This window comes from Pleurodeles waltl, chromosome 7 (assembly GCF_031143425.1).
Source record: "Pleurodeles waltl isolate 20211129_DDA chromosome 7, aPleWal1.hap1.20221129, whole genome shotgun sequence".
Classification (NCBI taxonomy): domain Eukaryota; kingdom Metazoa; phylum Chordata; class Amphibia; order Caudata; family Salamandridae; genus Pleurodeles; species Pleurodeles waltl.
In genome coordinates this window covers 236,552,417-236,840,774 of record NC_090446.1, presented here as the reverse complement: position 1 = coordinate 236,840,774, position 288,358 = coordinate 236,552,417, and positions in this window count along the sequence as shown.

Below are 288,358 nucleotides of genomic sequence, written 5' to 3'. Positions count from 1 at the left end.
ATGGATATGTCTGCCAATTCTGTCATCGATCTAACATCTGACAATGTGGCCTCTTTCCTGAATGCCTTTCCTTCTGAAGGCTTTGAAGAAATTCTTCAAGATCATGACTACTGTTGAATGAATTTGACCATTTGCCTATTCTAATTTTTCACAGTTTGTCAAACATTGCCTTTAACTTTGGCCTGCTGTGCTTCTCATGGTCGAACTTTTGTCTCTTTGTATGTTTTAACTATTTTTAACAAGTTTTAATTTGATTTTGGTTATATTTTAATATGATTTTAGCTTGTTTAAGTCCAGAGCATTTTAGCTTGGGTTAATTGACTTTTCTCTGGCATCATCATTATGTCCTCATATTCGTTCTTGCAAGTGGGGAGGGTGTAGTGGATTCTATTTAGTTTTAATAGAAATCAGGAGTTTAGCTTAGCCTTCTGGTTTACAGACCTGTGCCCCTGTCAACTAGTGACTTTTAAGCTACTTAGCTTGCTTTGTTTTAGTACATTTATTTAATTATTTATTCTAAGATGGCTGCCATGTTTATAGTTAGGAAGATGTTTTAGTTTCATGCTATTAGTGCCACTCTGTAAAGGTGTCAATATCAGTGTCAAAGATAAATGAGGTATTTACATCATGTACTTTCCCACTTTCATGTGACAGTAACATAATGTACCTTTTCAGGGAATTGTTTATGTAATTGCCGCCCCAAGCATGCTTTCTTATCTATTGTCTGGAAACATACCTGCATCAGGGGTCCTACAAGAACTGTATAAATACTTCTGACACAGACATGATTACCAGAGGGTTTCCTACCAGAAGCCATCAACGCTATCTATGTTACGCGTCGCCTTGATGCAGACAAAGCGTTCGTGTCCCCACGGAGTCTGATCTAGAGACCTAATTCCAAGGTAACACGGGTTGGGTGCTCTTCTCACGGACATGGTACTGGCAGATTGGGTTTAACACACCTAGCTCTCTTTAGGTTAGAGAATATGTTCATCCTGCTAGGGTATTAGGGTTCACACCTGCTTTATTGTTATTGCAAAATGGTGGGGGTCTTTTCATTCATGACTCTCATTTTTACCATTCTGTTTCTTGCATTCTTCATTATCGTAATCATTGCAGCCCATGCAATTTACAGTAAGGCCAGGAGGACAAGGATTATCTTACCTAGGAAGACAAGGGCTAAGAGGGCAAGGCCTAAGAGGGAGCAGGAGGACCCGGGACAAGAGTATCATGACATGTTAGAGGAGGGCCTGGATAACTAGTCAGGTCAGGAGCAGGTGGACAAGGGCATTTAAGACCTGGGAACAGATGGGGAAGGATTAGGTGGAATTTAAGAATCAGAATATGTAGGACATAAAGACCAGAACCAAGGGGACCAGGACCTGAAGTTCCAAGTGGAACAAGAAGACTGAGAACTGAGGTATCACGACCAGGCTGCTGAGGATCAAGGGAACCAGGATAACCAGAGACTTGAAGACCAGTAGGACCAGACCAAGACAATAATTACTACCCCAAGCCCAAAAGAACATTAAAAGGAAGACAAGGTCCAGTCAGTGCAGTACCAGGTGGACCACAAGGATGGGAGCAAGCAGACTTAGGAGTGCTAGTCCTAGGAGAAGCAGGACAAGAGGAAAAGGAAAAGGACACATAGGACCTGAGGCATCAGGTAAGGATCAGTAGTACCAGGATCAGGAGGCCTCGGAAGGGCTAATACAAGATAAGCCAAGAGCAATGCCAGGATGTCCAGGGTCAGGAAGGAGTTCAACCAGGAAACCAGTACCAGGGTGACCAGGACTAGTTAGACTAGGGTCAGGGTGAGGATTAGCCCAGAAAAGGAAGACTTGGATCGGTACTATAAGGAGGACAAACACTGTAAGCACAGAAGGACCTGGAAGAGAAGGAAGAAGACGGGCAGGTCTAGGCCACATGTATTAGGATATCTCGCTTGTAAACAGCTCTATCTCATTCTACATATGCTATCAAACAGTAGACATTCCCACCTCTTCAGCCCATAGATAGAACTGCTAGGTTTGTGCTAAGGAATCAGAGCATGTAAAGTGAATAAAAAGCCAGGACTGTTACACTCTGGCCTCTAAGTGATAGGAGATGGTGCCTGATGCTGCCATAGTAGTATACGGGTATAACTGAGGGCATAGGTACCAGAACATATCTGAAAAGTTTAAAGATGAATGAGTAAAAATTAGTGGGGTCTGTGAAGAATGGCAGAAAGGGTTTGAGAAACTCAGATGGCTGAAATCAGGAAAAGGCTAATGGCTAACAAAGGGCTCAACAGGATACATCAAGCAGCAAAGGAGAGCTCTGGATCATAAGAAGACTTAGGTGAACAGAAGAGGGGGTGATGGAGGCTACAGATAGATCACCTCAGATGACCCAAGGAGAAATTGTATGTGCCCACCAAACTTTGCATTTATATTCCATGTGTGTGTATGTCTGTGCAGTGGGTATATAGCATGTGTTTAGTAGTAAGACTCCATGTGTAATGACAATCTAAATGCATAGACCACTGAAGTGCATGTTGCATGACATGCTGAAGAGTAGATACAGTTTCCCTATACAGCTAGTGTTTCTTCACTGCATCCATGTTGATGGAAGGAGGAGACCCAAAACTGAAGTGACAGAGAATGGGGAAAAGGCTACGAAAGAAACTTTGTGAGGTCCTTTTTAGCAGGGAAAACTGATTAGCTCTTCCTGAGTGACACCATAAGGTAAATGGTATGCTTATGGAGCAGGTCATATGTTTCTCTTGTCAAAGGTGTCAAAGTCTTTAAGGGAGAGTTTGACCTTATGCCTGTGCCCAATGGCTTCTCAGAAAGGCTGATCACAGCCAGGTGCTAAGATCTCACACTTCACTGAGTTCTTGTTTTGGATACTTCTGCTTGGAGCCATCTCTATTGCTAGTGCTGTGAGAGTCATCACCAAACACAAAAACTATGTCTGAGCTACAGCAAGAAAATAATTATTGGAAGAAAATCACCCCAAATCAGTTCAAAACCTGAGTTTTGGGTCCACATCAACTCTCTGGAAAATTAATGTTAAAGTGGAACTGTGACATGATCAATCAATAGCTCACAAGAATAGATGTAACAAAATGTCTCAGATTATTCAATGCCTTATTTCGTACGATATTTGTAATCAAGTCACTTTATTTATAATAACGTTTATGAGTTTCTTTTCTTCTGTGCCTCTGATGACTCTGGCCCTCATTACAACCCTGGCGGTAATTTGGGGAAAGGTACTGCCAACAGGCTGGCGGTACCTTTTCCCAAATTATGATATTGGTGGTTTGGCTCAAACCAAACCGCCAATGTATAACTCCATACGCCAGGTTGGTAACAGCCGCTGGGCTGGAGACTTCGGTCTCCAGGCAGGCGGCCGTCACAATCCCACCCTCGGGATTATGACCCTGCCTACCGCCATGGTTTTCGTGGCAATTGTACCACCACAAAAACCATGGCGGTAGGCACTATCAGTGCCAGATAATTCCTTCCCTGACACTGATAGGGGTCTCCCTGTTCCCCTCCCCAGAGTCCTCCCCCAATCCCCTCCCTCTCCCGCACATTTACACACCCACACACGCACACATACACACTAATACACACACGCATACCCACATCTACCCACACATGCACACATACACACCCACACACTGCAACACACATTAACATACATTGTCGCACACATGCATTCACAACATACACGTACACTAACATTCAGTCATTCATGCACGCATTCCACGCGATTCACACCCGCATGCACACATACAAACACAGGCACACAACCCCCACACACAACACCCCGACACACGCACACCTCACCCCTGCCCCCCCTCTCCTGTCAGAGAACCCAACTTACCTGCTTGCAGGGGGCCCTCTGGCAGGAGACGGGACGTGCAGCTGCTGCCAGCAGCAGCGACCACCAGCAAAACACCGCCAGGCCGTATCATGGAACATGATATGGTAGGTGGTGTTTTGCTGGCGCACCTTACCGCCGTACGCCATGACCGTCAACGGAATTACGCCAGCCTTCTGGCGGAATTCCATCTACGGTCATAATGCGGGTGGGTGGCTGGTAGCCACGGCGACGGTATGTTGGTAGCCGTAGCAATGGCAGTAGGCAGCATTTACTGCCAATGTCATAATGAGGGCTTGTATGTCTTTCTGTGATTTATTGGAGAAATATTTTCATATTGCAATGGCATTCATTTCAGTTAATTACAGTCGTGTTCTTTTGCTTGTGGCTTCTCAACAGAATCCTTCCTCTGATGGCTCGACAGAGTAGCAGCTATCCAAGGAAGCCCTTTATACCATCAATCCTGTTTAGAGGAAAACCTGGCTGGGAAGATTGGGACAAAAATAATGATCTTCTCACCCTGGGAGAGAACGCCCAGCATATAGACCATTAGTTTTTTTGTTAAAAAACAAACCTTCTTTGAAAGTTTGTCTTTGAAAAACAAAGAATTTTAAAAATGTTGGCTTTCTGGCAATCATATCTAATGGTACTGTCCTTCACACGTTTTGTGCATAGAGAGAGACCATCATCACACCTGTTTCTATGTAGAGAGGTACACACAGGGCCAGAGGACAGCTCTTAATTTGGCAGATGGAAGTCTCTCAGGATGGTGGAGGTGTTCTCTTCTCCCATCCTGACAGTTAACTTCATCCTCAGAACTCTAAATTTGGCCCATAGGTTTTTTTCCTTCTATAATTTGATTGGAATGAAATTTCTCAATTATACTACATAAGGGGCCTATGCAATTGTTTCTATTTTTTTTTTAAAACACCATGGGGCATATTTATACTCTGTTTGCGCCGATTGTGCGTCAAAAATTTGGCCGCACAATCGGCGCAATCCCTGCCCCATATTTATACTTTGACGTCCGACCCCGCGGGTGTCAAAATTCCACCATGTGCATCATTTTTTGGAAGGGGGAACCAGCCTTGCGTTAATTATATGCAAGGTAGGCGTTCCCTTCCAAAAAATGACTTTAAGGCCTGTGCCCCATATTTATACTCTGACGTCATTTTGACGCACAGGAGAGGGTGGGTCTCAAAAGACGACGCACAGCCTGATGGGCACCGTTTTTTAACGCCTGGGTCAGGGCAGGCGTTAAGGGACCTGTGGGCTCGGAAGGAGCCCAGAGGTGCCCTCCCCTGCCACCCTTGCCCACCCCAGGAGGACACCCAAGGATGGAGGGACCCATCCCAGGGAATTGAAGGTAAGTTCGGGTAAGTATTTTTTTCCGATTTTTTTTGTGGCATGGGGGGCCTGATTTGGGCCCCCCTACATGCCACTATGCCCAATGACCATGCCCAGGGGACGTAAGTCCCCTGGGCATGGCCATTGGGCAAGGGGGCATGACTCCTGTCTTTGCTAAGACAGGAGTCATGTCAATGGAAGTTGGGCGTCAAACAAAATGGCTTTCCTTCTTCTTTCTTCTCATGCAGACTGAAGATTTGCCACCCGCAGAGTATGCACAGCTGGGGAAATATTGCAGAAGCTGGAAGGAGCCGTGGAAAGAATGTTGCAAGCAGGGTCTTCATCGTGGATGCAGATTGTCGGTTCCTGGAGGGTCCAGTGGCAGTTCCAGTGGCCAGAATTCAAAGTAGAGGTTGCAGAGGAAGGAGTCTTGCTGGAATCTTGCAAGCCAAATCTGAGGACTCACCCAAGAGGGAAATCCTAAATAGCCCTGAAAGTGGGATTGGTCACCTAGCCAGGTGACCACCTATCGGGAGGGGGCTCTGACATCACCTGCCTGACCTGGCCACTCAGATGCTCCCAAAGGCCCCTGCCCATCTTGGATTCAAGATGGCAGAACCCAGGGACCCTCTGGAGGAGCTGTGGGCACCAGCCCTGGGGTGGGGATGGACAGGGGAGTGATCACTCCCCTTTTCACTGCCCAGTTTCACGCCAGATCAGGGACTGGGGGTCTCTGAACTAGTGTAGACTGGTTTATGCACGGAGGGCATCAAATATGACCTTCAAAGCATACCAGTGGCTTGGGGAGACTAACCCTACCAAGCCATGTACTACCTATTTCCAAAGGGAGAGGGTGTTACTACTCCTCCCCCCAAGGAAATCCTTTGTTCTGCCTTCCTGGGCTTGAGCTGTTCAAGCAGCAGGAGGGCAGAATCAGAATCCTGTCTGAGGGGTGGCAGCAGCTTAGGCTGTCTGGAAAACCCAAGAAGGCTGTTAAGAGCAATACTGGGGTCCTCTAAGGAGCCCCCAGAGTGCATGGAATCCTACTTCCAATACTAGGAACAGTATTGGGGTATGATTCCACAATGTTTGATACCAAACATGCCCAGGTTCAGAATTATCATTATGTAGCTGGACATAGGTATTGACCTATGTCTAGTACAGGCATAAAATGGCATCCCCACACTCACAAAGTCAGGAAAATTGAACTGGAGTTTGTGGGGTCACCTCTGCTAGTGCAGGAGTGTCTTCACTTACAGGTGCTTGCAGCCTGCCCTCTGGGCTAGGAGGCCTACCATAGGGGTGACTTACAGTGACCTGGTGCAGTGACGGGCAGTGAAAAGGTGCATGCATCTTTTCATGCAGGCTGCTGTGGCAGGCCTGCCATTACATTGTACATAGGCTCCTCATGGGTGGCATAATACATGATGCAGCCTATGGGGATCCCCTGGTACCCCAATGCCCTGGGTACCACATACTAGGAACTTACATGGGGGTACCAGTATGCCAAACGTGGGTATATGTGGTTCAAGTAACCAGGTTTAAAGGGAGAGAGCATAATCACTGGGTTCCTGGTTAGCAGGATCGCAGACAACACAGTCAAACACAATGACAACAGACAGAAAATGGGGGTAACCATGCCAAGAAGGAGGGTACTTTCCTACAACCAGCAATCATGGGGGATCCCAAACTGACACCGGTCTAATGAAGATTAATTATAGCAGGTCGCCCTGCAATGCAGTATTTTGCGAACTGACGGAACAGTACAAATGTCGATTTGCAAATACTATTCCATTCACAAATATTATGTGCAGAATTTTATCCTACGTTTTGTAAATAAAATAGCAATACATCAGGACTCAAGGAACCATAATGAGATGGATGGTAAGTGTTCACTTGTTTTAAGTACCTATTTAAACAAAACATGCAGAAGTTATATTAATGGAAAATGTAGGCTGTTTAGACAGTAGCTCAGTAAATAATAGGCAAACAGTGAGTTCCCTCTGCTATTTGAATGGTTACTGGCAAAGCTGTGCACACTGTCCACTATTTAGCCAGTCATCAAGTGAATAATGACATTTGCTTTCAAATTATTTTCAAGGCCACCAGCAATATAATTCTTCATTTCTGCTATTTATCCATTTGACTCGAAAATTTTGAAATGTTTTTGCTACTCTCATTGCTACTTGTCAGATAATATATATTGCCTCCTCTTTAACCAGTAGACACATAAATAATTAAGCGTATTTGCTGTTTGCATTGTTGTTGGCCATAATTGTACATCTGCTGTTGTGCCAGCAGCTAGGTAATGAGTGTAAAGTTTATGTTTGCTTGACTACTGGCCAAATAGTATAAAACCTCTGCAATTTAGCCAGTGGCCAGGTAAATAATGATAATTACCTTTTATTTGCACAGCTGTCAGCAAGACAGTGCAGAACCTCTATTATTTAGCAAGTGGCTGGGTTAGTGGTGATGTTTTTCTGCTATATGCATGCTGCCAGCCAAAAAGTGCACAATCTCTACTATGTAGCCAGCGGCCAGTTAATAGTCTTAGTTTTTCTCCTATTTGCATGGCTGCGAGCTGAGCAGTGTAGAATCTTTACCATTTAGCCAGCAGCAAGGTAAATAATTACATTTTTTCTGCTGCTCGCACAGCTGCCAGTTGAACATTATACAATCTGTACTATTTAGCCAGTGGCTGGGTTAAAAAGTGATGTTTTCTTCTATGTGCATGGCCACTGGCAGAACAATACAGACCTGTACAATTTAGCCAACATCCAGGTAAATAGTGATATTTTTCTGCTATTTGCAAAGCAGCTGGTCAAAAAATCCCAAACTGACACCGGTCTAATGAAGATTAATTATAGCAGGTCGCCCTGCAATGCAGTATTTTGCGAACTGACGGAACAGTACAAATGTCGATTTGCAAATACTATTCCATTCACAAATATTATGTGCAGAATTTTATCCTACGTTTTGTAAATAAAATAGCAATACATCAGGACTCAAGGAACCATAATGAGATGGATGGTAAGTGTTCACTTGTTTTAAGTACCTATTTAAACAAAACATGCAGAAGTTATATTAATGGAAAATGTAGGCTGTTTAGACAGTAGCTCAGTAAATAATAGGCAAACAGTGAGTTCCCTCTGCTATTTGAATGGTTACTGGCAAAGCTGTGCACACTGTCCACTATTTAGCCAGTCATCAAGTGAATAATGACATTTGCTTTCAAATTATTTTCAAGGCCACCAGCAATATAATACTTCATTTCTGCTATTTATCCATTTGACTCGAAAATTTTGAAATGTTTTTGCTACTCTCATTGCTACTTGTCAGATAATATATATTGCCTCCTCTTTAACCAGTAGACACATAAGTAATTAAGCGTATTTGCTGTTTGCATTGTTGTTGGCCATAATTGTACATCTGATGTTGTGCCAGCAGCTAGGTAATGAGTGTAAAGTTTATGTTTGCTTGACTACTGGCCAAATAGTATAAAACCTCTGCAATTTAGCCAGTGGCCAGGTAAATAATGATAATTACCTTTTATTTGCACAGCTGTCAGCAAGACAGTGCAGAACCTCTATTATTTAGCAAGTGGCTGGGTTAGTGGTGATGTTTTTCTGCTATATGCATGCTGCCAGCCAAAAAGTGCACAATCTCTACTATGTAGCCAGCGGCCAGTTAATAGTCTTAGTTTTTCTCCAATTTGCATGGCTGCGAGCTGAGCAGTGTAGAATCTTTACCATTTAGCCAGCAGCAAGGTAAATAATTACATTTTTTCTGCTGCTCGCACAGCTGCCAGTTGAACAATATACAATCTGTACTATTTAGCCAGTGGCTGGGTTAAAAAGTGATGTTTTCTTCTATGTGCATGGCCACTGGCAGAACAATACAGACCTGTACAATTTAGCCAACATCCAGGTAAATAGTGATATTTTTCTGCTATTTGCAAAGCAGCTGGTCAAAAAATGCAGAATCTTAACTTTTTAACCAGCAACCAGGTAAACAGTAAAGTTTTTCCACCAGTTGCACGCTGCTATCCAAACAGTGCAGAATCTATACGGTTTAGCTGGAGGACAAGTAATAGTGAAGTTTTTCTGCTATTAGCATGGCTGCCAGCCGAGCAGTGCAGAATCTGTACTGTTTAGCCAGCGGCCAGGTAGATTGTGATTTTTTTCTGCTATTTGTGGCCACTGGCTCAACATTGCAGACTCTCTCTACTATTTAGCCAGTATCCAAATAAACAGTGAGGTTTTTCTGCTATTTGCACAGCTGCTGTCAAAACAAAGCAAAATCTCTACTATTTAGTCAGTGGCCAGGTAAATAGCAAACTTTTTCTTCTATTGACACGGCTGCCAGCCAAACAGTGCATAATGTCTATTAGTTGGCCAACAACTAGGTAAATAGTGAAGTTTCTTTGCTACTTACAAGGGCACCTAAACAATAGTAAAATCATTTCTTCTATTTAGCCAGCAGCAAGTAAATAGCAGAGAAACTCCACTGTTTGCCCAGTAGCCTGGTAAATAGCATCTACATGTATTTAATTAGTCAAGGTATAGTGCAGACACTGTGGTAGTTAGGCTGAAAGACTGAAGAGGCATATTTAATTTAGGAACAAAATAACATTTGAAGAAAAAAATTGTTTTCCAGGAGCATCGGATATGGACTGTTAGTCTAATTCTTTCATTGTCTTTTAGATTGGAGATGTTAATGAGTTTATTCAGATATGAGAATCAAGATATATATCCTCTAAATTGTAAAGTCGCAAATTAGGATACTGCCATAACTAAATATGCTGCTGGCAAAAGCTGGCTGAGCCGACTCAATGTTTTTATGTATCCTTCCTAGGAAAGAGATTGAAACTAGGACTAAACTATTTATATAAGAAAATGTATTGATATTTGCTTTGAACCACCATACACTAAACCACTTCAGACTGTGATCGGTAGGAAATGGTGAATTGCCAGTGAAGCTTAGGCAAGGCACTTGTAAGGCTTGCAAAGTTCAGAAAAACTAGGATGTGATTGGAAAGGAGCCCACTGCTTTACTGCACCACCTGACACCCACATTAAAAGACAGTGTAAAACAAGATAATGGATGTGCGGTATGGATGATGAGAGAGGATGGTATTTGTATGATTCAGGTTGTAGAAATTGTTAAGCTTGAAGATAGAGAAGTATTTTTACAATAGAATAATTTTATTAGGATTAATTCTCATCAAACCATTTTTTGATATAGTACAGCGAATAGCATAGTCAGAAGCCGTGCCACATGAAGTGGTGTTCTACAGGAAATTCTACTTTTACTGAGACTACCCTGCGTGAGACTTGCTGTCCGAAGAAAAATATTTAGAGAAAGGTATTTAAGTGCTTTGATACTGTTTTCTGTTTTTTTATATTATATATATAATATATATATATATATATATATATATATACGAACTGGTGACATTGTCGACTATATTTGTACAGAGCCATTGACACTTGGACAACAGTAAATCTCAAAACTGTGGATGCAATTGAAGACACAAGAAACTTAGTGAATGTACAGTTTGTTTTGTCATTAATGATGACAAATTGAATGATCATTAGCACAGAGTGAAGTTTTTTCCCGAACGGGCGACATATTAATTGGTTCCCGCATTCGGCTTGACATGTTTGACGGAGCCGGTGGCGGGATTTCAGGAGGAACTGGTCTATTGACGAGGTGTGGCGGGGAGGGTAGGAGGGAGGTTAGGTTCGTAGGGTGGCGAGGGAATTGGAGAGAATAGCGAGATGATTATGGAACATAACAGAGCGCAACTATTTTATGGAGTGAATAATAATTTGTAATTGACATAGAGTACAATCCCCAATAGAACGTGGGGAGAGAAGCTGGGATGGAAATCTAAGATTCGCAAATTATGTGTCTCAGGACCTCATTATGACACTTCGTTATATTTGAAACGTAGGGGTTTCTCTTATGAAAATATGCTTTTACTTCATGTTACTTAGTGTGTGGCTACAGGGTGGTGCTCCCACTTGGCTCCGTGTTTAAGGATGACTTAATGAGAACTTGGTGAGTGTAAGATGAATTTACTACCAAAATGATTATTTGACTGTGTAAGGGTGAATTTAACCTGGGTGACGGTTTGAATCATAAGGCATATTGTTAGTGGATAAGACATTATTTTTTCAAAAAATGGGGGAGCTAGAGCATGCAATTGCTCCAATATATATAGTTATTGGGATAGGGAAACAATGGATTGAGTGAATTTGGAATCGCCAAAATGGACTTGTGTATGTGATTCTTCTTTTTCTATCCTTTATGTCATAGATATCCAGACTGTGTATACGAACAGGGGGCATATGTACCCAGATACACAGAATAATAGAAGCCCTGACCTATGACAGGTAGGGGACATAAACAAATGGGATCCAGATGGTCCTGATGAAGGTCGAGTGACCCCGAGGGGCAGTTAAAGCAGCCGAAACATGTTGACTGATGAACAGGTAATGGGGCAAACAGGTAATGGTGTCCTGTATATCACCACCAAGAGTTTAGTCTTAATCCTGTCCAGGGGGTCCCTGAATAAAATTGATGAGTGGACACCCATGAGATAGTTTTATATATTGTTGTTTGTTCAGATCCCCGTCTCTGTTTTATATTTGTTGTGTAGATTTTTATGTTCCCCGTCCCTACTGCTCCATTCTGAATGTAGGTTTGCATAGGAATATGTTAGCAGAAGCCCAGTGATGAAGCATGCCACGATTATTGGGTAAGGGCAGTTTTTTCTGAAAAGTCAGTCGCCCACCCATGGGGAGGGGTGACTGACTACTTTTTCTTGTCCCTGTTTGTAACAGTGTTTCAATGGACATGGGTTGCCAGTCATTGTAGAATACAAAAAAATACACATATATTCATTAATCAAGGGGACAAAACACAATCAGCAGAAAGAATCTATAAAAGAGACACTTCCTTTTATTTCAATAAAAGCACTTTGATACATCAGTTTGACCATAATATACACCCAAGATGGGTCACATTAACCCCAGCAAATATTCTGTCTGAAAAACAAACACAGTACGCATGACATAATTTCTTAAAACAGAACACCCAAGTAAAGGATAGCTCGAAGGCCAGAGGAATGAAAACAGCAGGAAAAACACACTGATTGTGTTTAAATGTAGCAAGTTTATCTACTTTTTTATGGTATGTGTAGATGACCTGCAGGGTTGCCATTTGTCAAGCTTTCGGTACCACTCCTATCATTTCAAGGTCCTATCACCAGGACCAGGTGAAGGTTATTTATAGACATTTATAAGGGTACTGTAAAAGGCATAATGAAACATTCAATTATTCTCCCATCTGATATTAAACATCTATTCTATATTACCCCCTTGATAACATCATATCATATTTATGTCTATTGGTGCATTTTGTTGTATACATTGCTATAGGTGTCTATGGATGTGTTCCTGGTACAGGATATTGAAGATGCTTAAAGATGCTGTGGATGTAATATGGTTGATGGTCACCTTCCTGCGCATACTCCCTGGACCATGCGCTAGGTGAAGTGGCCCTGGTCACAGGTTTCTATGTCCCTCAAAGACCTCTTGGTCCTGGCAGAAGTCCAGTTGCCCCTGAACTAACAGTCAACTGGTATTGCAGTTACGTCAGAATCCTTCCTTGGACGATACCTTGACTTCTGTTTATCAAGCTGCACTCTGGCAATTCTCCCAGGTCCAGCAGACTTGGTACATTTTTACATGTACTAATAGAAAAATACTGCCAAATTCAGTTTTCACTGCTGCATGGCCTATCTCTCTCATAGGTTAACACGGGGACTGCCTTTAAATATCTTTTAAGTATAGTGTCCCTTTGGGAGCAGATAGAGATGAGGAGTTTGGGGTCTATGAACTCACAATTTAAAAATACACATTTTGGTAAAGTTGGCTTTTAGATTGCCATTTTGAAAATGCCACTTTTAGAAATTGGGCAATTTCTTGCTTAAACCATTATGTGACTCTGCCTGCTTGGGTATTCCCTGTGTGGGTCAGCCTGACAATTGGGCTGTTTGTGAATCTCCACTAGACAGTGACACAAAGGGAGCTGGGGTGTAGCCTGCATGTCCTGATGGGCCATCTGTGCTACAGTGGAAGGAGGAGTCGTCACTTACACCACAAAGGGCTGTGCCTGCCCTCACATAATGCAGTCTCCAACCCCCTGATGTGTGACTGGGGCCAGGCCTGGGCAAGGCAGGATCTTGTGAACAACAGAGACTTCCCTTTGAAATTTGGCAAATTCAAAGGCAGTAAGGGAAATAAGTAGTGGGCCCAATGCCCCAGATCATCTGATTACTGCTAGGGTTCAAGAGGAACCTCTGCCAGGAGAAGGGCTGAAGAACTGAGGAGAAGTGCTGCCCCTGCCTGTGCTTTTTTGGGCTTTCCTGCAGTTGCTGCTTCTACCTGTCAAAAGGGACAATGATTGGACTTTGTGTTGCATTACTGCTTGAGCAGTATCTCCAAAGGCTTCGACTGAGCTTGCCTCCTGCTTTTGAAGCCTCACGGACAGCAAAGGTTTCACCAACCAGTCTCTGAGTCTGCATGCTGTGGACTCTAGCCTGTCAGAGGGTGCCATTTCAGTTCCTGGGCCCCTGAAAGTGAATTTCTGGTAAAGCCCTGTGACACAATGCCGAACGAGTCCCTGCGACTGCGCTAAGGATGCTGTTGCACAAAGCCTTCGACACCGCCTACACCTGGAACTGTGAAGCTCACTAAGGCACGAGGACCCCAACACCAACGTAGGCTCGATGTCACTGCAGCCACTGACATCCACACGGACTCGTGAGTTTGAGTGTTGTACACTCGACGATCGTGACACCCGACTCTGTTGCAGGGCCTGTGACTTTGTAACATGACTGTGACCCAGTGAGGTCACCCTGCAGCATCGTGATTTCGCCGGTCTTCGACTTTTCTGGAGGTGCCCCTGGACCGAGTCCTCACCACCAGTGCTGCCTCACCTCCCCTGCTCCGCAACAAGGACCCAACGCCTCTTTGTGATGCCTCCGCTCTTTCTCATCGCAGCACTGGAACCGATGCTGCATCAGATACAGCAACGCCTTGCTCACTGACTGTGCACTGGCCTGTTTTCCTTATGTTTTGCTATGGTACTGTAGCTGGTGTTCCGTGTGACTCCATAAAAGGTGCCAGTAGCATTGCACTGTGGGAAAAAACTCCATCATGACATCACTTTAACATCAGATTGCAGACATATTAACTGTGTATGGTGGATGTTTTATCATTTTTGGTCTTGTTTTAATTAGATTAATATTTACTATTTTTCTAAACCTGTCAAGTGTCCATTTTGTAGTATTTCACTATATTACTGTGTGTGTTGGTACAAATACTTTACATATTGTCTCTGGGTTACACCTTTATGCTTGTGCCAAGCTACCAAGGGGATGAGCGAGGGCTGACCAGGTGTGTTTCTTGTTTTCCCTAACCAAAGTGAAGGTCTTTCTTGGATAGAGGGCAACCAGACTGCCAACCAAAGACCCCATTCCTAACAATCTCCATAGGCTATTCTGGGATCGTAATAAGGAGGACGGGATAACTGTCACGTTTATTACAGAGTAACCCCCTCCGACAAACTCTAAATTAGTCCCTTAGTCTTTGTTTGGTGGAACTCATTGAGTCTATTGGAAATTACTGTATCGGAAAAATGGTAATGATTATGCTACACTGCTCTTCCTGATGATGAATAAATCACTTCACACGTGTTGAAGATGCACTGAGATATTTATAAAGTTAGCTCACAACTTAGTTTAGGACTAAGACATCTACCATATTTGAGCAAAAATATTTTTGTATTAAGACAATATAAACTTATAAAATTAATAAAATCAGTTACATATATTTGGACTTTTCCTATAATGTCTTACTTAGTGCATTTTTAAGATTTACCTGAGTTCTTTATACATGTTACCAGGTTTACCGATATTTTGCACTGGGCTTGCATCACTAAAGTGCAAAATATTTATTTGGATTTAGTTTCCAGTAGTGCGCTATAACGCCATTGCACTATTTTGCAACTTTGATTGCTGCGCTGTATTGCGTGACATTTTTGTAAATCATACCCATGGCATCCTACCCATGTAATACATTCTCTGTATTCATTTTTTTCTGCATTTGATGTTTAGTATTGACTGTTGTAGTTTAGGCATTCATCAATAGTATTACAAAGTTGAAACATGTTATTTTAATTAAAATGGGATGTGTATTGTATTTGGAGTAGAGTCACAAAATATTAGTGGAAACCTTACTAACCTGCATCAGCAAACAAACACTACAATGTTTGTTCAATTACCTTTATTCATTGAGCTACAGGTGTCACACTCTTGAATAAATATTTGTGCTACTGTGTGCTTATGGGACACAGTTAGGGCTGTTGTCATGTACTAACAGGTGACACTAATCCTTAGATTATGATTCTGAGTGTTTTCATTTCAAGGGTTTAGACACTTTAGGCTTCTGAAAAATTGGACGTGACTGTGTGGAGTTGCTCAGGGTATGGTCGTTCACTGATTGTGAAATAGCACATTTTTATATGGAAAAAGAATATCACACTGATGTGAACCAATTACAAATATGTCTATTAAGCTCAAGCAAGCCTTCTAAATAAATGTAGTGGCTGAAATATCTTTTAGAAAAATATTGCTATATTGAGTGTATATTTTCAATTACTAACTCCAGTGAGGAAGCATATTTATAAATATTATTTACAACAAGGTAGTATTGGCAAATTAAATTGGGGCCATGAATAACATTCTAGTATCGTACATTCAGAGCCCAGTGCAACCTGCCCATCTCATTCCCTCAATGGACCTAATGTGGTCCTTGCCCCTCAAAACAAGCATTCCTGTGTTAGCGCGCAGACCGTATGAAGTAAACTTACAAGGGAAACGGAAATAGGCTGATGGACCTTTGGACTGTGCTTCGAGTTATTCCTACCATAAAACCCCATACGAATAACAATCAATTACATCAATAATCAATAGGAGTCAGTAATTTGCCCACACCATGACCTTGCAGTCATGAATAACCACACCTTTTTTATAAAGGCTAGAATGTATATTTCCCTATATTAACAATGCAAATGTCACTTAACTTAATCTCAAAACCAAATGATAAACATATATTAACAAAAATGGCTGACCAAAGCGGCGAAATAATTGCAATCTAATCAAAGCTTGAGCTACTACACATTCTAAGGTTACAGTACAAATTAATAGCAAGAATAACTGAGCAAAAGATATTACATACATTTAGATTCAGCAAAGAAAAGACATCAACTGTTATTATGTGTAGCAAACTTAATCGGTAAGAACCCGAACTAACACCAGGTTAGAATAGCATGTTGGGCTTCATGCAAAACATTTTGTCAACACACATTTTGAAAAACATCTAACTATGGCTCTATCAAAATAGCGGTTAGTAACTAGAGAAAAAAGCAAATAGGCATAGCAATCAGTAACATGGTCAGTATACCTGTCCTCAATTGATTCAGCAAGCTGTGACAGTCAATAGGACATCAGTTCGGTCAGCAAGACATTAGGATTCAGCATCAAAGTTGGTAAAAAGCAAAGTCTCTTTAAGCAGTAAAGTTAAGCATGCCTCTCCTCCGGACGGTCAAGAAAATATAGCTGAATGGCAAAACTGAAAAGTGATCTAAACTGTCAAGAATGGGGAGAATGGCCTCCCTCCTCCCAGTGCAGTCTGGCTAAGTTAGATTTCCTAAAACTACATCCCACACCCTCATTGGTCAGAGAATCTCATGTTCACAAAAATGAAAACCTCAAATCTACTAATTCTATAACTACATGGTTCACATGTAGATGATTGTCCCTTCTTCTCCAAATCCCATCGTTTGGCTTGACAGGTATCAATATTGTTGCAACTTATAGTCCAGTTAGTACATCCATTGTCTTCTCCTGGGAAGGTCAGTATTACACATATTACATTAAACATTGTTTCACTAGCAAGTACAGCATCTCCTAGCAAGCAATTTCTCATGAGAAAGAATTTCAGCTACAAACACTTGATCAGCACAGTGGAAAATCACAATTTAATTCTCTAAGGTTCCATTTTATGAAAAACACCTAAGAAATGCAGCTTGACATGACACCTTGTAACTAGGCCAAGACCTCACTAAGTTAAGGCCTACAATTAATAAAGCTCCTACATAATGCATAACCCTTTATGTGACATATTACTAGAACAATCAAACATAAGCTCAACATTTCATATTAATTAGCCATTAATAAGTTCACTTCGTGAACATTGTCAGCCACTCGGGTGGGCACATCATCAAATCCGTGCATTATGTTTTCTCTAAACTACATGAATGTTTATTAATGAACTCATTAATAAACTCAGCGTTAACAATCCCTCCTCTGACGACTAAATGTGTCATCACCATAAACCTTCCCACACAAACTTTTGGTTCTGTCATTTCAATCCCCTCAAATCTTCGTTCCCTTTTTGAATTTCCCCTGAATAATTTTTCTCTTTTAATTTCTTCACTTCTCTGGTCGTTTTTCATTTTCTTCAATTTTATCATTCTACACAATTCACATATTCCCCAGGCTCCAACTTTGCAAATCACAATAATCATTATCCCCTGCATTATTTTCAATATTATCCCTTTCCCAATGTTGCTGAGCCAATTTCCCACTGAAGCAAATCCTTTGCCAACTTTCTCCCAAACACCTGGTTCTTTTCATACTTTCAGATCAGCACTTACATTAGTCAGATTAGTAAGTAAGCTTCTAATGTCTTTACTATTATCAGGAATACATGTACAGCAATATTTCAAATTAGGCATTTTGCAAACTCCCTCATCCTTTGCTAAAAGAATGTTCAATGCAAGGCGGTTCTGAAGAGTCATAGATCTTACCGCAGACACTTCTGTATCCATTCTGATCATGGCTCCTGAAAAAATTGTCAGCATATAATCACAATAGTAGACAACTTTTGAATCTTTATAGAATTCGGAACAACTCCTACTGAAGGAATCATTGATCCAAATATATCTCCCACTGTAGCAGAAGGAGACTCTCTCTTTTCTCTACTGTGAAGTAATTGTGTCAATTTCTACAATCTTTTCAAGTCGTCAAGTGGGAAAATGTTTGGGAAAACTATCCCCAAATAACATGTGCCATACCATCCTCTTGGAAGACAGTAATATGCATTTGGTCAACAAATATAATACATGCCAGGAATCGCTGGATCCTGTCTATTCAACATAAATGTTCATTTACTCTGAAACAAAAGCACATGTCTACATTCACTCATTCCTACAAACAAAGTGTCAGTACTAGAGTTAGGCCTATATACACAAAGCTTCCCTGTGTGTTGCACATCTAAAGCTAATTTCCCTTGTGTTTTTATTGCACTAAAAGCATAATCATTCTTATAAGTCCTTTTTTCCAAGCCCTTTTCCAATTTCTCCTTCAATGCCTTTCTCCTGCCATCTGTGTGATATAAGAAGCTCTTTTCTAAAGGTGTGAGCAAGCATGTCAGGTTATTTTTGTGCGCATATGCGGTCCCAAAACTTAATGTAGGCTCAAAGAAACCCCTTACTAGTATTGTGTCATTACCCTTAGCTACTCTACTCAAGTAACTAATTATGGGACAAACAAAAACACAACGTCATGGTTGGAAAATAAATACTGAATGTACTCCGGGTTATAGAATCTTGTTAGTAACAGACTACAATTTATCCCATAAGTAAGAGGCAAACTATGATAGGTAATTCCTTCTTCAACTGATGAAGGAATCTGCATACACACAAAACAATTCCTCACATCCTTCTTCTCAACATACTCAATAAGCAAGAGAAGACATTAGGAGAAAATTCCCATTGAGCATTGTCTATGTGCAGATACTTCTTGCCTAATCTAAACGTCTCTATTGCTGTTAATACAGTAGTTGTCTCTAAAGCTGAAGTATGGTTGGCTTTACTCTTGTCAAGAACAGTCATACCTGCAATCAATATCACACACAATATCATACACAATTGCCAAACCAATAATCATGTATTTACAGCATCTATCCTACCTACCCTGCTGGCTAATGTTACTCATGATTTGTGAAAATCAGAAAGTAGAAGAGAAATTTTGAAATTATGCAACAAAATCAAAAATTTAAATCTTTTTCAGCAGTTCTTTACAGCTTCAGTCTCACTTCCAGGATCCTTTTCTCCAAAATAGGTACGTTTGTCATAAATCGGTTTAGAAGCATGTTAAAATCATGTTTTTCAAAAGTCAAATGAAGTTATCAAAGTGTCTTCTTGTTACTGACAACAGTCTCTTTTCTCTATTACTTTCTCAATTTTGTCTCAACAGTTCAGTTCAGTGATTTCCTTCAAGTGCCAAAATATTGACCTGGAATGTCTCGTTCAAAACAAAAAGACAAAAATTATTTCTACCATTCACTTGTCGTTGCACACGCCCATTCAGGACCTGCGTACCTTCGACTTGCTATTCTCTTTCTTTTCATCTTTCGATCTCCCTGCAACTCTCCTTCACTCAGGTCTTCTTTCCTTGTTGTATCTACTTCTTCCTCAATTGCTGTCACGACAACTGCTTCCTTTCCCTTCGCTTGTGACTCCGGCCACCTATATCCTTTTACTGGACCCTTTGTCAATGCTCGTTTCAGTGTTGAACTTGAAATGTCTTCTTGGTCTGCAGGATTTTCTCTTGATGGACCTGCATCTGGTTCAGGAGGAGTCAGATCACACTGGCTTTGATCCGCATCAACACCTTCCCCCTCAGGGTCTGGCACTTGCTCCGTTTGTCTATCAATTTCGTCTTCTTCTGGGAGAGACCCCCTCTGACTAGACTCTCCCGCTGCCCGAATCGAGATTGGTTTACTGTCACCTTCCTGGAGGTCTTCTCCTTTGTCTCTCACAAGAGTGACTGATCCGTCCTCTACGTGCTCAGTTCTGGTCTCAGCTCCTCTTTCTTCTGTTCACTGCTCTGAGGCTTGTCTTGTTGTTGGTACTCTCAACAACTCATCTTCATAGTCCAGAGGACATATCACTGTTCAAGTGTGACTGGCGTGGACCCAGTTCAGGACTCCAGCATACTTCACAGCTGTGGTATTAATCAAAACTACCTGGAATAGGCCTTTCCACCGAGATTCCAAACCTTTTTCCTTAAATGTTTCCAGACCACAACACAGTCACTGGCTCTCAGGTTGTGCCCTGGGTCATGGATCGGTGGCAGTCTGGTGGCTTCCACCTGATGAGAGAAAGAGCGAACCACATCAGCCAGACCTTTGCAGTAGTCCAACACCATATCATCTGAAATGTTCACAAGAGCATTTGCGGGAACCTCTGGCAACCTCATTGCTCTGCCCATGAGGATTTTGTGCGGTGACAATCCTGTCTTCCTGTTGGGTGTGTTGCCCATTGTCATCAGAAGTAACAGCAGTGCGTCAGGCCATTTCAGATTCGTGGACGCTCACATTTTCGCCATTCTTGATTTCAAGATACTATTCATCTGTTCCACTAGTCCTGCTGCTTCAGGGCAGTAAGTACAATGCAACATTTGCTTAATGTTTAAGGCTGCACATAGCAATTTCACTACTTCATTGTTGAAGTGACTTCCCCTATCTGATTCTAAAGAGATCGGAAACCCAAAACGTGGTATCAGTTGCCTAAGCAGTAATTGTGCTACTGTGAGGCTGTCATTTCTTCTTATAGGGTACGCTTCAATCCAATGACTAAAGATGCAAACAATCAGCAATGCATATCACAAACTTACACACACAGGCAGCTAAAAAAAATCCAATTGCATTCTGCCGAATGGACCTCCTGCTCTTCCAACATGGCTCAAATTGACCACTGTCCGTTTTCCCGCGTTCATTTGTTGACAAATGACGCAACGATGGCAAACTGCTTCAGCAACTTGTATAAACCTTGGATTAAACCAATTATGGTTGAACAGGCAAATCATGGCATCCCTCCCAACATATGCTTGACCATGGTAAAACCTAGCCATTTGAGTCAACAAACTATTTGGCAAATCCAATTGACCCTCTTCTGAAACCCACAACTCATCCTGCCGCTGTACGCATTTCATTTTGCTCCATGCTAGTTTTTCCTCCCTATCAACATTATTCTGCAATGTTCTCAGTTCTTGCAATGTATCTATTACATGCAATGCAAAACTTGGACATGTTTCATCTTCTTCTGGTAACAATTCCCACTTATCCTTGAATGACATACAGTTCAATGCGCACAACCTTGCGACTTGATCCACATATCCCTTTCGCATTGGCACAAAATCTTGTGATTTCAGATGTGCACTACATTTTACCACAGCAATCTTTTCAGGCATTTGAATAGCTTACAATAGCTCTTGAATTCTCTCATCATTCCTCACTGGCGAGCCAGAAGTGGTCATGAAACCTTTCTGTGACCAAAAATGGCTAAAATCATGGACTATTCCAAATCCATACTGCCTATCCGTATAGATGGTAACTTTTAGCTGAGCAGAAACATGGCATGCTCTAGTAAGGGCTACAAGTTCTGCTACTTGTGCAGAATATACTCCTCAAAGCCCAGATGCTTCCAGTATGCCACTAATTGTACACACAGCATATCCTGCTCTCATTACTCCTGTATTGTCTTTTAGACAAGAACCATCAACAAAGTTAATTTGGTCATTTTCTTCCAATCAGTTATCTCTAAAATCAGGTCTCGGTTTTGTTCAACATTTTTATTTGGAAGCAAGGTTGCCGGGTTCAGCACTGTACATCTTTTCAATGACACATTTGGTGACCCCATAATACTAGTCTCATATCGGATCAATCTGGCACCTGTCAGGTATTGGGTCTTGGTGTGGGTAAGTAAAACTTCAACTGAGTGAGGGGCCATTATTATTAGGGGATGTCCCATCACAATGCCTTCACTCTGTGTGAGGCTCTGTCCAACCTCCACGCAAACAGCCTGCTAAAGCTGCTGAAACTGGGTCCAAAGTAGCTGAAAAATATGCTACTGGGTAGTTTACACCTTCATGGACCTACATCAAGACAGAAAAAGAACATGCATCACGCTCATGACAAAACAATGTGAAGGACTTATTGTAGTCAGGCATACCCAAAGCTGGAGCTTTGCACAGACTCTCTCTCAAATCAGCAAAGGGTTTCATGCAAGCATGGTCTAACACTAAGGGATCGGTGACTTCTTTATGAGTCAACTTCTGCAGTGGCTTGGAAATGACTGAAACATTGGGAATCCATTGGTGACAATATCCTACCATCCCCAGAAACATTCTCACATCTCTCTGTGTGGTCGGGGGACTCATCTGCAGCATGGCTGTGACCCTTTCTCTGGATTTTCCTTATTCCTTTCTCAATCTGGTGTCCCAAGTATTTCACTTCTTTCTGACAGTATTGTAATTTAAATGGAGACACTTTATGACCATTCTTTCCCAAATGGTTCAGTAAGGCAATCGTGCCATACTTCAATCAACAGATCATCAATGTACTGAACTAAGGTCAATTGAAAAGGCAATTTCAACGACTCCAAACTATTTTTCAAGATCTGATTGAATATGGAAAATGACTCTGAAAACCCTTGAGGAATTATACACCAACAATAAACTAAATCTAAAAATTTGAAACAAAAGAGAAAGTGTCTGTCCTCATGAAGAGGCACAGAAAGGAAAGCTTGTGACAAGTCTATAACGGTGAACCATTCGGCATCACATGGCATGTGAAACAGAATCACGGCTGGATTTGGCACCAAGGGTCAACATTTGATCACAATGTTATTTATTTTTGTCAAATCCTGGACAATTCGCACCTTCAACAGGGCTTTTTCAATCCCATTATCGGTAAGTTACATGGACTGCTAAATACCTCTTTCAAGACCACTTGTTTTACAAATCCTGCGATTATGTGAGCGGCCTTCATAAGAATATCCTGTGGCATGTGATACTGGGGAATCTGAGGAAAAATTGCATTCGGCTTTAGAGGAAATTTAACTGGCTCAACTCCCTTTAGCAGATCTATCTCTTTCCCTGTCAGAGCCCACGCTTTCTTTTTAACTGTTCCCTCTAAATCGTGAGGAAGCTCCTTCACTGTGAACACTGGAAAGAAATTAATCACGGGGTACTCCCCATTTATTGTCTCACACTCTGTCTCTGGAGCAAGGTCATCCTCATCATCACTTTTTGTCTGTATGTCAATTCCATCATTTGAACAAGTAATCGAGGACCTGGTTTTACACAGCAAGTCTCTTCCCAAAGGGGATACCGAACTTGAATTACAGACTACGAATTTGTGCAATCCTTTAAGTTGACAATCCTAACCTGAACTGGTTCTGTAATTGGGTTGGTCAAGTACTGATTTGCTAATCCTACAATATGGACTGTCTTTCCTGAACGGGGGAAGTTTGGAACTTCTGCAGTTCTCACTGTAGAACGTGTAGCTCCTGTGTCAACCAAGAATGAAACCTTGTGACCCATTATCTTTACCTTCAAATATGGGCCTTTCTGATCTACTTCTAAAGAGGCTGCAAGCACACATTCCTCCTCATCTGAACTCTAGCTCACCCAATCATTGTTTATTCCATTCTCACTGTGTAACGGGAATTGGTGTACTGTGTTATTCCTCTGGTTAGACCTATTGTCCTGTGACCTGTTGAGGAAGCATCACCTGCTGCTGTTCAATTGGGGCATGAGGTATTTGAATTTGCTGTCTAGGCACCATTTGAACTTGCTGATGCATCGGCTGCAACTGTGTCATTTGTACACATGTCATTTGCACCTGCTGCATGGGTTGAAAATTATGCATTTGATTCACATTATTATGAAAATTCGGATTGCGACCTCTCATTCTCGGTCCTCTCATGTTTTGGAATGAATTGATGTCACTTGTTTGCTGAGCGACACCTTCCTGCACCACCATCATCAGACACTCCTGATTCCAATGTATGACCGCTCTGCAAGCGTGACAAGGTAACACTCTCTTCATTCCTTGCACATCATTCTGGACCACTACAGTATTCAAATCAGGGCTACGGTTTCCATTACCAATTCTTGCACAACCTCTACCTCTCGTCTGGTTTTGAAACACCACATTTCCCTGATATTGCTGCTACTGCTCAGGAAAATTCCCCTGCATCCCTGTTTGTGCTGCTTTAATCTGCATCACCATCGCCTTTTCTTTCAACTTTCTCTGCTTCAACTCAATCTCATCACTACAGTACTTTGCATACTGCAACACCTCATCAATCGGCTTTGCTTGCCAGGAAATCAAATGACTCTTAATCATCTGGCTGATGTCAGGTCTCAATCCTTCCACAAACCTGAATACAAAATGAATCATGCCTTTCGGCTCAATTGTCTCTGTACCACTCTAATGCTTAAACGCCTGCAACAATCTCTCATAATAAGCATGTACTGACTCCTTTGCTTTCTGGGCTGTCCTGTCTATTCTCTGCCAGTCAATATTTTTGGCCGAAATTCTCAATCACCTTATAGTAATATTTAATTACTTCAGGAGACAGGGCACCCGTACTCGGATCTCTCCCTGGTTCTTTTGTTGGCCAATCTATACTCCTCTTCCACTCCATCTACAAATCAGCTGGAACTACTATCTCTAATCGAGTATTCAAGTCTTCCCACAGGCACTTTGCAAGTTTCACAAACGTGTCTGCTGGTATTATTCTGCTGGCTTCTCCCTCAACCTGGGATAGTCATTTGTAAAGGAGAGAATGTCACTCCTGCTCCAGGGGACATGAACAAAATTCCTTCCTGGAATCTCTCTCATTTGTAACATTTTCACTGGATCCTTGCCTTGCTGCACATTTTCAGTCAGCTTTGCAGAATCCCTTTTCCTTTTCTTTGCCCATCTGCCTTCCCATTTGACTACGGCTCCCCATGTTTGGACACTTCGGATTAACACCCTAAGGTGTGCCTTTATCCCTGCAGATCTTATGTGTTCCTAGTCTTTTTTGTCAAAATATAACCTGTAAAATCCTTTTCAAATGCTTTGTTTTCACTATTTCTATGCTGTATGTCTCTGCCAGGTCTGCTAACCTTTGATGCACATTGCTCACTTCCCTCATAATATTCCTCTCCCCTAGGAGCACTCTGCAGGGGTATTCAGCTCAGCAAACCATTCAGTCAATTGCTGGGCTGTCAAACCTTGCAGCGAAATATTGTTGGCCTGGGCATGTGGCACCTGTTGTACCACTGTATTTGGGGATTGCGGTGTCAGTAATTTGAGGCTCTGACTAACCTTCGACCCTATAACAGTACCTGGAGGAACTCTGAATGGACTAAGGTCTAGGAATGATCTTGATCCATCAAAGGTCTGTCCCATAGGAGAGACTACTCGGATATTCTCATTAAGTCCTCCTCTCATTGAATTCTGGTTCAAGACTCCCTGTCCATTTGTGCAGTTTTTCTCTTGTGCAAACAAAGTTACAACTGGACCAATGATAACAGGTATGAATACAGAATTTGGCCTTAGTCTAACACTCAAATCCCGTTGTTGCGCAGTTCCCATATTTTGGCTCATTAGTCCAGACATATCTGTCTGGGTCCCTGTCATCAGAGTGTATTTTGGCATTGGTTGTGACTGCACTTGAGAAAATTGGAGTTGGCTCTGTCTGAACCAACATTGGCGTTGGGAAAACCTGTCCTGTAGGCACTAATAGGTTTGTGACAGTTTCCATTACAGGTACATCAGGGTAAATTCTCTGGACATTTGACTGTGTCACTTTATTCGGTGCTACCGGAGTAATAGGTGCATTAAGACTGCTCTGCATTGGGCTCTGTGTCTTGGACGGATTAACCTGCACTGGACTCCTTGTTGTGTTAACCTAAGTAGAAGCTGAAGTATTTACACTAGCCCTCGGACCACTTTCTTGTGCTGCATGTGGTGGGGGACAATTCCTCAATAACTGTAAGATAAACTCATCATCAACTGACTCTTCCTCAAATTTCAATGATCCTCTAGACTCCTTTGGTCTCCACTCCCTACTCTCAGAAGGGCTCCTGTCTGTTTTTTCTGGTAGCTTTCCTACCTTCTCCCTCGCTGTCTTGTGTAATAGGGGGAAACATTTTAATCCCCTGGAAAGTCTCGGATCTCCACAATTTCTGAGTGTGGTCCCATTTAGCCTCCAATAGTGTCTTTTCTGCCTCTTTCATCCTCCTCTCAAATTTCTGTTGCTGTCTGGCTACTAATTCCCTGATTGTCAATGCCTCGAACTGTGCTGGTCTCGGAGGGGGTTTCAGGTCATTCTACACCCTCCTCAGATGCTCTAAGCTCCTCAAACTAAATGTTCCATGTACAGGAAATGCTAAACTACCATCTTTCTCTTTTACTTTGCATCCTTGCTTCAACCAAAGACATGGCACAACATCCTGCTCTTTGATTACAATGTAAGCTGCTGTACCTTCTGGCAGTGCAATACACCCTATACTCATTATATTGTATGTATCTCACCTTAAAGCACATTTTACAGCTTTGAAGAGTTTCATTTTTGCGACCTTTGTTTTTGAAAATCAAATCAAGAAGTGACTTTTAATCTCAGAAATCTCTTCACCCACCTTTTCAACCAATTGCACTTCACGGACTGCTACCAATCCATGTGTGACTCTTCTCACTAACAAACCTATCCCAGTGCAGCTCCGATGACATCACACTCATACATAATGTGGCTGACAAAGTCTTGCGGCTTGTCCTCCCAAACTCAGATTCACATGAAACTAATGCAAATTACTGCGAGCGCTAAAGAAAATCAAAACCCAATTTGTCCGTTTACTACAGGTAAGGTAACACAATCGCTTCAGAAACTTTACAGATTTTTCACCAATGGTTCTCTCTCTAGCAGCTACTCCTTCTTTCTCAGTTTCCTTGATTCCCAAGCAAAATTTGACCCACAAATTTCACTCTCAACTGATCAGCAGGTCTGTCATGGTGCAAAAAGGACTCACCAGATCTCAGTCGAAAAATTGTTTCACTCACTTTGACTCACACTCTGACTTGTCGACCACGCCCGATCGACCTGTTAAACCAGACAAATTAGAAACAAAAACTAAGTGTCTCTTACACTTTTCAATATACTCCGGAGTCTTAGACCACACAGGGCCTGTATATCAACAACCACATGGACAATTTGTGAGCACAAAGCACCACACACATGTGAAGTTTGACGACTTCCCTTCTCTCACACTTCGAAGTACGCACACTCCTTCTACAACTTAATTTGCAGTACACAAACTCCCTAAACCCTCACAAATATCACAGTTCACCTGCAGTTTTCATAAGCTGTGCAAGCGCAAAACCTACTACATTCACACCGTCACTAGAATGCTAAGAACATCCTCAAACACTCATTGGCAAGCTCCAAGATTCTGGGAAAGTCATTTTAGGTACTTAGGGGCACATGTTCTTTCCACTTTGTATCATTGAATTTAGAAAACCCAAGATTTCACCGATTTTCATCCAATCTGTGAATTATTTTGCTCTCTGTGGGGTGTTAGCCCTTACCCTACCACCATCTCTAGGGACACCTGTTACTTCTTGCATACAGTCTCTGGAACCAAACACTGTATTACCTATATCTGGGCCACTATGATGGGATCTTCAGAAGACTAACCATCAATCTCTGCTACCATCTCTGGTAGCGCGTCAGACCTTATTCAGTAAACATAGAAGGGAGACGCGAATAGGCCCGATGGACCTTTTGACTGGGCTTTGAGTTGTTCCTACCATAAAGCCCATACCAATACAAATCAACAGCGAATAACAAACAATGACATCAATAATCAATATGCTGTGCCGCGGGCCGCTGCAGCGCTTCCCAGCCGAACCGCAGGGGAAGCCGCAGCGTCTCCCGGCCGGGCCGCGGGGGAAGAGCCAGCCCATGTCAAAGGTCGCGGCACCCGCGGCGGCGAGGCCGGAGGTCCAGAATTGGGTCACGGTTCTCGCCGCGCACAGTGCGCGATGCGGACATGGTTGTGGGGTGTCTGGGCCCTCCCCCCTAGCATTACCTACCTGCCACACGCCTTCAGGGCCTTCCTCTTCCTCATGCATGACTTTGAAGCATGCCTTCTCCTTCCCAGCATGCCGTGCACTTCCCTTCTTCCCTGCATGCATCTGTTCCTTTTGTACAAGAGTATATTTTCTATCTCTAGCTATAGCTCCTTCCCAAGCCAAGATGGTTGTGTTACTTCTTTCTGTTTATCACTTCCTGTCTAGGGGTATATAAGGGGAATCATTTCTTCTTCTCATTGCGTTGCAACACTTCAGCGGTGGTGGTCATGCTCCGGCTGGTCTTCGTTTGGGACGCCAATCGTTCTTGTTCTGTCTTCAGTCTTCCAGATTTCCAGGATCCTGAGTTCTAATCCTTGTGTCCTCCTTCTGTTTCAGGGAGTTCCTGTTGGAGGTTTTTTTCCCCCTTGGGGTTTTTCCTCTGGGACTCCTTCTGGAGGGCACGGACTGTGGTGGCTTACTATTGTCAACAGTACCGTGGCTACCGGAAGGGGTCACCCCTACCTCGGTCAGAGCAGGACTTGCAGGAACCAGGGCCGCTCACCATCCCTCTCCAGTACCGACGGTAAGCCCAGGTTGAATCGTGACACAATAGGAGTCAATAATTTGCCCACACCATGACCTTGCAGTCATGAATAACCATATCTTTATGTAAATATTTATTTCCCTACATTAACAATGGTAATGCCACGTAACTTAATCTCAAAATCAAATGATAAACAAACAGAAACAACACTGGCTGACCAAAGCGGCGAAAGAATCGCAATCTAATCAAAGCTTGAGCTACTACACATTCTAAGGTTACAGTACAATTTAATAGCAAGAATAACTGTGCAAACAATATTACATGCATTTAGATTCAGCAAAGAAAAGACATCATCTCTTATTATATGTAGCAAACTTCATCAGAAAGAACCCTGACTAACACTAGATTAGAATAGCATGTTAGGCTTCATGGAAAAAAATTTGGTCAGCACAAATTTGAAAAAATACCTAACTATGGCTCTATCAAATAGCGACTGGTACCTAGAGACAAAAGCAAATAGACAGAGCAATCAGTAACATGGTCAGTTTACCTGTGCTCAATTGGTTCAGCAAGCTGTGACAGTCTTCGTCAATAGGACATCAGTTCAGTCAGCAAGACATCAGGATTCGGCATCAAAGTTGGTAAAAAGCAAAGTCTCTTTAAGCAGTAAAGTTAAGCATGTCTCTTCTTGGGACGGTCAAGAAAATAATAGCTGAATGGCAAAACTGAAAAATGGTCTAAACTGTCAAGAACAGGGAGAATGGCCTCCCTCCTCTTGGTGCAGTCTGGCTAAGTTAGATTTCCTAAAACTACTTCCCACACCGTCATTGGTCAGAGAATCGCATGTTCACACTTAGTCCAATGAAACTAAAACCACAAATCTACTAATTGTCGATGATTGGCTCCTCTTCTCCCGTTCCCATCGTTTGGCTTGTCAGGTATCAATGTTGTTGCAATTTATACCCCAGTCAGTACATCCAGTACATCCAGTGTCTTCTCCTGGGAAGGTCAGTCTTACACACATTACATTAAACATTGTTTCAATAGCAAGTACAGCATCTCCTAGCAAGCAGTTTCTCATGATCACTTGGTCAGCACAGTGGAAAATCCCAATTTAAATCTCTAAGCATCCATTTTATAAAACGCCTAAGAAATGCAGCTCGACCTGAGGCTGTGTAACTAGGCCAAGACCTCGCAAAATTAAGGCCTACAATTAATAAAGCTACTACATAATGCATAGCCCTTAATATGACATGTTACTACATTAATCATAATCTCAACATTTCATATTAATAAGCCATTAATAAGTACACTTTGTGAACATTGATGGCCACTCTGGTGGGCCCTTCATCAAATGCGTGCATTCATTTTCTCTAAGTTAATACATTTTGGACGCAAATCCAAGACTCAAAATACAGGAATATTAATTAACAAACTCATTAATAAAGTCAGCATTAACACCTGTCTTTGGACCTTGTAAGCAAGTTGTATGTGCATGCATATCCTGCATATGCTTCTTTTCCTCAACTTTTCTGAAACTGCCTTGCAGTGTTACCTCACGAGCTTTTTGTGCCTGCCTTGGTTTTAGCACGATTTAAAACAAGGTACATTCACTTACAAAAGGAGCTGCACAAGTTCATTCATCTGCAGTTAGTTCGAAGGCTTCGGAGTCCTGCGTTAACGTGCTACCATTACAACATTCACATCTATGCATGTGGGGAACTTGGAATCAGTCCCAAGATCAAGGTTGTATAATTCCAGGTAAAATAACAATCCACCACATGTGCAAGCACATTGCAAAAAATACAAAACAGACTTTATTGGTTCACAAAATACGAACCAGCAGGTCCTTGTTACGTATTGATTCCAACACGTTTGATTTTCGGTATTTACAAATTCAAACTTTGATACAAATCAGGCGCACAGGGTTTGGCAAACTTCGGAACTTGACGTTCCTAAACGCATTGTAATGAGATTTTTTATTTTGTGGAACAGAAATACATTGATCAAGGTGAGAATACTATTCGAGCTGCTGCAGGATGGCACTGTCCATCTGCTCCAGGCATGTGGTTAGCCGAGGAGAACTTGCGACATGAGATTAAAGAGCCGAGACATATTCACCTGGAGGTTCGAAAATTAATTTATCGGGGAGTATGTTTCTTTGTGCGGTGCTGGCACACATGTTTAATGATTCACATTAAAAGTTAGTTCCACCGTGTTTGATAAATTGAAATCCATGTCAAGCAGGGCCTGTTCCTATGCCAACTGCACTGATGTGAATTCCCAGGAAATGGAAGTGCGTGCTATACATACACCGAAAAACAATGCAATGGAACGTGAAATACCTTTATCAGATCGAACTTGCTACAGAAAAGCTACTTCTTTAAACCTTTACACAAGACTCACTCAAATAAAAAAAGAGTTTATATTAATTCCACCGCACAAATCTTCACAGAAGTGCCAAGCAAATGATTCTCTTCTCAGTTCTGGGAATATGACATCTTTGGTGGGCTTCTTTTCCCCGTGCGGTAATGCACAAAGCACAGATTTAAGCTCAGAGGGCATTAAGGGGCATATTTATACTCCGTTTGCGCCGAATTTGCGTCGTTTTTTTCGACGCAAATTCGACGCAAAACTAACTCCATATTTATACTTTGGCGTTAGACGCGTCTAGCGCCAAAGTTCATGGAGTTAGCGTCATTTTTTGGCGTGAACACCTTCCTTGCGTTAATGAGATGCAAGGTAGGCGTTCCCGTCTTAAAAAACGAGTCCCAGGCATGTCCGTGGTATTTATACTCCCGGGCAAAAATCACGCCCGGGAGTGGGCGGGGCAAAAAACCCCGCATTTGCGCCTCTTTTTAACGCCTGGGTCAGGGCAGGCGTTAAGGGACCTGTGGGCTCAGAATGAGTCCAGAGGTGCCCTCCCCTGCCCCCAGGGACACCCCCTGCCACCCTTGCCCACCCCAGGAGGACACCCAAGGATGGAGGGACCCATCCCAGGGAAGAAAAGGTAAGTTGTGGTAAGTATTGTTTTAATTTTTTGTTTGTGGCATAGGGGGGCCTGATTTGTGCCCCCCTACATGCCACTATGCCCAATGACCATACCCAGGGGACATAAGTCACCTGGGCATGGCCATTGGGCAAGGGGGCATGACTCCTGTCTTTACTAAGACAGGAGTCATGTTAATGGTGTCTGGGCGCCCCAAAAAAATGGCGCAAATCGGGTTAAGCCGATTTTTTTGCCTCAGCCTGACTTGCCCCATTTTGGGACGCCCAAACGCCATTTTTCCCTACGCTGGCGCTGCCTGGTGTACGTCGTTTTTTTTCACGCACACCTGGCAGCGCCGGTCGGCTAACGCCATTCAATAAATACGGCGCCCGCATGGCGCTTCAGAATGGCATTAGCCGGCGCTAATTCTTTTGGCGCAAAACTGCGTTAGCGCAGTTTTGCGTCAAAAAGTATAAATATGGCCCCTAGTTTACTGTGGAAACGCCACTTTTTGAAATTTTTCTGTGTGCTGTAGCCCAGTTTTGGGTTTATTCTGTGTTGCCACTTGAAGGCACCTAGTAGCATTTTCTGCAATGTGACACAGTCCTGAAGAACAATAGTCTATATTATGTACACTTTTATTACTCATTTTCTTCACCAGACCTTAATGCGCAATGCAGAGCATGACATGTTTAATTTTTTGGAAAGAAGGAAACAATAGACAAAAACCATAGTAAGTGTATCAGGTAATTCTTCGAAAAAGCGATAATAATATACTAGAAAAAATAATCTTTCAACTAAAACATTCTCCTGGATCATCACAGCATATCAGATGGGGTACAATCTTAACAAGACTACTTGTGAACCAAATCCAAAGAATTTGAGAAGTATGTCTCCGATCCTTATGGAGAGCAAATATAGGCCTTTCAAATCTGCAGTAGTCCTTAAAGTGTTTCCAAAAGTGGTGGATGTTGACCGCATCTTAATCAAATCTTTGGTGACAAAAAAATCGAGCCATTAATTACAGGAAGGAAAAACAAGACCTTCATGGTTTTGTGCTACTAAGGTGAATGTCCCAGAACATCAGCTTAGGGAACAGTTCCAATCAAGCCCATAAAATTACATCATGTTAGGAATTCCTGTTCTTTTTGTATTGCACAAATGGGTGGATTGCTTCAGCATCAGTTTCCTCATAGCAGTTAGAATCTAATTGAAAACCCTATTGATGACACTTCCTTTTATGTCTTGCATGGTATTGAAGTTTTGGATCTTAAAGTTTAATCAATTCTTCATACTACGGCCAGATGTAACATTATCTATTTATTCTTCAACTGTGATGCTTCCCCATGTTTCTCTAATCACCTATCAGCCAGGTTCAATTGGTTATCTTCGTGTCTAATCAGAGACTCAAGTTAAATTCTTTTTTGTGGTACCCCATCAATAACTCAGTACGAGGTGTAAAATTTAAAGTAATAGTGACTGACATCAAATACCTTAAATAATCCAGAATAATGTTTTGATCTTGGAATCCCTCAAAGGAATAAATCACTTAATAAATATATAACCAGGTGCTGCTCTTGAGATGTAAAATGGGAGTGGCGTAACTACAAAAAAAGAATAAAAAAAAAAAATCAATCTTACCTTAACTCTCTGCTGCAACAGGTCCATCCGCTCTGCTCCATCACTGCAGGCCTGCACAGCCTCCCAAAAGACCGTTGCTGTGGCTACCAGCCGCCCGCCATATTATGACCACAGCGGGATTTCTGTCACAAGAAGGGCAGAAATCCGACTGTGGCCATACTGGCGGATGGTGGCACTGTTACCACAAGCAGCGCCATGCCAGTAGACCGCCGCTGGCGGTATCTGCGCCCCGTCCCGCCCCCTGCCGGAAGACCCACTGGATACAGGTTAGTTGGGTTTCCGACAGGGGAGGGGGTTGAGGGGTGTTGTGTGTGTGTGTGGGTGTGTGCATGTATGTGTGAGTGTGTGCATGAATGTGGGTGTGTGTTTAGTGTTGATTGCAAGCGCAACTGTTTTGAAGTGTGAGTGCGTGACTGTATTGAATCTGGAATGCGTGTCTGGATGTATATATTGAAGTGTGTGTGAATGGATGAATGCATGCGTGTATGTTTGTGTGAATGAGTGTGTGTGTGTGTGTGTGAAGGTGGGGGGCATGGATGTAGGAGGTTTGGGGGGTGTTTGGAGAGGTAGGCAGGGTGGGGGACACCTACCAGTAACAGGGAAGAAATTCCCTGTAACTCATAGGGCCTACTGCCATAGTTTTCGTAGTGTTAAGAAGATCACGAAAGCCATGGCGGTAGGTGGGGTCATAATCTCACAGGCGGCACAATGATAGCCGCCGGGCTGGAGATGGATATCTCCAGCCCGGCGGCTCCTACCAACATGGTGGTCGGAGTGGTACATTGCCGGGTTGGCTGAACCCAAACCGCCAATGTCATAATGTGACAGTAAGTACCGCCACATTAACGCTGACCGCCTGGGTCATAATGACCCCCTATATCTGTTGATATGAGGGATCTTCCACTGTCTGGACTAAAAGTTACAGTCATACGTAACAGCCTAAAGTTTGTTTTAAAACTGTTATTTTAAATAGGGTGATTTGTACATCTATGTTTCAGGGGTGCTCTCACCGTACGATTCTTGCAGCTGCTAGGCCTTCTGACGTTAATCCTTTACCTGAGTGACTAAACTGCCAAATTAAGCCCAAAGTAATATTTCAAATTGAGCAGAACTCTTATGCTATGATGGTAAGAAGCTGTGAAAATCGAAGTGCTATGCACTTTTTATATTTCCAGATAATGCTCCAAGCAGCCTCTACCTTCAGATGCCTTCCAGCAGAGATTAATTATTGGATAGACCTAAACTGCTATCAAATATTTAGAAGAAGCACCATCTTATGATATTGCACTATTCTTTAAGAACTATTGACAGCATATTTTACTTTTCCCTGGGCTTGAGCAAGTCCCACAAAAGGTAATTGTAGTTAAGATGGACCATACATCAAATTGAGCAAAATGTTGACCCCCCCATCACAGATAGTTACCAGCATCAATTTACTTTGAAACCTGAACTCGGATAGTTTATGTATCAATATCTGAGTTTTTTCTTGATTAAAAAAATAACTCAAGACCTGACCAACCTGAGGAGCTGTTTAGGTCAAGCACACAAGTGCTTTGACCTGCAGTGAGTATTGTGGGCTTTTAACCATGGCCACCCCATGCCCATCACTTTCACTCATTCATGGGCTTGCCCTTCTTTATCATCATTGGTAAATGCTTTGCATTTGTCCACCATTGTGGCGGTTTTGTTACCGCCTTGCAGACTGCCCCGTTACATGGATAATTGCACGATTGCCCAAACGTTTGACTGCGAGCAAACTTCTTTTTCTTTTTGCTTCTTTCCTTCGCGATCATGCTCATGGAGGCCATGGCACTTTCAATCAGGTCGCTTATGTCAACTGTTTTATCTTTCATTTATGTGGCATGAAAATTCCAGTTAGGAATTTTAAACCCTCATAGCTCTAACTTGAGCAAAAGTGAGACCAATTGCACTGTAAATGCTTGTTTTCTATAATGGAGCCTCCTTTAATTCTGATGTAAACACAGTAAGGCATCCTCATTGGCAGCAATTTTCTGCTTGATGCCATCATGTATATCTGACAATATATATTTCACCCTCTATGAATGGAATAAAAACAACTCAACATGTATGGCAAATAATAAGGGGGGAACAGATCATGTCTGTCTAGTGCTATGAGAAATAAAAAATTGCTCAGAGGCCCTACCCATGCCGATGAACCTTGCTAACAAATCCTCATACAAGATTGTGTATACTCATAAGACCAAACTATATTTACTTTACAGTTGACCTGAAAAAGAGCCATAAAAGATTTTGAATGATTTCTCATCATCCAAGGGGATCATCCCAGTGCTCAATCCAAGAAATTTAACAGCATCAAAGAAAGCAGTTGCTGGTTTAATATGTGCACTAGCGGCTCTGGAAGGATTGCATTTTTTTTGTATAGTATCAATCAAACACTTCATTTTATTAGTTATTTGAGTAGCCATAGAGTTATAAAATATTGTATCAATTGTGTTGATGAGAAAGATTGGACGGTAGGAACCATGAAGTTTTGCATTTGCAAAAAAGACAATAATTTCCGCATGAGTAAATCTATATGTGTGAATTTACTCTCATACTTTGTAGTAAATGTACTACTTTTTAAATACTTTTACATATTTAATTCAAAATTAAGTAAATAGTATAAAGTAACTGCTAATACATTTTCACAGGAAGGCAAAGTTCTCTACTACTACAAGGGTGAAGATTTCCTTATGGTAAAGTAGGTTGAAAATCTAAAAGTTCAAATTTAAAACAATAGGAAAAATATAATATGGTAACTATTAATTTAAATTATTTTTATATACATTTCATTTATTATTGATATGGACCAACATACACGAATTCTACAGTAGTTGTATTTAAATTTTAAATTTAATGTTCAATAATTTAATTATATATTAAATGGTGCAATGATTCCTGCTTTGCCGCTTGGCAGCCGATTGAGCCTGTCATGCAGTGAAGTGCAGCAAGGGCACTTGCTGAATTGCACTGTGTGACTTGGCCATACATATGGTCTTACTTTTTAGTTATGCTATCAATATTGTTCAAGCTTCTCATATATCACCTTTTAACAAAACCTCCAGTGGTTCTCTTGATCTTTCGTATACCTAGACAAGGGTTAACATGTCCCCCATGGAACTTATTTACACCAAGTCTAACACTTCTTTATTAAAATTCTTATGTCATTAACATTCTTCTTCTAATTGTAGTGACCTTCTTACAACCACTTTGTAGCTACTTGAAAGTGTTTGTTTCTAGAGGGGTATGTAAGTTAGTATAGAATAAAACAGTCAACGGGTAACAAATAAACTGGTTGCAGATTACTGATAAATCTGGTGTATTTTCAAGTCCACCAATTTCTGAGAAAAAACAAATTCTTGAATAAGAACATTTTCCAACTTTTTCTGCATTATAGGAATAATGGTTAAAGTCTGAGTTAGAAAAGGGAAAGCGTTTCTGAGAGTAGAGTCTTGACAAATGAGAGATCTCCCACTGAATTGCTACTTTTAATTGGCAGTTTAGAAGGTGGGATTCTGAACTAAAGAGTCTTGTTGGCTCATACTTTCAAAAATCTTGGTAGTTCTAGGATCTTGGTTAGTTTGGCGTGCTTTGCAATTTGCTTGGCAAATTAAACTACAAGGTGTTATAGTACTCTGTCTCGGAAGTGCCAGGAAGGGGCAAAGTAATGCAATGAGAAAAAGTGATCAGAGTAGAATTCCCCTGAAGGCATGTTTAGTTGCATCTAAGATGACCTCGAAGTTTCACATATTATCAGATAAATGTGTTTGGGACTCGGGTAATTTGGGCTACAGAGTTAAATATTTCATTTTAAAGCATAGAGATTGGAAAAGTTTTTATACCTATAGGCCCAGAGTTTTGCTAAAGTGGCGCAGCGAGGTGCTGCCCCAAAAATAGCAGCGCGTGCTGTACCATTTTTGAAAAGCATCTGTGCGACGTATTTAGAGGAATATGGCGTACCCCTGCATTTCCCCCTGCACATAATTTAAAACAGAAAATAAATTGAAGTGTGACAGAAGAATAAGCTCTATTGTTAAATTGACTCCATAGGAGTGCATGGCATTATGCATATCAATCAATTACATTACACCTCCATAACTACGTGAAAAGTTAATGAGTTCATCAGGAAACAAGGCAGTATTTGTGGGTATAACACACATGAAAATCATCGTATTGTTCCTCTCCTGTCTTTACAGCTGACCAAGAATATAGGCTGCAGCAATGGGTCATGACCCCTCATGCACATCCTCAGATGGAGGCACAGCACAGCTTCAACAATGCCTTCAGCAGGACTCGGTCCATTGTTGAGAGGACATTTGGAATTCTGAAATCTTTGTGCCAGTGCCTCGATTTGTCTGGAGGAAGATTCCTCTACTCTTCCAAGATAGTCTGTAAAATCATTGTGGTCTGCAGCATTCTGTACATCTATGTGTGGACCAGTGTTCCATTGGATTATGCAAATGTGGAGCAGGAAGACTCAGGTGATGAGAAGGGGAAGAAGAGGGCTAACAGTCAAATTTGGCCTCAAGTGCTGGTTCACACCAAAGAGAGAAGATTGCAAATAATTTCCTCACAGAGGTCTGAGAAAAATCTAACCACAAATAAAACTAATGTGGGCCACAGTGCAGTTAAAACAATGTTTTTTTTAAACAATTTGTAATGTGCAAGCATTCTTAATACAAAGGTACTGTAAAGCACAAAAACTGCAAATCATACTCATTGGCACACAACAAAGGTATGTAGCAATGTGTAACAAACAGGGCTTGATTACATCACATAATTAAAAAATAGAGAGCTGTGGCTAATTAAGCTCTGTTGAGAATACAGAACACTAAAAAGTTCTTGTAATGTGATAAAGTCAGGACTGCTCTTCATGATGTGTCATGTAGCATTGCAAATAATGTCAGACAACACAACTTTATAAAAAAGTGGCATGGTAATTATTCTCATAATACTAAGTGTATGTTAGTAAAGATAGTAGCATGAGTTCATAATCTGATCGATGTCATTTAAGGCACTTCAGGAATCATTTAGTAGCAAATGGCACAGCTCAGTGCCGCAAGTAACATTGCTGCTCCAAGCTGCACCTTTTCCAAAATGCAGTAATGTGCCGAATTTCCAAGAATATGGTGCATCCCTTTGCTTTCCCTTGCGCCAGTACGAAATCAGCTGCCTAGCACCAAAGCAGCCACGCTTACGCCACGGCACAAGGATGCCTGCATTGTGAGGATGAAAGTTTATGTGCAGGAAGGGGCTCCTTCCTGCACATAAACAATCATTAATGGCAATTTGCTACTTCTATGTGTGCTGCAGAATGCACCACACATAGAAAGAGCAAACATAAGGAGAAACAAAAGTATTTCTCCATGTTTCGCTACTCTAAAGTCTCTCCTAGGGTGGTGTTAGTTTTTGAAATTCCCTCAGACTTACGATTTCTTGTAAATCTGGGTCAGCGTTAAAAAGCAATAGGTGTTGTGTGGGTACGCCCACAGCAACACACATTACACACCCCTTTGCCGCAGATAACTGCATCAGGCAGCCCATATTACAGAGCTTAACACCACTTTATAGATATATGGAGCAGGGCATAGTGCCATTGGAGCATCACTAAAAGTGATGCTCGTGGTGCAAGGGCCTCGTAAATGAGGCCCTTAGGGCCATATTAACAAACTCCCCAATCCTTCTATCTACAAGAAACAGTACATTCTTGTCCTTGTCACCTGTGCTCGTGCACAATGGGCTGCAGTGCACCAATCCAGGAACACTTACACCCAGTTGCAAGGGTGCATGTGTCGCAGGGATGATTGTTTTTGTGAAGGATGGGACACCTTTCTGACAAAAACAATCACAAGGGGTATATTTATCTTTCTACGTGTGTCGCAGAATGCAGCACACATTGTAAAATGAGTAAACATGGGAAAATAAAGGTATTTCTCCTAGTTGCACCTGCCTAACACCTCACCAGGGGAGGCAGAAAGCTTTAAACATGTTTTTATGTGTGGCAAAACCCTAGAAATTGGGGAATGTGTCAAATGCCATGGATGTCCCGTGGAAACACCCACCATAACACCCATTAAAAAAGCCTCCCTGTTGCAGTATGAGCCCATGCAAACACTTATGCTGCAGTGACCTAGTCAATATCTACAAGGCCATGAAAAGCCACGCAGAGGGGCTTCACATGGCCTTGTAAGTATGGGCCAACAGTGCAGTGTGTGCCACCAAACTGTCACTGGAAGTGACATTCCTCATTCACAAAGGTCCTTACAAACATGGCCATTAGAACATGCATTGTAACAGTCCAAGCCATACAGTCGACATATGCTTCAACAATGTGCCTATGTAAATATGAAATACATTCTGACATTTCACAACACACAGATCACCTGTAAACCGAAATACACTGCAGTACAAGATCAGCTATCTACTGCCAATGCTGCCACATCAGCCCCGCTATGCTAAATGGACCAAGAATGGATATCACATACCATGTTTCTGTGTTTCACACAAATAAAATCAATTGGTCAGCTCCTCTGACAACATGTCATGTGTGATAATCAAAACACAAAACAGAATCTGATCATGTACCCCTTACACAGAATAAAGAACGCAAAGCAAGTGAATACTACTCATGGAATCATGGACTGATGCCTTCTAGGCCAAAGTGACAGAATGTGACAGTAAATGTACTGCTTAATAACTATTATCACTATATGCCCACATCCAAAGGACAGAATACTTCTCAATATTTACTTCATTTGAAAAAATCTGACTCCTTTATTGCTACCAAGCTGGCCTTGTCCACACAAAACTGATGCTAAAGATATGTAAATAAAAATATTGAATAGTGGCTGTTAGAAATGGGTCTTCTGGTTGGCTAGGGTATGCACCTAAGGCAGACCCCTTGGTAGTTTGGCACAAGCAGTCAGGCTTATCCCAGAGGCAATGTGTAAAGCAATTGCACAACAAAAACAACATATGTGACGCACTATCCGCCACCACAAAGGAAGTACAACACCAAGTTATATAAAAATAAACTGTATTGTACACAACATCATCAGGCCAAACATAACATGTCAGTAATACCCTGTTACATTACACAGTTACTAGTACTCTGCAAAAGCCAGCAGAAGTCACATAAAGCGCATAGGTTACTGGTTATTCTGCAATGTAAGCAGTAGTCAGGAAAACATTATTATCATCATAGTAAACCATACATCCTAGATGCCCAGACATCTTTAGGAATACACATATCATGAGAAACATTTCTCAAGTGGCAAGTCATTAGTAGAACCCATTAAGATGTATATAGCCTGCAAATCTTCCTAATAGATACATATCATAGTACTGCGACTATATCACCAGGGATGCCAAGACCTTGTCATGAATGCACTTCATCAATGCACCTAGCATGTGGCACAAGTAACTGAAACATACTCATGGCAAATTGATGCTTGTGATTAAATAAAATAAGGAGTTAACCACCCCATGGTTCCTCAGGTCCAGCCAATACTGTGCCACCATACTATTGAGTTGGGACACCCTCGGCTCCCTTGGGAGCTACCCCCTGCTCTGGCTACCCGAAGAGGGAAAAATAAATAAAGGGGGGTTGCAGGTGGCTGGACTGGCATGGGATCTCCAGCGAGTTTCCTCTCCTGATCCGACCAGCCGTCTTACCCTGTGTCGAACAACCCCTACCTTGGGGGCGGTTTTTCTCCCCCACGCAATTTACGACCTGTGCAATGAGTGTGATGAAGGGAGAGAGAGGCAGCTCCAACTGTAGTTGGAGACCGCACGTCTCAGCTCACACATGCCAGATGGGGTGAGCATCCTGGCTTGGGACCCCACCCAGCCCAGAATCAGGGGCATTGGGTCCCTTTACAGACAGAGGGGCTCCGGCAGAAGAATCTTCTCTCTTCAGCCTGGCCGTGTCCTTCCTCTTCTGCCACCAGGCCCCGGTGGTGAAGTCACTTAAACAGGTGCCTCCCTGTGCCCCAGGGGTACTTTACTCTCTGGTCCTCTTCCTGGGGGACCAAACAGAGCGCAATTGATCCTCCCTTCTTTTGCCCGTGCCACAAAGTGATTTGGACGCGCTAGCTCCTCGCAGCACTGGTTGTGGCAGTGATTACTCCCTCAGGGAGTTGTAGGAAAGTGCTCTAAATTATTTTTAAAAAATCAAGAAAGTGTACCTCACATGCAACGCTGCAACACTGAAGCTCCACTAAAAGTGTAGTGCTCAGGGCATGCTTCTGCTCCACAGAAAAAGAGCTCTTTCTGCACCACTTCAGTGCAGGGAAAAAAGTGCAGGGGAACAGGGGCACTCAGCCCCTGAAGACAATCAGAGGGAGCACAGGGCAGTAGGGCCCAACAAACAGGCCAGAGCAAGGGTTTTCAGTGACTGGCATTTCCTCCTAGTGACCCAGCAGGTCACAGGTCAGCACAACAGCAGCAATCCAAGGCGGTTCTTGGTAAGTACCTCCAGAAGCATGCTGTGTCCAGTCCAGTTGTTTAAAAATGTCTCTCCAAACATGGGAAAAATCCTCTATTCTAGTACTCAGTTTTGCACAACATTTACAAAAGAGGGGGAGAAGAGGTTCTAACCAGTTCCAACTGGTTCTAGGAGTGCGCCCTCTCTCCTCCAGCACAGGCCCCAGACTTCAGTTGGGGGTAAACAAGCCCTTTGATGGAGGCTAGGGCACAGCCTTTACAAATGCAGGTGTGCCCCGCCTCTCCTTCTCTCAGCCCAGGAAGGCCATTAAAAATGCAGATGCCCCTCTGTGACACCTCCACCCTCTCTGTATACAGGCTGTCTGAAATGTGTGCACAACGCCCAGCTGTCACTCTGCCCCAAACGTGGATTGGTGTCAAGCTGCAAAAACTCCTGAGTCATAAGCATAGAGAAATGCTTACTTTCTAGACATGGCATTTCTATAAGGGCAATAAAAAAAGCCACCTACATCAGTAAGCAGTATTTCTTACTACCAATACAACCATACAAAGCATGTTTACACTACCACACTACCCCTCATAGATCAGACAATAAACCCTAGACAGAAGGCAGGGCATTTCCAATGCAATCCTATGAGCATCGCAGCACTCACAGCAGCGAGAAAGCAAATAGGCTGTTTGTCACTACCAGAACAGGCCACAAAAGCAGGGAAATGTCCTGCTTCTTACATACAATGCACCCTGCCCATAGGGCTAGCTAGGGCCTACCTTAAGGGTGGCGTACATGTAGTAAAAAGGGAGTACCAGGCCTGGCAAGTAAATTTAGATGCCAGGTCCCTGTCACAGTAAACTCTACATGCAGGTCCTGTGCTAGCAGGCCTGAGACAGGTTTGAGAGGCTATTTGTGTGGGTGGCGCAAGCAGTGCTGCAGGCTCACTAGAAGCATTTGATTTACAGGCCCTGGGTATAGAGATACCACTCTGCAATGAACTTACAGGTGAATTAAATGTGCCAATTAGGTGTCAGCCAATCATACCAAATTTAGAAGGAAGAGCACCTGCACTTTAGCACTGATCAGCTGTGATAAAATGCTCGGAGTCATAGAGCCATCAACAAGAGGTTAGTAAAAATAGGAGGAGGAAGACAAAACGTTTGGGAACGACCCTGCAAAAAGAGCCAGGTCCAACAATGGTACTGTGCACATGAAAGACATATCCATCCAGAGTCAGGTTCATACTGCAGATGTGTGTGAACCATGACATGATATGGTGGTTGATTAACATGACACTATGGAACTAGTTGTCATTCACATATCAACATGGACCCTAGGTGGCACAAGTATCTGACAAACATGTCCAAGAGCACATGTCAAATCATCGTGTGTGGTTCTTCCTGGGCATAGAACTATCATGTACGTCAAGGCACATCAATAGGTTGACTTGATTAAATCTGTATCATGTGTGTGAACATGTGTTTGCATGATGTTTTAACAGCCAAGACACAGTGACATACAGGTTGACTGTAAAACTGAACTAGGAAAACATGGAGTAGAAGAATAGACGTATTCCTTGATCCAGTGTGATGCAAACTTCCATAAAAGTCACATAGGCACATTCATCCTGTTTTCCTGGCATGTACCATGTGTGATGCATGTTGTCATGCACATGTAAATATGTAAGACAAACATGTTTCCTTAAGATTCACCTTGTTACACCTATGTTTGGGATGTGTAAAGAATAGTGTTGTAAAGTGCCCTTTTTTGGATGGTCAGTCCCCACTTTTTGCTGCTGGATGGTGTTGTTTTAGATCTTAAACCCAATTGGGAAGGATGTTAATACCCATGAGGTCCCCTAGCAGATGGGTAAAGGAGTAACCAGGTCTGCAGCACTGATTGTGCCACCATGCCTGGCTCGATTAAAAGCAACCCTGCAGAGATGCCATATCAGTCTGCACAAACAGCTTTCCTCTCAAGTTTGACTCTGCCCACAACAGGTGCAGGCAGAGTCCCCTCACTGCCTATAGCACAGGTTAGTCACCCCTTAAAAAGGCCTCCTCAATCCCAGGCAGCAGGGTGCATTGTGTTATGAGTGTGGACATAGATGTACAAACATATATGACCATGTATCAGCATTTAAACATAATGCTACAGTAAGTATATGCTGGTTCATTGGATAACACAGGCTGGCACCCAGGCAGACTCCAGATGTCCAGCTCCATGATGTGGCAAACAAATTCACCTGAATTTCGGATGAAACACTGTGTTATTCGATCCCTGAGCACAATTATCATGGCAAGGTTTACCTAGCATTTACCCAGATGGCATCCTCAGAGTTACCAGCTTTCTCCTGACTTGGTGGGCTTCCCCAAGTGTTTCCCACTAAGACAGAGCTCTGACCCCATGCTAGGGAGTGTGTGCCTCTCCAAGAGGTATGAACTAAGTCCTGTGTAGGAAGGACGCTGCACCTCCTCCCTGCCAAGATGGCTAGTGATGAGACCCATCATGCCACTGAGCTATAAAGGCTGCACTGCCACTGCTGAACAAAGGAATTTGTCCAACACTTGAGGACAAAGCTACCACCTACACCAGGCACCTTCTGAAGTAGGCAGGTGAGAAAGTTAGCTAATCTGGATGTGACCACTCCTCTAAGGCTGATCACACCTCTAGGAAAGACCAGCTGGAGTGGACCATGACAGATAGCCTGTTTAAGAACAGTGGGTCCTGGGTAGTTCAGGGATGCACTCCCACCGGATGTGATCATCTCAGCGGCATGTTAGCCATAGGACTAGATGCTGATTGGCCACTGATCCTCATTCCCCTTAAAGCCCCTAAATGTAAGAATCAGTGGTCACCGCTGACACCAGAGCCTGATATCTGCTGTGAAACAAGAAGAGATTCAACTCCAACACAAGGCAGGACTCCACAAAGAAGAGGCACAGTACCTTCACCTGTAGTAGCCACTCTGTACACTGTTGGACTTTGACTCTCACCGGATTAGAAACTGGTTCCAAAAGTAATGGTGAACCCCCTTCAACCAGACCCTTTCACTTGGACTCTCTAAGACTCACAGAACTATTCCCCTGACAAAGGCAGGAGCAGGCTGCTTTTTCCACGACCACTGAAGAACCGCCCACTGGGCCCCAAAGCGTGCCGCCCAAACGTAACTGGTCAGGAACCTTCAGAAAACTGCAGGTCAGACCTTTTTGCATCCCTCACCTGGTCCGCTGGAAGAAGATGTCTCAAACCACTGTGAAGCATGCAGAACACAATGAAAAAGTTAAAAACAAGTAGAAAACATGAAGAATTAAGGTATTTCTTCTCACTGCACCTCCGTCAGACTTACCCTGGGGAGGCATAGGCTTTTGACACATTCCCATGTGTATAAAACCTTGTAAATGTGTGACTGCCTCAAAATACATGGGTGTTGCTTGGGAACACTCACCACAACACCCATGGAACACCTCTTTGACAAAAGTGAGGCAACACAGTAAATTCCACTGCTTTGCCTTACTCCATGTCTACTAGGACATGAAAAACAACACACAGTGGCTTTGCATGGCCTTGTAGATATGGGCCTGCAGTTTGTGCTGTTGGTGCATCAAAAAGTGGTGCAAACAATTTTAATTATGGTCCTAAGTGTCAAACATATGTTTATGCACAAATGATTTATGCCCCCACTCAAAAATAGGACACATATCCCATTTCATTGTAAAAAGGCCACACAGCATAAAATCTTGCGGTGCTGCCCTGTGACAAAATAAATGTATCACATTTGAGGCATTCCTGACCTTTTCTCTTGCACTGGTGCACAGTGGGTTGACATGTGTAAACCCAATTATCCTTGTACCACGGTGCACTTTTGTCAGCATTGTTGAGAAGAATGGCAAGACATTCAAAGGAGTTGTTTGACTTTTGCAATATGTGCATTTTAATTCAACACACATACAGTACTGAAAAAACTGAAGATAAATGTTCTTTCTCCTCCCCAATATGCCTCCCCTGGGTACAGCACTCAGTAATAAGACATTACATGCTCCACATTATTAGTGAATACTGGGAAGCTCTAGAAAAATATATCTGTTATGTGGGTCAGCAATTACAATGTTAAAGGTATGACTCCTTGATGTAATGGGATGAATGACTTAACAGTAAGGGCAGGAATTATATGGCCTATCTTCAGCAAACATGGAAAGGCAGGGTGGCTTAATGTGCTATTAAAAATGGCACTGCTATATGTTTCACAGGCCTGTCACTAAAAGTTAGGTCCTGGCATGACAGAGGGACTTTACAATAAACCTCTGAGTGTATCAAACACAGGTGCCACCAATCCACATATGGTAAGGCATTTAAAGGCCCACCCTCATATTGTGCAATTTAGCATACCCTTTGGTGGGCATAAAGAACATACTTTTGGCCTGGCTTCTTATCTTAATGCCAAGGTGAATCTGATCAGAGGCCTGTCTGCACAGCATTGTAATCTAACATACCATTGTCCAATGAAAATTCAGAAAGTATTGCACATAATACTCTTCATTATTTCTATCAATCAGGATCACACTTTGGAGAGCAAACAGGTAATCTCCGAATACCTGGGCAGATGAGATGTAGAGCTTGCATGCACACATCCATCATGTGGATGTGCTGAGTGCTGATATGCAGCAAGATAAAGTTTATATCTGACATGAAGGTACAGACACTAGACTGTGTAGTGGGACACATGCAGTTACATTGGCTGCATGTTATGAGCAGTGACATACAACACCATGGGATTTAATGACTTAATATATGGTATGTATCTGACCTGTCTGTGTGATGTGAGGTTTCTATCCACTCTCCTTTCTGTGATATCATACCTGGCTCATGTGAATTCTATGTAGCAATGTGCCTAGACATGTGTTGTTGTAATTTCAGGTACCCAATGTTGTCACACAATATATGTACTATGCAGACACTGCTAATCTTACTTTGGATGATGCTAATGCAATCCATGCCATTGCAGGATGCAGAAGGGACACTAATGATCAGTAAATAGGACATGTGTACAATGCCATGGTTACACAACAGCATTTTTCCAAAGCCTTCTCTGTACTCATGACATCATACCTAGATGTAGTAGGATGATACAATTACATTCAACAAAGTTTTGTTTGGCAGTGTACTTTGACCTAATGACATTTTTCGATGGAAAATATTATGCGGACATATGCTCGCCATCACCTTTGCGTTAGTTTTTATGAATAGGAAATTCAAAATGTGATGTTTGAAATAGAAATGTAATTTAATGCTGATCTATCTGGGTCCTGGTGACCCTTGGACTGACAGTATTTAATTTGCCTTCCACAGACAACATGACCCCCGAGTAGAAAAGGCAACAGTACATTTACGCGGACCACTTCAGCCACATCTGGCTTGTTGGAAAAGTAATTAAGGATATGAAGAGGAGACATGCGGATGAGGTTGTCTCTGGAAAATAGAGCATCACCACTGAAGCACCCACCAAAAAAGGTTAACACTAAAAAATCAAGGGATGACAGTGAAGACCAGGGTGGGCAGTGGAACTTATTGCAGTACCTCCCAAAGCCATCAACGGGAGACTCATTGTCACCAGCTACATGCACAGGACAGATGAACTCATTTTAACAAATGATTTTGAAAGATGTGTCAGCCTTGAAGTACAGGTTAGCAGGACTTGAATATAAAATGGACTCGGTGATCCTGCTGTTGCAGGAAATAAAGCAGGCTGGAAAAAAACCTTCTCCACCATAATGAGCCACACAAAAGAATTGTGCCCTTCCTCATGTAGCTAGTTTTTTTAGTTAATAATGTTTGCATAGCTTAGTATACGGTTAATGTAGATGTAGCGTAAGTCTAGTATTTCTTAGTTTATTGGTTGGGTTGATACAATGTTAGCAGGTAAGGGTGTGGTGTGATTTAGGATGGGGATTGATGTGTTCTATATGTGTTTATAAAATAAAAAATACAAATCTAGAGAAAATACCAAAAAATAAATCTTTGTTTAGGTTTCTATGTGTTGGTAGTGTTTGTATAGGTGTAATGTATTTTATTTCTGTATGTAGATGTGTTGTAAGATGGGTGTGGGGTTGATGTTTAGCCTGCATGTTTAAAGTAAGCTAAGTTAAGCTCTTTTCAGATGTTTTAGGATAAGTTAGTGTAGCAAAGATAGCTTAGTTTAGAATAGGTATAGTGCAATTTCAGTAGGTTAAGATATTGTGGTGGGCTTTTTTATATAAGACCTGTTCAAATGTACACAAATCAAAATAAGAGTCGAGAGAGGACAATATGGTGGCCACTTGAGATGCCTGAGCAGTGCTCTCCAGTCCCGCTCTGCTTCTGCCCCCTACATGTATATGGAAAGGCTGCTTTAGGTCGTATGGCTTTGGCTCACTGCTATTGCTAGAGTTTGGAAACTTAAACTAAAGATTACTATTTGCTATGCAGGGATCTGCCTAAAGTCTGGTCCTCGTTGCTCTTTCTCTGCCATGGTTTACTCGACAAAGTGGATTCCTGCTGGGCTTTGTGAGACGCTGTGGCTGGAAAATGCCAGAAAAATCTGCTTGAGGGTGAAAGCCCACCTGACTAGAGGATCTGTAGTGGGGCGAGCAGAACCTGGACCCCATCATCCGGGCAGTTACGGAGGGCAAAAAGAAGATTTGTGCTGGAGAAAGAGAAGGGGGTAGTTCAAAGGAAACTGAGACAGCTAGCTGAGCGTGCTCAACTAAGTAAAAGAAAGCTACAGCAGCCAACATGCTGAATAATCTTCAGAACCCTGCTAATCCCCCAACATTGACACTTTAAAAAACAAATCGTAATTTTGAAAGGGTCAGAAGGGCAGGTGACAGGGGGTAATAAAGGGGATATGGTTAATTGCATTGAAGCATCTGCAATGGACTCATATCACAGGATAGAAGTGACCCTTCTAAGCCTCTCAGTGGCAGTTTGTAAACTGATGAACAGAGGCCTGGGGGATAGATTTTTTTATTCTCTGACCAGTCGAGTGGACCAGCAGGCAGGACTTTGATGACTCTGAGGAAGGGGGGAGCCGGGCAGAGAGGAGCTTGCGGGCAGCGGTGGCCAGCAGCATAAGTGCCTCAGAAGAGAGTGAGGCCTCAGGGCTTGGGGAAGCTGATGCGGAAGCCGTAATATCTGCCACTGTCAAGGGGGACAAAAAGAAAGGTCCGCACCCATGCCTAGATCCTTTCAAGCAAGCACTGGACATCTCAATGGACCCACAGTGGGACTACTCCCCCACCCATAGCCATGGAGATATATTTGTAGGTGGCCTCAAGTCGGTGGAATATGCTTACAATATGCCAGAGACTGTGGCATTAGAAACTATATACCAGAGTATCATGGAGCATCAGAATGAAACAAGGGCTGATAGCCGATGGACTCAATAAGCTTCTAGTAAAATTCAGAGTGCCATCTGCAGAGTAATTAAGACATGTTCTGATTTTGATGAGAGGATGGGGAAGCAGAAAACAGGATTTCTAAGCTAGAGGATGATCAGGCAGCAAAGGAAACAAATTTGGAAGACAGACTTAGGTGCAATAACCTGAGCGTACTAGGTTTTCCAGAGGGGGTAGAAGGTGGCGATGCCCACAGATATATCATGGATCTCTTTATGGAAGCTTTCTTGGACCTTGCCTGGTGGAATTGGGAAATGGAAGTCCACAAAGCTCATAGATTCCCTTTCAGAATGAAAAGTGGGGCCGGGCATTCATGGGTGAAACCTAGGGCTGTTCTGATCTGCCTGAGCAACTTCTTGTTGAGGCAGGCTCTCTATGATCTTGCTCGCTCGATCGGCACCAATCTACTAAGAGCTATGAATTCTTTGTATTACCTGATTGTTGCCCTGCCACTGTGAAGAAACAATGGCAACTTCGACAGCTATTGTGACTGCTTCAGAGCAAGGAGGCTCAGGCTTTCTTACTGAGCCCTGCAAAGCTGAAAGTGTTTGTTAAGGACAAGACTTATTATTTTACTTCATTAATTCAAACTAACAAGTTTTTGGACTTATTGTGATCTCCCTGTAGGGCTGGCGTCCTGATCAATGGCATTATGGGGGGAGCCCTCCTGCCTTTCGCTGGGGTAATAAAGCTTGCCACTTATGTTTGATTTAATGACTAGATACGGGGAGGCGGGATTAGGGTTAGGGCACATTGATCCATAGTGAAATGGACCAGAAGCATTCTGTGACCTCCTAGGTTTGGAGGGAGGTGTTGGGTGAGAGTGAAATGACAGGAGGAGTAGGTGGGGAAGGGGGCAGGGGTGGGCGTTTTGATGGGAGTTGGCAGGGGTGGGTGTTTTGATGGGAGTTTGGGGTGGAGGGCCAGGATGACTGGGATACAGCAGCAGCACAAATGTGGCCATAGCAGGTATTGACAAAACAACATTAACCTATTTTTTTTTCTTTTTTTGAGTTGCTAATTTCAGCACAGTCAGAAGATTAAACTAGAGAGCAACTGGAAGTTCAGGTCTTTAGCAAAGTTTGTAAAAGTACCTTATTTAGTTGTGATAAAACTGAAGAGTCTGGGATCTGGTACAGAAAGACTGATGGGACATGAGGTGCGAATATGCTCTATTAATATATGTGGCTTATATTATAAGTGTAAAAGAAGAAAAGCTGCACTAGGTCTTAGAACTATGCAAGTTGACATTGTATGAATCCAGGAGACCCACATTCTGTGAGGGAAACAACACTGCTTTATTAGCATGGGTTGACGCGCTTAGAATGTACCCAGCAGGGTCCCTCGACTTGTGTTGTGGCAGTTTCGACCAGGAACATAGGCAGTTCGGTTGGCAGGCTTTGGGGGATAAAGCTGGCTATTTGATCATACAAGAGTGTACTATAAATCTTGCAAGATTTACTTTCTGCACTGTCTATGGGTAAAACATGGATGAGGCAGAGGCATTCAATACAATAAATGCAGAGTTGTCCTTGTGGTCCCTCCCTTTAGTACATTCTGGAGATTTTAACATTCATCTCAAAGATGATAAAAGCCTGACCGGCCCTGGTAAATACCAAGGCATCAAGCCCAAGGTATCCAGGGAATTAAGAAGGCTAGTAATAGATCACAGCCTTATTGATATCTGGGAAAAGTTGAAGGCCCCAGACCCAGGATGCATGTATTACGCATCCCCCATAACAAGTTGGTTCGCTTGGACTATTTCTTTGTCTCTGCAGTGCTATCAGCGGAAGCTGAAATCGAGCTCTCTCACAGAATATTATCCCATCATAATCTCTTCCTTTTAGAAATCCCAGTGGTTCGCTTTCTCAGGTTCCGCAGTCTCTGGTCATTTGCTACAAAATGTGTTAATAGTGTTGTTTAGCTATTTTAGCCATATTTTCTACACTTTGTTTTCCCTATTTAGGCCTGGAGCTGTGCACTTTCACCTAGATACGTTTTCTTCAGCATGGTTTTATGTTTCTATCAAGAGCCACTTTTGCGGTGCTGTTTTATTATTTCTATTGCATTGTCTTTTTGCCTAGGACAACATTACATTCTTAGCAGAGACTCTGTACTCTTTCCTGGTGGTGGAAGAGACTGTCTATTTAGGGGTCCAAGTCACAACGTAAGTGGATCACTTAGTGGCACTGAACTTGCACCACTGCTGGGCAAAGTTAAAACTGATTTGGGCAGGATACATCATTTAAATCTTTCGCTCTTGGGCCACTGTAATGTTATGAAAATGAATATTCTCCCCAAGGTACTGTAATTGTCCGGGCTATTTCATTTGTGATTAGCAGGGTCTGGCAAGCTAAGTTGGAGACTATAGCCAGCAATTTATTTATCTGAATATTCTAGACCCAGAAGGGCCATGAGCTATATGACACCTCCACAGTCGCCAGGCCGGTGGTCAGATCCCAACCTTTTTTGTATTATGTGGCAAGCACTTTAGAGCATATGGGTATTTTGATCACCGGAGGGGCGGGGCTTGGGTCCCCCGAATCCCCCACAATTTTTTTAATGGCTCTGGGTTTGGCTGCAAAAGGTTGTCTTGTCAAAATATTGGAGCCCAACTGTTATAAGAAAATGAGGTTCAAAGTCGTAAAAGCAGAATACAAGATATGGGGACAGGTCAGGTACTGGCTACATCTCGCGAGGATTGTTTTTTATACTTCTACATCTGCCTCTCTGCTTTTGTCTTCTGCATTTCTGGGTGCTGAGGCAGAAAGGCATAACCATGCTGGGGAGCCTGTGTGAGCAATTCCAGCTCAGCTCATTCTCGAATTTGCAGGCACAATATGATCTTCATAGGCAAGATTTTTTTAAGTATTGACAGCTACATGACTTCCTTTATCGAAGAAAGAATGTATTTTATCTTCCTGAAAAACTTCCTTTAATAGAGGCTTTTAGATGTAGGCCTAGAATAGGTGCATTATATGAACAATTGACTGACATTCAGAAAGACGATCTTGTGCTCCAAAATGAGAAATGGGACTCTCTTTTAAGTAGAGAGGCTTTCTGGCTGGAAGACTCATTGGAGATTGCTGACATGGTCCTCCTGATGACTAGTTTGAAGTGTCAGCACTTTAATACAGTTTTTAATTTATATTATACACCAGCTAAAGTCTTTAAATGGATAGGCTCAGATGGTAAATGAACCAATGTGGGGCTGACTTGGCTGAGGTTATCCATATGTGCTTTACTTCTTGCAAGCTGGCATCCTTTTTCTTATGTATAGAGCAGTTTCTCACTAATATCATTGCAGGCCATATCCACCTCAGGTCCTCCTTGGTGTTACTAGGGATACCAGAGGATGGAGTTGGAAACAAAGCTATAAAGAGAGAGGAATGCCTTATATTTGCAGCAATGGCTGTGGCTCGATTATGTATAGCTTCAGATTGGATGAAACCAGACCCACCTTAATGAGATCCGGAGGGCAAGGTTTTTGGAGATTTATGGTATGGAGATTAGCCTCTATAGACTCAAGCAGCATAAGAAACGACAAAAGGGAGAGAGAATTTGATCTGCAGTGTCTAAATGGGTTAACAAGCAATGAGCATGAATAAGTATACGACAACACTTTGTCTATCTGCATTTTACGATGGCACCTTAGGGTAAATATGGGCAAGTAGCCCAATTGATATCAGTCCTTGGGAGTAATAAGTTGTCTGTTTAAACCCTGCACTGTCACTTTATGGAGATTTATGCATTAGGATCCAATACTCATTTTTCGCTTCTCTGTGACAGCATTTATGATGCAATGTTTTCAGTTTTTTTTTTTTCTTCTTTCTTTCTGCAATTATGATTAATGTTGTTTTGCCTTGCGCACTGCAAAATAATTTTAAAAAAATCAACATAAGAGTGTAGCTCATGTTTTCAGTGTACATATTAGTATATCTGCATACGTAATGGTAACTACATGCCTTTGGATTTGTTTGCATTTTTTTTTTTAGACATGTTTGACTTGCGAAAATGCATACAGAGAAGAATCTTTCAGGTTCAGCATGGAATATTCTTATGTTTGTGGAAATATGTTAATGTGAAAAGGGAGACAGGCCAAACCATGTTTTGTTACTTCATTTCTGTGAGTGTGTCTCATGCTACATGTATTGTGGGTTACTTTAATTGTGAACCATTGTCAACTATCTGGGCACTCCATGGTCACACACTGTTTGATAGGCCATAACTCACTGATGCTTATATCATTTGCTTGTCACAGCAGTGTAGTTTGTAGCCTTGGGTCCATGGATAGGGTTCCCACCAGGACTACGGCTTATTTCGCCCTCCACATTGACAACATATGACAGATTTCTGCAAACTATTCTACAAACACACGGAGTTAACATGACCAATTTCCCTAAGGTGGTGGCGCTTTGTCCACAGCACCATTACACATGTGTCCCTTTGGATAGTTAGTTTAATTTTTGACTCATACAACGCCACAGGTTCTATGTTCTACATACTCCTGCAAACATACAACACAAAGATTTGAAACTGTACATTTATTTACTTGTGCAACATTGTTTCAGTCACAGGCATGGTTGTTGCAGCAACTCCCTCAAACATTTTGTTTTGCCATTGAATGTCCAGAGTCCATGGGTGAACCCCTGCATGTGTCATGGGAAGTGAAGGAGTGTCTCAGTGATGAGGAGATTTAACAAATTGCCATTAATGAAGACCAAATTGACAGTACAGAAATGGTTGAGGTCAACAGATGGGGCAACAAATGGGGATAGTCACCAGTTGTGAAGTTTACTGGCATAGTTTTAAGTACTGGGCACAGGAGAAAGTGGCATCTTGGCATAGAAAACTGCTATCAGGAACTTTTACATTGGAAACAGGTGAAGCACATATCTTCATCTTCCGAATTTTGTGTTGCTTCCTGTGAGCATGGTGTTGTAGGTTCTGGAGGTGATGGCAAGAGAGGCACACAAACATCAGGGGCAGAAGATGTGACTCCACAGTCCACAGCAGCATTTCTCTCTGCCAAGCAGTGAGGCAGCAATGCACTGAGAATATTCTGCTGGTTTCTTAACAGAGTTCCAAGGTCATGGTAGTAAGCACCCATAGTGGTGATGTATGTGTCCAGCTTCCACCTCATGGACACTAGGATCCTACCTATAGCCCCCAGCTGTGTGGCAACCTTGCTGGTGCCACTATGTCAGGGCAGTTGTTCATGCCTCTGCCTCATGACACCAGCGCTATCAGCCAGGGACTATTGTAGTCCACAGAGCTGAGGGTAGGTGCCTCGTATAGCAGGTAATGTGTCTTTATTTGGACTGAGGCACCTATGGACTACCTCTAGGGTACCCACAATGATCTCAATCCTCACCCTCACCACATCTAGCTTCTCCTGCTGGACTCCTACCACCCAAAGTTGAAAAACTATGTGGGGGTCCTCAGAGTCCAGTGCTGGGGCTTGTGTAACAGGTTGAGCTATTATGGGCTGGGTGGATCCTCTGGAGACCAAGTAACACTGTTGCCCCTTTCCACAACTAGAGAAGGTGGGTGAAGTGAGCCCAGTAATTTTGTGTTGCTTCCTGTGAGCATGGTGTTGTAGGTGCTGGAGGTGATGGCAAGGGAGGCACACAAACACCAGGGGCAGAAGATGTGACTCCACAGTCCACAGCAGCATTTCTCTCTGCCAAGCAGTGAGGCAGCAATGCACTGAGAATATTCTGCTGGTTTCTTAACAGAGTTCCAAGGTCATGGTAGTAAGCACCCATAGTGGTGATGTATGTGTCCAGCTTCCACCCCATGGACACTAGGATCCTACCTATAGCCCCCAGCTGTGTGGCAACCTTGCTGGTGCCACTTTGTCAGGGCAGTTGTTCATGCCTCTGCCTCATGACACCAGCGATATCAGCCAGGGACTATTGTAGTCCACAGAGCTAAGGGTAGGTGCCTCGTATAGCGGGTAATGTGTCTTTATTTGGACTGAGGCACCTATGGACTACCTCTAGGGTACCCACAATGATCTCCATCCTCACCCTCACCACATCCAGCTTCTCCTGCTGGACTCCTACCACCCAAAGTTGAAAAACTATGTGGGGGTCCTCAGAGTCCAGTGCTGGGGCTTGTGTAAAAGGTTGAGCTATTATGGGCTGGGTGGATCCTCTGGAGACCAAGTAACACTGTTGCCCCTTTCCACAACTATAGAAGGTGGGTGAAGTGAGCCCAGTATTTTCCGGAGGGTGCCTTGATCAAGGGTGGGCAGGCTGTCATCCTCAGCCAGGTCATCATCCCAGACAGGCAGCTACTCAGGAGTTGTATGTAAATCCTTTGCAATGGGAGAGAGTTTAAGGGTGTCCTTTGTGAGGTACTGACGTGGCTAAAGAGTTTGATAATCTGACTTGGTGTTGTTTGACTCTATAAACGACATTTGTGTGTAGGATGTATATTTCTCAGATCCTTGGAGTAAATGCTGCACTGTAAATAGCTTTCAATTGACAGTATGTCTGCATTATCACTACAACCACTGTGTGACTAGACAGACTTTTATGCTCATGTAACACACTACAACATTGTTACACAGGCCACTGGGCCTGCCATTCCTGGACATATGTAAAGACATCTTGCCTACATCTGTCAAGTTGATTTGCATTGGTTGACAGGATGCCTACATTGATTGTGTTCAGACATGTTGAGCCCACTGCTGTACTGATCACATCTATTCCCCAGGTTGGCTGCATTCCCAGTGGCAATATTCATCTCACTGCTTCTGTGCATGTGATGTGGCTCTGCTCTTGATCTTGGTATGATCCAGAAATCTAGGTGTCATCCTGTACACTATGAGATCCTGCCTTGTTGTGCTGGCTACCATGCCCATCATGTATCAATCAGGTATTAATGTGTTCATGGGTTACATTTGTTACACTAATCCTTCACAACCCTATACACATTAGAAAAGTGTTAGAATGCAGAAATGTGTGTGGCCATGTACTTCCCATGTAGTACCTATTTCTATTGCCATATTTATAGGACTTGCCAAAACCTTTGGGCCCATCATTGTTGACAGTGGGTACAATGTGCAAATTCTTATGTGCCTGTACTGAATGTCACAGTAGGGCCCATATTTGCAAGCAGCCTGCTCTGCCAATGCGACACTTTTTGTGACATCCCCGTGGAGAAGGCCACACACCCATATCTACACAGCCACGCAAAGCCACTTTCTGTGGGTTTACATGGCCTTGTAAATGTTGAGTAAGGCAACGCAGTGCAAGTCGCTGCTTTGCCTTACTGTGCGTCAGGGAGGCCTTTCCATGGATGTTGCATGGGTGTTCTCACACAACACCTATGGATTTTCAACACCTTTCCAGATTTACTAGGTTTTGTAAACCTGGGAACGCATCAAAAGCCTACATCTCCTCAGGAATGGCATAAAAGTGGCACTGCAGCAAGATTGTTTTTGTACAGGAAGGTGGCCCTTCCTGCACACAAACAATCATCTTCAAAACGCAGGCACCCTTGCACCATGGTGCAAGGGTGCCTGCATTGGTGCATGGCAGCCATTTGTGTGCCAGCACAAGGGAAGAGGACAGAAATGTGCTGTATCTTGTAGATAAAGCACATTACTGCCCTTTTCCGGGGGTGCTGGTAGAACAGTAAGGCACAGAAACAATCATCCCTTCAAAGCAGGAACCCTTGAACCATGGTGCAAGGGTGCCAGCATTGGGGAATGTAGCCCATTGTGCACCAGCACAGGGTAAGTGACAGGAATGTGCATTATCTTCTACATACAGTGCATTGCTGTCCTTTTGTTTGTTGAAGGCAGCACAGCAAGAATGTTTGCAGTGCTTTCCTGTGTCAGAAGTTTGTAAAGCTGACCCTTATTTTGCGCATTGCATTACATGTCCCACAATGCACAGGTTAGGATGGCCTATTGGTGCACATTCAAACTGATATGAGTACATGTGAAAAAGCCTGTTTGAGCTGTACATCATATTTCTGGACAGTGACCTTTCAGTGGCATTTGACTGGCCATAATCCAGATTACTTCCCTATGTTTTGCAAACAGCACAGTGGATTCTTGGAGTATAGCTACTGGAAGTGCCTACCTTGCATTTGTGGCACCCATTGCCCCCTTTTGTTACATACTCTGTACTGGTGCTAGTTTGTCATGTACTGCAACATTTCCTATTACACCACCAAGCAACTAATCTGGGATGACAGCTGCCACACACTACGTCATGTCATCTAGCTCCTCTGGGGGTGCAGGATTCCCTCCTCCGGTGTATATTGCTGCCTTTGAGTTATTTGCACGTTGACCCTGTGTCCTGTGCTTATAATAACTTCTTGCAATCAGTAACAGTCCTTCTCACTTGTCCTATACTATTGACTTTCTCCCCAGTGGACTGCCAAATGGCCTCTTTCCTCCCTAATGGCAATTTAGAGGTGACAAATAGCTGGTGTTCGTGCTGTGTCACCGCCATAATCAAGATGTCATTCTCCTCATCACTGAAGTTACACTTCTTCTTCCCCCGAGAGCCTGTCTGGTCATCCTGGCTTATACTAGGGTGGTTGTCTTTGCTGCCTGTCCTACTGCTGCCTTCTGTGGTGTTTTCCATTTTTTTTTTCTAAATGCGTCTTTTTAAAAAACATTTTGGTGCATCCCTCACTCAAAAGTGACGTAGGGTCGATTTGCATCACTTCCCGTGTGCAAGTCGACCCTGTGCCACTTTTGTAGCAGAAGCGTCAGAATTCTTTGTGACCTAGAACACAGGAATGCATCATTTGTTTTGGCGCAGGACAGATCCTTATGCCATGGTAATTGGTATTGTAAATATGACACATCCATTCCAGAGGATGCTGTTGTATGGGAGAGCAAGTATTTTTGATGCATCACTGAAACACCACAATGTGATGCATTATTTCTTGTAAATATGACCCTAAGACTAACTCTGTACATGCTGGAGGTAACATCTTAAACTTCTAAGTCATTTTAGTACTTAGCATTTACTATTGATCCAATAATGTTAGAAGCTCAGCATCTCTGCTTGGGTGGAGAAGTCTGGGGTTATGTATTCAGATTGAGAATAAATGTATGAGATGTTGGCTGTGTTTACCTCAGTCGGCTCATTCATTTTCTATACATGAGACGTTGGATACAAATAATTTTAAGGATCATATCAAATTAGCACTGTTGCTTCTTCGGATATGTAGCTGGAGCAACGCTGCTGCTATTTTTTTTCTGATTCGGGTAGTTGTAATTGACTGTCTGCCTTTGGAAGGTTGGTATAGGATCCCTTGGTTCGGATAATATAAGGGATCTCTGGAAGTACATGAAACTGATAATTTAGAAACCCCTACATACCTACCAGAAAGTAGAAAGGCTCTCAGATGCTTTCCTTAAAAGACGACTCATGTAGAGATAACATTGAACGGCAAGAGGTCACTTCCTTTTGAAAGCTGTGAGGGGAATGTGGCTATCTGTCCTGGTCTGGTTGTAGTTATGAAAGAGCACTGCTGTCCAAATTTAGGTTTTGCTTTATTGTTTATTTTCTTTCCCTCTTTAGAACACATCCTACCTTCATGGATTATAAAGTCTAGCACCAATATTTCAATTCATCCATTCCAGCTTTGAGCACTTTCTTTCCCACACATTTTATGTAGAAATTCGTAAGAGGTACATAGTCCCTATCCTAAAAGCAGAGTAAATTTAGGTCCACATTAATCTCCCAGGCAGTGTGACATTTCTTCATGGTGTCAGTAAAGATAAGGAAAGGGTTAGCTAATGAGGTCAAAAGTTATATGTCAGTAAGACGATCATTGACTACAGCCAAGCTCACTTATTCCAATGAGAGTTTGTTTATGTTTTTTGTTGTTGGTGTTGTGTGTCCTTGACTATTGCTGCATTGTATGATACAAATCAATTGTATAAATGCAAGCTTCTGATTTTTAAGTTATTTTTTATTGTTATTTTCTCTGTTAGAGTTGAAAGGGTATATTTACAAAGGTGGGCACCAAAATTAGTAGTTCAGCCCTGCGTCACTTCAGAAATGCAGGGTTTGCTCCGTATTTACAAAGATACGGCACACCTCTGTGTTTCCCCTAGCTGCCTAGCACAAATGCAGACACCCTCGCTCCATAGTGTAAGGGTGCCTGCATTGCAGGGAATTATTATAGGCAGGAAGGTGTCCTTTCAGAATGCAGCACACATAGAAGAAGCACATTGTCATTATTTAATACCTGTTTATGTGCAGTAAGGAACATCTTCTTGCACATAAACAATCATTCATGGTGTTATGCTCTTTCTATATGTGCTGCAGAATGCAGCACTCTTAGAAAAAGAGCAAAAATGAGGAGCAATAAAAGTATTTTATCTCGTTGTGCAACTCTAAAGCCACCCTTGAGGTGGCGTTAGTTTTTGGCGCTGCCTCAGATTTACATTTCCTTGTAAATCTGTGGCACTGTCAAAAAGCAATGGGTGTTGCATGGGTACACCAACAGCAACACCCATTGCACGCCCTTTTGTCACAGAAATCTGGGTCAGAGGGCCATATCTACAAGGCGGCGTTAAGCCACACAACGTAGCTTAACTCCGCCTTGTAAATATGGGCATTGCGCCACTGGAGTGCTGCAAAAAATGACACTCCGGTGGCGCACTGGGTTTGAAAATATGTCCCAAAGTACTCCTAATGTGTGATGATGGTAATGTGTGGAAAGCTGAAGTGGCCACTTCAAAAGGTCCTGGGGAAGAGTAATAGCCACCAGTTCACTATTTCAGTCACCTTGTCATGAATAGTATTACACAAGATCTTATGAATAAACAACATATTGGACTCATACAGCAGGCAACAGACAGTTATGATATCACCTACGCTCATTGTTACGGTTATGTAATTCCCAAGAAAAAAATAGGCACAAAAGGAAAACTGTAAATGAAGGGAAATGCCTGTTTAATAGACTTGTTTGATTGGTTTGGATTTGCTTTTAGCCTGACAGATACACTGCTCCCAGACACAAAACGCTCACCTTCCCAGAAAGACAAGTCCCTTGAGGCAAATATGGCAGAAACTATAAGTTTTTACCATCCTGGTGATTAAGCTATTCCTCATGCTTGACAACACATATTTTGGCTTTTGGCAAAATTCTGTTATAAAATAATGTAAAACTTACTTTTAAAATAAACTGTGTTAAATACAAAATGTATAGTAGGCAACCATACTTAACCATTTTAGGTTTATAATGAAAATAATTTTTTTTACCTTAGCCTAAATAACCCTGTCATGTTAAACAATAAAATGTGAATATTTGAAAGGTCCGTAACATAGAAATAAATGATGTTTTAAAATTGACATGACTGACTATGTATCATTGAATAGAAATAGGTTTGTTTTTACATTGAATACATTGAATGTTTCTCTTTTTGCTGCATGTGTTTCTGTTTCCAGAAACTACTGTTTAATTCGTTAGTGGGCGGATCTCACCAGGAAAGATGGAAAGAAAACCATGAAAAACAGGAATGATGTACCACAACTTCCAAGGACACATATTTGAAAGTCAATTGTACTGTGGTGTGAAGATGGGAAGTACACCTGTTTCCAAGACTGTTTTGAAATCCTATTTGTCAACATAAAGAAAAAAGAAGATTAATGTTCAAACCTCCCGGTCAGCGTCCACTACCCCCCCCCCCCAGCTCCTCTGGCTGATGCTTCTGCCTTTTGCTGGGACGAACTGAGGCCCATATTCATACTTTTTTAGCACTGCATTTATGCTGCTTTTTGATGAAAAAACAGCGCAAACGTACAAAATACAACTGTATTTTGTACGTTTGCGCCGCTTTTGTGTCAAAAGATGATGCAAATGCGGTGCTAAAAAAGTATAAATATGGGCCTGAGAGTCTCCTGACTCTCAGATCGAGGCCCTCCTCCACCCACAGGCTTGTCCCTGCACTTCATCCCTGGTGGTCTAGTGGCCATCACAAGTAAGTATTTCTCTCAGTTGTTCTTTCACTCTTGCTTTTTCTGCCTTTTTTTCACTTGTTTTTCCTCTTCTTTTTCACTCATTTTTCCTTTTTCTTTTCCTTTCTCCACTCCTTTCCTCTGTCCCCCTCACCCACGAAGCTGCTTTTCCCGCCCTCCGGCCTCCCAGCCCACTGCTCTCCTTGCCCTCCCTCCCCTTCTTATTGGTGACCGCGGCATTGTGAGATGGCAACTGCACTAACCTCTTGGTCATAGTCTCCTACCCTCCGCAGCTCCTCTGGCTGCTGCTGCATCTGCCTTTTGCTGGGAGGAACTGATAGTTTCACGACTCTCAGTTGGAGGCCCTCCTCCACCCACAGGCTCATACCTGCGCCTCATCCCTGGTGGTCTAGTGGCCATCACAAGTAAGTTTCTTTTTCTTTCTCTCTGTTGCTCTTTTGATTTTTTGGCCTTTTTCTCTATCATCCCTCATTTTTCCTCTATCCCTTTTTCCATAGTTTGGACTCTTGCTCGGGGCAAGACTGCTGGTCTAAGGATGACAGTACTTTTGTTCGTAGACGACTATGCCTATCCTACAACAAGTGGCAACTGTTATCCCAACGTTACCAGCTCACTAGCAGCACCTCAACAGAAAGACAATAGTAAAAGGTGATTTGTGGCAGCCTTTACGCTTGGACTCGAGAATAAGACATTTCCGAGAGTGTCGTGGTTAAACGGAGGCTACCCCTTTCTCACAGGTATATCATGTCTCATACAAGCATAGGCAATGACAAAGATGCAGTAAAGTTTCAATAGTTTTCATTTAACACAACTACAATTTGCGATATGTTGCATGGGCTGCAATGATTAGGATAATTAATAGTGCAAGAAACTGAATTGTGAAGACAAGAGTCATTATTACAAAGACCCCCACCATCTTGCAATGCATATAAAAGACATAAGAGATGTAATATGCCCTAATACCCTAATATGATAGGCCTAACCTCCTGCCTAAAGGAGAGCTGGGTTTGTTAAACCTAATCTGCCAATGCCATGTCCATAAAAGGAGCCCCCAACCCTCGTTACCTTGGAATGAGGTCTCTATATCAGACTCCACAGGGACACAAAGACTGGGTCAGTGTCAAGACGACGTGCAGCATCGGTATATGCGATGGTGGCGATGCACTCTGGTCCGAATCCCTCTCATTATCTCTCTAAAGTGCGATAAATTTATACAGATCTACCAGGACCCCTGACGTAGGTGTGTTCCCAAACAGTAGATAACAGACATGCTTGGGACGGCAATTATTATAAACAAATCCCTCAAAAGTATAGAGAGGGAAAATCCCTAAGTGTGAACACCTACTGTTTGTTTGTCTTTGTCGCTTGATCCTGATGCCTTAGCGCGGTGGCACTGATAATGCAAAGCATAACAAGTGGCCTAACTATAAACAAGGCAGCCATCTTAGATGAAATAAATAAATAAATGGGCTAAGACAGAGCAAGCTAAGTAGGTTAAAAGTCACTAGGTGATGGGGCACAAGTTTGCAAGCCAAAGGCTAAGCTAACTCCTGTAATCCCATTAAAACAAACTGGGATTCTCTACAATACTTTCCAGCTTCATGCTTAAGCTTTATTTTCTGCCATCAGAAATTTGTATGGGTCACTGAGCTGACAACTTTTATTTCTTCTCGCACATAATCTTTATTTAGAATAGGGAGTTTATTTATGGAACATGCTTGTTGCACTAATATTGTACTGATTGCTTTTATGACGTGCCTTATTATTGAAAAATCGATTTAATGATTATATTGGCAAATAACAATACATCAGAACTATCCTCTTTATTCACTAAGCAAAAGAGATGATATGTGATTGCATTGTTTAATGGTTTCAGCATCCTACTTCTCTGTCGACATCAAAGATTAATCGACCTGTACGTAGGTTTTAATTGAGAGACATAAGTAAAGAGTGCCCTGTGCTCCAGCATGCCTTCTCAGCACTTATGGTGGTCTCCATGTTGAAACAGATGTCTGACTTTCTCAATGGTTATCTTAACCACAGCCAGTTACCCAAAATGTAGCAGTTCGCAGTCATCCTCCACAGTCAGGTGAACCTGAAGACGGCTTGTTCCCAGACTTTTTCCATCTGGTAACACTGAGATCTCACCATATTACCTCCATTCCATCCGACTACACACTGACAATATCTTTAGTGCACTGGACGAGCTAGTCTCGCCCTTGGCCATGGTCATGTGTGCTGAGGACGAGCACAGGGAGGACAAGACCAGCTCGTCCTACACCTGGCTCATGGGGGGGAGTGTGAAGCGATCAGGCTGTAGAAATGCTCAGTAGGCACCAAGGAATTTGTTTTTATGTTTGTTTGTGTTGTGTTTACACATTAGATGTGGGGAGCGACCCCTTAGGCAAGGGCCGCTCCCCTGCGGGCAAATTGTATTTAGGCCATTTCTCTCCCCTTGGGGGCAGATCGGCCTATTTTTCTCAGGCCAAACTGCCTCCAAGGGGGGCAGAAACCACTAGTCACCAGGGATTTCTTATTTTGACATCAATTTCATGCAAGGGGAGTGACCCCTTCGGCAAAGGTCACTCCCCTGGGGGGCTAATTTATTTTAGGCCATTTCTGCCCCAGTAAAGAAATGGCACCAGATATTCTTTTTTCCATTTATTTTAGGTAATTTCAGCTCCTCTTGTGGGCAGATCAGCCTATTTCTATTAGGCTGATCTGCCCCCATGCAGTGTTGTATGGGGGGGCAGCACCTTAGGCATGAGTCACTTTCCATGGGGGCACATTACTGGTGGCAATTTCTGCCCTCCTTAGGGGCAGATCAACCTATTTTTGGAAGGCGCATCTGCCCCCAAGGGGAGCAGAAAGCCCAGCAGAGACCAAGGAAAATTTGTTTTAAAAAAAGAGATTAAAATAAAGGGGGACAAAGTTGTTCTCCTCACCAGTGGGCAGATGGGGCAATTACCCTGATTCACTCCTGGGGAGGAGGCAGAAAACCTACTAGATGCCAAGGAATTAAAAGGAAAAAAATAGTGGGGTGGTGGCTACCAACCAGTATGGGCATGGTTATGCCCCCATCCCAACTTAAGGGGGTAACAGTCTTTCAGTTATTCCCCAGCACGCTAAACTGTATTATCCCTTGGCAAGCAGGAGGACATTTTATTTTTTTGGGTTTTAGTTTTACATTTGGGCCATGAGAGTTTGTCTAACTCTCAAAATCATCCCACTTGGAATGGTGAGGGCTGGACTTTTTGGACTTTGGGACACTGCCACTTAGAAAACTCTATGAGACCTAGACACATATGAAAACTTAACATCTAGGTGAGTCCAGGGTGGTGTGCTTTACATGCACCCCACACGATTTTCTTAACCACAATGCCATGCAAACCTCCAAACTTTGCTGGAAATCACATATTTTTCCCACATTTTTGTGATGGAACCTTCCGGAATCTGCGGTAATACAGAAAATTCCTACCACCCAATAGATGGGGAAAATACCCTGATTCACTACCGGGGGGTGCTGAAAACCTACTTTATGCCAGGGAATTAAAACAAACAAAAAATAGTGGGTGGTGGCTACCAACCAGTATGGGCATGGTTATGCCCCTGCCCCAACTGAATGGGGTAACAGTCTTTCAGCTCTTCCCCAGCACACTAAACTATCTTATGCAAATCTCCAACTTTGCTGGAAATCACACATTTTTCCCACATTTTTGTGATGGAACCTTCCGGAATCTGCAGGAATACAGAAAATTCCTACCACCCAGCATTGTTGCATCTATACCGATGAAAAATTCTGCCCCACTTGTCAGACAAATAATGTTTTTTTTCAAACTGTGCTTTTGGACCAGCTTTTGTTACCCCCCATTTTTGACAAGTCTTTGGCTCTTCCCTGTCACAGGCACTTGGCCCACCTACACAAGTGAGGTATCATTTTTACCAGGAGACTAAGGGGAATGTTGGGTGAAATTTGCACTGGTTCGGTGATCCCACACCGAAATGTGGGAAAAATGTTATTTTTTAGTTAAAATTGAGGTTTGCTGAGGATTCTGGGTAAGAAAACACAGGGGGATGCACGCAAGTCACACCTCCCTGGTCTCACTCGGGTGTCTAGTTTTCAGAAATGTTTGGGTTTGGTAGGTTTCCCTATATGGCTGCTGAGGCCAGGACCAAAAACAAAGGACATTTCCTTTCGCAGGCACTAGGCCTACCCACACAAGCGAGGTACAATTTTTATCGGGAGACCTGGGGGACCACTGGGTGGCAGGAAATTTGTGGCTCCTCTCAGATTCGAGAACTTTCTGTCACCTAAATGTGAGGAAAAGTATTCTTCTTTTGCTAAAGTTTGAGGTTTGCAAAGGATTCTGGGTAGCAGAACCTGGAGAGAGACCCAAATGTCACCAAACTTTGGATTCCCCTAGGTGTCTAGTTTTAAAAAAATGTACAGATTTGGTAGGTTTTCCTAGGTGCCGGCTGAGCTAGAGGCTAAAATCCACAGCTTGGCACTTTGGAAGGAACAGGTCAGATTTCTTTAGGAAAATGTGATTTGTCCAGGGTGTGTTCTGGGGCATTTCCTCTCGCGGGCACTAGGTCTACCCACACAGGTACCATTTTCATCGGGACACTTGGGGGACTGCTGGGTGGAAGAACTTTCGTGGCTCCTCTCAGATTCCAGAACTTTCCATCACCGAAATATGAGGGAAAAGTGTTTTTTTTTGCCAAATGTTGAGGTTTGCAAAGGATTCTGTATAACAGAGCCTGGTGAGAGCCCCACAAATCACCCAATTCTGAATTCCTCTAGGAGTCTATTTTTTATAAATGTCCAGGTTTGGTAGGTTTTCCTAGGTGCCCGCTTAATTGAGGCCAAAATCGACAGCTAAGCACTTTGCAAAAAACAGGTCTGTTTTCTTTGGGAAAATGTGATGTGTCATGTGGTGTTTTGGGGCATTTCCTTTTGCTGGAACAAGGCCTACCCACACAAGTCAGGTACTATTTTCATTTGGAGACCTGAGGGAACGCTGGGTGGACGGAAATTTGTGGCTCCTCTCAGATTCCAGATGTTTCTGTCACTGAAATGTGAGGAAAAAGTGTTAATGTTTTTGCAAAGTTTTGAGGTTTGCAAAGGATTATGGTAACCAGAACTTGGAAAGAGCCCCACACGTCACCCCATTCTGAATTCCCCTAGGTGCCTAGTTATAAAAAATGCACAGATTTTGCATTTTTCCCTAGGTGACGGCTGAGCTAGAGGCCATAATCCACAGCTACTCACTTTGCAAAAAACAGGTCTGTTTTCTTTGGGAAAATGTGATGTGTCCATGTTGTGTTTTGGGGCATTTTCTTTCACGGGCACTAGGCCTACCCACTCAAGTCAGGTTCCATTTTTATCGGGAGACTTGGGAGAAGGCTGGGTGGAAGGAAATGTGTGCCTCCTCTCAGTCTCCAGAGCTTTCTGTCACCGAAATGTGAGGAAAATGTGTTTTTTCTGCCACATTTGAGGTTTCTAAAGGATTCTGGGTAACAGAACCTGGAGTGAGCCCCACATGTCACCCCATCATGGATTCCCCTAGGTGTTTTGTTTTAAAAAATACATGTTTGGTGGATTTTCCTAGGTGCCGGCTGAGCTACAGGCCAAAATCCACAGCTTGGCACTTTGCAAAAAACAGGTCAGTTTTCTTTAGGGAAAGGTGATGTGTCAACGTTGTGCTCTGAGGCACTTCCTTTCACGGGCACTAGGCCTACCCACAAAAATAAGATACCATTTTTATTGGGAGACTTGTGGAATCACCGGCTGGAAGGAATTTGGTAGCTCCTCTTAGATTCCAGAACTTTCTGTCACCAAAATGTGAGAAAAAAGTGTATTTTTTGCAAGCTTTTTATGTTTGCAAAGGATTCTGGGTAATGGTACCTGGTGAGAGCCCCATAAGTCAACCCATTCTGAATTCCCATGGGTGTCTAGTTTTTAGAAATGTCGAGGTTTGTTAGGCTTTCCTAGGTGCCAGCTGAGCAAGAGCTCAGCACTTTGCAAAAAATAGGTCAGTTTTCTTTGGAAAAATATGATGTGTCTATGTTGTGTTTTGGGGCATTTCCTGTCACGGGTACTGGGCCTACCCACACAAGTCAGGTACCATTTTTATAGGGAGACCTGGGGGAATGCTGGGTGGAAGGACATTTGTGGCTCCTCTCAGATTCCAGAGCTTTCTGTCACTGAAATATGAGGAGAAAGGTTTGTGTTTCCAAATTTTGAGGTTTGCAAAGGATTCAGGGTAACAGAACCTGGAGAGATACCCACATGTCACCCCATCTTGGATTCCACTGGTGTCTAGTTTTCAAAAAATCACAGGTTTGGTAAGTTTTCCTAGGTGATGGCAGAGCTAGTGGCCAAAATCCACAGCTAGGCACTTTGCAAAAAACAGGTAAATTTTCTTTGGGAAAATGTGATGTGTCCTTGTTGTGTTTTGGGGCATTTCCTGTCACGGGGACTAGGCCTACTGTCTCAAGTCAGGTACCATTTTTATTGGGAGACTTGTGGAACCACCGGCTGGAAGGAAATTGGTGGGTCCTCTTATATTCCAGAAGTTTCTGTCATCAAAATGTGAGAAAAAAGTGTTTTTTGCAAGATTTTTAGGATTCTGGGTAATAAAACCTGGTGAGAGCCCCACAAGACACCCAGTTCTGAATTCCCCTAGCTGTCTAGTTTTTAGAAGTGCCCAGGTTTGTTAGGCTTTCCTAGGTGCCAGCTGAGCAAGAGCTCAAAATCCACAATGCACTTACTTTCACGGGCACTAGGCCTACCAACACAGGTCAGGTACCATTTTTATTGGTAGCCTTGGTGGAACTCTGGGTGGAAGGAAATGTGTAGCTCCCCTCAGATTTCAGAACTTTCTGTCACCGAAATGTGAGGGAAAAGTGTTTTTCTTGAAAGTTTTTGAGGTTTGCAAAGGATTCTGGCAAACAGAACCTGGAGGGAGCCCCACATGTCACCCCATCTTAGATTGCCCTAGGTGTCTAGTTTTCAAACATTCACAGATTTAGTAGGTTTTCCTTTGTGCCGGTTGAGCTAGAGGCAAAAATCCACAGCTAGGCACTTTGCAAAAAACAGGTCAACGTTCATTAGGAAAATGTGATGTGTCCACGTTCTGTTTTAGGGCATTTCCTTTGTCAGGCACTAGGCCTACACACACAAGTAAGGTACCTTTTTTATTTTTACCACATTTTGAGGTTTGCAAAGGATTCTGGGTAACTGAGTCCGGAGCGATCCCCACATGTCAACCCATCATGGATTCCCCTAGCTGTCTAGTTTTTAGAAATGCCCAGGTTTGTTAGGCTTTCCTAGGTGCCAGCTGAGCAAGAGTTCAAAATCCACAGCTAAGCACTTTGCAAAAAACAGGTCTGTTTTCTTTGGGAAATTGGATGTGCATGTTGTATTTTGGGGCATTTCCTTTTGCTGGCACTAGGCCTGCCCACACAAGTCAGGTGCTATTTGTATCTGGAGACTTGGGGGAACGTTGGGTGGAAGGAAATTTGTAGCTCCTCTCAGATTCCAGAACTTTCTGTAACCAAAATGTGTGAAAAAAGTGTTTTTTTTAAAAAAAATTGAGGTTTGCAAAGGGTTCTGGGTAACAGAACTTGGAGAGAGCCCCACATGTCACCACACCTTGGCTTCCTATAGGTGTCTAGTCTTAAAAAATGCACAGATTTGGTAGGTTTTCCTAGGTCCTGGATGATCTACAGGCAAAAATCCACAGCTTGGCACGTTGCAAAAAACAGGTCAGTTTTCTTTAGGAAAATGTGATGTGTCCAAATTGTGTTTGGGGGCATTTCCTTTTGCGGGCACTATGCCTATCCACACAAGTGAGGTACCATTTTTATTGGGAGACGAGGGGGACCGCTAGGTGGTTGGAAATTGGTGGTTCGTCTTAGATTCCAGAACTTTCTATCACTGAATTATGAGGAAAAAGTGATTTTTTTTGCCAAATTTTGAGGTTTGCATAGGATTCTGGATAACCGAACCAGGTGAGAGCCCCACACATCACCCCATTCTGAATCTAGTTTTTAGAAATGTCCAGGTTTGGTAGGTTTTTCCTGTATACCGGCTGAATTGAGGCAAAAAAATCCACACCTAAGCACTTTGCAAAAAACAGGTCTGTTTTCTTTGGGAAAATGGGATGTGCATGTTGAATTTTGGGGCATTTCCTTTTGCTGGCACTAGGCCTGCCCATACAAGTCAGGTGCTATTTGTATCTGGAGACTTGGGGAAACGCTGGGTGGAAGGAAATTTGTAGCTCCTCTCAGATTCCAGAACTTTCTGTAACCAAAATGTGTGAAAAAAGTGTTTAAAAAAAAGAAGTTTTGAGGTTTGCAAAGGCTTCTGGGTAACAGAACTTGGAGAGAGCCCCGCATGTCACCCCATCTTGGCTTCCCATAGGTGTCTAGTCTTAAAAAATGCACAGATTTGGTAGGTTTTCCTAGGTCCTGGATGATCTACAGGCAAAAATCCACAGCTTGGCACTTTGCAAAACACAGGTCACTTTTCTTTAGGAAAATGTGATGTGTCCAAATTGTGTTTTGGGGCATTTCCTTTTGCGGGCACTATGCCTATCCACACAAGGGAGGTACCATTTTTATTGTGAGACGAGGGGGACTGCTGGGTGGGTGGAAATTGGTGGTTCCTCTTAGATTCCAGAACTTTCTATCACTGAAATATGAGGAAAAAGTGTTTTTTTTGTGCCAAATTTTGAGGTTTGCAGAGGATTCTGGATAACCAAACATGGTGAGAGCCCCACAGGTCACCCCATTGTGAATTCCCCTATGTATCTAGTTTTTAAAAATGTCCAGGTTTGGTAGGTTGTTCTAGTTACTGGCTGAATTGAGGGGAACAATCCACAGCTAAGCAGTTTGTGAAAAACAGGTCTGCTTTCTTTGGGATAATTTGATGTGTCATGTTGCATCTTGGGGCATTTCCTTTTGCAGGCAAAAGGCCTACCCACAGAAGTCAGGTACTTTATTTATCTGGAGATTTGGGGGAACGCTGGGTGGAAGGAAATTTGTAGCTCCTCTCAGATTCCAGAAGTTTCTGTCACCGAAATGTTAGGAAAAAGTTTTGTTTTTTTGAAAAAGTTTGAGGTTTGCCAAGGATTATGTGCAACAGAACCTAAAAAGAGCCCCTCAAGTCACTCCATTCTGAATTCCCCCAGGTGTATAGTTTTTAGAAATTTCCAGATTTGGTAGGTGTTCCTGTAAGCCGGATGAATTGAGGCCAAAATCCACAGCTAAGCACTTTGCCAAAAACAGGTCTGTTTTCTTTGGGAAAATGTAATGTGTCATGTTGTGTTTTGGGGCATTTCCTTTTATGGGCACTAGGCCTACCCACACAACTGAGGTACCATTTTTGTCAGAACACTTGGGGAACTGCTGGGTGGAAGGAAATGTGTGGCTCCTCTCAGATTCCAGAACTTTCTATTACCGAAGTATGAGGAAAACGTTTATTTTGTGTCAAATGTTGAGGTTTGCAAAGGATTCTGGATAACAGAACCTGGTGAGAGCACAACAGGTCACCCCATTCTGAATTCCCATAGGTGTCTAGTTTTTAGAAATGTCCAGCTTTGGTGGGTTTTTATAGGTGCTGGCTGAATTGAGGCCAAAACGCACAGCTAAGTACTTTGCAAAAAAACAGCTCTGTTTTCTTTGGAAAAATGTGATGTGTCATGTTGTGTTTTGGGACATTTCCTTTTGCAGGCTCTAGGCCTCCCACACAAGTCAGGTACTGTTTTTATCTGGAGACTTGGGGGAACGTTGGGGGTAGGAAATTTGTGGCTCCTCTCAGATTCCAGCAGTTTCTGTCACCGAAATGTGAGTAAAACTTTTTTGTTTTGAAAATCTTGAAGTTTGCAAAGGACTCTGGGTAACAGAACCTGGAGAGAGCCCATCATGTCACCCCATCTTGGATTCCCCTTGGTGTCTGGTTTTCAAAGGTGCAGAGGTATAGTAGTTTTTCCTGGGTGCAGGCTGAGCTAGAGGCCAAAATCCACAGCTAGGCACTTTGCAAAAAACACGTCAGTGTTCTTTAGGAAAATGATATGTGCCCATGCTGTGTTTTAGGGCATTTCCTGTCGCGGGCACTAGGCGTACCCTCGCAAGTGAGGTACCATTGTTATCGGGACACTTGGGGGACTGCTGGGTGGAAGGAAATTTGTGGCTCCTCTCAGATTCGAGAACTTTCTATCACCGAAATATGAGGAAAAAGTGTATTATTTGTATTGCCAAATTTTGAGGTTTGCAAAGTATTCTGTATAACAGTACCTGGTGAGAGCCTCACAAGTCACCCCATTCTGAATTATCCTAGGTGTCTAGTTTTTAGAAATGTCCAGGTTTGGTAGGTGTTCCCAGGTGCTGGGTGAATTGAAGCAAAAATCCACAGCTAAGCACTTTCCAAAAAAACATGTTGTCTTTTGGGGCATTTCTTTTTGCGGGCACTAGGCCTACACAAACAAGTCATTTACAAATTTTTATCTGGAGACTTGGGGGGATTCTGGGTGGAAGGAAATTTGTGGCTCGTCTCAAATTCAGGAAGTTTCTGTCACCAAAATGTGAGGAAAAAGTGTTTTTTTTGCAAACTTTTGAGGTTTGCAAAGGATATGGGTAAAATAACCTAGAGAGAGCTCCATGTGTCTCCCCATTCTAAATTCCACTAGGTGTCTAGTGTTAAAAAATGCACAGGTTTTGTAGCTTTTCCTTGTTGGAGGCTGAGCTACAGGCCATAATCCACAGCTAGGCACTTTGCAAAAAAACAGGTCTGTTTTCTTTGGGAAAATGTGATGCGTCCATGTGGTGTTTTGGGGCATTTCCTTTCGCGGGCATTAGGCCTACCAACACAATGCAGGTATCATTTTTATCGGGAGACATGGGGAAACGCTGGGTGGAAGGAAATTTGTGCCTCCTCTCAGAATCCAGAACTGTCTGTTATGGAAATGTGAAGAAACCTTTTTTTTTTAAACATTTTGAGGTTTGCAAAGGGTTCTGGGTAACAGAACCTGGAGAGAGCCCCACAAGTCACCCCATCTTAAATTCCCTTAGGTGACTAGTTTTCAAAACTAAACAGGTTTGGTAGGATTTCCTAAGTGATGGCTGAGCTAGAGGCCAAAATCCACCGCTAGGCACTTTACAATCAACAGGACTGTGTTCTTTAGGGAAATGTGATGTGTCCATATTGTGTTTTGGGTCATTTCCTTTTGCTGGCAGTAGGCCTACCCATACATGTGAGGTACCATTTTTATTGGGAGACTTGGGGGACTGCAGGGTGGAGGAAATTTGTTTGTCCTCTCAGATTCCAGAACTTTCTGTCACCGAAATGTTAGGAAAAAGTTTTTTTTGTGTGTGCATAATTTTGAGGTTTGCAAAGGATTATGTGCAACAGAACCAAAAGAGAGCCCAACATGTCACCCCATCTTTCAGTCCGATGGGTGTCTAGTTTTAAAAAATGTACAGGTTTAGTACGTTTTCCTGGATGCCGGCTGAGATAGAGGCCAAAATCCACAGCTAGGCACTTTGTAAAAAACAGGTCAGTGTTCTTTAGGGAAATGTGTTGTGTCCATGTTGGGTTTGGAGGCATTTCTTTTTGCGAGCACTAGGCCTACCCACACAAGTGAGATACAATTTTTATTAGGAGACTTGCCGGATGGCTCGGTGAAGGAAATCAGTAGCTCCACTTTGATTCCAGAAATTTTCTGTCACCAAAATGTGTGAAAAAGTGTTTTTTTGCAAGAGTTTTAGGTTTGCAAAGGATTCTGGGTAACAGAATCTGGTGAAAGCCGCACAATTCACCCCATTCTGAATTCCTCTAGGTGTGTAGTTTTTAGAAATGTCCAGGTTTGGTAGGTTTAAATAGGTATCGGCTGAATTCATGCCAAAATCCACAATTAAGCACAATGCAAAAAGCGGGTCTGTTTTCTTTGGGAAAATGTGATATGTCCATGTTGTGTTTTGGGGGCATTTCCTTTTACGGGCACTTGGTTTACACACAAAAGACAGGTACCAATTTTATCTGTAGACTTCGGGGTATGATGGGTGGAAGGAAATTTGTGGCTCCTCTCAGATTCCAGCAGTTTCTTTCACCAAAATGTGAGTAAAAAGAATTTGTTTTGAAACTTTTGAGGTTTGCAAAGGATTCTGGGTAACAGAACCTGGAGAGAGCCCCACATGTCACCCCATCTTTTATTCCCCTGGGTGTCTAGTTTTCAAAACTGGACAGGTTTTGAACATTTTCCTGGATGCCGGCTGAGATATAGGCCAAAATCCACAGCTAGGCATTATGCAAAAAACAGGTCAGTGTTCTTTAGGGAAATGTGTTGTGTCCACGTTGGGTTTGGGGGCATTTCTTTTTGCGGGCACTAGGCCTACCCACACAAGTGAGATACAATTTTTATTGGGAGACTTGCCGGACGGCTGGGTGAAAGGAAATCGGTAGCTCCTCTTTGACTCCAGAAACTTTCTGTCACCAAAATGTGTGAAAAAGTGTTTTTTTGGCTAGATTTTTTGGTTTGCAAAGGATTCTGGGTAACAAAACCTGGTGAAAGCCCCACAAGTCACCCCATTCTGAATTCCCCTAGGTGTCTAGTTTTTAGAAATGACCAGGTTTGATAGGTTTAAATAGGTATCAGCTGAATTGAGGCCAAAATCCACAATTAAGCACTTTGCAAAAAACAGGTCTGTTTTCTTTGGAAAAATGTGATGTGTCCATGTTGTGTTTTGGGGCATTTCCTTTCAGGCTCACCAGGTCTACACACACAAGTCAGGTACCAACTTTCTCTGAAGACTTGGGGGAATGTTGGGTGGAAGATAATTTCTGGCTCCTGTCAGATTCCAGAACTTTCTGTCACCGAAATGTGAGTAAAAAGTGTTTGTTTTTGAAATCTTGAGGTTTGCAAAGGATTCTGGTTAACAGAAACTGGAGAGAGCCCCACATGTCACACCATCTTGGATTCCCCTACGTGTCTAATTTTAAAAATTGCACAGGTTTAGTAGGTTTTTCTAGGTGCTGGCGGAGCTAGAGGCCGAAATCCACAGCTAGGTACTTTGTAAAAATCAGGTCAGTGTTCTTTAGCAAAATGTGATGTGTCCTTGCTGTGTTTTGGGGCATTTCCTGTCCCGAGCACTAGGCCTACCCTCACAAGTGAGGTACCATTGTTATCAGGACACTTGGGGGACTGCTGGGTGGAAGGAAATGTGTGTCTCCTCTCAGATTCCAGATCTTTCTATCACCGAAGTATGAGGAAAAAGTGTTTTTTTTGCCAAAATTTTAGGTATGCAAAGGATTCTGAATAACAGAATCTGGTGAGAGCCCCACAGGTCACCCCATTCTGAATTCCCATAGGTGTCTAGTTTATAGATATGTCCAGTTTTGGTAGGTTTTTATAGGTGCAGGCTGAATTGAGGCCAAAACCCACAGCTAAGCACTTTGCAAAAAATCAGGGCGCATATTTATACTTTTTTTAGTGCCGCATTTGCGTCACTTTTTGATGCAGAAGCGGCGCAAACTTACAAAATGCAATTGTATTTTGTAAGTTTGCGTCGCTTTTGCGTCAAAAAGCAGGCAAATGCGGTGCTAAAAAAGAATAAATATGGGCCCAGGTCTGTTTTTTTGGAAAAATATGGTGTGTCATGTTGTGTTTTGGGGCATTTTCTTTTGAAGGCGCTAGGCCTCCCACACAAGTCAGGTACTCTTTTTATCTGGAGACTTGGGGGAACGTTGGGGGTAGGAAATTTGTGGCTCCTCTCAGATTCCAGCAGTTTCTGTCACCGAAATGTGAGTAAAACGTTTTTGTTTTGGAAATATTGAAGTTTGCAAAGGACTCTGGGTAACAGAACCTGGAGAGAGCCCCACATGTCACCCCATCTTGGATTCCCCATGGTGTCTAGTTTTCAAAGGTGCACAGGTATAGTAGTTTTTCCTGGGTGCAGGCTGAGTTAGAGGCCAAAATCCACAGCTAGGCACTTTGCAAAAAATACGTCAGTGTTCTTTAGGAAAATGAAATGTGCCCATGCTGTGTTTGAGGGCATTTCCTGTTGCGGGCACTAGGCCTACCCTCACAAGTGAGGTACCATTGTTATCGGGACACTTGGGGGACTGCTGGGTGGAAGGAAATTTGTGGCTCCTCTCAGATTCGAGAACTTTCTATCACCGAAATATGAGGAAAAAGTGTATTATTTGTATTGCCAAATTTTGAGGTTTGCAAAGTATTCTGTATAACAGTACCTGGTGAGAGCCTCACAAGTCACCCCATTCTGAATTATCCTAGGTGTCTAGTTTTTAGAAATGTCCAGGTTTGGTAGGTGTTCCTAGGTGCTGGGTGAATTGAAGCCAAAATCCACAGCTAAGCACTTTCCAAAAAAACAGGTCTGTTTTCTTTGGGAAAATGTCATGTGTCATGTTGTCTTTTGGGGCATTTATTTTTGCGGGCACTAGGCCTACACAAACAATTCATTTACAAATTTTTATCTGGAGACTTGGGGGAATGCTGGGTGGAAGGAAATTTGTGGCTCGTCTCAAATTCAGGAAGTTTCTGTCACCAAAATGTGAGGAAAAAGTATTTTTTTTTGCAAACTTTTGAGGTTTGCAAAGGATATGGGTAAAATAACCTAGAGAGAGCCCCATGTGTCACCCAAACTAAATTCCACTATGTGTCTAGTGTTAAAAAATGCACAGGTTTTGTAGCTTTTCCTTGTTGACGGCTGAGCTACAGGCCATAATCCACAGCTAGGCACTTTGCAAAAAAACAGGTTTGTTTTCTTTGGGAAAATGTGATGTGTCCATGTGGTGTTTTGAGGCATTTCCTTTCGCGGGCACTAGGCCTACCAACACAATGCAGGTATCATTTTTATCGGGAGACATGGGGAAACGCTGGGTGGAAGGAAATTTGTGCCTCCTCTCAGAATCCAGAACTGTCTGTTACGGAAATGTGAAGAAAACATTTTTTTTTGCCACATTTTGAGGTTTGCAAAGGGTTCTGGGTAACAGAACCTGGAGATAACCCCACATGTCACCCCATCTTGGATTCCCCTAGGTGTTTAGTTTTCAAAACTAAACAGGTTTGGTTGGATTTCCTAAGTGATGGCTGAGCTAGAGGCCAAAATCCACAGCTAGGCACTTTACAATCAACAGGACTGTTTTCTTTAGGAAAATGTGATGTGTCCATATTGTGTTTTGGGTCATTTCCTTTTGCTGGCAGTAGGCCTACCCATACATGTGAGGTACCATTTTTATTGGGAGACTTGTGGGACTGCAGGGTGGAGGAAATTTGTTTGTCCTCTCAGATTCCAGAACTTTCTGTCACCGAAATGTTAGGAAAAAGTTTTTTTTGTGTGTGCATAATTTTGAGGTTTGCAAAGGATTATGTGCAACAGAACCAAAAGAGAGCCCAACATGTCACCCTATCTTTCAGTCCCCTGGGTGTCTAGTTTTAAAAAATTTACAGGTTTAGTACGTTTTCCTGGATGCCGGCTGAGATAGAGGCCAAAATCCACAGTTAGGCACTTTGTAAAAAACAGGTCAGTGTTCTTTAGGGAAATGTGTTGTGTCCACGTTGGGTTTGGAGGCATTTCTTTTTGCGAGCACTAGGCCTACCCACACAAGTGAGATACCATTTTTATTAGGAGACTTGCCGGATGGCTCGGTGAAGGAAATCAGTAGCTCCACTTTGATTCCAGAAATATTCTGTCACCAAAATGTGTGAAAAAGTGTTTTTTTTGCAAGATTTTTAGGTTTGCAAAGGATTCTGGGTAACAGAACCTGGTGAAAGCCTCACAATTCACCCCATTCTGAATTCCTCTAGGTGTGTAGTTTTTAGAAATGTCCAGGTTTGGTAGGTTTAAATAGGTATCAGTTGAATTGAGGCCAAAATCCACAATTAAGCACAATTCAAAAAGCGGGTCTGTTTTCTTTGGGAAAATGTGATATGTCCATGTTGTGTTTTGGGGGCATTTCCTTTTACGGGCACTAGGTTTACACACAAAAGACAGGTACCAATTTTATCTGTAGACTTCGGGGTATGATGGTGGAAGGAAATTTGTGGCTCCTCTCAGATTCCAGCAGTTTCTTTCACCAAAATGTGAGTAAAAAGTGTTTGTTTTGGAACTTTTGAGGTTTGCAAAGGATTCTGGGTAACAGAACCTGGAGAGAGCCCCACATGTCACCCCATCTTTTATTCCCCTGGGTGTCTAGTTTTCAAAACTGGACAGGTTTTGGACGTTTTCCTGGATGCCGGCTGAGATAGAGGCCAAAATCCACAGCTAGGCACTATGCAAAAAGCAGGTCAGTGTTCTTTAGGGAAATGTGTTGTGTCCACGTTGGGTTTGGGGGCATTTCTTTTCGCGGGCACTAGGCCTACCCACACAAGTGAGATACCATTTTTATTGGGAGACTTGCCGGACAGCTGGGTGGAAAGAAATCGGTAGCTCCTCTTTAATTCCAGAAACTTTCTGTCACCAAAATGTGTGAAAAAGTGTTTTTTTTTGTAAGATTTTTAGGTTTGCAAAGGATTCTGGGTAACAAAACCTGGTGAAAGCCCCACAAGTCACCCCATTCTGAATTCACCTAGGTGTCTAGTTTTTAGAAATTACCAGGTTTGGTAGGTTTAAATAGGTATCAGCTGAATTGAGGCCAAAATCCACAATTAAGCACTTTGCAAAAAACAGGTCTGTTTTCTTTGGGAAAATGTGATGTGTCCATGTTGTGTTTTGGGGCATTTCTTTTCAGGCTCACTAGGTCTACACACTCAAGTCAGGTACAAACTTTCTCTGAAGACTTGGGGGAATGTTGGGTGGAAGATAATTTCTGGCTCCTGTCAGATTCCAGAACTTTCTGTCACCAAAATGTGAGTAAAAAGTGTTTGTTTTTGAAATCTTGAGGTTTGCAAAGGATTCTGGTTAACAGAAACTGGAGAGAGCCCCACATGCCACCCCATCTTGGATTCCCCTAGGTGTCTAATTTTTAAAATTGCACAGGTTTAGTAGGTTTTTCTAGGTGCTGGCTGAGCTAGAGGCCGAAATCCACAGCTAGGTACTTTGTAAAAATCAGGTCAGTGTTCTTTAGTGAAATGTGATGTGTCCATGCTGTGTTTTGGGGCATTTCCTGTCCCGGGCACTAGGCCTTCCCACACAAGTGAAGTACAATTTTTGTCTGGACACTTGGGGGACTGCTGGGTGGAAGGAAATGTGTGGCTCCTTTCAGATTCCAGATCTTTCTATCACGGAAGTATGAGGAAAAAGTGTTTTTTTTAAACAAAATTTGTGCTATGCAAAGGATTCTGAATAACAGAACCTGGTGAGAGCCCCACAGGTCACCCCATTCTGAATTCCCGTAGGTGTCTAGTTTATAGATATGTCCAGCTTTGGTAGGTTTTTATAGGTGCAGGCTGAATTGAGGCCAAAACCCACAGCTAAGCGCTTTGCAAAAAATCAGGGCACAGATTTATACTATTTTTAGCGCCGCATTTGTGTCACTTTTTGATGCAACAGCGGCGCAAACTTACAAAATGGAATTGTATTTTGTAAGTTTGCGCCGCTTTTGCATCAAAAAGCAGCGCAAATGTGGAGCTAAAAAAGTATAAATATGGGCCCAGGTCTGTTTTCTTTGGAAAAATATGATGTGTCATGTTGTGTTTTGGGGCATTTCCTTTTGAGGGCGTTAGGCCTCCCAAACAAGTCAGGTACTGTTTTTATCTGGAGACTTGGTGTCTAATTTTTAAAATTGCACAGGTTTAGTAGGTTTTTCTAGGTGCTGGCTGAGCTAGAGGCCGAAATCCACAGCTAGGTACTTTGTAAAAATCAGGTCAGTGTTCTTTATCGAAATGTGATGTGTCCTTGCTGTGTTTTGGGGCATTTCCTGTCCCGAGCACTAGGCCTACCCTCACAAGTGAGGTACCATTGTTATTGGGACACTTGGGGGACTGCTGGGTGGAAGGAAATGTGTGGCTCCTCTCAGATTCCAGATCTTTCTATCACCGAAGTATGAGGAAAAAGTGTTTTTTTTGCCAAAATTTGAGGTATGCAAAGGATTCTGAATAACAGAACCTGGTGAGAGCCCCACAGGTCACTCCATTCTGAATTCCCTTAGGTGTCTAGTTTATAGATATGTCCAGCTTTGGTAGGTTTTTATAGGTGCAGGCTGAATTGAGGCCAAAACCCACAGCTAAGCACTTTGCAAAAGATCGGGGCGGATATTTATACTTTTTTTAGCGCCGCATTTGCGTCACTTTTTGATGCAAAAGCGGCGCAAACGTACAAAATGCAATTGTATTTTGTAAGTTTGAGCCGCTTTTGCGTCAAAAGCAGCGCAAATGCGGTGCTAAAAAAGTATAAATATGGGCCCAGGTCTGTTTTCTATGGAAAAATATGGTGTGTCAAAGTTGTGTTTTGGGGCATTTTCTTTTGAAGGCGCTAGGACTCCCACACAAGTCAGGTACTCTCTTTATCTGGAGACTTGGGGGAACGTTGGGGGTAGGAAATTTGTGGCTCCTCTCAGATTCCAGCAGTTTCTGTCACCGAAATGTGAGTAAAATGTTTTTGTTTTGGAAATTTTGAAGTTTGCAAAGGACTCTGGGTAACAGAACCTGGAGAGAGCCCCACATGTCACCCCATCTTGGACTCCCCTTGGTGTCTAGTTTTCAAAGGTGCACAGGTATAGTAGTTTTTCCTGGGTGCAGGCTGAGCTAGAGGCCAAAATCTTCAGCTGGGCACTTTACAATCAACAGGACTGTTTTCTTTAGACAAATGTCATGTGTCCATATTGTGTTTTGGGTCATTTCCTTTTGCTGGCACTAGGCCTACCCATACAAGTGAGGTACCATTTTTATTGGGAGACTTGGGGGACTGCAGGGTGGAGGAAATGTGTTTGTCCACTCAGATTCCAGAACTTTCTGTCACCGAAATGTTAGGAAAAAGTTTTTTTTTTTTGTGTGCATAATTTTGAGGTTTGCAAAGGATTATGTGCAACAGAACCAAAATAGAGCCCCACAGATCACGGCATTTTTCATTCCCCTGGGTGTCTAGTTTTAAAAAATACACAGGTTTAGTACGTTTTCCTGGATGCCGGCTGAGATAGAGGCCAAAATCCACAGCTAGGCACTTTGTAAAAAACAGGTCACTGTTCTTTAGGGAAATGTGTTGTGTCCACGTTGGGTTTGGGGGCATTTCTTTTTGCGGGCACTAGGTCTACCCACACAAGTGAGATACCATTTTTATTGGGAGACTTGCCGGATGGCTGGGTGAAGGAAATCGGTAGCTCCACTTTGATTCCAGAAATTTTCTGTCACCAAAATGTGTGAAAAAGTTTTTTTTTTGCAAGGTTTTAAGGTTTGCAAAGGATTCTGGGTAACAGAACCTGGTGCAAGCCACACAAGTCACCCCATTCTGAACTCCCCTAGGTGTCTAGTTTTTAGAAATGTCCAGGTTTGGTAGGTTTAAATAGGTATTGGCTGAATTGAGGCCAAAATCCACAATTAAGCACTATGCAAAAAGCGGGTCTGTTTTCTTTGGGAAAATGTGATATGTCCATGTTGTGTTTTGGGGCATTTCCTTTTACGGGCACTAGGTTTACACACAAAAGACAGGTACCAATTTTATCTGTAGACTTGGGGGTATGCTGGGTGGAAGGAAATTTGTGGCTCCTCTCAGATTTCAGCAGTTTCTTTCACCAAAATGTGAGTAAAAAGTGTTTGGTTTGGAACTTTTGAGGTTTGCAAAGGATTCTCGGTAACAGAACCTGGAGAGAGCCCCACATGTCATCCTATCTTGGATTCCTTTAGGTGTCTAGTTTTCAAAATTGCACTGGTGTAGTAGGTGTTCCCAGGTGCAGGCTGAGTTAGAAGCCGAAATCCAAAGCTAGGCACTTTGTAAAAAACAGGTCAGTGTTCTTTAGGAAAATGTTATGTGTCCATGCTGTGTTTTGAGGCATTTCCTGTTGTGGGCACTGGGCCTATCCACACAAGTGAGGTACAATTTTTGTCGGAGAAATGGGGGACTGCTGGGTGGAAGAAATTTGTGGCTCCTCTCAGATTCCAGAACTTTCTATCACCGAAATATGAGGACAAACTGTTTTTTTTGCCAAATTGATTTGCAGAGGATTCTGTATAACCGAACCTGGTGAAAGCACCTCAAGTCACTCCATTCTGAATTCCCCAAGGTGTCTAGTTTTTAGAAATTTCCAGATTTGGTAGATGTTCCTGTATGCCGGATGAACTTAAGCCAAAATCCACAGCTAAGCACTTTGCCAAAAACAGGTCTGTTTTCTTTGGGAAAATGTAATGTGTCATGTTGTGTTTTGGGGCATTTCCTTTTATGGGCACTAGGCCTACCCACACAACTGAGGTACCATTTTTGTCAGAACACTTGGGGAACTGCTGGGTGGAAGGAAATTTGTGGCTCCTCTCAGATTCCAGAACATTCTATTACCGAAGTATGAGGAAAAAGTGTTTTTTGTGCCAAATGTTGAGGTTTGCAAAGGATTCTGGATAACAGAACCTGGTGAGAGCACAACAGGTCACCCCATTTTGAATTTCCATAGGTGTCTAGTTTTTAGAAATGTCCAGCTTTGGTGGGTTTTTATAGGTGCTGGCTGAATTGAGGCCAAAAATCACAGCTAAGTACTTTTAAAAAAAACAGCTCTGTTTTCTTTGGAAAAATGTGATGTGTCATGTTGTGTTTTGGGACATTTCCTTTTGCAGGCTCTAGGCCTCCCACACAAGTCAGGTACTATTTTTATCTGGGAATTTGGGGGAATGCTGGGTGGAGGGAAATTTGTGGCTCCTCTCAGATTCCATAAGTTTCTGTCGCCGAAATATGAGCAAAAGGTTTTTGTTTTGGAAATTTTGAGGTTTGCAAAGGACTCTCGGTAACAGAATCTGGATAGAGCCTCACATGTCACCCCATCTTGGATTCCCCTTGGTGTCTAGTTTTCAAAAGTGCACAGGTGTAGTAGGTTGTCCTGGGTGCCGGCTGAGCTAGAGGCCAAAATCCACAGCTAGGGACTTTGCAAAAAACAGGTAATTTTTCTTTCGGAAAATGTAATGTGTCCATGCTGTGTTTTAGGGCATTTCCTGTCATGGGCACTAGGCCTACCCACACAAATGAGGCACCAATTTTATGGGGACACCTGGGGGACTACTGGCTGGAAGGTAATTTGTGGCTCCTCTCTGATACTAGAACTTTCTATCACCAAAATATGAGGAAAAAGTTATTTTTTCACCACATTTTGAGGTTTGCAAAGGATTCTAGATAACAGAACCTGATGAGAGCCCCACAAGTCACCCCATTCTGAATTCCCCAAGGTGTCCAGTTCTTAGAAATATCCAGGCTTGGTAGGTTTTCCTAGGTGCTGGCTGAATTGATGTCAAAATCCACAGTTAAGCACTTTGTCTGTTTTCTTTGGGAAAAATGTGATGTGTCCATGTTGTGTATTGGAGCATTTCCTTTTATGACAATAGGCTTACCCACACATGTCAGGTACCAGTTTTTATGTGGATACTTGGGGGAACACTGTGTGGAAGGAAATTTGTGACTCCTCTCAGATTCCAGATGTTAGGATTTTTTTTTTTTTTTTGTTTGCAAGATTTTGAGGTTTGCAAAGGATTATGGGCAAAATAACCTAGAGAGAGCCCCACATGTCTCCTCATTCTGAATTCCAGTAGGTGTCTAGTTTTAAAAAATGCACAGGTTTTGTAGGTTTTCCTAGGTGACGGCTGAGCTAGAGGCCATAATCCACAGCTATTGACTTTTAAAAAAACAGGTCTGTTTTCTTTGGGAAAATGTTATGTGTCCATGTTGTGTTTTGGGGCATTTCCTTTCGCGGGCACAAGGCCTACCAACACAATGCATGTATCATTTGTATCGGGAGACAAGGGGGAACGCTGGGTGGAAGGCAATTTGTGCCTCTTCTCAGATTCCAGAATTGCCTGTCACCGAAATGTGAGGAAAAAGTGTTTTTTCTGGCACATTTTGAGATTTGCAAAGGGTTCTGGGTAACGAACCTAGTGACAACCCCACATGTCACCCCATCTTGGATTCCCCAAGGTGTCTAGTTTAAAAAAAAATGCACAGATTTGGTAGGTTTTCCTAGTTGATGGCCATCTAGAGGCCAAAATCCACAGCTAGGCACTTTGCAAACAACAGGTCAGTTTTCTTTAGGAAAATGTGATGTGTCCACATTGGGTTTTGGGGCATTTCCTTTTTCTGGCAGTAGGCCTACCCACACAAGTGAGGTACCATTTGTATTCAGAGAGGTGGGGGACTGTAGGGTTGGGGTAATTTGTTGCTCCTCTCAGATTCCAGAACTTTCTGTCACTGAAATGTGAGAAAAAAAAAAGTTTTTTTTGCCATATTTTGAGGTTTGCAAAGGACTCTGGGTAACATAACCTGGTGAGAGGCCAACAAGTCACCCCATTCTGAAGTCCCCTAGATGTCTAGTTTTTAGAAATGTCCAGGTTTGGTAGGTTTAAATAGGAGGCCAAAATCCTCAGTTAAGCACTGTGCAAAAACGGGTCTGTTTTCTTTGGCAAAATGTGATGTGTCCATGTTGTGTTTTGGGGCATTTCCTTTTACGCTCACTAGGTTTACACACACAAGTGAGGTACCAATTTTATCTGGAGACTTGGGGGAACGCTGGGTGGAAGGAAATTTATGGCTCCTCTCAGATTCCAGAACTTTCTGTCACCGAAATGTGAGTAAAAATTATTTGTTTTTGAAAGTTTGAGGTTTGCAAAGGATTCTGGGTAACAGAACCTGGAGAGAGCCCAACATGTCCCCCCATCTTGGATTGTCCCAGGTGTCTAGTTTTATAAAATGCACAGGTTTGGTAGGTTTTCCTAAGTGCCGGCTGAGCTAGACGCCAAAATCCACAGCTTGGAACTTTGCAAAAAACAGGTCAGTTTTCCTTAGGAGAATGTGATGTATCCACGTTGTGTTTTGGAAACTTCCTTTCGCGGGCACTAGGCCTACCCACACAAGTGAGGTACAATTTTTATTGGGAGTCTAGGGGACTGCTCGGTTGCAGGCAATTTGTGGCTTCTCTCAGATTCCAGAAGTTTCTATCACCATAATATGAGGGAAAAGTCATTTTTTTGCCAAATTTTGAGGTTTGCAAAGGATTCTGGGTAACAGAACCTGGAGCGAGCCCACATGTAACCCCATCTTGGATTCCCCTAGTTGTCCAGTTTTCACAAATGCATAGGTTTGGTAGATTTTCCTAGGTGCCAGCTGAGCTAAGGGCCAAAATCCACACCTAGGCAGTTTGAAAAATACAGGTCAGTTTTCTTTAGGAAAATCTGATATGTCCATGCTGTGTTTTGGGGCATTTCCTTTTGCGGGCACTAGTCCTACCCAAGCAATTGAGGTTCCATTTATATTAGGAGACTTGGGGGACTGCTGGGTGGAGGATATTTGTGGATCCTCTCTGATTCCAGCACTTTCTGTCACCAAAATGTACGAATTGTTTTTTTTTTTGCCACATTTTGAGGTTTTTAAAGGATTCTGAGTAACAGAACCTAGTGAGAGCCCCACAAGTCACCTCATTCTGAATTCCCCTAGGTGTCTAGTGTAGGAAAGTACCATCTTTCTTGGCACGTTACTCCCATTTTTACCTGTATGTCAGTATGTTTTTTCCTGTCTCACTGGGATCCTGCTTGTCAGCACCCCAGTGATCATAGTTTATGGCCTAATGTGTGTGTCTGTATAGTGCTAGTTAGAAATTGGGTCTTTGGTTGACAGTCAGGTTACGCCCTGTTCAAGCAAGGACCCTCACTCTTGTCAGGGTAAAAGAGAATCACCCTCAGCTAACCCCTGCTTACCCCCTTGGTAGCTTGGCAGAGCAGTAGGCTTAACTTCAGAGTGCTAGGTGTAAAGTATTTGTACCAACACACACACACAGTAACTTAATGAAAACACTACAAAATGACACAAAACAGGTTTAGAAAAATAGGAAATATTTACCTAAACAAAACAAGACCAAAACGAAAAAAATCCACAATACACAAGTCAAGTTATCAATAAAAATGCAAAGTCTTTAAGTAGTTTTAAACACACACCATTACTGTTAGCATGAAAAAGTACCTTTGGTGCGTCAAAAATAACCCCGCACGGGTGAGTGTGCATCAAAAAGGGCTTGCAATGCGTTGATTCCACTCACTTGCGGGACCTTGCATCGTTTCTCCTTCTGCCGGGTCGGCGTGTTGTTTCTTCTCTCCGCAGCAGAGCGATGCATTGATCCGGTCAGCAATCTCGGGTCAGGCAGGCCTTCCGTTGTTTTTACACGCCCAGCGGTACTTGATTCTCAGCTGCAGAGCCGGCGGCGCATCGTTTCTTCAGTTGCAGGTCAGAGTTGCGTCGATCTCTTCCCCGCACGGCGCTCTGTTCATGGATTTCCTTGGCTTTAGGTTGCCAGCTTTTCCTTTCAGTGTCCCAGGACTTGATGGGCACCACAGGGCAGATTAGGAGCCTCTCCAGAGACTCCAGGTGTTGGCAGAGAGAAGTCTTTGCTGTCCCTGAAACTTCAAACAACAGGAGGCAAGCTCTAACTCAAGCCCTTGGAGATTTCTTCTCAAGATGGAAGGCACACAATGTCCAGTCTTCGCCCTCTTACTCTGGCAGACGCTGCAACTGCAGGATAGCTCCACAAAGCACAGTCACAGGCAGGGCAGCTCTTCTTCCTCAGCTCTTCAGCTCTTCTCCAGGCAGAGATTCCTCTTGTTTCCAGAAGTGTTTCTAAAGTCTGTGGTTATGGGTACCCTTCTTATACCCAATTTCTCCTTTGAAGTAGGCCTACTTCAAAGTAAAGTCTTTTTTGAATGTGAAAACCTGTCTTGCCCAGGCCAGGCCCCAGACACTCACCTGGGGGTCAGAGACTGCATTGTGTGAGGGCAAGCACAGCCCTTTCAGGTGTGAGGGACCACTCCTCACCTCCCTCCTAGCACAGATGGCTCATCAGGAAATGCAGACTACACCCCAGCTCTCTTTGTGTCACTGTCTAGTGTGAGGTGCAACCAGCCCAACTGACCCAGAGAGAGAATCCACAAACAGGCGGAGTCACAGAAATGGTATTAGCAAGACAATGCTCACTTTCTAAAAGTGGCATTTTCAAACACACAATCTTAAAATCAACTTTCCTAAAAGATACATTTTTAAATTGTGAGCTCAGAGACCCCAAACTCCACATGTCCATCTGCTCCCCAAGGGAAGCTACACTTTAATCAGATTTAGAGGTAGCCCCCATGTTAACCTATGAGAGGGACAGGCCTTGCAATTGTGAAAAACGAATTTACCAATATTTCACTGTCAGGACATATAAAACACATCACTATGGGGGTGATTCTGACCCCGGCGGTCAAGGACCGCCGGGGCCGGGGTCGGCGGTAGCACCGCCAACAGGCTGGCGGTGCTCCGCCGGGCATTCTGACCGCGGCGGTACAGCTGCGGCCAGAAGCGGAAAGCCGGCGGTGTACCGCCGACTTTCCGCTGCCCATGGGAATCCGCCATGGGGATTCTGACACCCCATACCGCCATCCTGTTCCTGGCGGGTCGCCCACCAGGAACAGGATGGCGGTATGGGGTGTTGTGGGGCCCCTGGGGCCAATGGCATGGGCACTGCAGGGGCCCCCGTAAGAGGGCCCCACTTTGTATTTCAGTGTCTGCTTTGCAGACACTGAAATACGCGACGGGTGCCACTGCACCCGTCGCACATCCTCCACTACGCCGGCTCCATTCGGAGCCGGCATCCTCATGGAGGGTTGTTTCCCCCTGGGCTGGCGGGCGGCCTTTTGGCGGTCGCCCGCCAGCCCAGTGGGAAACCCAGAATCACTGCGGCGGTCTCCTGACCGCGGAGCGGTGTTCTGGAGGGGGGAACTCTGGCGGGCGGCCTCCGCCGCCCGCCAGAGTTAGAATGACCCCCTATATGTCCTACTTTAACCATACACTGCACCCTGCCATTGGGGATACCTAGGGCCTACCTTAGGGGTGTCTGACATGTAGGAAAAGGGAAGGTTTAGGCCTGGCAAGTGGGTACACTTGCCAAGTTGAATTTACAGTTAAAACTGCACACACAGACACTGCAGTAGCAGGTCTGAGACATGATTACAGAGCTACTTATGTGGGTGGCATAACTAGTGATGCAAGCCCACTAGTAGCATTTGATTTACAGGCCCAGGCACCTCTAGTGCATTCTACTAGGGACTTACTAGTAAATCAAATATGCCAATCATGGATAAACCAATCAACCATGCACTTTATACAGAGAGCATATGCACTTTGGCACTGGTTAGAAGTGTTAAAAGTGTTCAGAGTTCAAAAGCCAACAGCAACAGGTCAGACAAAATAGGAGACAGGAGGCAAAAGATTGGGGATGACCCTGCATAAGCAAAAAAGTCCAACAATGATTAACTGTGCTGCTGAGGCTCTGCTAATCAGAACCTCAGTGCTTATGCTCTCTCTGTTTTTAAATTTGTCACTATAGGCTAGTGACTTCATTTACCAATTTCAATTGGCACACTGCCCCCCCCCCTTATAAGTCCCTAGTACCTAGGTACTCAGGGCATTTGTGTTCCAGGAGATCCTTATGGGTTGCAACATTTCTTTTGCTACCCATAAGGAGCTCAGACAAACCCTTTCACAGAACTGCCACTGCAGACTGTGTGAAATAGTCCACACACTATTTCACAGCCATTTTCACTGCACTTAAGTAACTGATAAGTCACCTATATGTCTAACCTTCACTTGCTGAAGGTTAGGTGCAAAGCTACTAAGTGTGAGGGCACCCTTGCACTAGCAAAGTTGCCTCCACATAGTTCAGGGCCATTTTCTGGGACTTTGTGAGACCTGGGACATCATTATACAGTACATGTTCACTACATGTAGGTCAATACCTATGTAGCTTCACAATGGTAACTCTAAATATGGCCATGTAAGGTGTCTAAGATCATGGAATTATCCCCCCATTCAAAATCTGGTATTGGGGAGCCAATTCCATGCATCCTGGGGGCTCCACCATGGACCCCCAGTACTGCCAAACCAGCTCGCTGAGGCTTGCAATGGAGCTACAGCTGCTGCCTCCTCACAGACAGGGTTCTGCCCTCCAGGGATCTGAGCAGCTCAGTCTCAGGAAGGCAAAACAAAGTATTTCCTTTGGTAACAGGGTGTTACACCCTCTTCTTTTGGAAATAGGTGTTACAGGCTGGGGAGGGGTAGCCTCCCCCAGCCTCTGGAAATGCTTTGAAGGGCACAGATGGTACCCTTCTTGCAGAAGCCTGTCTACACTGGTTCAGGGACCTCTTGTCCCTTCTCTGGCATGAAACTGGAGAATGGAAAGGGGAGTGACCACTCCCCTTTCCATCACCACCCTAGGGGTGGTGCCCAGAGCACTGACCACACAGATCTCCTCCATTGTGTCCCAGACTTCAGCCATCTTGCTTTGCAAGGTGTAGGGACACTCTGGAGGCCTCTGTGTGGCCAGTGGCAGCAGGTGATGTCAGAGACCCTTCCTGATATGGCATGTACCTTATCAGGTAGCCAATCCCCCTCTCAGGGCTATTTAGGGTCTCTCCTGTGGGTTATCTTCTGATTCTACTTGCAAGTTTTCATCAGGAATCCTATGCAACTGCTACTTCATCCTCTGACCTCAGATCAACCGCAGACTGCTCCAGAAACTGCTGTACCAGAAACAAAGTATCCAGAAGGGCTACTTTTCCTCTGCAACTTCAGGTCCAGCCAGCAACTGCAACAGTTTCCACGGTGTGCATGCTCTGGGGACTCCTTGTCGTCACCCTTCACCAGAAGGACTGAAGATCTCTCCCGTGAAGTGACAGAGTCACTTCCCTGCTCACGTAGGCACCTTCTAAGTCGACGACCAAGTTCTCTTGGACTCTTCTCCTGGCAATGAGCTTGCTCCTTGGAACACAGAGTGTGGACCCCATCGACACAGACTGTCCTGAGGTCCTGCTGACCCAATTTGGAGAAGGTAAGACATTGCCTTACCCGAGAATGACATTACCCCTGTGCACTGTGTCTTCTTCACCTCCTGAAGCCTCTGTGCACTATTTCAAAATTCCTTTATGCACCGCCTGGCCCAGGCCCCCAGCACTCTATACTGTGACACTCAACTCTGTGAGTTGTTCTCCGTGGCTGTGGGACCTTCCTTTGTACTGCTGCACCAACTGCATTTTGCATCTCCTTTGTCCCCATGTCCTGGGACTATCGTGGGTGTTATCTGGTGTCCTGAGGGCTCTCTGAAGTGCTGAGAGCCCTCTCTTCCTCCTCACACAGAGTTGAGACCCCCAGGTTCCTCCTGGGTCCAGATAGCGCCAACTTGACACAAAATGCATCTTTGCTGGAACCAAGGCTTGTTGGAGGAATACAGCGCCAAAACTCACCTGCATCCCACTTCTCTTCATGGGACATTCAGTGCATCATGCAGGAACCTGCTGACATCTTCCTAGGGTGCATCTCTGCAGTCTTCGTCCAACTGGGGACCCTTCTTTTACACCCTCTTCTGGGTAGCCAGAATCATGACTTGTAGTGTGTTCTAAGGAAACTTGCCGTACTTTACTCGTGCTTTTCTGGGCTCTGGGACAGTGTAATTTACTTACCTTTACTATATTCTTACTCTCCCAGGTATTCTGCACACACTACACTTGTCTAGGGGGAATTTGTCATTCGCATTCCACTTTCTTAGTATATAGTTTGTCTTGCCCCTAGCCCTATTTTCTCCCATTGCATTCCATAGCATTTCCTATTGTTTGCACTATCCTATTGCTAATTACTTACCTTATTTTGGTGTCTAGTGTATATATTGTGTATCATACTTACGTCCAGGAGGAGTATTGCTTCTAAGATATTTTTGGTACTGTGTCACCCAAATAAACTGCCTTTATTTTTGGTAACACTGAGTATTGTCTTTACTTGTGTTTAAGTACTGTGTAACTATAAGTGTATTGCAGGAGCTTTGCATGTCTCCTAGTTCAGCCTCGCTGCTCTGCTATAGCTACCTCTATCAGCCTAAGCTGCTTAAACACTACCACATTTCACTAATAAGGGATAACTAGACCTGGTGTAAGGTGTAAGTACCCAAGGTACCCACTACAAACAAGGCCATCCTCCTACATTGGTGGTGCAGCGGTGAGATAAGTACTTGCAATTGCGTTACCACTTTGTTACTGGTGCTTTTCACAAGAAAAGCTTGCTCCAATACTTAGAGCATACATAGTATATACCTAGAAGTAATTTTTCAACTGTCTAAAAAGTTTTTCAAACTTTGAAAAAGTTTTACAAAGTTCTGAAAAGTTTTCTTCTTTTCTCTAAATAGTTAGCTCTGTTAGTCTACTAACTTCTTACTCACTTTTCTAAACTTTTTCTCTTTCAATACGTCTTCTGTAGAAGCTACCCCTAGAGTTGTAAAAACTACCTATGAGAATTTAAACTTTAAAAGTTTGAGGGGTCTCTGTATTGAAAGAAGTTTAGGGATTGAGAAGAACACCAATAATGAGTTCCTCTTAAATCATCTCCTCCAAGATGACCAGGGACTCAGCACTGGTCCAGATCAGACAGAGGGGGTGTAGAGGAAGATTCCAACGAGGCAGGCTCAAAGGAGCAAACTGATAATCCTGGGGAGGGTCCTTCCACTGATCTATCTGTTAACAGACCCCTTAGTACAACTGGGATTGGGAAGGGTTCACACACAACAGTAGGGCTTCCTTCACACCTAGAGGCCAGGCCACTAAGGTGGCTCCAGTTAGGGATAGATCAGCCTCTGCACATTCCCATGTTACTTATATCTAAGAAATATCCCACACTTCTAACCCAGAGGACCACTCCTTACCTAGGGAACTCGGAAAGCTGAGGTTAGAGGAGGCCAGACTGAGGTTACAGCAGCAACAGTTGGCCTTAGACAGGGAATCCCTGGCTGTGGAAATGGAAAGGCCGGGTTTGGGGTGAGTTCCCCATGGTGGCAGCAACAGTTTCAGAAATTCAAATGTTAGGGAACTCTCATTTGACTCTAGGAATCTGCATAAAGTTGTCCCTCCTTACAAGGATGGAGATGACATATATAAGTGGTTTGCTGCACTTGAGAGGGCGGGTAAAGTTCAGATGGTCCTTCATGTACAGTGGGATGCTATCCTGTGGCTTCCTTCTCTGGCAAGGGGAGAGACAGACTCCTTATTGTCAGAGAGCATGATGCAGATAACTACCAAATTCTTAAAAGTGCACTCTTAGATGGTTTGGGCTTATCCACTGAACACTACAGGATAAAGCTCAGAGAGACCAGAAAGGAGCCATTGCAAGATTGGACAGATCGTGTAGACTGTTCAGTGAAGGCCCTAGAAAGTTGGTTAAATGGCAGTAAGGTGACTGACTTTGAAGGCCTATATAACCTAATTCTGAGAGAGCATATATTGAATAATTGTGTGTCTGACTTGTTGCATCAGTATCTTGTGGTCTCAGATCTGACCTCTACCCAAGAACTGGGAAAGAAGGCAGACAAATGGGTCAGAACAAGGGTGAATAGAAATGTTCATACAGGGGGTGACAAGGACAGCAAGAAGAAGGATGGTAAGTCACATGACAAGGGTAGGGACAAAGATAAAAATCATCAATGTCTTCATCAGGCCCACCTAAGTCCTCTGGGGGTGGTGGGTCCAAATCCTCTTCTCACAATCTGAAAAAGCCATGGTGTTATCTCTAGAAAGCCAAAGGTCATTGGGCAAGTGACCCCACTTGTCCAAAAAGAAACACCAAACCTCCCACCACCACAATCCCTACTCCTTCCACTGGTGCCCCTAGTAATAATAGTGGTGGTGGGAAGAGCACTACTAATATCCAGTCAAAGGGTGTAGCTGGGCTCACCATTGGTAATGTAGTAGGGGTTGGTCTAGTTAGGGAGATCACTGAGGCTGTTTCAGTCTCTGATGGTGGCATTGACCTCGCCACTTTAGTTGCTTGTCCCCTTAATATGGATAAGTACAAGCAGCTACCCCTGATTAATAGTGTTCAGGTTGAGGCTTACAGGGACACAGATGCCAGTGTCACAGTGGTGATGGAAAAACTGGTTGCCCCTGAGCAGCACCTACTTGGTCATCAATACCAAGTGACAGACGCCCATAGCAACACTATTACCTACCCCATGGCTGTTGTGAATCTCAACTGGGGGGTGGGTTACTGGTCCAAAGAAAGTTGTGATAGCCACTGATTTACCTCTAGAATGTCTGCTAGGCAATGATTTGGAGACTTCAGATTGGGCTGAAGTGGAGTTGGAGGCCCATGCAGCAATTCTGTGCATTCCTGTCATATCTTTGCTCTTACCAGGGCTCAGGCCAAGAAGCAAAGAGGACAGGAAAACTTGGACCCCGGAATAATAGACGTAGGGCCAGATGTAGCAAGTCAGCAATTTGCAACTTGCAAATTGCGAGTCCCTGCGACTCGCAATTTGCAAGTCGCAAATTGCTATGCAGTACGGTGTCTCAGACACCGACTGCGACTCGCAATGGGGTCGCAATGACCCACCTCATGAATATTCATGAGGTGGGTCGCAAATTGCGGCCCCATTGCGAGTATAGGCACTCGCTAACATGGAGGCCTGCTGTCGTCAGCAGACCTCCATGTTTGCGACCTGCTTTTCAATAAAGCAGTTTTTTTTTTTTTTGAAGTGTAGCCCGTTTTCCTAACAGGAAAACGAGCTGCACTTCAAAAAAAACGAAACCTTTAGTTTCATTTTTTTTTCAGGGCAGGGAGTGGTCCCTTGGACCACTCCCTGCCCTGAAAAAATATTTTGGGGTCCAGTCACAAACTGGAAGGGGTCCCATGGGGACCCCTTCCAATTTGCGATTGGGTTACCATCCACTTGAAGTGGATGGTAACTGCGATGCCATTTGCGAATCCCAATGCGACTCACAAATAGGAAGGGAACACCCCTTCCTATTTGCGAGTCTGAAGTGCAAATGCATTTCTGCATTGGGATACGCGTTTAGCGAGTCGCAAACGGCAAATTTTGCCGTTTGCGACTCGCTAAACGTTTGCTACATCTGGCCCCAAGTGTTCCAAAAAACTAGGGCTAAGAGGGGCAAACCCTTGACCACTATCCCTCCCTCCACAGATAATTCCCTTTTTGAGGAAGAGGAATTCTCTCCCTGTGCAGAACCTACACCAGAGGAGCTGGAAGCTGATACACCTGAGCTTTTGGGTGCAGAGGGGCCTGCCAGGGAAGAGCTGAGTGTGTCACAGCAAACCTGTCCCACACTGGTGGGTCTCAGACAGCAAGCTGTCAAACAGCAGAATGGGGATGTCAATGACAGCCACAGAGTGTACTGGGAGAATAATCTCCTCTATACTGAAGCAAGGGACCCTACATCTGGTGTCACCAGGAGACTGGTCACCCCCCTCCAGTACAGGACATTCCTCCTAACTCTTGCTCATATCATTCCCTTGGCTGGGCATTTAGGCCAGAGTAAAACATGGGAAAGACTTATTCCACATTTTCACTGGCTCCATGTGTCAGAAGACACAATGGAATTTTGTCGCTCCTGTGTCACTTGCCAAGCCAGTGACAAAACTGGTGACACCCCAAAAGCCCCCTTAATCTCACTGCTAGTGGTTGGGGTGCCCTTTGAGAGGGTTGAGGGGCATATAGTTGGCCCCCTTCACCCTCCTACAGCTTCTCGCAATAGATTCATCCTTGTGGGGGTGGACCATGCCACAAGATATCCAGAAGCTATCCACTTAAGGACCACTACAGCACCTGCAGTGGCAAAGGCCTTCCAGGAAATCTTATCCAGGGTGGGCTTCCCTAAGGAAGTTGTATCAGACAGAGGTAATAACTGAATGTCTGCATAACTCAAGGTAATGTGGAAGGAGTGCTTTGTTACCTACGAGTTCACCACCCCTTATCATCCACAAACAAATGGATTGGTTGAGAGGTTTAATAAAACTCTCAAAGGCATGGGACTCTCTGAGAAAACTCAGACGGAGATGGGATGTCCTCTTGCCATGCCTCCTTTTCACCTAAAGGGTGGTGCCCCAAAAAAGAGTGGGCTGCAGCCTCTTTGAACAACTATTTGGTCACCCTCTTAGGGGTTCCCTTGCTCTTGTTAAGGAGGGTTGGGAACAACCTTTAAAACCTCTACAGCAAGACATTGTGGACTATGTACTTGGCCTAAGATCTAGAATGGCTGATAAATGAAAAAGGCCACTTAGAGCTTTCAGGCCAGCTAAGAGCTCCAAAAGCAATGGCATGACCAGAAGGCTGTCCTGACAGAGTACCACCCAGGACAGAAGGTGTGGGTATTGGAACCTGTGGCCCCAAGAGCACTTCAGGACAAATGGAGTGGACCCCATCTCATCGTGGAAAAGAAAGGTGAGTTCACCTATTTGGTGGACATGGGTACTGACAGAATTCCTCTTAGGGTACTTCATGTCAATCGCCTGAAACCTTACTATGACAGGGTTGACTTAACCATGCTCATGGCCATAGATGAGGGGCAGGAGGAAGAGAGTGACCCTCTCCCTGACCTCTTCTCCAACACTGAAGCTGACGGCTTAGTGGAAGGAGTAGTTCTTGTAGACTGCCTTACTGCTGAGCAGAAGGAAGACTGTAAAAATCTCCTAGGACAGTTTTCTGACCTCTTTTCTCTCATACCTGGTACAACTACCTGGTGTAAACATAAAACTGGCACTGGAGACAGTTTACCTGTCAAAAGTAAAATTTACAGGCAGCCTGACCACGTCAGAGATTGCATTAAAACAGAGGTTCATAAAATGTTGGATCTAGAAGTTATTGAGGCTTCTGGCAGCCTGTGGGCCATCCCAGTGGTGCTTTTCCCCAAACCGCATAGCAAAGAAGGAAAGAGAAAAATGTGTTTTTGTGTGGATTGTAGGGGTCTAAATTCTGTAACCAAAACTGATGCTCACCCTACACCCAGGGCAGATGAACTAATAGATACACTGGCATCTGCCAAGTAGCTAAGCACCGTTGATTTGACTGCAGGGTATTGGCAGATCAAATTGTCAGAGGATTCTAAAGCAAAAACAGCATTTTCTACCATAGGAGGGCATTATCAATTCACTGTTATGCCCTTTGGTTTGAAAAATGCACCTGCCACTTTTCAGAGGCTGGTGAATACAGTCCTCCAAGGTTTGGACACTTTCAGTGCAGCATACTTAGATTATGTTGGTGTATTTAGCTTCACCTGGGATGACCACCTGGTCCACATCTGGAAAGTTTTGGAGCCCCTGCAAAAGGCAAGCCTAACTATCAAGGCTTCAAAGTGCCAGATAGGGCAGGGGAAAGCGATTTATCTGGGCCACCTGGTAGGTGGAGAACAGATTGTACCACAATAGCGGAATATTCAGACCATTATGGACTGGGCTACCCCTACAACACAGACCCAGGTAGGAGTCTTCTTAGGTCTCACTGGGTATTACAGGAGGGTCATTAAGAACTATGGCTTCATTTTTGCCCCTCTTAATGACATAACCAGTAAGAAAATGCTTAAAAGGTATTGTGGACAAATAGCTGTCAGAAAGCTTTTGAGGAGCTTAAGCAGGCAATGTGTTCTGCACCTGTTTTGAAGAGTCCAAGCTACTCCCAAAAAAATAATTGTCCAAACAGATGCTTCTGAATTAGGGGTAGGGGCTATAGTATCACAACTTAACTCAGAGGGCCAGGATCGACCTGCTGCTTTTATCAGCAGGAGGTTGACCCCTAGAGAAAGTGTTGGTCTGCCATAGAGAGGGAGGCATTTGCTGTGGTCTGGGCCTTGAAAAAGCTGAGACCCTACTTGTTTGGGACTCACTTCATAGTTCAAACATACCACAAACCTCTATTATGGCTTAAACTAATGAAAGGTGAAAACCCTAAATTGTAGAGGTCGTCCATTTCCCTACAGGGGATGGACTTTACAGTGGAACATAGACCTGGGAGTAGCCAATCCAATGCAGATGGTCTCTCCAGATATTTCCACTTAGGCGATGAAGGCTCATCTGGGCAAGGTTAGCCTTATTGTTCCTCGTTTGGGGGGGTTGTGTAGGAAAGTACCATCTTTCTTGGCATATTACCCCCATGTTTACCTGTATGTCAGTATGTTTTTGTCTGTCTCACTGGGATCCTGCTGGTCAGGACCCCAGAGCTCATAGTTTACGGTCTAATGTGTGTGTCTGTGTAGTGCTTAACTGTGTCACTGAGGCTCTGCTAATCAGAACCTCATTGCTTATGCTCTCTCTGCTTTTAAATTTGTCACTATAGGCTAGTGACTTCATTTACCAATTTCAATTGACACACTGGACCCCCCCTTATAAGTCCCTAGTATATGGTACCTAGGTACCCAGGGCATTGGGGATCCAGGAGATCCTTGTGGGCTTCAACATTTCTTTTGCCACCCATAAGGAGCTCAGACAAACCCTTTCACAGGTCTGCCACTAAAGTGCACACACTATTTCACAGCCATTTTCCCTGCACTTAAGTATCTTATAAGTCACGTATATGTCTAACCTTCACTTGCTGACGGTTAGGTGCACCCTTACACTAGCAAAGGTACCCCCACATAGTTCAGGGCCATTTCCCTGGACTTTGTGAGTGCTAGGACGCCATTACAGGCATGCACCACATGTAGGTCAACATCTATATGTAGCTTCATAATGGTAACTCCGAATAAGGCCATGTAAGGTGTCTAAGATCATGGAATTGTCCCCCCATTCCAAATCTGGTATTGGGGAGCCAATGCCATGCATCCTGGGGGCTCCACCATGGACCCGCAGTACTGCCAAACCAGCTCTCTGAGGCTTGAAATGCAGCTACAGCGGCTGCCACCTCACACACAGGGTTCTGCCCTCAGGGAACTGAGCAGCTCAGTCTCAGGAAGGCAGAACAAAGCATTTCCTTTGGGAACAGGGTGTTACACCCTCTCCCTTTGGAAATAGGTATTACAGGCTGGGGTGGGGTATCCTCCCCCAGACTCTGGAAATGCTCTGGAGGGCACAGATGGTGCCCTCCTTGCATAAGCCAGTCTACACCGGTTCAGGGACCCCTCTGGACCACTGCCCTGTCCATCACCACCCTAGGGGTGGTGCCCAGATCTCCTCCATTGTGTCCCAGACTTCAGCCATCTTGCTTTGCAAGGTGTGGGGACACTCTGAAGGCCCCTATATGGCCAGTGCCAGCAGGTGATGTCAGAGACCCCTCCTGATAGGTCCATACCTGATAAGGTGACTAATCCCCCTCTCAGGGCTACTTAGGGTCTCTCCTGTGGGTATCCTTTAGATTCTACATGCAAGTTTCCAAGTTTCCAGCAGGAATCCTCTGCAACTACTACTTCATTCTCTGACCTCGGATCAACCGCAGACTGCTCAAGGAACCACTGTAACAGCAACGTAGTATCCAGAAGGGCTACTTTTCCTCTGCAACTTCAGCTCCAGCCAGCAACTGCAACAGGTTCCATGGTGTGCACGCTCTGGGGACTCCCTGTCTTCACCTTGCACCAGAAGGACCGAAGAAATCTCCTGTGAAGTGACAGAGTAATTTCTCTGCTCATGCAGGCACCTTATAAGTCGACAACCGGTTCTCTTGGACTCCTCTCCTAGCGACGAGCATGCTCCTTGGAACACATTGTTGTCCCAATTTGGAGGAGGTAAGGCCTTGCCTTTCCTGAGAATGACAGTACCCATGTCCACCATGTCTTCTTCACCTCCTGAGGCCTCTGTGCACTATTTGCAAATTTCCTTCGTGCACCTGGCCCAGGTCCCCAGCACTCTATCCTGCGATGCTTAACTCGCTGAGTTGTTCTCCGACGGCGTGGGACCCTCCTTTGTGGTAATGCATCAACTGCATTTTGCACCTCCTTTGTTCCCATGTCTTGGGACTCCTGTGGGTGCTATCTGGTGTCCTGAGGGCTCTCTAAAGTGCTGATAGCCCCCTCTTCCTCTTCACACAGAGTTGAGGCCCCCAGGACCCTCCTCATTCCAGATAGCACCAACTTGACGCAAAACACAACTTTGCCAGAACCAAGGCTTGTTGGAGGGATCCAGCTCCAAAACTCACCTGTATCCAACTTCTCTTCGTGGGACATTCAGTGCATCATGCAGGAACCTGCTGGCATCTTCCTAGGGTATATTTCTGCAGTCTTCATCCTCCTGGGGACTCTTCTTTTGCACCCTCTTCTGGGTTGTCAAGGGCTCCTGTCCTTCCTGGAACTTCTTTCTACTTCTGGACTTGGTCTCCTTCCTTTGCAGGTCTTCAGGTCCAGGAATCCACCATTTGTTGTTTGCTTGGTTCTTGCAATAACTCTAATCACGACTTGTAGTGTGTTCTAAGGAAACTTGCAGTAATTCATTCCTGCTTTTCTGGTATCTGGGGTGGGGTAATTTACTTACCTTGACTATATTCTTACTCTCCCAGCTACTCTGCACACACTACACTTGTCTGGGGGGAATTTGTGATTCGCATTCCACTTTCTTAGTACATGGTTTGTGTTGCCCCAGACCTATTTTTTCCCATTGCATTCTATAGCATATCCTATTGTATGCACTATCCTATGTCGAATTACTTACCTTATTTTGGTGTCTAGTGTATATATTGTGTATAATACTTACCTCCAGAATGAGAATTGCCTCTGAGATATTTTTGTACTGTGTCGCTCAAATAAACTACCTTTGTATTTGGTAACACTGAGTATTGTCTTTACTTGTGTATGAGTACTGTGTAACTGTAACTGGTATTGCAGGAGCTTTGCATGTCACCTATTTCAGTATAAGCTGCTCAATTATAGCTACCTCTATACGCCTAAGCTGCTAGAACACTGCTACATTTCACTAATACAGCATAACTTGACCTGGTGTAAGGTATAAGTACCCAAGGGTTCCACTACAAACGTTTCCTAGGTGCCGGCTGAATTGAGGCCAAAATCCACAGCTAAGCACTTCGCAGAAACAGGTCTGTTTTCTTTAGGAAAATGTGATGTTTCCACGTTGTGTTTTGGGGCATTTCCTGTTGTGGGCACTAGCCCTATCCACACAGGTCAGGTACCATTTTTATTGGTAGCCTTGGGGGAACGCTGGGTGGAAGGGAATCTGTGGCTCTTCTCAGATTCCAGAACTTTCTTTCATCGAAATGTGTGTAAAAAGTGTTTTTTTTGCCAAATTGTGAGGCTTGTAAAGGATTCTGGGTAACCGAACCTGGTGAGAGCCCCACATGTCACACCATCTTGGATTCCCCTAGGTTTCTAGTTTTCAAAAATGCACACGTTTGGGAGGTTTTCCTAGGTGCCGGCTGAGCTAGAGGCCAAAATCCACAGCTTGGCAATTTGCAAAAAACAGGTCAGTTTTCTTTAGGAAAATGTGATGTGTCCATATTGTGTTTTGGGGCATTTCCTTTCGCAGGCACTAGGCCTACCCACACAAGTGAGGTACCATTTCTATCGGGGGACCAAAGGGACCGCTGGGTGGAAGGAAATTGGTGGCTTCTCTTAGATTCCAGAACTTTCTGTCACCAAAATGTGAGAAAAAAGTCTTTTTTTGCCAAATTGTGAGGCTTGTAAAGGATTCTGGGTAACAGAACCTGGTGAGAGCCCTACATGTCACACCATCTTGGATTCCCCTAGGTGTCTATTTTTAAAAAATGCACAGGTTTGGTAGGTTGTCCTAGGTGCCGGCTCAGCTAGAGGCCAAATCCACAGCGAGGCAATTTGCAAAAAACAGGTCAGTTTTCTTTAGGAAAATGTGATGTGTCCATATTGTGTTTTGGGGCATTTCCTGTTGCAGGCACTAGGCCTACCCACACAAGTGAGGTACCATTTTTATCAGGAGATGTGGCAGAATCCTGGGTAGAAGGAAATTTGTGGCGCCTCTCCGATTCCAAAACTTTCTATCACCGAAATATGAGGAATAAGTGGGTTTTTTGCCAATTTTTGAGGTTTGCAAAGAATTCTGGGTAAAACACCCTGGTGAGAGCCCCAAAAGTCACCCCTTCTTGGATTCCCTTAGGTGTCTAGTTTTAAAAAATGCACACGTTTTGTAAGTTTCCCTAGGTGCTGGCTGAGCTAGAGATCAAAATCCACAGCTAAGCACTTTTAAAAAAACACGTCAGTTTTCAATGTAAAAATGTGATGTGTCCATGTTGCGTTTCCTGTCACGGGCATTAGGCCGACCCACGTGATGGAAATTACCATCTTGCCTGGCATGTTACCCTCATTTTTACGGTATGTATGTTTGTTTTTGCCTATGTGTCACTGGGATCCTGCTAGCCAGGACCCCAGTGCTCATAAAGTATGCCCTGTATGTGTTCCCTGTGTTGTGCCTAACTGTATCACTGCGGCCCTGATAACCAGAACCTCAGTATTTATGCTCTCTCTGCTTTTAAAATTGTCACTGCAGGCTAGTGACTAATTTTACCAATTCTCATTGGCACACTCGAACACCCTTATAATTCTCTTGCATATGGTACCTAGGTACCCAGGGTATTGGGGTTCAAGGCGATCCCTATGGGCTGCAGCATTTCTTTTGCCACCCATAGGGAGCTCAGACAATTCTTACACAGGACTGCCACTGCAGCCTGAGTAAAATAACGTCCACGTTATTTCACAGCCATTTTACACTACACTTAAGTAACTTATAAGTCACCTATATGTCTAACCCTCACTTAGTGAAGGTTAGGCTCAAAGTTACTTAGTGTGTGGGCACCCTGGCACTAGCCGAGGTGCCCCCACATTGTTCAGGGCACATTCCCCGAACTTTGTGAGTGCGGGGACACCATTACATGAGTGCACTACATATAGGTCAATACCTATATGTAGCGTCACCATGGTAACTCCGAACATGGCCATGTAACATGTCTAGGATCATGGAATTGTCACCCCAATACCATTGTGGTATTGGGGGGACAATTCCATGCATGCCCGGGTCTCCAGCACAGAGCCTGGGTACTGCCAAACTAACTTTCCGGGGTCTCCACTGCAGCTACTGCTGCCGCCAACCCCTCAGACAGGTTTCTGCCCTCCTGGGGCCTGGGCTGCCTGGTCCCAGGAAGGCAGAACAAAGTATTTCCTCTGAGAGAGGGTGTTACACCCTCTCCCTTTGGAAATAGGTGAGAAGGGCTGGGGAGGAGTAGCCTTCCCCAGCCTCTGGAAATGCTTTGATGGGCACAGATGGTGCCCTTTCTGCATGAGCCAGTCTACACCGGTTCAGAGATTCCCCAGCCCCACTCTGGCGCGAAACTGGGCAAAGGAAAGGGGAGTGACCACTCCCCTGACCAGCACCTCCCAGAGGAGGTACCCAGAGCTCCTCCAGTTTGTCTCAGACCTCTGTCATCTTTGATGCAGAGGTGTGAGGGCACAATTAACAGCTCTGAGTGGCCAGTGCCAGCAGGTGATGTCAGAGACCCCTCCTGATAGGTGCTTACCTTTCTCAGTAGCCAATCCTCCTCTGTGGGCTATTTAGGGTCTCTCCTGTGGGCTATTCCTCAGATAACAAATGCAAGAGCTCACCAGAGTTCCTCTGCACTTCCCTCTTCGACTTCTGCCAAGGATCGACCGCTGACTGCTCCAGGACGCCAACAGAACCGCAACAAAGTCGCAAGAAGACTACCAGCAACATTGTAGCGCCTCATCCTGCCGGCTTTCTCGACTGTTTCCTGGTGGAGCATGCTCTGAGGGCTGTCTGCCTTCACCCTGCACTGGAAGCCAAGAAGAAATCTACCATGGGTCGACGGAATCTTCCTCCTGCTGACGCAGGCACCAAACGTCTGCATCACCGGTCCTCTGGGTGCCCTCTCATCCTGACGAGCGTGGTCCCTGGAACACAGGAGCTGGGTCCAAGTGTCTTCGACAGTCCAGTGGCCCTTCTGTCCAAATTTGGTGAGGTAAGTCCTTGCCTCCCCACGCCAGACAGTAATCCTCTGTACTGTTTGAACTGCGGCTGCTCGGGCTTCTGTGCACTTTTGCAAGACTTCCTTTATGCACAGCCAAGCCCAGATCCCCAGCACTCCATCCTGCATTGCCCAAGTCGCTGAGTTGGACTCCAACGTCGCGGGATCCTCCTTTGTGACTCTGAGTCGACCACTGTCCTCAGATCTTCTAAGTGCCTGTTCAGGTACTTCTGCGGGTGCTGCCTGCTTCTGCGTGGGCTCTCTGAGTTGTTGAGTGCCCCCTCTGTGTCCTCATCCAAGGGGCGACCTCCTGGTCCTTCCTGGGCCCTGGCAGCACCCAAAATCTTCAACCCCAACTCTTGTAGCTAGCAAGGCTTGTTTGTGGTCTTTCAGTGTGGAAAGAACTCTGCATCCTCCAGCACAACGTGGGACATCTTCTGACCAAAGGAGAAGTTCCTGGCACCTTCCGTTGATGCAGAATCTTTGGCTTCTTCCACCCAGAGGCAGCCTTTTTGCACCTTCTTCGGGGTTTAGTGGGCTCCTGCCCCCCCTGGACACTTGCGTGACTCTTGGACTTGGTCCCCTTCCTTTACAGGTCCTCAGGTCCAGGAATCCATCTTCAGCGCTTTGCAGTCAGTTGTTGTCCTTGCAGAATCCCCTATCTCAACTTTACTGTCTTTCTGGGGTAGTAGGGTAACTTTACTCCTACTTTTCAGGGTCTTGGGTTGGGGTATCTTGGACACCCTTAGTGTTTTCTTACACTCCCAGCGACCCTCTACACACTACACTAGGCCTGGGGTCCATTCGTTCTCTGCATTCCACTTTTGGAGTATATGGTTTGTGTTGCCCCTACGCCTATTTCTCACTATTGCATTCCATTGTGATTCTACATTGTTTGCACTACTTTTCTAACGGTTACTTACCTGATTTTGGATTGTGTGCATATAATTTGTGTATATTACTTACCTCCTAAGGGAGTGCATCCTCTGAGATACATTTGGCATATTGTCACTAAAATAAAGTACCTTTATTTTTGGTAAATCTGAGTATTGTGTTTTCTCGTAATAGATAGTGCTATATGATATAAGTGGTATAGTAGGAGCTTTGCATGTCTCCCAGTTCAGCCTAAGCTGCTCTGCTATAGCTACCTCTATCAGCCTAAGCTGCTAGAACACCTCTATTCTACTAATAAGGGATAACTGGACCGGGAACAAGGTGTAAGTACCACAAGGTACCCACTATAAGCCAGGAAAGTGAGATACCATTTTTATTGGGAGACTTTGGGGAACACAGAATAGCAGAACAAGTTTTATTGCCCCTTGTGTTTGTATACATTTTTTCCTTCTAAATGTAAGACAGTGTGTAAAAAGACATCTGTTGAAATGCTCTGTAATTCACATGCTAGTCTGGGCACCCTGGAATTCGGAGATGTGCAAATAACCACTGCTTCTCAACACCTTATCTTGTGCCCATTTTGGAAATATATAGATTACCTTGATACCTATTTTTCACTCTTTATATTTCACCAAATGAATTGCTGTATATCAGGTATACAATGAAAACCCATTGCAAGGTGAAGCTCCTTTATTGGCTCTGGGTACCTAGAGTTCTTAATGAACCTACAAGCTCAATATATCCCCACAACCAGAACAGTCCAGCAGACTTAACAGTATATTACTTTTGAAAATCTGACATAGCAGGGAAACATTACAGAGTAAAACGTGGAGAAAAATTGCTTTTTTTCACCTCAATTTCAATATTTTTTATTTCAGCTATTATTTTCTGTAAGAAAACCTTGTAGGATCTACATAAATGACCCCTTGGCGAATTCAGAATTTTGTCTACTTTTCAGAAATGTTTAGCTGTCTGGGATCCAACCTTGGTTTCACACCCATTTCTGCCACTAACTGTAAGGAGGCTAAAAGCACAAAAATAGTAAAAATGTGGTTCAAGTCTGGTTGTTCCTGAAAGCTGGGAATATGGTGATTTTAGCATCACAAATGGTTTGTTGGTGCCATTTTCAGCAAAAAAAAAAAAAAAAAAAACACAAGCCTTCTTCTGCAGCCCTTTTTTCCCATTTTGTTGAAATAAACATGACATTTTAGCTGTATTTTGGCTAATTTCTTGGTCTTCTCCAGGGAAACCCACAAGCTCTGGGTACCTCTAGAATTCCTAGGATGTTGGAAAAAAAGGACACAAATCTGGCATGGGTACCTTATGTGGACAAAAGGTTATGGGGAACTAAGATCAAACTGCCCCAAATAACCAAAAAAAGGCCTGGCATCTGAGGGGGAAAAGACCTGGCAGCGAAGGGGTTGATGTAATACTAAATAATTTCTACTTCTGATAGAATTAGCCTTCCCAACAAATAATGAAAATAATAATTGTATATTACGAATTACAAGGAAGGATTAAGTTAATTTAAACACCAGCTAGTAAAGGAAAGATATGATAATAAAATAAGCTTTATCACGATGCGCACCCGTGATATGGAGCAAGATGTCAATTTTAGGAACATTTTCCTTCAACCTCCTAAGGCTTTACTTTAACCCCCAATTCTACTCAGGAAATAAGCCTCTGGTACAACCAGCTATTGATTAATCCCATTATTCAGATAGTTTTGCAGCAACCTTGTTTTTGCTATAATGTGTCTTTTGTCTCCTCAGTGCAGCATCCACAAGCCCTTCAACAAGGCCTGCACTCTATAAATAGTTCAGCAAAATAAAAGTATCTCTTATCAGCAAGAGTTCAAGCACTAAATATAGGATTCATCACTGAGCAAGGATTTTAAATTCAGATAATGTCACCCATTAAACCTAGACCTCTCGGACGTCTGATACTTGACGCTTTCTTCTTCATCAGATGGTCAGCAAGGTTAATGAAGTGCTTTACATGATGTGTTTTATTTTACAAAATAAGACACCTTACATGTTTGGGAAACCCTTTCGAAAATATGGAAAAAAAAGTTTACATAACAGAAGATCTATACTTTGAACAAATAACAGTCTCTGGTGCAATGGACAAAATCCTCTGTAACAGAAAGAGTATAGTTATTTCCACATTAAGTTTTTTTTTTCTAAATCAATACGGATGCATTGCAAATGACTTCTGTGGATATACTGTTAAAACTCCTCCCTTATTTTCCTGCTGGGGCATTACAAAGCACACCTTTCTATAAGTGCTTGATGCATGATAGATTCCTCAGAAGATAACATTATTCCCCTTCACCCAGTGCAGAGCCAGATTGACAGTCAGAAGGTCCATTAATCCAAATATTTGATTGGCTGGCAGCAACTGGACATATTTGTTGTGACATTCATCAAAAGATGCCATGCACCAAAAGTCTGTAACCTGCAAAAAGGGGATGGAGAATATTACGGGGTTTTAGGAATCTACCCTGACCCGAGGGAAGATTTGTGGGGTTCTATTGAGCATATACTACCTGCAACCCCACCGCCAAACACAACAAAAACTTTGGTGAAGATTTAATGGGCACGACTCAAGTTAGCAGACCTGGATATGGGACCACGGATTTTTTTGGTTTGTTTTTAAATTAGATTTTTTCATACGTCCAAAACGTTTAAAATAAAATTCATTGTCTGTATATGTCAGGTCACACACTGTGTGCAGTGAGGTCTATATTCCAATACATGTTCAGCAACAAACAGGAAAATGTGCCAGTTGTGGTGAATCATAGTTTGCCGCCTAATATGCTGTGCATTACCTCAGATAATGTCACAAACATCACACATTAGGAGTGATAAAATCATCATGTATCATTTCAGCATTGGTCATCCTCATAACTTCAATATGTACAATCAGGCCTGATTCACAAAGGTGAATTTACATGTGTAGATTTACACATGCGAACATTTACTCCTTCACCCAGGTGTAAAGCTACACTTTTGGCTATTCAAATTTTGTGATTGTAGATTGTACCTAGGGGAAGGCTTACATGTCTCCACCACCTCAAATCAGGAGGTGAAGCTAACTACAATGGGATTTTCAAGTGTAGAGTTACTCCTAGCAAATTTGAATTCATAGGAGAAGATCTGCACCAAGGAGACTGAGATCTCTCTTTTGTAAAGTACAGAGGTAATTAATGAAGCTCATGGTTCTTATAAACAAAATGTTATTAATTTAAATTAATTTTCAAAATGCATTATTACCATAGAACTGATAAAAATATTATAGCACATTATGAGGGTCATTCTGACCCTGGCGGCCGGTGGCCGCCAGGGCCACCGACCACGGGAGCACCGCCAACAGGCTGGCGGTGCTCCAATGAGCATTCTGACCGCGGCGGTTCAGCCGCGGTCAGAAGCGGAAAGTCAGCGGTCTCCCGCTGACTTTCCGCTGCTCATTGGAATCCTCCATGGCTGCGGAGCGCGCTCCGCAGCCATGAGGATTCTGACCCCCCCTACCGCCATCCAGTTCATGGCGGGAAAGCCGCCATGAACAGGATGGCGGAAGGGGGGGTCGCGGGGCCCCTGGGGGCCCCTGCCGTGCCCATGCCAATGGCATGGGCACGGCAGGGGCCCCCGTAAGAGGGCCCCGAAAAGTATTTCAGTGTCTGCCTTGCAGACACTGAAATACGGGACGGGTGCCACTGCACCCGTCGCACCTTCCCACTCCGCCGGCTCGATTACGAGCCGGCATCCTCGTGGGAAGGTCGTTTTCCCCTGGGCTGGCGGGCGGTTTTACTGGAACCGCCCGCCAGCCCAGGGGAAAACTCGTAATACCCGCCGCGGTCTTTTGACCGCGGCGCGGTAATTTGGAGGGCGGGATCTTGGCGGGCGGCCTCCGCCGCCCGCCAGGGTCATAATGAGGCCCTAACTCTTCCAATAAAATGTGAATTACATAAGTAATTAATTTAAATCTATTAATTTATTTATTGTTTTTTTATACAATCATTTTTTAAGAAATCACTTACATTTCTATTTTTCAAGTCATCTAGTCCTTCCTTTATTCGAATATTAACAATAATCATAAAATAGAATGTACATCAAACATCCAATAAATAGGCAGTAAAATTACAGTTAGCACATCAAAAGTTCACGGAGTTACACCAGCACATTAGATTTTTAAGAAAAGCTCCAACAGAATGACAACCAGTAGCATCCGCTGCCATTCAAGGATAATGAACTGCAGGCCTGCACTGACAAAAACCCAGGGGCATATTTATACTCAGTTTGCGCCGAATGTGCGTCAAAAACTTTGACGCACATTTGGCGCAAAACGTGTACCATATTTATACTATGACGCCCGACCCTGCATACGTCAAAATTCCCCCGTGTACGCCATTTTTTGGATGTGGGAAACTGCCTTGCGTTAATGACATAGGGGGCCTAATTTGGGCTTCCCTACATGCCACTGTGCCCAGTGGCCATGCCCAGGGGACAGAAGTCCCCTAGGCATGGCCAATGGACAAGAGGGCATGACTCTTGTCTTTGCTAAAACAGGAGTCTTTTCAATGGGGGTTGTGCGCCAATAAATGGCGCAAGTCCGGTTTAAGCCATGATTTTTTACTCAAACCTGACTTGCACCATTTTTTGACGCACAACCCCCATTTTCCCCTATGCCGGCGTTGCTTGGTTTGGTTAATTTTTTTTTTACTCTGACCAGCCCACAGCGCCGGCTAACGTCAATCCTTAAATTTGGCACCCTCATGGCGCATAGGAATGGCGTTAGCCGGCGGTAAATGTTTTGACGCAAACCAGCACCAGCTCTGGTTTGCCTCAAAAAGTATAAAAATGGGCCCCAGTGCTTTTAAAATAGGGAATACCATTTTTTGCCTAACAGGTTCATAAAATTTACAAAATAAGGTAAAGTACATCAATGTCTGGAGGAAAATTTCATCACAAAGGAACACAAGTGTACATTTGGAGTCAAACTATCCCAACAGGGAAACAGAGGTTGCACCTGATATAATTCAACCAGAACCTAGTTACCTAGTTAAAAGTGACTGTTCCCATATATTGCTAACCTTTAAAAGTAAATGATAGGGTTCAATACACAGACAGGTCTTATACCAACATAAATCTCACAGATGATTTCTCCAATGCCTTTGACTCCTTAGCAACAGACTCCTCAGCCCATCTGGCACTCCTTCTGTTTAATGTGAGTGAGGATGAAATCCATTCAGGTCTTCTCAAATTGTTGGCAATGTTCCTAATATATTTATCCAGGGCATTTTGGGACCACTATCACAGGCCAAACAGTCTGAGATTATCTCCTTATTAAGTGCAGTGTGCATTTCCCCCCAGATCGCAATGCAGAGAAGTGAACATACAAACTTAACACAGTCACTACATAGTCTAAACCCAGTTCTTCATGCAGAGAGAAATATGGACTCTGGGGCCCAGCACCAAACAAACACAGACAAAAATGGAGCTCTTCCTGTTGTATTCTATAGCAGTTCCGGAACCTTCACATAGAGGACCCAAAGGTTAAGACAGGTAACCACTTTAATGTGTACTCCTCCGATAAAGGCAGAATGAGCTTCTTGCCAATTGTAGATGCAAGCCTGAAAACAGCCTCCATCAAGGTATAAAAGCGAGAACAATGCTTCAAAATACAGGGCAACCAACTATCTCTAGTGTCAAAATTTATTCACAAATATGAAAATTCAACTTTTCATGACCATTGGTCTGGGTTTACTCTGGGGCTTGCCACACACCACATAGGGCCTCATTATGAATTTGGCTGTCTTGTTGGAAGACTGTTGCAGTGGTGGCTGCCAAAAGACTGCCATGTTGGTGCTCATCCAACCACCGTATTAAGAGTCACAAAGTGAAGATTGCCAAAAAACAGCCAAAATGCAAGATGCTGGATACTTGAGGGTGGGAAAGAAGCGGTTCCACCACCAGCACTGCCAGGTTGTTACCAATCCGCCCACCAGATTACAAGCCACAAATCACCACAGCGGTTCTTCCATGGTGGAAAACCGTTGACGGTGTGAACTGATGCAGTCAGAACCCACTACTATCAGCACACAACACAACATTGGACAGTTACATCTGACACACATCCACACATCAGACACACCTACTCACTGCACTATATAACACACCCCGGCATGACCCACAATCCTTTGCAAAAAAATGAAAATTCACATACACCTAGAGCAGGCAACCACAGAAAGAGAGCACACTTACACCATAGGCACACACACACACACCACACCCATCACAAACTACACAACAGCACAACCAACACACAACACACATAACAAGCACACATATATCTTGACAAGCGTCCATTACACACAATGCACCACCCACACCCTTACACACACACACAACACACACCCCTCAACATAACCACAACCATGTCCCCACAAAAGCACCCACGGTTCCCAGACGACAAGTGGAGGGTCATGGTGAATGAAATTGTCATGGTACAGCCACAGCTTTTTGAAGAACAGTCCAACAAACGTTGATTGCCATGAAAATGGAGGTGTGCCAAAGAGTCATCAATAGGATCAACTCAGTAGGCAACCATCCATGCACAAGGGACAATGTCAGGAAGAGGTTGAACGACCTACGGGAAAGGTACATTCCCTGGCATTAGGACACCAAATTGCTGTGCACAAGACTGGCAGTGGGCCCCCACCTCCTCCCCCACAGTTCACATCTTGGGAGGAGAAGGTCTTGGGCATCCTGCATCCCCAGGGCATGACTCGAATACCTGGGGGACTAGACTCTGGTAAGTACCCACAACTTCCATGTCACACAATTGTTGTAACCTGCATGCTTCCTCACCACACAAATACTCACCAATTCACTGTATGTCTCACTACACCTCCCACCTATTCAACTAAATCACTTCTCCTGCATGCCACACCTCCACCCAACCCAGATGCCCACACAGTCCTTGGCAAAGGTACGGATAGCATTGACTAATACTATCATAAGACTCCCACAATGTACTAGCATATCTATTTGAAAACCTGGACTGTGCAAATCACATCACATCTCTTTCATGTATGACTATTGTATGAGCTACACCAACTAGATGGTTCGAATGAGGACCACAACGTGGCAATGACAGCAACGCACTGGCACACCACAATGGCAACCAAGGTTAAACACGGCTACAGCTCTGCGAGAAATCCAAATGGCCACTTATCTAGATCTCCAACCCTGAAATGGACTGAACATGGTATGGAAAGTAACATGGCAGACTCCATGCACATGCACAACATGCAGAGACAGGACATTCACCCTTCCATACTCACATACTGTCCTCCCACTGCTACACTATGGTGTAATATCCTGCTATTTCATGTGACATCTAGCAAACCTGACTATTCACTAGGGAACAGTGCTGAACAGTCATGTGGAATATCAGACAGTACTGGAATCCCGCTGCAGTGCTATCTATACTAAACCTGAATGACAGCACCCAACATGGAGTATATAGCACGTCACAGACCAGTATGTACCAACAAAGTTATGCTGTGCAGCATCTGTCATTGTCACTGCTGGGTATCATGTTAAGACATTGTATGCATCTTACAAAGGGATAACCAAACACAATCTCAATTTTCAACTCAGTGTTTCACTCCCTCCACAGGTACCCCTGCCAGTTCCACCATGGAGAGGATGCAAGAGACTGCCAGCCCTCCTCTGGATGAAGGCCCCAGTGAGGACAAAACACCTGGCTGTCTGGACAGTGACGGCCTACCTGGCCCATCTGGGACACCTGTTCAGTCTATGACTCCCTACCGCACACTACCCACATCAATCCCCCCCTTTTGCTACATCACAGCCAACCCTTTGTCCCCAAGCTTGTGTCCCAAGGACTGTTCAAACTATTGTGTGCCCCACAGTACAGGGACCTGAGTTGATCCATAACACCCCAGACAAAGAAGGTCCAGCTGACACTGGGAGTGGGCACACCATGCGAGGGGGCAAAAGCACCTGAGTGTGGAAGCTGTGGGCCAAAGGAGGAGGCCCCAAAGAGCCTCGACTGACCAGGAAACCATTTCCCAAGTCCTGGGAGCATACTAAAGTTCCCAGGACAGGATGGGCCAGATTATCACCATATTGGAGGAAAACCAAACACTGCAGAGGGAATACCACCAGGAGGTCATGCAGCGGTTGCAGACCCACAATGACACCATGGCCTCCACTGCAAGGGTGATGAGGACATCAACACCACCCTGTGTGGTTCCTCAACCCACCATCAGGCCCCTTCTACTAGCCACCTATCAAACGCCCCATCTATATCAGTGGCAGCTAGTGGGATGAAGGCCCTGCCAGGGGAACCAAAGGCCTCTGATACCCCTCTCTCTGTAGCAGAAGAACCCCCTCAGACATGGACATCCACCCAGACATCCAGCCGGAGCAGATGTCAAGACCAAACCCACTGCCAGGAAGTGAACCTCACCTGATTTTTCTCCCTTGTGTACCTCTAAGACACCCCGTTGACTGTTGAGAGACATGACTCCATTTTCCATGGCACTTGGACACTGGGCCTGTGCAACCAACTGCTGTAGCTGCTACTCTGATTCCATATACCATGACCTCACTCATCACCTTAATGTCAATGTATGCACCTTTATTTTACTTTCAATAAATCACCATTGAACACAGCCATTGTATATGTGTCTTTAATAAAGCATACAAAATGATCATGCTTGCCAACTGTGGTCTTGTGATGGCCCCCTACATCGAACAGACAGTGTAATGAACAGCAGACGAAGGCTTCCTCAGGAGGATACAAAAAAAACAGATATGTCCCAGGACAGATGTCACAGAGGTAGAAATCCAGGCACACGCAAAAGTATAGTCAGTATTCCAACCTGCTAAAAGACCTTAACAAAGAGTACCATCAGGATGAAAGGCATGGTGCCACACAAGGCACATTTGCAGGTCATAGATGTCATGCCCAGTGTAAAATACCTCCTAAGCAGGGGCTCCCAGATATTACCACACATCACCGGTCACAGACTATTCACACAAATCATTTACTTGCCATATGTCAAGTACAACCCTTATGCCTGCAATCATTTAGCAGTGGCTAATGACTATGCATGCCTCAAGCCTTAGGTAGCAGAGACACAGACTTAAAGCCACAGTCAGTGGGTGGAATGACATAAGAGCAGGAGAATACAGCAAACATAGCTCAATACTGGTCTGTCCATTTGAGAAGTGAATGTAGGTAACTGTTATGAACGTACATGTTAGAGCTGAACCACTTTTACAGTGCACCTTACATTCTATCCGTTAGCTTCCACAACTCACAAATAGTGATAAGACCACATTACACCCCCACGGATGAATCACATCAAGAGGACTATTGTCAATAATCCATCTCTGAATGTGCACATTCAAGACTTGAAAAACCCCACTCTACATACTCTACTGGAAATACTGATTGATGAGCTCTGTACTAGAGTCAGCTGTATCTTCTTCCTCAGGCTCCTCAACACTTGCCATTTCAGCATTTCCAGCCACTGGTCCAGCTGCCTCACCCTCATTAGGTAGCGATGGTATCTTACTTGTCAGAGCTAGATTGTGCAGCATGCAGCAAGCAACGATGATTTGGCATACTTTTTGGGGCGAGCAGAGGAGGGCACCTCCATATAGGTCCAGCCACATGAATCTTGCCTTCCGGAGCCTGAAAGTGTGCTTGATTACACCACTTTTTCTCCCATGGGCCTAATTGAAATGGAATTCCCCTATCCGTGGCAGGGTACCTCACTGGTGTCAACCACCAAGCAAGGTTCGGATATCTAGAGTCACCTGTGTGCACAAATGTAGGACTTGTGAAAAAATAGGTACAGCGACTGGCCAGAATGTGATGATAGATGCCATAACAGTGAAATACCTTCAAATGCATACACACCACGGAGCCAGGCCCCCTCTGTGCGCAGTCATGCCATCATGTGTGGGACATTGCGGTTACGCAAAATGTAGGAGTGACTCACAGATCCTGGAAACTTGGCTGTCACTTGTGAAATGTACTGGTCTGCCAGACATACCACCTGAACATTTATGGAGTGGTAGTTCTTCCTGTTCCTGTACACCTGTTCATTGGCACTGGGAGGGACCAGGGCTACATGGGTGCTATCAATGGCCCCCTAGCAAATGAGGAAGGTGTCCCATATAATAAAAGTCTTGCTTCATATGGGCCAGGTCCGCTCTTTCGGGGAACCTCATGTAGCTGTCCAGGTGCTTTACAAAAGCACACAGTACGTCCTTTAAGACAAGACTAAACATGGGCTGAGACAACCCTGCTGCTAAGACCACTGTATTCTGAAAGGAGCCTGTGGCAGGAAGTGTAGCACTGACAAGACATGTACAATTGGAGGGATGCATTAGGGATTGCATATGGCTGGCCAGATATCTGGCTCCAACTGTGTACATAGAACCATGATGGTCTGAAGATTCAGTTAATATGTCTGGATTACATGCCCGTCCTCCATGGATGCAAGGTCAACTAGTGGACGGTACTCTGGTGGTTGTCTCAATCTCCCCAGGGCAGGATATCTATTTTGAGAGAAGAGAATTTTCAGTGAGTAAAGCAGTAGGCACATGTAAGCACCACATGGCATATTAGCTCACACCTAACCCTGTAGGGGATGCTTTGCACTGCAGACATATGTAATAACGACCATGATTATGTACATGTTACACCCTCATTGCTGCGCTTTGGTTTGCATGTAAGTCATATAGTACATATGTCACATGTGCTATTGAACACATGTGGCTGACTGAGCTGTCCTGCACTAATAACACATTTCTTATTGGAATTTACCAGCCCTCGCCTATTTGCCTCCTAGTATCTAAACATAGCTATAGACAATTATACAACCTCAACATGTCATTTTGTCAAGAATGTCACAATTTGAAGTACTAGCATGATGGCACTTCATAGGGTTGCACTGCCATTTTGGCGAGTATGCGTATGACACACTTAATTAGGCTCATCCATCCATTAAATGTGCACAAAATGGCAGCCGCCTGTCCTGGTGTATTGGACAATTGGAAGTGACCTAAATCTGCCAGCTGAAGTCGTCATGGCGGTAGGCAGTCGAAACCGCTGTGCAACTTGTTATTGGTTAACATTGCTGCCTGGAGTGTACTGGGGCCAATGGTGGTGACTGCCGGCAGTGACGGTCTTGTTACCACCATTTTCTGCAGCCATGCTCACTTGACCACTGACACTGTTGCTAGCAAGACTTCTGCAAAGTGAGCTGCTGTGTACTGCCTCTGAGAACCATCATATCACTTCCTGCAGGTAATAGGGCACCTGCATCTTCCTCCAGAAGAAGTGGAGAAGCTGGAGGAGGAGGTTCGACTCCTGTAGACCCTTGACCCTAGGGTAGGTCTCTTCCCCCGCTGCTGCAGCTCCACCTGCCCAGGCTCCTGACACATCCCAGCAAGACCAGCTAAACCGTAAGTACTCCCCCCGCCCAGCCCCTCGCCCAGCCCCGTGCCACTCACCTCTCTTTCCCTGAACTTCTGTCTTCTGCCTTCCGCTCTCTCCTCCAACCTCTCTCCGCACCTCTGCTGTCCATTTCCCTTTGCTTTCTGCGCCTCCTTCCTGCTTCTGGTAGCCATCTTTCTCTGCTCCTCTTCTGCAGCCCACTTGCTGCGTATTCTGCTCTTCCTCTGTGCCCCGCTCCTCTTCCTCACCGCGCTCTCTTCCTGCTTTTCTCTTCCTCTGTGTTTTTCTTTTCTCATCTGCACCCCGTCCTGCGTGTTCTTTTCTTTTTTCTTCATCTGTGTTCTTCTGTGCTCTTCTCCTCCTCTGCACCCCGTCCTGCGTGTTCTTTCTTCATCTGTGTTCTTCTGCGCTCTTCTCCTCCTCTGCACCCCGTCCTGCGTGTTCTTTTCTTCTTTTTCGTCATCTGTGTTCTTCCGTGCTCTTCTCCTCCTCTGCACCCCGTCCTGCATGTTCTTTTCTTCTTTTTCTTCATCTGTGTTCTTCTGTGCTCTTCTCCTCCTCTGCACCCCGTCCTGCGTGTTCTTTCTTCATCTGTGTTCTTCTGTGCTCTTCTCCTGCTCTGCACCCCGCCCTGAGTGTTCTTTCTTCATCTGTGTCCATCTGTGCGTGTTCCTTTTCTTCTTCTGTGGCCTTCTCCTCATCTTCTGGTTGCTTCCCTCCTCTGCTTCTCTGGTCTCTCCTCTTCTTCCTGACTCTTCTCTCCTCTCCTTCTTGACTCTTCTCTCCCGACTCTCTTCTCTCCTCTTCTCTCTCCTCTTCTTCTTGACTCCTCTCTCCTCTTCTTCTTGACTCTTCTCTCCCGACTCTCCTCTCTCCTCTTCTTCTTGACTCTTCTCTCCCGACTCTCCTCTCTCCTCTTCTTCGTGACTCTCCTCTCTCCTCTTCTTCTTGACTCCTCTCTCCTCTTCTTCTTGACTCTTCTCTCCCGACTCTCCTCTCTCCTCTTCTCTCTCTCCTCTTCTCTCTCCTCCTCTTCTTAACTCTTCTCTCCTCTCTCTTCTACTCCTCTCTTCTGTTCTTCCTGACTCCTCTCCTCCTCTGTAATACCCCTTCCCTATCTTTTTTCCCTCCCCCTCTACCTGACCTCCCCACCCTCCGCTTTCCCGCTGCCACCTCCCGCTCGGCCCGCCCCCCCCCTGCTCCCATTCATCGCCCCCTCCCGCCCCCAGGTGACCCCTCCTCCCCCCCTCCTCCCTCTTATGGCGGCCGCTGCGCAGCAGAGTTAGCGACCCTTGACCCTAGGGTAGGTCTCTTCCCCCGCCGCTGCAGCTCCACCTGCCCAGGCTCCTGACACCTCCCAGCAAGGCCAGCTAAACCGTAAGTACTCCCCACGCCCAGCCCCTCGCCCAGCCCCGCGCCACTCACCTCTCTTTCCCTGAACTTCTGCCTTCCGCTCTCTCCTCCAACCTCTCTCCGCACCTCTGCTGTCCATTTCCCTTCGCTTTCTGCGCCTCCTTCCTGCTTCTGGTAGCCATCTTTCTATGCTCCTCTTCTGAAGCCCACTTGCTGTGTATTCTGCTCTTCCTCTGTGCCCCGCTTCTCTTCCTCACCGCGCTCTCTTCTTCTGTGTTCTTCTTTTCTCAACTGCACCCCCTCCTGCATGCTCTTTTCTTCTTTTTCTTCATCTGTGTTCTTCTGTGCTCTTCTCCTCCTCTGCACCCCGTCCTGCGCGTTCTTTTCTTCTTTTTCTTCATCTGTGTTCCTCTATGCTCTTCTCCTCCTCTGCACCCCGTCCTGCGTGTTCTTCCTTCATCTGTGTTCTTCTGTGCTCTTCTCCTCCTCTGCACCCCGTCCTGCGTGTTCTTTTCTTCTTTTTCATCATCTGTGTTCTTCTGTGCTCTTCTCCTCCTCTGCACCCCATCCTGCGTGCTCTTTTCTTCTTTTTCTTCATCTGTGTTCTTCTGTGCTCTTCTCCTCCTCTGCACCCCGTCCTGCGTGTTCTTTCTTCATCTGTGTCCTTCTGTGCGTGTTCCTTTTCTTCTTCTGTGGCCTTCTCCTCATCTTCTGGTCGCTTCCCTCCTCTGCTTCTCTGGTCTCTCCTCTTCTTCCTGACTCTTCTCCCCTCTTCTTCTTGACTCTTCTCTCTCCTCTCCTTCTTGACTCTTCTCTCCCGACTCTCCTCTCTCCTCTTCTTCGTGACTTTTCTCTCTCCTCTTCTTCTTGACTCCTCTCTCCTCTTCTTGACTCTTCTCTCCCGACTCTCCTCTCTCCTCTTCTTCTTGACTCTTCTCTCCCGACTCTCCTCTCTCCTCTTCTTCGTGACTCTTCTCTCTTGACTCTTCTCTCTCCTCCTCTTCTTAACTCTTCTCTCCTCCCTCTTCTACTCCTCTCTTCTGTTCTTCCTGACTCCTCTCCTCCTCTGTAATACCCCTTACCTATCTTTTTTCCCTCCCCCTCTACCGGACCCCCCCGCCCTCTCCTTTCCCGCTGCCACCTCCCGCTCGGCCCGCCCCCCCTGGCCCCTCTATGCCCGTCCGTGCCTGGACCACGCCCAGCGCCACGAACCCTGGCCCCCAGCACTCCCAAACCCCGCAGGACCGCTACAACCCCACCTCCCTCCACGCTCTCTACCCGGGGCGCTCCAGAACCTGCTTCCAAGACAACCCTAAACACACCCATGGACCCTTCGCATGCCTCACCTGCAAACTCACCTTCCACCGCGACTGCACCCCGCCCACCAGCCCACGCGCCAATAACCACCTCAAATGCATCCTGATCAATGCACGCTCCGTCCACAAGCACGCCATTGAACTATGGGACCTCCTGGACTCCACCGCACCGGACGTCGCCTTCATCACTGAGACCTGGATGAACGCCTCCTCGGCCCACGACATCGCCATAGCCATCCCCAACGGCTACAAGATCACCAGGAGAGACCGCACCAACCAAGTCGGTGGAGGAATCGCCATCGTTTTTAAGGACTCCATCAACATCACCACATCCACCGAAGACACCCCCCCTCGCTGCCAAACACATGCACTTCCAGATCCACACCGACCCCAGGACCACCCTCAGAGGAACTCTCATCTACAGACCCCCTGGACCACGTGCCCTCTTCAGCGAATCCATCGCAGACTTCATCTCCCCGCACGCCCTTGCCTCGCCGGACTACATCCTCCTTGGTGACCTCAACTTCCACCTGGAGCAGAACAACGACCCCAACACCACCACCCTGCTCGACAACCTCGCCAACCTCGGTCTCAAGCAACCGGTGAACACCCCCACCCACATCGCCGGACACAAACTCAACCCCATCTTCTCCGCCAGCAACCACGTATCCTTCAGCCACTCCTCCGTAATACAATGGACCGACCACAGATGTGTCCACTTCACCTTCAGACGCAAGACTCTCCACCTCCGCACACAACCCATCCCACGCAGACATTGGAACAAAATCCCCACGGAACAGCTTTGCTCCACTCTCAGCGACAACCAACCCACCTTCTCCACCGACCCCAACGACCCCAACGACGCAGCCCTCAGCCTCACTCATTGGATCACCAACTGCGCGGACAACCTCGCACCTCTCAGACGCCTCCCAAGACAGACCAGCACCAGCACCAGGAAACCTCAATGGTTCACAGACACCCTCAAGGAATCAAAAAAAACACACAGCAGAAAACATGTCTGCCCTCAAAAACGCCACCCGCGAGCACCATCAGTTGATCCGCGCCACCAAAAGAACTTCCTTCGCAGACAGACTGGACAAGAACACTCACAACAGCAAAGAACTCTTCAACATCGTCAAAGAGCTCTCCAATCCTAACGCCAACTCCAACTCCATCAGGCCCTCACAAGACCTCTGCAACTCCCTCGCTACCTTCTTCCATCGTAAGATCACCGACCTACACGACAGCTTCGGACACCAGACCCAGCCAACCACCACAGAACCTACTACCCCTGCCATCACCATCAACGCCTGGACTCACATCAGCGCGGAGGACACCAAAGCTACCATGAACTCCATCCACTCCGGTGCCCCCTCGGACCCCTGCCCACACTTCATCTTCAACAAAGCCGACATCATCGCCCCGCATCTCCAGCCCATCATCAACAGCTCGTTTGCTTCTGCCGCCTTCCCCGAGAGCTGGAAACACGCAGAAGTCAACGCCCTCCTGAAGAAACCTACGGAGGACCCCAGCGACCTGAAGAACTTCCGCCCCATCTCGCTCCTCCCTTTTCCTGCCAAAGTCATAGAGAAGACCGTCAACAAGCAACTGACCAATTTTCTTGAAGACAACCACCTACTCAACCCCTCTCAGTCCAGATTCCGAGCCAATCACAGCACAGAAACCGCCCTCATCTCAGTCACAGACGACATCAGAACTCTGATGGACAACGGAGAAACGCCCTCATCCTCCTCGACCTCTCGGCTGCCTTCGACACCGTCTGCCACCGAACCCTAACATCCCGCCTGCGCTCCACCGGTACCCAAGGACTGGCCCTGGACTTGATCACCTCTTTTCTCTCTAACCGCTCCCAAAGAGTCTACCTCCCTCCGTTCTGCTGAGACCCCACCGAGATCATCTGCGGCGTCCCACAAGGCTCCTTGCTCAGCCCGACTCTCTTCAATGTCTACATGAGCCCCCTCGCCGACATCGTACGCAAACACAACATCAACATCACCTCCTACGCCGACGACACTCAGCTGATACTCTCCCTCACCAAAGACCCCACTGGCGCCAAGACCAACCTGCAAGATGGAATGAAAGACGTTGAGAATGGATGAAACTCAGCCGTCTGAAACTGAACTCAGAAAAAACTGAAGTCCTCATCCTCGGAAACACCCCGTCCGCCTGGGACGACTCTTGGTGGCCCACAGCCCTAGGCACCGCACCAACCCCCTCAGACCATGCACGCAACCTCGGATTCATCCTGGACCCGCTTCTCACCATGACCAAACAAGTCAACGCCGTATCGTCTTCCTGCTTCCTCACTCTCCGCATGCTCCGAAAGATCTTCTGCTGGATCCCCGCCGACACCAGAAAAACTGTGACCCACGCCCTCGTCACAAGCCGCCTGGACTACGGAAACACCCTATACGCAGGAACCACCGCTAAACTCCAGAAACATCTGCAGCGAATACAAAACGCCTCCGCCCCCGCCTCGTCCTCGACATACCCTGCAACAGCCACATCTCCGCCCACCTGAGACACCTGCACTGGCTTCCCGTCAACAAAAGGATCACCTACCGGCTCCTCACCCACGCACACAAAGCCCTCCACAACAAGGGACCCGAATACCTCAACCGTCGCCCACCCGTCAACTTCGATCCGCCAACCTCGCACTCGCCGCTGTCCCTCACATCCGCCGCACCACGGCAGGTGGGAAATCCTTCTCCTACCTGGCTGCCAAGACATGGAACTCCCTCCCTGCCAACCTCAGGACCACCCAGGACCACCCTGCATTCCGGAGGCAGCTTAAAACCTGGCTCTTCGAGCAGCAGTAACCCCCCTTCGCCTAGCGCCTTGAGACCCTCACGGGTGAGTAGCGCGCTTTATAAATGTTTTTTGTTTGTTTGTATAGACAGCTATATGGGGCACCAGAGGAGCAGGTGAGTCCAATGGACCAGCAATGTGTGATAGGGGTTGAGTGTGACGTTGATTCAGGCATGTGTCCTGGTGAGGGTGAATTTGCATGTAGAGGCCAAATAGTGAAGGCCTGTGAGCAGAGAGGATGGGTATGTGTGAGCACTTGCTATGACAGATGTGTAGTGTCCACTCCTGTTGGTATGGTGCATGTGTACCAGACTTTCTCCTTTTGTCTGTGTCATCCATGCAGATGACCACCCATCAGAAGAAAGGGATCTGGCGTGCCATCGCCAAGCAAGTGCAAACCCTGGATGTCCACAGCCAACGGAGCACCCATTGTTGCAAGTGGTGGGAGGACCTGAGATGCTGGGCCCAAAAGACTGTGGCGGCCAAGCTGGGATGTCCTCCCAACGAGGGAGGGGTGCCCATCAGACGCTGACCCCCCCTAATGGCCAGCATTTTGGTGGTGACCTACCCTGAGGTGGATGGGCATTTGTGCATAGCACAGCAGCCACAAGGGGGTGAGTACTGACTGTGTCCAGGTACTTGGCTCTGGCTTATGATGTTTGATGCCCCACTGTAGCTTCTGTGACAATGTAGTAGGTGAAACATGTATGTAATCTAGTGGACATGTGTAGATCCTACCTTGCCTGAGTAATAGATGTGGCTTCATGGTTTACTATCAGTAAATTTACATCTCCTGTATCAAGACATCTCTACATCTACATGTGGAGATGGTCAAATGACAATGCCACATGTGTGACTCCATCCTGCCGTTTCTATGGATGTGAGCCTGTGTATCATCCTACCCATTGAGTATGACCTGGTCCATCCATCAACATGTGAGCTTTAGTGGCTCTAAGGTGTCTGTCCACTCCCATATGTATTGATCACATGTATTTGCCGCTGGCTGACTCTCAATTTTGGTACAGGGACTTTAGTCATCTAGTACTGATATATACTCCACGTGAGCCAGCCATCTCATTTACAGCACAGATGTGGCCTGTATAGGGCTGTACTTATGGCTTAGTAGTTGTATCCCCATTGTCTGTTCATCTTCAATCTATAGGGTATGTGAAGGTAGCAACAGTAGGCTAATATGATTTGGGTGTCTGAGTGTCTGATTTGGTATAATTGGACTCATCATGCATTTCCATTTGCTTGACTTGTGGGGATATTTCCTAGAGGAGGTAAGTGCCTAGGCAGAAGTCGCCTTTGACAATATGCTATGTCAATGCCATGTGTGCCAATGCCCTACAAATTACAGTGCAACATAGTTTAGTTGCAGCCTACATCATGTTTCAGTGGTTACTGGGGGGCACATCTGAAGAAGTGGGACAATGACTGCTATCCTTGGCCTAGCTGATGTGGGTACTTTTGACAGGATAAGGTTTTCTTTGACTTATGAAATGGTGATATGATCTTCATGTTGTATCACCATTCCTGTAGCTGCTCTATGTAGTAGTGGGATATGTTGTCAGTGCAATGGCAGTCGTGAAAGTCCATGTGTGCATATTGCGTACATATAATTTCTGTTCAACATGTGTTTTGTCTGGATTTAGGTACAGGTAGCCACATGTCAGGAATGGTGTGAGTGATGTAGGTTTGCTAATGTTGTCAAGTTGAACTACTGTAACTGCATGTCAGGTGGAATCGTAGGTATCCTATGATGTAATATGTGGCTTCCTGAAGTTCATTAGTTGTGACACTGAACTCATTGGTTGTCTATGAATGTATTATGTTTGTAATGTAGGCCATTGTAGATGTATGAATAGTTGTGGTGTATATGTGTTTAGTGCTTGCAGATCTTCCTCTGTGATTTCGTCAAACTAATCACATGGCTGTACCCAGATTTGAATTCTACACATCAGATATGACCTGTTTGGTAGTCCAACTTGTAGTGGATGCATAAGTGTATTGATCCATATTGTCATTTTTGTACACAGTGTTAGCTCAGTTATGTTATGTGACTGGCAGGTGTTGTGTGGTTTGTGAGTGTAGTAGTCTTCACTATCAAGGGACATTACAAATGGACATGGAGTGATCAGGTCTAGTTCCAGTACAAGCCTGATGTGTTTTGTTCAGTCAACTGCTCTTCCGATAGGTGATAGGAATATGAAGAGATATGTTCAGGAATCAGGTAGTCATTTGTACTTCAGACAGGGCATGTTGTGCATGCAGACATGACTTTGCTGGATCACGTCAGTCATGCTAACTTACTTGGAATTTGATGTGGGTGTGAAGCTTGACATGCAGGGGTAGCAAGTAGTGTCATGTGGAGACATGATGTAGGATATGTGTAACACAAACAAAGATAGCTGAGCCAGGAGATGTTTAACTACATATGTGCGTGTTTAAATTTGTGTATGTGAGGAATATGTTAACCCTCTCTCGCTCTCTCTCTCTCTTTCTCTCTCTCTCGCTCTCTCACTCTATTTGTGTGTATCAGCATTGGCAGGCCAAGGAGATGGGGCACAGGCGAGTGGGAGTGCTGCTGGTCACAGGACCCGGAGTGCTGCGACCAGCGACAGAGAGGGAACCAGTAGCACAGAGGGAAAGAAGAGGCCCATGGGGAGACTGGATCTTCCACTTCATCTTTGGAATCCTCTTTCAATAGACACTCCCTGGTGGTAGCAGACCCTTCTGGGAACAGCCCTGCACCAATATTGTCCACCACTGCCCTTACTACCACTGTCCTCTCTGTTGCTCCTCATCCAGTTGTCCGTGCACGCTCACCATGGAGGGTGGGCATCTCCTTTGCCGCAGACACCTCTGCCCCTGCCCCTGCCCCTGTCATCCCTGCTGCCCTCAGTGAGGAGGCTATTGACTTCCTGAGGTCAATGTCTGTGGGTCAGTCAACCATTGTGAATGCCATCCAGGGACTAGCAACTCAAGTGAAACAGGGCAATGCATTCCTGGAGGGCATTCATGGTGCACTGGCTAGCCTACAGAGATCCTTTCAGGCTCTGGCTTCCACACTGATGTCAACCAGTCACCCTTTGTTTTCCATCGCCCTCTACCTACCTTTTCCCAAACCCACACCCCTCTTCTCCATCCAAGCTAAATCACACAGACAGACAAGCATGCACCCAGCTCAACATCCAAAGCTACAGCTGACAGACACAAGTACCACAAGACATACCACTGGCATGCACACAAACAACACCCACCTGCTGACACACCAACATCCCTACCTGCACATACTCCCCCACCACCCCCACCTTCAAAGACACTACACCAGACACACCTGCAGACATCACACCAACATTCTCTGATCCTGTCACCAGTCCAATACTACCCACAGCACAAAAGCAGACTTGCAGACATCCTTCCCAGTCATGACCTATGAAGACACATCAACCTCCAACACACTAACATGCAGCACATTGTCCATACCTGCAGACACCACCCCACAGAGACTCATCCATCCACCAAGGCATTTCCCATCACATCCTCCCCTCCCTCCAAGGACACATAAATGCCCACACTCACCTACCCAAATGACAGCCAGCACTCACAAGCATTCCTCGCACAAACATGCACCCAAGACATCCACCAAGACACCTCCTATAACCACTCCCTCTCCCTCCACTACAAACCTTTTTGCCATGACCATCCCTGTGAGTTGAAGAAGTTTTTACTCTCTGACTTGCCCTTTTTCTCTATACCTATCCCACCCCATGTGACCGTCAGAAGGTCTGTGCCCCTCCCCAAGTCCAGCCCTATGACTTCCTCCGCACCAAGAAGTTGACCCCTCCAAAGTGCTCCCAGCCCTCCGCTAAGCCTTGCCCTAAGCCCTCTTTCAAGCCCAGCCCAAAGACCCCCTTCCACACCGAAGCCCTAGCCCCCTTATACTCCCCCCAACCCCTGAGGTACCTGCCTGCCCTGTTGATGCCCCTACCCTGTGGAGGTCATATAGCAGTCAGGAGTCATGTAGGGGTACACAGATGTGCATTGTGCACATTGTTGTTTGGACTGACCTCTGGCCTCATGTTTTGTAAATAGTTCTTTATTTTTCTGCATATTTAAGTTTATATTATATGTGCGCCAACCAATTGTTGGTCCCATGATTCACATATTTGTCCTGGAGGAATGCTGCAGCACCAGTGCTTGGACATGGTGTGGTGACAAATGTACTCCAAGGCAGAGCTGGTGTACATTTGAATCTGTTTTGACAGTTATATAGCTGCAGTAATTTAAAAAATGTAGGGCCATATTTACAATGCCTGTCATGTAGGACAGTGCAACAAGGTTGCTTCCTGGTGCCACACTGCATTGCTGTCCTTTTCCTCTGATATGCAGAGTCTCCTGTCAAGGAATCAGACATAAGTGCAATAATGAGTCTCTCACTTCATGATTGCAGCACCTGAAAATGCACACACAAAATCACGACAGATGTAATTTACCAACCAGCCAGGCCCTCTCTGTATGCAGTTGCGACATCGCTGGGGTATGGTGCTGTTCTGTATCATGAAGCAATCATGGGCTGAACCCATATAATGGGCACATACATGTGAGATGTAGAGATCTGATAAACAGACAGCTTGCACGTTGATGGAATGGAAGTTCTTTCAGTTGGTCAGTGGTCTGCGGTGGCCCCATAACAACATGTGTGCCATTAATGGCCCCCACCACATGTGGGAGGCAACCAAAACCATAAAAGTCAGCCTTCACATGGGCTAAAGCCTCACGTAGGGGGAACCTGATATAGCTATCAATATGTTTCACCATTGCTGAGAGGAAAGTCTTCAACACCAGACTGAACATAGGTTGAGACATACTAGCAGATAGGACCACTGTATGTTATAAGGATCCTGTGGCTAGGAAGTGCAATACTCACATGACTTGTGCAATGGGTAGACTGCTGGTTTGATAATTATTGGCTGGTATCGGATCTGGCTCCAACTGATGGCATAAGTCCACTATTATTTGCATATTCAGACGGTAGAGCTATATGACATGGCATTATCCCATGGTCTGAAAGTCTGTCAGTAGAAGGTAGACAAAAGGTTGTTGCATCCTCCCTCTCTCAGTGTACCTCTGTGTGATAAGACATGATTTGTAACATTAGTTACTATGGGCCAGATGTAGGTAGCCGTTTGCATGGTGCAAACTGCGAAAATCGCAGTTTGCGCCATGCAAACGGCCTAACGCAATGCACATTCACAATTTGCGAGTCAGTACCGACTCGCAATTTGTGAATGCGACTAGCAAATAGGAAGTGGTGTTCCCTTCCTTTTTGCGACTTGCATCACAATTCAGAGCTGCTTTGTGACCGCGAATGCGGTCGCAAAGCAACTCGCAGTTACCACCACTGTCACGCTGGTGGTAACTAATTCGAAAAAGGGAATGGGTCCCCATGGGACCCCTTCCCCTTTGTGAATGTTGCCCAGAATGTTTTTTCAAAGCAGGCAGTGGTCCAATGGACCACTGCCTACATTAAAAAAACGAAACCAAATGGTTTCGGTATTTTTTTCATTTTGCAACTCATTTTCCTTTAGGGAAAACGGGCTGCAAAATGAAAAAAAAACTGCTTTATTTAAAAAGCAGTCACAGACATGGAGGTCTGCTGACTTCAGCAGGCCACCATCCCTGTGAGTGCAGGGACTCGCTATGGGGTCGCAAAATGCGACACATCTCATTAATATCGATGAGGTGGGTCTTTGCGACCCCATAGCGAGTCGCAGACGGTGTCTGAGACACCGTTCTGCATCCGAGATTGCGACTCGGAAATTGCGAGTCAGACAGACTCGCAATTTCCAAGTCGCAATCTCGGAGTTTGCTACATGTGGCCCTATGTCTCCAGCAAAATACGTGATGCATGGCAACAATATCAGGTGAAAAATCATTTCTGATTGGATAGAAATGACACCCAGTACATATCCCAGCTGGCAACTACACAGGGGTCACATATGACCTCCAGGGTTTTCAAGACATATTTGCACAACATGGATTTGGACAAAACTCTAAGATGTGCTACACAATTACACCTCGAAATGTGAGTACATTCCAATTGCCAAAAAGACCATCAGCGGTGGTGGCCTGTGAACAGCTGTTTATTGCCACCTGTGCCCTGCAACAAACTACAATGGTGATTGCGTAGAAGGACCTACATGGCAAGACAGAATAAAGATATTTTTGATGTGGGTGTGACGCAGTTTTTAAAGCCAAATAGTGCATTTAAGGGCGCCACAATAGTGGATGCCTGACCTACTCCACTGGACATTAGGAACCACTCACGACCGCTGGAGGAAGACGTCAGGGCGGTAGGCGGTTGCTATCAAGGTGGGCACAGCCATAGGCTAACGTTGTTGCCTGTGGTAGTCACTGCCCAATGACTTTTTTTCCTATCACGATGAAAGCATATGTGGTGGACATGACCACCATCTAGTACACATTAATTCACTTGACTCCTGACACTGCTGCCAGCAACACCATCACAACCTGAGCTGCTATGTGCCACCTCTGAGGGCATTCATGCCACATCCAGCAGGTGATGAGGGCCCTGCATTCTCTCCAGAAGAGCTGGAGAGGCTTGTAAATGTGGTCCTACTCCTGTATGACCAGCTCTACGGTTCACCAGAAGAGAAGGTAATAATCTCCTAAGCACAATTGATACTGTTCAACATCATTCTTACCCTACTCACAGGCTACAATGTACCCCGTGTGCCAGTTAGACTTCTTGTGGGCCTGTTGTTGCAGTCTGTATGGCATCAATGAGACATCCATGGTGGAGGTATTGGTGTCCAGTAGCATATGTTAATTTCAGTCACATTTTATTGTGTGAGGTTTTGGGGATCCTAAATCCTTGTTGTGTTGGATGCAAATAACTAGGTAAGGAGGCTTTACTGCCATCCCTTGACATCTTTTTCGTTATGATGTTTGTAAATGTTAAACAACATGTATGTGCATGACAACATGAATTGTGTATGCATTTTGTGTGAACCATTTGATTATCTTGTGAACAATGTGCAGAGTACCACAGATCTTTCACCCCACATCTGGCCTTGCCAAACTGTCTGGAAGGCATTTTCTGATTCACTCTGTCCTTCATGTTGCCACACATACCACATGCCACATTGCTGATGGCCACATGATGTACTCACATTCATAGAAGTGGTGGAAATATAGTGCCATGTAGGTTTTGTATGCTCAGCCTGAAGAGAACAGGGCCCATCAAATGTATCTCCCAGTGTGGGACAAAGTCCATGCTGTGGTATAGTCACTGTGGCCATGCAACTGTGACACTGTGCCACTCTCTGTACACCAGCAGATCCTATCATGTGGCCAAAATGAGGCTCTGGTGGCAAAAAGTGCCCTGAATAACTCAGTCCATTGACTATATTAGGAATAGATACTGAGGTAAATCATTAAACTAGTCTATATGTACATTTAGCATCATTGTAAATCTGTGTCTTTGAGTCATGATAGGTCCCTTACTTTCAAAGCTCTAGTGCCACCTTCACAGAAGTCATATTTGTCCTGTACAGGCTTATTGTGCTGATGACAGCCCCACAGTGCAGGCAGTGTGTTTATTTCTGGGAGGCCAGAAAATGTGACTCAGTAGTTTGGTGAAATAGCATAAATTGTCAATGCATACCTTTTTTATGTTGGAAGCAGTCTCTGTGGGACAGACACATATATCCAAAGGAGTGTTCTGTGGTACAGGTACATACCCAGAACCCACCCCTGAAGTGGCATGAGTCTGCATTTGGTAGACCACGTGTCCTCAAGGAAGACAATCTCTGTACCCACCATGCCAGTCCCTTCATTGTCACTCAAGTGTAAGGGTGAAGTCTGTAATATGGCAGTCGCCTGTAGGGACTGAATGCGGTGAGTCAATCTCACAGAGTGTGAATGTGTTGGTCAAGTCAAGCCTCAAGCGTTTACCCTTCAGAAGCCACATATGTGTGTAGTGTTTCATTGTGGCTCACATCACAGTACATTTTGCTGTAGCATGGGCTACCTGATGTGAGTAGGCTTGCTTAGTTATTGCAGGCTATGAACAGGGTAGTGGGTTAGTCTCCAGATATAAACAAAAGTGTGTAGTCATGTCCCTGTAATTATTGGATTGTGTGCTTTACAATTGTGGTGTGGTAACAAATTGAAAATGTCTAGCTTGGTGTTTCTGACATGTGTGTGACTCAAACACTTTTCTCTTGCATCCATGAGGGTCAACGCCCATAAGGAGAAGGAGAAATGGAGAGCTATCACCTGGAAGGTGCGGACTCTGGGGGTCCACAGTCAGCAGGGCGTCCATTATCGCAAGAGGTGGGAGGACCTGGGACTCTGGGCATTGAAGATCAATCGTGGAGGTCCAGCTGGGGCTATCCTCCCAACGTGGGGGGGTGCACGTCAGACCATGACGCCCCTAATGTCCTGTTTCCTGGCAGTGGCATACCCAGCCCTTAATGGGTGTTTGAGGGGAGACAGCAGCCAGAAGGAGGTGAGTACAGCGCACAATCCTGCCTGTCACATTACCATATCAATGTGTTAGGTTCTGACATCTTCCCTTGATGATTAGGGATGTGCCATGTGTAACACAGTAGATGAGTGACTGTGTAGATATGTAATGTGGTGCTTTCTGATGTACCTTGCCTATTGGCCCAGTGATCTAGGACACAACTGGGTACAATCAACAAACTATTTATTCTCTAGTGGCAACATTTGGATTTGCACATTGATCAATCAAGTACTGTTTGTTGTTGTAGTGGTTGTAAATTCCATGCAACAGACCACTAATCCTCAGTGTTACAGGCCAAAGTAAAGGAAGTGATAGATCATAGTCCGCAGCTGTGTGTTTGGTTGAATTAGTATATTGGCATCTGCTACCAAGAGGCTACTTGTCTTCAGCATGTGATGAGTGTCCGTGCCTCTCTACTGTCTGTAATGTGAAGATGGCCATCACACATGGGACAGCGCATACACTTATCTTTGAGTGCAGCTACAGACCAGTACTTTCCCTTGGTAGTGGGGAATGTCCATGCACATGATTTGTGCGCCATCACTGTTGCCAAAATTCTTTGTGCCTACATGTTAGCATGTGTCTCTTCCTCTTTTGACAAAATGTGTACACTGCTGTTTCATGCATGGTCTACCTATGTTCATGGGATGATTCCTGTATTCCATTCTAAATATGTGCATTCCAACCTGTTTTTGGAACATGACATTTGCAATGGGACTACATTTCATGTGGTGCCATAGACAGAAGTGTGTCACCATTGATTGTTGGCTTACACATACCCTCAGCCATCAGCATATCATTTGACGTGTACAACTGCAGTAGCAATAAGGGGCGAGACATGTCTGACTAGATTTTTTAGTCACAATGTGCATTTCCAAGCCATTGGTGTTGCATCATGTAGCAAAATGCAAATGTGTAATGGGTAAGGTTTTTACAACCATTCATTCACAGACATCTGGGTTTGCAGGACCAAAGCAGAGACAGTGATGTAGCTTCCCATTCAGCAACATGTTGAGGGCCTTCTACAGGTACTTGCAAATCTTTGTCTCTCTAACATACAAATGACTCATGACTTCTATCATGCAATCAGAGTATGTAATTGTGAGGGGTGCAAGTCATTAGTGGTGATATCCCCAGGGCTTACTGATTCATTGTGTTGTGGATTCTAAGGTCATAGCTCCCTGGCAATTTGCACATGATGTCTACACTGTACATTCCCATGCCACATGTGTGGCGTATAAGAGCAACATTGGTAGTAGCTCCATGACTCCATTGGGGCAGATTTCACTTGGTGAAGTTTGCATTGTGGACATGTTTCCAAGGCTTCTGTAACGTTGTCAACAAAATGGAATGTTCTGGGAACGTCATTTCTTATTGTTCTGTTATTGTACATCTGACAAATGAATGTCTGCATTACCTTGTGTGTGAGCTGTGGGAATGCATTTGGCAATTGCCTACTACTGTATGACCACACGTAATTGAGGTCTCCTCCATGAGGCAAAGCATTTAAGGTGATGTGGTCTCGTACTTGTTCAATGGTTACTCTGATTACTCAAGTTCAGCTGTGCAAGTGTAGCTGTCTGAGATCCTGATTTTCGTTTGGGCAACTGTTGACAGTTCTGATGGCATGCATGCATATGGTATCGTACAGGTAGGGGCCACTTAGGTGGAGTTTGTTGCTGGGGCCTACTTGACATCTTGGTAATGTTTGCTAATCAAAGCTGTTGTTCAAGTGTTAACAGGGACTTGGCTGACCCTATTTCTCTTTGTATTTGCAGCATCAGCCCATGCAAGAGAAGGAAACAGGGCACAGCCAAGTGGGGACTCATTGGCCCAGAGGTGAGGGGAGTGCCACAGAGGAGACTTGATCTATATCAAAATCATCAAATTCTTCCTCCTGAGGTTACTCCCTGGTGGTGGCGGATCAATCTTCCACACCCAGTTCTATCGCCACCATCCCTATTGTTACCCACCCAATTGGCCGTGCCCACTCACCCAAGAGGGTGGGCGTCTCTTTTGCATCAGGCACCTATGCCCCAGCCCCTGTTACCCCTGCTGCCCTGAGTGAGGAGTATCTCTGTGGGCAGACTACTATTGTGAATGCCATCCAGGGGTTTGCCTGCCAAATTCATCAGACCAACGCTTTCTTGGAAAGCATTCATAGTGCCATATCTGGCCTACAGAGATCTTCTGAGGCTCTTGCCTCCCCACTGACGTCAGAAGTGACCCCCCCAAATTTCATCCCCCCTCCACCTCACTCTTCTCAATCCAAATCCCCCATTCCCCTGTCTATCCCAAGCACACACATAGATCCACACCCACCTACCTCAACACACAAAAGCAGCACACATAAACACAAACACCACAAAACACACTGGCACGCAAGCACTCAGTATTCACCCACACACAAAACATCAGCTACCACTTCCCCAGACATCCCCACCACATTCTGCGGCCCACACAGCACATCAAGCATGCTCACAAGTACCATGACAAAAGTCAGTGACAAACCCACTACATCCACCATACTCACAAACACCACCCCAACAGACTCATAGATATCTACTGCACCCACCATACTCACAGATATCACCCCAACAGAGGCACAACCATCCACCACATCCACCATACCTGCAGACTCCACCCCAACAGACACATAAATATCCACCACTACAAGCAATCCTGCAGACAGCAACCCAAAATAAGCACACACATCCACCACTCCCACATCACCAAGCACCTCCATCTCCCAGCCCACCAAGAAATGCAAATGCCTAATGCACATGCAACAGAAACCACCCAAACAGAAACATGCCTCACACATGCACACACAAAAGACATCAACATGGACATACCAGACAACCACGCCTCAACCTCTAAATCCCCACCCCTTCCGATGACTGCCCCTGTGTTCCAAAGCAAAGATTTGTTTGAACTAGCACTTTCCCCTGTTCCCTCCACCCCGTTCCAAACCCAAGAGGCCCCAACCCACATCTCAATGCACCCCTTCCCCATCCAAGTCCTCCCCTGTCACTCCTGCCCCCATCTGCAAGCATCCTACTCCTCCCCCTCAAGAAGACACCCATACCTCCTAAGAAAGAGTCCACCTCTCCCAAAACCAAACCCATCCATTCTAAATCTGCCCCCCACAAAGATGATCCCTGAGGTGCCTGCCAGCCCACTTGATGCCCCTTCATGTAGAGGTTCCCTGGAAATAATTTGAGTCAAGTGTAGGTACAGTACTGTGCATTGAAAAACTGCTGGACTGGCTAATGGCATTTGACATTTTGCATTTGGTTCAAAATACGTCCAAATAGTTGTTTTTTTGGGTACACATTTGTCCTGCAATTCCTTTTCTACCTCTATGTTGCTCCTAAGTTGTAACCCTGCAGTTGTGTGTGTTTTACCCTGCTTGCTGATCCATTTGCTGTTGTTTCTAATATCTGACTTTGTGGGAAGTGCTGGTGTAACCCAAGACAAAGGTAGATGTTGACTGTATGGATATGTGGGTGTTTATGCAATTATGGTGTCATTGCATTGTGTTCTGTTTGGCATGGTAAGTATTTCATTTTGTGTTGCTCAATGTCAGCATGTATAGTGGTAGACTTGTTCCCCTGATACGGACTGTACATTTGTCTCATGTGTGGGAGTTCGAGTTTTGTTTGTCCAGACATTGATGGTGTTCAATTATGCTACATTTGTTTGCATTTGACTGTGCATGTGCCCATTTTGCTGTGTGTACCTTGAAGCTACTTCATCTTTGGCCCTTGCTGTTGTATTTGCTTTCTTGACTTGCACTTCCACATTGTGCAGATAGGCGTGTCACTTGGCTCTATTAATGTTTGTCCCTGAAATACCTGAAGGGCCAATTCCCGTTCAAATGTTGTTTTAGAGGCATGTGCAAAGTGTAATATGTCCCAGTGTAGCATCCTTTCCTGATTGCTTCTGATGCCCCATCCCTATTGTGCAGGTATTGTTTGCAGAGTGAGCTTTGTATGTTTGTCTCTCTGATTATCATGCATCTGATTGTCCTTCCATTGTGTTGCAATGTGGGTGATGTGTGGGTCCATTGCAGGGCTGGTTCATGGGAGGGGTGTTTGTGTTCCATAACACATCCATACATATGGGTGTTGAATCTGACGGCAGTCCATGGCATGTGTCCAATGTAAAGGTGTCCGTTGCAGTGGTAGATGTGATGTTGCTGTGTTGCTGGTGTTGTGTGACACAATGTTGTGTACACCTCACTGTCCCTTTGCCTAAGATGTACAGATGTGTGTTTTTTGTAGTGTTGCAGTGTAATATGAGTGACCTGCCCAAAGGAGGCCTTTTGTGGCTGTCAATGTGTCCTTCTCTGTGAATGACTTCGACTGTGTACATGATGACAAGTGTACTTGGTGTCTGTAGTTTGACCTCCATCTCATGTAGATGACAGCACGATGATCTGTTGTTGAGCATATAGACATACTTACGGCCAGTTGCATCCATGGAAGTGTGGATTTTGTCCTCCATCGATGAGCAGCAGCAGGACATGTGTAATGGGCTCCATGGCAGCACAGGATGTGTAAGGCTGCCTGCAGCTGAGTTGCTCCCTTTAAATTCTCTGTTTCTGCCTGCTGAGGTGTTGTGGTTGAGCCTCCACAGTCACATTGGCGGTGTGCAACCTCATAAGCGGAAACACTATCTCAATTGGCCTGTTTGTGCTACCTCATGACAACAGAAGTCTGCGCTGCCTGGCAGTGCCATCAGGACCATGGCGGTCCTTGCTTCATAGGGCCACATGACTTGCAATACAGTGGTTCCACCACACCAAGCTGATGGCAGTGGGACTGCCACTGCCCCCATAGCAGTTCATGGACGGCCAAACTCGTAGTCAAGCCGTAAGTCTCATTCCATGACATTTTAATGGTAATAGCTTGGTACTGATGTATACATAGTGCATGGTAACTGTGAAATTGCCTGCCATTTTAGTGTTACCCAAGTGCAGTGAAACTTATGATCAGTCCCCAAATAGTAAAGTTACATGTGCAGAGGTCTCTGAATAGAAAAAAATTGGATTGACTTAGATGGAGATCCCCACCCATAAGATTGTGAATTACATTTATTAGTAAGTAAGTAGTGCTCGTGAAGTAGTACCACATATATTAAAAACTTGTAGAAAATTCTATTATTAGTTGTGTGTCCCGCACAAGTAATAGATCCACAGTTCTCCTTACGGGGAACCAAGCACCCCGTTGTAGTGCTTGACTCCCTCAGGGTAGTGAAGCGGAGCAGTCCAAGACCTACTGAGGGGAGGTGGTGTGGGCTAGTAATCACTGTTCCTTGGCACACAATAACATTCAACCAATGGTTGTTGTTAGAAATGAGTTCTTTGGTTGGTAATAGGTTACCCCCGTCCAAGCAAGGACCCTCACTCTAGACAGGGTAAAGGAGAATCACCCTCAGTTAACCCACGCTCACCCCCTTGGTAGCTTGGCACAAGCAGGCAGGCTTAACTTCAGAGTGCTGGGTGTAAACTATTTGTACCAACGCACACAGTAACAATGAAAACACTACACAATGACACAACAGAAAATATTTATCCAAACAAAACAAGACCAAAATGACAAAAATCCAACATACACAAGTCAAGTTATTAACTAAAAAGCAAAAAGAATCCTAAAAACCTTGAGAAAACAGGTAAAACACTGTTAGCGTTGAAAAGCATGTGGTTAGCATCAAAATAACATGCAAAGACGGTTGTGCATCGAAAAAAGGTAAGCGGTGTGTCGATTTCTTACCCGCAAGCGAGACCGTGCATCATTTCTCCTTCTCCAGTCGGGTCGGCGTGTGTCATTTTTCCACCCCGCAGGGGAGCGATGCATCGATCCGGGCAGCACTCAGGTTCGGGCAGGCGCTGTGCCGTTTTTTTCACCCAGGAAAGTTTGGGTCGAAAATCCTGCTGCACGGTATCAGCAAAACCAATCAGTGTGGGTTGCGACATTAAGAGCCTCCCTCAGCAGGTGTTGCGCGTCGTTCTTCAAGCTCGATGCGTTGATTTTCTAGCTTCAATGCCAGTGGAGCGTTGCTTTCTGCTGCAAAGCCTGCAGCGCATCTTTTTTCAGCCGCGTCTCGGAAGGTGAGTCAAATTTTGCCTTCCACATCGGTCTGTGCCTGGATTTTCAGTTTTGGTCTGCCAGCTTCACCTTCCAAGGCCCGAGGAACTGGATAGGGCACCACTTGGCAGGGCAGAAGTCTCAGCAGATAGTCCAGGTGCTGGCACGAGAAGTCTTTGATGGCCCTGAGACACTTTAGTAACAGGAGTCAAGCTCAGAACAAGCCCTTGGAGATATCTTCACAAGCAGAAAGGAGCACAAAGTCCAGTCTTTGTTATCTTGAACAGGCAGAAGCAGCACATGCAGGATACCTCCACAAAGCACAGTCTCCGGATAAACAGCACTTCTACTCAGCTCTTCTCCAGCCGGAGGTTCCTCTTGATGTCCAGAAGTGATATAAAGTCTGTGGTTTTGGGTGCTCTTCTTATACCCATTTTGGCCTTTGAAGTAGGCTTACTTCAAAGGAAAGTCTCTCTTGTTTGTGAAATCCTGCCTTGCCCAGGCCAGGCCCCAGACACACACTAGGGGGTTGGAGACTACATTGTGTGAGGGCAGGCACTGCTCTTTCTGGTGTAAGTGACCACTCCTCCCCACCCTCCTAGCACAGATGGCTCATCAGGATATGCAGGCTACACTCCAGCTCCCTTTGTGTCACTGTCTAGAGAGAGGTGCAAACAGTTCAACTGTCAACGTGACCAAGACAGGGATTCCACAAACAGGCAGAGTCACACAATGGTATAAGCAAGAAAATACCCATTTTCTAAAAGTGGCATTTTCAAACACACAATCTTAAAACCAACTTTACCAAAAGGTGCATTTTTTAATTGTGAGCTCAGACACCCCAAACTCCACATGTCCATCTGCTCCCAAAGGGAAGCTACGCTTTAATCATATTTAAAGGCAGCCGCTATATTAACCTATGAGAGGGACAGGCCTTGCAACAGTGAAAACCGAATTTAGCAGTATTTCAATGTCAGGACATATATAACACATTAGTATATGTCCTACTTTAAACATACACTGCACCCTGCACATGGGGCTACCTAGGGCCTACCTTAGGGGTGTCTTACATGTAAGAAAAGGGAAGGTTTAGGCCTGGCAAGTGGGTACACTTGACAATTCGAATTGGCAATTTAAAGCTGTACACACAGACACTACAGTGGCAGGTCTGAGACCATGTTTACAGGGATACTAATGTGGGTGGCACTACTAGTGCTACAGGCCCACTAGTAGCATTTGATTTACAGGCCCTGGGCACATCTAGTGCACTGTATTAGGGACTTACTAATAAATCAAATATGCCAATCATGGATAAGACAATTACATACGCATTTTGTAAAGGAGCACTTGCACTTTAGCACTGGTTAGCATTGGTAAAGTGCGCAGAGTAACAAAAACAGTAAAATCAGCACACATCAACAGCATGGGGAACAGAGGCAAAAAGTTAAGGGAGACCACTCCAAGGATGAAAAGTCTAACAACCCCTACTCAACGTCACCGGGGAGGAGGTGCAAACCACATCCAGTCCCTCCCCAGAAGAGGCCCACAGTGATGACAGCAGCTCTGCATGCCTGGATCACGATGACCAACCTGGCCAATCAGGGACCTCTGGACAGTCGGTTAACCAGGCACAGTCCCAACCCACCACAGAGCCTCCCCACTCAGGAAACACCAACACAGCATCCACCCAGCGGGCCCATCCTTCTGTCCCCAGGACACGTCAATCAGCAGTGTGTCCACCACTACAGGGACCCCAGGCAACCACACAAACACAGGACGATCAGGGACCTGGGGTCAGTGGCAGTGGGCACACGGTTCATGGGAGAGAGGCACAGGACAACATGGCAGCTGGGAGGACTGCTGTGTGACAGGGGGAGGACAGGCCCAGGGAACCGACTCTCCACAAGGCACTCACCAACATCCTGGGAGCATACCACCATTCCCAGGAGACAATGGGTCAGATACTGGCCAAGTTACAGGAGACCCAGCGGCTCCAAACGGGACAGTACCTGGGGCTCATGGAGGACCTGAGGGACATCCACACCACCCTGGTCACCATTGCAGAAGTGCTGGCAGACATGGCCAACACCATGAGGGAGGCAGTGGCCCACCAACAGGCCCCTGACACTAGCCAAACCGAAGAACAGCCCTCCACCTCTGTCAACGCTAGTGAACAGGAGGCCCCGCCTTAGGAACAACAGGCCACCAGCACCCCTCCCCCTGCAGAAGGAGAACCACCCCGCAAACGGTCCCTGCAATCCAGGAAGAACTAAGAGAACATTGCCAAGACCCCAGCCAGGAAATAAAACTCTCCTGATTGTCACCCTTGTGTCCCACTCTGCCACCATATCCACCTTTAAGTGCCATTGCTCCCCTTCCTATGCCCCCTTGGACAATGCGCCTGTGATACAAATAGACTGGACTCTACCCTGGACTTTCCTCCATCAGCAACCCAGCCCATTGCAATCCCCCCTCCACTTATTAGCACCTAAATAACCACCCTTTGAACAAATTAAAGTATGGAGTCTCTTATTTGTTTGACATATGTATTAGATTCACAAACTGTAAACATTGCAATTCAAATGCCCTGTAATATTTACATAGGTATGACCTGTAGTGGGCAGCAGTAAACACACCAGGAGCCAGAGTGGGGCACAGAGATCTGAAAATAGAAATGCCAAAGGGTACAGTAAGTGGCCATGAAAATAGGGAAATCAGGCTGCCATGTTCAATGTCAAACACAAAACTGCAATGGAAGGTGAAGTTACAGGGTCTTACCTGTGTGTCACTGGAAGTACTATTGAATTAGTGTAGTTCTGTTGTCCACATCTTCTTCCTCTGCCTCCTCTTTGTCACTGTCCACAGGCTCCACCGCTGCCACAAGACTAACCCCAGACTCATCCTCCTGCAGAAAAGGCACCTGGTGTCTGAAGGCCAGCTTGTGCAACATGCAACATGAAACGATGATCTGGCACACCTTCTTGGGTGAGTAGTACAGGGATAAACCGTCAGATGGAGGCACCGAAATCTGGCCTTCAGGAGGCCAAAGGTTCGCTCAATGATCCTCCTTGTTCGCCCATGTGCCTCATTATAACATTCCTCTGCCCTTCTCCTGGCATTTCTCACTGGGGCAGCAGCCATGAGAGGTTGGGGTAACCAGAGTCACCTGAAAATATGGAGGGATACCTGTTAGTCACACACTCACCCTTAGGGCCAAACCCACACCCATATACCTACATCAACTGGGTGGGGACCATGGGCTCACCTATTAGCCACACCCAGTGCCTCTGGAGTTGAGACATCATATATGGGATGCTACTATTCATCAAGATAAAGGCATCATGCACAAGCCAGGATACTTTGCATTGACATGGGAGATGTACTGGTCCGCCAAACACACCATCTGCACATTCAGAGAGTGAAAGCTTTTTCTTTTTCTGAACACTTGTTCATTTCTCTGGGGGGGAGGGGGACAAATGCAATGTGTGTACCATCAATGGCACCAATGATGTTGGGGATATGTCCCAGTGTATAAAAGTCAGCCTTCACTGTGGCCAAATCCTCCACCTGGGGGAATACGGTGTAGCTGTGCATGTGTTTAAGCAGGGCAGACAACACTCTGGTCAGCACGTTTGAGAACATAGGCTGTGACATCCCTGATGCCGTGGCCACTGTCGCTTGGAAGGAACCACTTGCCAGGAAATGGAACACTGACAGGACCTGCACTAGAGGGTGGATACCTGTGGGGTGGCAGATAGCAGATATCAGGTCTTGTTCGAATTGAGTCTGCAGGTCAGGATAATGTGCCTGTCCTCCATTGTCGCCAGGTCCACCAGGGGTCTGTACACATCTCCTATTCATCCTCAGTGGTTGAACTCTAGGGTGAAAAACTGTGAGCAGAAGGTCATACTAACACATATTTCAACATTAATATGCAATTTTTGCTTTACAGAAACAGTATGTGAACTCGTAAGTCAGTTGAAGTGCCAATGTCTGCTGTGACGCAGTTAGGTGCCATGGCCTGTGCCCACCTGAAATGGCTGCTGCCTCACCTGTAAGGAGGGAGAAGTGGAAAAGAGGTAATTCCGCTGGCGTTGTGCGCCATTGCGGTTGGCAGTCGACAACCACTGTTGATAACGCATCTCAATCTAGATAATTTACTCACTCTGGGACTCGTTTTAGGCCGATGAATCTTTTGACTCTGATTGAAAACACCTTAAGGCGAGATAACTAATCAACATGTCAATCAATAAGTCAATAGCGTCATCAATAGTCACCAAAACAAATCAATTAGCTTAATCAATAACATTAATAAGACTCGGAAACCACCATGACCTTTCAGTCATGAATAACCACACCAGTTTAGTACAATTTTATGATGTTTATTCCCTATTGATTACAATTCTACTAGTAAGTTTATTAGTCTCAAAACCATGAAACACATCAGCATTGTCATAATGTGGCAACTCGAATAAGATTTCATCAAAGAAAAGATCACGAACATTAGAACATAACACAAAGTCAAAATAGGTTACCCTTAGCAGAGTATCATTAGCGCACTTTTCAACAAAGCATAGATTCAGTCATTTGTCTATTTGCGACCGTCTAGTGAACCCCTTAACTAACCTCGAATTAGCATTGACATGTTGAGCTTCATGCAAAACAATTTAGCAACACGAATTTAGAAAACATCTATCTATGGTCTCTGTCAAAAGAAGCAGTTGGTACCTAGAAAGAAAAGGCAAACAGACAATTACAATTTCATCATTATATAGTTACCCTCCGTAATGGGTCAGCATACAGAGTCAGTCTTCATCCTCAGGACATAAGTTGATTCTCCATCAGCCAGGAAACACAGCAAAGTTCAGCAAGACGAGATAAGTAGGGACACTTCCCTCATAAGGAGTAGAAGTGAGAACGGGCAAGTTAAGGGTGAGGATGGTTTGAAGAGCTAAACAGCAAAGTCTCTAGGCAGAGTGACTGGGTCATAGCAAAGGTTCACAATGGCATTTCCCCATGGCTCCTCGTGTCAAAGGTTCTTATCCCTTTTCTGTTGTACAGTCCCCTAATTCCCAATTGGGTAGGTTTGGAACCCCACTATCTCCATCCAATGGGTTTCCAGTGGTACCATCAAAATTGTCACCTCATAACAGTTCTCACGTAGTCTATTGGTTTTTGTGATTGACGTCTCCACCGGGTACAATGTTCGGTATGATTTCATACTCTCGTGGTCCTCTCGCATCTTCAGTCAGTAGTTCCATTGTCTATACCGGTTTAGGCGACCTTGTACCTGTAACAAGCCTACACTGCTGCATTCAGCCAGAATGTTTCCTTGAGCAAGTCGAGTTTCATGAGAACAGATCTACTACAGTTACACTCATCTTCTAGCTTCTGGAAAAATACGATTACATGTCCTTCAGCAAGTCAGCACAATGCACGTTAGAAAAACACATTTAATATGAAACCGGGCATCTAGGCCCCGACTCATGCTAACTAAGGCCTAGTGAATTAATTAGCAAAACCTTAACATATCGCCCTTAATACTAATACAAAATCATACATTAGTGCATTAATAACTCAATTTTAGTCAATTTTAGTAGTCCCCGTATATATTGGTGGCCACTCCCCGTGGGCACATTTCAGACTCACGTTCACTAAAACATATTGATACATTTTCTATGCAGCATTATTATGCATCAGTTCATAAACATTTCATGTTAATTTTGATTATAAGAGCTACGCTCCATCTCCGTGCAACACCGTATTGGTTATCATTGGGGCGTATGGGTTCCAGGAGCCAATAGCAATGTACGCCGGCAGTGACGGTACGCACCGCCGCGGAAGTAACTGCCATTTTCTATCTGTTCACTCACTTGCTACCTGACCATCAACAGGAGATTTTTTTTTTCCACAGGTCACCGCCTATCAGAAATAGTGTATTTGGTGTGCCATCGCCAAGGAGGTGCGGACCCTGGGGGTCTTTGACTGGCGGAGCACCCACTGCCGCAAATGGTGGGAGGACCTGCACCGCTGGGCAAGGAAGACAGTGAAGGCACAGCTGGGGCTGTTCTCCCAACGAGGTAGGGCTGCCCATCGTACCCTGACCCCCCTAATGTTCCGCATCCTGGTGGGGGCCTATCCAGAGTTGGATGGGCGCTTGAAGGCATCACAGCAGCAACATGGGGGTGAGTACAGATTCAGAATCATGACTTTGCACGCTTTAAGGTATTATGTGGGTGGGGGATGTGGGCTGTGGGTGCCCCTCGGCCAGGGCGAACATGGCAGGGTATGTTCAATGATGGGCAAGCTCAGATGCACTCCAACCCCAATAATGTTAGTGGGCATCTACTACTGGGCAGGGTCCTGTGGGTTTCAGGTGTGTAGCTAATGGTGTTAGGCATTGTACCCCATGGGCTGGTGACTAGCATTGTAACTGGTAGTGCATGGCTGAGTGCATAGGGCGGTTCCCTGTGAGTTGTGTACACCAAAGGAAGTGTTGTTGCAGGCATTGATCAAGTGTATCCTCTGTCTCTCTCTCCCTTTTTGTTTTGTCACCCTGTCCTTGTGTGCATTAGCATCATCTGGCGGAGGAGCAGAGGCACCGATGACGAAGGGAGCTGCATCCCACATGGGCCTGGAGGCCGAATCCACTGACGGTGAGGGCACCAGTGGGATGGAGGGCGAGGGGAGCCCCACGACAGCATCTCCCTGGCGGTGGCGGACACCTCTGTGCCTATCTCAACTACAGGCACAGCCTCCACCCCCGTACCAGCACTGTCCTCCCAGCAGCCCCTCAGCGTGTTTCCCGTGCCCGCTCACCCAGGAGGATGTCCATCTCCCTCTCCCTAGGCACCTCATGCCCTGCCCCAGTCAGCCCTGTTGCCCTCAGTGAGGAGGCTATTGACCTCCTGAGATCCCCCTCTGTTGGACAGTCAACCATACTAAATGCCATCCAGGGTGTAGCAGGGCATTTGTAACAAACAAATTGTTGGAAAATGGGTTATTGGTAAGGGCAGGTAGGTACCTACACCTAGCAACAAGCCACTAACCTCCACTTAGGTCCAGTTAGGTCTCAGTAAATTAACCCCAGCTCAACCTTTGGTAGCTTGGCAACGAGCGTCAAGGCTTAACTTAGGAGACAGTGTGTAAAGCATTCAAATATCACAAAACAGTAATTAAATAAAACACAGGAAACAGTTTAAAAATCCAAAACCAATTTATAAAAATAGTTTATATTTTTATCTTTAAAATAACACCAAAACGAATAAAATCGGATAAAGGGAACCGGAGATATTAATTTTTAAAGAATTATTATTTTTCTAGCACTTAGAAACAAAAAGCGCCAATCGGGTCATCTGGTTGCACCTCGACCGGGGCAAAGTCAAAGTTTCAGGCCGACCGCGATGGAGCCCTGCTCGGCTACAGGTCGCGGGAGGCCTCGGTTAAAAAGTTACCTTCTGACTCAGTCTTTATTTTGAAGATTTTCTTCAGCGGGACGAACCTGCCAGTCCAATCCGACCTCCTGGAGCCCTTCTCCGGATACGGGATGCTGGATTCCTCGGTGGAGATTTTTACCTTCGGACTTAGTTGTTTTTTCGAGGTGAAAATCCTTCGACCGGGGTAAACCTGGATCTTGATCCGACGTCCATGGAGCCCTTCTCGGATGCGATGGCTGGAAGGTCCCGGTCAACTTTTTACCTTCGGACTTAGTCTCTTTTTCAGAGATTTTTCTTTACCGGGACGAACCACCAAATCAGGCCGGTCGCGGTTGAGGCAAACCGGCTAGAATTGCCGTGGCGGGTCGGTCCCTCTATGGAGCTTTTTTACAAAAATTCTCAAATCTTCTCCAAACTTCTGGGGCTTCACCCAGATGTCCTTTTAAGGTTCTTTTGGGGTCCACAGCTCACCCCAAGGGTCCAGAAGTTCTGTGATGGTCCTTGGGGGGTGCGGACTACAACTCCCAGAATGCTCCTGGCGCAAACTCCTTTTTGGCCACTGGACAGTGGTCAGCTGGTCACTTTCTTCAGGAGTTGGTGCAGGGGACTCTGGTTAGCAATGTTTCACCTGTAGCAAACAGGGAGTCCCTCCTTGAACCAGTTGAAGCCAGGCAAAGTCCTTCTTGTGCTGAAGCCCAAGTGTGCAGCTGGTGCAGTCCTTCTGAGTGCAGGTTCCAGGTGCAGGCCAGGGGTCCAGCAGGGCAGTCCTTCTTCTCCTTTAGTTCTTTCTTGTTGAAATCTGGTGGGGATCTGAGGTGTGGGTGCAGGTCTGCCAGTTTTATCCTTGCTCCTGGGTGAAAAGCAGGCGGGTCCTGGTTCTCCAATCAGGTACAGGGTCGTCCCCCTGTGATGACCACTTCCTGGGAAGTGTGGCAAAAATCCATCCCAGCAGGCAACATTCTCTAAAAATCCATCATGGCTAAATCTGATTTTTGGAGGTTACATCTGGCTGAGCCCACCCACTGGTGTGGCTAAAAATCATAAACACACCCCTCTCCTTCCCTCTCCTAATCTAATCAAGGGGGCACCTAGTTGTCTGGGGTTGCAGGATGTGGGGGTGTTGCTGGGTGCTCCAAATGTCCTTCTCTGCCTTTGAAGACCAGTTTGGCAGCCCTCCCCCTTCCTGCCTCACCATCTGCTGAGGGGAGATTCTCTCCCACAGGCACATTCCTTTGTGTGAAGCCAGGCCACTTCACACCTCATCAAGGCAGCTTGGCTAAGCTGCTGCAGGCTGGCCAATCAGAGCACAGCAGCAAAAACAATGCAGGGCTGAAATTGACAACTTTTTAGGTAAAGTCTAAAACTTTTTACCTGAACAAGTTATATTAAATCCAACAACTGGAAGTTGTGGGATTTATTACAACAATTAATTTGATACCAAATTCTTGGTATGCAACATTTAAGGAGACTTTAAAATTTAAAATAAAGTCTCCCCATTCTAGCCTATGAAGGCCATTTACTTCAATGAGGGAAAAACAAATTTGGCTGTTTTTACCTCACCAGGGCTTATAAATCTATTTTTATAAAGTCCCTGCTTATAGTTACGTGGCACCCAGCCCTAGGGGCACATAGGGCACACCTTAGGGGTGACTTATATGTAAAAATAAGGTAGTTTAAGACTTTGGAACTACTTTTAATTCCAAAGTCGAATTTGCATATAACTTTAATTTAAAAGCAGCCAGCAAGGCAGGCCTGCCTTTAAAATGACCCTGGGCACCTCAGCAGTGCACCTATGTGTGCACCACCTATGCTGTGGTCCCTAAACCTACATGCCCTACCATATACTAGGGGCTTATAGGTAGGTTAACTTAGTCAATTAGAATTAGCCTAATTTGCATATCCATTTTATACAAAGCACAGGCCCTGGGACTGGTTAGCAGTACCCAGGGCACCATCAGAGTCAGGAAAACACCAGCAAAAAGTGGAAAATGGGGGCAAAAAGTTAGGGGGCCTCTGCAATCAGCCCTGTTTTCTCACACAAATGCATACCCGGAGGGCATTCACTCTGACGTGGCAGCCCAACAGAGAGCATTCCAGGCTCTGGCCAACTCACTGATGGCAGCCATTGTCCCTGTCTCCAGCCGCCCCCTCCAACTTCCCTTACCCAGTCCCAATCCCCTCAACCCCAGCCTATCCCAAGCACACCCTCCACCCCAGCCTATCCCAAGCACACCTTCAGACCAGCAATCACCTAAATCAACACACAGAAGTGGCTCAGGCAAACACAAGTATCACACTTCATCTCACAGGCACTCACACAAGCACCATTCACATGCAGACACACCAACATCCACTGCCTCCACTGTTTCCCCGTCCTCCCCCTTGCCCACCTCCCTCCCAGTAGTGTCTCCACTCACACCTGCATGCACTACATCCTCATCCACTACTTCCATCACCAGCACGCCTTTCGCTACACCCCCCTCACTAGCAATCACCACCCTCAAATCCATGCACATGTCCCCTGTGTCCTCTCTCACTCTGTCTGTGCCCCTTCCTCCCAAAGTACACAAACGCAAGCACTCAGACACCCAACAGCCATCCACCTCACAACAGCATCCAGTCCATGCACCTGCACCCAAACACAGCATACTGACACCTCCTAGAACCACTCCTTCTTCCTCCACACACAAACCTTCACCCTCTTCCCGCCCCAGTATCCCTTAGAAGCTTTTCCTTGCCAACACTGACCTATTCCCTACCCCTCCCCCATCCTGCACCTCGTGCCAGGGTGGCCAGAACCCAGCCCAGCACCTCAGCCAAGCAGTCCACGGCCACTGTGGTTTCTGCAGCAACTGCAGGTGAGAGAGGCTCCAAGTATGCACCCGTCAGCCCAGCCAGTGTGCCAGCACCACCTACCAAGGCCAAGAAGTGTCAGCAAGGGCAAGAAGGGGACACCAGCCAGCAAGGGGAAGGAGGCACCACCAGCAAGCACAAGAAAAAGACACCAGCTGGCGGAAGCAAAGAGGCACCACCATCTGCCAAGAGCAGGAAGGGGAACACAATGCCAGTCATGGCACTTCAGCCGTCCGAGGCTGCAAGTGAAGGCCTGGAGGCTACCACCACTGCCAGCATCTCCACCTGCACCGCCACCTGCACCGCCACCTGCACCACAGCCAGCACCGCCACATGCAGGGCCACCAGCAGCACCACTGCCAGCAGCAGCAGCCCCAGTGGGCAGCTGCCTGAGGCTGAAAGTGAAGGCCTGGAGGCTACCACCACTACTGACAGCGCTGCCACCTGCACTGCAGCCAGCACCGCCACATGCATCGCCGCCAGCAGCACCACTGTCAACAACAGCAGCCCCAGTGGGCAGCTGTCCGAGGCTGCAGGTGAAGCCCTGGGGGCTACCACCACCACTGACAGCACCGCCACCTGCAGTGCAACTGGCATCCACTGAGCAGCCGTCACCGCTAGTGAGCAGGGTGTAGTGGTGACAACATGGGCTGCAGTTTGTCCTGGCCCCTGAAACACCTGTCAGTGTGACACCCAGGTGAGAGACTGTCACCTTGCCCCATCCAGGATGAAGCATACTGGGCACAAGGCCCCCTCCAGAACCAGTGGAAGAAGGCATCCACTCAGCCCCTCCTTGCCAGGATGAAGCACACTGGGCACAAGGCCCCCTCCAAAACCAGTGGAAGAAGGCATCCACTCAGCCCCTCCTTGCCAGGATGAAGTACACTGGGCACAAGGCCCCCTCCAGAACCAGTGGAAGAAGGCATCCACTAGAGAGATTGGGGCTTTGCACTCCCCGGGACCAAGCAGTGGGCAAACCACCCACTTGAGAGAATGTGGCTTTGCACTCCCCAGGACAAAGCAGTGGGCAATCCACCCACTTGAGAGTCTGTGGCTTTGCACTCCCCAGGACCAAGCAGTGAGCAAGTCATCCACTTGAGAGACGGTGGCTTTGCACTCCCCATGACCAAGCAGTGCGCATGGAGCCCCCTCCAGGCCATGTGCGCTGTACCATCTTCTGGCTGAAGTGCCCCTTCATTCCCCGTCTCCCTGAGGTGCCTGTGTGTTTTTGAACTGATGCCCCTGCAGGGTTCTCTCCGTATTGAGGCAGGAGTCAAGTGTGGCCTTGGCCTAAGTCTTATGGCCCAGTGGGCCACTGACATTTTGGAGTGGGCATTGTCCCTCTTTTTGTATATATTGTACATACTGTTTATTGTTTAAGGACGTATATATCTAAAACTGTACTATTACACTCATTTTACTTCATTCTTTTGTCCTTGGTTATTCCTGAGGGTTACAGGGTGTATATGTAATGTTATTGCATCTGTTTGTGTGCATGGTGTTGGGTTGGGGGTGGGGGTGGGGGTGTTGCGTGTTGCCTGTGTGTGTCACTCTCTTTTTCCTCCCCCACCCTTGTGTACTAAGTGCAGTGCTCACCGTGGTCATCTTCACCGGTGTTCGTGTTCCTGGTGTATGAGAAGGTACACAGCATTGGAAAAAAGTGTAGCTCTGGCTCCATGGCGTCCTGGTTCTTCCTTGAGTGTTGAGAGGTGAGTCATTTCCCTTCAGTGTTCTGTTTCCGCTGTGCTTTTGATGGCGTTGGTACCGCCCCAGAAAAGGTGGCGGATAGGCGTGTTGTAATGCTGTGGGCGGTACATTGTCTTCCGCCTGTTGGTGGTTACCGCTGTGGTGTTTGTTGCTACAGCCATGGCAGTCGGTGTGTTAAAGTGGCTGTGTTGCCGGTTTCGCCGTGGTCATGATTCAATTTTTTTAACTGCCAGCATGTTGGCGGTATTACCGCCACTTTATCACTGACTGCCAGGGTTGTAATGAGGGCCTTCATCTTTAATAGAGACTGTCTCTCTGCAGAAGACCTTGCTACTTGAAGACCATGGATCTTGTAAGCAGATGTAAGCTCCACATGTTTTTGTAACAAAAGAAACTTCAGTTTGCTCAGCTTGTCAAAATTTACCTTAGAAGTAGCAATATGAGGCAATGTGTCTGCTACTTTTGTCTCTCGAGTGGAGGGGAGCACATTTCAGCAACAACTCACAACTTAGGAGACCTAAACCACACGGGATATTCCATCCTTCATACCACAACAGTTTTCATTGTTTAGTATCACATAACTTCAATACAAGAGCACCTGGAAAGCTGAGCAAATGAAAGGGACAGAAACACCCTTCAGATAACAAGTTAGTTCACTACTGAAGAATTCCATGGTCTGTGCAAGGACAGCTGTTTACAAATCACTGAATGGCTCACAGAAGTCTCTCATTCAGTGCTGCTAAGAAAGCCCTCCTTCAAACCATTGAAACATTTGTATGTAAAGGGTAGCTCCTACACCTCATGAATGTAGCTATCTCCTAGCCACTCAGATATGCCTACTGGAAAGTGTTTTAGGTACAAAGTAAACTGAAATGTTGAAATGGGCGAAGTAATTACTCAGTGTATTAACCATACTGCAGACAGAATTTCGGGCACATTGAAAGGCAACTTTTCCAACTTTTCAATGGTAAGCATGGAGTAGGTTGCTTCTTTCTTAGGCCCGTATTTATACTTTTTTTGCGCCGCGTTTGCATCGTTTTTTGACGCAAAAACGGCGCAAACTTGCAAAATGCCATTGTATTTTGTAGGTTTGCGCCGTTTTGCGTCAAAAAGCGGCGCAAATGCGGCGCTAAAAAAAGTATAAATACGGGCCTTAGTCGTTATCTGTTGTTTTCATGTCAAAATAAATGCGACAAATAACTCCTTAAAGTTAACAAATTGCCAGGGCACATGGCCGCTTTTAGAAATTTGTAATGTCCAATCCAATTGCATAATGGACCTAACTTGACTCTGTCCATGATGTACAAATTACATGTCATTTTGAATAATGTCAACCCGCATAACAGCCTTTTGTGTCCACTGACCACAATAACCACCGGTGGGGACCTGAAAGTATTGAGTTAAAGGTGCCATTCTGGACCCACCCATTGAGTTGTTCCTCAGTGATTATTTACATTATTTTGCTATTTTTCAAATTTGGCTGCTGAGGAAATATTGGTCTCATTCAATTCTTTAAATTTCATCAAGCCTAAGCAACTTGTTTGTTGTACAGTTACACTGAGAAATATAATTTGTAACAGACTAAAGCATGCTGTAAATAAAGCTTCCCTACCCTAAATTTTCCACACCCTAGTTCCCCATATTCTTTCAAATCAATCGACTTCAACCAATATTCATAGCCTTCAAGTCAACTTGGAAACACAGGAATAAGAATAAATCAATTTGGCATCAGTTAACAAAATTTTCTACAATTTCAAAGGTGGCAATTTAAAATAATACTTAGCATTTCTAACATCATGTCCAGCATAATATAAAAACTTTTCTACATATGTTTTTGTACTCCTCACTGAGGGGTCGGAAAATGTTCTCATGTTGTGTAACTATACACAGTTTTTGGGGTGCTGCCAGTGTGCAGAAAATAATGTCCGTAATGGTAGTAGCAAAATATTTTCCCATAACTCGTAGGTATTTGCTAATCATCTTCACTTTGGAATACAGTGTAATATTCAACCTTAGAAAGCATTGAATCAACTGTTTTTAGATCTCAGTCATCACAAGCAACCCCTGGTGTTATAATATCCTTCATAGAAACTTTGAATACATATGGAAATGAAATCATTGTTGTAGGACCAAAGATATTGAACTGCCCGTTATTCCAAACACTCCCATCATGTAATGGAACAGCTGACATTTTCACAAAGGACAAGTTTCTTCAGACCTTATGTGAGATAGGTAAGGTTTTAAAATCTCATCAACCAGTTTAACAGCAGAGCGTTCAGGACGGTAGTGACCATGTATCAGCAAAAAGAAAATGGTGACAAATACAATCCAAAGAAGGAAGGCAAGCGAAGTCAGAAATATCCACAGATGATACCAAGGACAAATCAAATAATTGCTTTTAAGCCAGTTGAAAAGAGTAGTGCTTTTGATACAGGTACTGCAGAAGACACTTAAGAATTTGAAAATGAGTTGTTGATGTTGGCAAAATAACAGGAAGCAGTTCTTGCAAATACTGGAGTCGTTGCATGAGAAAAAGAACTGGCAGTTGTATGACTTGGTGGTTTGTAATAAACAATTCCATCTGTTTGTGTTAAATTTGAAAAATATGTTAGAATTTTGGACATTTCTTGTCAATGGTGTGGTGACAGGAGCCAATGAAAGATCATTTTTCACCCTCCCCAAGCTCGGGGATGTTTCATCACCATTATCTAGTTGTTATAGATGCACATCCTGATTGGCAGTGGGAAGCGTATGGGAATGACCCAGGAGTTCTTGTGGTCTCCTGCGCAAGACCAGCCACATGGTGTAGCTTGACATTGACAACTGAAATTAAATGGTTTTCTTTAGATCTAAGCAGCGATGGTAAAATGACAGTTCTGGCATTATGCATCCCGAGGACTGGAACAGGTGCTCTATATGCTGGGCCAAATTCCTTTTTACAGCAATTGTTTCACATACTAGATGTTGTTGGCAAATGCCTCATTCCAAAGTTAGGGGCATGTGCAGATGATTTTTTTTATCACAGAACTGTGTAATTCCTGCAAGACTGTGACACATTCATTTATCTCAAAAGGTGTTTCTGCCGCCCCCACACCGGAGCCATCAAGATCAGGGACATACATAGGTATGTCAGACAGGACTTCATATGGAGTACGTCCTCCCAAAGACCTCCTATACCATTGGTGCAGCCAGCTACGACCTGTACCTAGTACTATTGCTGTTAAGAGTTGCTTTAAGTCTTGGTTTGTCCGCTCCAGGATGATAGGCAGACATGAAATGCAGTTGAACACCCAACATCACCACTGACTTGAATGCCCTGGAGAGAAAAGATGGGTCCTGGTCTGAGTGGAAAGCTGCAACAGCATGTGTCCTGATGAAGACTTACAAATCTTTAATAACAGTCTGAGTGTCAGCCGATCATCGTGGCCATTCCCATAGAAATGTGGAACATAAATCAACAGCGACTAAGATATATTTGTATAGACCATCAGGTTGTAACACAATGGTCCAGGTACACACATTTAAGTGGTTTGTTGGAAAACAAGAGAAGTGTCTACAGTGGATGCTTGACAGTGGACCCTTTAATTTGTTGGCAGATGTCACAACAAAGGATATACTGTTTTTGTAGTTTGGATAGACCTGGCCACCAGTAGCTTTTTTGAAGTAATGAAATAGTAGCCGTCACCCCTGCATGGGCAGAAGCAACCCCCTCATACGCTGCTTTTATGAGATCTAGGCCCATATTTATACTTTTTGACGCAAACCTGCGCCAACGCAGTTTTGCGCCAAAAAAATTAGCGCCGGCTAACGCCATTCTGAAGCGCCATGCGGGCGCCGTATTTATTGAATGACGTTAGCCGGCATTAGCCGCCGGCGCTGTCTGGTGTGCGTTAAAAAAAACGACGTACACCAGGCAGCGCCGGCGTAGGGGGAAAATGGCGTATGGGCGTCCAGAAATGGTGCAAGTCAGGCTGAGGCAAAAAAATCGCCACAACCCGATTTGCGCCATTTTTTTACGACGCCCATCCCCCATAGAAATGACTCCTGTCTTAGCAAAGACAGGAGTCATGCCCCCTTGCCCAATGGCCATGCCCAGGGGACGTCTGTCCCCTGGGCATGGTCATTGGGCATAGTGGCATGTAGGGGGGCACAAATCAGGCACCCCTATGCCACAAAAAACAATTAAAAAAAATACTTACCTGGACTTACCTTAATGTCCCTGGGGTGGGTCCCTCCATCCTTGGGTGTGCTCCTGGGGTGGGCAAGGGTGGCAGGGGCTGTCCCTGGGGGCTTGGGAGGGCACCTCTGGGCTCATTCTGAGCCCACATGTCCCTTAACGCCTGCCCTGACCCAGGTGCTAAAATCCGGCGCAAATGCGGGTTTTTTTGACCCGCCCACTCCCGGGCGTCATTTTTGCCCAGGAGTATAAATACGACGCATATGCATCGGAGTCATTTTTTAAGACGGGAACGCCTACCTTGCATCTCATTAACGCAAGGAAGGTGTTCACGCAAAAAAATGACGCTAACTCCATGAACTTTGGCGCTAGACGCGTCTAACGCCAAAGTATAAATATGGAGTTAGTTTTGCGTCGAACAAAACGACGCAAATTCAGCGCAAACGGAGTATAAATATGCCCCTTTGATCTTAGAAATAGGGAAACTTTAAAAACTCCTGGTAGATACCAATATAGTGACACTCGCCAATCTTGTTCCTTCCAGGACTCACCCAACAAATGCAGTGAGAGAGGAGGGCAGTCAGAACACCAAAACAAGTATGTGAAAGGAGTCACAACAATCATTGGAAATTTCAATAAAAAAGGAAGTAAAACTTTTTGATAGAGAAACCTCAATTCAAAAATAAACAGGTTGCGGCTTCCTATGTAAAAAATGCAGCACATATTGAGAACTTTACTGAAGAATAGGAACTGGCCAGTGACTCTGCTAGTGTTGCAGAGGTCACTATAGTTCACCAGAATCTTCAAGAGCTTCTGGATGTGACAGCAACGAACAACTTTCTCGAAGTTGAAACTGCGGACAGGCACGTCTCCCCACCCAACAGGGTTTATAAAGTAAAAATAGTGCCAACCACTATTAAAGTTATATTTTTAGATTATTTTTTCGCTAATTTTTTTGGCGCAAAACTGCGTTAGCGCAGTTTTACGTCAAAAAGTATAAATATGGCCCATAGCTTTTCTCAGGGGTCTCCAGCCACAGGGAATCTCCTCTTTCTTTTTTATTATCTTTATTTTGTTTTTGTTTATCCAGGTGATTTTAGACCCTTTTGTGTTTGTTTGGTAGAATCCATGTTGGTTTTACCTTGTAGTTGTGGTTTATCTAGTCTGGGTCCTAGATTATCCCGACCTATACTGGCAGAGGTTTCGCTAATCATTTTGGGCACCTTGTGTTCTTGTTCATGTTGAAGAAAATCCCAAAGCCACTGTAGTACTACCAATGTTACTGCTTCCTCCATTAAGATACTTAATATAATTGAGGACACTATGGAAAAATTGCCCATCAATTGCATTCTCAAGCCCAAGCGGTCGGGCTGCCCCCTAATAGTCTTGAACCTGTTTTATCACTTCCAGAAGTTTCACAAGTGTCAGTGTACAGTGTGTAGTAGTATAGAGTGCAGCAAAAACTGCACCCCATGTGGCCTATATATTTCTACTAAATGATTATATGAGGCATATGCCCACTAATTGCAAGTTTCCTACATTAGGTTGTGGTGTATATGTGGCCAATTCTGGCTATGAAGAACCTTCATTACTTAAGGGGGGCCTAATCTAACATGCTGTGGAATGTGAGATAGGGCACCATCAGGCCAATTATGGTGTTCTTGAAATTATAGTGTTATTTCTAAATACGCGTCTGTATCATGGAGGTGTATTTGCTATTGTGTAATGGTGAGATGTGTGTGTGTTCCTATCTGCTGCTGAAAAAGTGACCCACAAATAGAAAAAGTCAGATTGAATGCGTTGTGAGAGGGAGTCTCATGTTTGCAGCAATTGATATCCGTTGAGGGTCTGCCATATTTAAAAATGGTCAGTTCAGAGATAAAAACACCAATTTGAGGAAATCCTTTTTAACTTTCCAGCTCGAACAACCTACAAGCTAAAATACCTCTTTAGCTGAGAAGGGTATTGCCCTAATACCATTGATGTCTCTGTATAAGGTGATTAGGGTGCCTTTAGAATGCAAAGAGACAGAGATACTAGAGAGATCCGTAAAGTTAGTGCCTAGCCAATGTTGGCTAATGTTTAACCCCACAACACACACTTGCACGATGGAGACCAGGCACATGGAATGGCCGCCTGCTTTGTTCCTGCCCAAGAACGAATAATACTGCTGTCCAGGGCCTTAGCCATGTGGAGCATGGGCTAAGTGCAAGGCAGCAAAATCCTGAAATGCGTCCCCACTTGAACAGGTCCCATTCCCATTTCATTTTCCATTTTCACAGCAGACTGAAAGGTATATTTTGTTCTTAGTCAATTTAATACAGCAATAATGAGTTCAGGAAAGTAGTGATGTTTAGTCTACAAGAAAAAACACGTTAAAATTGTCAGCAAAAACGCATTCACTTTAAAGGTCAAATTCTCAAACAAAAATAATTTAGTGAGAAAAATCTTCAACATTTAGGCAAGTTAACAACATTTTGTAACTTTGTGGCAGAAAATGTAAACTCTGCAAACCATTTGGACATGAAATGTACATTTCTCCCAAATAGTTAAAACTAGGGGTTAGATTTAAGAGGCCTTGCATCACATTAGTGTAATTTTCTTTTACGCTAATGTGGCCCAATGAGACTAAAATCGGCATGGCAAATTTTTAAAGTAGTGCAATCCTAGCACTGCACCACTTTGTGACTCTTTGTGCTACATTATGCCTGCGCCAGGCATAATGTATGCAAAGGGGGCATTCCCCTGGGGGGGGCTGAAAAAATGGTGCAAAGAAGTCTAAGAGATTTCTTTGCATCATTTTTTACTTCACTTTTAACTCCTGCTCAGAGGAGTCATTAAAAAGAGGCACAACATAGTTTAAAATTGGCCTTGATGGGCTTTGCAGGATTAGCGTCAACATTTTTTAAGCTAATCCTGCAAAGCTCCGAACTAGCATCAAAAATTTGACCTTAGTTCCCTAACTACTGACACGATGCTTCATATCTTAGATACAGCGCACACATGGCGGCTTTAGGGGGGGGCTGAGGGGTGGAAGAAAAGTAGGGCTGCACTGGATGCAGCACTACTTTTCTTAAATCTGGTAATAGGGGCCAGATGTATCAATCATTTTTGCGTTTCCAAAAATGCATTTTGGTATGTAACAAGTCCGCTTTGCGATTCGGTAACTTGTTACATACCAAAATTTGTTATTAGGAAGGGGTGTGTCAAGGGCATCCCTTCCTAATACTGAATCGCAGGGGTATCTATGATTGTTTTGGGATCGTGAATGCGGTCGCAAAACAATCGCAGTTACCACCAATTTCTAATTGGTGGTAACCCATTCACAAAGGGAAGGGGTCCACAAGGGACCCCTTCCCCTCTATGAATGCATACAAAAATGATTTTTAAGAGCAGGCACTGCCTACTCTTATAAAATTAAAAGAAAACTTTTCATTTTACATTTTTAAACGAATCCCGTTTTCTTTAAAACAAAAAAAAAAAAAGATTGCTTTATTGAAAAGCAATCACAGACATGGTGGTCTGCTGAACCCAGCAGCAGGCCACCGTCCCTGTGATTGTTGCCATTCGCAATGGCTCACAAACTGCGACCTACCTCATGAATATTGATGAGGTAGGTCCATTTGCGATCCCTTGCGAATCACAGTATGAAATTTCTGGAGTTTCGTACATTCCAATAGTTATTACTTAATTGCGATTCGCAAAATATTGTAATTAGGTAATCGCTATTGTAAAGAATGATGCATTCGGCCCTAGGTGTCCACGTTTTAATTGGGTCATTTAGAACATGTGCCATTTCACTGAGACAGGATGGAAAGGTTCTTTACGAATCTTCGAAAAATAAAAATTGTCAGCGCTAACACTTGCCATGTTTTGCCAAATATGATTAAGCGCGTGTCTAAACGACACACATTAATCCCAGTACATCGAAACTAAGGAGACCAATTTACAAAAGAAAAAAAAACTCACAAATGGCATTCATTCTTCTAATGTAATGCCCTTAAAGGAACCATAACTTCTCGCACTCAGTGAAACCTTACACTTAAAACAATGAACGGCTATATTTCACTGCTTCACACGTCACTTCAGTTCAATGTCAATATGCTTGGTGGAAATGAAAAATGTGGAAAGGATGTGCTGATAATTCAGATTACATCAGAGAAGCCCAGCGAACAGATGTTACCGAACCTCTGCCAGAGTGAAGATAAATCACCGAGTCGCCGAGTCTATGATGGCGCATCTATTATGGGAAGCAGGTGTTCCATCCATTATGTGTCTGAATGACTGTGCTGAGTAACTGAAGGTAACCGCTCCCGTGAAAGAAGAAAGCAAAAAATAATTGAAGGTAATTAAGAACATAGTAATCCTCAAGTTCTTTCTTTGGGTATATGGTGTACTGCTTAGAAGGCCACCGTTTCCTGAAATCCCTTTATAATTTTAAGAAATCATTCAGTATGTAGCACATAAATTCAGGCCCAGATTTAGCTTTGGGGTTAATTACTTTTTTAAGGAAACTCAACACAAAGTCTAATGATGGATTTACAATCCAATGCACTGCCTTGTGTCACACATGGCGCATGAAAATTCCAGTGCAACCACACCATGGGTTTAACGCAAATCCCCGTCTACAAAGAACTGTACACAAAGATGTGCGCCAAAAATCCTTCTCATCCCTAAGGCAGGTGTAATGAGGAGATATGTTCTCTTTTCTTCTCATTTTCCCTCTTTGTATTTGTGCTGCATTCTACCATACACGTGCAAAGAGAGAAATGCCTCAAAGTATAGTTTTCGTACAGGAAGCGACCCCTTCCTGCATAAGAACTATACTTACCACAACACAGACTATTCACCATGACATAAGAGTATCTGAGTGGGTGCATGGCAGCTTAATGTGCACCTGGACAGGGAGAGAGTAAAAAAGCATCATATCATAGTAGATATAGTGCTATTCTGCTCTTGCTGTGCTGTGTGATTTCTTTATAAATTTGGGCCTCAATGTGTAAAAAGAGCTAGGTTGGCATTTGGGAATACTCAGACAACAGGATACTAATCTTCATAATAGCTAATATTACATTTCCTGAGAAATATCAGCAACAGCTGCCCCAAAGCTCAGGGGGAGGGGCGGGCAGTGGATAGGGAGGGAATAAAAACTAATTAAAAAAAAAACTAACTCTTCCTGCTGCCACCACCTCCTGCCTCAATCCTCTTCTGGTGTCCCAGCATTCATTGGGACACCCGCACAGGCTCCCCACCAACGCAGGTGCTGCTTTCATGCTAAACCTAGCATAAAAGCAGTGTCATGATTGATCTAAGCATCTTGGCACAACCCTGAGGTCTGTTGAGATTCTACTGCCCGGCTGTTCAACACAGCCTTGTTGGGGAAACCAAAGTGTGCATGGGTGTTAGCCAGCTTGAGACGGCTGGCCAAACAAACATGCTTACTTAGGTGCACTCTCTCCTCCTCTCCCCTCCCACCTCCTGCGGCCCAGCCCACCCCTCCCTTCACATGCTGCTGGCTGAGCCAGCAGCTGAAAGATAAAATGATAAAGAAATATAATTTTATCTTTCATCTTTCAACTCTCTCCTCCTCTCCCCTCCTACCTCCTGCGGCCCAGCCCACCCCTCCCTTCACATGCTGCTGGCTGAGCCAGGAGCTGAAAGATAAAACGATAAAGAAATATAATTTTATCTTTCATCTTTCAACTCCTGACTCAGCCAGGGGGGTGGCGCACGTTCGCCATTACGAAGGAGCCTCCCCTGATAAATACACTCTTCACTTGGGAAGTTGGGTCCATGGACTCTGAGCTGGGTTTGGCAACATCTATATTGGGTTTCTCTTTGGCTCATCACAGCAGAGGCCAATGTCACTTTGAACTTACGGAGCACTTATTTAGAGCATTCCTCTCTCCCTGTCCCATGCACTACATGTATAAACAAAGGTAATTATTCAGTTGTGCTGAGACCTGATGCCACTCTCATGATGTGATTCAGACCAACCTTTCAAGGTATGAAACTGTGATTTTTCCCTAATAGAAGAAATGCTTAATCTTTTCAGTGAGAGAGAATCTTTTCTAAGATTAAAAACATTATATTATTTAACCTGTGTGAAAGGCTTGTTGGAGGCCTTAACCAAACGCTGCATTTAAACATGGGTTTTGCACTTAATGCCTGTACAATGACATGTACTTAGCTGAAGCTAATAACAAGGACAAATTCCTATTTTTTTTCTTCTTTTTGGTTGGGTTTTCCCCTATGTTACTTTTGGCCTGTGTCATGGTCATAAGTATAACATTTCATGACGCACATTTCCTATAGTAACAAACAGCTGAATAGAAAGAAAATTAGTGCTTTGTTTCATGACTATTTAATTGATGAAAAGTATTATTGCAATGACAGATTAATCTTAAAACAGGTTCTTTATGAATAAGGTTTTGCTAGAAAGAGGTGTGAGAGTGGAAATGATATCATGTTAAAAATGATCACTAAACTGTTCTTTATTCCATAGACATTCACCCATGGGAAGAGGTTTGAATGCTTTATTGCTGATTAGAAAACATTTAAATGTATGGTGCATTTAGAATGTTCTTTGTTGAAACTTGCCATATCGATGGAAGCTGTCCTGTTCACATGAAGACTACAAAAGATGATTTGTTAGAGCCAAGTAATCTACAACAACAATATTATAAAAGCATGTTCCCATACTGAGATGGAAAAAACACAGATTGGTACTACTGGGAGTTTACATCACAGGTTCACTCTTCCCAGAGACTCTCTGAGAACCCTCTGAATCTGACATGCTTTGCTTATGTTTGCTTTTATTCAGTGACTGAATTTATCTTGCTTAAACTCATTATTGAGAGTCTCTACTGAAATTCTCACTGAGTTAATTTGGCTAAAATTAAATACATTCACATCCGAGGTGAGAACTCTTTAAGAAGATCTATTGAGATATACTTTATTGAAACTAGATTAGAATAGGGAATAGACCTTCATGGGAAACACCATATGCATTTTTCTGTTATAGTGTTGATTTTAATTGATTCGCTGATAAAGATATTGATGAACTAATAATTTAATAAAAAGATTTAAATGGAATCATTGACTCTTAAAAACAAAACGTTATTGCAAAATTAAGAATATTTGATGTTTTTGATTTGCAGATCTTCCCTTCTTACTTACATCAAATGTTCATTGCCTGGGGTCCAGTAGTAAGTGTTGTTTTGAAATGAGACAGATTAATAAATTATTTATCTCAAGCCTCTGATATAACAGAGTGAGTACTTGGTGGGGGGGGATCTTAGTTATTCTTATTCTTTATATCAAATACCTAAACAAAATAGTAGCATTGAGTTTGTATACACATTGTTGCACTCATTCAGAGACATGAGCATATATATCGCAGACCTTTGTTCTTTGTGCAGCAGGTGCAATTGCCCACCATGATGCCTTAATGGTATTGGAAACTAAGAACTGGATTTTTTGTGCACAGATCGCTGAGGCAGGCATTTAATAATGTGTGCTGTCTTATTGGTATCTGTAAAGTACAGGTAACAGTTTCCTCCAGGTGACAGTTTGCAAAAGCATATACTCAGCTTACCAGTCTTCTACTGGCTGTTAGTAAGTTTCGTCTATAGAATACAAAATGAACAGTTGTTTTGGAAGGGCTTCAAGAATGTTGATTCATTTTCAAAAATCATCATTTCCTTCAACTCCCTTAACAACCAAAACCTCTACCTCTTGATGCTGGATATTTAACCATTGAACCCTTCTCACAAACACTGGCCCATATTTATACTTTTTGACGCAAAAAATGTACCGCCGGGTAATGCCATTCCTACGCTCCAGGCAGGCGCCTGATTTAAGGATTGACCTTAGCCAAAAAATTATACTTACCTCTACTTACCTGTACTTACCTGGGATGGATCCCCGCTTCCATGGGTGTCCTCCAGGGGTGGGTGAGGGTGGCAGGGGGTGTCCCTGGGGAGCAGGGAAGGGCACTTCTGGACTGCTTCCATGGTCAGAGACCATGGAAGTGAGCTCACAGGCCCCTTAATGCCTGCCCTCACCCAGGCATTAAAAAACGGCACACATCGGGAGTCAAAATGACAAGGGAGTATAATTAAGGCGCACAGGCCTTAAAGTCATTTTTGGGACTGGAAAGCATACCTTGCATGTCATTAATGCAAGGCGGTTTCCCTCATCCAGAAAATGGCGCACATGGAGGAATTGTGACGTTGGTGGTGTCGGGCGTCATAGCATAAATATGGTGTTAGGTTTGCGCCAAATTTGTGTCAAACATTTTGACACAAATTCGGCGCAAACAGAGTATAAATATGCCCCACTATTTCTTAATAGGAGACACTGGGAAATCTTACACCCCCTGAATCTCACTGACTAAGCTAAGCCCCTGAATAGAAGAAATTGGGATCCATAAATTCTAACTAAATAACTAATTTCCAACTGAAAACTTGAAGTAGGAGATATTTAATTTACCAGGTACCTACCTCACCTCAGGGTAATAGTATGTACTGAGAGTGGTACATAATTCACTTCCATCTGGCACACTTGTAATTGATGTCTCAGAATGAAGGGTAGTGGGAGACACTGGGCTGATGGCAAAAAGCTCTTTATCCTATTTTGCAACATATTATACAAAGAAGAAAAAATTAGCAGGGATTGATTTGAGTGTATACAGAGTCAGCATTCCCATCTGCTGCAGGTCACTGTTGATTGACATACTACATATTTCCTATTAATACAAATGACGTATGTCATGTATCAAAATTAAAACATTTATCAAAGCCCCACTTTGTTATAGCCTATTACGAATAATGTAATTGTCTAAAGTTTCCCTCAATGAACAATGTATTTAAGAACACCATCACTGATCTTCCTATTCCAGCCCCAAGGTCAATCATTTACATAATTAATAAATAATGTAAACATGTATTTATCTACCTTTTGTATAGGCCTGTCGTTTTAACCAAAGTCCTTACTTTAGATACTCTATGTTTCATGTATAGAGACCAGAAAGGCTTATAATTTAAGCAATACCTTTCACATAATCCATAATTGCAATGAATGTGTGGAATAGATAGACATAATAAATCATTTCAAATGCTCTTTGAAAATTTCCCAAGTCTACCCTCAAATGCTTAGTTTTCATCCAAAACTACTGGAATGGGCAGAACCCAATTGTGAGAAATCATCCATTTACATGATTTGTACTGGAGTTAGAGTATTATAGTGTTACAAAAGCCATGTATGCTGTCTGTGTCTCAGTTTCTATTTAGTTCTGGACTTCTGATTAGCTGATCATTCTGTGAAGTGGAAATTTTTCATGAGAGCTCAACCAGCAGTTAACATTTTAAAATAGGTTGTCTTTGTTTTTCCTGATAAAGGCATTCCAAAGGGAAGCTGGTCAGAAATCATGTCAGTCCCTCATGCATTGAAGAAACCAACAATCTGATGAAACAGATAATTCTCAAAAAAGGAGTAAATATGCACACTTCTGTTTGTTCATTTTGTGTCTGGATCAGTTATGTAAATGTGGAGCAGTCCAACAAATGCCACTCAGCTTTGCAACCTGCTCTGTTCGTTGACAGTCCTGTAGAAGGATCCAAGAGCCAGATGTATGAAGCCCGCATTTGCGAATCCCAAATAGCGTTCTTTATTGAACCGCTATTTGGGATCCCAAAATGCGATGTAACAGAGCAATTACAAACTATTTAGCAATTACCAAAAAATTGCAAATGCAAATAGCGATTATCAAATAGCGATTCAGTAAAATAGCGAATCAGTATTTGGTCATCGCAAATTGAGAGTTTTGTTTTCTAGAGCAGCATGATGATATCACAACCAGGAAGCGAGTAAGTGCATGCTGTTTCCAGAAGAATCAGCCACAGGAGCAGAAGACACAATGGTCATGGAAGTGAATGGCAAGGACACAGGAGGAAGAAAGAGAAAACTCAAGTTCAATGAGCAGGAACTGCTAAGTTATTTCGTAAAAACTCACTTCATGTTCCGGGAAGTGAGAAGCGAAAAATGTGGAGTGACATCTAGGCTAAAATCAGCACAGTGGGTGTTGCATGCTGTACAACTGAGGAGATTTGCAAGCGCTGGTATGACTTACAGTCACTTGCCAAGAAGTGGGTACCAAGCAGGCTGAAGGAGGCAAGGAGCACTGGTGAAGGACCAGACACCGTCCACCCCCTTGGATGACATGGTGGAGTCAAAACTTCAGCCTGAAGCAGCAGTTGGTGTCACTCACATGGGCACCTCAGGCACACCATGCACCAGCAAAGGCAAGGGCAGTAATTAATTGAATTGAATTGAATTGAATCACCATATGTCAATGTACAATTGTCCCTTAGAGTAATGCAGTGTTACCATGCACTGTGAGGAGTAGCCCATACCACATTTTCCATGGAACCCAACAATGCCTTATGGGAGTAGAAGTCCCTACCCCAACAGTGCACCTAGAACAAACATTGCAGTATTGTGTATAACCAAACAGAGAGACAATTCAAATGACAATCAGGGACACTATCCTAGGGAAACTGTTTACTAAAAAGTGTAACAGTCAACTGAGAAATGAATAAAGTACTTTATGACTGACATGCTGCACATTGATGCTGCAGACGTTCCTGCACCAGATGCAGCAGAAACAGAAACAGGGAGAAATGAGGAAAGTCAGCCACGGTCAGAGACCGACATCTTTGAGTCCATTACACTAGAACCATGACACAGGGCAAAAGTGGAACCACTACCTGAATTTACTCTGGACTCTGGTGACTTGCAAGAAAATGTACACACACCACCTTCTGATGATAAACACACCCACAGGCATCAGTCCCTTTTCCAGCGCCAGTACACTCTCCTCCGGAGGCATAGACCAGATGTCAGACAGAGCTCAGAGGTAGGTGAGGGCCCATCTCTGTTTGGTGGTTTGGAGGTATCCATGTTAAAGGTGTAGCACCTACAACATATGCAGATGAAATCAATGCACAGGCAGTTGGTGTCCATCAATCACAACATGTGCCAGCTGAATGCAACAGTGCAGGAAGGACAGAATTCTACAGCAGAAAATCTAAAGAAGATGATAAATGCAATCCAGGAACTCTGCACTGTAATGCAGCAGGCCCATGTAACCCATCGCAGGTGCCATCACCAACTGATGGGTAGGTCGGATGGGTTCAGCAGATCTGTAAATCACCTCACTAATGCAACTGCTTTGCTGTGAGCACGCAAGTGGAAATACTACAATGAAATGGGGACATTGCACGGGGATTGGCGCAGGTTACCAATTCATTGGAGACAATGCAGACAGCACGGAGTGCTAAAAATGTAATTTTGTGAGCTGCAAGTCCTGTGGGGTGTTGGGGAATTTGATGTGCTGATTTATTTTAAATAACATTGTATTCAGGAATGCAATGAAGAACAGCATATTTTGAGACACACCTCAAGCTGCTGCATTAACCCCCTAATAGCTTCCTGAGGTTTGCAGGGAGTATAATACCTGCACATGAGTGGGTATGGTATTGGTTCTGTGTGTGTGTTGCTGCAATTGTGGTTGTAAATCTGTTATTAGGCCTAGTACCATGGCAGAATGTAACCTAAACTTATCGAATATCTCCTCCTATGTTTGGTCAAACAAAATAATGTGCCTTCTGAAAATGCGCTCCTGTCTCTTCCTCCCTCTCTTCAAACCTGCCAGGATCCCCATCCTCTGCGCCATGGTGTAGAGTGCAGCCATTGTTGAAAAGGGCTGATGCACCCTGGGCCTCTTTTTATAGTCTGCTCCTGATCACCATCTGATTTGATTTGGTGGTAAATTGCATATGCAAAATCCCCGTTTTGCGACAATTCACAATTTGGCGCTGGTTCATACATTTTAATTGAGATTCCTTATTTGTGAATTGCATTTTGTGATTCACAAAATTGAGTCACAATTTTAGGGAATCGCTATTTTAGCGATTCCTTAAAACTGCATTATGAATTCCTTTCATAAATCGTGAAAGGCTATTTTGCATTCGCAAATGGTGAAATTTTGTGATTCACGCTGTTTCCAAATGCAAAATAGTTTGATACATCTGGCCCCATGTCTTATAATCTTCTGAGTCCTGTTGATGAGACATGCCCATAAAGAGCACTTACAGCCAGACACAGTTGATGGGGAGGTCAGGTCGAAGCAGACACAAAGGGTATCTCTCTGGTTCTTGCACCTGAGGGATTCCCTCTTTTCATTTCAAGTAGGCTGTTGTGTTGGAGCTTCCCCAGAGTGTGAGACTGCTTTTTTTTGTTTGGATTTTTCAAGTCTGGGAGCTTGGCACACTGACGTCATTACCTTCAGCCCTCCGAGCACTGATCTCAATGAAACATGTTGTTGGAAAGGGGATAATATCCCCTTTCCAATGGTGTAGCAATTGTAAATCATAAATGGCATAGGTAAAGCAATTGTTACCCCTGACTAGGCTTTGAAGCCCTTTGCAGCTAGTAGCATGCTACACCAGACCCAAGATTAGAGGTTAATAGTAGATTCGTAATTTTTATTTGGTGCATTCATTTTTTTATGTTTGCGCTCTTGATTCATTGTGTGTTTAGTAGAGTATATTGCAGAGATAGGATGATGGGAAAGGATTTGACAAGGGAAGTAGTTTGTTATTTTTGTGAGGAGTGGTTGTGTGTGCCTATTGGGTGGCATGAATAAAAAAGGAGGGACGAGTTTAAGAAGGAAGCTTGGTGGTTCATAGTCGTCAAAACGTTTTGGAAGAGTCAGAGAGAGGAGGCATGGGACAAAGGTTGAAAGGAAGATGTTTATTTATCCATATAAATAATTATGTGTGCATAGAAGCAGTAATATTTACGTGGTCAGATGTGCATATTTATCTTGCGGTAAAGTATGCAAACTTTTTCCTGACATTTCTTAACATCTTGGTAGCATGCATAAACTCCTCTATATTTGCATCCATATATACACAGAAGCAGCAATTATGATCTTGCTTCATTTACACATGTAACTTGTGGTGTAATAGATATTTTTTACCTTATACAAATATCTGATTATAAATAGGGGTGAACGGTAAACTCTGCTCTGCCTGTGTAGTTTGCAGAGTTTTGCTGAACTCTATGCTCCCCTTGGAGTACAGGGTTCAGAAAAAAGAGATTATCGAGGCCCACCCCTAGAAATGCTCCTCTGCATCTGGGTGAAGGGATCAATCCTGCTAGGGAGGTCAGTCCATTTTCTGCCAAATTATTTTATGTGGGTCCAAATGCATTAGGATGCTGGACTTCAACATTTAGGCAGTAATGTGTAAAAAGACAAGTAAACATGCACCCAGACAGACTCAGAAATAAAGGTGTAGCTGACCAATTCAGCACTGTTTGGGCATGATAAAATGCTTTGGCTCCCACCAGTAATTTATCCCAGAATTATTGCACCCACTTTAGATTTTTAACAGCACGAGGGAAACCTTATATTGAACGTGTGCCGCAGCAAATATAAGACAAAGGCAATGTCTGTTTCTCTCATGACCCATGATGCAGCATTTCCTGACTGGACTTTATTCTACTCCCTAGAACATAGAGCAGGTCATGTGAGAAGTAATGTCAAAAATACAGAAAAGAGACAATAGGCAGATGTATTGAGATGCCAATGAAAGTCTGCAGACAGGGGTTGTCCTCTGCCCTGAAGTCCAACAATGTGCAGCCACCCTTGGCCAACAAAGAGCATACCACAACATCACTGGTAAGAAAGTGAAAAGCAAAAGCGCAGACTGTGTGCACCTCATCCATGATTTGGCGGCTCCACCTGACTGGCACATGTCCCTGTGGTGCTGCACTTACAGGTGTACTGAGCATAGTGCTTTTGAAGTGCCTCACAGTAACCTGCTCACGAATCTCTCTTCCAGGCCATGTGGAATACCAAGTGTATCATGGAGGTGAGATCCAAATAGATGCACATCAAAAGGTGACATACAGGTTAGTTTAAAACATCATCTGAAGTACGTTGATCAGACTCAGAATGTATCACCTTTTGGGAGTTGGTGGCAGTGCTCAGAAGCTAACGCCAACTGTATGTAGTGCTTAGCATATAATTCATAATGGCTTCTAGCTGGTACTCAGTAGGTGCTCAAGGACAAACCTATTGCAAGCAATCACTGAGAACAGGGAGGCTGCTAGGAAACAAATGTTTCTCATGTGTGCCACAATTGTGTGTTCTACTGTCAAAGAAGGGGCTATCCCATTTGTAATCATTCAGAAATCCAGCAGTTAAATGTTTCTGAATGTAATGGGCAACAGGGTGAGAAAATCATGTGTGTTTACTATACTCCCAGCTTAATGCAACAGTTCAGCAGCCAGACCCCTTGCATGCATCATGATCGTACACCACTTATGAGAGAAAGGCAGGGGTTGGTGGAACTCTGCCAAATCTTTCTGAGTTTTTGCAAATCTGCCAAACCCTGTGGAGTAAAACTCTGCAAGTTCTGCCCACCCCTAATTGTAATAGGAAGCATAGTTCAAGGGACAGTGACACATAGATAACAACAACTTCATCTCTGTGCTGTGAGATGCATAGTTATCATGTGGAAAAAAGCTAGCTCTTGACTAATCTTCTGAGGTTAAGATGGTTGTCAGTGGCTGTTATGTGTGTGGGTAGTGGAATTCAGATCCTGGCTGCCTGAACAGTGGTCCACCCACTTTTTTTTCTTGCATGCAGGAATGTTGAGGCAGGGAGCCTTTCTTGAGCATACATTCCTTCGCTGTATGAAGTGGTGTCTTGCCATCTATTGCTTTGTGTGTTATACAGAGCAGTTTGAAGGTGAAGGTGTATTTTCTGCATCTGGTAATCAGTGTGGGGTCCTTTAAGCATGGGAGATATTTGCTTGTAGCTTTACGGGTAGAGGTAGCATTCTGAATGTTCTGTAATCTTCTCATAGTTTACTAAGAAGAACTGGGATACAGATATTTAGTGTAATCTAGTTTAGGTAGGACAATAGAGATAGTAGCTTGAGCCTTGTGAGGGAATCTTAGGTGCGGGGAGATGTGCTACAGTATTTTCATGTGAGAAAGCTTGATTTTGCTACCTTAACCAATTGTGCATTCAATGACAATTTCAAGTGTATGGTGATGCAGAGGTTTCTTACTTCTGTAGATATTTATTGTGGTGGTCCTAAACCACCTTGAAGAGATGGCCATAGGTTTTCCAGTCACCACAAGTGAGTATTTAAGTTTTGGAGGCACTCAGTTTGAGGCAAATGTATTGCTGGCATTTCCTAGAGGGGAAGGTGGGGCACCAGATGTTATGGTGAGGAAAGAGAAAACAGGCATTCCTTAGAAGTGCTAGGGCCCTGAATCATGGGGCTTTAAATGGTTCTGAATACATCTGTGATTAGGAAGGTGGCAGGGGTATGGGGTGTGGTCTGTAGCATCTGATGGTAGGGAAATGAGCAGTTCTAAATGGCACAGATTGGTGTCTCTCTTCCTGATCTCTGTGAGGAGGGGGCATAAATGGATTGAGCTTGGGTTCACCTTTTTGTACTTCTGTTTTGGCCATTCCACTTGGAGACTATTTTGCTGCACAAAGCAGATAGAGGCCAGTATAGAAGGTTGCCTGGTCAGGACTCATGAAAGGGGAACTGATTCAAACTGTTGAAAGAACCATATTTGAAATACACATCATCTGCCTTCGAGACTGGTAAAAGGATTGGAGCTCAAGACTCATTGTTGTCACTGTTGTGGTCTCTTCTACTCAGCAAGGGATACTCTGCAGAGCACTCAGGGACTACTATGTAGCCAAGGGTTGGTGTCACACTGATAGTCAATTCTTGAGAGGCAAGGGAGCATTGCCTAAAGTCTGGTCTGAAGGAGGGATGACTGCATTGTCATGGGTGCCGATATATATAAACTGTCAAGAGGGGAAAGAAGTGCCAACCCTGCAGGCAGATAGTGGAAGGGACTGCTATAATTTACCTAGGCATAGAGTCCAACTGACATACGCTAAGCAAGTGCACCAGAGGGCACCCATTACTGCTGGTTTAGGCAATGCAACCTTCATGATTTATCCATTTTGTAGCAGCCAGTCAACTGGAGCAGTGGTAAGCCTGACTGAATCTGGGATAAGCACCTGATGGTGGCTTGTGCCCCACAAGCAGACTGCATGACTGCAGCACTAACAGGTGCGTTGTTGTGTCAAAGACAAACTGTAAGATTAAGCGATCCCTAGAAGTGCCCTGTGTGGTGACAATGGACCCTGACATCTGCCATGCCAAAGAATCATCATCAGTGAGTGTATGGCTTTCGTGCTCAAGAAGAAACACCAAGTACTCCCCCTAGTGTTGGAGTGAACCTCATCATGATGCAAGTACCCACCAGGGTGCCACAGTGAGCCACGATCTGCAGTCTGTTGCTTCGATAAGGACCCACAACAGAAGCCCCAGCTCCTGCCTGGACCCTTTGACTGATGAAATGTACAGCTGGCTGCTGAACAGCTCCTGAGAAGGCTGTCATGTGTTGCCTGGAGCCTCCTGTTGCCAGTGAGATTCAGCTGCCATGAAGGATGAAACACTGCCTTGTACTGCTGCTATGAACTTGGTGAGAGATTGAATTGGCCGTGGCCCCAGAGACTGAGGGACATATATACAAGCCCCACTGCACCACCAGAGCATCGTCTTTGTGATGCTTAGGTGGCAAAACCAGCAGAGTCATTTCTACAAGGTCATGTAAAGCCACCCTGCATGGCTTTTCATGGCATTGTAATTATGGTGTGAGACAATGCGGCGCTAGTTGCTGTGTTGCCTTGCATTGCTGAGACGTGACATGGGTGTTACATTGGGTGTTCCCATGTAACACACATGGAATTTGACACATTCCCAGATATACAAGGAATCGTAAACCAGGGAATGCATCAAAAGGTTATGCTTCCCCAGGGGTGGCGTAAGGGAGGCACAATGGGGAGGACGACATCTCCTCCATTCATTGTTATTGTGCAGAAAGGTGTCCCTTCCTGCACAACAACAATCATCCCTACAATGCAAACACCCTTGCACCATTATGCAAGGGTGCCTTTTCAAGGGTGCTTGCATTGGCACATGCCAGCCATGTGTGCACCTGTACAGGGCAAAGGACAGAAATGTATCATATCTTGCAGACATGGTGCATTTCTGCCCTTTCACAGTGGTGCAGGGCAGCGCAGCAAGACACTTGCTGTGGTCCCTTGCGGCATGGGGTTTGTAAATATGCCACTGAGTGCTAAGACTAGATCTAAGGGGGTGAATATAAGCTGCATTCATGGATCTACCTCAAACACTGAACCTGAGCCGGGTATCCCAGAGACAAGGAGCCACATGAGGGGCAGTAGGAGGACTAGTTGAAAGAAGACCCTCAAGCACAAAGACTTGCACATGCGTACCGGGTGTTTGCTATGTAATAAAGTACTTATATTTTCTACAAAGAACCACAGGGAGTAACAATGATCTTATTACATCTCGGGGGTGGTACTGATTATTGAGCCCGAATAACCCCGACAGTAATTTCCCTGAGAAGCCTTTGACTATTTCCCTTGCTTCTAGGGTCTGGATTAGGATTAGGGGCACTAGAAAGTACCATTGTTGAAATACAAATGGTACAGAATTCATTAAGTTGGGAAACGCCACAATGTTAAAAAAATTGTGCAGCTTCATTGGCCTCCAACTCTAAGAGAAAGTCCTGCCTCACACATCAATGGAAATTCACACTATACATTGTTTGCATTTAATGTGCGTGAAACATTTTGATGCACATTCAGTGCAAACCTTGCCCCATATTTAAACTATCAGGCCCGACCCTGCAGATGTCAAAAAACCTCCCTGTGCGTAATTTTTCGGATGCGGTAAACCGCCTTGTGTTAATGACATGCAAGGTAGGCGTTCCTGTCCAAAAAATGACTTTAAGGCCGGTGTGCCTTATTTATACTCCTGCGTCATTTTGACGCACAGGAGGGGTTGGGCCTTAAAAAAGTCACACAGCCTGATGGGCGCTGTTTTTTAACGCCTGGGTGAGGGCAGACGTCAAGGGACCTGTGGGCTCACTTCCATGGTCTCAGACCATGGAAGCAGTCCAGAGGTGTTCTTCCCTGCCACCAGGGACACCCTCCCCCACCCCAGGAGGACACCCATGGATAGGGGAACCATCACAGGTAAGTGCAGGTAAGTTGAGGTGAGTATTTAAAAAAAACAAAATTAAAGTGGCATAGGGGGGCCTAATTTGGGCCCCCTACATGCCACTGTACCCAATGGCCATGCCCAGGGGACAGAAGTCTCCTGGGCATAGCCATTGGGCAAGGGGGCATGACTCCTGTCTTTGCTAAGACAAGAGTCATTTCAATGGGGGTTGTATGACAACAAATGGCACAAGTCCGGTTTGAGCCATGATTTTTGACTCAAACCTGACTTGCACCATTTTTTGACGCACAACACCCATTTTACCCTACGCAGGCGCTGCTTGGTTTGAGTCTTTTTTTTTTTACTCTGACCAGCCCACAGCGCCGGCTAATGTCATTCCTCAAATAAGGCGCCTGCATGATGTGTAGGAATGGCGTTAGCCGCGGTAAATTGTTTACCGCAAGCCAGCGCCGGCGCTGGTTTGCGTCAAAAAGTATAAATATGGGCCTTAATTAAAAAAAATAAGGTCAGCTACCTAAACATATCTAGACACAGATATCAAGGAGCTCTTCTGGCAACAGCTACCTGCCTACTGAGTGAATCAGCTTTCGAAGAGAAAGATTTGCAAGAGGATTGAGAAAGTCCAGGGCCAAGGAAGGCTGATGGTCACTCTCAACAATCTGACTTGAAATATGTGTGCCCAGGTGATTGGGAACAATTCGACAATGGTATGGAGTGCCTAATAATAGTTATGTATAATGGCCATATATCTAATAAGATTCCATTTCTGGATTTAGTGATTAGCATTGATGGAGGTAAACTCAAGACATGCACATATTCAAAAACTACAGACCGCAACAGTTTATTGTTGTATGAGAGCCATCACCCCAAAGCGCTCAGAGACAATTTACCTTACAGTCAGTTTTTGCGTTTACGTCGCAATTGCAGCAATATGCATTTATTTGACACTCAAGCTTCAGATCTCCAAAGTAAATTATGCGACCGTCACTATCCCAACAGAGTGGTAAATACTGCTTACAAACGAGCTAAGTATAGTGACAGGGACTCATTACTGCAGATGACCCCCAGATCTTCAGAAACCAAACTGACTTGTGTGTCTACATTTACGCCACTGTCTAATACTATCAAGAAAGTAATTAACAAACGATGGGATATCCTCTGTAGTGGAGGTGAGAATATTCCGAAACCACTTTTCTCTTTCAAAAGGACCACCAATATCAAAGATATGCTGGTCCATACTCGGCCCAGACCCCGTATTGTCTCTACCAGACAAAGGTCAGTCATTGGTCACTTCCCATGTGGGAACTGCAATGTATGTTCACTTACTTAATGCATAGATTCCCTTGAATTAGAACCAATAGGGAAATGGCGGCTGTTGAAACACACCAATTGCAATACCCGTAATTGTGTTTACTTGATCACCTGCCCTTGCAATTTACGGAATGTAGGGATGACCACAAGAGCAGTAAAAGTGAGGATAAATGAACACCGTAGTAACATTCGCTGTGGCTGAGCTACGACGAAATTAAATATTCACTACATAGAAGCAAACCATAGCCCAGAAGAAATGTGGTGGGTTGTACTACAGACTTGCGCACAGAAGGAGACGAGACCTCTTTTTGAACTGGAGCAACGTTGGGTATATAAACTCAACACACATCTCCAAGGATTAAAGGATGACATACCTTGGATCAATCTTTCGCTTTGAAGCACCCTCGTAGTTTAAGGATTAACAGCCTACACTGTCTACCATCTGTATGTATGGCTTTGATACGGCTTGATCCTGCACCCCCTACATACATCATTGTAAATCACAAGGTTCTTCAATAGTCTTTTTATAATATTTTTTTGGCTGACAATGTTGTAGATAGTAGACATGCCTTAGTTGGTGCTTATTAACCATGTTGCATAACCCTGGGTGGAACATCGTTTCCTATTTAGATGACTGCTTCCATGATTACTCATACCGTTTAACACCTCTCTAAGATGGCCGCCATTTGCATTTGCTAGTAAAAAGGATCTGGGACAGTACCCCCCTTTTCCTATTTTTACCATCATGTGTGATGGCTCGGACTGTCGCCCCTAGCCGCGTTGCCTGGCAATGAGAGCATTAGCAATGTTGCTCTCGTTTCCGGGTTACGGACTATTTCTACCCCTTGGTTCGCGGCTTCCTTCACATCCGGGAGTGCGGCCAGGGGTAGGTTGTCTCCACACCACCAGGACTGCAGAAGTAAGTAAGTGCCCTGGTCGTTTGCTTATAGATTTCTTCATTCCTTGATGCCAGGGAACCAGTGCCTCAGCCCCCTTAGTTCGGGAGCCAGCATTTTGGCACGCTTACTCTGCGTGCGCGATCCCTTTGATATGAAGGGAGACCCTGAGGGTTCGGACTCCGAACCTGTGCTCCTCATCTTGTATTCTTAGAGCCGTTTTTACAAACAGAGAACCATCTCGGTTTTGGACACACGCCTGTTTGCTTTTCATTGACTGTGCATATTACGAACATTCTAGCTCCTCTGCCGGACTGCTTATTAGTTTTCTTTGGGGCTGAAGTGAGGTTTCTTTCACTCCATAAGCAATCAGACACAGCAACCCTGTATTTATACTGGTCTTTTGCTCCTTTTTGATTATAACCAGTTTTAATGATAACATAAAGGGTGGGTTAGCATGTGTTTTCAGATGGATGACACTTTTTCATTCATTTATTTTACATGTTGAGCACACTCTGCCATAGGGTGGATTTAGTCCCAATCTGTACTTTAACAGAGGTTTGTGTTCTCCTGTCTTTTTGTCTACTTGACGATCAGAGTTTTTGCAAGCCTGGCCATAGGCCTGTGTGATCCCATGAAGCCCGGTCCCGACTTTGGAGGGTAAGCCCATCTTTATTTATTTAGCATGGGTTTGCTACCATCAATATCACCACCTTGTGTTGCACAGTTTGTCACTTGTTTTTGGTTTTATTGACGTTATTTTCTGACAATGATTATCAAGTGAATAAGCTATTTATTGCTAATTGTTTTTTATACATCTTCAGGGTGACTAATAGGAACAGCATGTCCGGGTCAGATTGGACTTGTGTAAGTGACTGGTAAAATTTTTACTGTCAGTTTCAGATTGCAGGAGCCAATTTAGTTTTTTTGTTGGAGAAGTTTAAGAAGCATTAGGTCCTGAAGAGGCGTCAGAGGATCCCTTTGGACCAAAGAGGCACAAAACATGTCGCCCTTATTTTGAGGAAGGTCTGGTAGTTCCTGACCTTCTCTCTTCCTCAAAAAGTTGTTAGAGAGTGGTTGAGCATTATCTCTATCTCACTCCCATGTTACATTGTTTAATCTTGGCCATCACCCAACACAGACAAATACATTTAGCACTTAGTGAGGGTCTTGAGCCAATTTTATTCTTTCTGTTGATCTCTCCTCTGTTTCTCATGAAAAACACTTGAGGTTTGTGGCATCATCGAGAAAAGATCTCTGGCAATGAGCCCCCCTACGGGGGGTGCCCGTCAGACATTGCAGCGTCGGTCTGACGAGGAGCGCGTCCGATGATGAAGCATGACACTCAATAGGGTGTGTGAGGACTCTTGCTCCTATTAATTAGGACTCCCTAGTGTTCTCCCTGTCTTTCTTTTTCTCTTTGGAACAGTGTATTTCATTACATAGTAGTATCCACAGGAGGGCATACACTGGACCATCAATCCTCCAAATCCCCTTTCATTCTTGAAACATATATCTAGTAAGCCAAAGAGCTTTTCACCTTTCACATAAGTGGTACTACATTTGTAACAAGATAACATTGACATAGCCGTCATCTTCAGTCAAATAACTATATGGATGTGAGGTGAAAACCTTTTTGTGGGTTTGGTGGGCACATACCTTGGAAGGAGCTCCTGAGCTCATGAGACTGTATGTGCTATCTGTTATAACAGATGTTTGTTTAGAGCCTCACTTCTAATGTTACCGGCATTGCTAGTCTGCAAAAACATTTATTTTGGAACTTTAGTTTACTGTATCCATTTGCATAAAAAGTAGGCTACTCACAATATCTTATTACTTTAAAAAATGTATACATCAGACAGAGCTCAAAGACAGAATCCCTTCTGAAGACCTCTGATACCATCGTTGAAACTGATTAAAACAGGATTTATTGTGAAAGATAGGGGGAGGAAGGGTGATTGCCCTTGCCACGTTTTCCTTCTCTTTTGAGCTTGTTCAGACTGTGGATTAAATGGAAGTGAAGTAACCCTAAAATGCTGCAACAGTGTTGAAAAGCAAATAGGTTTCCTCTCAGATCATTATTGAAGGACAACACTCTTCAGCTCCTGGGTATGCAGAATTTTGGGAGGATGGATCTCAGCATTGATGTCACCCTCGCAACTACCACACCATGGGGCCCTATTCACAAACTGCATTTTGTAGTACATTTAGTGGTACTACAATAGTACTACTAGAAAACTACATAATGCTATACACAAACGTACAAGTGCACATCTCCACCTCTACATCCCTTATCTTTTCTATGGGGAGAGTCTCACACATGTAAGTTTACTACTTGGTAGTAAATGTGAGAGGGACCCGTGGAGTGGATGGAAAAAGGAGCATACCTAAGATTAAATGCAAGGGGGTTTGTGAGGAGCAAGGACAGGGTTAGAGAAGGTTAGGGAGGGGTTTAGGACTGGACATGCACACACCCACCAAATAGTAAGCCCATTGCTATTCACAAGCTGCACTTCTAAAGTTGCTGCAGTTCAAAAGTAACCCAAGAACATTGACAATTAATCAAGATCAGAGCTGGACTACGTTTAGCACAGCACATGGCCAACCACTTGTACCACAAAACCCTCACATAGAAAATAATGGTGGTAGGGTGTTACAATAAAAACCTATAGGAATTAAAGTTAAATGAAATGTAAAATATTTAAACCAGTTGAAAATATAATAATAATTTAATGTTAAAAATATTCAAAAATAAAACATTCAATATCTAATTATCAAATGTGTTAACATGTTACGAATGTATGAATTAATGTAACAATTTTAATTACAATATTTCTGGATAACACCTGTTGGAAAATGGTGCTTTCAGAAAGATCACTCCAAACTTTAAGTGTTCCTCATCCTTGTTTTCTGACTTCATTTTTGTTGACGTTAGTACTCTGGGCACCTTTCCACTCCTAACCAGTGCCAAAGTGCTTGTGCTCTCTCCCTAAAACATGGTAACATTGGCTTATACTCAATTGGATGATTTAATTTACTTGTAAGTCCCTAGTAAAGTGCACTAGATGTTCCCAGGGCCTGTAAATTAAATGCTACTAGTGTGTTTGCAGCACTGATTGAGCCACCCAGATAAGCAGCCCCTTAACCACATATCTGGGCTGCCATTGCAGAGCCTGTGTGCAGTTTTACTGCCACTTCGACTTTGTATTTAAAACTACTTGCCAAGCCTTGAAGTTCTTTTTTATTACATACGTCACCCATAAGGCCCCAGGTAGCCATGGAGCAGGGTGCTGTGTAAGTAAAAGGCAGGACATGCACATAGAAGTTTGACATGTCCTGGTAGTAAGAAACTCTCAAAGTCATTTTTCACTATTGTGAAGCCTGATCCTCGTATAGGCCAGCATTGGGATTTCCCTTATATATACTTTTAAGTGGTAATTTCTGATCTGAAAGGAGTGGTGTGGCCATGTTTGGTGTGTTTGTGGTAGTGGTAGTGAAAAATCCTGCTTACTGGTAAAGCTGTATTGAATATTACTATTTTGGAAATGCCACCTTTAGAAAATAGGCATTTCTCTGCCCTTACTGCTCTCTGTGTCTTACAGCCTATCTCCAATCCATATCTGGTCTGTGCCAGGTGACAGCTCCACTTGTGCATTCCCTCCAGACAGCCGTAAACACAGGACAATCAGCTGCATCTGCATTCATCTGCATACTAATGGGTCTTCAGGGCAGGAGGAGTGCAGGGGCTCTCATACTTAAAAAGGCAGTGGCTTGACCCCACACAAAGGAATGATATCCCCCCACAGATCTCCTGGCAGACAGGTCTGGGCTGAAAGAGGAACTTGTGCTCTTCAAAACCACTCTTGAATTCTCCGCCACAATAGAGGCACATTTTGGGTATATGTAATGGGTCTTTGACTCCACATAATTAGACACTTCTGGACCTCCAACTGGACTCTGTCAGAAGGACTGTGGAGATGATCTAAGGACTACACTGGACTGCCTTTCTGGAAGGACTGCTTTTCTGATTGCTGCCTTGCTGTTTCCTGCTCTCTGACTCTGCTAGTAGGACTCTGCCTTCTCACCACAAGTTATCTCCAAGGGCTTGTTAGCTTGCCTCCTGTTCCCAAGTCTCTGAGACATCAAATATTTTAACCATTTGCACCTGCACTCTAAATGTTGTGAGCCTGCCCTGCCTTGGAAGTGGGACTAAGGTGCTGTACATTCTGTGGTGTTAATTGGAACTGCTGTAAAGCAACGCAAAGCCTCACCAAGAAGCTGCCAATGTCACTGGACTCAACACTGGGTGGCACGAGTCCCTGCAAGGCCTCACAGCTGCCAGGCCATCAGAACATATGCACAGTGATGCCACGCCCTGCAAAGCCTCACTGCACAGCTCCCCACGATTGCCACAAAGCAATGCAAAGCCCTGCAAATCCTCACCACGCAGTTTCTCCGAACTGACGTCTGATGACACAAAGCCATACCTAGCAATGCCGCGGAGACAACGCACCAGGATTTTAGTTGCTGTGTTCAGAGGGCCCCAGTGGGTCCCTGTAGGTGGATCACACTCCATTGCAGTCAGCCTGAACTTGTGATGTTGTCCCAGTCCTGTGTGACCAGATAACCACAGTTGGTGCTTTTCACTTTGATGCGCTATTTTGAACTAAGGGCCTTATTATGAGTATGTTGGTCCCACTGCAGGACCGACAAACTATCCATGGCTGTGGCATCCCCTCGAGGGTAATACAATGTTGCCAATCAGCTGACTAGGGTGGACATTGTGGTACGTGGTTCACGCCAGGCAGCCCAGCAGGAACAGTGTTACGATATTGGTCTTTGTAGGAAAATACCATCTTGCCTGGCATGTTACCCCCATTTTTACTTGTGTGTCAGTTTGTTTTTGCCTGTCTCACTGGGATCCTGCTAGCCAGGACCCCAGTGCTCCTAGTTTGTGGCCTAAATGTGTTCCCTGTGTGGTGCCTAACTGTGTCACTGAGACTCTGCTAACCAGAATGTCAGTGCTTATGCTCTCTCTGCTTCTAAAATTGTCACTGCAGGCTAGTGACCATTTTTACCAATTCTGATTGGCACAGTGGAACACCCTTATAATTCCCTAGTATATGTACCTAGGTACCCAGGGTATTGGGGTTCCAGGAGATCCCTATTGGCTGTGAGATTTCTTTTGTCACCCCTATAGGGAGCTCAGACAATTCTTACACAGGACTGCCACTGCAGCCTGAGTGAAATAACATCCATGTTATTTCACAGCCATTTTACACTGCTCTTAAGTAACTTATAAGTCACCTATATGTCTAACCCTCACTTGGTGAAGGTTAGGTGCAAAGTTACTATGTGTGAGGGCACCCTGGCACTATACAAGGTGCCCCCACATTGATCAGGGCAATTTCCCCGGACTTTGTGAGTGTGGGGACACCATTACACGTGTGCACTACATATAGGTCAATACCTATATGTAGCTTCACAATGGTAACTCTGAATATGGCCATGTAACATGTCTAAGATCATGGAATGGTCCCACCATGCCAAATCTGGTATTGGGGTACCAATCCCATGCATCCCCGGGGCTCCAGCATGGACCCCGGGTACTGCCAAACTAGCTCTCTGGGGTTTTCACTGCAGCTTCTGCTGCTGCCAACCCACAGACAGGCTTCTGCCTTCCTGGTGTCTGGGCAGCCTAGTCCCAGGAAGGCAGAACAAAGGATTTCCTCTGAGAGAGGGTGTTACACCCTCTCCCTTTTGAAATAGGTGTTAAGGGCTGGGGAGGAGTAGCCTCCCCCAGCCTCTGGAAATGCTTTGAAGGGCACAGATGGTGCCCTCCTTGCATAAGCCAGTCTACACCGGTTCAGGGATTCCCCAGCCCCTACTCTGGCGTGAAACTGGACAAAGGAAAGGGTAGTGACCACTCTCCTGTCCATCACCACCCCAGGGTTGGTGCCCAGAGCTCCCCCAGTGTATCCCAGACCTCTGCCATCTTGAATGCAGAGGCATGAGGGCACAATGGAGGCCTCTGAGTGGCCAGTGCCAGCAGGTGATGTCAGAGACCCCTCCTTATAGGTGCTTACCTGGTTAGGTGGCCAGTCCTTCTCTGAGGGCTATTTAGGGTCTCTCCTGTGGGTTTCTCTTCAGATAACTAACGCAAGAGCTCACCAGAGTTCCTCTACATCTCTCTCTTCGACTTCTGCCAAGGATCGACCGCTGACTGCTCCAGGATGCCTGCAAAACCGCAACAAAGTAGCAAGACGACTACCAGCAACATTGTAGCGCCTAATCCTGCCAGCTTTCTCGACTGTTTCCTGGTGTTGCATGCTCTGAGGGCTGCCTGCCTTCGCCCTGCACTGGAAGCCAAGAAGAAATTTCCAGTGGGCTGACAGATTCTTCCCCCGGCTAACGCAGGCACCAAACTTCTGCATCATTGGTCCTCTGGGTCCCCTCTCATCTTGACGAGCGTGGACCCTGGAAAACAGAAACTGGATCCAAGTGACCCCGACAGTCCAGTGGTCCTTCTGTCCAAATTTGGTGAAGGTAAGTCCTTGCCTCCCCACGCCAGACAGTAATCCTGTGTACTGCGTGATCTGCAGCTGCTAGGGCTTCTGTGCACTTTTGCAAGGAATCCTTCGTGCACAGCATAGCCTTCTCCTCCAAGGGGCGACCTCCCGGTCCTTTCTGGGCCCAGGCAGCACCCATTTTCTTCAACTGCAACCTTTGCAGCTAGCAAGGCTTGTTTGCGGTCTTTCTGTGTGGAAACAACTCTGCATCCTGCAGCATGCAGTGGACATCTTCTGTGCAAAGGAGAAGTTCCTGGCATCTTCCGGTGTTGTAGAATCTTCAGCTTCTTCTACCCGGAGGCAGCCCTTTTGCACCTTTCATTTAGGTTTTAGTGGGCTCCTGCCCCCCGGACACTTGCGTGACTCTTGCACTTGGTCCCCTTCCTTTAAAGGTCCTTAGGTCCAGGAATCTGTCTTCAGTGTTTTGCAGTCAGTTGTTGCCTTTGCAGAATCTCCTATCATGACTTTAGTGTGTTTCTGGGGAAGTAGGGTAACTTTACTCCTACTTTCCAGGGTCTTGGGGTTGGGTATCTTGGACACCCTTAGTGTTTTCTAACACACCCAGTGACCCTCTACACACTACACTAGGCCTGGGGTCCCTAAGTGGTTCACAGTCCACTTTCTTAGTATATGGTTTGTGTTTGTACTACTTTCCTAACTGTTTACTTACCTGATGTTGGTTTGTGTGTATATTTTGTGTATTTAACTTACCTCCTAAGGGAGTATAGATATCCTCTGAGATATTTTTGGCACATTGTCACTAAAATAAAGTACCTTTATTTTTAGTAACTCTGCATATTGTGACTTTTATGATATAGTGCTATATGATATAAGTGGTATAATGGGAGCTTTGCATGTCTCCTAGTTCAGGCTAAGCTGCTCTGCTATAGCTACCTCTATCAGCATAACCTACTAGAACACTACTAATCTACTGATAAAGGATAACTGGACCTGGCACAAGGTGTAAGTACCATCAGGTACCCACTATAAGCCAGGCCAGCTTCCTGCAGTCCTAGCCCCCCTAAGGGAGCCGAGGCCAATACCGTAGCACACAGCACCCTCAGAATGTGCAGTGTCTGCAAAGCACACCGTGTACATTCTGACGAAACAGGGCAGGGGGGCCCCTGTGCTGCTCGTGTCATGGGCAGTTCTGGGGCCCTCCTGTGGCCATCAGGACTGGCTTTCTGGCAGCCTTCTTATGGCAGAGACCCCGCAAGAAGAAGGCTGGCAGAAAGCCGAGTTGTAATCAGCCAGGTAGCACTGAACTCAGCGCCGCCATGACTGAATACAAATCAGACCGCCATCGGACCATCAGGAACCACGTTCCTGGCAGAGACGGCGGTCCCCTGCCAGGTTCACCCGCAAGGGTTGTATTGTGGCGGTTAGACTGCCACTGTTGAGGTGGTCTGACTGTCACAGTGAGGCTGCCTCGTAATGAGGCCCCAAATATTTAAAATCTCATATTTCAGAATCCATGTATTGTATTTTTACATCTTGGTCTTGTTTTATTTATAGAATCATAATGTGTTTTTCTAGTCTGGTGTGAATTCTTATTAATATTGTCACTGTATTACTGTATGAGTTATTGCACAAATACTTTACACATTGCCTTCTAAGTAGAGTCTGCCTGCTCTGTGCCAAGCTACCAGAGGTTGAGCACAGGATAGGTTGTGTTGTGACTCAGCCTGACTAGGACTGTGGTTCCTACTTGGACAGGGTGCATACCTCTGTCAATTAGAGACCCAGTTTCTAACAACACCTAATTACTTATATACATCACTTTTATTTTTTAATGTGTAATAAAACAAATTAATTTACTCTAGGTTAACATTTATTTTTCATTTAGACATCAGAAAAGTAAATTAAAATTTTATTCCATGTACATTATTTAAAATTTTAACTCAGAATTAAGTTAATAGTGCTGTAACTTTTTTTTTGTTCTACATATAAAACAAATATATGAGATTAAATAAGATGCATCACTCTGCTCTTGATACGGGGCGGAAGGCTGGTCAGAACCACACCTCCCAGGAGAACGGAGGGAGGAGGGCCACCCACGATGCTCTGACATGCCCAAGGCGCTATAATTGAGACTTGCACTTCCACTGCACGGAATGCGAGCCAAGAGCGGGCCTGTCTGCGCCCGTCAATGGCCGACAGAGGCTGGGCTGGGCCTGCTCTCTTGGTTATGCGACATATCCTCCTTTTATATTTCATTCTCATATGTTTATTTTCTTTTTAGAGATATATTTAGTTATCTAACCAAAAGTTTCTGATAATTTTATCAAGTATAGCTTTGGAACCTGGGGTGTTTTGACCCCATTGGCCAATGTTCCTGGGAAACCCCCCTCCATCCCAGATAGAAGTTGTTTAACCAAGGCGATGGTAATTTAAATTCCCAACTATGGGCAAGCAGATGGTGTGGTGTCAGAAAGCAGATATGGATCCCTGCCATCCCACAATTGATTCTTTTTTAGTTAGAGCAGTAGGGGTAATTTCAAAGGAAATTGACCTCGCCGAAAGGAGTTTATCTTTGGGGGTAGCAGGTCTGGGAGAGGAATTAGAGGGTACCTTGATACCCCCAGAGTTTGTACCCGAAATTCATCATACCAATGATACAATGGTCAGGAGGAATGGGGATGCTCAGATGGAGCCTAGGTCCCCACCCAGAGTAAACCTTACACCAGTAAGCCAGGCACCTATTGTAAAAAGGAAAAAAACACTGTAGAAGGGGGGAATAGTAACCCTATTATGCTTAAAAACACTGTAGCCACTGATTGGAAGGATTTCACATCCCTCTTTGATAACCTGCTTAAGCCAATCAATTATAAATTTGACAAATTGGAGGGAGAGGTGGGGAAAATATTGGCAATTTGTCAGAAGGTCTCTCTACCAGTGGTGTCTCCCAACCCCTTGAATCCTGTGGCTTAGAACACTACTCATAAAGAGGTAGGTCCTGCAATTATACCACAGGGCACAGACACAGTATATTTGACAGGAACTATATTGAGCACTGGATCTGGGGCCCCTATACAAGGGCAAGCATGGGAGGCCCAAAAAACAGACCAACCGAGTGGGTGGCATATAGTCACTAAGAAGAGACCTCAGGGACTCGTCCCAGTTTTCCCACGACCTACACAAAATCCTGAAGCATCTGAACAGTCCACCCTGCACCCGCAGCAGTTAGGGTCTGCCCGCTTGCCTTTGAGAGAATTGCCTACTGTTAATCTACCATCAGTTTGCTGCCCTTATTTTATTATTATGGCCAATGTTCCCTCTCTATGGCCTGATCAGAGTGACCATCAGGGGGCCTTTAAGAACAAGGTTATGCATCGGTTGGCGCAGAACAATTTATTTACAATGGATCATGCCCATCAGATATTCCTAACTCGGAAAGTAGGTTGGGTGGGCCCCATAGTAAAACACTGTGGTGGTGATTGTATAATTATCCATTTTAGAAATCCTCGGCTGGTGAGAGACATCTTGTCTAAGGCCTCTTTTTGCCCCCAAGATAAAAACATCCCAGAATTTCTCCAGCTGGGTGTATTCTACAGACAATTGCAACCAGTGCAGCCTGATCCTAGGCACTTGCATCATACGCAGCCATGGATTTCCTCGGTACATCCTGGCATCGAACACACTGATTATTTACACTTTACCTCCCCGTTACTTCTAAGTAAAAATACTATGGATTAAATTCACTGGTTGATAATGACTGACTGCCATACAAGGGTCACGTAGACAGCGAGACAACGAGGTCTAGTTCTGAGGGTACTGTCAAACCCATGATGGTCATGAGTTCCAACAAAGCACTTCTAGTACAACAGGGTACTGGAGGTATGGACTCTGGGGATACTACCAACAACGGTGATGGGGAATTGATTGAAGTAGCTCAAAAAGCAGTCACCCTCAGAAAGGAAGGTTCGGGGACATAGGTGCCCGTTGCTAGTTTCATGGGGCCATTTTTTTGAAACATGGAAAGTACAGGGTACACGTGGTAAAACTGAGACAGAAGAGTGGGGCTCAATAGTTAGCAAGTTAGATGTGGTTTGCATACAATAAACTTGGTGTTTTTCATCAGTCTATGTGCATGCCTTTAACTCACACTTCCTGCCAGCAATACCATCACAATCTGGGAGGGCAAAAGGGGGGCTCTTGGTGCTTATCTCTAATAGACTCCCTGTAGTAGTCAAACAGACCTGTTTGGAGTCCACTTAATTCCAGTTGTTGTGGCTTAGGTATAAGAATATGGTTGATTTGATCCTAATTAATTATTATAATAACGTTTTCGACTGTACTCGCTGCAGGGTTATTCACACTTTGGACCAAAGTTTACACAAGTTTTTATGACCTAATCACTCTAATTCTATAATATTATGGGCCAGGGATTTTAATATCCAGCCTTGCTCCCGGACACTGTCTCTGTCTTGTGGGCTTACTACCCCCGATGAGGCAGTGTTTGATCATTTTTGCCACAATGAGTATGGGGAGGCCCTTAACCTGATGCTGTCCACATTTCATCTAATGCTAATGGAACTTAAGCCTGGAGATAATGGTGAGGTAATTCCAATTGATAGAGGCACGAACTCATCTTCTGTTATAGACCATTTTATTGTATCATCCTTCGCACAAAACAGCTGTGATACACCCGATACGGGATTGCCCTTCCTTAGTGATCCGATCATTCTCCCAACTACTTTTTGGGGGTCAACAGATGTGTTTTTTACTAACTCTAATCAGGTTGAGACATATAGAACCAATGGGTTGAGACCGAAATGGGACGATATCAAGCCTGTTGCCTTTCTGTGGAAGGTCATATGTGGCTGTTCGCAAGAAATTGGCTATTGTTTATAGGAGGATATCAAAGCACCACGGCTATTAAAATGTTTCAGTTTAATTACTATATACATTCAGGGGCTTCTGACCCATTACCCTCAACACAGGTGGGAAAAGCATAATAAGGTGTGGTTTAACCATGCCTGTACCAAAGCCAGAAGGAATCTTAAATAACCCTTCAGACCACACCCAGAGACTCTGTGGTAATTAAGTCATTCCGAGAAGAATATAAGAAGGCTAAGGAACAACGGAAGAAAGTGCTAAGGGAAGAGGTATTGTCTAAACTAGTCCTGGCGACAGAAACTAACAATGTTAAATTGTTTTGGTAAACAATTAATGCTCCCTTCCTTTCAGAATGAATGCCACCAGACCTGGGATCTAGTGTAGCCTATGCAACATGGGTGGCTCCCTTCTCAGAAGTCTTTAAGGAAGGGACTGGGACAGCAGACCCTAATGGGCAGTTCGAGCTGGGGCCCCCCAATTATTGACATATTGCAATGGGTGTGGTTTATTTTGCCATCTTAGCCCATGCTGATGGTAAGGCCCCAGGTCCTGATGGGGTTCCAGTGGACATCTACAAACATAACACAAATTTTTGGGTACCAATCCTGACCGGACTATTTAATATGGCTGTATCTGGGGATATTCAGATGTCTTGGTACACCTTAATTATCATACCGATATACAAGAAGGGAGATAAGGCCGACCCCAAAAATTATAGCCCAATATCATTATTGGATTCTTCCCTGAACATTTTCAGTTCAATCGTTCTTTTACAACTAAACGACTGGGTTTTGGAAAATAACATCCTGCCCCCTGTACAGTTTGGTTTTAGGAAAGGATTAGGCACCATAGAGCAATGTGTTAATCCAGACTTAATAATAGGGAAGTACACAAAGGCTAAAAAAGTGCACTATATTTATGTTTTGCACACCTCAGTAGCGCCTTCGACCCAATAGAACATGTCCTCCTATGGCCTACACTATTAGACATGGGTGTCCCAAGGTATATCATTCATTTTTTGGCTCTCATATAAAGAGATATGACATTTAAAGTTTGCTTTGGCCAACTGGGAGAATGCACCATCTCTTTCAAGTTAGGAAGAGGCACTCAACAAGGTTGTGCCCTTGCCCCGTTATTGTTTTCCTATTTATTAATGGGGTAGACAATCACCTGCAGGGTCTACAGGCCGATCCCCTGCATGTGGCTGGATGCCCTGTGCCTGCTCTACTTTATGCAGATGATGTTGTCTTGATTTCCAGAACACCAATGTGGCTCCAGAAGTTGATGTGCAGCTTTGAGCAGTTCATGTCATCAAGAGGAATGATAATTAACAAATTCAAAACATTTTCCATGGCATGTGGTAAGAAAGTAAAGAAATGTAGGAGGTTGTATATCCAGAACATGGAAATTAGTACTGTCAATTGCTTTAATTACCTGGGTGCGTTGTTCTCCAGTAATGGGCAGTGGGATCAGCAGGTCGGTTCAGGCAGGAACAAGCTAAGAAGAAACTCAGGAGCTATATTTTGATTTGCCAGTAAACTAGGGAGTCATCCCATAGGCCCCATGCTGAACATTTACAGGGCTACAGTTGTTTCCACAGTAGCTTATGGTACAGGGGTGTGGGGATATACAAAAAGCGCACCCCTACAACTAGAGGAGATTTGTTTTCTTAAACGTATGTTATGTTTTCCTACCTCAGCTTCCAACTGGATTACACACCAAGAGCTGGGCTTACAATATTTGGAAGATGTGCTACAGGTGAGACCTTTGATTTTATAGCACAGCATTTGGTCTAAGGAAGCCACTAGTTTTTACAAAGGAACTCATTTTCGACTGCATGAAACTAGATAAAGCCATGGGCATACCATGGCTAGCTTTTGTCAACTCTTCTTTAAAATCTGTTTTCATTAGATCTATAAATCCTAATCCAGTGAATGTGTTGTCACTATAATTTTTTTTTATTAAGGACACATTTATGCAATATAAGGTGGATGATAGAATGTCAATTGAATCCACTAAAACCACTGTTGGCATTTACATGTCCGACTCACTGGATGCATGTAGGCATGGCCCCCTCTCTATAGCCACCAATATGCATCATCAGTTTGTTTTAACTATTATAAAATTGGGTATTGCGCATCACCTAGTAGCATTTTCCCAAATCAGGTACTGCCCGCATGAGACAGTTCAATGCCCCTGCGATGGAGTTAGCAAACAAAGTACTCTGCATTTTCTTTTATTTTGTAAATTTTATGAACATCTTAGAACCTTTTACCTCAAGCTGCTTCTTAACAAACTCAAAATACAAACACACCTGGATGCAATGTAATTCTTGCTAGTCTTAAACTCCCCGAATGTGTGTGATAGGGAGGCACATTATATTCTAAAAGCAATACAAGTTAGAAAAAGCCTTATTGTATTCCAGAAAACCTGATTAAACAGAACTATTTCAATACTGTAATTGGTGCCAGGATGCAGATGATGATTCATATTTTTTATGAGATTTTATACATTTTATGAGCCTTTGATTTACTGATTTATGGTTATTGTCACTCTTTTTACTGTTTTATGTGCTGTTATGGCTTACTGCTAGTCTAGCCAAATAAAGACAATGACTGGCTGAGATGTATTTAACATAAATATATGTGTACTAATTTATTATAATGTTTACTAAACTTTTTTTTATTTTCTCTTTGCTTTACAATGTGGAAATTTCCACTTTGACTGTGAAGTCTCCCCACAACAGAGAGCAGGGGAAAGTAAAAACATTTATTAAATTATAAAACAAAAACAGTAAACTATTTTTCTGCTAAATATTAATGGAAATGTATTTTAGATATTTATGTTAAATGTAGGACAAAGAACAAAAATGATCTGAATTAAAGCTTTAACTTATGATTATATATTAAAACATTTTGGGCCAAATCCATATAGCAGTTCTTAACGGTCTGAATTACTGCTTTGGGCTGTTAAGAAATGCTAAATTGACTTTTCAGATGTGCAAAGTCCTTTAGGGAATCACAAACGGCAATTTCTACAAAGTGGAAACAACAATTTGTGGTCCCCTGAAAAGGAAATTGCAAATATGTATTACCTATTTGCAATTCCTAATCAGATGTACAAAGTATTTCCTAAATGTGAATTGGGAATTTAGGAAATGCAATTACCATTGTCTTCAAGTTGATGGTAACCATGAGCAAATTACAAAAAATCTCCCAAAGATGCATTTTTTAAAGTGCAATGGAACACACACATGCCTTTAGGGCATGTGTGTGCTCAACATGTGCTCCACTATTTTTGGGGTGCATTACAAGGGGCCTTCCTTACTTGTGCATTTCCAAAATAGCAAATTCCATTTAGGAAATCACTATTTTGGAAGTGCAAAGCTGGTCCATTGTCACAAATGGCATGGAATTTCTTAACTGTGATTTCCTAATAGTGATTCCCACGCTTCATGAAACGATGACTCTCCTTTAATAACGTGAAGCGGCGCTTGCGGGAACATGATATTAAATGCTTACTACTTTGTAGGAATTGCTATTAGGAAATCGGTATTCTGATACATATAATTTAGCATTTCCTAAATAGATATTACTATGGAGTCGTTATTTAGGAACTGCCCAGTTGCACCTACGTACATCTGGCGCTATATGTCATGTATCCTCTTGCATAAAGTGCTACATACAAACCAAGAGCAGTAAGTTTCCCCATCTGGGACTGAATTCACATCAGCTTTAAATATGTTTTGGAAATGTAACTATTTAATCTAGTTTTCAGATTTTTGTAAATACCTTGATGCCAAACATGTACTCAGTTTTGTAAAGTACATACATGTACACATGTTGGACAGAGACAAAATCTGCATAAAATATCCAAGCTTCACGATCACATGCAACTGATGCTCACTATAATTCCAAGGATACCTATAAAATGCTAATAATGGCTGCCAATATATCAGAGGCACTATTATGCCAAGAAACTGCACCTTGAGAGCCAAGTTACTCACAATAATTCAGCCAGGACCAATATTATGCAAAGGGGCAGCCAAAGATATGTCATTGGTGGCCCACATAAGGTCAGCCACACTCATAATGTTGTGATGTATGCTAGTATGCACAATAAAAAAGATTGACAAAAATTTGCAATTGATGACAATTATGCCAGGGTCAACATTATGGCAGGATCTGAACAATTGTGCTCAGTATGATGTGAAACAACATATACTTGGGTGGGCCTTGACAGGCATAGCTTCCAGGGAACAACACAGTTTATCTGGGGACAATACAATGTTAAGTGCAAATACAGACAAACACATGCATAAATGTCCACAGTGATGCTCAAAAGTGGATCTGAACTCTTCATCCATCCCCTGCTCTTCTGAGCTGCTATGCTGATCATGCACTCAACTCACACACAATCTCAAAAGACACTTGACATTACACATTGAATGACACAAATACTGAAGAAAAAATATGTTATTGTTTATTGTTAATTAAATATGCAATTGATTATTGATTATGCAATGTGTTTAATTGCTATTTTGTAATTAATACCAATTCTCTAATTGAATGTATGTCTTACTTTTTAAATTTATATTTGTAATTTACATTTTAGTAGTGAGTTAGTGGGTTTGTAGATAATGTTTTAAATTATATGTTAGTTAATTATTTTTCGTAAAGTACATTTTTAATGGTTTATTTTTGTAATAGTTAAATAGTTATTTGTTTTTATGTATGTACTTTTAATTTGTAAATGTAAATGATTATTTTGTTAGCAATTTTCGAATTAGTAGTAGGGAGTAATTGAATTTTTTATAACTAGTTGTTACTCTTAATTAATTATTAAACTGGTAATTAATTATGTTTATATTACAGAATGTATGTATTAAATACACATATCAGTATTTGTAAAACTCTATTTCATTTTTTATTTTATTTAATTAATATTTTTCGGATACATATTTAAATTTAGTATTTTTGGAGGGTTTGTATTTTATGGGGTTGTAAGGGGGAAGTGAATTACATTTTGCTTCGTTGTTAAAAAGTATTTTGCATTTCCTTTATTTTTCTAGTTTATAACGTATACATTGTTAAAGACTTTCCAAATTTATTGTTGTTAAGTATTTATATGTTTGAAAGAATATTATTGATTTGAATTGCATATGTAACTCTTGCTAAGTACAACACCTTTTTTACTGTTGCACAGGTGGGGCTAAAATAGTAAATTTAACCCCTCTACTTCCCTACTGTTGCTGAAGACTGGATGGGGAATAGTAAATCTAATGCCTGAAAAGTCCAGCACATTCCTCAGACTAACAAACTCACGGAGTGGAGGCCACTGATATGTTGGTGACGTCCCACCCAAGAGTATTACAAGGTTCCCGCCAGGCTGACCAGCGGGAACATTGCAATATGCGTTCCTGCCAGGCTGCCCAACAGGAACAATATTAGGACACTGGCCTCACAGCCAATATCCTAACACTCCAGCACCCTCAGAATGCACGCTGTCTGCATAGCAGACAGTGTGTATTCTGAAGGTGCTGGGTATGGGAGGTCCTGCACCTCCCACGCCATGAAAAGCTTCGTGGAAAATGGGGTTGTAATTAGCCGGGCAGCATTGACTTCAGCCCTGCCATGGCTGATTACAAGCCCGGCCACCATCACCACTTTGGGATTTGTGATCCTGGCAGGGACGGCGGTCTTTAGGCAGGTCTGCCCATCAAAGTTGTAATTTGATAGTTAGACCACCACAGCTGCATCACTCTGACCACCACTGCGAGTTTGGCGGTGTAGTAACTGCCAAACTCATAATGAGGCCCTTAGTCTAGAGTGGGAATAATAAATCTAACTCTTCAGATGTCCAACACTTTCCCTACTGTTGCTTAGAATTGAAGAGGGAATAGTAAGTCTAACATCTGTAAAGTCCAACACTTTCCCTACTGTTACTTAGGGCCTCATTATGATTCTGTCTGTCCAAGGACCACCATACTTGTGGTATCAGTCGGACTGCTGCACTCCAGGCAGTCTGACCACTACATTATGATGGTCCGACCACCAGGGGACCGTCGTCACTTCCAGGAGCAAGGTTCCTGTTAGGCTGATGGCGGTCGGACTCATGGTCAGCCACAGCAGAGCTGAATTCAAGTGCCGCTATACTGAACTCAACTCATGTTTCTGCCAGCCTTTTCACGTCGGGGGCCCTGCCATGGAAAGGCTTGCAGAAACACAATGCTGGGGGTCACAGGGGAGCCCCTGCACTGTCCATATCTATGGCATGGGCAGAGCAGGCCCCCTGCCCAGCACCCTCAGGATGCACAGGGTCTGCTGTGCAGACAGTGCCCATTCCCAGGGTGCTGTTGTACTATGGTATTGTCGTCAGATCTCTTAAGGGAGCCAAGCCCAATACCGTAGCACTGTTCCCACCCATCAGCCTGTTCCCACCCATCAGCCTGGCAGGAATGATGTAATAAAATGTTACTACCAGTCAGCCCGGTGGTAACATTGTAATACAATGAGGGGGACGCCGCTGGCATGATGGCAAGATCCTCCCAGCAGCTTTGGTGGTCCTGCTGTAGGACCACCAAAGTCATAATGACTCTCTTAGTCTTGAGTGGGAATGATAAATATAACCCATTCAACGTCCAACACTTTCATTACTGTTGCTATCATTGGAGTGGGAATTATAAATACAGTATAACCCCTTTCAAGTTCAACACGTTCACTAATGTTGCTTAGACTAGAGTAGGAATAGTAAATGTAACCATACTGAAGTCCAGCACTTTCTCCACTGTTGGATAGCTTGGAGTGGGAATAGTAGACCCAACCCCTCAGAACTCCAATGCCTTCCCTAGTACTGCCTACATTTGAATCGGAATAGGAAATCAAACCTTTCCGATTTCCAACAGTTTCCATAAAGTGGGTTATAGTAGATTTCTATTATTTTAATATTTTTGTTGAATTTTATTTTTTATATTTTAATATCTTTTTTCTTGTTTCATTATTGGAAAAATGTGTTTTATATTCATTAAATTGCCTTAGTTTAACATATTATTTAAAATTACATTTGTTTAATAAATTGTTTATTTTTGTCATATTTTTTTAAATATGTATTAAATTAAATAAATGATTATACCATTTTTTTACATTATTATCAGTCCATGTTTAATAAATGTACCAATACATTTCTTTAAACTCCATACATATTAACAACTGGACTTCTTATCTTTTTGGTTGATACTCAATTCAACTATTATTTGAAAATATTACTGTCATTTATATAACAGTATTTTGACATGATACTGATGTCACACATTATTTGTATTCAGAATATTTTGTCATAGAACTCAGGCCACACCTAGGTGATTCCACTTTTGTGCACTAGTATGTCACCGTAATTTGTTTTGGATAGCTACCACTCTGAGGGTCCTGAGATGAGTGGTGTTCATCTGGCATACTACACTGAACTTCCCTTTAGAAAACTTAGGTGATGGCGAGCTACCAGTAGCTTATGAGCTACTTGGAGTGCCATGAGAATCACTATGATGACAATATATTTTAGATATAAATACCAAAGTGTTTATTTTTAATATACCTATATTTTATCCAAATATATGGTTTAATGTATATATAAGTATTTGTGTTTATGTATGATATGATATGATATTAAATACACTCATATGGGTGTGCATGTGTGTGTGTGTATATATATATATATATATATATATATATATATGTTTATGTTGAGTTATAACTAAATACATTCTAATTTTCAAATACAAATATTTATATACAGCGAAAATTCTATCATTATCAACTTATTTTAAAATGCAGCAAAAACTTAGGGCCTTATTAAGAGTTTGGTGGTCTTAACACCCACTGCCGTATGATGACACTACCATCAGGCTGGTGGTAGTGTCTGCGGTGGTCTCAGTGCAGCACCAGATGCACGTCAGGCTCACTATTTCCATGAACAATATTGTGCACGGCAGCATTATGCACCGCCAGTGCAGGCATAGGGGTGCACAACATGTGCCACCCAGCTCCACAAAGCCCAATTGGCAAAATCACCCTGGGACCCTGTTTGTGGCCCCTTTCCTTCCTTTCCGCCAAGCTTTTCATGGCAGGGTCCTGCCATGAAAAGCTTGGCGAAAAGGCAGGTCGTGATCGGCATGGCGGGGCTGGCATCAACACCGCTGCAATGGACCACTGATTTCCAACCACCACAGGATCGAACATCCTGGGTGTTGCAGCGTTCTTGTGGTGGTCTGACCACCATCCTTTTTATCTAGCAGTTGGACGGCCAAGGATACAGCGTTCAGACTACCGCTGTAGGCGCCGCAGTGCCAGAACCGCCCTACCCGTATTGAGACCTTAATTTTTTTACATTTAGAATTTATATATACATACAAACATAAAAATAGCTAAACATATATCATAATTCATTATTTTGATATGTAGTAAGAAACCGCAATTAATTTATAAAAAATATGATTCTAAATTGTATTAAAACATTTAAAAAAATAATTGGGGTGTGGCTGAGCACAGAGGAAGATGGTGGCACCATTCTGAGTCTCTGGCACTAAATTTCCAAAACCCCCCGTATACTGATCAACATCTTTTGTCCAGCCTCATTGGAGCTCTTAAGGATAGCACAGAGGCCTTGCGACTTCTGGAGTACCCGCTGACCCACACCAATGCCAACAGCTGCAATCTATAACTGCAGCAGCCTCTCAAGCCCAACGGGGCCTGAGTTGGTGACCGCTGAGCAGATACAGGGCGCTGAGGACCTGACTATGGGCTGGGAACCTAGCAGTAGAGAGTGGAGCCCATCCTGTGGCACCCAGAAGTAACCAGATTCCCTGCTTCTGTGTGACTTTTAAGCAGACCACATCCTATTGGAGGAGGCACAGTTCAATGTCAGGGTTGTGAGTGCAGCCACATGGGAGCCAATAAACTTCTTTTGGAGAGACGCTTTGGTGACTGGGGCAGCCCTTGCCCCAAGTTTCCATTTGGGACCCTGCAACTGCCCTTGCCACTTAGTGCTAGGCCACTCATGACCCCAAATTTCAGCAGCGAATGCCCAGTACATGGCGGTCTTCACCGTGGCCATTCAGAAGCTACAATGCTTCATGAAACTATGACGCTCCTTTGGTGATGTCAAGCAGCATCTGCTGGTACATGAGATTAAATATATGATCCTCTTCCCTGCCAAGTCACAAATTATAGTGGATGGGAAATCATATAACCTCTTAACAGTGGAGGAGGCATGTAAATAGCTCAAGGGGTGGAGACCAGTGGAGGACCAACCGCCACAATGGGTAACGGATGGAAACCGGTGGCAGTGATCTGGGAAAGGCATCCAGAAAATCGATAACCCTACATCAGACTCAGATCCACAGCTTTTCCCTGTTGGCTTGCTCTGTTCTGATAATCCTGAGCAGCCTGCTGCATATGGAAAGTCTTGTACAATGATACCAGACATTAAGTAATGGGTATCATGAGCTGGGGGTCCTACTGGGCTCAGTGTGTAAAAGAGTAGCTCCTGTGGTGAGGTACCTCTGCAGTGCTAAGGTAATCCACAGTTATTGAGGGGTGCCAGTGTACATTATTTTTTCATCATGGGGCAAAATCATAAGCAACAAGTTTTTGGTTTAGTTTGATTATTCTGTGTACTTGAATAGACTCGCTAAACATGTTTGTGGAGACAATCTCCCAGCAAATAGAGGTTGCGGGTAGTCTGACCCTGCAGTGCCAGGAGGCAGGGAGGGATCTGAATGGGGCTTGTTCGGGGGGGTGTAGACTATTCATGACTGCTGTCTTGTTTTTTGTAGTGTGAATGTGCACTGGGGCAAACTGTGTGGTGATCCTGCGTAGCAGAGTGTAGTGATGAAAAGAATTACAACAATAAATGTATGACACTACTGAGACACAGAGGGAGGCACATCTATCACTCTTCCATGAAGGGTGATACTCTGAAACCGGTCCCAGTATGCTTGTTTCTGGTCCAGGGCTGAACTGTTCCCATGGGATGCAGGGTCAAGACTGAGTTGCATATGACTGGTTGCAAACAGGAGTGGCATGATGAGGGGGTGAGTGTTTGAAAGTTTCAGCAATTTGTGTTAATAAAAAGAATGTCCTAAAAATAAATACATTTAAATTAATTACATTTACCAAACGTTAATTTTTTTTAAAATAAATATTGTGGAGGGTGGGAATTTTTCAGCATAAATATGGCTCAACCTTCTGAGTTAGTCTTTCCTCCAAATCATTGTCTAAACGGTCTGAACATTCGTCTTTAGACAAATGTCATCAATTTGGGGGGTGCATATACTCCTGATACATTTTGCCACCTGGAGTAGTCTGTGGTAAATTAAGGTCTGACTATTGTTGTGTGGCTCATCTTAGTTTGTTTCTAGTCTCTTTCATGTATCACTGCTCTAAACCACTTCAAGCTCTGTTTAAATGTTTCTGGGAGGATATCTCGGAAATGAGGAGTATCTGCTAGTTCCTTCTGATCTTTTCCCTTTTCTATACAGAAATCCCAGATTGTATCTGTGCATTTTCTTGAGTCCCCACACTCCCTCCCCCGTCCCTTTTATGCATTCCCCTCTGGAATATCGGTATAAAGTGATCCTCCACTTGAAATGAAGATGGTGATACTGGGGATAAGGATACTGATTAAGGGGGTATTTCAAGGGACTCAACAAATTAAGGAATTATCGTGTGCACTTACCTTCTGTGCATACTACTTCATATTGTGGAAGGTCTCTGAGCAAAAACTGAAGTAATGAAAGACTTATTGTAGCATTTCTAAGCTACAAAAATATTTCACAAATTTAGCAATAGTGTGTTTAGACTTGCTTTAATCTGTACCGCGTTTTTGACTGAAACAGTCACGTATTAACTGTTTTCAATGCATAATAAATCATTGTTTGTATGTAATTATGTCAATTAAATTGTTCAATTACGATATAAGTGTGAATATTTACAGGTTACCATTCTGCAGTTCCCACCTTCAAAGCTTTCAACTTCCTATAAGTATGTCATGTGTACTAAACGTATCGAAATGCACCATTTTACAACGAGCGAACAGTGAGCAAAGCAAAGGTGTCGGTGTCCCTGACAAATCGATGTAGATGCAGTTTACAGAGTAACAGCACTTAACAATGCCCTCATGGTAATCTTTCACAAGTGTCATTAAGAGATGGCAAACAACAATCTAATCACAATGTGTACCTTAGAATGACATATCACAAATACACCCTGTAGATAAATAGAGTGAATAAATAACAGTTTACTGTGAATTACAGTTCTGTAAAATCATTGAATGGTGCTGGTTGTGTGGTTTGTCAGTGTCACCAGTGACCTTAGGTGGTATGCTGGGTAGTAATTTTTAAGAACATACCATTTATTTTCTTTGTGCCGTGGTTTAGTATGTCGTCGAAAAGATGTTTTTCTTTTCCTGGAAAAAGCACATCGTTGATTGAACAGTTGTATTTAAACTCCTTCTTTACTGCTACAGTGCAGGAATAGGCTATTTTCTTTTAAGTTTAATTAGAAGTGTTTGTGTTTATTTTCTAGTGAAACGCTTTTTTTTCTTTGTATTTTAAAGTTGTGGGTTGAAATCATTACTTGCTTCCAATGATTTACTAAGTATTTACAATTGACAGCACTGGTGAATTCATAGTGCCAAATCACAAAAACATTTGACTAGCGTAATTTCCTACCCTTAGCAGTAGGCAGGGCAGTGCGTAATCCAAACATTTTTAACTACTATATTATGAATGCAGATCTGATGAGAACGTAACGCCTAACAGAGAAATGTGCTTTATTGTGATGCATGTCTTGTGATTGTGATGTGCTGTTTTTATGCTACACTTTTGCATTGTACATTTTTGTGTTATACTGTAGTTTTTGTGTTATGTTATTTTTTGACAGTTGTTTTGTATTGTCCCCCGTATTTTTTTTTTGTGTTGTTCCTATGTTTTGTGCTAAGTTATTGTGTCATTTTCTGTGGTGCTATTAAATTACTTAAAACGTCAACACATGATGCATTAATATCTGGAAAGATATCTGACTCCTAGTGCATACTCATACGTCGGTTACAAAAGTCTGTAATTAATAACAACATTGATTTATTGAAAACATTGTTCAGTAAAAAAAACAAGTAGGCAAAATATCATCAAAAAACCTAGCCCAAAAAAGCTGTCAAACCGTTACACATTGTTATATTTCTCTGTTTAACCACTCAGAACTTCTATGACCTTTGTTTATAAGGGTACCTCTTTAGTCTGTGATTCTCATGGACATTGACTGTGAACACTAGTTTCACAAATTATAATTCAGCCTTTATAAGAATAATTGATGATTTAAATGACAAGATGTTAGACTTGGCGCCCTTGGTGTGGTCTCCCCCGACTTTTTGCCTCTACTTATCAGGTGTTGCTGTGTGCTGGACTCTGTTTTTGCTGTTTTTGTGCAAGTGCTCCCTATGTGAAATTGTATGTGTAATTGGCTTTTCCATAATTGGGATATTTGATGTACTAGTAATTCCTTAGTAAAGTCCAGAAGAGGTGCCTAGGGCCTGTAAATCAAATGCTACTAGTGGGCCTACAGCACTGATTGTGCAACCCACACAGGTAGCCCTGTAAACGTGGCTCTGACCTGCCACTGCAATGTCTGTGTGTGCAGTTTTCAAACTGCCAATTCGACTTGGAAAGTAGACCCACTGTAATTCATCATTCTTGCCACTACTGGGCAAGGGGGTGCCCCCGCCGGAAGTCTGCATGCAGGGACTTGATGGGCATGCTCCAATAGGAAATATGGAGACAGTTGAGTGGGTTCCTTTCACTTACTGAGCCTGAACCCTCTGCTCCTTCGGGGAACCAATAATTTTGGATATTGTTGTGTCAAGAACGCCCCTCTGAGTCTTCCACTGTACTTTCAAGTTCTTGGACCTTGACAACGAGGAAATGGATTTCGTATTCCAAGCCTAAATGGTGGGCACGGAATTCACTGAGTGTAGTTTCTGTGAAGGTGACTCAAGAGGTAAGTTTGGGGTGATCCTCTCTAAACAGTCCCATCTCAACTGCCACCACATCAAAGCCGCAATTGCCTCCAGTATTTTTGTCAAGTTTTGTGTCCATGTGAACAGTGGGGGTGGTTGCTGGCATTATGGCAAGGTCAGCAGGGACTGAGGGCTCGGCAGGCCGACAGCCCGTCAGTCGAGGAGCTTCATTTGCTCACCTTGGCATGAGCGAATTGAAGTCACTGGGCATAGAGAATAACAGTGAAGCACACTCAGGGCCCAGAAGCAGTAGAAGAGGTAATTTGCAGGTAGTCCCCTCACACTCCTCCAGACCCACCAGGCCCCTAGCTCTCCTGGTGAAGCTGAGGTATCTGATTGCACATGCTCTCTGGGCTGAATATTTAGCCTCTCTGGAGGGCAAAGAATGGGGTTAGGCTCTCTTCTTGCATCCCTTTTCAGACCACCATAACTTTCGAAGAAGATTATGGTGCTCCTGAAGTCAGGAGGGAGGAGCTCTCAGGCTGAGGTGAGTGATGTGAGGACCCACCTCAACACGGGACAGTGCAGGATGGGAGACATGTGCAGTCCAGACCACTCCAAAGACCCACTCTGGAGTCGCAAGACCCACAGTGCAGGTAAGGCATCCATATGCATCCTCTCTGTCATCACCACAGTATCTCACGCAAGTGCAAGTAAGAACTCAGTCCCATTTCATTTCTCTGGGCCATGGGCATTCGTGGGCCCTACCGCTACTTCGTGAATGGGGCAGAGAGGATGTCCCCTCAACGGGATGTCCATTAATGTCAGTTAGGCTACGAGGGGGGGAGACTCCCTCTTAACTGTATATGATGCATGTACAAGTGATGATGGGTCAGGGCCTCACCAGGTTATTACTTTACATTGTTACTCTCAGGTCCCGGGGGCAGGAGGAAGCCCCTGTTATTGGCAGCCATCTTTATTCCTCCCAGCACCTGATTCATGGGCCTCTGGCGGTACTCACTGTAGTGGTGCTCCTGGTTGTCTCTGGCCAAGTCTGACTCGGGCATGCCACTCCCAGGTCTGGAGTAGCATGGTCAGTAAATGGCAGCAATGTAACTGTGAAGTCCTGATCACAGCACCAGCCGCTGCCAGCAGGGAATCCCACACACCTCGCTCCCGGCTGCAATAGTGGCAGTTGTCTGGTGCTGCTACTGGTCACGAGCCCGTCTCTCCCTCTGCAGGGGCATCAGAGGCTATGTGGGTGTGGGCACTCTCTGACCAAGAAGTCTATCCAGCAGCACGACTCTGGCCAAGTAAACAACTTGTTGGGGTGTTGGTGGATCATGGGTCTGCAGCAGGAGAGGCTTTAAGATCCGACTGCCATCTTAGATGCCTCAAGGATATGGTTCAATTTTGAGTACTAATATATTTTTTCATTGTGAATCTTTGCAACTTCCTGCTATCCCAAACATTCTAAATTAATTACTTGGGCAATAAAACATTTGATGACAACCTTGAAGTAGAATGGTCAAGGTGTATGATGAAGTCACAAAAGATTTTCTTCCTGTCCACTTTTCTGTAGATATCTATTGGAGAAAAGAAGGTAAAAATGACTCAACTGAATTTCACCAAATTCAGCACCCAGCCAACGCGCACTGTGTTTGTATAGATTGTCTGCAATGATCATAATCATTTCCCATCTTCCTACAAAGAAACCTTTACAATACTCTTTCAAAAAGAATTACAAAAAAGCAAATGTGAATCCAAATAATTTAAAGCAAAATTGTTAATAATCAATGTACCTGAAAATGAAATAAATTTAAGTGATTTAATTGTGAAAGTGAATGAAGAACAAAGATAAACATTTGTGAAATTTGATTGAAATAAGATGGTCACAGTTTTGCTATGATAAGATCCATGAATCCAAATTAACTTCAACCCCTTCGTAGCTCAAGTATCTGTGAATCACCAAAAATCACTGGATTACGTAAAGATCAGTATATTTTTCAGAAATCTGTGCCTGGTGGAAGCTTTCAACCTAGGGGCTGCTCTGTGTTTACAAATAAAAAGGCAGATTAAATCTCCTAGTTTCTCTAAACAGGATAATAAATTTGACCCAGGTTCCCTATTGATCCTCACTGTGAATTTATGGATGGTGCACATGCACAGTTTAATGGTACCAGACTACTGAGCTGAGGAGTCCCAGAGTGTCACACGTCAGAAAGAGATACAACTCCATTTTCTTATGATTCTACTATCTTTATCAGCATTAGCTAGCTTTCTGCCACCAAATAATTTCAATTAACTTCCACATGTGGTTTATGGTGATAACTGCTGTACATAATTTCCCCCGTGCCCTCTAGAAATGAAAATCCACACCTCTACTTTACACCCTTCTCTCAATTTTAGAATTATGTGTCAAGTATTTTGCTAACATAACTCATTTATTTCCAAGAAAAGAATGTGTTTTGCCATTGGAATGTTAGTACTTACATCATATGTAATTATGTTGAGGTAGATGACATCATGGTGATCACCGGAAGATTACATTGTGATGTTTTGTTTTACATCATAGTATCTTTACCTTGCAGGTCATATAGGAAGTATCATTTTACCACCAGCTATTTTTATTATGACACAATTAGGTTTGATGATAACATACTATGGGCCTAATTATGACTTTGACGGTCGGACCACCAGACCACAGTAGTGGAGGATGCCAAAAGACTGCCATGTTTGGCGTCATAGACACTGCCATATTATGAGTTACACAGGCAGGACCAACAAAACCCAGCCAAAAAAACAACACCACTAGTATGTTGGAGGGTGGGAATTAGGGAGTCTGACCACCAGCACAGACAGCCCATCAACCAAACACGAAACCTATTACAAGTTCAAAATTGCAGTGGTGGTCATGCCGTTTTGGTCCCCCACTGGCAGTCCAGACCATGGCGGTTCGGGACCACCACAGTAATACATAACACTACATTGGATGAGTTTGAAAACAACACAGCTGACCCAAATCACATCCCTGACACACATACAAACCACACTATAAAACACCCCCCCTCCCATGCAAAATACACCTTCCAGAGTGCCCACAAAAGGAATTTTCGAATTTAATTGGCACCTCTCCATCTCTCAACAGTCCAGTGTCCACCTGTTCACAGACCCCTGTCTGCCCTCCAACATGTGAACTAGAGCTACCTGGGGGAACTACATCTCTATATAGTGGGCGTAGTACAGGTATTGGCAGTACTACAAATCCCAGCAGGCATTGTTCCAACATTACTAAAACCAGAACAGTGTAGCCAACTTAAAATTAACAATTAGTTCAAACTCCACATTGAAGTATACTCACCTGAGAGGATGACATCTGTATAGTCTGTGTGTAGGACATACACTAACAGCAAAGCTAAGGCCAGGAGGCACTGCTACTCTCACTCTAATCAGCCACAACACTGCCCTCTACCACTATGACCCTTCTCCCTCTACTCAACCATTAAACTGTACTCACCTAAGAGACTGCCATCTGTATAGTCTATGTGTAGGACAGGCACTACCAGCAATGCTAAGGCCAGGAGGCACTGCTACTCTCACTCTACTCAGACACAACACTGTCCTCTGACACTATGATCCTTCTCCCTCTACTCAACCATTACACTGTACTCACCTGAGAGGATGGCATCTGTAAAGTCTGTCTGTAGGGCAGGCACTGACAGCAATGCTAAGGCCAGGCCATGACTGTATATCAAAGGAGAGTCTGTCACTGTAACACTTTAAAGCAGGCCAATGTCCATATGATAATGTGAATCTGCCTGTGAACTCATAGATGGTTTACCCACCTTAGAGGGACCAAGATACAGATCATGGTACACTCTGTGATGTGGCTAACCATCCAGATCTATCTTGAGCTGTTATGCCAAGATGCCAAAAATGTGGACAGGAAGGACAGCCAAAACTTTGTGCCATAAACATTAAATACAGTGCAAAGGCACTAAACTGCATCATCTAAATGGTATTGGCAGCACACATGGTCCCAAAGCACTGACCACATGATGGCAGCTATCACATAAACAAGAACGTTCTGGATCTGTCTGCATGACAGTCAACTAGATCTTAAGTAGACCTAAACCACATCCTGCCCAGCAACAGTTTTCATTGCACTGTTGGCAAGGTATAAGTTTATGACCATCCCTCCAAGTGCTAATAAACTCAGACATCCAGATGCTAGTTGACTGAAATGTAATTGGTATGTTACCTACATGTCAGGTTGACACAGTTGATAGCATATGTGCCTGTCACATAAGGGAATTCATAAAATCCTATGTGTACATTCCCTTGGTCAAATGTCACTGTTAACTATTGGATGTAGACATCACAATACAACCTGTAACATGCCTTCTCTCACATCAACAGATCTACCTGCCACTTGCAACACATAGACCACCCAAGAGACTGTTACTACCCCAGGGAAGAAGCCCTCAATGAGGACAGCACTCCTGGGTGTGTGGATTCTCAGGATGATTCTGGCCCATACGGGCAACCTGGTCAGCCGACACCTGCCAGCCTCACCATGACTACATTGGCTCCCCCTAGCCCGGTTGCATCAACATCTCTGTCAACCAGTCACCCCCACACCTGTGTCTCAAGGACAGTGACAACAATCTTGTGCTCCTCCTCCCCAGTCCTGGATTCTGAGTCACAGCAAGACACCTCTGACAAAGATGGTCCTGAAACCAGTAGTAGGTGGCAAGCTGCGGTGAAGGTGCAGGCACCTAGTGGTAAGGTGCATGGAAGGGATGGTGTGGGCCAGAAACATGTGGCTGCTGGGGATGGTTCTGGACAGGGCCTCATCACCTAAGTTCGGGAGCATACCAACAATCCCAAGGCATGCTGGGCCAGGTACTTGCTGATCTCAGGGAGCTCAAGGAGCTACAGAGGGACTTTCTTTGGTAAATTTACACACACACAGTAACAACATGGCCTCCCTAATAGGCGTGCAGAGAGACATCAACACCACCCTGAGCAGGGATTGTTAACAACACCAGACCCCTCCCTTTGGCCAGTCTATTCCAGCCCCTTCTATATCTGTGAAAGTCACTGGAAGGGTGGCCCTGCCAGTGGAAAGACCTGCCTCTGTAGCTGAAGAACACCCCAAAAGCGGGTACACCCACCTAAACATCCAGGAGGTGCGTATATCAAGACACAAACCACTGCCAGGAAGTGAGCCCTTCCTGATGTGACTCCTTTGTGTGCCACGTATTCAATCTGTTGACTGTTCTTCAACCACTTTCCAATTTCCATGGTAGTACAACATTGGACTTTGGACTTCAAATCTTGCGGCATCTACCATAATGATTCCTACAGTGTCAATTTCTTTCTTAGAGGTTCACCTTCATTTTGTGTGCACATATAAATAAACACACCTAACACTAAAACAATGCCTAGTAGTAATTTGTCATCATTGTGAGAATTTGAATGTCAAATCCATGTGATGCCAATGATATATACATAAGATGGTAATGGAAGAGGATATGTCACAGGTATTGGGATGCAGAGGATTACTACTAACACAATGACACACCAAACATTTTACCACGTACAGCAGATAGGCTGTCAAAATGACTGGACTGTCATAGCCAAGAATGGCAGAGCTATGTAGAGTCAGACTAGACATCTTAAGGTACAGTCGCCAAGACAACAGAAGAAAGGGCTATGTCGGACCTCGTCCCACAGAATAGGCTAACAGATTAGTGGATGTTGTCACTAGCTTGATCCTTATTACATAACAAAACCAGCTCTACCAATTTGGCATACGCCAATGCATAGACAGAGGGCAGTACAACAGCACCTAATCATAGGTTCATCCTATTACAATGAACAAGCATCTGGTGGTACGATACGAACCTATGTCAGTGTTGTTGCCACGCACTGTGGCCTGCAATGAAGGAACATTTCAACAGCTACATACAGGTCATACATAATGTGAAGGAAGAATGCATTGACTTCACAGGATGATAGCATGCATCAAGGCCATATGATCAAACGCATGAGACAACAGGATCAACACACCACATCAGAATTCCACCGATCCACTGTCATAGCTGCTTTTGGCAAAGGACTCATACACCCCAAATCTGTGTCCAGTATTACCTGGATCAATCTATGTCTACTTGATATGTCAGGACAGCAACAGCTACATGTACATGTCACAACTCTGAAATGCCCACATGAGGCTGGTATGGTGAAGAGACCTGAATGAAACAAAATGCAAGGAGTTTAGGCAGGAAAAATACATTTATATTACCATAACCTCATATTAGACTTCAGTAGATCAATTTACATTTCCATAAGGCTGACACAAACAAAGAAGTTAATGATGGTCTTAACTCATTTTCAGCCTCAATTTGGTTGTACACTGCATGGCTTGAGATTCCCTGTCCTTTGTGAAAAACATGCCCTAGTCAATACATCCTGTCAACTACAGTTTGCTATACAGTCTCCAGAATGGCATATTACCACACACTTACACTCAAGTAAAGCATTGATTGATGAGATCTGCCCACAAGTCTTTACCTTCCTCCTCATCACGGTCATCCTCACTTGGCATTTCAGGATTCTCAACCGGTGGCACTGTTAGTTCCCCCTCATCTGGCATATGTTGAATGTTCCTCCTCAGGACAATGATGTGGAGCATGCAGCAGTCCACTACGATCATACAGACTTTTTGGGGTGAGTACAGGAGGGCTCCACCAGTCTTGTCTAAGCTCCTAAATCTGGCTTTCAGGAGCCCAAAGGCCCGCTCCACAACATGCCGTGTTCTTCCATGGGCTTCATTGAAGTGGACTTCCCCTGGCGTAGGTAGGTTCCTCACCAGCGTCAAAGACCATGGACGGATTTAGTATGCAGAGTCCCCTGTAATGGAATGGGACATATATGCAAAAATGAGTCCCTCTCAGTGTTTTTTTTCTGCAGGACACATTTGATACAAACATACATGGCATATGTGACTTACCAACCAGCCAGGCCCTCTCTGGGTACACTCGTGACATCAGCTGTGGAGTTGCTCTGTTCTGCATGATAAAGGCCTCATGGGCTGAACCCGGATAACAGAGGTCTGCCAAACAAACAACTTGGACATAGATGGAATGGAAGTGATAGACTTGTTCATTGCCATGCGGTGGAATCAAGGCAACATGTGTACATTCAAGGACTCCCACCACGTGTGGGATGTGTGCCAAACAATAGAAGTCAGCCTTCACATGTGCAAAATCCTCACTTTGAGGAAACCGGATATAGCTGCCCAGGTGTTTCCATATTGCTGAGACTACATCCTTCAATACAAGATTGAACATAGGCTGGGACATCCCAGGAGATATGACTATTGTATTTTGGAAGAACTCTGTGGAGTGCAACACTGCCATAACTTGTAAAATGGATGGGAAATTGCAAGCAGTAGATCTGGCTCCAACTGATGACAGAGATCCACAATTGTTTGACTATTCAGATGGTAAATCTGCATGATGTGCCTGTCTTCCATGGCCTGAAGGTCTGGTAGTGGACGGTAAACAGGAGAATGACTCATCCTTCCTCTCCCTGGATTCCTACGTGGGACAAGAAATAAGTATAGCCATCATCCATTTTTTTTCTTCTAGCAACATACATGAAGCATGTTATTGGCATACAGTGACATGATGGCATGATGCTCAGAACAAGTTACCAATGTCAATTCCACAGAAGTAACATGTTTCCCCGTTGCTTTACTGCACATGTCTATACATCATCTATCTGGACCGCAACACATTTTTCCATGAAAATGCTTCTCAGAATGTGAAATAAATTCCTGAATTTGAGATGACTGATAGGGGGTGTCTGTGGCCAAACCATTTTTTTTTTTTGTGTTGTAATTTTTTATCAATAGATAATAATTATACATGAGCACAAAACACATTATACCTGTACATTTTGCAAAGAGAGATAGAGTAACCATTGGTAAAAGGAATTATCTCTAGGAATCCGGAATATGGAAATGAGAGAAAGTAAAGAAAAGAAGAGAGGGGAGGGGAGCTGTAGGAAACAGTCCTTCATTAGTGAGGGTCTGGGAGTCGTAAAGTAACCTTGACATACGAAGGGTAGAATATGCTGGCTCATGGTAGATACCCCCGGGTATTTACAGATTTGTTCTGGTCTCTGAAGTAGTAGTCCCATCGCCAACAACTGGAGGGGGGGAATGAAGGTGCGTATTCACCTCCCATTTTGCCAGGCCTCACGGTGGTCTCTGTGGGCATAGGTTGGAAGAGGATATGGGAAGAGAATGAGAGGTAGTAGGTAAGCAGGTTGGGTAGAGTAGTTTCTGTGACACCAGAGTGAAACAGCATAGTGTAGAGATAGATATAGAGAATCCATGTGAGAGATAGCAGGATGATGGAGGGTAAGTAGGGGGGAGGACAGGGAGGAGGGCGGAAGAAGGTGTGGTGTTGCACTCAGAGCCAGATGGTGCTTGGGGGGAGGGAGTAGAAACTGATGTAGCAAGGAAAACCTGTTATCTTACCGATCAGCAAATGATTCAGCAGGAGAGGAGGGGGAAGGTGAGGGGTACGTGAGGAAAAGGTCATGGTATAGTAGTGTGAGCAATCTTAGTATTGACAATAACAGGCAGGCCTACGGTTAGAGTACTGGAACATTCAATGGAACGTTCAATGGTTCCCTAGGGAGGAAGGGCACCCATATCTGAGTGAACAAGGTGGACTGATCTTGTAGGTTATAGATGACACGTTAATGGACAGCCGTTCATATCATCGCCACTAGCCACTCCTCTGGGGTAGGTGGAGTGATAAATCTCCAGTGACGGAGGATGCATATCAAAGCTGTCACCAAAGCAGTGTGTAGCAGTCAACACTGCAGTCTTGACTGGTCGGGAAGGTCCCTCAAGACATGAAGAACGATAAGAGAAGGGAAAAGCGGCTGCCTGATGTCAATAAAGCCACCAAGGGTAGTTCCCACCTCCCCCCACAAGGGCTGTTTTGAGGGAGAGTCACAAAGGATATGGGTTAGATCACACTGCGTCTCTGCGCATCTCCACCAGTTTGCGTGAGATAGGAGACCTACTCTGAGCAATTTCACTGGGTTCCTTTAGAAGTCATGAATTATTTTAAAGAGACAGAACTTCAGGTGAGCTTCCTGGATGCCCCTGTCTAGGGCCATCATGATGTCAGTCCAGTCCTCCTCCTCCATTTCTGTTTGGAGGCGGAGTTGCCACCTAGAGCGTAAGTTGTCCAGGAGGGGCCGTGAGTACAGGTGATGTGTAAGCACGTCATAGAGACCTGATATCACACCCTTAAATCTGTCCTATGTCACTAGGTAAGACAGAACAGGAGAAACTTGGAGATTCCAGGTATGGGCTCCCATAATGCGCCAAAGACAGTGTTGAAGTTGTGAGTACCTCCACGCTTGGTCTGGTTGTAAGCTGTATTACTCACCTAATATCGCAAATGATCTGAGTTCACCATTCACAATAGGCTGGTCTAGGTGCTCAATGCCAGCTTCTTTCCATTGTGCCCAATGAATGGTATCTCCACCTATGCATATACATCCATTATTATCCCATATAGATGCCTTTTTGTAGCGATAGGGGTGGAAACCGAAAAGGCGATGTGCCTGGCACCAGGCCGCAGGTGTTGCCCCATCACTGGACTGTTGGGGCTGAGCCTAGAGGTATAGGTTCTATGTAGGGAGCTGAGACCACCCTGGCTAGCGAGCATTTTACTTCATACAAGGACCCATTGTGGAGGGTCCGACACTTCAGGTACCAAAGATGCCAGTTGAGATAGGTGTAGAGCTAGAGCGTATTGTTTCACTGATGGGAGTCCCATACCACCATGATTTTAGCAGGGGGGGCAGGAGGAGACCCACATGAAAGCTCAAATCTTTGTGTCAATCCGTCTAAGGGTGGATAGGGGTACTTGCATGGGTAACATGCCCAACACGTAGGTGAAGCGAAGCAGTGTAACCATTCCCACCGCCTGGACTCTGCCCCACATAGAAAGTCCTAAGTGGGCCTATTTCTCAAAATCGTGGGACATACACGCCATAAGGGGCTCCAGGTTATCCATCACCATGGGATCCAGTCCCCGGTTAACAAGGATCCCTAGATATTTAAGACGGGATGGCGCCCAGCGAAAAGGAAAACCATGGATCTCGGCCCTTGTGGTGTCAGTAGAAAGGGGTAGTGCTTCGCTTTTGGCCCAGTCCACCCAGTACCCTGATATAGACGCAAATCTGATGATGCTTTCTAATAAGACCGGGGTGGAGCAATCTAGGTTTGTTAGGGTGAGTAGAATATCATCTGCATTTGGTATGGCTTGGCCTCCACCCCCTGTACGCAGAGCCTGGTGATGAGTTGAGATTGGCGAACGGTGGCCGCCAGTGGTTCCATTGCTAAGAGGAACAGGAGAGGTGAGCGCGGGCATCCCTGTCTTGTTCCTCTGTGGATCGGGAAAGGATCAGATATGAATCCCCTGCAATTAACCTGTGACGTGGGACAATCATAGAGTAGTCGGACCAAGTCTATGAAAGGTTCACCCAATCCAAATTTCCTTAGTGTTGTGAACAGGTAGTCCCACTGGATACAATCAAATGCTTTTTCAGTATTGAGGAATAGTGCTAGGGATTCCTCCTGCCTGTCCCTAGCTTCCCATAAGACATGGGGAAGGAGACGGAGATGATTCCTGAAGGTACGTCCCGGAACAAATCCCACTTGCGTGGGGTGGATTAAGGCCAGGAGGACTTTTATTAAGTGGGATGCCAGGACACTGGCAAGAATTTTGACATCACTGTCTAAAAGGGATATAGGATGGCAACTGCCTCAAAGGAGAGGTTCATGTCCAGGCTTTGGAAGCACCGCTATCACTGCTCTGTTGGATATAGAGCCTAGTGATCCGTTTTGCCTGGCCTCCCGGAAGGCATCATAGAGGAGATCCACCGTCTCCTGGCCGGTCCATTTGTAAAATTCCACAGGGCAGCCATCTTCCCCTGGTGATTTATGGTATGGTAGATTAGATATAGCCTGTGTGATTTCAGTCTTACTGATCTCCCCACCTAGTAGGGTCATTCCTTCATCTGTCAAGCATGGAAGATGGGCACTGTCTAGATAGGATTTTAATTGGATAAGGCTGGCCTCCACTCCCGGTGTGTATATGTTCTGCTAACAGTTCGCAAACTCTCAGACTGTATCTTGCCGGGGAATGAGGATCTCACCTGTCTCAGAATGTATTGCAGGAATAGCCTGTGCTGATTTCCGATGGCAAAGCTGGGCAGTTAGGAGTCTGCCCGCCTTTTCCCCCTGTTCATAGTGTTATCACTGCAAGCGCTGCAATGCATACTCAGCCTGGGAGGTGTATAATTAATTGAGGGCCATTCGCGTAGCCTCAAGGCATCTGCACACCAGTGGTGAAGGTTTGTTGTTATACAACCGGGTGAGAGATGTAATGACACTTTCCAACTCTGCCTGACGAGCTGTTCTTTGTCTATTGTGTAACCCTGCTTCCTGCATCATTTGCCCTCGCAAGGTCGCCTTTGCAGCCACACATATAAGTCGGTGGGAAGGGACTAACCCTGATTGTCTTGTAGGTAGGTGGATACATGCGACCATTGCTGTGTTTTGCCCTGGGGCGTACAGTAGCGGTGTGCGGCGAAACGCTGGGGCTTGGTCCTGATGAGGTGAGACGTAGGTCCACCAAAATTGTAACCAGTGAGTGATTGAAGACCTCTAGTATCTACGCTTCCATGTCTGTGTCACCAATATTTCTGACACAAGGAAATAGTCTAATCTTGATTGGGTCCCATGCACTGGTGAAAGAAAAGAATATTCCTTTTCTTTTACGGATAGATTAGTCGGACCTGAGTGTGGCGCAGGAGGCAAGTGATGATTGGTCAATGGTGGGTCGCTCTGTCCGGTCTTTTCAATCCCAGGCAATGTGGCATTTCGAATTCCAGTAGAGAATCAAAGGTTAGGCTGGTAAGGGTGGGAAGTATCTTCTGGAAGAAGGCCTGGATGTTTGGCCCCTCTATGTGTTCTGTGAAACCAAAGACATTGTCCCTACAGCTTCGATCCTCCAAATCAATGAGTTTACTGTGGAGAAAGAGGAGTTCCTGATCCTGGTCCGGCACGGTGTTCAGATGATCCTCCATAGCTGTTACGGGTTGCTCCACTCCTGTCACTCTGGAATGAAAACTTGCAATGTCCAAACAAATGGATTTAGTTTCAGTCGCCAGCGTAGAAGTAATAGCATTCATTTCTTGTAGAATGCGCTCCATCGTGTTATCCTGCCCTGGGTCCACTACGAGGGTGAGCCTATCCGCCAACTGCAGATCTGGAGCTGAGGCCGCTGGGTGTGAATGCTGGAGGGTTTCAGAGAAAAGGAGCAATCTTGCTGGCTTGCCAGACGTTCTGCCTGATGATTTACCATTGGGCATTTCCAGACTGTACTCCCTAGGTTCAAACATCTGCAGGGGTGGACCCAATGGTGATCTAGGTGCTGTCCAGGTATTAATTCCTGCCAAATCCTCTCCCAAGGGTTGGGGAGTGGGGAAGACAAATGATACTCCCTGTCTGACAGATAACGATTGGGGCATTACCACTTTTGCGTCTCCTGTCCGGGTAGAAATAGTCAGATTCACCGCGTAGCGGACCTCACGTCTGGACGGGAGGGAGGGAGTCATTAGTTGTGCCTCTACAGGTGCGCGATCCCTAACCTTTGGGTAGAGAGGGGGGGGAAATATAATGGAAATATAATGGGCCTCAGGATGGCTCTGTCGCTGTCTGTTCTGCCCACAGCTTGTCCTGGGCCCCAGTTCAGACTTCGGGCCATTGGGGTGCTCGTGGTCAGTAGAGTCTAGTGCAAGGACAGTCTGGCGATCTTCTCCTAGGATGCCGCAATGTCAGTTCTGTTAGCCATTTTGGTGAGGATGGGTGGTCCCCTGGGCTCAGTTTCCACCAGTATAAGAGGGAGCTTTAGGGCGTACGCAGTCACAATGAGGTCCCCCGTGGTGCAGAAGGGGCCAGTCAGTGTCAGGAATTATAATTATAATGTTGAAGTCCAGCTGGGGTGGGATGCAGTGCTGCCAGCCCTTGGTTCCATGTGCTTTGGGAGGGAAGAGGAGTCTTAGGGCCACATTATAGTCTGACCCCCAGGTTGGGCTGTTGATGGGTCTATATCCTTCTGAAGTCAAGTCACGGGGTGGGGCTCTCCACCTCCTGTGGGGTAGAGCCCCCCATGTAGCTGTGACTCCCCATTCCCCCCCGCGGTAATTATTGATGGAGGGGGGCATGGAAGGCAGGATGGGGGAAGGTACGCTCCTTAAAAGGAGACCTCCTGGTGTGGCTCTGAGAACTCAGCATGGGTGGGCGGGTGCCATTTTCCAAGTGCACCACCCACTAGGCAAGACAGGGCTGATATGGTCGCAATTCCAGGGCTCATCGCTGCTGGTTTGGCTTCAGTGTGAGGCCGCTGCTCCACTGCACTGTGAGGCCCACTGCCCCCATTGCAGTTTGTTGCCGAACCCGGTAGCTGATGTGTGGCGTTTCACCTTATTGACTGGGGCACACCATCAACGCCACACACTGGACCGGCATTTAGGGCTTTCGCTGCCCCATGGCGCTCCTTCTCTGTACGGGGTCTCCCAAGGCACAGAGCTCCTCACTCAGGTGGCCATCTCATACCATGGTCACACCACACCTTGTCCAAACTATTCTTGTCATATGTGCCTGGCAATGTATAAAAATGCTGTCAAAGTAGAAAGACCTACATGACAAGACAAGCCCATCACTAATCACTTATTTAAACCATTATTTGGAGTTGTGACGCATTTATTATCAGCCAAATACCACATGAAATGCTTTTGAAATGTCAGGTACCTGACCTACTCCACTGGACACTGGGAACTGCCCATGTCCACTGGAGGAAGTCATCATGGGGGTAGGCGGTTGCAACCGCGGCAGACACAGCCATAGGCTAATATTGTTGCCTGTGGCGGTCTTGGGCCAATGGATGTGTCCGTCTGCGGTGGCAGCCGCCTATGTGGTGGACGTGAATAATCACTCACTTTACTCGTGAAGCTGCTGCCAGCAAGATCTCCATAACCTGAGCTGCTGTGTTCTGACTCTGGGAGCAATCATGCCATGTCCAACAGGTGATAGGGTCCCTGTCTTCTCTCCGGAGGAGCAGAAGATGCTGGTGGAGGCAGTCCTAATCCTGTATGAACAGCTCTATGGTGCACTAGAGGAGCAGGTAGGTGTCTCATGTCCATTTTCTTTCCTGCACTTAACCATATATTCCCACCTCACATGCTAGATTGTGACCATGTGCTCCAAAATTTGTACTAAAGGCCGTGGAGCTGCAGTCACTGTGCCTTAGGAAACCACAGAGTTGTATTTAGTCCAATACTTTTTGAAATCTCTGTCAGAATGCGAGGGCATAACCCACAAGATGTCAGTTGACCAACCTAATTAGTGGAGGGCCTGAGCAGGGTAGTGGTTTGATCTGCAGATTGGGACATGTTTGTTGTCTTGTTCTTGTACTCAGAGACTGGTATGTGCCGCACTTGGGCATTTTTGGCTAAACAGATTGTTCATTGCAATGTGTACTGACATGTTTGTAACTCTCCATTTTCTATGTGATCTTGGGACATAATTTCCTATCTTGTATTTGTGCATCCATGCAGGTCAATGCCCATCAAAAGAAAGAGATTTGGAGAATCATCGCCAAGAAGGTGTGGACCCTAGGGGTACACAGCTGGCGGAGCCCCCAGTGAAGAACAAGGTGAGAAGACCTGAGACGATGGACCCAGAAGATCGCAGGGGCCCAGCTGGGGCTGTCCTCCCAACATAGGCGGGGTGTCCATCAGACCCTGACTTCCCCAATGGCCCCAATCTGGTGGTGGCCTACCCAGAGCTGGATGGGCATTTGAGGGCAGCTTGGCAGCCACAAGGGGGTGAGTATACAGAGAATTCCTGCTTGTCCCATTGCCAGGTAATTGTGTGGGGTACTGACTGCTCCCCCTGACAATTAGGGATGAGTCACAGCATTCGGGAGAAAGTTTGTATTCACGTGTCATATGTATATAACTGGTGTGCTTTGCATTCTAAAACTGGGACCTAGAACAAACCTTGGGGGAATTCACAAACCACTTACTCTGCAGGGTCCAAAAATGGCTGTGTTTACCCCTCATTCATATACTATTTGTTGTTGTAGTGGGCGTTATTTGTGAGCCCATAATCACTTCCCTCGAATGTCACAGACAAACAGTAATAGTCTTATGGATCCCTGTCCTCTGTCATATGTCTGGCCACATGACTATGTAGACATCCCGAAAGCAAGTTGTCCGGAGTATATGATGGTTCTGGTGCCTTACAGTATTGGTGCCTCACTTCCATCTGTGCTGTGTTGGTGCCCATCATATTTGTGACATGGCTTACCTGGATAATTGTTTGCAAATGTAGCAAACCACTTTCCCTTTGTAAGTGCAGAATGTTTTTTTACATTAATCATGACTCATGACTGTTTCCAACAGTTAATTTGTCTACATGTAAGCATGTGTCCTTTTCTTTTTATAAAACATTCATTAGCTGAAATTTCAGGCATGCCCTAGCCATATTGATGGTATGATGTCTGTATCCCCTCACATACATGTGCTAGGAACACTGTTAGTAGAATGGTACATTTACAATGGTGGTAAATTCCATGTTGTGTCACAGACAGGAGTGTGTTGGCATTGTGTATTGTCTGACAGATACCTTCATGCATCATAGTATGTAATTTGGCATGTAGAACTGCTGTAGCAATGAGGTTTATGCCATGTGGCCCAAGATTGTGGGACCAGTCTATGTTTATCTATGGCCTCGATGTAGCATTGTGTTGAAGAGTTTACTGCACATGTGCATTGATTGAGGATTGTTCCTTGACTGTTGTCATGCATCATGGAGTGTATTGCATTGATATTGACATCACATGTGTTTTGGTTCATCCTTTCATACACACTTAGCTGCCATGCTTAGCATGTCCAAGATGTGGGAGGTTATGTTGCTTTTTATTGGACAACAGGTTGGAGTCCTTCTATTTGTGACTGCCAGTTCTGTGTCTCTACAACATTCAAGGGATAGATGTGTACTACTGACACACTCAGATGTTGTCATTGTCATGGGTGTCAGACATTAAAGGTGACTATCCTAGGGCTTATTGATTCTTTGTTGTGTGTATCCTTGAGCTATTACTCCCTGACGTATTGAACCTGGTCAATGTATTGAACCTGTGTCAGAAACCAGATGGTCCAGTGTCTTCTGGGAGATGTATTCCCACTTGCCTCCAAGTTTCAGGCTGCTGCACCACTCCCCCAGACCCCGGAAAGTTCCTAAAGGATTGCTGCACCCTTACTGCTGCCAAGGCATATTGGTTTCCAGTCCGGTAATTAACCCACACACTCAACACTGCAGGTGCAGGGCTCCGTGTGCAACCTCCATCTGACATCTGCAACCCAGTCACACCTGAGATTTTGCATCCCCTTATCAGCATCATCATGTAAGCAGTAAAATCAGCACCAGCTTGAGTCCTGTTCAGCATCATGGACAGCCAGGACTTCAGAGACCAGTTAGAAGTGAAGTGACTGCTGTGGCTAAGTCCCAGGACCTGCACAACCTCAAACCTGCAAGGGTTCCCCGCAGCAAGACTTCTAAGTGGTCATTTGTCACCAGTGGCTTCCCTGACATTGACTTCAATGTGAGTCCCATGCAGCACCACGGATAGCCTGGACAAACCTGCACCCAGGCGCAAAGGGCCCGGTAAAACTGAACTCACTGTCATGATCTGGTCCTAGGGACTGCACCACCTTAGCCCTGTAAGGGTTCCAAGCAACTTTCTTTCTAAGTACGTTTTTGTATTCAGTGATATTTCTTCCATAAACTTCAATGCAATGTTTAAATGACAGTTCTGTTGTGATTTAACGTTGCTTCTAAAATGTATACATCTGGTTATACTGATTTAATTCTTTTCATTTTGGTGTCTAAATTAAGTTAAAAAAAAGCTCTATTTTGATAAATTAGTGTCAGATTTCTTTCAGCTCTGTCATTTACTTACTGTCCATGTTGGTGCTCTGAAATGCTTAACACATGTCCCTCTAAGTAAAGCCAGACTTCTTTTTGCCACAATACCAGGACTGAGCTAAGTATTTACTAATGTGAATCCAAGGACCACATTTGAGATATTGTGAGAGTATTGCATGGTGAGGACTAAACCCACACCATATAATACTCCAATTTGCTACAGATTGGAACCATCAGGCTCAGGGGGACTCCCCTGCGTGCCCTAGGTTAGAGGTCCATCTGGCCCAGGGGTGGAAACCCCCAGCCTTGGACTCCCTTCTCCATCTCACAGTCTCACAAAGTGCCAGTGACAGGGTCCTGCAGGCTTAGTGAGGTCTGTCATGCTTGCCTGGGTGCAGAAGGTCTGACCCCGCCCCAGGTTGGAGCTCCAGCTGTCCTGTGGATGTAAGCCCCCATTATGGGCTCTATTCTCTGGCCCACTAGGTCTCAAAGTGGCTGAGATGCTGACCTGCAGGCCTGAGAAAGCCGCACTTGCTTGCCTGGGATAAGAAGCCCTGACTGGGCCCCACATCAGAGCTCCATCGGGCCCAGGAGTTAAAGCTCCGGCAAGTGATCTACAGGTGTGGAGCGATCTCCCTTGCTTGTCTCAATGCAGAAGCTCTGACCGGTCCCGTGGCTCAGAGCTCTGTCTTCCCCAGGGTTTGGAGTATTGTTGCGATAGTAATACTGTTCTTTATGGTTCAGACATTTGATGTATGAGCTTAACTGTGGAGCAATTGGGGCAAAGTTCCCTGCTGGTGGATTATGACTGAATGCCTCTAAGTTAGAATCCCAACTAAACTGTAATGATACCACTGTGCCTTGGAGCCTCAATTGAACTGGGATAGCTGGCCGCTGAGCTGGTGAGTAGCTCTCTTTTCTCAGAGACCGGAGCATGGACACCTTCATCAACCTTAGTGCACTGCATGTTCATAGGCACCTAATGCTAAATCGTTTGTAAATTACCTCTTTCTGGGTCAGCGTTTTGTAAATAGCAGACCAGTTACCCCGCTGTTATCTACTGAAAAACTGGGGATGAGTCTAGTACTCCTGCAGGCAGAACAGCTCCCATAATCCCCTATAAAAGGCTTGGTCCTCGCAGGCTGGAGCTGCCTGCAAGCAGGCAGAGCTTCCTACCCAGCCCAGGGCAAGTTATCACCCCACCTACAAGGGCTTTCCATGTTTCAAAATGTCCACCAGTTAGCTTGTCAGCTTTGTGTTGCGAAACAAATCACAGGTGAAGTCCCATTTTGAAGGCTAATCCAGCAACGGACGTGTAGGTGTGTGTCAACACAGTGAACCACGCCACCAGCACAGCTTTCCCAATTTGAACTATGCCCAGGTTTAGCAATGAGCGGAGGTAGAATGGCACAAATGTTTTTATTTTTTTATTCATGAACGTTATATTTAAAGTGTGGACCTAGCCAAGTAAGCATCGAAGACCTGCAAAAGTAACAAGTGACAGAAGGACAAGAGAGTGTGAACATAAAATAAATTAACTAAGGGTAAGGAGAAAAAAGGGAACAAGCCATATTAGATAAATAATACCAGTCTGGGAGGGTGTTTTTTGTCTTTTCCCTAAGGTTAGTAAGTTGGTGGTTGAACTAATAGAGGAAGATGAGAGCTAGACTGAGAACAACTCAGAGCTAGAATAAGAATGCATGGACATTGGCTTAGCGAAACTACCATGGGCCCTAAGGGCCCTAATGCAATCAAACTTATTGGAACTCTATCTCCCGATGTGGTGGTAAAAAAATAGTAATTGAGAGGATGCATGAGCCTCACAGACCATGATCCCAGTGCAACTGCATTGCACTGTCTATAGTTTCGGCACTTCATTTATTGCCCGTCATCTTGTCAGGCTAGGCCCTTGCATGCTGGGTCTCATACAACTTGAAAATGTTGCATACATGCTGAAGTGTCCAACCAGAAAATTCAGCGTCAGCAGCAAGCGTGGCACAGGCCAGCCCACACCTATCCCACACATATAGCTTCTAGATACATATTAGCTCCAATCAATTGTTCAGAATTTGGGATGCCAGCCCAGGCTCCATATCCCCCAAATCAACCTAGCCATGTCCCGGAAAAACACTGGTAAATGATTCTGAGCTGGCTGCATGGACCTTTACATCACACTGGGCCCCTGCTACTGAGCTGGCTGCACAACTGATGCCTAAGGGCCAGATGTAGCAAAGGGTTTTACCCATTCTGTCCTTATGGGAAAATGTGTTCGTACATATGGCCCTAGGGCCCAGTGTATCGATGGAGCTTGTAATGCAGGAGACAGTCTATCAGATGAAAATGGTACATAGGGAGAAAAGGGGAAAGAGGATAGAGAGAAAGAGACTAGGAACAATGGGAGAGAATTAGATTAGAGACTAGTAAAACATGAGTTTGCAAGAAAGAATGCTAATTTAGGGACCTAGCAGACATATAAGTATTAAATAAACTTGAAATGCAACATGACTTTTGGAAATTAAACTGTACATGAGAAGGAATACAGTGAGAGAGAGAGATCATGTGAGACTGAGAGAAAGAGGTAATGAAAGTGAGACAAAGAAATCAAGAATAGTAGAAAAACACTAATTGGGGGTGAGTTAGTTAAAAAGGAAGTTTAAAAACAACAGAGAGGCTAAAAAGAAACTACTGTGTTAAAGGTTTTAGACATAGTGACAGTTGAGAAATGTTTATGTGTATACTGTGCAAGAGCAAAGAAAAAAAGGAAGCTGTGCTGGGGATAGTGTAACATAAGTCAAGCTTTATTTCGACAAAAATGCCATCACATGCAATAAAAATCACATTGACAGTACTAATCACAGTTATCAATATAAAACATGTTCAGATTATGAAAGACAATCTAAAAGTATAGAATACGTATAATTAAAACCTTTATAAAATCAAGCATAGTTCATAACAGTTTCATGAATTGATTAGTCCGATAGCCGGTGTGTAGGGTAGAGTCAATAAGGCAGATTTTATACAATACATTCAGCAGTGCTATCTTTGGTCTCTGGGAAGGTGCACAGTTTTTGTCTAACTCTTCAAATTGACATCAGATAATGGGAGGGTACGAGGCCTGATAATTGGCTAGAGTCAGATTTCATAATTCTCAGGGTCACCTTGTATTATCTGACACCCGAATTGCAGCACAAGTATAATATCCAGTTTTTCCTACTGCTTTCATAGTGTGATGCTATTAATTGTGTTTGACGAATGACTTTGTGTTTCACCACTGTGCATATTAGTTGCTCAATGTTCACCAGTAGCACATTATGGGGGTGATTCTGACCTCGGCGGTAAAAGGCCCTTACCGCCGGTCAGAAGTCCGCCATTCTACCGCCGCGGCCGCGGTAAACCGCCACGTTTATTCTGACCACCAACTGACAAACCGCCAAAAACCCAACATCCACGGAAGGCCGCCTCATCAGCGGGCGGCGATAAACTGGAGATAACCAAACCTCCACCGCCACGCCAACACAAACACGCCCATGCCATTCTGACCCACGAATCCACGCGGCGGTCTGTCAACCGCGGTACTCCATTGGCGGTACACACCGCCGCGGTCAAAATACACAATCTTACAAAACACAGCCACATTGGACGATTCAAAATACACACACCTGAGACACATACACACACCACTCCCACACATCCAATACAATATAAAACATACACCCACATCACCCACAAACACCTACTACCAAAATTATCTGAGAGAAGGCGCAATACACTGAGAGAGAGCACAGGGAACGCAAAGCACAACACACACAGGAACACAACATCATCACCCACACCACAACTACGCACACATCACCACGCACATCACCACAAACACCACCCCACACCTCATCCACACCACCCCATGGCACCCCAAAGACACCCCAGGTTCTCGGACCAAGAACTCAGAGTCATGGTGGAGGAAATAATCAGGGTAGAGCCCCAGCTCTTCGGCACACAGGTGCAGCACACCACTATAGCAAGGAAGGCTGAGCTATGGCAAAGGATCGTAGACAGGGTCAACGCTGTGGGACAGCATCCCAGAAATCGGGACGACATCCGAAAGCGATGGAACGACCTACGGGGGAAGGTGCGCTCCATGGTGTCGCGACACAACATCGCTGTGCAGAAGACTGGCGGCAGACCCCCACCCACTCCCCCCCAATTTACAGAATGGGAGCAAGAGGTAGTAAACATCCTGCATCCTCACGGCCTCGCTGGAGTACACAGAGGAATGGACTCTGGTAAGTCGAATTTCAACTACTTCACCCCCCCCATCACCAGCATGCCAACCCACAACCCCACCCTCACCCCCAATCTCAAACCCCCCAGCACACATCCTCCCTGCCATTGTCCCACCAGCACAACCCACCCTAAACAACACCAACCCCTGAATGCCAACACAAACCATAGACAGCCATCACCAATGCATGACCACTGCACAGACCCATCCACCCCCCCCCCCAACCACCCTCACAACACCTCCCACAAGGGAATGCCAGCACTGGGGACAAGGGCACCCACAAAATGCACGCCATGGCACACACAAAAACAATAACCACACTATTTCACCCCTGCAGGGCCCGAACGCCAACACACCGCCACGGAGGGTCCAGATTTGTCCATCCCACCCTCAGAACAGCCCCCCAGTGAGGACAGCAGCTCTGTCGACCTAGAAACTGATGACCAGCCCGGACCATCGGGGACCTCTGGACAGTCGGTTCCCCACACACAGACACAGGCCACACCAGACCCAACCCCCTCTGGGAACACCAGCACAGCTCCCACCCAGCGGGCCAATGCCTCTGTCTCCAGGATGCGTCAATCAGCGGTGTGTCCGCCACTACAGGGCACGCAGGCTGACCCAACACCCCAACAACAACAGGGACCTGGGGGCAGTGGTAGTGGGCACACCGTCCAGGGGACAGAGGCCCGGGGAAACAGGGCAACTGGGAGGGCTGCTGTGCGACAGGGGGGGGAGGAGAGGCCCAGGGAACCCACTCTCCAAGAGGCCCTCACCACCATCATGGGAGCATACCATCACTCCCAGGAGACGATGGCGACGGTACTGGCCAGGTTCACCGAGATCCAGGCACAGCAGGAGGAACGCTACATGGGGTTCAGCAATGAACTCAGGGACATCGCTACCGCCATGGGGACCATAGTCCAGGCCCTCAACCGGATAGAAACCACATTGCGGGATCATGTGGCACCCCAAAGGGCCCCTGTCACTAGCCAGGACCAGGAACAGCCTACCACCTCCACCGGCGCTAGTGGAAAGGAGGCCCCACCACAACGACAGGCCACCAGAACCCCACCTCCTGCTGAAGAACAACCACCCCGCAAGAGGAACCTGAGATCTCACAGGAAGACAGAGTAGGATGCCAAGACCCCCGCCAGCCTAAGATCCCCCCGGATGTCATTCCACTGTCCCACATCGTCATCCTGTCCAACCTTGAACTGCCCCTGCTCCACCCTTCCACAGGCATATGGACAATGCACCTGTGCGACCAAGAACTGGACTCTGCCATGGACATTACTCCACCCCCACCAATCACCGTTTCAATATCATGTACCAAGATCTAGCACTAAAAATAAATCACTTATTGCACTGAAATCATTCAGGAGTCAGCCTGTATTATTTACAAATGTATTACACATTAATGTTCAATAATGGTCCTTCAATTCATGATGACAACATACCGACGTCAATGAGCATTAGTCCATGGGCTAACCAAGCAGAAGTCACGCAGTGGGTCATACAGCACTGAAAAGAGAAGGGAAAATCCCAAATCAATTAAAAAGAACTGGGGGGAAATACACAAAGTAGAGATGCAGGAGGCTTTAAGTAAATGTTAAATGGCGTGGGTGATTCTTACCTATGTGCTACTGAAAATACTGTTGGATGACTGTGTCCCTGTTGTCTGTGTCGTCCCCGTCGTCTTCCTCCTCTTCACTCTCCACAGGCTCCACAGCTGCTACAACACCACCATCTGGACCATCCTCCTGCAGGAAAGGCACCTGGCGTCGCAAAGCCAGGTTGTGAAGCATGCAGCAGGCCACGATGATCTGGCACACCTTCTTTGGTGAGTACATCAGGGATCCACCTGTCATATGCAGGCACCTAAACCTGGCCTTCAGGAGCCCGAAGGTTCTTTCTATGATCCTCCTAGTTCGCCCATGGGCCTCATTGTACCGTTCCTTTGCCCTGGTCCGGGGATTCCTCACTGGGGTCAATAGCCAAGGCAGGTTGGGGTAACCAGAGTCACCTATTAGCCACACACGTTGTCTCTGTAGCTGTTCCATCACATAGGGGATGCTGCTATTACGCATAACATACGCGTCATGCACTGACCCTGGGAACTTGGCATTTACATGGGAGATGTACTGGTCAGCCAAACAGACCACCTGAACATTCATAGAATGGTAACTTTTCCTGTTTCTGTACACCTGCTCATCGTCTTTTGGGGGTACTAAAGCCACATGGGTCCCATCAATGGCACCAATGATGTTGGGGATATGTCCAAGGGCATAGAAATCACCCTTCACAGTGGGCAAATCAGCCTCCTCAGGGAAAACAATGTAGCTCCGCATGTATTTCAGAAGGGCAGACAACACTCTGGACAAAATCCTTGAAAACATAGGCTGAGACATTCCAGATGACATGGCCACTGTTGTCTGGAATGAGCCACTTGCCAAAAAATGGAGGACTGACAGAACCTGCACCAGAGGGGGAATTCCTGTGGGTTGGCGGATGGGGGACATCAGGGCTGGCTCCAGCTGGGCACACAGTTCATGGATAGTGGCACGGTCAAGTCGGTATCCTAGTATAATATGGCGTTCTTCCATTGTCGACAGGTCCACCAGCGGTCGGTACACGTGAGGATTCATCCTTCTCCTCGCAAGTCCCAGCGGACGGTGCCTAGGAAGGACAACATGGAGTATAGAGTCAAGCAACACACAGGTACGTTCACACAGCTTGCACAGTAATTGAATCGAAATGCAGTGAAAGGCATGTATGAGTGCCAATGCAAGGCCTAGGCCTGTGTGACGCAGTAGAAATTATGCCATGTGGGCCCTTGAAATGGCGGCTGCCTGACCTGTGAAGTGGGACAATGGGATGTGAGGTCAATGCGCTGGCGTGGCGCACCGTGGCGGTAGGCGGTCGAAGACCGCTGTACGAAGGCGCATTGGTTAACATTGAAGCCTATGGGTTTCATGAGCCAATGACGATGTGCGCTGGCGGTCGCGGTACGCACTGCCGCGGTACGCACCGCCGCGGGCGTGACTGCCATTTTCTATCTGCTTAATCACTCGAGACCTGATCATCCACAGGAGAGGACCTATACTGCAAGTGCTGCTGTGACCTCGGTCTGGAAGTGACAATGGCTGCTGCGACTGGGGAAAGGGCCCCTGCCTTCACGTCTGAGGAGTTGGAGAAACTTGAGGATGGGGTCCTCCCCTAGTATGCGTTACTCTACGGTCCTCCAGACCAACAGGTAAGTACACTGGGTGCACATTGAATGGGCTATGCCTGTGTGGAGTGGGGTGGATGTAAGTTGGTGGGGTGGGGGGCGAATGAGGAGTGCAACGCACGAAAGATGAGAGCATGTGCCATATGGCAAGGTTGGGGAGCGGGGGCCAATCACATCTAACATGCAGAAAATTGATGAATTTTTCCTTCCCACCCTGTACATGTCAAATAGGTCAGCGCCCATCAGAAAGTGGACATTTGGCGTGCCATCGCCAAGGAAGTCCGGGCCCTGGGGGTCCACATCAGACGGGGCACCCACTGCCGCAAGAGGTGGGAGGACATCCGCCGCGGAACCAGGAAGACCGCTGAGTCACTGCTGGGGATGGCCTCCCAACCTAGGAGGGGTGCCAGTCGTACCCTGACCCCCCTGATGTCCCGGATCCTGGCGGTGGCCTACCCTGATTTGGATGGGCGCTTGAGGACATCACAGCAGACACAAGGGGGTGAGTATCAGCACATTCTGCTATCTTTACGCTCAGTGGAGGCGTCTGGGTGGGGGAGGAGGGCTGTGGGTGACATTAGGCCAGGGCGCTATCTGTAGTGTAGTCCTCTCCTTTAGGCATGGCCCTGTGCTCCCGGCCCCCACCTCTGTAGGGTGACAAGTACAGCTATCGATGGTCCAGCATCACACATGTGCGCGTTTGTTGTCTCTAGACCTGTTGTCCTAGTCAGAAGTACTGAGTAGTGTACCCCGAATGCGCGGCTTAGTGCATGAGGCTCCTGTGTCTGTCCTCTCCGCCAACGGTGTTGACATTGCATGCACTCAACCTGGTCTTCGTTTTTCTCCCCCCACCCTTCTTCTTCATCTTCTTGTGCATGTGTGCATTAGCATCATCAGGCGGAGGAGAATTGGCATCGGAGCACGAGGGAGCTGCAAGTCACAAGGCCCCGGTGGGCCCAGGAACAGACACCGAGGGCACCAGTGATCCGGAGGGAGAGGGGAGCACCACAACGGGGACCGGTGGTGACACCAGCGACACCGACACGTCCTCGGATGGGAGCTCCCTAGCGGTGGCGGCAACATCCGGGCCCCCCGCCTCTACAGGTACAGCCGCCACCCAGCGCACCAGCCCCGCCCTCCCAGCAGCCCCTCAGCCTACGCTCCGTGCCCGCTCGCCCAGGAAGGCGGGCGTCTCCTTCGCCTCAGGCACCTCAGCCCCTGCCACCCCTGCTGCCCTCAGTGAGGAGGTCATTGACCTCCTTCAGACCTTCATTGTTGGGCAGACTACCCTTTTGAATGCCATCCAGGGGGTAGAAAGGGAGGTGCATCGGAGCAATGCCTACCTGGAGGGCATTCATTCGGGTCAGGCTGCCCATCAACGATCGTTCAATGCTCTGGTCTCAGCACTGACGGCAGCCATTGTCCCTGTTTCCAGCCTCCCTCTTCTGACTGCCTCCACCCTGTCTCTGTCTCCTGTTCCTCAGCCTATCCCATCCACACCATCAGACCAGCCTGCACACACCTCAACACCCAAGGGCAGCTCATCCAGACACAAGCACCATAGAACCCACAAACATTCAACCAAGCAACACCCAGATGCAGACATTCCAACAGTCACTACCACCTCTGGGTCCCCCTCCTCCTCGTCTCCCTCCTCCCTCCCTGTGACGTCTACACTCACACCTGCATGCACACCACCATCAGCCAGTGCTTCCATCACCAGCACACCCTCCAGTACAGTCCGAACACGTGCAGTCACCACCCCCACTACCATTTACACGTCCCCTGTGTCCTCTCCCACTGTGTCTGTCACCCCCTCTTCCAAGACACACAAACGCAGGCAGACACCCACCCAACAGCCATCCACCTCACGACAGCCTCCAGCACAAGCACCTGCACCCAAAGACAGCACACCTGACTCTCCTACAACCACATCCTCTTCCTCCACTCCCATCACCACTACTCCTACCCTTTACCTTGGTCCTAAAACAGTTTTCCTCGCTAATCTTAACCTCTTTCCCTCCCCTGACCCACCCCCTCCATCTGCAAAGAGTCCCAAGAGCACCTCAGCCACCACCAGCCCAGCTTCGAGTGTCACTGAGGTGCATGGGTTCTGGAGTGCACCCTTTGCCAGCAGTGACACTTCAATCAGCAGCAAGGGGACAGCCAGCCCCCCCCCAGGCAAGAGGACCAGGAAACTAAAGGGCCGCCGTGAGAGGACTGACACGGCTGCCCCCAAGGAGCAAAGTTCACCCACTTCACCAGCCACAACATCTAGGGAAGGCAAGGGCCAGAGAGCCCCATCTAAGGAGCGAAAGGGCAGCAGGGCGGAGAAGTCAGCCAGCAGGAGCGCGGAGCAGGAGGGCCCCACAAGCCCCATCCCGGGTGTTAGGGAGGACACCAAAGGGCCCAGGACTCCGTCACCGAAGGGTCCAGCAACAGCACGGTCGGAGGGCGACTGAGCAGGGAGTCCAGGCCATGTCTGGCTCCCTTGACTTACTGGACGAGCACCGCTGAACAGGGCCCCGCCGTGCAGAAGAGCACCGCTGAACAGGGCCCCGCCGTGCAGAAGAGCACCGCTGAACAGGGCCCCGCCGTGCAGAAGAGCACCGCTGAACAGGGCCCCGCCGTGCAGAAGAGCACCGCTGAACAGGGCCCCGCCGTGCAGAAGAGCACCGCTGAACAGGGCCCTTCCTGTCAAGCACCGCTCCGCTGGGCACCGCCGTCTCAAGCACCGCTCCGCTGGGCCCTTCCTGTCAAGCACCGCTCCGCTGGGCCCCGCCGTCTCAAGCACCGCTCCGCTGGGCCCTTCCTGTCAAGCACCGCTCCGCTGGGCACCGCCGTCTCAAGCACCGCTCCGCTGGGCCCTTCCGGTCAAGCACCGCTCCGCTGGGCCCCGCCGTCTCAAGCACCGCTCCGCTGGGCCCTTCCTGTCAAGCACCGCTCCGCTGGGCCCCGCCGTCTCAAGCACCGCTCCGCTGGGCCCTTCCTGTCAAGCACCGCTCCGCTGGGCCCTTCCTGCATGCACTGTTAACAGTTCACTGTGCCCACCATGCCTCCTCCTTGACCAGTGGACACTGTAATCCACCTGATGGACTGTGGCTTTGCACTCCCCAGGATGGAACAGTGGGCAACCCACCTACTGTAGAGACTTGAGAGACTGTGGCTTTGCACTCCCCAGGATGGCACAGTGGGCAACCCACCAACTGTTGAGACTTGAGAGACTGTGGCTTTGCACTCCCCAGGATGGCACAGTGTGCAACCCACCTACTGTAGAGACTTGAGAGACTGTGGCTTTGCACTCCCCAGGATGGAACAGTGGGCAACCCACCTACTGTAGAGACTTGAGAGACTGTGGCTTTGTACTCCCCAGGATGGAACAGTGGGCAACCCACCTACTGTAGAGACTTGAGAGACTGTGGCTTTGCACTCCCCAGGATGGCACAGTGGGCAACCCACCTACTGTAGAGACTTGAGAGACTGTGGCTTTGCACTCCCCAGGATGGAACAGTGGGCAACCCACCTACTGTAGAGACTTGAGAGACTGTGGCTTTGCACTCCCCAGGATGGAACAGTGGGCAACCCACCTACTGTAGAGACTTGAGAGACTGTGGCTTTGCACTCCCCAGGATGGCACAGTAGGCATGGTGGCCCCTTCGTGGATCTGGCGTCGTGGACTCATGTGGCTGTGGTGCCCCCCCTTCCCTTCCCCCTGAGGTGCCTGTAGTTTTTTCATCAGATGCCCCTGCAGTGTTCTCTCCAAAGGACTCAGGTCTCCTGTGTGGGCTTTGCCCTTGTGTTGTTACACTTTGGCCCACGGACACTTCGATTTTCTTTTGATGTGCAGGACTAATTGCCTCGGTTATCCATTGCAATGTATATAGAATTATTTTGATATTGATTTTTTGGCTAGTTGACCAATACTTTTCAGAGCCTATTTTGTACATAAACTTTTATTCACAATTTAATTATGTCTTTGCATTTTTCAGGGGGGTTTGGGTGGTGTCACTGTGACTTGTTGCTCTGCATTGGTGTGTACATATTTGGGGGGGTGGGGGTCGCATATGTGTGTGCCGTAACCTTTCCTCCTCCCTCCTCCCGTGTGTCGTAGGTGCAGTACTCACCGTTGTCGTCTGCGCCGGCGTTCGTACTCGTGGTAGATGAGCAGGTAGACGAGAGCAGGTAGAATGTTTAATTCGGGTTCCATGCTGTCCTCCTTCCTCGTGGAGTGCGTAGAGGTGAGCGTTTTCCCGTTCGTAGTCTGTTTCCGCCGTGTTTTTATCGGCGGGGCTTCCGCCCCGGAAAAGGTGGCGGATTGGTGAGTTATGATACTGTGGGCGGTACATTGTCTGCCGTCTGTCTGTTGGCGGTTACCGCCGCGCTGTTTGTCTGTACCGCCGTGGCGGTCGGAGTGTTAAAGTGGCGGTCTCTGTTGGCGGTTCCCGCCAGGGTCAGAATTCCATTTTTTGGACCGCCAGCCTGTTGGCGGGTTGGCCGCCGCTTTATCACCGACCGCCAGGGTTAGAATCACCCCCTATATGTTTTGTTCAGTTTAGCCACCTATTGGCTTTGACATGGCATTAGCCATTACTTTCTGTATTCAGTTTTGCCGCCTATTGGCTTTGACATGGCATTAGCCATTAGATTTTGTGTTCAGCTCAGCTGCCTATTGGCTTTAACATGGCATTAGCCATTACATTTTGTATTCAGTTCAGCTGCCTATTGGCTTTGACATGATATTAGACATTACATTCTGTATTCAGTTTAGCTGCCTATTGGCTTTGACATGACATTAGCAGTTTAGCTGCCTATTGGCTTTGACATGATATTAGACATTACATTTGATATTTAGGTTAGCTGCCTATTGGCTTGAACGTGGAGTTAGACATTACAGTTGAAACATCGCAGATGTCTGTATTCTTCCAAGCTGTGTTTTTCCACAAGATGGACCAAGCTGTTTTCTTCACACCAGACCTTAGCTGATAAGAGCACGTAGATTTTGTGTTTACCTCGCAATCCAGTCTGAGAGCGGAATGGCACGGAGAACTGGCCATTCTCCAAGGTCGTTCAAATCTCACACTGAGTTTGCTTTTAAGGATGACTCTGGGCTACAGTGAGTTGGATTTGAATCTGCTTGACTTCAGGCTGGAGATAGACGTCAGTTGCCAGTCTCCCGTTTGGGTAGATAATCTCTTTCTCGCAGTTGACCGGAGTCATCAACTTGCAGACCCCAGAAAGATTAAGCTGAATATATAGGCCCTGCCGCCTTGCCCATACGGTGATGAATTTGACTTTTCTGCTTTGCTTTGATACTATAATCATATATATTTGCTGTGTACATAGCAACTGAGAAGTACTGTGATATATTTTGCTTTCATTGCTGCGACTACGTGTGCTTGAAATCTACTAATTTTGTCTCTCAAGAACTTGTGGGTGGGGGAGAATTAACAACAATAAAGGTCTTCTTTGAACTCAGAAGTGCATTCCAGAGAGGTTCTGTAAGCTCCGATTGGAGATATGTAGGAAAGCAGAACAGATAGCGTGGGCAAAAAGGATGGGACATGCTTAAGCATTTCTCTGGGATAGCCATAGGAGTGACATTGGCAATCCTATGTCCTGGAGTCATGTGTTGTTAAATGTGAAAGAATGGGTGAGCAAGGTCCCACAGCAGAACTGCAGGAACTGCATCCTGGCTGTAGCAGGCTTTATCTCATCCATGAATTATACTCTAAGAAAAGTGTCCTTCGCTGTAAGGAAGGCGTCGGATAAGGATCCAAGCTTTGTCTTGGAATATAATGATACATCTTTGTGGTGCCAGGAATTGGGCTTAATGAGCATCTTAGAAATTCCACAACCCTTGCTCCAGAGACTCTGGCACCCTATCTTAGGGAGGATTGCTTTTACATAACCCAGCCAGGGTATGTTGCATGAGCCAGAAATATAAAATATTTTTTGTAAGCCCTGGTGATAGGAGCACAGTTTGGGGTTATGTTATGTTATGTTATATTATGTTATGTTATGTTTGATTTATATAGCGCATGGCTGCCCTGAGGCTGGTGGCCCAGTCTTTTCCAATAAAGGATCAGTTTTAGTCCAATCTTCTGGAAAGAAATTGGACTCAGTCCAAGGTCCAGATGGAGGGGGAATAGGGGAGTACCATTGGCAACCCCGTCAACTAGTGCATAAATCGATTTTCCACTGTTAGTAGTGAATGGGCGATGAGGTGGGACGAAACTGAGAATCTTGGAACATTTTTATGATTCCCTGGACTACTTGTTCCAATATGAACCTACGCTGGGTTACATGAGTGAGCCAGTCTAACTGCTCTGTAAAGTTTTATCCCAAGATAGTCACACTAAAGGGGTACCCATGATGGCTGGATTGGGACTGGTTGAATGACAGGGGTTAAGTACCAGGAACTTGGTTTTCCCTACATTAATCTCCAAACCCCTTTATCTACAGAAGCATTCAAAATGGTACTGAAGTTTCTTGAGCCCCATAGGTGATTTGAAGAGGAGGAGGGTGTCAATAGCAAACATGAGGGGTAGGAACTCTGATGTTTGCCAGGCTTGGGGCGTCATTATCACATTACTGCAGGAAAGGAACTAAACCATTAATGTATAATATGAACAGATTGAATTCAAGCACACAGCCCTGCCTGACAACACTATTGACAGGAATTCAACCAGTTAGTTTGTCTGATTGGCCGCATCTCACCTGTGCAAAATTATTTTCATGGAGTCTGAACATAACATCCAGCAGGTTGCTGGGGACCACTTTTTCAAAAAGCATCTGCCAGAGAAGGATCTTTTAACCAGGTTGAATGTGGATCGCAGGTCGACAAAGGCAATGTAGAGACAGACACTAGTTAAAGTAACAGTTTTCCAGAACAAAAGCTGGAGCCAAGATTAATAGTGCTTGTTTGTTGCTGGAAGCCCACTTACTGAGAAGTCAGATTTTCATTGTTAGTCAACCACTCATGGAGCCTGTCTAGGATTATCCTACTAAACAATTTTTGGAAGCTATATATAAGGATTATGGGTCTGTAATTAGTTGGTATGTGTCGGGAAATCTTTCTAAAGATGGGAATAATTTCAGTCCCAGCCCAAGCTGGAGGAATGAGAGCCCCTCTCATTATAGCATTGAAGATCCCTGCAAAGTAGGAATTCCAAATGTCAACTTTATCTAAAAACAAGTCCCCAGGAATCTTATCTAGCCCAGGAGCTTTGACCAGGATGATTCTCTTGATGGCCATGCTAACTTCAAGAGATATTATGTTCAGGACTTCAAATCAAGCAACTGAATCATAGGCCCATAAAACATCAACGTGCAATTGGGGGTCTGGGCAACTCTGCCTTCAGAAGATAGACAACCATCCAAAAGCCCTGCCTGATCCTCATGGTCTCTGAGCGGGAAATATAGACTGGAAAAATGTGCTACCCAGTCACTTACTTGGATGTTATTCTCAATAGGACAGAAGCTGTCTTCGCAACTGATAGACACAATATTCCCAAAGGATTGATGGTCCTTCCTCCTGGTGACAGCTAGCAGGAGCTCCCATTTTCCTAGTTCAAAAATCCTTTTTGCCTCTATGATGTTTTTTCTGTAGGCCCTTCTGCTGACTTGGATCTGGAATCTTTCATGCTTCCTTAATGCATGTTTTCTTTTCTAGGGCCTCCACATTGTTTGCTGTACTATGAGGGTTCATCCTTTTGACTGCCTTCTTAGGGTCCATATAGAAAAGATTCATTAGCTTGTGAAACAGCTGGACATGAACCAAGCATGCACCTTTCAGGGTCTACATTACATCTCGTCTTAGATCAGTCAACACTGTACCCTCAGTGCCATTTGCTACAAGCCTGTAGATATCACCAACAGTGCTTAACAGTGCTCCATTTAACTCTGCACGTGTTGTTGGTTGTTCTAAGTCTCTGTCAAACAGATATGTGCAGTTATTAGGGTTGGGATGGAATGATACTGTTCTCCTCTATAGTTAGGGCCACATGGTGTGCATGTAATTTTTCAAATTGCCAGTTAAAATCACCTCCACTATTTCCCTCACTGATGCAGGTAATGCAGCTAGATGGACAGTCAAAATATCTATAACCTGGGAATCAGTTTTGCCCCACGCTGGTCTGTAATAGACATTGTGATATATAGTAGACTTCATTCAGGTGAATGGTCAATCTGATGTATTAAATATCAGGGGACTCTAGCTTGATCTCCTTAATTGCACATGCTAAAGTGGTCCTAAGCCAAACTGTGAATCCCCAGGATAGTCTGCTGTTCCTGCAAGATACATCTTACTGACTAAAATTCACTAATCCTGAGTGAAAGAGAGGTTTTGCAGACCACGTCCCCTGAAAAAAGCAGAAGTCAAACTGGTCTATGAATTGACAACCTTCTGGACTGCATAATTTAGGAGCAACGCCAGCCTCATTCCAAGAGACCAATCAGTGGTTGGAATTAAGTAAAGAGAAGTTTTACAGACCGTGGCCCTCATTACAACATCAGCAGTAAAAGCCACTTACCGCCGCGCAGAAGACCGCCAAAACACCGCCACGGCCGCGGAATACCGCCACAGCTATTATGACACACATCTCGGAATCCGCTGATATTCAGACACCCACACAACTCCGCCACACCAAAGGTCAGTGTTAAACTGGCGAAAACAATTCCTCCACCGTCACGCCAACAGAAACACACCCATGCTATCACAACACACAAATCCACGCGGCGGTCTTTCAACCGCGGTATTCCATTGGCGGTACACACCGCTGTGCTCAAAATACACACACATCTCCAAAACAACGACGCATTGGACAATTCCAAATACACACACCTGATACACATGCAAACAACACTCCCACACACCCAACACAATATAAAACACACACCCACATCACCCACAAACCCCTACGACCATAATTCACTAAAGAAGGCCAGAGAGACAAAGAGCACAGCAATTGAGAACCCCACCACACAGAGGCACACAACACCATCACCCATACAACATTCTACGCACAAAACACCACACACCACTACACATCACCCACACACATCAACACTAACACCACCCCACACATCACCCACACCACCCCATGTCACGCCAAAGACACCCCCGGTTTTCCGAGGAGGAGCTCAGGGTCATGGTGGAGGAAATCCTACGGGTAGAGCCACAGCTATTTGGCTCACAGGTGCAGCACACCTCCATAGCCAGGAAGATGGAGCTATGGCGCAGAATCGTGGACAGGGTCAACGCTGTGGGACAGCATCCAAGAAATCGGGAGGACATCAGGAAGAGGTGGAACGACCTGCGGGGGAAGGTGCGTTCTGTGGTCTCCAGGCACAACATCGCGGTACAGCGGACTGGCGGCGGGCCCCCACCTCCTCCCCCACAACTAACAACATGGGAGGAGCAAGTCTTGACAATCATGTATCCAGAGGGCCTCGGAGGAGTCGGTGGAGGAATGGACACTGGTAAGTCAAATCTTAACTATCATATTCCCCACCCTTCCTGCATGCTATCACACACCCCCATCCTCACACCCTCCCCTATCACCCCAAATCCTCACTAATGTACTAATAATACAAACCACTCATCCCAACACCAAGCTGTGCATGACACAACTAAGCATGGTCACCCCTCACCAAAGCATGCTCACTGCACATACCCAGAACAACCCCCTTAACCATCATCACACAAACCCACACACAGGAATGCTTGCATTGGGGTACACACACACCCACCCATTGCAGACCATTACACACACACATGCAATAATCATGCTCTCATATCCCTGCAGGACCACTAAGGAACGTCACCACACCGGAGGGTCCAGACATTTCCACTCCACCCACAGAAGAGGCCCACAGTGACGACAGCAGCTCTGCCCTACTGGATCCTGATGACCATCCCGGACCATCGTGGGCCTCGGGACAGTCAGTTCCCCTTGCACAGGCACAGCCCAACACTGACCTTTACCCTCTGGTAACACCAGCACAGCACCCACCCAGTGGGCCCATACCTCCGTACCCAGGACACGTCAATCAGCGGTGTGTCCACCACTACAGGGAACCCAGGATTAACCACCACCCCAACAACAACAGGGACCTGGGGTCAGTGGTAGTGGGCACACGGTCCAGGGGACGGAGGCACAGGAATACAGGGGAACTGGGAGGGCTGCTGTGCGACAGGGGGCAGACAGGCCAAGGGAACCCACTCTCCACAAGGCCCTCTCCTCCATCATGGGAGCATACCACCACTCCCAGGAGACGATGGCGACGGTCCTGGACAAGTTTCAGGAGACCCAGCGCCTGCAGGAGGAACAGTATTTGGGCTTCAGGGAGGAACTCAGAACCATCAGCTCCGCCCTGGGCACCATCGTAGGGGTGCTGAAGGACATACAAAACACCATGCGGGACACAGTGGCACTCCAAGGGGCCCCTGACACTAGCATGGACGATGAACTGCCCACCACCTCCGCAGGCGCTAGTGGACAGGACGCCCTGCCACAGGACCACCACACCAGCACCCCACCCCCTGCAGACGGACAACCACCACGCTAGCGGTCCCTGAGATCCAGGAACAGGACAGAGCAAGATGGCAAGACCCCCGGCAGGAAATGAGACCACCCTGATTGTCACCCCACTGTCTCACTTTGTTACCCTGTCCATACTTTAACTGCCCCAGCTCCACTCACTGGGTTCAATAGCCAGGACAGGTTGGGGTAACCAGAGTCCCCTAATAACCACACACACTGCCTCTGGAGTTGACCCATCACATACGGGATACTGCTATTCCGCAGGATGTAGGCGTCATGCACAGAGCCAGGGAACATAGCATTTACCTGCGAGATGTACTGGTCTGCCAAACATACCATCTGTACATTCATCGAATGATAACTCTTACGGTTCCTGTACACCTGTTCACTCCTGTGGGGGGGGGACCAGAGCTACACGGTTGCCATCAATAGCACCTATGACGTTGGGGATATGTCCAATGGCATAGAAGTCACCTTTAACTGTAGCCAAATCCTCCACCTGAGGGAAAATGATGTAGCTCCTTAGGTGTTTCAGCAGGGCAGGCAACACTCTGGACAACACGTTGGAAAACATAGGCTGGGACATCCCTGATGCCATGGCCACTGTTGTCTGAAAAGACCCACTTGCAAGGAAGTGGAGCACTGACAGCACCTGCACGTCATGGGGGATTCCAGTGGGATGGTGGATTGGTGACATCAGGTCTGGCTCCAACTGGGTACATAGTTCCTGGATAGTGGCACGGTCAAACCTGTAGGTGATAATTAAATGTCGCTCCTCCATTGTCAACAGGTCCACCAGCGGTCGTTACACTGGAGGATTCCGCCATCTTCTCACATGTCCAAGCTGACGGTGCCTAGGAAGGACAACAGCGACCACAGAGTCAACAAATTTCCAGGTATGTACCCACAGATACACAGAACACGACACCAAACACAAAACTCTTCCTGTATGTGTGTTGAGTGTAGGCCTAGGTATGTGTGACGCAGTACTAAATGAAGCCATGTGGCCCCTGGAATGGCGGCTGCCTGACCTCTAAACTGGGACAATGGGATGTGAGGTATCTGCGATGGCGTTGTACACCGTCGCGGTAGGCGGTCTAAGACCGCGGCACAATGCTGCATTGGTTAACATTGGACCCTATGGGTCCCAGGAGCCAATGATGAAGTGCGCCAGCAGTGATGATACGCACCGCCGCGGACATCACCACCGCAGACGTGACCGCCATTTTCTATCTGTTCAATCACTCGATACCTGATCTTCGACAGGAGAGGACCTACACTGCAAGTGCTGCTGTGACCACGGTCTGGAAGAGAAAATGGCTGCTGCGTCTGGGGAAAGGGCCCCTGCCTTCACTGCTCAGGAGTTGGAGAAGCTCATGGACGGGGTCCTCCCCCAGTACACGCTACTCTACGGTCCTCCAGACCAACAGGTAAGTACACAGGGAGCACGTTGTATGGGCTATGCCTGGGTGGAGAGGGCTGGTTGTAAGAAGGATGGGGGCACAGTTCAGGGAACAAGAAGGACTGTGAATGCATGTGCCACATGGCAAGGTTAGGGATGGGGGCCACTCAAATCGACGGGGCAGTTGGTAATGACTTCTCTTCTTCCCCTGTGCATGTCATGTAGGTCAGCGCCCACCAGAAGAAGGACATTTGGCATGTCATCACCAAGGACGTCCGGACCTTGGGGGTCCACCAGAGACGGGGCACCCACTGCCGGAAAAGATGGGAGGACATTCGCTGCTGGAGCAAGAAGACGGCATAGGCTCAGCTGGGAATGGCCTCCCAACGTGGGAGGGGTGCCCGTCGCCCCATGACCCTGCTGATGTTCAGGATCCTGGCGGTGGCCTACCCGGAGTTGGTTGGGCGCTTGAGGGCATCACAGCAGCCACAAGGGGGTGAGTACACTCTCATTCTGGGGACTTTGCACGCAGTGGAGGGGTCTGGGTTGGGGAGGAGGGATGTGGGCTTCCCTAGGCCAGGGCGGCTTACGTAGGCTAGGCCCCTCTGTAATGCAGGCCATGTGCCACTCCACCCCACCTCAGTAGAGGGCCAAGTACAGGTATACATGCCTCTGTGGCATCCATGGGTGCAGAAGTCCACCATAGCCATGTAGGCCAGATCCCAGGAATTGCATCTGTAGTGGCCAAGAGCACGGCGTAGTGCAGGGGGCTGCTGTGTCTCTATTGTCCACCAATGGTAGCGGTAAGCCATGCACTCAACCTGTCTTTCTTCTGTCGTTCCCCCCCTTTTTCTGCTCTCCCTGTTATTTTGTGCATCAGCATCATCAGGCAGAGGTACAGTGGCACCGGAGCACGAGGGAGCTGCATCCCACATGGCCATGGAGGGCCACACCACAGACTCTGAATACACCAGTGGGACGGAGGGCGAGGGGAGCTTCACGTTGGGCACAGGATCACCAACCAGCGACACGGACTCGTCTGCCGATGGGAGCTCCCTTGTAGTGGCGGCACCATCTGTGCCCCCCACTTCTACAGGTACAGCCGCCACCTGCCCTACCAGCACCGCCCTCCCAGCAGCCCCTCAGCGTTCGCCCGTGCCCGCTCACCCAGGAGGGTGGGCATCACCTTCGCCCCAGGCACCTCAGCCCCTGCCCCTGTCACCCCTGCTGCCCTCAGTGAGGAGGCCATTGACCCCCTCAGGTCACTCACTGTTGGGCAGTCTGCCATTGTGAATTCCACCCAGGGTGTAGAAAGGGAGTTGCAACACAGTAATGCATTCCTGGAGGGCATTCATTCTGGTCAGGCTGCCCTTCATCGAACCCTGCAATCTCTGGCTTCAGCTCTGATGGCAGCCATTGTCCCTGTGTCTTGCCTCCCCCCTCCAACTTCCTCCACCCAGACCCAATCCCCTGTACCCCAGCCTATCCCAAGCACACCATCAGACAAGCATGCATACACCTCAACACACAAAAGTAGCTCAGGCAAACATAAGCACCACACAACCCACAGGCACTCCCACAAGCATCACCCACATACAGACACAGCAACATCCACTGCCTCCACTGTGTCCCCCTCCTCGTCATCTCCCTCCTCCCTCCCAGTGTCGGCTACACTCTCACCTGCATGCACTACATCTACAGGCACTAGGACTTGCACCAGAACACCCAGCACCACACCCGCTCACCTGCACTCACTACCCCCACTACCATTTACACGTCCCCTGTGTCCAATTCCCAGTGTGTCTGTGACGCCCCCACCCAAAGTACACAAACGCAGGCACCCACACACCCAACATCCATCCACCTCACGACAGCCTCCAGTACCTGCACCCAAAACACCTAAAGTTACACCTCCTACAACCACCTCCTCTTCCTCCACTCCCAGAACCCCTCCAGCTACCCATCCCAGTCTTCGTCAGCAACTCTTTCTCAGCAACGTTGACCTCTTTGCCACCACCCCACCCCTCCAATTCATAAGTCCCGTAGTAGCACCTCAGCCAAAAAAACACCAGGACCTGTGGTGCGTGTTCAAGGTGTGTGGAGTGCACCGGACACCAGGGCAGCCAGTGTGACACGGAGCCAAAGCACTGCCAGTCCACCCCCTGTGAAGCACCTCAAATTGGAAATTGGCCAACGGGACACGGTGAAGACTCATGGCGTCAAAACTGCACACAAGGGCCCCAAGGGGGATTGCAGAATCAGCTGTGACTCCTCCAAAGGTGGTGAGGGGCCAGAAGAAGTCTGGTAAGAGCAGCACGGTGGAGAAGGTCGCCATCCTCCCCGGCGGCCCGGACGACACCACCAGCACCGTTGTCACTGGTCAGGAGACCACCGCCAGAGTCAGTGCCCAGGAGGGCATCAGTATCGTCACTGGTCAGGAGACCACCGCCGGAGTCAGTGCCCAGGAGGGCAGCAGTATCGTCACCGGTCCTGAGACCACCGCCGGAGTCAGTGCCCAGGAGGGCAGCAGTATCGTCACTGGTCAGGAGACCACCGCCGGAGTCAGTGCCCAGGAGGGCCCTGGCAGCCACAGCCCCGCTGGGCAATGAGGGAGCGTCATGCCACACACCAATGCACAGGTCAGAGACAGCCATGGCAAAGCACCGCTGCTCAAGGAAAAGACCGCTATGGTGAAGATCGCTGAACAGGGCAAAGCACCGCTGAACAGGTCAGAGACCGCCATAGCAAAGCATCGCTGAACAGGGAAAAGCACTGCTGAACAGGTCAGAGACTGCCATGGCAAAGCACCGCTGCTCAAGGAAAAGACCACCATGGTGAAGACCGCTGAACATGGTAAAGAACCGCTGAACAGGTCAGAGACCGCCATGGCAAAGCACTGCTGAACAGGGCAAAGCACCGCTGAACAGGTCAGAAACCGCCATGGCAAAGCACGCTGCTCAAGGAAAAGACCGCCATGGCAAAGCACTGCTGAACAGGGCAAAGCACTGCTGAACAGGTCAGAGACCGCCATGGCAAAGCACCGCTGAAAAAGGAAAAGACTGCCATGACAAAGCACCGCTGAACAGGGCAAAGCACCGCTGAACAGGTCAGGGACCGCCATGGCAAAGCACCGCTGAACAGGGCAAAACACCGCTGAACAGGTCAGAGACAGCCATGGCAAAGCACCGCTGCTCAAGGAAAAGACCACCATGGTGAAGACCGCTGAACAGGGCAAAGCACCGCTGAACAGGTCAGAGACCTCCATTGCAAAGCACCGCTGAACAGGGCAAAGCACCGCTGAACAGGTCAGAGACCGCCATGGCAAAGCACCGCTGCACAAGGAAAAGCACCGCCACATCAAGCATCGTTATCTCATGTGCAGCTGGGACAGTGACGGAACAGGAACCGTCACAGGGAGCCTGATGCAGTCTGGGCACCATTCCCCCTCCAGAACCAGTGGACACATGCATCCACTCTATCTCTCCTTAACAGGATGAAGCACTCTGGGCACCGTTCCCCCTCCAGAACCAGTGGAGACTGTTATCCACTTGTGAGACTGTGGCTTTGCACTCCCCAGGATGTAACAGTGGGCAAACCACCCACTGTAGAGACTTGAGAGACTGTGGCTTTGCATTCCCCAGGATACATCAATGGTCATGGAGCCCCGTCGTGGATCTGGCGTGGTGCTGTAATCCGGCTGAGGTGCCCCCCCTTCCCTTCCCCCTGAGGTCCCTGTTGTATTTCTATCTAATGCCCCTGCAGTGTTCTCTCCGTTTGAAGACAGGTATCTAGTGTGGGCCTCACCCATGCATTTTTGGACCAGTGGTGCACGGACATTGATATGTGAATACCTGCACTACTTCTCATAATGTATATCATTTTGATTGTGTATATATATCTGTATATATTTGGAACTGTATTTTGATACATTACAATGTTTGGACTGATTTCCTTTTGTCTTTGCATTCTTCCGGGGGGTTGTGGGTTGTTACTGTGATGTTTGGAAATGCATTGGTGTGTGTGTTGTAATGTGCGAGGGTGGGGGTGTTGCGTGTGTGTGTTCCTGACTTTTGCCTCCCCTATGTCGTAGGTGCAGTACTCACGTTGTCTTCGCCGCCGCCGTTGCTGGTGTTCGTAGATGAGCAGGAAGACAAGGGCGGGGAGTATTTGTAATTCCGGCTCCATGGTGTCCTCCTTCCTCGTGGAGTGGTTTGGGGTGAGCGTTTTCTCCTTTGCAAAAGCTGTTTCCACCGTGTTTTTATTCACGGTGAATCCGCCCCAGAAAAGGTGGCGGATTGGCGGGTTGTGATACTGTGGGAGGTACATTGTCTTCCGCCTGTCTGTTGGCGGTGACCGCCGCGCTGCTTGTCTGTACCGCCGTGGCGGGCGGTGTGTTAAAGTGGCTGTCTATGTTGGCGGTTTCCACCACAGTCATAATGCCCTTTTTTTGTCCGCCGGCCTGTTTGCGGTATTACCGCAGCTTTAACACATTTCGCCCGGGTTGTAATGACCCCCTGTGTCTCCTGAAAAAGGCAGAAATCAAACTGGTCTATAAATTGACATCATTCTGGACTGGATAATTTAGGATCAACACTCGCTACATTCTAAGAGACCAACTTAGTGGTTGGAACTGATGAAGTCAAATCAGGAAGTCTTTCATCCGGTATGGCTGGAATTGGTCCAGCACACTCCACTACTTCAGAGATCTGGGAGTAGATTCTTCCATCCCTAGCCACACCGGGGGAATGGGATAATTCCTATTCATGCACTGACTTCCTCAGATTCAATTTGTCTATCAGGCTTGCTGGGTATCTGCTGGTCCATCCTTGAAGGACATGAAGAGTTGTCATTAGGAGATGTAGAAAGCAAGGGAACACCACCAGACATCCCCAGTGTGACCAGACCTTTGTTATCAGGGGTCCCACACCTTATCCTAGTGTGTAGTTGCTTACTTTTGGGTTGGCACTGTGTATTAACACCAATAGTTGATATTTATTGCTGTCTCCTCTCATGGTTCACCAGGATTGTATCTAGAGGACCAACCCCTGCTAAACTCTCAGTGTGGGGCACAGGCAAGATGTCAGTACTGAGACAATCTATATCTGTTAAAATATCATGGCAATTGGCAATTGTGACTGGAAAAATATCATCATTGAGCCTAGGATTAACATGGACAGAAGAATGGGGTTGTAGGCCTGAGTCGGCCATCAGCTCGCAGCTAGCAGGGATTGAGCACAAGGCTTATAAAAATATCCTAGAGGCATCAATTCAATGTTACCTCTGGCTGTGGGAATTCTCAACTGACCTAAGAGCAGGCTCTGCACCAGCAGCAGAGATCTAAAAATGACTATGACACAATCACCACAGAGGCCCACTTCTCCTTGCCCAATCTAACCCACCATGCGGGTCAGCAGAATATTACTTGCCTGGGAAAGAGGAAAGTCCCTGTGGCAAACAAGCAAGAACAGCATTTTACTAAATAGTTTTCTATGCGTCTCCCTCAGGTCTGTAGACAGGTGGAGTACTTTGGTGAGGATCACCACATATGGGCATGAGGTGGGAGATTTACCACTGGCAGATGATAGTTTGTTTGTGATCTTGGGTGTGAGCCTTCTTTTCTTGACTCAGCACTGGTGGAAGCTCCAGAAAGGGTTGATCTCTTCTGTGTGACAATAGTGCTGTTCAGATTGGATAGTGGGAGGTGGGGGATGAGGGACATGGCATTCCTGCTCAGGGTTCAGTATGGTTGAGGCAAGACCAGGCCTAGTCAAAGGAATGGCAGATGATGGTGTATGCCTCTGGTCGTTTGGAAAATTACATGGGACCTGTGTTGCCTTAGGAGACCACAAATTAGGTGCTGTTGATGGGGCCTAAACATGCTTAGGGGGAATAAAAGCTTCTAATCAGGTGGCATTCAGGGAAAGTTCTTTAAGCAACATTTTTTGACTTTGGCAATACAAACCTTCCACAACTATTTCACCAAAGGGAGTTTGATCTGAGAGGCTCTTTTGGGACTCTCTGTAAATTGTAAGCCCGGCTGCGCCAGACAGGTTAATGGTAGAAATGGACTGTTTTGTGTAGTTATATCCATGGTTAAGCGATGCACCATATGTCTTGTTTGTCTGGGCCTATCAGATATCTGGGGGCTAACGGTATTATTAGGAGCAACCTCAGGCACTGACCTGCCTTTGGCTGACCGGGAGGCTTCTGGAGAGTGCACTGATTAATTCATTGGGGAGGGGACATGATCTGGACAGGAAGTTACATTTGAGTGAAAGGAAACCTTTGTCTCTGTCAGCTCTATCTCTGTGCTGATGATCCCCATAGTCTTGTGGAGTATCCTGTTTATTGAGGTTCCTTTGGCTAGGGGTACTAGCATACTATTGCTCTCTATGGTTTTCCTCTTACCCATCTCACAAAATGGGGGGTCCTCATGAGAAAAAAGAGTTTGCTCAGCTTTGCTTTTCTGGCAATACCACTTATGATAGTCTTAATTTAAGTTAGACATCACTGCCTTCAGGAAGATAAAAATACAAATTCCAGTCTGTGAGATGTGTGATGATGCAATATAATATAATATAATATAATATAATATAATATAATATGATATAATGTAATATGATACAATATAATATTTAACATGAGAAAAAAAAGATGAGATGAATGCAATGCAGATACCAGCCACTTACCTCCTTCCCTGGCCCTTTATTCCAATGGCGGCTCCCTCCACCCACAGAAAAAGAAAATAAAAACAAGTCCAGTATGGCCCGGGTACACCTGAGCACCTGATCTGACCTGACTCTGGGCCACTCTAGTGCCCCCTAAATTGAGGAAGCGCCTTCAGAATGCCACCAAAAAGGCTCCAGACTTAACGTACCCAGAGCAAAGCACTCCCCTCCACAGTCTTGTTGTCTCACAGGATTTCTCTGATGAAGGGGAGTCCCAGAAGGCCCCACAAGCTAAAAAAGACACAAGAACCCAAATATCCTGATCTGGTTCAGTTTCCCCACACAGCTGCTGTCAGCCACCGCAGGCACAAAGCCATCAACAGCCCTACCCCACACCTTTACTCACTAGGCTCTTCATTTGAGTGGCAGTGGAGATGGCAGTGGTGATTGCAGGCTGCAAAATATAAAGGAGAGCCCAGGAGCCCATGAATCCAAAAGATTAAAATACCGGGATGCTTGCAAACCCCCGGCAGACAGCATCAATAGCATTGTAAGTAGGCGGGGTGAGGTGGTAGGACCTGCACTGGGACCTACAGTAAGACTTACATTAACCCTGCTGTGTGCCTTCTGCAGTTACCAGGGCTCTGGTTTGCACAGCGATCATCTGCCCATCGTAGCACGTGGACATGTGGATGAGTTGGTGAGCACAAGCATGGCATGGCAAGAAGGGAGGAGAGATGAATTAAGATCAGGAGAAGCAATGCAACATTAAAATAACTTGATTCTTTTCCAAGTGTATAATGGAAGTTCCAGGTCAAGTCTAGGAGATTGTAGATTCCCCTATAGATGTTCTTTGTCTGCATATGAAAAACTTGAAGCCACATGTAACTGGGTTATCACCCAAAATCAAATGCCAAAGAAAGTTTTGAGATGGAAAATAAATTATCAAGAAGCCAGGCAAAAGAGACAACACAGGCATGGGACATATTAAAAGATCAACTCCTGTCCTTGCTCCCCTTAATCTGGTAAACCAAACACTCATAAAGTAAAAGATCAGCCATTCAATTTATATTGAAATTGAACTATAATTGCAACATGAAATTACATAGCACTAACCACTGCTGACAAGACACCGAAGCTACTTGTGTTGAGTAACATGCTTCTCTAAAAACCCAAGATTTGAGTTAAAGTTAAAATAAACAATAAGCATGATAAACATTCATTACCTGCACATGAGGGGCATTTGCTGATGAGACTAGAAGTGTTCCTTTCAAGAGTCAAAATCTTTGACTAGAGTGTGGTTCACATTAGTGGGGGGCTATGATGTGAGGTGAAAGGTGATTGCTGCCCATTCTGCAAGGGCCTTTGGTCCAGTACTGAGATCAGGGCATGTGGCTACATTTGTTCTGTAAATAATAATAAAAATAATAACAACAACAACAACAATAGCAGAATTATAACAACTATTTCTATTATTATTATTATTATCATCATCATCATCATTACTAATGAGACTAAAACATTTTCTTGGGAGCCTGTCCTCATTGTTACCAAATTTATGGGGTTGATGAATATCAATGTTGCCTAGCCTTGATTCTACTTTACACCTCTTTCTTCCACTGTAATACGTTTCTGGTATCTATATATTTATCACTGCAGTTCGTTTCTACTGATTTTTCCTTATGTCAATGGCTTCTCAATTTTCTCTTCCCTGATTCTCCACCTGCTGACTTTTTAATTCTGAGTCAATGTCTGATGTTAAATAATAAGTCCTGTTCTTTTAACATAAGTGCTGGCGGTTTCCCTCTACAACCCTCTACAATCATCTGCATAAATTAAGAACTGGAGCCCACATTTACAAGCAGCATGCTCTGCCGTCCATCACTTTTTGAGATGCACAGGTGGTGCAGGCTGCTCACCCATATCTAGAAGGCCACACAAAGCCTCTTTGTGTGGCTTTTCATGGCCTTGGAGATTTTAGAGTAAGGCAACACAGCGCAAGTTATTGCGTTGCCTCACTTTTTCGTTAGGAAGCCATTTCCATGGGTGTTGGGTGGGTGTTCCCACACAACATCCATGGATTTTGATGCATTCTCAGATGTACAAGATTTTGTAAACCTGTAAATGTGTCAAAAGCTTGCGTCAGCCCAGTGGTGGTGTAAGAGTGACACAACATAGAGAAATATTTTTATTTCTTCCTGTTTTTTCCTCTTTGTGAGAAAGCAGGGCTGATTGCAGAGTCCCCCTAACTTTTTGCCCCCATTTTTCACTTTTTGCTTGTGTTTTCCTGACTCTGATGGTGCCCTGGGTACTGCTAACTAGTCCCAGGGCCTGTGCTCGGTGTAAAATCAGAATGCAAATTAAGCAAATTATAATTGGCTAAGCCAACCTACCTATAAGTCCCTAGTATATGGTAGGGCAAGTAGGTCTAGGGACCCTAGCATAGGTAGTGCACTGCTGAGGTACCCAGTTCCTTGCTGGCTGCTTTTAAATTAAAGTTACATGCAAATTCGAATTTGGAATTAAAAGTAGTTCCAAAGCCTTAAACTACCTTATTTTTACATATAAGTCATCTCTAAGGTGTTCCCTATGTGCCCCTAGGGCTGGGTGTCACGTAACTATAAGCAGGGACCTTATAAAAATAGTTTTGTAAGCCCTGGTGAGGAAAAACAGCCAAATTCCTTTTCCCTCATTGTAGTGAATGGCCTCCATAGGCTAGAATGGGGAGACTTTATTTTAATGTTAAAAGTCCCCTTAAGGAACAGAGACTAATACTACAAGTTTGGTATCAAATTAATTGCTATAATAAATCCCACAATTTACCGTTGTTGGATTTAATATAACTTTTTCAGGTAAGGAGTTTTAATCTTTACCTGAAAAGTTCCCAACTTCACCCCTGCAATGCTTTTGCTGCTTTGCTCTGATTGGCCAGCCTCTGGCAGCCTGGCCAGGGTGCCTTGATGAGGTGTGCAGTGACCTGGCTCAACACAAAGAGATGTGCCTGGGGGAGGAGATCGTCCCTTGGCAGATGGGGAAGCAGGAAGGGGAGGGCTGCCAAACTGGTCTTCAAATGCAGGGAAGGACATTTCGAGCAACCCAGTAACACCCTCACATCCTGCAAACCCAGACAATTAGGTGCCCCCTTGATTAGATTAGGAGAGAGCAGGAGAGGGATGTGTTGAGGATTTTTAGCCACACCAGTGGGTGGGCTCAGCCAGATGAAACTTCAAAAATCACTTTCAGCCATGATGCATTTTTGTGGAATGTCGCTCCCTGGGATTGATTTTTGCCACACTTCCCAGGAAGTGGTCATCACAGGGGGAAGGACCCTGCCCCTGATTTGAGAACCAGGACCCCCCTGTTTTTCACCCATGAGCAAGGGTAAAACTGTCTGACCTGCACCCACACCTCAGTTCACTACCAGATCCTTAACAGGAAGAATTACAGAAGATGAAGGAGTGCCCTGCTGTACCCCCGACCTGCACCTGGACACTGCACTCTGGAGGACTGCACTAGCTGCACACTTGGGCTTCTCCACAAGAAAGACTTTGCCTGACTTCAAATGGTTCAAGGAGGGACTCCCTGTTTGCTACAAGTGAAAACTTGCTAACCAGAGTCCCCTGCACCAACTCCTGAAGAAACTAGCCAGCTGACCACTGTCCAGTGACCAAAAAGGAGTTTGCACCAGGTGCATTCTGGGAGTTGTAGTCCACACCCTCAAGGAACATCTCAGAGCTTCTGGAACCTTGTGGTGACTGTGGACCTCAAAAGAACCTTAAAAGAACATATGGAAGAAGATCCAGATGTTTGGAGAAGTTTGGAGAACTTTTGGAAAAAAGCTCCATAGATGGACCGACCCGCCGCGGCAACTCTAACCTGCTTGCCTCAACCGTGACCCAGCCTGACTTTCAGGTTTGTCTCAGTGAAGAAAATCTCCAAAAAAGTGACTAAGTCCAAACTTAGGAAGTTGACAGGGCCCTCCCAGGCAGTGTATCCGAAGAGGGCTCCAGGGATGATCGATCAAGATTCAGGTTTGAACCGGTCGAAGGATTTTCACCTCAAAAAAACGATTACGTCCGAAGATAAAAATCTCCACCAAGGGCTCCTGCGACGCATACCCGAGGAAGAGTTCCAGGAGGTTGGATTGGACTGGCAGGTTTGTCTGGCTGAAGAAAATCTCCAGAAAAACGACTAAGTCCTAAGGTAAACTTTTGACCAAGGCCTCCCGCGGCCTGTAGCAGGGCCGGGCTCCATCACGGTTGGCCTTAAACTTTGACTTTTCCCAGGTCGAGGTGCGACTAGATGACCAGATTGGCACTTTTTGTTTCTCTGCACTAGAAAGCAATAATTCTTTAAAAATTCATATCTCCGGTTCCCCTTATCCGATTTTATTCGTGTTGGTGTCATTTTAAAGCTAAAAATATTTCCTATTTTTATACATTTATTTTAGATTTTTAAACTCTTTCCTGTGTTTTATTTAATTACTGTTTTGTGATATTTGAATGCTTTATGTTTTGTCTCCTAAGTTAAGCCTTGTTGCTCGTTGCCAAGCTACCAAGGGTTGAGCTAGGTTTAATTTACTGAGACCTAACTGGACCTAAGTGGAGGTAAGTGGCCTATTGCTAAGTGTAGGTACTTACTTGCCCTTACCAATAACCCATTTTCCAACATTTTTAGTGCACAGTGGTGGGATCCTGTACTTGTGTTCAGTATCACATTACAGTTTTAATTTAAACTAATCAAAAATCCTTTAAATTATCCTAGTGCAAAAATTGTTTCGAATTTTTAATTTGGATTAATTTAAATTATTGAATTTTTGTGATTTTTCGAAATTTTTGTTTCCAATTTTTGCATTATCAGGCTAGCCTACCTACACTGACAGTAATCCAGCTTAGGGGGTTGTGTACTGCAAGGGGGTTGCCTGCATCCACTGATGTCAGGAAGCATGTCCTGATTAAATCCCTGACAGCATGGGCTGAGGCCCAAGACGTAGGCCCAGAGGAAGCTGCTGAGGAGGAAGAAGCAGGGGAGGATGCTAGCTCCAACCACTCAGGGGAGGGAGGGCATCTGAGCGTAGGTGAGGAGGAGGAAGACCGGTCCTCACTCCTCACTGCACACAGTCACTAGGGTCATACCCAAAGCTAGTTGGGGAAAGGTGGTCCCTTCAGGAGGAGAGAATCTGTCCCTCAGGGAAAGAGAGCCGGAGACCCAGCTAGCATTTATAGCTTTGGAGTCAGAGAAGCTGGCCCTAGAGAAGAAAAAGTGGGCAAGGGAAGAGAAAATAGATGGTGGCAATGACAGTGAAGATGAGGTGTCCATGGGTGTTTTTTTTTGCCCCAGATTACCCAAGGGGGTGGTTCCTGCCTATGTAGACGGGCATGACATAGATAAGTGGCTGGGGGCTTTTGAGAGGACCCTCCAGAAGAGGAGAGTGAACCTTCAGTACTGGGGTTCACTTCTTTGGGAGTTGGTTCCCAACTCTGGGAGGGATATGCTCCTAACCTTCAGGGGGGAGGAGGAAGATTCATACCCCAGTATGAAGAGATGCTTAACTAAAAAGTTTGGTCTGACCCCAGAGCAGTATAGGATGGAGTTCTGGGACACCCAGAAGGTCCATACCCAGTCTTGGGTTGACTTTGTAGACACCTCACTTAAGGCACTAGACGGACTAGAGGGCTGGATTAATGGTAACAACGTAAATACTTATGAGGGGTTATACAATCTGATTATGAGAGAGCACATCTTGACCAATTGTATACAAGAAAGGTTACGCCAGCATCTAGTGGACTCTAAGCTGACCAACCCTAGAGAGCTGGGGGAGGCAGGTGATGAGTTGTTGGGAACCAAGGTGGTTGTCAAGTCCTGGGGGGAGACTCCAAGAAGGGGGGGGTCAGGTCCCCAAAAAACCTAAGGAGGGAGGTGGTAAGCCCACCACAGAGACTCCCTCCGTACCCCAGAACCCTAAGAAGGAGGGGAGTAAATCCCACTCCCACTCTGACAAGCAGAGACTGGGAGACCCAGGGTAAAAAAAAAACTCTTGGACAGTAAGGCTTGCTTTGACTGTCAGCAGACAGGTCACTTCAGAGGAGATGCATCCTGTCCAAGGAAGGTGGTTAGCACTGGGCTGTCCAGTGTAGCCATGGAGGAGAACTCCTCAGATGATGAAGTCCTCCTAGCATTGGGCTGGGAGACAGGACCAGATGGTAAGCTGGGGATCCCTGAGGGTGGGAGTAGGCACTTTCACCCAATTCAGATGAATGAGATCCCTACCACTGGCCTGAGAGACACCTGTGCCAGTCACACTATAGTGTGTGACCGGTTAGTGACCCCAGACAGGTATGTCCCAAGAGAGACCAGGAAAGTCAGGATAGCCACAGGGGAGATCACCTCCAAACCTGTAGCCATAGTGCCCCTAGAGTGGGAGGGTATCCTTGGCTGGTTTAGGGTGATAGTCAGTGCTGACCTCCCCCTAGATTGTATCCTGGGCAATGATCTCCCAGAGGTGAGTCTGGTCCCAGATGGGGCGTCGCCCAGAGCGCCCTCCAACCCAAAGTCCTGGGGAGTCAGTCCCTACAGTTAGGGGCAGGGGTCCTCAAGAAAAGGAAAGAAGAAAAGGAAGGGTGGGCCACTCCAAAAGAGAGTTTCAGGGAGCCAAAGGCCTTCTGCCCCAGTAGGGGGGAGCACAGATCTGGCATTTGTGAGGCCTCACCTGACCCCAAGGAAGTCCTGAGTAGTCAGGCAGCTGTCCAGATGCAGGGTGTTGCCCCTGCACTGACAGAAGGGAGAGTGGAAGGAGAGTGTCTGCCACAGGAGGTGGTAGCCCCCCACGCTAGACAGCAAGAGTGGTGCCATGACCCCATAGCTGCCCCTAAAGCAGCTCAGCCACCCGTCAGAGGAGAGCTTAGGGTGTGTGTCTGGGTGCTGACAGATGTCAGTAGCCTCTGCTGGGTGCTAGCCTTTCTGGCAGCACTGAACTTGGCCTGGGAGGCAGACCCCAGGGCCAAAAGCAAAGTAGGCCCCCTGACCCTGTTGGTCATGGTGGGGTTGCTCAAGTGTTGGGTGACCTCTTTGGGTAAGCTAGCTGTTTCCCTAGCAAAGTTAGGGATAGGGGAGGTAGGCACCTCACTACCCAAGTTCGCAGAGAGAGCATAGGAAGACCCCCCTAGAGGGCCGTTTCAGTTTGAGATGGGTCTGGGATGGGTTCACTACCCAGAGGGATTGACCATGACAGGAGGATGTAAGGCAGAGTAGGCCCTGCAAAGGAACAGCCAGTTTTCTTCACTGTCTTCCTCGCCTAACAAGCCAGGAAGACTCTCCCAGGGTTGGGCTGAGCCTCTTGGGCATGTGGGCTGGGGGGGGCTTGTGTGAGAAAACAGGGCTGATTGCAAAGGCCCCCTAACTTTTTACCCCCATTTTTCACTTTTTGCTGGTGTTTTCCTAACTCTGATGGTGCCCTGGGTACTGCTAACCAGTCCCAGGGCCTGTGCTCTGTGTAAAATCAGTATGCAAATTAGGATAATTATAATTGGCTATGTCAACCTACCTACAAGTCCCTAGTATATGGTAGGGCATGTAGGTTTAGAGACCCTAGCATAGGTAGTGCACCCATAGGTGCACTGCTGAGGTGCCCAGTGTCATTTTAAAGGCAGGCCTGCCTCGCTGGCTGCTTTTAAATTAAAGTTACATGCAAATTTGACTTTGGATATAAAAGTAGTTCCAAAGCCTTAAGCTACCTCATTGTTACAAATAAGTCACCCCTAAGGTGTTCCCTATGTGCCCCTAGGGCTGGGTGGCATGTAACTATAAGAACGGACCTAATATAAATAGTTGTATAAGCCCTGGCATTGTAAAACAGCCAAATTTGGTTTTCCCTCATTGTAGTGAATGGCCTCCATAGGCTAGAATGGGGAGACTTTATTTTAATGTTAAAAGTCCCCTTAAGTAACAGATACTAATACTACAAGTTTGGTATCAAATTAATTGCTATAGTAAATCCCACAACTTCCAGTTGTGGGATTTAATATAACTTGTTCAGGTAAGGAGTTTTAATCTTTACCTGAAAAGTTCCCAAGTTCAGCCCTGCAGTGTTTTTGCTGCTTTGCTCTGATTGGCCAGCCTGCCTTGATGATGTGTGAAGTGGCCTGGCTCAACACAAAGAGATGTGCCTGGGGGAGGAGATCGTCTCTCAGCAGATGGGGAAGCAAGAAGGGGGAGGGCTGCCAAACTGGTCTTCAAAGGCAGGGAAGGACATTTGGAGCAACCCAGTAACACCCTCACATCCTGCAAACCCAGACAATTAGGTGCCCCCTTGATTGGAATAGGAGAGGGCAGGAGATGGGTGTGTTTAGGATTTTTAGCCACACCAGTGGGTGGTCTCAGCCAGATGTAACCTCCAAAAATCACTTTCAGCCATGATGGATTTTTTAGGAATGTTGCTCCCTTGGATTGATTTTGCCACACTTTCCAGGTAGTGGTCATCACAGGGGGAAGGACCCTGCCCCTGATTGGAGAACCAAGAACCCCCCTGTTTTTCACTGAGGAGCAAGGATAAAACTGGCAGACCTGCACCCACACCTCAGTTCCCTACCAGATTCCTACCAGGAAGAACTACAGAAGAGGAAGGGCTGCCATGCTTGACCCCTGACCTGCACCTTGATACTGCACTATGGAGGACTGCACCAGCTACACACTTGGGCTTCTGCACAAGAAGGACTTTGCCTGACTTCAACTGGTTCAAGGAGGAACTCCCTGTTTGTTACAGGTGAAAACTTGCTAACCAGAGTCCCCTGCACCAATGCCTGAAGAAACCAACCACCTGACCACAGTCCAGTGGCCAAAAAGGAGTTTGCACCAGTTGCATTCTGGGAGTCGTAGTCCGCACCCTCAAGGGGCATCTCAGAACATCTGGAACCTTGGGGTGAACTGTGGACCTCAAAATAACCTTAAAAGAACATCTAGAAGAAGATCCCAAAGTTTGGAAACGTTTGGAGAACTTTTGGAAAAGAGCTCCATAGAGGGAGCGACCCACTGCGGCAACTCTAACGGGCTTCTCTCAACCGCGACCAGGCCTGACTTGCAGGTTCGCCCCGGTGAACAAATCTCCAAAAAAGTGACTAAGTCCGAACGTAGGAAGTTGACCGGGACCTCCCAGGCAGTGTATCTGAAGAGGGCTCCAGGGACGTCAGATCAAGATTCAGGTTTGGCCCGGTTGAAGGATTTTCACCTCGAAAAAACGTCTATGTCCGAAGGTAAAAATCTCCACTGAGGGCTCCCGTGACGCTTATCCGAGGAAGAGTTCCATTAGGTCCGATTGGACTGACAGGTTCGTCCGGCTGAAGAAAATCTCCACAAAAACTACTAATTCCTAAAGTAAACTTTTGACCGAGGCCTCCTGCGGGCTGTAGCCGAGCTGGGCTCTATTGCAGTCGGCCTTAAACTTTGACTTTGCCCCAGTCGAGGTGCGTCCAGATGACCAGATTTCTATGCGCTAGAAAGCAATAATTCTTCAAAAATTCATATCTCTGGTTCCCCTTATCAGATTTTATTCATTGTGGTGTCATTTTAAAGCTAAAAATATTTTATAAATTGATTTTGGATTTTTAAACTGTTTCCTGTGTTTTATTTAGTTACTGTTTTGTAATTTTTGAATGCTTTATGCTTTGTCTTCTAAGTTAAGCCTTGTTGCCAAGCTACCAAGGGTTGAGCTAGGTTTAATTTACTGAGACCTAACTGGACCTAAGTGGAGGTTAGTGGCCTATTGCTAAGTGTAGGTACTTACCTGCCCTTACCAATAACCCATTTTCCAACACTCTTTCTATGTGTGCTGAATTCTACAGCACACATAGAGGGAGGAAATCGCCTCCATTGATTGTTTTTGTGCAGGAAGGTGACGCTTCCTGCACATTTCCTGCACAAAAACAATCATCCCCACAAAGCAGGCACCCTTGCACAATTGCGGAGGAAGAGGACAGAAATGCACTGTATCAGTGGCAATGGGCGGCACCACCCTGCACCTCAAGCCTTTTAAATATGCCACTGGTTTTCTTACGCAGAGGCTTGGCTACAGGATTCACCCAAAAATTGATGTGGCATAATTAATGAAATATGTACTTACATTAAAACCATTCTGTTAGCTTATTTCCATTATACTCATGTATCAGAAATTAAGTTATTTGACTGTATCTTAGCATTTGGACATGTCTGGAAGTGGCTTTAAGCTTAAAAAACATCTTGTCCAGATCCAAATGTTTACTTGTCATCATTCATGTAAGCTGAATCCAGGTGCCTGGAAAGTCTTTGCCTGAGCAGAGAAGCAAGCATTGGATAAGGCACCCAGTGCTAATTGTACATAATTACAAAAGAATGTTTACACACTATCGTAGGACGCTTAAAAATCTTGGAAAAGGGTTTCCTAATTAAATTGTAATTACAATTAAAACCCAGATGCTAATTATCCCCTAAGAGTGTTGAGGGTGGCATTAAGTAATGTTCTGTAGGCACAATTGTTAAATATTCTTACGCGGATACTGATCTGTCACCTTTGCAATAGCAAGCTCTGAATGCAAAATTAGACAAAGCCTGACTTTTTATTTATGTGTTAATTTGCTTATTATGGGGTATTGCACAGCACATAATGTTTCCAGGTGGTTGTTTCTGTCATTTTATTGTTCCACGTTCCCGGTGAACAGGTGCTGCAGTTCAGTTTAATTCCCAAGACTCCGAGGGTTATTAGACACTACCTCTAATTCGAATTCTTGACAGGGTTTGGGAGGTTTGGTATCAGTGGTGATGTGTTAAAACACTATGGGCCGGATGAATCAGCCCATTTTGCATTCTCAAACGGTGTGAATCAGTGAATTTAACCATTTACGAATGCAAAATAGTATTTCCTGGTGTATGAAGGGCATTCTCAGTCTAATTTTATGGAATTGCAATTTTAGCGATTTCCTAAAATTGCGACTCCAAATAAAAAAATCGCTATTTGCGATTCCCTAAATAGGAAAACATAAATAGGGATTTTCGATTTGCAATTTCCTAAGCACATGAACCAATCATTTCCTAAATGCAAAATGGGCATTTAGATAATGCTATTACCATGAACTTCAAGTCTACCGTAACCATATGCAACTTTCAAAAATACACCAAAAATGCATTTTGTAAAGTGCCATGTAGCACACATTCCCCTCCGGCATTTTTATACTTTACATGTGCACCTCTTTTTTTTAGGACGCATCAAGGGAGGGCTGTAGGCCCTTAGGCACCCTTGGTTTTTAATTTCCTAATGGGCAATTTCCTATTAGGTCATCAAAAATGTGAAAATGCAAACTATTTGTACCTATAGACATTTAGGCCCACAGGAACAAATGGTTTGGCATTTCCTAAATAGCGAGTTCCTAATAGTGATCGCAACTTTGTAGGAATCGTTATTAGGGAATCATTATTCTCTTACATACCATTTTACATTTCCTAAATTGTGATTTCTTAAGATTTGCTATTTGGGAAATGCTAAATTGAACTTTCATACATCTGGCCCCTAAAGCCCATAAGTACAAAAGGATTTAGCTTTTTTAATGGACAAAATCACTATTTTGGCCATTAAGAAATGTTAAATTGCCATCCTTATATACAAAAGGCATATTCACAGTCACAAAATGTGATTCGTAACCAGTAGAAATTACATTTTGTGATTTCCAAAACAGGAAATCACAAGTAGGAATCTCCTATCTGCGATTTCCTAACCGCATGAACATAGCATTTCCTAAATGCGAAATGCACATTTAGGAAATTCTATTACTATTGACTCTGATATGATGGTAACTAGGTGCAAACATCAAAAAAGCACCAAAAATGCATCAGGAACATTAACGACCGATCTAAAGGGCATACTTACAAGAAACTGGTGCATCAGTGTTGATGCGTAAATTTTCTTGCATTGCCCTGCCCCACCGAACAACACCGTAGGTATGCCATATTTACAATACGGTGCACTATGACTGTCATCAGGACAATAGTGTCAGAATTTTTTACACTATTGTGGCACTTTGCTGCACTAGAGTAAAACATTTTTACACTAATGTACCAAAGTGTATGGAGGCCTTTAGGTTTCTATGGGTGTGTCATTTTACTGTCTGTCTTGAGCCCACATTGAAAATGGTGCCAAAAGTGGAGCAACGAAATCTTGTAGATTTCCCTGCATCATTTTTGCGGGCCTCCTGGCACCAGAATGCCCCCTTGCATACATTATGCCTGGTGGAGGCATAAGGTAGCACATTAGGGTGCAGAGTGGTGCCATGCAAGCATTGTGCCACTTTGTAAACAATGCTTGGCAAAAAAGCCTTCCTTACACCACATTAGTGTAAAAAAAAAAGGATGCCAATGTGATGAAGGAATGCACTAGGGGCTTGTAAAATGCCCCTAACTTCCTTATCCTGCTCTGTCTAATCCAGGTTTAGTTGCCCGATGATGTCCCATTTCATGGTTAGCCACAGGTGAATCCTCCTTGTCAAAATCCAGATCTCTTCTGCTTTTGCAATCATATGTGACTAGCTCTGCAAATGTAAATACATCCAAGGTGATGGTAAAAGAAAACATCTGTAGCACGGCATTATTGCTATTTGAGAGAGCTATATTGCAAACGTGTGAGTACAGCATGATTTCATAGTGCCAATGGTGAGCCTCAGGAGAGGACCATGGTTTAATTTCATTTGATCAATGATGTACACACCTGGCATGATCACAACACATGCAGCTTTGCTCCACATAAACAATTTTAATCATGCTGCTGCTCCCAAGAGGAGCCATTGCAGGTACCTGTTCACTAGGAATAGCCTTTTAAACAGCAGGGAATCTGCGAACCACAGAAGTCGCCTTGCTGCACACAAGGATGGAGAGTGTGTAAAATCCACCTCCTCCCACGGCTGCCTGCTTCTGTGTGGGGTCCTGCCTGCTCCGGTACTAGCTGGCCTCTCCCGCCGCCTCGCCCACTGCTCCAACTCCAAGAGCGACTGGAAGATGGCCAGAGGGTTTATTGTCATTTTGCCAGTTTCCAAAGGGATTGAGGCCCATGTGTAAGCTGTAACTTTTCTACTTAGCGATTTCCTGATAGTGATTGCAACTCCGTAGGAATCACTAGTAGGAAATTGCAAGTCATGTACATTTCCTTTTGTGATTCCAAAAATAGTGATTTTTTCAGATCAAGGCCAAACTGGCAATATTGGGCATCGGGCATTTCCCCAGGAGGCTGGAATGGTGAGGGCCACATTTGTTTCTGTGAGGCCAGTTTAGTAGCAGTGCAGCAGTTTTATTAGCACTGCAAAGTTCCTTGTCTCTCCAACAGCTTTCAGGAAACAATAAAAGTGAAAAGATAACTCTGATGATCAATGTATCTGCTGGAGGGAGATCTTTCGTCTAATAGCAGTTTTGACTCATCTACGGAAGAGCAGAGGGTTAATATGCCTGCTACAAAGAACATGTAATATGCAGATCACAGAATAGCATTTTATGTGCAAAGCTCGGTAGGATACTGCTGTTGCCACAAAGTTCCTTTTGTTACTGTGCAGTTCATAAGTTACAATCATAATCTAGCACAGTGAGTTACAAACCGCCATCGAAGAGCTGCATGCAAACTGCATGGTACGGTTTAAAAAGTTATGTATTCACCAGTTTTTGATTATCCTAATTATGCTAAAAAGTGTTTGTTTGGGCAGAAAAACATTGTTATTAGTTAAGTGAACCCTAACACTGTGTTATGTTCTGAATCCTGAATTTATGCTTCCCCAGACCAAACACTCTCAAATAATGCCTACCAATATGGAGGACGTAAATCCTACACCTTGTTGTCCCCTTTGTCTTACATAAAATATTCAATACACTGATTTACACATTTATGCTTCATTGTCTCTGTATGTGTATGTGACATAAAGTGCTTCAACAATCTTGGTGGTCAGAGAGGTGCTTTAAAACAAACGAAACACGCGCGAAAGGGGCTATGGAGAGATGACAGGCACTTTTAGAGGTTGATGGTGAGTGTTGGACATTTTTGCTAATGCAGGTTCATCTACAATCTTTTTGCCTCCTGCCTCCTATTTTTTCTGACCTGTTGCTATTGGCTTTTGAACTCTGAGCACTTTACCACTGCTAACCAGTGTTAAACTGCATTTGCTCTCTGTCTAAATTGTATGTAATTGGTTTATCCATGATTGGCATATTTGATTTACTAGTAAGTCCCTAGTAAAGTGCACTAGATGTATCAGGGCCTGTAAATCAAATGCTACTAGTGGGCCTGCAGCAATGGTTGTGCCACCCCCATGGGTAGCTCTGTAATCATGTCTCAGACCTGCCACTGCAGTGTCTGTGTGTGCAGTTTTAACTGTAAATTCGACTTGGCAAGTGTACCCACTTGCCAGGCCCAAACCTTCCCTTTTCTTACATGTGAGGCACCCCTAAGGAAGGCCCTAGGTAGCCCCAAGGGCAGGGTGCAGTGTATGGTTAAGGTAGGACATATAGTAATGTGTTTTATATATCCTGACAGTGAAATATTGGTAAATTCGTTTTTCACTGTTGCAAGGCCTGTCCCTCTCATAGGTTAACATGGGGGCTACCTTTAAATCTGATTAAAGTGTAGATTCCCTTTGGAAGTGGATGGACATGTGGAGTTTGGGGTCTCTGAGCTCAGAATTTAAAAACACATCTTTTAGTAAAGTTGATTTTAAGATTGTGCATTTGAAAATGCCACTTTTAGAAAGTGAGCATTTTCTTGCTTATACCATTTCCGTGACTCTGCCTGTTTGTGGATTCCCTGTCTGGGTCAGTTTGACAGTTGGGCTGGTTGCACCTCACACTAGACAGTGACACAAAAGGAGCAGGGGTGTAGTCTGCATTTCCTGATGAACCATCTGTGCTAGGAGGGAGGGGAGGAGTGGTCACTTACACCTGAAAGAGCTGTGCCTGTCCTCACACAATGCAGTCTCCGACCCCTGGTGAGTGTCTGGGGCCTGGCCTGGGCAAGGCAGGATTTCACATTCAAAAGAGACTTTACTTTGAAGTAGGCCTACTTCAAATGAGAAATTGGGTATAAGAAGGGCACCCAAAACCACAGACTTTAGATCACTTCTGGACATCAAGAGGAACCTCTGCCTGGAGAAAAGCTGAAGAGCTGAGGAGAAGTGCTGCCCTGCCTGTGACTGTGTTTTGTGGAGCTATCCTGCAGTTGCTGCTTCTGCCAGAGTAAGAGGGCAAAGACTGGACTTTGTGTGCCTTCCATCTTGTGAAGAAATCTCCAAGGGCTTGATTTAGAGCTTGCCTCCTGTTGTTTGAAGTCTCAGGGACATCAAAGACCTCTCTCTGCCAGCACCTGAAGTCTCTGGAGAGACTCCTGCTCTGACAAGTGGTGCCCTGTCCAGTCCCCGAGCCCTTGAAAGGAAAGCTGGTGGAAATCCAAGGAAATCGACTTTGGACGACTTCGGACCAACGCCGCTGCTGAATCCGGTGACGCCGCCTGCAACCGACTCCGTGAACTTCGCTGGAATGCGACGACCTTCGCAGGCCCGACACCGCAGCAGCCCCGCTGAATTCCGCGACTCCGTGGAAGTCACTGCACCACTTCGTGACCGACGCCGCTCGAAGTGCGCAGATTCAACGTTTCGCACAGATGCCGCGATCCCCGACATCGCACATCGACTTGTTTTCACTCTTCACCAAAGGTACTTTACTTGGGGGTCTACGCGACTCCGTGCCCGGCGCCGCTGGTGTCAGCTTGTTGGGAACGAGTCCGTCACAACGCCGTGTTAACACCTCAGCAAAGCATTTTGTGTTTCTAAGCGCTATTTTTGAGTTTAATCTTTAAAAACTTCATAACTTGAATTGTGTATGCCAGATTTTTGTCGTTTTGGTCTTGTGTTGTATAGATAAATATTTCCTATTTTTCTAAGCTGGAGTTATGTCATTTTGTATTGTTTTCATTAAGTTACTGTGTGTGTTGGTACAAATACTTTGCGCGTAGCACTCTGAAGTTAAGCCCACTGCTCTGCCAAGCTACCATGGGGGTAAGCAGGGGTTAGCTGAGGGTGATTCTCTTTTACCCTTACTAGAGTGAGGGTCCTTCCTTGAACAGGGGGTAACCTGACTGTCAACCAAAGACCCCATTTCTAACAGTGAGGGACTGATTGAAGAGCTCCAATAAAGATTGCTGTATCCTGCTGCACAAGAAGGTCATCATTTACTATGTTTTAAAAACGAATAAAATTTTACATACGATGAAAAATATATTGTAGAATGCACCATTTTTGCCATTTTTCCCACCAAGCCTCATTGTAGTGGTCAGACTCGCTTGCAATGCACCCCAAGGGGGCTGGCCTCACAAAATTTGCCAGAGCTGCTTTGGGTTCCCATTCCAGTCGTGCTTCGGATTCACTATTTAGGAATCGTAAAGGTGAAATTTCGTACATGTGGGTCATATGTCTCAGTTGTGGGTGGGGGCCCATCTCAGTTCCTATCTTGAAGCCAACTTTAAGATTTTTGGTGTGTTTGTCCTTCTCTTGTGAACTTTAACGAGCCCACCAAATTGTTCCTACCTTTATAACAAAAAGAGATACCTTGTACATCTATGGAAACTAGAATCTGATGTATAGTAAACATGTTCCTGTATGGCTTATTTTTAGGGAGAAGCTATGATTTATACATAGTAGTGTTCCACTGGCTGATATCTAAAAGATCAGGTCTGTGCAATGTATAAGCATTTCAATATATTTTTTAAAGATGTCACCAGCTTTGCAGCACACAATTCTCTTTGCAGCTTAGGGTTGCCATGGTATGCCTTTCCCACTGACACAGTGCCTACAGCCTTTACTGACAGAACATAAAACTATTCTTTGCAGCCCATGTGCCCCACCCCATAAGGTTGCAAGGAATCAGTAAGGGGATCTGCAAACCTTCACTCTGGGTGAAGTGTGGAAACCTCACCCATCTTTGCAAAGGGCAAAAATATTTGTGAATTGTTTTATATGAACACAATATGATAGCAGGGCCATATATTTCAGATGGTGTTTGGAATGATATTTTGGGTTGTGGCTCCAAAAGGAGACTCTCAAGATCATGAGGAAAACTTTGCAATTGTCCGTCTATTGCAATCTATGTTTGACTGGAACTCTCCAGAGTGCTTTCAAAGCTGAGGCAATATGTTCATGCTTCTTGAAATATAGAAATCATTTTTGGTAACCAGAGAGGTTGATCTGAAAATCTAGCCTTTATAGTATTACTGGTCTCATGAAATATGTTCTTTTTTTGAGAGATTATTTAGAAGATAATTCTGTTGACCAGCGTATTGATCTGCAACGTGAATGCAAGGCCAGATTTGAAAAGCATGCCCATTACATCAAAAGTCAATAATTGGGAGGTCGTCACAGGGTATCTATGACCATATGTAGGGGAGGGTTAAATAAGTTACAATATATTATTCCACAAAATAGTTTAAGGTATAATGGAAAAATGCATTTTAGACACTTTGCCAATTACTTAGCCCTGAGCAATTAAAACCATTTCTATGGTCCTCCTGCAGTAGAACCCACACATTTTGAACCATTGGGCTTGTGACCGGATGGTAGGGAAGGAATCACTCCGACAGACTTCCAAGTGTAAAAACAAAGAGGTTTTATTGGAATAATATGGATGAAGCAAGCGCAGGTACGTGTTTTCTGATCATTAATTCCTGGATAGAAGGTGGTGAGGGTTGGTCTGTAGTCAGGTTTTCACTCTCCTCTTCTCTGTTCCACTTCCGTAGGGCTTCCCCGGGAGGTACATGCAGAAAGAAGAGAACAGAAGTGGTAAGTGGACTAGGTATTCCTGCCATATGGTAAGTATTGCGTTCCTTATCCTTTTATCCTCACTTTCTATTCATGATACTAGTCATTCCAGTGTTTCTTTTATATTTAACATTCTTTCTTTCTATGGTTTTGTTCACTATAGAGCTCGTGGTCCTGTGCGTGATGGCTTCGGTGATTTAGACTCTTATTATTTTCTACGTTGTTAGTGGTAAGTGAAGTTTCCGGCCTTTCCCCACCCCCTTCCTTCCACTCCTTTTCTCCCCCCCTATAATGCTCGTTTGTGCCCTCGTTCGACTCTCTCTCTCTCTCTCTCTCTCTCTCTCACTCTCTCCGCTGTTACTCAGGTTCAGGCTCGTGATCCCACGCACCTGTATTGCCACGCTTCTCCGGAAGTGTGGCGGGCTGCAGCAGCTCGTCCTCCCAGTCTCTGGGATTCAGGATGTCCGATGTTCATCCCCAGCCGTCACCGCCAAGATACGAGTGCTCCACCCACCTCCGTGTAGTCCTTTGGCTCCGTCCTCTGCTCCCGACGTCTGTATGGTTGTCGTCCGTCTTCTTGCTTTGATGGGATTTCACTGGTCCTTGATCGCCTCCAATTCCTTCCTCACAAACCCTGGACACCGAGAACTCCGGTAGCAGCGATTTTAACTTCCTGACGTCCCGCCGCTTGCAAACGTCCAGCCAATCACGGGACGGTAAACTGGGCTGCCTGGGCCCACCAGTGGCAGTGTCAGCACAAGTGAAGTCCGAGTACGGGCGAACAGGGTTCTGCCCGTCACATATACTCCCTCTAGAGAGCGGCCTGTCGAGCTGCACAGAGATCGGATAGCGGGAGAGAAAATCCACAGTCACCATTTGTTTTCCGGGCAGATGTTGAATCTGAAATGAGAAAGGCTGTAGGGAAAGAAACCATCGGAGAACGCGGGAATTAGTGTCCTTATTATGGGCTAGCCATGTAAGAGGAGCGTGATCAGTGATGAGGGTAAAGGGTCTGCCAGATAGATAATATCGGAGGGATTCCACAGCCCACTTTATTGCCAGGCATTCTTTCTCAATAATTGGATAATGTGTTTCACGGGGCAGTAACTTCCGGCTGATGTAGAGAATGGGATGGGTTGTCCCATCCTCTTGGGGTTGTGACAATACAGCCCCAAGGCCCACGTCGGAGGCATCAGTGAGTAGCACAAAGGTTTTTTTGAAATCAGGACAACATAATACCGGTTCAGAAGTAAGAGCAGCTTTAAGACGGTTAAAGCTTTGCAATGCAGTCACTGAAGGGGACCCCAGGGTGTTGGGATATGATTTCTTTAACAATTCTGTAAGGGGTTCTGCTACTGTGGAGAAGTGAGGAATGAAACGTCTATAGTAACCCATCAATCCCAAAAAAGCCCTAACATCTTTCATTTTCTTAGGGAACGTCATATTGGAGATAGCTTCTACCTTTTTGATTTGGGGAAGATCTTACCACCCCCTACAACGTAACCCAGATACCTGATGCTCGTTTGACCTAGTCGACATTTCTCAGGATTGGCAGTTAACTGTGCATTTCGTAAAGCCTGTAAAATGATATTGAGATGGGTCATCTGTTCTTCCCAGGAATTGCTATAGATAACAATGTCATCCAGATAGGCTGCGGCATATTGTCTAAAAGGTTGTAAGATTTTGTCCATGAGTCTTTGGAAGGTGGCAGGGGCTCAGTGGAGCAATCCCGAAGGGGTAGCAAACGCGGTTTTCTCTTTATCTTCTTTCCTTAAGGGTATCTCCCAGTACCCCTTAGTAAGATCTAAGGTATATAAGTATTTGGCCTGACCCAGTCTCTCAATGAGTTTATCAATTCTTGGCATAGGAGATGCATCAAAATAGGTTACATTATTGACCCCCCTATAGTCTACGCAAAACCTGGTACTGCCATCTGGCTTAGTACCAGTACTACAGGCGAACACCTCGGACTGGTTGACTGTTCTATAATTCCTGCTGCTAACATGGCTTGGACTTCTTTTTCGATAATCATCTGTTTGGCTTCAGGGATGCGGTATGGTCTCTGGCGGTGAACCGTATTTGTTTTAAGGCGGATGGGATGCTGGACTAGGGGGGTTCTTCCTGGATATTTGGAGAAGACATCATGATTGTGTCGTACTAGGTGAGTTAGTTGGTTGTGATAAGACCCAGTAAGGTCAGGATTGATCCAGGGTAAGGACAGGTTAGGGAGTTCAGATTTGGTTAGGGTGGGATATGGAATGTCTTCATTAATGTCAGTATTGATGTACTGAATGTTATGGTCCTCTGTAGGACCTAACCATTTTTTAAGCAGGTTAATGTGATAAATCTGTTCCCTGCCACTTCCTTGGGTATGGCCAATTTGTACGTGGTAAGGTTAATCTGAGCTGTCACTTCAAACGGCCCTTGCCATCGGGCCAACAACTTATTATCTGTGCTAGGAAGTAACACCAGTGCTTTGTCTCCTACTGTCAAGGTTCGTACTGTGCTTCGGGTATCATATAGTCTTTTCTGTTTTTCTTGGGCCTCTCTCAAAGCAGTATGGGCTTCTTCCCATACTGTATGTAAATTCTCTCTTAACTCCCGGGTATAGGTTAACAAATCTTTCACTTCTTCCTCCGTATCCTCCCATTGTTCGGCTAACATATCCAACAATGTACGAGGATGTGCGGCCGAACAGTAATTCAAATGGGCTATGACCTAGGGACGCCTGTACATGTGTACGAATGGCATATAAGACTAATGGTAACTTTTTCTCCCAATCTTTGCCTGCGTCTGATATACTTTTTCGGAGGAGGGATTTAATAGTTTTATTGTATCTTTCTACCAGTCCATCGGTTTGCGAATGGTAGACTGAGGTACGAATTTGTTTGAACCCTAATAAGTGGCATACTTCAGCCATCAGTCGGGACATAAATGGGGTCCCTTGATCTGTCAATATTTCTTTCGGGAAACCCACCTTTGAAAAAAAATCAATTATTGCTTGGGCAATGGTTTTAGTGTGTGTACTGGGAAGAGCTATGGCCTCCGGATACTGTGTAGCATAGTCTACCAACACAAATACGCATTGCCTACCCCGGGTGGAGGGCGTGAGGGGACCAATGAGATCCATCCCAACTCGGGTAAAAGGGATATCAATAATCGGAAGGGGTTGGAGTGGAGCAGGGATTTGAGAAGAAGGGTTGTATAACTGGCATTTGGGACATTCCGCACAATGTCTACGTATTTCACCATAAGACCCGGGCCAATAAAACCGTCTAAGTACTGCCTCTTCAGTTTTCACCCTTCCCAAGTGTCCTTCCCCGTTATCCCCATGTGCTAGTTGTAATGCTTGTTGTCGATGACTTTTGGGTACCACTAACTGAAGGTCATTTCCTCGGGTGGGTGTGGGATTGCGATACAGTAATTGGTTATGAACGATGAACCTGGGACCTACCCCTTGTATTTCCCCAGACTGCGCCTGTTGCCATGCTTGTTTCAAGGAGGGATCCTCATTCTGATTCTGCCGGAAATCTCCTGTAATCGAACAAATTCTCCCAGATGGAGTAGAATCTTCATCGGACGGGAGGGTTTGCCAGTATGAGTGTCTTTGCTCTCTTTTTTGTCTTTTACTGAGGGTAGCTCGAATCCTTCCTGGTCCCTCCGGCATGTCTCCTTCGGGTGCTTCCGTCCACCAAGACGTCAGCATGTGTTCTTGCCCTGCTCGCTCTAATAAGGAGGAAAAATCCACATAGTCCGTACCAATGATTATGTCCTCCTATAGTAGTTTGGAGAGTACCCCGACTCTGAGGTCCTCTGACCGCTCTCTCCATAGCAATTTTATTGTAGCTAATGGATAGTACCGCTGATCTCCATGTACACATGTGATTAGGACTTGTTGCCCTTTTTAGACTTGTTCTGGCAATACTAGATTTCCTCTTATCACGCTGTGACTACAACCGGAGTCAATGAGGGCTGTTCTTTTCTCATTATTGACCACAATGGGAAGGATATATTTGGGTTTGTCTCCTCCCGACCGGAACACCCTTCCCTCAGCCAACCCTATCTCCATGGGTTCTTCGGTTTCCTTCCTATGCGGACAATTACGGGCAATATGTCCCCACTCTGTACAACTGTAACATTGGGGTCCAGGGCCCACAGTTCCGGGTAACCCTGGGCCTGTGGCGGATGATCTATCGGTACCATGTGTCATTACAGGTCTCTGGAGAGTATTTCTCGATGTAGTTGGTCGTATAGGGGGGAGGGGAATCCGACTAGTGGTAGCACGGAAGTCTGAACCTCTATGATAAGCGCAGGCAAGGCATATCAGACTAACGGTAACTTTTTCTCCCAATCTTTGCCTGCGTCTGATATACTTTTTCGGAGGAGGGATTTAATAGTTTTATTGTATCTTTCTACCAGTTCATCGGTTTGCGAATGGTAGACTGAGGTACGAATTTGTTTGAACCCTAATAAGTGGCATACTTCCGCCATCAGTCGGGACATAAATGGGGTCCCTTGATCTGTCAATATTTCTTTCGGGAAACCCACCCTCGAAAAAAATTCAATCATTGCTTGGGCAATGGTTTTAGTGTGTGTACTGGGAAGAGCTATGACCTCCGGATACCGTGTAGCATAGTCTACCAACACAAGTACGCATTGCCTACCCCGGGTGGAGGGCGTGAGGGGACCAATGAGATCCATACCAACTCGGGTAAAAGGGATATCAATAATCGGAAGGGGTTGGAGTGGAGCAGGGATTTGAGAAGAAGGGTTGTATAACTGGCATTTGGGACATTCCGCACAATGTCTACGTATTTCACCATAAGACCCGGGCCAATAAAACCGTCTAAGTACTGCCTCTTCAGTTTTCACCCTTCCCAAGTGTCCTTCCCCGTTATCCCCATATGCTAGCTGTAATACTTGTTGTCGATGACTTTTGGGTACCACTAACTGAAGGTCATTTCCTAGGGTGGGTGTGGGATTGCGATACAGTAATTGGTTATGAACGATGAACCTGGGACCTACCCCTTGTATTTCCCCAGACTGCGCCTGTTGCCATGCGTGTTTCAAGGAAGGATCCTCATTCTGATTCTGCCGGAAATCTCCTGTAATCGAACAAATTCTCCCAGATGGAGTAGAATCTTCATCGGACGGGAGGGTTTGCCAAAATGAGTGTCTTTGCTCTCTTTTTTGTCTTTTACTAAGGGTAGCTCGAATCCTTCCTGGTCCCTCCGGCATGTCTCCTTCGGGTGCTTCCGTCCACCAAGACGTCAGCATGTGTTCTTGCCCTGCTCGCTCTAATAAGGAGGAAAAATCCACATAGTCCGCACCAATGATTATGTCCTCCTCTAGTAGTTTGGAGAGTACCCCGACTCTGAGGTCCTCTGACCGCTCTCTCCATTGCAATTTTATTGTAGCTAATGGATAGTACCGCTGATCTCCATGTACACATGTGATTAGGACTTGTTGCCCTTTTTAGACTTGTTCTGGCAATACTAGATTTCCTCTTATCACGCTGTGACTACAACCGGAGTCAATGAGGGCTGTTCTTTTCTCATTATTGACGACAATGGGAAGGATATATTTGGGTTTGCCTCCTCCCGAACAGAACACCCTTCCCTCAGCCAACCCTATCTCCATGGGTTCTTCGGTTTCCTTCCTATGCGGACAATTACAGGCAATATGTCCCCACTCTGAACAACTGTAACATTGGGGTCCAGGGCCCGCAGTTCCGGGTAACCCTGGGCCTGTGGCGGATGATCTATCGGTACCATGTGTCATTACAGGTCACTGGAGAGTATTTCTCGATGTAGTTGGTCGTATAGGGGGAGGGGAATCCGACTAGTGGTAGCATCGAAGTCTGAACCTCTACGATAAGCGCAGGCAAGATCTACTGCAGTTTTGTTTGTTAGCCCGGGATGTTGTCTTACCCAGTTCCGGGTGGTGTGTGGTAAAGCATCCAAATACTGTTCTAATACTATGTGTTGGAAAATGGGTTATTGGTAGGGCAGGTAGGTACCTACACCTAGCAACAAGCCACAAACCTCCACAAAAGTACAGTTAGGTCTCAGTAAATTAATCCCAGCTCTACCCTTGGTAGCTTGGCATCGAGCGTCAAGGCTTAACTTAGGAGACAAAGTGTAAAGCATTCAAATATCACAAAACAGTAATTAAATAAAACACAGGAAACAGTTTAAAAATCCAAAACCAATTTATAAAAATAGCTTATATTTTTATCTTTAAAATGACACAAAAACGATTAAAATCGGTTCAGGGGAACCGGAGATATGAATTTTTAAAGTATTATTATTTTCTAGCGCTTAGAAACAAAAAGCGCCAATCGGGTCATCTGGTTGCACCAGGACCGGGACAAAGTCAAACTTTCAGGCCGACCGCGATGGAGCCCTGCTCGGCTACAGGTCGCGGGAAGCCTCGGTTAAAAAGTTACCTTCTGACTTAGTCTTTATTTTGAAGTTTTTTCTTCACCGGGACGAACCTGCCAGTTGGATCCGACCTCCTGGAGCCCTTGTCCGGATACGCGAAGTCGGTTTCCTCAGTGGTGATTTTTACCTTCGGACTTAGTCGTTTTTTCGAGATGAAAATCCTTCGACCGGGGTAAACCTGGATCTTGATCCGACGTCCGTGGAGCCCTTCTCGGATACGATGGCTGGAAGGTCCCGGTCAACTTTTTACGTTCGGACTTAGTCTCTTTTTTGGATGTTTTTCTTTACCGGGACGAACCACGAAGTCAGGCCGGGTCGCGGTTGAGGCAAGCCGGCTAGAATTTCCGCGTCGGGTCGGTCACTTTATGGAGCTTTTTTCCAAAAATTCTCCAATCTTTTCCAAACTTCTGGGGCTTCACCCAGATGTTCTTTTAAGGTTCTTTTGGGGTCCACAGCTCACCCCAAGGGTCCAGAAGTTCTGTGATGGTCCTTGGGAAGTGCGGACTTCAACTCCCAGAATGCACCTGGCGCAAACTCCTTTTTGGCCACTGGACAGTGGTCAGCTGGTCACTTTTTCAGGAGTTGGTGCAGGGGACTCTGGTTAGCAATTTTTCACCTGTAGCAAACAGGGAGTCCCTCCTTGAACCAGTGGAAGCCAGGCAAAGTCCTTCTTGTGGTGAAGCCCAAGTGTGCAGCTGGTGCAGTCTTTCTGAGTGCAGGGTCCAGGTGCAGGCCAGGGGTCCAGCAGGGCAGTCCTTCTTCACCTTGTAGTTCCTTTCTTGTTGAATTCTGGAGGGGATCTGAGGCGTGGGTGCAGGTCTGCCAGTTTTATCCTTGCTCCTGGGTGAAAAGCAGGGGGGCCCTGGTCCTCCAATCAGGGACAGGGTCGTCCCCCTGTGATGACCACTTCCTGGGAAGTGTGGCAAAAATCCATCCCAGAAGGCAACAGTCTCTAAAAATCCAAAATGGATGAATCTGATTTTTGGAGGAGAGATCTGGCTGAGCCCACCCACTGGTGTGGCTAAAAATCATAAACACACCCCTCTCCTGCCCTCTCCTAATCTAATCAAGGGGGCACCTAGCTGTCTGGGGTTGCAGAATGTGGGGGTGTTGCTGGGTGCTCCAGATGTCCTTCTCTGCCTTTGAAGACCATTTTGGCAGCCCTCCCCCTTCCTGCCTCACCATCTTTCTGAGGGGAGATTCTCTCCCCCAAGCACATTCCTTTGTGTGAAGTCAGGCCACTTCACACCTCATTAAAGTAGCCTGGCAGAAGCTGCTGCAGGCTGGCCAATCAGAGCACAGCAGCAAAAACAATGCAGAGCTGAAATTGGCAACTTTTTAGGTAAAGTCTAAACTTTTTACCTGCACTAGTTATATTAAATCCAACAACTGGAAGTTGTGGGATTTATTATAACAATCAATTTGATACCAAATTCTTGGTATGTAACACTTAAGGAGACTTAAAAATTTTAAATAAAGTCTGCCCATTCTAGCCTATGAAGGCCATTTACTTCAATGAGGGAAAAACGAATTTGGCTGTTTTTACCTCACCAGGGCTTATAAATCTATTTTTATAAAGTCCCTGCTTATAGTTACATGGCACCCAGCCCTAGGGGCACATAGGGCACACCTTAGGGGTGACTTATATGTAAAAATAAGGTAGTTTAAGACTTTGGAAGTACCTTTAATTCCAAAGTCGAATTTGCATATAACTTTAATTTAAAAGCAGCCAGCAAGGCAGGCTTGCTTTTAAAATGACACTGGGCACCTCAGCAATGCACCTAGGTGTGCACCACCTATGCTGTGGTCCCTAAACCTACATGCCCTACCATATACTAGGGACTTATAGGTAGGTTTACTTAGCCAATTATAATTAGCCTAATTTGCATATCCATTTTACACAGAGCACAGGCCCTGGGACTGGTTAGCAGTACCCAGGGCACCATCAGAGTCAGGAAAACACCAGCATAAAGTGGAAAATGGGGGCAAAAAGTTATGGGGCCTCTGCAATCAGCCCCAGTTTCTCACACTATGACATTAAACATATCTTCTTTTGTGTTTTCCGTGGGTTGTAACCACCTCCCGGCAGCATGTTGAACTCGGTAATATAAGGTGCGGGGGTTCTCCTGATGCTGCCATTTCGTCTGTCTAAACTTAGTATGATAACTTTCAGTATCTAAGCCCACTCGTTCCAGAATTGTCTTTTTAATGTCTTTATATAGGAAGGTCCCACTTGGATTAATGGCTTGGTATGTGGTTTGTAATTGTCCAGTGAGCAGGGGGGGCGATATATTGACCCCATTTGTCCTCAGGCCAGTTAGCGGTGCTGGCCACTCTTTCAAAGTTTGTGAAAAAAGAGTCCGGATCGTCCTGCTCCTGATACTTTTGTAACACACTACTGGGCACCGTAGGATGTACTTTAGTATGGGCAATGGTATCAGTGAGCTTGCCTAATGCGGTTTCATGTACCAGCTGACTATTGGCCATAATTGTTGCCTGGCTTTTAAGTGCGGTCTGCAACGCCTCTCTTTCTTCTTTGGCCTCTTTCATTTGTTGCTCCCATATCATTTGGAGATGTCGTTGCCCTTCAGCCAACTGGGCGATAACATCAGCTATTGTCGTTTTCTCCTCCATGGTGGCGGTTTCCTTCAAATCCCACTTCTGACACCACTTGTGACCGGATGGTAGGGAAGGAATCACTCCGACAGACTTCCAAGTGTAAAAACAAAGAGGTTTTATTGGAATAATATGGATGAAGCAAGCGCAGGTACGTGTTTTCTGATCATTAATTGCTGGGTAGAAGGTGGTGAGGGTTGGTCTGTAGTCAGGTTTTCACTCTCCTTTTCTCTGTTCCACTTCCGTAGGGCTTCCCCGGGAGGTACATGCAGAAAGAAGAGAACAGAAGTGGTAAGTGGACTAGGTATTCCTGTCATATGGTAAGTATTGTGTTCCTTATCCTTTTATCCTCACTTTCTATTCATGATACTAGTCATTCCAGTGTTTCTTTTATATTTAACATTCTTTCTTTCTATGGTTTTCTTTACTATAGTGCTCGTGATCCTGTGCGTGATGGCCTCGGTGATTTAGACTCCTATTATATTCTACGTTGTTAGTGTTAAGTGAAGTTTCCAGCCTTTCCCCACCCCCTTCCTTCCACTCCTTTTCTCCCCCCCTATAGTGCTCGTTTGTGCCCTCATTCGACTCTCTCTCTCTCTCTCTCTCCGCTGTTACTCAGGTTCAGGCTCGTGATCCCACGCACCTGTATTGCCACGCTTCTCCGGAAGCTAGGCGGGCCGCAACAGCTCGTCCTCCCTGTCTCTGGGCTTCAGGATGTCCGATGTTCGTCCCCAGCCGTCACCGCCAAGATACGAGTGCTCCACCCGCCTCTGTGTAGTCCTTTGGCTCTGTCCTCTGCTCCCGACACCTGTATGGTTGTCATCCGTCTCCTTGCTTTGATGGGATTTCACTGGTCCTTGATCGCCTCCAACTCCTTCCTCACAAACCCCAGACACCGAGAACTCCGGTAGCGGCGATTCTACCAACTGTATAGACAACTGCAATTTACCTCTCTCACCCTAGCACGGCTCCCCCACATCCATAGAAGCAGTCCGGAGGGGGCACCTTCTCCTCCATTGCCACCAAGAACTAGAATGAACTTCCCCATAACATCAGGACAGCTCCTTCACTTCTTATCTTCTGCAAGTAACTGAAGATCTGGCTGTTCAACTAGGAGCTCCGACTGGCTTACGGTCCTGGTCCAGCACCTAGATACCCTCTGAGGTCATAAGCTGCATAGCACAAATTGACATAACAACATACTTTTAAGTTTTTCATATCCTGGTTGTGGAAAACTCAAAATTAGTTTTTTCATTACTGCAAGGCCTGCCTCTCAAATAGGATAACGCTGGAGTTACCTTACTACATTTAATAAGCTGTAAGTGCCAATTGGGAGCAGGCAGATCGTTCGAGTTTGGTGCCTAAAGAATTGTCATTAATAGCTGTCTCTAATGTTAAAGATTAATTTTTTATCACAATTCTGAAAACAACACTTTTAGAAAGGTGTAATTTTCTTGTCCCAACTATTTGTTGTCTGCTGCTTGTATCCTGGGTCACGTGACTAGGTGTAGTTGGCAGTTGGTCTTTATGAATTACTCCCAGACAGTGAAACAAAGGGAAGTTAGGTGTTGATAGTATGAGGCACTCTGAATTAACCAAGGGAAGGAGCTGTCACCTTTCATACTTGCATATCACAAAGGTCCTGCCTGGGGTCTCTCACAAGGGGTTTGACACTAGTCTATTGTGACCCCAGAAAAGCTGGAACCTGGGGAGAAAAATCTAAGCACCTCTGAGGTGAAGAATTCTCTGGAAGCTTTTCCCACTTCAAAGTCGGCACCAGGTAAAAATACACCACTTCTTCAGTAAACCTCTGGAGCTGTGTATACTCTGCTGGTAGGAAGGACTTTTGCACTGCTGAAAGGACTGCCATTCTGCTGGACTGCATCTTTGAAGGACTGCTGCCCTGATGTGCTGACCTGCTGCCCTCTTGCCTGCTCTTGACTGGACCTGCATCTATGAACCCATGGGCTCTGAGTGATTCCAAGGGCTAGTTGGCTGGCCTCATTATCAGAAGGCTCAGAGACATAACAGGCTTCCAACACAGAGCGATGCAAAGCCTCGCCTCACAGCTGACAGCCTCATAGAAACTGATGCAAGTCAACTCAGAGCCCCACTTAGCTACACTGTACAGCTCACTGGAACCGACGCAGGCAAGTGCAAATCCCCACAAAGCCTTGCTGTACAGCTTCATTAGAACCAATGCAAGATGATGCAAAGCCTCACAAAGCAATGCCGCACAGACCAAGCACCAGGATTTAAGGTTCTGTTTTCAGTGGGCCTAAGTGGGTCCATATAACCTTCCCGTGCTCCATCATAGTCTGTCTGAACTTGTGACTTTGTCCCGGTCTGGTATGACCAGATAACCACAGTTGATTCTTCATGCTTATTGGCACTATTTCCACTGAAATCTTTAAAACTGCATATCGCCGGTTCTACTAATTGAAATTTGTGTTGTTTTGGTCGTGATTTATTTATTTAAAAATGTACTCTATTTTACTAAATTGGTCTGGGATTTTTCACGTGTTGTGTTTTCACTTTATTACTGTTTGAAGTGGTGCATAAATACTTTACACATTGCTGGTAAGTTAAGGATAACTTCCCTGTGCCAAGCTACAAGAGGGATGGGCACAGGTTAAGTTGCCTCATCCTGACAAAGATAGTGGTTCCTGCCTAGGTAGGGTTTCACTCTTCTCAACCAGTAACCCAATTTCTTACAGGTACCAAATATTTGGAATTTCTAAATGGTATTTAGCTATTCAAATGTGTTTAATAAAAGAGTTAATGTATTCAGATCTAATGTGTTTCAGTTACAGACCGTGAACTAATTTCTACATTGCAATGCCTAGTGGTTTAAAGACGATTCTCACTATCCACAATGCTTCAGTTTGAAATTCAGGGAAATTTGTGAATTGATAAGTTTAGAGCAGAATCCTTTTGAGAGGTTTCAACATACAGCACTTTAGTGTTTTCATGCTCTTTGTCTGCTGAATGAGGACAACAGGCTGGCTAAGGAAGTAGCTCAGGAGGGCTGGTTACCATAGAGATGAATTCTGTGTGGATGGCTGCTGACATAGGGATGCAAAAGTACTCTCTCTCTCTCACATGCGCACCTTTATACATTAAAATAATCATTTACTGTCTAGCTGTCTAGCTTTTGAGACTGTAGGTGGAGACCTTCATTTTAACAGCAAGCAGTTCTGAAAAACAGAATTCAAATAGATCAGTACTAAAATACAAGTATACACACTATGATTATAACTCTCATATGTAATGTGCAGAATAAAAAACATCCAAATTAATTTTTCTTCTTGTACAGATTTATCTGGATTCCCATTGTAATCCTAAGGTCTAAAAATGTCCTTTGTGATTGGGTGGGCTATTCTACCTAAATTCACATAAGCATAAATAAGGTGACCTGTGAACAAAAACACATGTGCGCTTGAGCAAGGCACATATGCATAAAAGGTTAATTAAGAAGATTGCTTTCTTTCAGTTGAATGTGAGTATTTATTAAGCCCAAACTTAATCCTTTCACTGCTAGGTCTTTTCCCCCTGTTAGAAATGGGGTCTTTAGTAGGCAGAGGTATACACCCTTGTACAACGAGGGACCACAATCCTAGTCAGGGAAAGTCACACGCAATCCAAATGATCCTCTGCCCACCCTCTGGTAGCTTGACACTTAGCAGTCAGGCTTAACTTAGAAGGCAATGTGTAAAATATTTGTGCACTAAATCATACAGTAATACAGTGAAAACACCACAAAATATACCACACAGGTTAAGAAAAATATATTAAATATATCTGGTTAACTTAAGGTTAAAACAATAAAGATTCAAAATACACAAGTTGAGATATCACTTTTGCAGGATTAAATTAAAATAGAGTCTTAAATCTTAGAAATCAACAGTTGTCTCTTGTTTAAACAAAGTACTTGGTTTGTTTAAAAAATAATTCACACAGACCGCAGAGGAGGAGATGTGTGGAAAAATAGGGTGTGAGTTGGTTTTCTGGTGCGGCACTGATGATGCGTTGTTTCTTTCCACGCTGCAAGGGGCCATGTAATGTTTTCTGGAGCACAGTCTTCATTCCTGATAGCGATGCGGGGATCTTTTTGATGCCCATTACTAATGCTGGGAAATCCTGGGTGTGCAGGAAGAAGTCACAGGTGTCCGTTGATCTGGTAGGCGATGCGTCAATTTTTGTGTCACACAGGAAGCACTGTGTTGATTCTTCACTCAGGAAATCAGGGTCTGTCATTCTGATTGGGCTGTGCGTCGATCCGGTCGGCTGTGCATGGAACTTCTGGCTGCAAGGCAGGCGCTGCGTTGATTCATCACTCAGGAAGTTGGGCTGCGTCATTCCGCCTCAGCTGTGTGATGACTTCTCAGTCGCAAAACAGCTGTGTGTCCCTTTCGGCAGGCTGTGCATCAATTTTTGGTGCATAGGGACTTTCCTGAAGAGATGAAGTATTTTGGCCCTGAGACTTCAGAAAATAGGAGGCAAGCTCGATCCATGCCCTTGGAGAACACTTCTGAGCAAACCAGAGGGCAGCAAAGCAGCAGGGCAATAGCAGTGCAGCAGTCCCACTCAGCAAAGCGGTCCAGATGAGTCCTTGGGGCCTCCAGGCAGTTCCTCTTGACAGGTTGCAGATTCAGGTCCGGAAGTGTCTGAGTTGGTGGGGTCAGGGACCCAGTTTATACACAAAAATGCCTTTGAAGTAAGGGGGACTTCAAAGAGTGGTTGTGAAGTGCACAAGTTCCCCTTTCAGTACAGGTCTGTCTGCCATGGTCCCAGTAGGGGGGTTGGCAGTCCATTGTGTGAGGGCAGGCCACTAGCCTTTGAAAGGTAAGTGTCAGGTCTTCCACGCTTCCAGCCAAGGAAGACCCATTCAGTATGCAGGTGAGTGTAGGTGTGACTGAGTATCCTGTGTTTGTGGTTGTCTGGGTGAAATGCACAAGGAAGCTGTCAACCAGCCCAGCTCAGATGTTGATTGGAGACAGGTTGTAAGGCACAGATGGATTTTAAGTGCAGAGAAATGCTCACTTTCTAAAAGTGGCATTTCGAAATAGTAATATAAAATCCAACCTCACCAATAAGCAGGATTTTCTATTACCATTCTGGCCATACTAAATATGACCTGGTTACCCCTTTCTGATCAGAATCTACCACTCAAACAGTATATAAGGGTATCCCTAATGCCATCCTATAAAAGGTTGGCCTCACAGTAGTGGAAAATGAATTTAGGAGTTTTCTACTACCAGGACAAATAAAACACACTTATGTACATGTCCTGCCTTTTACCTACGTAGCACCCTGCCCTATGGGTTACCTTGGGCCTACCTTAGGGGTGACTTATGTATAGAAAAAGCAGAGTTAATGCTTGGCAAGTACTTTCAAATGCCAAGTCGAAGTGGCAGTGAAACTGCACACAGAGGCCTTGCAATGGCAGGCCTGAGACATGGTTAAGGAGCTACTTCTGGGGGTGGCACAACCAGTGATGTAGCCCCACTAGTAGCATTCAGTTTACAGGCCTTGGATATATGTAGTGCACTCCACTAGGGACTTATAAGTAAATTAAATATGCCAATTGGGAATGAACCAATGTTACCATTGTTAACCTCATTAGTGCGGCCACACTACCTCTCTGGTGCGGGTCACGACCGTTGGCCGTCACCAGGGAAGGGGTTTAAAAAATGGGGATCTTCTGTATCTCCCATGAACACCCCCCACCCCGGCCATTTGTGACATCAGCACGTCGCAAGGCGCGCTGACGTCACTATCTGTTTTCCCGATCAGACCAGGAAGCGGTTGCAAGGCTGCTTCCTGCGCCAGTAGGGGAAAACGGTCCCAAACGGGCTTCCCTGATGTTAGGGAAGGCCTCATTTGAAAGAGGAGATTCTCCCCTTTCAAACGAGGCCTTCCTAAACAGGTTTCCTGGCCCTCAATCGCAATGCAGCTGTGATCGAGGGCCACAAAACACCACTTAACACCAGGGATTTCGCTTAGGGGGGTCAGCCCCCTTGGCAAATTAAAAAATAATAATAATAAAACAAAAAAAGGACATTGACAGGGGGCCGCCTGTGAGGAGGGTGACCCCCTGTTGGGTCAATAATTTTTTTAATAGTTGTATGGTTTCCCTGGGGGCCACTATTGCCCCCAAGGAAACCATACAGCTATTAAAAAATATATATATATAGACATATCTATGTAGAAATATCAAAGTGGATGATATATATATATATATATATATATATATATATATACATACATATGTTTAGATATCACTTTGGCAACTCATGTTTGGTTTCCCTGGGGGCTGCGTTTGGGCCCCAGGAAAACCACACCCACATATAAATAGATGTATATATATATATATATATATATATAGATATCTATATATATATATTATTTTTTTCCCACCAGTTCTCTTGCAGTTTCAGCTTGCGTCTTCAAAGCAATGCACATACTTCAACCAACGCATTTCAACTGTAGCTTTTAGGGAGCAATAAAAAAGTCAAGTAAGTCTTGTGATTATGTTTCTGCTACAAAAGGATCAAACTTTTGTCTAGTGGCAGTTTTGAAGCCATAAAGAAGCGTATAAGGTTTATATGCCTACTGTAAAGATCAAATATGTATTTTCTGTAAATAGCTGAGTATCTTAGTAAAGTCAGCTATTACCTGCACTATAATACTAATGAAGTGTATATGCGGGGGGCTATGGAGAGATGAAGGGCACTTTTGCTGGGTGGTAGTGAGGGAATCCGAGGAGGAGGTCATGGGAGCGGGAGCACCAATAATGATTGTTGGGCTGGGCACTAGAGGCGCTAAAGACTGTGACGATTGGTATGTGACAAGGTGAAGTAATAGTGTGTCTTAAGAACATGCTGATAGAGGGGAGAAGCGAAGGTAAGATGACCTCTACTGTTGCATGTATCACACACACACCCACCAGCAATTTTGTGACAGTCTACGTAGACTAGTGTTTTCTCATTGGATGACTGCTGCTCAAGCCCTCAAGTCCTTATAGAGGACAGCTCTGGCATAACATCCGAGACTGAGACAGCAGATACTGAGACAGCATCTAAGAGACAGGACAATGCAGCAGACTCTGGGAGTGATGTTTCAGTCAGAGGAGTCCACACAGAGGTGTGACTTGTGTGGATTCCTGCATCAGGAATGGATCACCCCAGGGTCAACAGTTGCCCTCATGGAAGGACCAACATTGACCGTTGTGTGATCTATTCCTGTGGCAGGTACTAGGCCTACCCACATAAGTGAGGTACCATTTTTATTGGGAGACTTGGGGGAATGCTGGGCGGAAGGATATTTGTTGTTCCTCTCAGATTCCAGAAGTTTCTATCACCAAAATGTGAGGAAAAACATGTTTTTTTTGGCCGAATATTGAGGTTTGCAAAGGATTCTGGGTAACAGAACCAGGTGGGAGCACCACAGGTTATCCCACCTGGGTTTCCCTAGGTGTCTAGTTTTCAAAAATGCACATGTTTGTTAGGTTTTCCTAGGTATCGGCTGAGCTGGAGACCAAAATCCACAGCTAGGCACTTTCCAAAAAACAAGTCAGTTTTCATTGTAAAACTCTGAAATGTCCATGTTGCTTTTTGGGGCGTTTCCTGTTGCGGGCACTAGACCTACCCACACAAGTGAGGTACCATTTTTATTGGGAGACTGGGTGGAATGCTGGGTGGAAGGAAATTTGTGGCTCCTCTCAAACTCCAGAACTTTCTATCACCGAACTTTGAGGAAAAATTGTTTTTGTTGCCAAATTTTGAGGTTTGCAAAGGATTCTGGGTAACACAACCTGGTGAGATTCCTACAAGTCACCCCATTCAGAATTTCCCTATGGGTCTAGTTTCCAAAAATATATAGGTTTGCTAAGTTTCCCTAGGTGCCGGCTGAGCTACAGGCCAAAATCCACAGTTAGGCACTTTGCAAAAAACACGTCTGTTTTCATTGGAAAAATGTGATGTGTCCACGTTGTGTTTTGGGGCATTCCCAGTCATGGGCACTAGGCTTACCCACAGAAGTGAGGTACCATTTTTATCCGGAGACTTGAGGAAATGCTTGGTGGAAGGAAGGTGGCAGCTCCTCTCAGATTCCAGCACTTTGCAGCACCGAAATCTGAGTGAAAAGTGTTTTGTTGCCAAATTTTGAGGATTGCAAAGGATTCTGGGTAACAGAACCTTGTGAGTCACCCCATCCTGGATTCCCCTAGTTGTCTAGTGTTCAAACATGCACAAGGTTGATAGGTTTCCCTAGGTGCCAGCTGAGCTAGAGGCCAAAATCCACAGCTAGGCACTTTCCAAAAAACACTTCAGATTTCAATGTAAAAATGTGATGCGTCCATGTTGAGTTTCCTGTCGTGGGCATAAGGCATACCCACGCAAGTGAGCAACCATTTGTATTGGAAGACTTGGGGGAACACAGAATAGCAGAACAAGTGTTATTGCCCCTTGTCTTTCTCTATATTGTTTCCTTCCATATGTAAGACAGTGTGTAAAAACGATGTCTATTTGAGAAATGCCCTGTAATTTACATGCTATTATGGGCACCCCGGAATTCAGGGATGTGCAAATAACCACTTTTCCTCAAAACCTTATCTTGTGCATATTTGGAACTACAAAGGTGTCCTTGATACCTATTTTTCACTCTTTATATTTCACCAAATGAACTGCTGTACACCTGGTATACAATGAAAACACATTGCAAGGTGCAAACCCTTTATTGGCTCTGGGTACCTAGGGTTCTTGATGAACCTACACGCCCTATATATCCTCGCAACCAGAACAGTCCAGCAGACGTAACAGTATATTATGTTTGAAAATATGACATTGCAGAAGTTACAGAGTAAAACGTGAAGAATAATGGCTGTTATTTATCTTAGTTTCAATATGTTTTTATTTTAACTGTTTTTTTCTGTAGGAAAACCTCCTAGGATCTACACAAATGACTCTTGTTGAAACATTTAGCTGTCTGGGATCCAGCATTGGTTTCTCACCCATTTCTGTCAATAACTGGAAGGAGGCTAAAAGCACAAAAAATAGTAAAAATGGGATATGTCCCAGTAAAATGCCAAAATTGTGTTGAAAAATGTGGTTTTCTGATTGAAGCCTGCTTGTTCCTGAAAGCTGGGAAGAGGGTGATTTTAGCACTGCAAACCCTTTGTTGATGCCATTTTCAGGGGGGAAAAAACACGTTTTCCCATTTTTCGGAAATAAAAAAAACTTTAGCTGTATTTTGGCTAATTTCTTGGTCTCCTCCAGGGGAACCCACAAACTCTGGGTACCTTTAGAGTACCTGGGATGTTGGAAAAAAAGGATGTAAATTTGGTGTTGATAGCTTATGTGGACAAATAGTTACGAGGCGTAAGTGCAAACTACCCCAAATAACTTAGTACGTTGGGGGGAAGTCCCAGCAGCTAAGGGGTTAAGGGAGAGAGCATACGCACTTTAGCATTGGTTAGCATTGGTTAGCAGTGGTAAAGTGCGTAGAGTCCTAAAACCAGCAAACACAGTGTCAGAAAAGTGGAGGGAGGCAGGCAAAAAGTTGGGGGATGACCACCCTAAGGCTGTCAGGTCAAACACCCCCCCAGTTCTGAGCCCTTTTTGGCTAATTAGGGTAGTTTGTGCTTAAGCCTCCATAACTTTGTGTACTAAATTCATCATCTTCCCAGCTTTCAGGAAAATGTAGGGCTGAATAAAAAAAAAACTATTTTGCACCACAGTTTTCTAAGATGTAGTCTATTTTCTCTATTTTGTGTGCTCTCAACCTATTTCCAGTTTGTGGTAGAAACTAGTGTGAAACTCAAGGGTGATCACGAAAAGCTACATATTTCTGAAAAGTAGACTAAATTCCAAATTCAGCAAGGGGTCTTATGTGTAGATCCTTCAAGGTTTTCCCAAAGAAAAAAAACAACTTTGAAATAATAAAAAAATGAAAATGAGCAAAGCAAAATAACTTTTTGTCACATTGACTGACTGACAAAAGCAATATAACATAACATCTGCAAGACCCTCCTGGTTGGGACACATATAGGGTTTGTAGGTTCTCCAAAAACCCAAGGTACGCAGAGCAAACAACTAAGCTGCACCACAAAGAGGCTTTTCATTGCGTATTGAGTATAGACCAATTCTTATAGCGAAATAGGCAGAGGGAAAAATGTGTAACAAGAAAACATATTTATTTCTGAAATGGGCACAAGATATAGAGTTAAGGAGCAGTGGTTATTTTTACAACTCTGAATTTGTAGGTATGCATGCAATTGTATGATTTGGAGGGTACTTTTCAAAATATCATCTTTCTAATCCACTGGCTTACATTTGAAAGGCACAAATAACGTGCAATCCAATTGGTAATAACATATGTTCTAGTATTCTATGCTCCTACAAGTCTCTTGAGAAAAATGGTTTCTCACTTGTGTGGGTAGGCCTAGCACCTGAGAAAAGAAACCGCCCAAAACACAACAGGGATGCAACACAATTTTCTACCGAAAATCTGCCCTCTTTTTCTGATTTTGGCATCTCTAGATTTTGGATACTAGCTCAACCGGCACCTACGGAAACCTAGCCAAACTGTACATATTTTAAAACTAGACTCCTATAGGAATCCAGAATAACATGACTTGTGTGAATCCCATAAGGTTTTATTGTACCGACAATACCCTACAAACTTCCGACTTTGCCTGAAGTTGTGGCATTGTGGGTAAGAAAATGGTCTGGGGTGCATGTGAAGCACACTACCCTGGACTCCCCCAGGTGTCTACTTTTCAGAAGTGTCTGGGTCTGGTAGGTTTTTCCAGGCGGCAGATTACGCAAACTCACAAAGTGCAGCACTTCATCATTGGAAGTGGGACGGTATTGGGACTCAGCTAAACTCTCCTGGCCCATTTGTAAAATCTACACCCAAAAGAGTCAAATGTCCTCTTCCTTGCCTTGGGATGAGATGTTTTAGTCAGCAGGGGGAGCAGAAAGAGTGTTCCCCATTCAGTTCGGTTGAGGGAATAACCATGCCCATGGTAATGGGCAGCCCCCACCTATTTTCTTTTTATTCCCTAGTGTCAAGTGGGCTGTCCGCCTTCCTGGGTGGCTGATCCAGGTTAGTTACTTCCATCTGCAGCCATAGGGAGGCAGAAAGACTGTGTCCCCAGTTATTTGGGATGGGCATGCCCATGGTGGGAAGCCCCAAACTTTATTTTGTATTAAAAAAAATGTTCCCTGGCATCCAGTGGGCTTTTTACCCCATCTGTCCTCGGGGGAGGGGGCAGAAAGATTGTGCCCATTTTGGGCACCACCCACCCCTTGCCTTTTCTAAAACAAAATAGCCCCTGGTATCTAATGGGCTTTCTGCTCCTCTGGGACATATCAGGGGTAATAACCCCCATCTGCCCCCTCAGTGTACCCCCAGTAAGATGGAAAGACTGTTACCATTTGTTTTTAGGTGTGTGGGCATTGGCTTGCCCTTTTTAAACAGCCCACACTCCTAAGCCATTAAACTAGGTGATCCCTGGTGCCTAGTGGTCTTTATGCCCCTTCCGGGGGGTTGGTATATCAGGAGTACTAATCCCAATCTGCTCCCTAGGGGGTCAGGAAGATTGTTCCATTTTGTTTTTAGGGGATGGGGGCATTGGCATGCCCATTTTGGGCAGCATCCACCCCTACGCCTTATGCCTATGCCTTATCCCTGGTGTCTAGTGGGCTTTCTGCCCCTCAGGGGCAGATCAGGGGCTGCTGCCCCCATCTGCCTGTCAGGGTGGTCAGAAAGACTGAAGGGCATATGTAAGAAAAGTGGCACTGCACCCAGTGCAGCACAGCGCCACTTTCCTTGTGCCCCTTAGCGTCCCATAACATCACCATGTGTGCACTGTATTTAACATACAGCGCACCATGGCGGTAATTAGGGAACTAGCATCAACATTTTTTACGCTAGTTTGGCGCTTTGCTTAAATTTTTTTGATGCTAATCCAGCAGGAGCCTCATTTTAACACCTGCTTTGTGCAGGTGTTAAAAATACCAAAACAAAATGGTGCAAAGAAATCTCTTAGATTAGCAATTTTTTCACCCCCTAAAGGGGAAATGCCACCTTGCATACATTATGCCTGGCGCAGGCATAATGTGGCACAAGGGATTAAAAAGTGGAGCAAGGCATGCATTGTGCCACATTGTAAATATGGAGCTTGGAAAAAGCCACTTTAGCACTGCCTTAGCGTCAAAAAAATGCTGCTATCGCAGTTCTAAAGTGGTGCTAGGAGCTCTTAAATATTCCCCTTAATGCTACGAAAAATGCTTGGAGGGAGCAAAAGCCCTTGCCCAAGGGACGCTCCCCATTTCTAGGTGCCGAATGGGTGGATTACTGCTTGGGGTTTGCCCTCCTGCATCGATCACCAAGCAGAGATCACCTAGAGAAGGATACCACTGGAAAGGGGAGATTCTCCACTTTTCAACGATACCTCTTCCGTCTGGATCGGTGCTTGGGGGCTGAGATAGCCCACGAGCACCAATATAGATAAAGTGAAATTAGCTGATCGGCTCATGTCACTTTTGGTTTCAGTGAAATGATGTCAGCATGCCATGTGCGCTGATCATCATTTCACTGAAACAATAGAAACAGCCTCAGGAGATGGGGACGCTTTTCCCATTTCCTGAGGCTGTTTCTTTCAACAGGGAATTCCTCTGGTGCCCGCAACAAAGGGATTTCCACTGCCATGTGAACGGACAGCCAGGAGCTCTCCGTCGCACATGAGTAGTGCAGCGTCGGATGGCATCAGCCCATTTGACACATGAAAGTGGTTAACAGTTGTAAATAGACAAACGGTAAACAGCAGAAGATAATTCAGGTTTACTATATGGTACTCCCCATTCTGACTGGAAAAAAGTTATAATCTGGGGAAAAAATATCTGGGGCAATTTCACTACTGTGTTGTAACTTTCTTTCCCTTAGGTAATATTTTCATGATATGCCCTCCAATCTTAGAATGAGAACTAACTGTGGGACTGATTTTGACTATGGTGGATAGTGTTAAGAGCATCGCTTAGGTGGAGTACTTTACTCCCACTATGGCGGTGGCATTCCATCTTACAAATTTACCCAGTGGATTTCTCTAGCATTTACAAGCACTACCATCTGCCTGCCAGGGTGGTCAGAAAGACTGAAGGGCATATGTAAGAAAAGTGGCACTGCACCCAGTGCAGCACAGCGCCACTTTCCTTGCGCCCCTTAGCGTCCCATAACATCACCATGTGTGCACTGTATTTAACATACAGCGCAACATGGCGGTAATTAGGGAACTAGCATCAAAAAAATGTAAGCTAGTTTGGCGCTTTTCTTAAAAAATGTTGATGCTAATCCAGCAGGAGCCTCATTTTAACACCTGCTTTGTGCAGGTGTTAAAAATACCCCCAAAAAATGGTGCAAAGAAATCTCTTAGATTAGCCATTTTTTCACCCCCTAAAGGGGGAATGTCACCTTGCATACATTATGCCTGGCGCAGGCATAATGTGGCACAAGGGATTACAAAGTGGCGCAAGACATGCATTGTGCCACATTGTAAATATGGAGCTTGGAAAAAGCAACTTTAGCACTGCCTTAGCGTCAAAAAAATGCTGCTATCGCGGTTCTAAAGTGGTGCTAGGAGCTCTTAAATATGCCCCTTAATGCTACGAAAAATGCTTGGAGGGAGCAAAAGCCCTTGCCCAAGGGGACGCTCCCCATTTCCAGGTGCTGAATGGGTGGATTACTGCTTGGGGTTTGCCCTCCTGCATCGATCACCAAGCAGAGATCGCCTAGAGAAGGATACCACTGGAAAGGGGAGTTTCTCCACTTTCCAACGATACCTCTTCCGTCTGGATCGGTGCTTGGGGGCTGAGATAGCCCACGAGCACCAATATAGATAAAGTGAAATTAGCTGATCGGCTAATGTCACTTTCGGTTTCAGTGAAATGATGTCAACTTGCCATGTGCGCTGATCATCATTTCACTGAATCAATAGAAAAAGCCTCAGGAGATGGGGACGCTTTTCCCATTTCCTGAGGCTGTTTCTTTCAACAGGGAATTCCTCTGGTGCCCGCAACAAAGGGATTTCCACTGCCATGTGAACGGACAGCCAGGAGCTCTCCGTCGCACATGAGTAGTGTAGCGTCGGATGGCATCAGCCCATTCGACACATGAAAGTGGTTAACAGTTGTAAATAGACAAACGGTAAACAGCAGAAGATAATTCAGGTTTACTATATGGTACTCCCCATTCTGACCGGACAAAGTCATAATCTGGGGAAAAAATATCTGGGGCAATTTCACTACTGTGTTGTAACTTTCTTTCCCTTAGGTAATATTTTCATGATATGCCCTCCAATCTTAGAATGAGAACTAACTGTGGGACTGATTTTGACTATGGTGGATAGTGTTAAGAGCATCGCTTTGGTGGAGTACTTTACTCCCACTATGGCGGTGGCATTCCATCTTACAAATTTACCCAGTGGATTTCTCTAGCATTTACAAGCACTACCATCACATCAGTTCCTGTACATACATTGAACGTGTTCCATGCGGCACCGTCAACATGATTACCCTGTAATACACACTTTCAATTTCTTTTTTTTTTTACTTCTAAAAGCAAAATGCAAAAGTGGCACTTTGTTTTTGGAAATCAAAAAGCAACGACCACCTTTCCATAGGCGATTTTAACCATGGTGTGAAGCTCATTGTAAAGTTTTTACTTTTACGTACAGTCACATCTTGGGTGGTGATTTCTAAACTGGTCCTGTGTTTGCCCACCTAAAATTGAGCAGGTAGACACATGGCCAAACCTTATTCTGTTAGGACGTTGAAGGGTATGAAGGCAGCAAAGAAGGAGTAGTCTATGATGTCTGCATGATAAAGGTCTGCCAATCTGTAAATAAGGCTAGTGGAACTTCAGTTTGGTGGAGAGAGTGCTCCATCACCTTTGCAATGCATTACCCTTTCCGCCAATCTCTAAATTAGGCCAGATGTTTTTAGTACACCTTCTGCAGGCCTTTTTATTTGTATTGTATTGTATTTTGCATGTATTTAGAGCTCACTACCCCTAAAAAGGTGTTGAAGCACTTTGAGGCATATTTAAGAGCCCCTAGCGCCACCGAAGCATCACTTTTAGTGACGTTCTACTGGCGTTATGCACTGCACCATATTTACCTGGTGGTGCTAAGCCACTTTTTGTGGCTTAATGCCACCTTGTAAATACAGCCCCTTTACATGCATCGCTTTGCGTGGAAAGGGCGTGCAATGGATGCTGCTGTGGGCATGCCACAAACACAGGAGTGCTCTGTATTATTGCAAATACGGTACATCCCTGTATTTCGAAAATGACGGTGCATGATGCTGACAAATTTGGCGAAGTGATGCGCACTGTCATTTACACTTAAATCTGGCCCTTTATGTCATGCAACGTGCTGCTCCAGAACTCAAAGTTAATAATTTGTTCAGAGTTATCTTGCTGTTATTGGTTATAGGGATTAGTCTTGTGTGTTGAAGCAAACCATCCCATGCATTGACTCCAGTTTCCTTGTGGTAGATTAAATTAACAGGAGTTAGATGGAATCATTAGCAGGGAAAAAGGGATGTGTACATTCATGCTCATGTTTGGTGGTGCTAATAGATGAGCTAGAGGAGATTAGGTAGTGTTAGGTTTCTGAGTTAACCCTTTCAAGAATGGAGAGGTTATGATCTTTGAATAGTGGCCAACTGGCAGAAATACATTTTTTAGTGATTAAGACAAACATACATCTGACTTAGAGAAGGTTGTACTCAGAGAGACGGGGCATGCAACAGATTGAAATTAAGTTATTTGTAAGTACAAAGGAGCAATAACCAGAAGTTCTAAGCACAGAACTTTTTGTCAAGTCAGATTTTAGGAATATATAGAACATTGAGATAGCATACAATTTGAGGATGCAAGACTCTAGAAAGCAACAATATGATATGCCTGTGAAAATAGTGCTATATTAGGTACTTTGATAGGCATTAGAGTAAGGTGAATGGTCTGTTCACTACACAGTTACAACTAAATCACGTTTCAGCAAGGAGAGATGATTAGCTCAGAGACTGAGTGTGTAAAGTAATGGTAGAAGGAATATTCTGTAAATGCTGGAGAGGATGTCTACTGATGTTAATCCTCAAGTGTGGCTCACAGTGTTATTTATAAAGCACAAGAGGATCCATTTAGGATGCCTCAGGTTAGACATGGCACAAAATGGAAGGCAAAGACAGCTTCTCAGACAGTGGAAATGTGTTGCCTACATTCCTCTGGATGGAGATGCAGACAATGAGGTGAGGGGGTGGACCCAAAAATGTTGTTTGCCAGGGGATGCTGATTAAAGCCCCTGAAGTACTGATCTTTGTTAGAGAGAAGGGGTGAGGGGTTACACTATAAAATCTGTTTGTGGTAGCTGTAGAGAACCCTTAGGCGAGTCCCAGCCTGTTGTCTTTCTTGATCACACTTTCAGTTTGGCTGATGACAGGTATGTGCTTGTGCCCCAGTTGTGGGTATTCCTGGATGCAGACCCCCCTACAGTGAGGGGCTTCAGTACACAAAACTGTGTCTAGAGAGCAACAGGGAAACTACTTTTGAAATGAGAAACACCCTAAACATATTCTGCAGCATATAGCTTTTAGAAACATCTGTCAACAGGAATGGAAAAAGTAAATACATTTATGTCATGGTTAGATTTTGAGCACTCCTGAAGTGGTAACTAATCTTTATAGTATTAGCTTTCACATAATTCATCTTCATAGTTTACATTTTATTCACCCCACATTTAGCATCAGGTAAGCCAAAACATGTCTTGAAATTGTACAGCTTTAAACAGCCTATTGAATTTGGGCCTGCACCTCTAGCCTGAACAAAGATGTGTTTATGTCTTTCTTAGCTAACCTTTAATGAGATGAATGATGGCCACCATTGATAGTAGTGGCAAGGTTACTTTGTGTTAGACCTGGCATCCTTGGTGTGGTTTCCCCTGACTTTTTGCCTTCAACCCTCCTTTATTCCTGACCTCATTTTTGCTAGCTTTAGGGCTCTGGGCACTTTACCACTGCTAACCAGTGCTAAAGTGCACATGCTTTCTGCATGAAAACATGGTAACATTGGACTGCCATGATGACCTGGAAAATGAACACTATTGCCAGGCCCAAACCATCCTTTTTACTATAAATATGTCACTGCTAAGGAAGAGGTAGGCCCTGGACAGCTCAATGGCAAGGCGCTGTGTATGTAAAAAGTAGGACATATAGTTTGAAGTTTTACATGTCCTATTAGTGAAAAACACATACATTTGTTTTTCACTACTGCAACTCCTACCTCACCCAACTGAATAACATTGGGATTACCTTATTACATGTTATAAGTGTAATTTCCAATTGGGATGTGATGGGACGTACATGTTTTGTGTCTCTTGAAACACAATTGAAAATCACAACTTATGGTGAAGTCACATTTTAAATTGTAATCCTGAAAATGCCACTTTTAGAAAGCTGGTATTTTTTTACTTTAGCCATTTGGCCCCTACTGCCTACCTCTGAATATATGTCTGGGGTGTGTGCCAGCTGGGCTTTGTGCATTCCCTCTAGACAGCCATACACAAAAGGAGCTTAGGTGTGTCTGATGGGCCATCCACAGCCTGATGGGACATCCTGGGTAGGTGAGGAGGGAGGAACAGACACTTACCCCTGAATAGGCTGTGTCCTGTCCCCACACAAAGGGTTGCATACCCACCTTTAGTGAGTCTGGAACCAGGGTAGGAAGGAAAGGGACTCTGTGCACTTCAAAGGACTCTCTTTAAAATGGCCCCCTCTTCAAAGGCACAACTAGGTATAAGTACTTGGCCTCAGACTCCACCAACTAAGTACACTTCTTGATCTTTGGATACTCTGCCAGGAAAAAGGACTGCTTTGCTACTACAAGGATAGCCACTCTGCTAGTCTGCTACTCTGCTGGACTCCTACTTTGCTGTGCTGACCTGCTGGCCTCCTTGCCTGGGAGTGAGAAGGATTGGACCAGCATCTCTCCAGCCCTGTTTTCTGAAGAGTCAGGAACACAAAAGACTTTCAAAATCAACTTCTGCAGCATCTGGACTTAGCCAAATGTGAGTCTTGTTCTGCCAAGTGATGCCAATCCAGTCCTGGGCCGATGGAAGTGGGTATAAAGTGCTCCTCTTGTTCGAACCCCCTCATCACCCTTGTTGCATGGATCAGAACTGGTACATCAGACCCACTGAATGAATGGGAGTTGACTCATCATCTCCTCAGTGTGGATCGACCTTAGTGCACCAGCTTTGGAACCACCACATCTCTGAACCAAATCATTGCCGCTGTTGCACAGAAAAATTTTACGCATCTTCACCACTGCATTGGAAAAATTGATGAATTGCCTTCGCTGTTTCGATCAACACTGATGCATCACTCAACCTGCTCCCTGCATCCTCGATGTTGACACATTAAGGATTACGGTACTTTTGTTCAGCAGGCCCAACATGGTCCCTCTATATGGCCTACTCTCATTCACAGTTTGCCTGAACTTTTGACTTTTTCTCAGTCCAGCATGACCAGATATCCCTTGTTGACGCTTATTGTTTCTAAGAGCTATTTCACCGTTTATCCATATCAAATTCATAACTCAAGTTATACTTATTGGAAATTTTGGATTTTGGTCTTGTTTTTTAAATTAAATTAACCTCTATTTTTCTAACCAGATGTAATACCTTTTGGATTGGTATTTTCACTGTTTTACTGTTTGAACTGTTGCAAAAATACTTAACACAGTGCCTCTTAAATTAAGCCTGCACGCTACCATGGGGTGAGCACAGGTTAGTTCAGGGTGTGTTCGTGGCTTATCGTGACTAGGACCGTAGTTCCTGCTTGGACAGGGCGCATACCTCTGCCAACCTGAAACCCAATTTCTAACATTGGTAATCAGCGGTGAGGAAAGGACTTGTGTTTGTGCAATGCCATACATGTGACTTAGTATACTTTATTGTTCCACATTTAAGCCCAATTTGAGTCAATTCTCCCTTATTGCCATTTTTGCTTTTTCCAAAGACATTTTTACTCTACCTGGCTGTTGTGTCTATGCCCACTACCTTCAAAGATGAAGTATGAGCTGTCTATCCTGGAGAGCTACACTATGACCCACTTCAATGAGTTTTGGCAGGACAAGGGGTTGCCTGCTGAGAGGAACATTAAAAAACAGAGCTAAAAAATGCCTTGAGGGCATGGGCAGAAGCCCACCAGACCCAGGCAGATGAGGAAGAAGAGTTGGATGATGAGGTGGAATTAGACCAAGGTCCACAGTAGGGTCTTGGATTGCGACCTGTTGAGGAGGAGAGTAACATAGTCCAGGAGTGGCTATCCCACCCAGGGCAAGAGAAGTGTGTCTTCTAGAGGCCTGTCCCCAGAGGAGCTGGAGGGCAGGCAGGAAGAGAGATAGCTCAAGTTGGAGCTGGCTAATTTGAAATTGGAGAAGGAAAAAGCCTTGGTGGAAAACAAATCTGCCCATGGAAATAGAGGAAAGGAAACTAATGCTGGCTCATGAACTGAGTCTGAAGGAGCTGGACATTAAGGCCAGGCAGGCTGAGTCCAGCTGGGGTGGTGGCAGTGTAGCCCACTTGCCCTCTGAAGTCAAGAGGATCCACATTCCTAAGGGTGTGGTGCTTGACTTTGTGGTGGGAAATGGCATAGAAAGATGGTTTGAGGCTTATTAGATTGTCATGCAGATGTATAAGATCCCGGAGGGGACTTGGGGGGGTAGTCTATGTAGACATATCCCTAGTGAGGGGGAGGGACACCCTACTAGCCCTAGATATAGGTTACAGGATGAGTTATCCCCCATGATAGAAGTCCTGAACTGAAAATATGGTTTGCCCCCAGAAAAGTATAGGCTGAATTTTAGGGACGCTCAAAAGCTATCCCAATTGTCTTGGTGGGTTTTGTTTTTTTCCAGGGAACTTGATGATTGGGTGAAGGGCAATAAAGTCAGGATTATCAGGGGCTGTATAACTTGATTGCAAATGAGCACATGTTCAGTCTTTGTTTTCCAGCTCTGTACCAACACTTGATTGACAGTAAGCTCTCTGACCCCAGGGAGGTTGCTAAGGAGGGATACCGCTGGATCAGAACGAGGGTCCACCTCCCCACAACAGAGGGCAGAGTTCTCACCAGAAAAGGGAGGGGGGAAAAAAACAAAGCAAGGAGTTCTCTAAAGGGGCCCAAAATATTTATTTGTGTCCGACTCCCATCTCCATACCGAGAAGAAAAAGAGATGGTTCCCTGACAGTAGGTCTGCAGCACAAGTGCCTTGACTGCCAACAGAAAGAGCACTTCAAGGGAGATTCCAAGTGTCCAAAGAGGGGACAGCCCTCCACTGGTGGGTAGTCACTGAAGTTGGCTGGTGTAGAGCTTGGGGAGGAGACTGTCCCAGATAGCATGAGGAACAGAGTAGATGTTACCCTTGTGCCGCTTGGTGGCTTAGAAATGGTACAGAGAACCCACATGTTTAGTAATACTATAAAAAGTACAGGTAGTGTGTCACCTATAATGGGCAGAGGGTGGAGGCTCTAAGAGACACTGGAGCCAGCATGACTCTCAGTCACCTCAACTATCATATGTCATCTGGTGTTCTCAGAGCAGGTAGTCCTTTCTGTGTCCAACCACATTGTTGCAGCTGGCAACAGTGACAGCCACAGTACAGTGGCTCTGGTTCCCTTTAAAAGATTGGGGGGGTCTCAGGATCCTTGAGGTAGCTGTGTCAAGTCTGTGGATTGTCTGCCTGGCAATGACCTGGAACATACAGACTGGAAGGAGGTAGAGCTCAGGTCCCACTTGCAGATGTTAGGGTTGCCTGAGTGGGTTTGCCTGACTACACAGTACTTGGCAGCTCAAGAGGATAGTCTAGAGGACCTGGAGATCAGAAGAATGGCACAGGTGCCCACTAAGAAAAGGGGGGTGAAAGGGGCACATGAAACCTGCTCCTGAAACTCCCACATTCTGGGTGGAGGCTGACCCCGAGGGGGGTGCCTCTAAACCTACAAGGCAGGATGTGACAAAACTGAGGAACCTGCCTGAGCTGACCAACTGGCAGCAGGAAAGGGTCCCATCAGAAGGAGTTCTGCAAGGTGCAGAGGGAATGTCCTACTCTTGTGGCTGAGACACAGATTGCTGGTGTTGCCTTTGGCAAACACCTGATTTACTGGGAGAATGATCTCCTGTATAATGAGCCTAAGGCTCCTGAGCCTGGTGCAACCTATGTGTTGGTGTTCTCCCGTGCTTTAAGGCTTTCCTACTAGGGCTGGCTCGTGATGTGCCTCTTGCAGGTCATTTGGGGAAAGGCAAGACCTTTGACAGACTTGTCACCCACTTTTAGTGGCCTCAAATGAGAGAAGTCTCAGATGCATTCTGCAGGACCTGTCCTACTGGTGAGTGGCATTACAGGGGAAAAGTGCAAGGCCCCCCTGCATACTTTTCCTGTCATTGGCACCCACTTTGAAAGGGTGGGTATCGACATCACTGGGCCTCTGGACCACAAAACAGCAATGGTCAACAGATTTGTACCGGATACTATCACTCTAAGGACTGTAACTGCATGCACACTGGCCAGGGCACTGATTGGGATTTAGACCTGCATGGGTTTTCTCATGAATCTGACCTGGGTACCAACCTCTTTTCAGGGTACATGATGTCCATGTGAAAGGAGTGTGGGGTAACCTACAAGTTCTCCACTCCTTACCATCCACAAACTAATGGGCTTGTTGAAAGGTTCAGAAGGACCCTAAAGGGCATGCTTATGGGCCTACCAGATTCCATGAGGTAGAAGTAGATGTCCTCCTGCCATGCCTTTAATTTGCCTACAGGGAGGTACCACAGTAGGGGGGTGCCTTTAGTCTCTTTGAGCTTCTGTCTGGGTACCCTGTGAATGGGCCTCTCAGTTTGGTGAAGGAGGGCTGGGAGGAAGCTCCCAGTAGCCCGCCCCCTAGGATGTGGTCAGCTGCATGCTGGCACTCCGGAACCAGACGGTGTGCTTTTGGAAGCCTGCCCATAATAATCTGGAAGCCAACATGAAATGTTGGTATGACCAGAATGCCACTCTGATTGAGTCCAGCCTGGCCAAAAAGTGTGGGTGATGGAGCCTGAGAAGGCCTGGGCCCTGCAAGACCACTGGTCTGGGCCTTATGAGGTGAAAGAGTGCAAGAGTGAGGTCACCTACTTTGTTGACCTCAATAATTTGAGGAACCCTTTTAAGGATCCTTCATGTCAGTCACCCCCACTTTGAGAGGTCTGAGCTTACCATGTTCCTGGTTACTGAGAATGGGGTGAAAGTGGAGAGTGAACCCCCGCCTGACCTCCTGTTTTCCAATGAGCAGGATGGGTCAGCGGAGAGTGGAGGGTATCATCCTTTGTCCTACACCTTAGATCAACAGAGAGACTACTGCCAGTTGCTGGAGCAGTGCATCTTTGTTCTCTCTTAATTCAGGACTCACTACATGGTGTACCCATGATATTAATAGTGTGGACAGCACACCTGTGAAAACAAAATTAAAGGGTGTCAGACAATTGAGGGCCAGCATTAAGGAAGG